General features: G+C 34.1%; 15 protein-coding genes and 3 long non-coding RNA genes across 78 annotated transcripts in view; 8 read left to right on the top strand and 10 right to left on the bottom strand.

Annotated features, from left to right (window-relative positions):
* LOC117687479 (uncharacterized) overlaps positions 1-33104 on the bottom strand; it is a 307604-nt gene extending 274500 nt beyond the window's left edge. The window contains exons 1-8 of one of the 13 annotated variants that reach the window (XM_066075658.1): positions 32861-33080; positions 32629-32708; positions 32018-32072; positions 27974-28028; positions 23728-25406; positions 22409-23356; positions 21919-22001; positions 18160-21069 (exon numbers count right to left, since the gene is read on the bottom strand). In XM_066075658.1, the coding sequence (XP_065931730.1) occupies positions 21934-22001; positions 22409-23356; positions 23728-25384 (2673 nt within the window). In that variant the 5' untranslated portion in view covers positions 25385-25406; positions 27974-28028; positions 32018-32072; positions 32629-32708; positions 32861-33080 and the 3' untranslated portion in view covers positions 18160-21069; positions 21919-21933. The other 12 variants (XM_066075672.1, XM_066075655.1, XM_066075663.1 and 9 more) reach the window with 12 other exon arrangements.
* On the bottom strand, positions 10630-14686 carry LOC136272825 (uncharacterized). Its single transcript, XR_010710847.1, has 3 exons — positions 14528-14686; positions 13564-13615; positions 10630-11538 (listed from the first exon to the last, which is right to left on the bottom strand). It is a non-coding gene; the product is annotated as an uncharacterized lncRNA (long non-coding RNA).
* A 19768-nt stretch (positions 33105-52872) lies between the features above and the next one.
* LOC136276264 (keratin-associated protein 10-2-like) lies at positions 52873-54018 on the top strand. Its single transcript, XM_066087816.1, has one exon. It carries the CDS (start codon positions 52873-52875, stop codon positions 54016-54018), a length of 1146 nt encoding a protein of 381 aa, XP_065943888.1.
* Positions 54019-54645: 627 nt separating this feature from the next.
* On the bottom strand, positions 54646-75248 carry LOC105329504 (uncharacterized). The gene is made up of 8 exons (XM_066075497.1): positions 75117-75248; positions 70348-70374; positions 63068-63211; positions 62817-62858; positions 62481-62546; positions 57960-58059; positions 57534-57673; positions 54646-55995 (listed from the first exon to the last, which is right to left on the bottom strand). Exons 1-8 carry the CDS (start codon positions 75151-75153, stop codon positions 55160-55162), a joined length of 1392 nt encoding a protein of 463 aa, XP_065931569.1. The 5' UTR covers positions 75154-75248; the 3' UTR covers positions 54646-55159.
* Positions 75249-80179: 4931 nt separating this feature from the next.
* Positions 80180-87232, bottom strand: LOC117687036 (BTB/POZ domain-containing protein 2). The gene is made up of 2 exons (XM_066080540.1): positions 86559-87232; positions 80180-82476 (listed from the first exon to the last, which is right to left on the bottom strand). Exons 1-2 carry the CDS (start codon positions 86801-86803, stop codon positions 81384-81386), a joined length of 1338 nt encoding a protein of 445 aa, XP_065936612.1. The 5' UTR covers positions 86804-87232; the 3' UTR covers positions 80180-81383.
* Positions 87233-90365: 3133 nt separating this feature from the next.
* On the top strand, positions 90366-147018 carry LOC105336913 (leucine-rich repeat-containing protein 71). Of its 43 annotated transcripts, none has more exons than XM_066075356.1 (21): positions 90366-90543; positions 121953-122059; positions 122591-122668; positions 122828-122980; positions 124591-124716; positions 125326-125401; positions 125904-125978; positions 126096-126164; positions 126603-126762; positions 128527-128610; positions 129012-129101; positions 129764-129877; positions 130618-130711; positions 132120-132137; positions 133694-133744; positions 138198-138233; positions 140942-140974; positions 143077-143162; positions 144368-144476; positions 145716-145831; positions 146262-147018. In XM_066075356.1, the coding sequence occupies exons 1-21, from the start codon at positions 90410-90412 to the stop codon at positions 146376-146378; spliced, it is 1926 nt and encodes a 641-aa protein (XP_065931428.1). In that variant the 5' UTR covers positions 90366-90409; the 3' UTR covers positions 146379-147018. The 43 variants fall into 43 exon arrangements, with proteins under 43 accessions (XP_065931428.1, XP_065931384.1, XP_034320757.2 ...); XM_066075312.1 differs by having other exon boundaries at positions 90372-90543; positions 122828-123034; positions 133697-133744; XM_034464866.2 differs by having other exon boundaries at positions 90372-90543; positions 122828-123034.
* Positions 103954-106354, bottom strand: LOC105336887 (uncharacterized). Its single transcript, XM_011441372.4, has 3 exons — positions 106029-106354; positions 104864-104932; positions 103954-104627 (listed from the first exon to the last, which is right to left on the bottom strand). Exons 1-3 carry the CDS (start codon positions 106213-106215, stop codon positions 104155-104157), a joined length of 729 nt encoding a protein of 242 aa, XP_011439674.3. The 5' UTR covers positions 106216-106354; the 3' UTR covers positions 103954-104154.
* On the bottom strand, positions 106956-108786 carry LOC117687772 (uncharacterized). Its single transcript, XM_034464893.2, has 3 exons — positions 108218-108786; positions 107770-107844; positions 106956-107647 (listed from the first exon to the last, which is right to left on the bottom strand). Exons 1-3 carry the CDS (start codon positions 108609-108611, stop codon positions 107169-107171), a joined length of 948 nt encoding a protein of 315 aa, XP_034320784.2. The 5' UTR covers positions 108612-108786; the 3' UTR covers positions 106956-107168.
* Positions 109906-116065, bottom strand: LOC105336896 (uncharacterized). Its single transcript, XM_066075274.1, has 3 exons — positions 115685-116065; positions 115467-115538; positions 109906-110473 (listed from the first exon to the last, which is right to left on the bottom strand). The coding sequence occupies exons 1-3, from the start codon at positions 116046-116048 to the stop codon at positions 109995-109997; spliced, it is 915 nt and encodes a 304-aa protein (XP_065931346.1). The 5' UTR covers positions 116049-116065; the 3' UTR covers positions 109906-109994.
* Positions 110590-113163, top strand: LOC136272760 (uncharacterized). Of its 2 annotated transcripts, none has more exons than XM_066075267.1 (4): positions 110590-111028; positions 111389-111491; positions 111599-111763; positions 112078-113163. In XM_066075267.1, the coding sequence occupies exons 1-4, from the start codon at positions 110605-110607 to the stop codon at positions 112997-112999; spliced, it is 1614 nt and encodes a 537-aa protein (XP_065931339.1). In that variant the 5' UTR covers positions 110590-110604; the 3' UTR covers positions 113000-113163. The 2 variants fall into 2 exon arrangements, with proteins under 2 accessions (XP_065931339.1, XP_065931334.1); XM_066075262.1 differs by having other exon boundaries at positions 111365-111491.
* LOC136272761 (uncharacterized) lies at positions 113221-115330 on the bottom strand. Its single transcript, XM_066075271.1, has 3 exons — positions 114837-115330; positions 114547-114665; positions 113221-114431 (listed from the first exon to the last, which is right to left on the bottom strand). The coding sequence occupies exons 1-3, from the start codon at positions 115294-115296 to the stop codon at positions 113373-113375; spliced, it is 1638 nt and encodes a 545-aa protein (XP_065931343.1). The 5' UTR covers positions 115297-115330; the 3' UTR covers positions 113221-113372.
* Positions 147019-147960: 942 nt separating the features above from the next.
* Positions 147961-192835, bottom strand: LOC105336879 (multidrug resistance-associated protein 1). Its single transcript, XM_066075281.1, has 30 exons — positions 192005-192835; positions 190367-190543; positions 188547-188681; positions 188275-188403; positions 186659-186775; positions 184550-184614; positions 182747-182890; positions 180905-181153; positions 178900-179086; positions 176603-176923; positions 175932-176069; positions 175489-175635; positions 174888-174972; positions 174500-174569; positions 173930-174056; positions 173394-173570; positions 172227-172394; positions 171932-172109; positions 169390-169492; positions 167066-167345; positions 165658-165889; positions 165064-165374; positions 160904-161103; positions 159907-160030; positions 159178-159279; positions 158818-158964; positions 150809-150967; positions 149892-150058; positions 149245-149439; positions 147961-148189 (listed from the first exon to the last, which is right to left on the bottom strand). The coding sequence occupies exons 1-30, from the start codon at positions 192053-192055 to the stop codon at positions 148075-148077; spliced, it is 4800 nt and encodes a 1599-aa protein (XP_065931353.1). The 5' UTR covers positions 192056-192835; the 3' UTR covers positions 147961-148074.
* A 6586-nt stretch (positions 192836-199421) lies between these two features.
* LOC105337044 (dipeptidyl peptidase 9) lies at positions 199422-220426 on the top strand. 4 transcript variants are annotated; one of them, XM_066075297.1, is made up of 18 exons: positions 199422-199549; positions 200405-200965; positions 201147-201321; positions 202331-202558; positions 203588-203649; positions 204632-204732; positions 205454-205631; positions 205713-205875; positions 206334-206407; positions 207350-207420; positions 208660-208741; positions 211091-211220; positions 213289-213466; positions 213920-214031; positions 214426-214578; positions 215641-215783; positions 216040-216151; positions 219195-220426. In XM_066075297.1, exons 2-18 carry the CDS (start codon positions 200474-200476, stop codon positions 219285-219287), a joined length of 2547 nt encoding a protein of 848 aa, XP_065931369.1. In that variant the 5' UTR covers positions 199422-199549; positions 200405-200473; the 3' UTR covers positions 219288-220426. The 4 variants fall into 4 exon arrangements, with proteins under 4 accessions (XP_065931369.1, XP_065931379.1, XP_065931372.1 ...); XM_066075300.1 differs by having other exon boundaries at positions 199448-199543; XM_066075302.1 differs by having other exon boundaries at positions 199541-199658.
* A 3840-nt stretch (positions 220427-224266) lies between these two features.
* LOC105336863 (uncharacterized) lies at positions 224267-245482 on the bottom strand. Of its 3 annotated transcripts, none has more exons than XM_066075282.1 (13): positions 245143-245459; positions 240249-240479; positions 236967-237281; positions 235949-236233; positions 234538-234822; positions 233016-233297; positions 232386-232682; positions 231832-232122; positions 228283-228432; positions 227858-227974; positions 227677-227769; positions 227256-227422; positions 224267-225232 (listed from the first exon to the last, which is right to left on the bottom strand). In XM_066075282.1, exons 1-13 carry the CDS (start codon positions 245198-245200, stop codon positions 225059-225061), a joined length of 2745 nt encoding a protein of 914 aa, XP_065931354.1. In that variant the 5' UTR covers positions 245201-245459; the 3' UTR covers positions 224267-225058. The 3 variants fall into 3 exon arrangements, with proteins under 3 accessions (XP_065931354.1, XP_065931361.1, XP_065931366.1); XM_066075294.1 differs by lacking the exon at positions 224267-225232 and adding an exon at positions 225973-226542 and having other exon boundaries at positions 227196-227422; positions 245143-245482; XM_066075289.1 differs by lacking the exon at positions 227677-227769 and having other exon boundaries at positions 245143-245469.
* Positions 243140-244086, top strand: LOC136274139 (uncharacterized). The gene is made up of 3 exons (XR_010712432.1): positions 243140-243248; positions 243354-243439; positions 243624-244086. It is a non-coding gene; the product is annotated as an uncharacterized lncRNA (long non-coding RNA).
* A 26637-nt stretch (positions 245483-272119) lies between the features above and the next one.
* On the top strand, positions 272120-276562 carry LOC136274138 (uncharacterized). Its single transcript, XR_010712431.1, has 3 exons — positions 272120-272321; positions 272737-272967; positions 276254-276562. It is a non-coding gene; the product is annotated as an uncharacterized lncRNA (long non-coding RNA).
* Positions 276563-278165: 1603 nt separating this feature from the next.
* On the top strand, positions 278166-282344 carry LOC136269714 (uncharacterized). Its single transcript, XM_066087812.1, has 4 exons — positions 278166-278169; positions 278588-278869; positions 279235-279537; positions 280895-282344. Exons 1-4 carry the CDS (start codon positions 278166-278168, stop codon positions 281269-281271), a joined length of 966 nt encoding a protein of 321 aa, XP_065943884.1. The 3' UTR covers positions 281272-282344.
* A 2934-nt stretch (positions 282345-285278) lies between these two features.
* Positions 285279-288358, top strand: part of LOC105335170 (uncharacterized) — a 17616-nt gene continuing 14536 nt past the window's right edge. The window contains exon 1 of the mRNA XM_066075254.1: positions 285279-285497. Coding sequence (XP_065931326.1) covers positions 285440-285497 — 58 coding nt within the window. The 5' untranslated portion in view covers positions 285279-285439. The remainder of the gene's footprint in view (positions 285498-288358) is intronic.

The following is a 288358-nucleotide window of genomic DNA, read 5'->3' as shown; positions in this document are numbered from 1 at the left end:
TTCGTATATAATCTTCTTGAAAATACACTTGAACAGCTGAAATGAAAATAAATACATGTACGCCATAGCGAAATTCACTACATTAGAATTATATTTCAGCCGGGGCGGGGCTTTGAACTCACGACCTCTAGAACCTATACCCTTCTGACAGTGAGCGGCCACGGTTCTAACCACTCGAGCACCTAGACACATTACCATATCTAAGTACATTTTGATCATTTTTAAAGTAATAATAAAATTAATATTCTTTATTGGAACTCTTTATTACTAGGGGATACAAAAAAGATTTTCAAGGAACGTGTCGTCTGACCATAACGGTTGACTATGCAAAAGTTGGAATAGGAGATGTGAGTTGATAGCTTTTAAAGCTGTTTTTGTATTGTTTAAATGCTTACAGGAGAGTTTCTGTTTGTCCCTGGGGTTGGGGGATAGGAGGCTGTTGTTGTTGGTTTGTTTTTTAAAACATGCATACTAGCCACCTTGTTTCAGTTAATCTATGAAACCATATGCTGGTCCACATAAAACCTATCTTGAAAGTTAACAAATATGGGAGTAGTATTGTCTATTAGCATGATTAGTGTATAAAACCTTTTCAATAGGTCATGCACTCTATTATGATCTTCAAGTTTTTCATGAAAATTATAGGTTTCATAACTCCTTTAGGCAGAGAAGTCATTATTACAATATTATATGTACTTTATTTTATAGAGGTTCGGCAATACGATAGAATTTTTAAAATTTTACTTTTAATTTTTTATAGATTTTTTTCCCTTGTACTAAATAATGATTGTAATAATGTATATATGCTTAATTCTTCACAGGTAAAATTACGTGATCTATTCAATGATGCTCTGGGTGTGAAAGAAATTCAAAGAACGTCCTTGACCTTGCTCCGCGACAAAGGTCCCACTTCTCTTGACAGTGATTTGACCTTGAGCCCTATGGAAATATACAGTTTTAAGGTCAAATGGTGAATATGTGAATTTTTCTACTGATACTTAAATCAAGTTCAGGATAATTCGTGCGGTAGGTACCAGAGTGGAACCAAATGGACGCATGGTTGATGTAGGGCATGATATAAGTGGCCTTGGTGTGTGACATTTATATGTAACGGAGAAAACGAAATGTTAAAGACAAACCAAATATAATTGTTTACTTTGAGGTAATCATTGTTTTAGGGATCGTTTGTCTGTAGACCTTGGAAGTCACCGTTTATTACAATTTTACATTTGTGTGATTTTGTTTTGTTACCACAGTGATTATCTTAGACTGCAATATAACAAGTTACCCGTGTATTGTCAAACAATTTAAACAATAATTGTATTGTTGGTTTGATTATTTTAATCCATGTTCATATCAAATATATTTTACAATTTTAAAGATTTATTCCCCTTTTTAGCTCACCTGAGCTGAAAGCTCAAGTGAGCTTTTCTGATCACTTTTTTGTCCTGCTTGCATCTATCCGTCTGTCTGTCTCTCTGTCTGTCTCTCCGTCTTTAAATTTTTTACATTTTCGACTTCTTCTCCAGAACCACTGGCCCAATTTCAACACAATTTGGCACAAAGCATCCTTAGGTGAAGGGGATTCATTTTTTTTAAGTGAAGGGTCACGCTATCTTTAAAAGGGAGAATACTATAGCATTGAATGACTTATTTTTGACGTCGTCGTGTCAATAACTGCCGTCAGGTGAGCAGACAAATTGAATAACGCGCGTTAGCGCGATATGATAATTTGTCTGCTCACCTGACGGCAGTTATTGACACGACGACGGCAAAAATAAATCATTTAATGCTTATATTTACATTCCCTTACTGATGAAATCAATTGTTTACTTAAATAAATCGATATAAAGTGCAGATCACGAAGGGAGTGAATAAGTAACAGCTAGAACAGCTGTTTTGTAAAACCGGTTTAAACAGGTTTTCACATAGACTGTTGAGATAAGATCGACGAGCATGAAAATATAATCCATGATAAATAACTCTTGAAATGTTGCTTTTAACAATAAAGTCAACTTTTTTGTTGAATAATTATAAAACATGGTGTTTTGACAACATTCATGAAATACATTTTTTAACTGATAACATAGAAATCGCTGTTTGAGAACTACTTATGTAAATTACTCGTAAATTCATACGCAGTGAATAGGTGTTGCATTTAGATGCATTTAAACATCACGGAATTTAATGGAAAAACACAGCAGAATGTAAATATTAAGAATTATAAACACTTGGTTGGAATTTTCAAGAAAATCTTCTCAAATACCAATTGACCACAAAAGCTGTATATTGCATGGAATCATTCTCAGGTAGGGTAGATATAGGTTTGTTCAATTTATGATCCCCAGGGGTACAAAGGGGCCACAATTGGGGTTGAATTTTTACAAAGGAATATATAGAGAAAAGCATTTAAAAATCTTTTTCTCAAGAACCAATTGATCAGAAAAACTGTAACTTGTTTGGAAGCATCCTCAGGTAGTGTAAATTGAAGTTTGTTCAAGCCATCATCCAAAGGGGTACAATGGGGCCGCAATTGGGGGTCAAATTTTTAGATAGGATTATATAGAGAAAATTATTTAAAAATCTTCTTCTCAAGAACGAATTTGCCAGAAAAACTTGTGTGGAAGAATCCTCGGGTGGGTGTAAATTCCTGTTTGTAGAAAACATGATCCCCGGGGGTATGGTGGGGACACAGTTGGGGGTCGAATTTTTGCATAGGAATATATAGAGAAAAAAATTTAAAAATCTCAGAACCAATCGGCCAGAAAATCTGTAACTTGTGTGGAAGCATCATCAGGTATTGTAGAAAGAAGTTTGTTCAAACCATGATCCCCGGTGGTACAGAGGGGAGAATAGGGGGCTAAATTTTGCATGGGAATAAATAGAGAAAATATTTCAATATTCGTTGTCCTGATATTTTCGATACTTCATTAAGTTGATTTTATTATATCTAGTGTTGCTCAGGTGAGCGATGTGGCCCATGGGCCTCTTGTTATTAATAAATATTTAAGTAATTGATGAATAAATAAAAGCATTCCTTAATATCAGGATATAATATATTAATTGTTATATAAACAAAATGACTTAGATAATACAGGGAACTGTGCAATATCTCTTAGTAAATTAGACAGAGAAGTGGACTGACAACATTCCTGTCAAAGGTGGAATAACACACCTGAAATAGGTCACTCAAGTTAACTGTAAGTTATATGATTATGAAAGATATAATGATAAATAAACTGTAAACATGTCAAATAAGCAAAAAATTTGCATTTTGAGGATAAAAAAATAATATCTAAAAAATTCAATTCAGTAAGTAACAACAAAAGCCCCTGCGGGATTCGAGCTCGGGATGTACGGTTCACAAGCCATATACTTTATCCACTCTGTCCACTGGAGTAAGTTGCCGTTGATGAAGTTCTATTTAATAAAACTAAATGTCGTTTTGATCAGAGGTCAGCCATTTTGTGATGATGTGTTATTCCACCTTAAGATAAAGCTATAACTAATATTATAGCACAGATAAGTTTTGATTAATTGTCTCATAGATTAGTTAATATAGTTTATTAGCCAGGGAAGTGAAATGGCAACATTTCTGTATAAAATATTACTTAGTACTATAGCAGAGATAAGTGTTGACCCATTGTCTCCTTGATTAAGTTGATTAAACGTTTAACTTGTTTAATTAATTTTGTATCCAAATATCCAAAAATGTTGACTTTACTACGAATGTGTTGACCATTACATCAACTTTTAACATGTTTTTTTTTCTTTCATATTCATATTTATTGTTATGACAGTTGTTAATGATTACTAAATATACCTTGTTATTAAAATTAAGATATATAATGAAACTTAACAGTTGTCTGTTGTCTGTAACTGAACACTTATCATGGTTTCTCATGTTCTTATTTATATTCGTGGTTTTTATTAAAGTTTTGATCAATATCAAATATAAACTATACTTCATTTAAGTTACAACATGCCCGCTTATGAATCATTATCACATCATATTAATAACATGTGCATACTCAAATGTTTTTCGTTAAATATATTTTTTTAGCTCACCTGAGCTGAAAGCTCAAGTGAGCTATTCTGATCACATTTTGTCCGTCGTCCGTCTGTCCGTCCGTCTGTCCGTCCGTCCGTCTGTCCGTCTGTAAACTTTTTTACATTTTGTACTTCTTCTCTAAAACCGCTTATCCAATTTCAACCAAATTTGGCACAAAGCATCCTTATGGGAGGACGAATATAAATTGCAGAAATAAAAGTCCGATCTGTATTCAAAGCGGAGAAAACCTTGAAACTGTAGAAAAAGGGGGGTGCATTTTTAAAAATAATTCTTCTCAAGAACTACCGAGGAAAATTCAACGTAGTTTAGCATAAATTATCCTTATGTGAAGGAAAAAATAAATTGCAAAAATTAAGGGGTAATTCTGTTTCAAATCTGAGTTATTACGAAAATAATAAAGGAAAGGCGTGTTTCAATCAGTTTAATAGCTTCAGGCTCGGCATCCGGTAAAATGGGTAGACAAGACCTGGCCTGGGCAAAACAAAAGATTCGCAGTTATTAATCTGCCAATCTCATTTAAATTTCAGGATATTTGATGGACTAGTATATTTGTATTCGCTGTAAATATTGCTGCAAAATAATGCGTATTTGGAATTGACGATTGCCGATCTGCCCCGGCTTTTATTTTGCCACGGCCCGGGTTTGCATACCCTTTTTACCAAGACTCGTATTCCATACTTCTAAAACGAGGTTCTTTGTTTAAAGCAGCCATGACATTATACGAAAAAGGGTCGATCTGACTATGATGAATTTGCTTGTTGTGCAACAGTTCGCGCATGAAGGGAAATTTTGAAACATGCAAAATATATTGGTGCCGATTTTGTGAAGTAAATTGAGGCTAAATATTTCAATGCGTTGACAGTTTTCACACATGACGTTGGTGTTAGCTTGTTCTGATTTTCGTTTCGTTTTCATTATTTATGCTTTGTAACCTGGAAACTATCGTCTGTATTTCGTGATTTTTACGTATCAAATCAAAAAGACTTCGGTAAATCAAACAGTAAACAGTTTACCTGCGCAAATTAAGCAAAAGCTGATGTAGGGGTACTGAAATACGATTCATTCTATCGGTAATTCGGCATTATCTTTTGCGTAATGGTAGATTAATGCAAAAGGTTTTGTTGAGATGCTCGGCATTTTCTCGAGTTTATTCAGTTTAAATAGAGTTTGATATCGCTGACGGAAATATGTAAGTTTATACATGTATATATATGATTCATTTCGAAAAAAAATAAATTGTGTTCTTTATTTGTTATACATGTAGTGCATGTTTCTTGTGTTTAATTGTTTACAATTTCTATTTACTAACCATATTTGAGTGTTAAGCTTCTAATTATAAGCAAGATACAGAGATTTACTCACAATTCTATGTTTGTACACAGATCTTAAAAACTAAAGATTAAAAAAAGTAAAAAAATTGTCAATTTTTTTAAAGAAAATTTTAAAAGTTTGTTCTTCCAGAAACCAACTTTAACAACTTATTGTATTGTAAACTTTTTAGCTCACCTGAGGGTGGGGCCACAATGGGGGGTCAAAGTTTAACAAATGAATATATAGAGTAAATCTTTAAAAATCTTCTTCTCAGAAACTAATCAGCCAGGAAAGCTGAAACTTGTGTGAAAGCATCATCAGGTAATGTAGATTCAAATTTGTGAAAATCATGACCCCCGGGGGTAGGGTGGGACCACAATAGGAGATCGAAGTTTTAAATAGGAATATATAGAGTAAATCTTTAAAAATCTTCTCAGAAACTAAGGAAACTGTATTTCGTGATTTTTACGTATCAAATCAAAAAGACTTCGGTAAATCAAACAGTTAACAGTTTACCTGCGCAAATTAAGCAAAAGCTGATGTAGGGGTACTGAAATACGATTCATTCTATCGGTAATTCGGCATTATCTTTTGCGTAATGGTAGATTAATGCAAAAGGTTTTGTTGAGATGCTCGGCATTTTCTCGAGTTTATTCAGTTTAAATAGAGTTTGATATCGCTGACGGAAATATGTAAGTTTATACATGTATATATATGATTCATTTCGAAAAAAATAAATTGTGTTCTTTATTTGTTATACATGTAGTGCATGTTTCTTGTGTTTAATTGTTTACAATTTCTATTTACTAACCATATTTGAGTGTTAAGCTTCTAATTATAAGCAAGATACAGAGATTTACTCACAATTCTATGTTTGTACACAGATCTTAAAAACTAAAGATTAAAAAAAGTAAAAAAATTGTCAATTTTTTTAAAGAAAATTTTAAAAGTTTGTTCTTCCAGAAACCAACTTTAACAACTTATTGTATTGTAAACTTTTTAGCTCACCTGAGGGTGGGGCCACAATGGGGGGTCAAAGTTTAACAAATGAATATATAGAGTAAATCTTTAAAAATCTTCTTCTCAGAAACTAATCAGCCAGGAAAGCTGAAACTTGTGTGAAAGCATCATCAGGTAATGTAGATTCAAATTTGTGAAAATCATGACCCCCGGGGGTAGGGTGGGACCACAATAGGAGATCGAAGTTTTAAATAGGAATATACAGAGTAAATCTTTAAAAATCTTCTCAGAAACTAAGGAAACTAAGGAAAGCTGTGTGGAAGCATCTTCAGGTAGTGTAGATTCAAATTTGTGAAAATCATATCCCTGGGGGTAGGTTTGGGCCACAATGGGAGGTCGATGATTTACATAGGAATAAACAGAGTAAATCTTTAAAAATCTTCCTCTCAGAAACTAATCAGCCAGGAAAGCTGAAACTTGTGTAAAGCATCCTCAGGTAGTGTAGATTCAAAGTTGTGAAAATCATGATCCCCAGGGGTAGGGTGGGGCCACAATGGGGGTCAAAGTTTAACAAAGGAATATATAGGGTAAATCTTTAAAAATCTTCTCAGAAACTAATCAGCCAGATGATTTATTATAATTGTTAAGACTTTGGCCCCAGGACAATTATTTGGCCTCACGAGAAGATTCAGAGTTTGATGTACGTTTATATCCCAGATATAAACTATTGTTAAGGATCTTTTTGAGAACTGCAATACTCAACATTTGACATGTCTATAAAATCATCCTGTTAGAAAAGGGACTAATGATTATAAACATAAGAATATCCAGGGGAAAATGGGTTTTATTTATATAGGATCTACATGTTTTATTGTACATTGTCCAGATAGTTTGTATTATGACTCCATTAAGCTGATTTTATCATACCTATTGTTCCTCAGGTGAGCGATGTGGCCCATGGGCCTCTTGTTAAATTTTGGATGGATTGTTAAAATAACGTATATGGGTATAGTCCACTAATGCATTTTCCATAGGCGGTAATGTTAACGTTATGGTTCATAGCTCCGGCCCTAATTTTCGTTCAGCAACGAGGGACCTCTTGAATGAAAGCACATCAAATTGTCTCTTTCCTGTAAAAATTTCGTGGTTTGAAGTCAGATTCGTTTTCCGGCAAAATGCGTCTGTATTGAAAAACTCTGAAAATGAAAGTAAAAGTAGGGAATTTCTCAGTTTTGGAAAGGGTGTATATCAAACAATTTCAATTCTTTTCTTCAAATGATAATTCAATTTTGACACTTGTTTTTAAAATTGCAAATCCTCTTTTCTGACATGTGTCAAGCATTCTGATTTAAAATGTCCCAATAAATGTATATACACTCTGCAAGTATAGGGACTATTTTGCTTAAAGGCACTACTTTGTTGTCCTACCGATTCTAAAAATAGTTAGAGGGATATACCCATATACTTATACAACATGCAAGTTGTGTTATATGTATGTAATGATTGTATTAATGTTTTTCATTAAATATTTTTTTTTCTTTTTGGATGGATTGTTAAAGTAACGTATATACTTATACAACAAGTTGTTATATGTATGTACTGATTGTATAAAGATATGTACACCTATACCACTGATATATGTTGAGAGAAAGAAAGAGATGTAATAGGTTTAATATAGTACATGTATTAAGGAAGAAAATAATGGTTTATTTATATGTAGCTAATTTATATTGAGGGGGAAAGGGAGCGAATGTGTACGTGATTTTAATTGATAAATACATCATGTAATATATCATTTCAAGAAAATAAAAACCTAAATATATCAGGGCTTTTATCCTTTTATTATACGTATCTTGACTTCACATACATCTATTACAATGCTTGAGTAATTGTCATATCTTCTCTATGTAGATAACACAAGGATATCCACTCAGTGTTACAATGCTTGAGTAAATGTGATATCTTATCTATGTAGATAACACAAGAATATTCCCACAATGTTACAATGCTTGAGTAATTATGATATCTTCTCTATGTAGATAACACAAGGATATTCCCATTGTGTTATATTGTTTGAACCATTTTGATATATTTGTTGGAGGCCAATGTAATAGACTAGCACTAGCTAGTGGGGTAACCCTTTAGCTCAGTCGGTAGAGCTTTGGTTTTTTAACTGAAGGGTCCCGAGTTCGAGCCTAGTTGTGGTCCTTCCTCCTCGTCTATTACATCGGCGCCAAACAAAATCACCCACGTGGAGATATTTATAGAATCTCGTGTGAGATATCTCAAAAGAAAAGGGTAAATAATATAAAAGTGTGCATATAAAGGTTCAGTACTGCCGCACTCCTACTAGCACTAGATAGTGGGTTTATGGTCCTTCCTCTTCTATTATACAGTACATCAACGCCATATTGAAGATCCCAGCGTCACTACATCTAACATTGTAGATAAGGGATAACATATCCAAGAAAGTAACACTATATCATCGTTTTTATCAGTTTTTACAAAAACACCCCTGTTTCCTAAAGTCCATGTTGTCACAGCACGATCTGCAGTCTGTGGTTTGCGCATGTGCTATGGTATACATGTAACAGCATAACACAGTAACACGTTCCACAATGATCGAGGAATTTTGAAATATGTGTGCCTGGATTTCAGTCTGTTTTTCTTCATCTTTTATTAGATATTGCTTACCAGTTAAGCGGGTGTCATATTATTTTTGCTGAATACGCGATTCTGAAAATCATTTGGCTCAACGTATTGTGTTCGTGTGGATAGAAAAACTGGATGCAGTGAAGCATGAATATTGCTATCAGCGTAATACAGATGGAGTGTTGTGATAAACACAATTCATACGGCGAGCGATTGAATATAACGGAATGTGTGTGATTTCGTGTAACGGTAGTTGCGTTAAGGTTTGTAATTGCGTGTGACGGAAGATGCGATAGTGTGTGATTGAATGTAACTGTTAACCCCTTTCCCCGCAGTAACGCACTTTAACGCATATACCGATGCCCCACAATCACGCATTTTGACGCATATACCTTTTTCCCGCAATCACGCGCTTTAACGCACTTTCCGATATTGACTGTAAACGCAGGACAGTTAAGGCAACATTTTGCTTTTAAACAGCAGTAAAAGGAGTCGTTTTGCTTTTGTCTATTCATTTCTGCATAATGAATAGTTCTAAACTATTTTGGATGTTATTGTAAAGATATGGATCTCCTTTACTTGACCATGTCTAAAGTTGTCGATCACGTGACTTTTTAGGGTCACGTGGGCGTCTTTTAGACAAAAATCGTCAATGCTAAAATGAGACAAAAAGTTCAAGGGCAAGGCAAAGAAATTTAAGAGTAAGTAATATGGCAACATATTCAAAATTATCCATACATCATAGAAATCAATGCTCATTCAGTTGTAAAGTTTACTAGTTATGAAAATTTCTTTAAAAACTGGCTACTTGTTCCTAAAATAGTGCATTTTTGTATATTTTCATTGCAATTACAAAGTAAACCTTCATCTCTCAACAAATGAGCATCAGTTTTTATAAAGAACTCGTAAAAGGGAAGAAAATCATACCAAGTTTAATAATATCTATAGCCGTCTTGCACTTGAACTTTTGCATTTAATTTCGCAATCTAGAAGTCCTCTCAAATCAATACACATTTCAAACGCACAAGTGATCCCAAAAGGGGAGGTAACTCTTTGAGCGATAACTCTTTTAGACCCTTCACGATAACTGCGGTACTGCTATCTTGCAGGGCAAAATGATATACTTTGCCGAAATTTCAGTAGGTAGATAATTAAATGACGTAAATGAAACAATCGACGTCATATTTCACCAAACTATGTCATTTTGCCCTGCAAAAGAGCAGTACCGCAGTTACCGTGAAGGGGTTATGGCGCGATGTCATTTTATCACATAATCCGAATTAATTTTAGGATATGTTTCAACAGTACATTATGTAAATGGTTATTTAAACCTAGTGCTTCTGTTTTATTTATTTCAAAAGAGAAAAGATGGTTACGATGAATCGTCCGCATTTCCTCTGTTGTATCATGGATGTAAACAAAAAACCGTTGTGTATCAGTTCTCTTGGTTAACCGCATTCGCGGAGTTATTGGTTTCTTAATATTTTGTTAGTAATGGGAGAAAAATATATAAGAGCTAATTGTACACAATTATTTGAGGGATTAGATGTCAACAGAGACAAATGAAGCCCCTGATATAAATAAACTAACTATAAATTGTTCTCATAATATATACTAAAAAATAAGATATGGAGTATTTTTTTCATTATTTATGTGCAGCCTTTGCCCAATGACTGCATATTCTATAGCACTGCTTGGGTCTGTTATTCTGGGGAGGGGGTTCAAAGGGGTAACTTTATTCTGTTTGCCAGGGGCCAGGTACCATGGTGTTTTACTATGTAAATTGTGAATTAAATTAGAATTTGCCACGGGGACTATACATGTAGATCTGCCCATGTATGAGGCCTTTTCCCATCCCCCATAAGCAATCAACAGTATTCACCTTTGTATTACACATGTTTCACTTGTAATTTAAACACTCATTAAAATTGACTTTTATTTTTATTCAACACATGCAGAATGATTAAGATTAAGGAGAGGGGGAGGGTTAGCATATCTATTCATTCACAAAATAAATTCTAAACGCTCATTTCTCATTACCGAGAAAGGAAAGAGAGTGTGTAAATCCTACAACAAGGCGATCAAAAGCCATTTTTGGTTCACATCAATATATTGAATTTAAATAAGTCTGAATTCTCCTATGTGAGAGACTCTCTCTCCCGCCCATTTACATACCATCCCCTTTCCACTTCTCAAACAAAATTATATATATATAAACAATTATATTTGGTTCATTTGTTTTATTAATTCAAGAAGATATTAAAAGGGACTTTCTGAAAAAAAAAATCTGTGACAACATTTAAACCTGACATATGCATGCAAACTCAAAATTGCAATTTCTTTTTATGATGTCAATGTGTTTATTGTATGACTTCTTAGTTCTGGTCCTCTTCTCTCTTCAAAAACACAGTCTTCCTGTTTCTAAAGTTCAGGTTTTTCTTTCCATCATTTCATCTTGTATATGACACCAGGATAAGGGTGCGGGTAAATGATCACCAATAAGAACATCATTTATGTAAATCTCAAGACAAAGCAGGTACCAGCTAAAATGAAAATTACATATATTTCAGTAAGTTTAACTTGTTATCAAAATGGCTGAAAGACTGAAATGGAGGATTTTCTACAATTTGATATTCAATGGAATTTATTTATCTTAATAAACATTTCATTATGTTTAGATGTGCATTTAATTTTGCACAAATTCAAATACAGCTTTTCAGGCGAACATTTTTTTTTAAATTGGATTACGGATTTTTTATTTAAAAAATTGGGTCGGTAGGTCGAAAAAAAAAAGAAAAAAAAACATGGCAAACTTCAAAGAAATAAAATAATTCTTATGTTTTGTTTGATTTTTTATTTACTATTCCATGTACACATGCTTAAGTGTGTCTTTGGGCCACTTTTAGGGCATTCCGAACCGCAGGTCTCACACCTCTATTGACACACGATTTACAAATTCAGGCCTCTCACACCTATTTTTGGTACTGGGGCCGGGGCCAATGGATTGGGAAAAATGCAACGTTTTGATAGAAATTGGGAATTTTTTTCCTTGGTTAATGTACAGTCCCCTGAACAAAAACCAGGGTTTATTGATAGGATTTTTTAAAAGTTATTTTTTTTTTAAATTATTTTTAAAACTGGGAACATGTGTGTATAATAAGGAGAAGGAAAAAAGTGTATTCACAGTGTGTGATTCAAGTTTGTTACTGACTGAAGATGTAACATTTCCCAAAAGGTTTTTTGTGTTTAGTAGCCTGCTATATGTCAAATGGCATAGAAAATAATAAAAAAAAAAATTTTTAGAATTTAAAAAAAAAGTAATCTTATTTTTATTAATGTAAAATTTAATCTATATTTGTATTTATACCTTTTACAGATAAATGTTTCCTGATTGTGTTAGCCTATTGACAATATTTATTAAATCAGTCTCTGTACTTCTGTGTATTTGGGGTATTAGTCCAACCCATTGACCCACTTACTACCGTTTTGTAGAGGATCTAGATCTGTTTAGACAAAAAAAATTATAATAATTTTAACATTTACTGCAGAATTATAAACTACTAACAGCTTATCAACTAAATGTAATATCAGAAAAAAAGTAAATTAATAAACATCGTTTTTAAAATTACACCATCTCTGTCTAAGGAAATTCTGGCTAAGTTACCGATCACAAGAAACAGTTTACAACGCGGTAGTGTTGCACATATTCACAGTGCCTTTATGACTGCTGAATATACAATATATATTTAGAATAAGTATAGTTTTCTTTTAAGTTACGTTATTAATTTTGGGCGATCTCAAATTGGGGAAAACACTCAATTTTGGGGGAAAATATGCCTTTTCACGTTGGTAATGGGGCCGAATATCGCCCCCAATTAAAGAGAATCGAGAGGCTTGAAATTAACTGAAAAAAACTGAAAGTGTAAAAGTTAAGGTAATTTTTTCGTGAATGAAACCAATTTATGTGGTTTTTATTGATATTTTTCACCAGCCATTTTATTTTATTTTTTGTATTTCTTTAAATTTATGTCGGTCAGTAAAAAAAAATTTGGAAAAGTGCATTTATTTTTTTTCTAAAAGTCAAAAAAATTCGGTCGGCGGATCCGTAATCCAACTAATAAAAAAACGTTCGCCTCAGTTTGATCGATTTGAAATTATTCGCATCCTCACCCCTGATATGTGCATGATATTAGTTTAATTGCACCCCTTTATTTTACCCGGCCTGACCTTAAAAATGCACACCTCTCTCTCTCTCTCTCTCTCTCTCTCTCTCTCTCTCTCTCTCTCTCTCTCACACACACAACTGATTTGATTGATTGATATTATATAATGCTGGTGCAGTCAGTGGGAATTAAAACATACCACGTATTGTTGATTTGTTGATGAGCAATATTCAAAATTGTAGATTTATAAATAACATAGGTTTATATCAATCATTTTAAAACATTAAATGAAACCATTCGTACTTGAAAATACTTTTTCTAATTGAATTGTCTCATAGAATAATCAGATTGGTCATTATTTCAATGATAAATTATTGAACTTATACATGTATGTTATTTACTTACATTTTCTTCCAGCCTTTTTTTTTCAAATCAGTGTGACACTTTTCAAATTACTCTGCAAATAACAAAATATAATTATGAGAAGTCATACAATTTAATTTACATGCATATAAGGACATGTCAACAGTAATTTGAACATTTTTGTGAAAGGTATACATAATATATTATGCATGGATGGGTAAAATGACCAACACTTCAAATTTTATTTGAAAGTTACATATGCACATTCTACACAAACAATACCATATATGACCATGAATGTAGATTCCTCATTTAGAGAAAATCAGATGGAGACATGCAGTCATTTGTTTATTATTATTTGGTTTTTTTTATTACCAATAGTACAGCATCATAAGTATGAACCCAGGTGATTTCAAGATTTCAAACAGTGTTATGGACGTAGTAATATACTGAGTTCTAAAAACAAACTAGTAATAATTAAGAATTAATGTGCATAAACATCTTAATATATCAACTGGATGAATGTGTAAACAATATAAATGAACTGTCATGGAAGAACTTTGAACACAGTAGAAATGTGTTATTGATCAGCTGCATGTTCATCAATTTCCAGAAAATGAAATCAGCATCTTTTAGCCTGCACTGTACTGATTTTCAGAAAATCAAATCAGCTGTTTTCACACAGTCTTTGTATTGTTTACTTACAAATTGAAATAAAAACAAACAGCTGTGTAAAGCTAAATATTGTCAGTACAGGTACTATGAACTGATTCGTGTCGATTGGTGAAAATGATCAACAATTTAACGGACAGTCGACTGGCAATAAAGCTACATGTACAATGTACATTGTATAGGCCTAAATGTAAACAATGCAGTCTCTCCTCATGTTTTGAACAAAACAACACATTAAGTCGATCAGAAATGCATCAACAGTATAAAATCACAATAAAATAGTTATTGAGCTATCTGGTATATTACAAATACACTGTATATCTAATCTACATACCTGATAAATCATCAAAAGATCGCCATCATCGGGAATACCAGCTACACGTGTTTACATCGTCTGACGAGCGCTTTTGGGACGCAGATTCACACCCATACGACAGATGCGTTATGGAAATTCTTCGTATATTCTTATTGCTGTAAACTTATAAAAACACACATGAGTGATTCGTAGTTATATTTTGCTTATGAAGTATTAAATCAGCCGTACTTTATGCTTAAACTGCTGTTTTCAGTATATATTCTATATATGGTAATACAGAGGCGGGGCGTATATTATGACGTCATAACTCATTATCCCTTCATTAGCATATCAAAACGATGTGTTGCCTTATCTGTCCTGCGAAGCTCCAATAACTCGTAAATTTTTGTTTTATTTATCAAAATATATTGATGGTATTATGATAAAAGATTAATGAAATAAAGTTATGTCATTAAATTTCAAAATCTTTTGTAAATTATATTTTTTTTATTCTTGAAATGTCATAGTTGCCGGATTAGTTCACAAACTTCGCGAGACAAAAGATGGCGGCGAGTAAAGTTGATCATCTTAACATTAGCGATGGTAAAGGAGTATTCATACAGCTCCGTTAAAATAGCTGGTTTCTCAAATGACGTCTGCTTTAGTCACTGTGGCCATTTCTTTAAAGGGGCATGGTCACGATTTTGGTCATTTTTTTTCCGAGTTCATTATTTACAATGCTTTAGAAAGTCATTTTAAATAGGCAACCAATATTTGAGTGTCATTTGTTGAGTTATACAATGTGAGCGAGTTACAGAGCTTGAAATTCTTCGCTATGTAAACAAAACGTTTGTTTACATTTTGAACATTGAAGTAAAAATTTCAGTTTTAAACTTAATGTGTTAAACATTAGGAACTGTTATTCTATGCTTAAAATAAATAAAAAGACAGACAAATAAGCTGGACTTTTTTTTTTACCGGTAAATTGACCCTAGGTAAACAAAAACAGGGCACGAGCATTGTTTACATGACAAAGAATTGAGGGCCCTGTATCTTGCTTATATCTCTACAAATGACTCTCAAATTTAATTAGATCATTAGAATTGCATTTCTAAAGCATGGTGAATAATAAAAACATGAAAATAAAATTGGACCAAAATAGTGACCATGCCTCTTTAATTATATTTGACAACCCCCTCAATTTACAAAGTTAGGCAAATGAGGAAAAAAAAAACCTTGAGTTGCTTCTCGATAAAGATTGTTCAAGAATATATAAATACAAACAGTATAAACAAATTTCCAATAAAATGTTGAGATCTTTGATTATAATATTGTGATATTGAATGTAACGGAACAATGTATATGTGTTGAAGCGTGTGATTTTGTGTGACATTATTCCTGTTAAATTGTGTGATTGCGTGTAACGGTAAATGTTAAAGCGCGTGATTGCGTGAAATGGTATATTTGTTAAAGCGCGTGATTGTGTGTAACGGTATATGTGTTGAAGTGCGTGATTGCGTGTAACGGAAGATGCGATATAGTGTATATTTGAATGTAACATTAAACATATATTGTTAAAGTGTGTGCTTGTGAGTAAGGTATATGTCTTAAAGCACGTGATTGCTTGTAACGGTATATGTGTTAAAGCGATATAGTGTGTCATTGAATGTTACACTGTGTGTGTGTTAAATCGTGTGATTGCATGAAACACTATATGTGTTAAAGTGTGTGTTTGCGTGTAACCGTATATGTGTTAAAGCGTGTGATTGCGTGTAACGGTATATGTGTTTAAGTATGTAATTGAATGTAACAGAATATGTGTTAAAGTGTTTAATTGAATGTAACGGTATATGTGTTAAAACGCTTGATTGCGTGTAACGGTACATGTGTTAAAGCGTGTGTTTGCGTGTAACAGAATATATGTTAAAGCGTGTGATTGCGTGTAACGGTATATGTGATAATGTGCGTGATTTTGTGTAACAGAATCTGCGTTTAAATGGAGCGTGATTGCTAAAAACGGTATATATATTCAAGTACCTGATAACTGGGAAAATATAATTGTTAAAGTGTTTGATTGCGTGTGACGGTATATGTGTTTAAGAGTGTGATTGCAACTAACGGTAGATGCATTAAAGTATGTGATTGCGTGTAACATAATTTGTTTTAAAATGTGTGATAGTGTGTGACTTTAACATTATATGTGCTAAAGTGTGCGATAATATATAAAGGTATATGCGTCAAAGTACACCATTGGCGTCTGACGGTGTGCAATTTAAGTGCATTATTATGTGTAACGTTATATTCGGTTAAATTGCATAGTGTGAGGTAACAGTTTAAACGTTAAAGTTCTTCATTCCCTGTAACATTATATGTTATATAAATATTGCCTGAAGGGTAACACAGTTGAAATTTAAACCCCATGAAAACCATTGTCAACTGACGTGCTTGCGCGTAGAAGTGTATGCGTAAAGTGTGTAAAGGTATGAAGTGCGCGTCTGGCGATATATGCGGTTAAATTGTATAATGCGGGTAACAGTTTAAACGTCAAAGTTACTCAATACGTGTAACATTATGTGTTGATATTATACTTTCATGCTAAATACTGAAATCTGATTGGTTTAGACAATGGTTTCCTCGGGGTGTCAATTTCAACTGTTACCCTCCCAAACAGGCACTATTTATATATTGATATTATACTTTCATGTTAAATACTTGAATCTGATTGGTCAAGACGCAGTTGATAATCCGTTCTATTACCCTCAGCGTTAGCGACGGACCTGACAAAGGGTAACACTATATGAATAGTGCCTGTTTGGGAGGGTAACAGTTGAAATTGACACCCCGAGGAAACCATTGTCAACCGACCCAGGCACTATTTATTGTAATATACTGAATGTCTTAATTTAAGAGAATTTTTTACTACTTTCATATAGAAATGACGAATTCTACGGCGAACCGTACGCGCATGATTTACGCGCATGTAACAATTCGTTGTGTTACCCGTTGCTAAGTGTCTTGCTAACGCTGAGGGTAATAGAACGGATTGTTATACTTTCATGTTAAATACTGAAATCTGATTGGTTAAGACGCAGTTAATAATATTTACTATTACCCTCAGCGTTAGCAACGCACTTGGCAACGGGTAACATTAAAAAATGTTACATGCGCGAAAATTATGCGCGTACGGTTCGCTGTAGAATTCACGTTATTCCTATATAAAAGCAGTAAAATTTTCTTAAAAATTTTAAAAAAGACATTCAGAAACAGGCACTACTGTGGAATCATCAATTTTCGTGGGGGCCAATTTTCGTGGATTCCTGAAATTTTATATGTTCATGGGGACGTAATTTCGTGTATTTTCTTATACCTACAAAACGAAATATGACTTTATAACCCTAATAAATTATTCGTGGAGGATGTTAATTCGTGGATGAGAGGTACCCACGAAATCCACGAAAATTGAGCCACCACGAAATCTAATGATTCTACAGTATTTATATAATAGTGTCTATTAAAATCTAACTATAGTGAATACAAAAGGAGATTGGTTTGTCAGTTATTTGCCTCGCCCTAATGAATAATTGTCTTGTTCTTGTACATAAATTTACTGTATCATATTCTTCTTTTGTACCAAATATTACAGTACTGTCTTAATAAGAAAAAAACGAAACTATGAAAAAATATCACATTTATTTAGTTTTATCTACAGCTTGCTACAATTCACCAAAAACCATGTGTATATAATTATTATGTAATCCATGGTTAACGTAAATAGACAGAAAAAAAAATTTGAAGAAAAAAAAGCAGTACACTTTAACTTAGTTACAACATTGTTCAAAAACTATTTACATAAACATGAGTTTTCTATTTACATGATCAATATAAAGAAATGTGCTAAATCCACCAATAATATTCTCATTAAGGGCATTTTTTAAAATCTTATAATTATATTTACTGATATTCAATTAACTTTCAGAGAAAAACACGTCAGGGGTCAATAACCAGTTTTAAGATGAAACTTTATCTAAAAAATATTACAAAAAGGGGAATAACTCTTTATTCGTTTGTAATTGAAGAACTCAAATTTGAGTTACTCCCCTTTGAATATGATGTTTAATCAATAAACAAAATTTATTCTTTGCAAATAGGAAAAATAAAAAATCCTCAGATATAAGCCCCAATTTTAAGTAACATCTTTTTCCCATCACTAAATTACTGGGTATTATAAAAGCATTCAAAAGAATTAAATACATACTGTCAGATGAGAATTTACTACACTCCTACTAAGATATAATTGATAAGCCATGTAAGGGAGTATAAACACTAATTACTGTAGAGTTTATGTACACATAAATAATCAAAATATAAATCCAAGCTACATGCACATCTCTGATATATGTACAATTGATCTACAAGACAACAACTACCTATCTTAAAAACTGTATGAAGAGTTATCCGTACAATGGGGGCACCCTATATATGCAATATTCTGCGTAAAATTGACCAAGTTCGACAGCTGGTATTTTTTTTATATAAATTTACAACAACAACAAATCCAAGTTATATGCACATCTCTTATATATGTACAATTGATTTGCAGTACAATAGGGGTACCCTTCTCGCAGCTGCCCGCCGGCGTGCCCCTTTCACCATTTCAATAGCTGGATTTCTCCTTAGAAAACTCGGTTCAAAAAATTGATATCAATGTAAAATGACAAATTACTATTTTAAACAGAAAACATACTGTGACATAAAATGATAAGACAGAATAATAAATAACTAGAACTGTCCTAATGGGACTAATACCCCCGCTAGGCTAATTTCAAATGGGACAAATAATTGAATTGAATAATAATTAAGGTTTGGAACACATACAAAAAAAAAATTCTAGAAATGTAAAAAAAAAAAAAAATAGTTAACAAAGAAAAATTAAAATCAAAATTGTCAGAATTTCACTGTAAATACATATCTATAACAGTAATACATTTACAAATGTATGTATTTGATGATATATTTTTTTAATTTATTTGATTTAAAGAAAAACCAACAAAATGACAATAACCCCTCCCTTTGCAGTGAATAGAAATACCGGTAGTCAAGCAATGCTCTTCTGTTGATAAAACTTTCAATATCTTTCTAATAAGAGTCTTGACAGATGCAATTAGTTGTTTCAAATTTTCCTCACTTTCTCCTAGGGCACAATTGAACTCCAAATCAGAAAATTGATCCCATAGGACTATGATTTTCTTTGATGAGCTTGTTAAATTTAATAAACTCCCAAAACATTACCATAATTACCATACTATGTAAAAATATGTAAAAAAGAAAATTTAATATTACAAACAATTTTAAAATTGCCAAAACACTTCAATCATATCAGTAATTTTGAATTTCATTTAAAATAATGCCCAATAGGGTCACTTCATCAAATTACTTGACAAATAAATTTAAACAACCTCTAAAAATAGTTTAACTTCTTTATTAATAATTATATTATTTATTTCCTTATAATGATAGACCTTTTGGTTTACATGAAACAGTTTTAAAATACATGTAGCCCCAAAACCATCACCCATTTTACAGATTATCAATTTCCCCTAAACACATGCTCCATCTGAACCATGGCTCAGATAATGGCTCCCTTGGGACAAATGAATTCAGCCACACTTGTCTTTGATGTTCTCATTAGCTCCTAAGAATTTATCATTGACAAACAAAAACTTTGCATTGTCAGTTGATAGAATACTTATAAAAAATAAATTTTTTTTTATTAATTAAGACATAAAGACAAAAAACTCCATCTGGATGTATTTATATAAATATATTTTAGAGTGTTTTCTATTAATTAATTAATAAAATCTGTAAGGATTACCTCCCTTACTTTTCAACATTAGTGTACAATATATAGAATAAGGAAAATGAAAACTGTCATAAAATCATTAAATCTTGTCTGATCTTAAAAAAAATTGCAGGTGCACATCTTCAGATGGTGTTTAACATATGTACAAATTTTCAAACTGTTCCATGCAGTAATAAAAAATTCTATAGGGGGGACAAAGTTGCGTCTACAGACAGACGGACAGACGGACAGACGGACGGACAGACAGACGGACAGACGGACAGGGTGAAACCAATATACCCCCCTAAACTTCGTTTGCGGGGGTATAATTACTGTATAGTTCATGTACACAGAACACAGGTTAAACTAATGGCGCGTTATTTAAAACAAGTCCAGGTATCGGTCACTCCACAAATAATCAAGTTATATTAAATCTAAATTCTTCTTATTGTAGTAATGTTTCACATCAAATATGGTAACAATTGGCCGTGTAGTTTTCAAGAAGAAGTTCAACATGTAAAATTGTAAAGGAAAGATGTATGACACACACCACACGATGACAGATAAAGACCAATTGTAATAGGTGACATGAGTGACTCTGGTCAGTGCGTACTTGAAGATAATGACGTCATATTGCAGTAAGTGGTCTACGTATCCAATGTCTGTTTTCTGTCTTCCTCTGTAAGGATTTCAAGGAAGGTGTTCTATTTTCTCCCCCCAAGGTCAGGTAAAATTGGCCCATCTACAGGAAACAGAATAAACTAATGAATGATGTAGTTAGTGATCAACACCAACATGATATTACTCAGATATCTGTGAGCCAATGCTCACTAGTAATACCCCCACTCTGATGTAAATATACAAAATAAGCAAAGTCGACTTAAACAGGAAGTTGACGTCCAATTGGTAGAAAAATAGATCCGAGCGTGTGGTATGCCTAGACAAAGAATGTATTAACATTTCAAGCATATGCGATCAATAGTTGCTGAAAAATTCTTTACGAAAATTCGTTTGAAAATTTAGGCAAAAAAAAAACAAAAGTTGTCATTTAACAGGTACAAACATATATTCCAACGTATAGCATGCCTAAACAAAGAGTGTATTGAAATTGTATGCACCGGCAACGATCAGTTGTTGAGAAAAATGCGACAGAATTTTTCTTACAGACAGACAGACGGATGTACAAAAGGGCGGACAGACAGACAGACACACAAGGGTAAAACAGTATATGGTAACCCCCCTCTCCTTCAGAGCGGGGGTATGATAACCATAAATGTTCAAATTGATAAAGATCTATTACAAATTTTAATCATTCATATTTTTTTACATCCAGTTTTTATAGACTTCATATAAATATTTATTTTATGTTGATGATAATTCATTCTAAGCAGAGTAAAATTTGTATAACATTCCACACTCAGCAACAGACAGCCATGTTTGGATGATCACAAAGTGTGAAATAAACAGGAGTCAGTATTACAGTCCATGTGAATTATACACAGCTCAATTTCAGCTGCAGATGTTGAACAAAGTGACAAACAACATGTGTGGTTTGGAGAGCAGACTAGATTTGTACAGAAACATTTACAACCTGTCAATATCCCAGCTATCTCCATTCTACGGCTGGTGTTGAGCTGGACATGGCGTCCCCATCAGGACGGGGTCTGTGTTCATCTACAACAAGGCATTAATTAGCTGTTAATTAATATCATACATGGTATGTAATGATAGAGCTACAGCTACAAATTAAATTGATTACATGGACACATGCTTTAATATTTATCTAATTATTAAAATCAATTTAATCAACTTGTAATAAAATAACAAATTACAAATACATGCCTCATCATATTAATTACAATGACCATTTATTCTAATTAACTAAATACAATGACATGTGACTGTACATCTAATTAATGAAATAGATACAGCTAACCCTGTAACAATGAGCTGTTTATATTGACAAACAATCACACAGATAAACATGTCTTACATGTATCTTATTGACTGATAATTAACACGGACTGTGTGTCTTAGTTATCTATATCTAATTAATGTGAATGATAATGAGTCAGACTTACCTGTCAGAGCGTCCTGTCTGGTGATATACCTGTATATAACCACCGTGTTGTTGAACCATGATACTGATCCGACCCAGAGACGGTGAGTGTTGACATCATAACTCAGGCTCCGTGGTGAGAATATCTCCGATGGTCTTATCAGTAGATGTGACAGGAACTGACCGTCCCTGTCTAACATCTGTACTGTTTTGGTTCTATCATCACACACCAAGATGTGTGACAGCGGGTCAGTACAGATTCCCCATAGCTTTCGTTTTGATCCTGATGGATGTCCTGTGTAGGAGAAACGATGTCTTCCTCCACGCTCTGTCACCACTACAGCACTGTACCAGTCAGACACCACGACATCCCCATTGTTGTTCTCTGTTATATAGTTAGGTTTTCTATACAGTCCCCGCCCTGTGCTGTCGCTCTGTATGGTTTGTGTGAGTTGTCCTCTCTGGTTGTACCGGGTTACCTTGCCTGTCTTTGTCCAATAGTTATACATCCCGACCAGTAGATTCCCAGTGGACGGGGACCAGTACACACACCATGGTCTCCATGTAGAGTCTGTTCTCTCTATAAATGTGGTGGTTGTTTTCATATCCTTTGACAGTTTGTTGATGTTATAATTCCTATCTATATAAATCAGTTCACTCTCACTGTTCACTGTGTGTAATCCTCTATATGCATATAAATCACTACATGAATCCTCCACACGATGTAGAGGGACACCTGTTGTGTCTGTCAACATGAGTTTGTTTCTATCACCACTGACCCAGACCCGGTCTGATGGCACACAGGAAATGTGACAACAACCATCAACATCTGTCACTGTGAGAGAGTGAAGTAACTCGGGGGGAGACATCAGTTTCAGCAGACACTGGTTTCCTTGCTGTGGTTTTTCTGTCCCTGTGGTTGGGATTTCACTCAGTGACTCCATCACATCAGCAGTGGCTGGATTCAGATCTACAAACATCAGACACAAACAGTAAGATGGAACAGATTGATTACAAACATCACATCTTGTATAATGATTGTTACAGCAATGTTTGTCTGTTGTAATGTATCAATTATCATAATCAATTAATAATAAACATATATACATCTTTCTTATTAATCAGTTCATTCATTCATTACTTAAAAAATATATACATATATCTGATGAATCAATTATTCAACAGACACGTAATGTATTTACATCTCAGTATGTGATGTTGTTTGTTTATAAATAAATATGTACTTACATTATATTGACAAATAATAAAGATCACATCCTATATATGTCTGACTTGTAACTACATATTATATAATTTACAATGATAATGACTCAGACTTACCTGTCAGAGCGTCCTGTCTGGTGATATACCTGTATATAACCACCGTGTTGTTGTCCTCTGATCCGACCCAGAGACGGTGAGTGTTGACATCATAACTCAGGCTCCATGGTGAGAATATCCCTGATGGTCTTATCAGTAGATGTGACAGGAACTGACCGTCCCTGTCTATCATCTGTACTGTGTCGGTTGTACCATCACACACCAGGATGTGTGACAGCGGGTCAGTACAGATGCCACGTGGCTCTAGTCCTGATCCTGATGGATGTCCTGTGTAGGAGAAACGATGTCTTCCTCCACGCTCTGTCACCACTACAGCAGACTTATGGTCAGACACCACGACATCCCCATTGTTGTTCTCCGTTATATAGCTAAGTTTACCATACAGTCCCCGTCCTTTGATGTTGTGCTGTATGGTTTGTGTGAGTTGTCCACTCTGGTTGTACCGGGTTACCTTGCCTGTCCATGTATCATCGTTATACATCATGACCAGTAGATCCCCAGTGGACGGGGACCAGTACACACACCGTGGTCTCCATGTAGAGACTGTTCTCTCTATAAATGTGGTGGTTGTTTTCATATCCTTTGACAGTTTGCTGATGTTATATTTCCTATCTATATAAATCAGTTCACTCTCACTGTTCACTGTGTGTGATCCTTTACCATCAAATAAACCACGACATGAATCCTCCACACGATGTAGAGGGACACCTGTTGTGTTTGTCAACATGAGATTGTCTCCATCATCACTGACCCAGACCCGGTCTGATGTCACACAGGAAATGTGATCACAACAACCAACACCTGTCAGTGTGAGAGAGTGATGGAACTCAGCACCAGACGTCAGTTTCAGCAGACACTGGTTTCCTACGCGTCGGTTTCCTCTCTCTGTGATTTGGATTGCACTCAGTGACTCCATCACATCCTCCTTGTTGAGTGACTCAGTCATGGAGAGCTGGCTGGTGTGGAGTGTAAGATGTATCTGGGGGAGGGCTGTCTTTATGAATGAGAGGAATTGTAGTGCACTGAATGTGAATGCTGGCTGTACATATCTGAGTTCATATTCCTGAAGGCTGACAATATGTCTGCTCATTTCTATCATCTGTTTTAAACATCTGTGTTTGAAATCAAAGTCACAAAACACATTACACATGAAATCTTTTCTCACTTTGTTAATGAGATGCTTCAGTGTCTGGGCCTTTGTTAACATCTCTGATTGATAGAGGGAGAATTCTGTGTGACAGGTTTTGAAATCAGTTTTGATTCGTGGCAGGAGAACAGGTCTGTAAAAGAGAGCCTCACTTCTGATGGTGTGAATGGTTCCTCTGTGTTGTTGTTGCTTTGTTTTATAGGCTATTTCAACATCTAGTAGTCTATGAGTTCTATGTTTTCTGCAGTGGAAACAGACGGGGAGTTCACAAGGTTCACAGTACTTTATATAAACATGGCTAGGATGTCTCACACAGATCTCTTGTGTTGGGATGTAGTTGATTTTATCACGATGTGACACAACATCATGGTCTATTGTTTGGAGATCTTTTACATGGTTCTCTTTACACTGGGGACACAGATCACACGGACACGATACACAATGGTACGCTGTGTCCCCCGGACACTTAGAACACTTATGTGTACTATATAGGGAGTTTGCTGTGGCCATGTCTATATTCTTGATTCACAACCTGTTAAATAAGAATAAAGTGTTTTAGAATTATGTCAACCACATTCTTTCAAAACTATTTCATGATATAATAAATTTATACAATATCATTATATAATATCATTTTGTGTGTAGGGAATATATCAATTTAAACAAGACCTTATTTTAAAATAATAATATATTTTCATTCATAGATAAATTATAGTCTATTATCATCAGATAATAAAAACACTCGACCAGTAGATAATTTTTTTGTTAAAAACTTCTTTTTGACATTTTCTGCTAAACACTGGTGACTTTCTCCCTCTTTCTTTTTGCTCTATCTGTATCATACATTCACTGCTAAGAATGCGCTCACTAACTCTCTCTCCCTCTCTCTCTCTCTCTCTCCAAAATATGTACTTTCTTTTTCTATCTCTCTCATTCAATTTCCTGAGAAACATGTACTCTCACTTTTTAAAAATGTACTCTCTCTCTCTCTCTCTCTCTCTCTCTCTAACATTCACTTTTTAACTTTCTCTTTCTCTCTCTCTACAAAATATGTACTTTCTTTCTCTATCTCTCTCATTCAATTTCCTGAGAAACATGTACTCTCACTTTTTAAAAATGTACCCCTCTCTCTCTCTCTCTCTCTCTCTCTCTAACATTCACTTTTAAACTCTCTCTCTCTCTTACAAAATATGTACTTTCTTTTTCTCTCTTTCTGTCTCTATTTCTCCAAGGTTCCTGAGAAACACGTACTCTTGCTCTCTTTGTCTCACTATCTCTGACATTCTTCATTAAACAATCTCTCTCTCTCTCTCTCTCTCTCTCTCTCTCTCTCTCTATAACAGTCACTGTTTAACATGTACTCTTGATCTTTCTCTCACTCTACTACTATCTCTCTCTCCAAAATATGTACTTTCTCTTTCTCTCTTTTTTCTCTAATTCCCTTTCCTGAACAACATGTATATTGCTCTCTTTGTCTCACCATCTCTGACATTCTTCATTAAGCTATCTCTCTTTCTCTCTCTCTCTCTCTCTCTCTCTCTCTCTCTCTTAGATATTTAGTATTTTCAGACATTCTCAAGGAAATACACATCTCTTTCTCCCAGTCCAACCCACATATATGCCAGCTTTCTGTGTCTATTTCTCTATCATACAGATGTATGTTCACCCTCTCTCTCTCTCTATCTCTCTCTCTATCTCTCTCTCTCTCTCTATCATTTGTTTAACATGTACTCTTGCTCTTTTTCTCCCACTCTCTGACTTTCTCTCCAAAATATGTACTTTCTCCCTCTCTCTTTCATTCACTTTTCTAGCGAACATGTACTCTTGCTCTCTCTATCTCTGTTATTCTTCATTATACATTATCTCTCTCTCTCTCTCTCTCTCTCTCTCTCTCTCTCTCAAATGTTTACTATTTTCAGACATTCTCTGTTAAGGAAATAGAAGTGCTCTTTATTCCAGTCTTTCCAACATGTATTCCCCGCCTTTGGGGTATTATTTCCCTCTCAATGAGACGTATGTACATACCCCTCTCTCTCTCTCTCTATCTCTCTCTCCATAATATGTACTTTCTGTTTGTTTCTCTTTCTATCTTTCTCTTTCAGTTTTCTGATCAACATGTACTTTTTCTCTTTGTCTCACTTTTTCTGACATTCTTCATTAATCTCTCTCACTCCCTCTCTCTCTATCTCTCTCTGTCTCTCTCTGACTTTTTCTGCTAAACATGTACTCTTTGTTCCTTTCTCCAACATAACAATGACTTAGTTTTAGGTCTGTTTTAGAGAAGTATATAGGCTTACCCAAAATTTGCATTTTGTCTGATCCTATTGTAACTTTTTTGTGAAATGTGACACTATCTAAACTGAGCTCTCATTCCGATGGATAGTGTATAAACTACATGCAAAATGCAGTTTTTTCTTTACCCCAGGTAGAGAACAGACTTTAACTGTTTGTCTAACTAATATGAACTCTCTTTCTCTCTCTCTCTCTCTCTCTCTCTCTCTCTCTCTCTCTCTCTCTCTCTCTCTCTCTCTCTCTCTCTCTCTCTCTCTCTCTCTCTCTCTCTCAGCTAAACTCTTGTACACTTGCTGCTTTTACTTTTGTAATATATGTAAAATGGGAACTTTCCAAATTATATATGAGGTTATTTATAATATTAACTACTGGCCTATGCTATATTATCGGCTATCCCCCTTACCCTGGCTGATTGTTTGAATCTCTCCCAAGAAGATAATTAAACAATATCCCGGCCCTTACATTACCACCAGGATATGTTTTTCTCGTTTACAGATCAATCATCAAATGAGGGCAATAGTTATATTGTCAGTACCTTGGTAAGAAATTGATGCAGTCCTCGACCTAGGCCTTCGGGCAACAGATCTTACCCCAGGACTAACACAATGACTACTGCCTTCATACCCATTTAAAAGATGAATACTATAATGTCTATGAATGACACACGACAACGAACTTGTGATAGCAATGGGTCTCCTGAATGACTCAGGTGACCTAAAATTACAAAATATAGCTACACAAACATAGTGATATTACATGAATACTATATAGGTACACAAACATAGTGATATTACATGAATACTATACCACATAACCTCTTTCTTTGCTCCATCAGTCCACTCTTTATTGATACACAAGGAACCTGTAAAGAGACCTCAAACTATTATACTGTTATTTTCTTAATATATGTTCAAGTTTCAAAACCTATTGTCTTTTTTAATAAGTTTACGAGATTGATGCAGAGCAAAATCAATACACATATCTAAAATGCTATGTTAAAGACAAGCTAATATTGTGAAGATGAGTTAATAAAGTGAAGTCTCCGATTTCCGGTCAATCCTTTTTTTTTTGCCTTATTGCCATAGCAACGGATGTCAATTTTCATAAGAAAGTATATATAGCATGGACATTGATATGGATGTAAAAATTGAACAGTTTCCCATTTCAGCATATTGAAAAATCACAAAAAACTGATTTCAAAATTTTGTTACAGTTTCAATGGTAACATTTTAAAAGTATTGGTTTCTCCATCAATTTTCTGATATAATTAAATAATTGAAAATAGGACAAAGGCTGTTTTATGTCTTTGATAGTTTACATTAGTGGGCAAAACCTTCTAATATGGCTTCAAAGTAGGTAGGTTTTGCTATTTTTCCATCTTAAGCCTTGATTACTATGGCAACGGTTTACTCTCTGTGAAAAAAATGAGCGGGAACTGCAAATAACTAGTACTGGAATTGTTCTATGTCCAAGAGCCTTGCTCTGTCTAAAATTGCTCTTTTGTACCCAATATCGAACATGACCTAGATATTATCATAATAAACATGTATGCTAAATTTAATTAATGCCCCCCTCCCTTGGAAACATCCACAAAAATCAAAGGCCTGAAGGGCCATAATTGCTTACGGGTTTGATATGACTATATTTACATGGATCGAGTATGATTCCCTCTATTTCTTACGGGAACTTTAGTTTATTTATAGCTCTATAGAAAGTAACTAGCTACATGTAATTCATAGATCTATAGAAACTGACAGGACCCATATCAACATGTCCCATTTGTTGATTGGTCGAACCTTAGTGACTGAAACAGACAGGATTGAAATCTAGACGCCTCTTTTATCAATTGGTTGAAACCACCATTGCTTTTAGGAAAATCATAGACTGCATAAAATAATAATGATGATGTCAGACTCTATCCAACGACTGAAGTACATTAACTGTAAATTCATTCAACTATAGAGGACACAAAAACACTTAAAACCAACATGCTCTCAAATATCAGTATACCTTGTATTCCTATGCACTATGAACTTGCGCGAGAGTTGGTGCACGGTGCGACGTAACAGGGCCACAGCCAGCGCAAAATCATTGCGCGTAAAAATAATATAACCAAATGATGAAATGTACTGTAGTGTATGTTATGTACTATAATTAATGAATGCTCATGAAATCTACACCAACAAGTATTATTCCATTTTATTTGTATTTCATAAATGTATATTTATTCATATTTTCTGGGGTTTTTCTACTTTTTTAAGAGGCTGACCTTCACAAGCTTTTATAAGAAATATAGATTCACAAGGCAGTTCTAACACCTTCTATTTTATTTTTTTCCCTTTGTACAGAGATAAACTCTTTGGAGGGGGGGGGGGGGGCAAGAAAAAGGCAGGACTATGCAATTACAGCAAACTTGTTTTGACATCAAATTTAATAAAAATTCAGTACTGCACTATAACTTTGCAGTCAGTCTCTCTTCACATGACATGTGTACAGTTATTTTCAGAGGCATACTATACGATGTCTCTATGTTATAGTAATGTGACATCGCTTCCGTATATGACTTGCAATCAAGCTTAACTGTATATTCTTTTCGTATTTGAATACATTTGGTCTCAAGTTTCCAGTATTTTTACAACAAATAAACAGTTTAATCATAGCACAACCAAGGTAACTCCATCGAGGGAACATTGTGCTATTTTTAGATCTTGGAAAATCCCCAACATACGTTAATGGCGGAGGTGTCGAAGAAGGCACATTATATTAAACAAGTAGTAATTGCCCCTCTATTTATGCATTTATTACCGATTTATAATCCCAGTTTCAACATATCTCAATCATAAGTTCAGTCCTTTAACCGTTAAACACTTTCCCCCTTGCTGAGATCGATGTCGATCGACTGCGGGTGCCAACGTTTTTATGAAGATTGAACGAAATAACGACAACTTTACATTTACTTATCACTGTTAGGATCTGAAATAATTGGGAAAAGATTTTTTGCTTATAATACATGTAAGTATGCATAGCGGAAAGCATGGCGGCACTGTGTGATGCATGGCAGGGGCCTTTACCTCTATGCAAAAACACTGCAGTTAATATTCATTCGCGTTAGATTTCGAGTTTATTTAAATAAAGTCAATTCATATTGGTTACAATAACATAAGTGATAATAACATAATTATGGAAAATATAATCTTGCTTACAGATATTTATTATGAACCACAAACAGTTAACTTTGAAACATTCGAATAGAACTATTTTTTGTCTCGCATGTTCAGCTAACTCAACTCTTTGCCGTAAAGATTATCCGGCAACTAGATGGCCGTAAGCCATAAAAATGAACAGAAACTACAAAAAAAGGGAATTTTTCTATGTTCAAGGGCCATAACTCTGTCCAAAATGGCTTGATCGTACCCAATATTGAACTTGACCTAGATATTTTCACGATAAACATGTATACCAAATTCCATTTCAAAAACTGCAAATATTCATGTACTCTCTCTCTCTCTCCAAAATGTTTTTTTCTTTTTCTCTCTTTCTTTCTTTAATTCCCTTTCCTGAGCAATATGTACTCTTGCTCTCTTTGTCTCTCTATCTCTGACCTTCTCTTTCTCTCTCTCTAACATTCACTGTTTAACATGTACTTTTTCTCTCTCTCTCTCTCTCTCTCTCTCTCTCTCTCTCTCTCTCTCTCTCTCTCTCTCTCTCTCTCTCTCTCCAAAATATGTACTTTCTTTTTCTCTCTTCCTTTCTCCAATTCTCTTTCCTGACCATCATGTACTCTGACTCTCTTTGTCTCACTATCTCTGACTTTCTCCATTAAACATGTACTCTTAGCAGTGGATCAAACATCTTTACATAATGCGTGAACAAACTTTATCAGTATAGACTGCGATACCAGCCTCACTGAAATATGATTTGTTTTTATTATATAGAGCTTCTATAAATATATACTAGCAAGAGCCATATTTTACTGTCATATCGACCCAATCAGTTTAAGCTAACTGTGCATGCATGCAAGACATTTTGAACTAAATAAAAAAGAATAAAGGGAAAAAATGAACAGTTAAAAAAAAATTGATGCAGATACTGCATATAGTCAAACCATTAAATTTGAAAGTGGGAAATTACACACCTACAAACAGAGACCCCCCCTCTCTCTCTCTCTCTCTCGCAATCAAATTCGTTGACGTCCGTTGATACCTAAATATCACTATCTTGACAATGATGCAAGGTATGTGTAATTCTTGCTGCGCTCGCCACAACGGTAGCACTGTAAAACATATCAAAATACATGTAAATGCAGTTTTTCTTTACCCCAGGTAGAGAACAGACTATAACTTTATCAACACACAATTCACACCTAATTATCAAATACATGTATATGTATAATGGGAACTTTCAAAACGACATATACTATACATTGATATCAATAACTGGCTTATGACACATAATTGGCTATCCCCCCTACCCTGGTTATTTGAAAGTCCCGAGGGGCAGATAATTAGACAATATCCCAGCCCTGACATTACCACAAGGATGTTTTTCCTTGTTTAACAAACCAGTCATCATTCAAAATGATGGGAATGAGGGCAATAGTTATAGTGTCAGTTCCTTGGTAAGACATTGATGTCCTCGACCTATGCTCTCGGGCAACAGTTCTTACCCATGGACTAACACAATGACTACTGCCCTCATACCCATTTAAAAGATGTATACTATAATGTCTATGAATGACACACGACAACGAACTTGTGATAGCAATAAATCTCCTGAATGACTCAGGTGACCTAGAAATACAGAGTTTAGCTACATAATACATGTAATAGTAACAATACATGACTACTATACCACATATAGTCTTTCTTTGGTCAATTAGTTTACTGCATCCCATTACACCAGGAACCTGTAAAGAGACCACAAAATATTACAAACTGGTATATTCTAAATAAATATTTCAGTGACAATATCATATTAATTTCCATTTTTTTCAAACTCAGATAAGTAATAACGGTCAATACTGATTCATGAATGTATTAATTTTACATAAACATTTATAAAAATTGATGTTGTCCTCAAGTTCAACCTAAATATAACATGTACATAGTGGTATAATGTTCTACGTAAATGCTTTAAATTAAAGGAAATATTTATTTATTCAGAAATTCAACCTTGGGCAATACAGCCCATCAGCTTACAATAATTCACATATTACTTTACGCTTTAATGGAAATTATTTTCTTTCTTTTTTTTCAAACTGACATAAGTAACAGTGAGTAATGAAAGCCGACATTGATTCATGTCAGATGTCTGATGATTGGTCACTTTGAAATCACTGAGATATACATGTATCGGTACATGTTGTTTGTTGACATAAAACAACTCCCCTAAGTTTTTAAGTTTTTAGGGGCCTCTAACAAAAATTTCATCTGACACCAGTACACTTTAATTTACTTTAATACCAGAACACTGGCCCAAATGTAACAGGAATTATGTAGCCTGATGACCATGTTTGTCTTTTTCTTCCTCTCATCCACTGTATCTATGTAAAACACAAATAAAAACTTACCGGTAGTCATTTACAAGTACAAAGTTGGTTTGGAGAAAAATCGAGACTTTCCGTTCCGTGTTCGCTGGCATAATTAATTCCACTGGTAGACCCCATTGTACGATATACACAGCATTTGAACACACCTGTACTTTAATTTCTTACACGGGGAACCATTATCGATCTAAATGGGTAAAAATATCCTTCATTTTGCTGCCTCTGATCTATCGTCTGTTCGATTTACGTCACAGTGATGCTTGTCGTTTCGGCATCCTATAGTTTCGACCCCAAGTCGTTTTGGTCCCACGTTTTGGCCACAGAAAATGAATCATTCAAAAGTTAAAAGCTATCGTAATGCTTACTTTTAAATGTATGTATCATTAACTTAGTTTTCTTTATTATTTAATCTCATCTATATTTTAGATATATACCGGTATATGCTCAAAGAAAACTTATCTATTATGTGTTTGCGGGGGAAGGGGGGATGAGGGGGGGGGGGGGGCTGTTGTTGAATACGACATCATGAATAATATGAAAATTTCAAACGTAGAGGACGAAGATGTGGTGGATCCTGGAATTTACGGTGTAGTTGAGGTGGGTCCAGTCCAGGAATTTCTGTACAGTGGGTGTGATGGTAGATCTACTTCTGTAACACAAAAATGTCATGTATAAAAAGACGGAACTCATGCCACAGATGACTTCTAAAGCAATCCCGTGTTTCTACATATTTCTAAGTAACATTCGTCAGAATATGTTTTGTCTAGTATTTTTAAAACCTCTTATATTTTTTCTTCCTACCCAGAAGCCGATGTACTCTGTGACTTGTTTACAATTTTTAAGAAGTTTCATCAATTTAGCACGCTGTCTTTCTGACTGACACCGGAAATCGTGTTTATTTCAGCAGCACAAACATCGCACTTGTTGAACTGAAGTCACTGAACAAAATGTCATGAATAGTCGGCATATGCACTTCAATCAAATCAAATTATAAACGTAAATTTGAATGAAATTATAAAGTTTTATTCAAAATGCTTAGAAATCTGACCGCCATTGCAATTATAAAGAGATATTAAAGAAACAATAAACATACGCAAAAAATTACCATGCATCATTAAAACTTTTTTCCAGGGGGGGGGGGGTGGTGGTCCAAAGGATAATTGTGTTTCCGGGGGGGGGGGGTTCCGAGACATATTTGCGATACTTTATCAAATTTTCCGAGAGGGGGGGGGGGGGGCGCATGCCATGATTTTGCGACGAATCTTTATTTTAAAAAGGAGTTTCTTTTCCCTAGACCGTTTTCCTATTTTACAAGTAATACACACAAATAGAGAGCATTGATAGAAAGATAAAGAGGGCACGGAGATATAATAAACGTGTGTAATCAATCAATCTGTTTGAATATATGGTACTGAGAAGGGGTTCGATGAAACATATCACCAATATATTTCTATTGCACTTTGATAAAGTATGAATTAATTAAATAAATTGGCCTGTTTTGTGTCAAAAACAAGTGGCATGCACGGAACTATGTATTTTTTTTAAGAAGGGGGGGGGGGGGGGGTTTGTTTGCATGCCGGGTTTGGGTGTAGGTTGGAGGCCGACTAAGGGGAAGGGGAGGAAACTTCAAGGTGCTGATTCCGTGCTTTGAGTGTTTTAAAATATGAGGATTTTTTAAAAAGTAAAATGAAAACAGCCTGCTCGATGACACTGAGAATGTAACGCCATATTTCTTGATCTGTACACATTTCATTAAAACAGGCTACCTGTATTATACGTAAAATAAAGCCCAGATACTATTGGTATTTGTAAGCGGAGTATGATGTACCTTAATCAGCTGTCGACCTAGATAGTGGTCACTCTTTGAGCTGTGGAGGTTCAGTATCGTGCCAGCGACGACGATGAAACGACATTCACTTTAGATATATTTATTTATATAACATGTATCATTGTATTATCATATCATTATTTATCTCATACGTATGGTGTATATTACCCGTGTGATAAACCTTTGCTATATCACACGGGTGATGCTATATCAAATACTTCCGGTCGGAACTTCTTTTGACACAGCCCCTCGCTTCAACGCTTCGGTGACCTATTTTCGAAGATTTGCTAGACTAAGTACTTTCAACATAACTATATCTACTACAAAAATTAATATAAAATTGATTTTGTCAAAGATTTAAATTACATATATGAAGGAAAACACATAACTGCGTAGAATAGGCGTCGGAACCGGGGGGCTATTGTGAGTGGGGGGGGGGGGGGGAGGTTACCCCCCCCCCCCTCCTTTTGCAAAGTTATTCATAACCGTAACCATAAGTCCCTTTTTTCTTGTTTGTCAAGATTTTTGATAACTTTAGCCCACTTCCAACTTTCAATTTGCTTTGTGAAGTTTATAAAACTACAAATTACGTTAACTATATCAAGGAGTTCATCCTGAAGACGCGATGAAAACAGAGCGCTCTGGTTGTGTTTATATACAAGCACTTACCGAAATAATGTTTCATGAGACTTTTATTCCACCACCAGTAAGCATCCTTATTCACTATTTTCAATTTTGAATCATAAGGCTAGCCTAGTGTTTGTTTTATTAAACATCATGCATCAACAACTGACCTGTTCCTCGTTCGAGTCAACTAACGAGTATGGAACGCCATGGCTGCCTTATAGCATTTGACTATAGGTACATTATGTCAAATTACCATTACATTATGTCAAAGTCCATTACGCGGTGTGAATATATCTTTACGCTAGGTCAAATCGTTATTACGTGATGTCAAAAGCACGTTAGGTGAAGTAAACATGTCTTTACATTATGTCAACTTGTTATGTTGTGATCTAAAATCACCCTTACCAGCTTACGTTATGCCAACATTGTACAACCAAAGGTCAATACATCATGACATTATTTCGACACTGGGGCGAATGTATCCTTACATTATGTCAACATTTTATTACATGATATCAATATATCCTTACATTATATCAACACCGCAGCACGTATCGCGATTCTATCCTTACATTATGTCAACATTTTATTACATGATATCAATGCATTTTTACATTTTATTAACACTTTATTACATGGTGTAAATATATCGTTTTATTATGTCAAACCTTTATAACTTGATGTCATAAGTTTATGACGTTATGTCTAAACTTAATAACGTGATGTGAATAAGTCTTTGCTGTAGGTCAGTTCTCTATGTCATGATGTACATGCTCCATTACTTTAAGGTGAAACATCATTTCGTTACGCGAACACGGATACATCGGCCTTTCTATATACAAGGAAACAGTAAGCTTACCCAAATGTATCCAGGGGTTATTGAAACTTTGTGGATCAGAACGGAACCAGTAAAGGGTCATCCAATGGGAAAATTGAAATTTAAAAATAATGATTTATTTTGTTTTTATTCATTTCAAAATAAGATTGATCTTTAATTTTATTGTTTAAATTCGTTGTTTAAAGAAAAATATACATAATTATATTACTTACTACTCTAATATTAACATATTACAGTATTTTCACGGCAGAACTTACTAACTAGTTTAAGCTAGCAAAAAATATTCTCTATTAGTTAGAGATTTAAAACAAACGAAACGCATTCCAAAGCATACCATCTTTAAAATTACAATGTCAGCAGTACTAGTACTTGACTTATTTGTAAGATTCTGGTTCCGTTACGTTCCGCAATATATTATTACCCCTGTGGATATTGGTATTCAACGGAACAGAACGGAATGAGCGTAAATTTCCTTCTCAACCTATTTTCACGCCTATTCTATACTTACAACGAAAATATATGTAACATGATCATACATTTAACCGTTTACAAAAACCATCACTCATGCTGTCGAATTATTTCATTTAATTAAAAATTAGTAAGTTACATGTATGGGGCAAACCCTGAAGACAGTACCGATTCTACCAAAAGTGTTTGCCTTTCTTTATAATAATTCTGAAATCGGCGAATACAGTTCCCCTCTCTTATTTGTGTGCGTTTTTATTATGACATATTTCTGATTTATACCATCTGTCTGAACAATTACTCAGTACCTAAAACAAACATTTCATAAAAACATCTATATCAAGATGGAGAAGGTCTTTAAATGGGTTAAAGATCTCTTGTAATTTATTTGTAAATTTTATTTCATATAAGTTATCAAGTGCCCTCTTGGATGAAAAGGAGAAAATTTATTCAGAGGAACGTAGCGTACCCCCTCTACAAACACTATTCCCATCCCCTCTGCAGCAATAAGAAAAAAAAATCATTTTCATAGCATAATAATTTTGTAGCAGAACGGCCATACCTACATGTGTAGTTAGGGTCAGTATCCTTAATTTAAGATAGCAATAGCAACGTTTACTTTTAACTACTAAATACTTTATTTTAACTACTAAATACTTTGAGACTAAATTTTAGAAAATTAAATATGCACTGGGTGTCTGCGCCACGACATACAGTACAGGCAACGCGGATCCCCTATTACCGTTATTCCTGCTGCTGCTTGTTGTTGTTACTTTACCTGTTCTGTACATTACAGGCAATGCGGGTCGCGTAAATCCACGTCAAATATGCAACTTCAGATTTAAGCATAACAGCTGCATTGTAAATAAATTGTGGTCCATATTATTATAAAATTAATAAATTATATTTATGAAATAGAATTTCATGAAATCGGAAACTACATTCGAATTACAACATAGCATGATTATTACGCTGTTAAATTTTGTGATGTGTAAATAATTAAGAACACATATCTTTGTATTTGACGTGCTTATTTCAGTTATTATTTCCATTAGTTGATAATCCTGTTTTTATAACAATCTTAAAATTAAATATTTTCATTAGATGAACTCGTATCAATGCAGAGCAATTTCATCTTCTCATTTTATAAGTTGACACGCATAGCGCCGTAAACTGTCAATACATGTGTATGTTTTAAATTGAGAAATGAACAAATGTCGGGAATCAACTAACAAATCTATTTTTCAATTCAATAATAAAATTATCATTCATATATAAAGTTGGTGCTGCGTTAAAGCACATGTAATCATAACGTGTTATGTCAGTATGCGTTTCCTGTGTATACATATAAAGTTTAAGTCACGATCATTTTCTGTGTATACAACTCAGGGTAGAAAACGACATGCCCTTGAGGGTTTTCACACCTATTCACGACAAAAGAAAAAGTCTACATCGCGTACGGCTTCGTCTAATCGCACAACACCTTACAGAAGAGAGAGAGAGAGAGAGAGAGAGAGAGAGAGAGAGAGAGAGAGAGAGAGAGAGAGAGAGAGAGAGAGAGAGAGAGAGAGGGGGGCGTTTAGGCGTAATTTAACGTACACTTATGTAAAATATACTGATATCCAATACTAAATATTCATAAAATTAGTATTCATAAAAAGAATATGGTACACTGTGATTGTATCCATCATGCAATTTCAGATTTGAGTCCACGTGCTGCACCTGTACAGGCTTTGGAACGATAAAGAACCCTGACTGCTAAATGACTGAGTGTGTAGTAACGAACGTAATTTGAATATTATTGAAGTAAAAAAAGTATAAATCAAAAATAAAATTTTAACCCCCCCCCCAAAAAAAAAACCAATGAAGGGGTTATTTTTAGATTTTATATCCATTTCATTTTAAATATTCAAGGGCCGATGAGCACGAGAAAACTTGGATTTTAAGTCTTATTCTTATAACTTAGGTCTATCTAAACTATAAATTCAATGTTTAAATACGTAAATGTTCATTCACTCGCGAGAAATTAAATTGTCAGCAACTAAGTCTTTTACAGCTTTCAGAAGACCTATATATAGGCCTATATATATTTTCATTCTTGTATGATTAAATCACTGCTTCTTACTAGTATCTACTGTTAGGGTTTTTCTGGGTCCACTTGGGTAAATCGGCGTACCGTTTCTAAATAGTAAATTTTGTATTTAAAACATGACAAATATACAAAGACCAAGGATTTCGTGTTTGTATAACGGAATGATGTTTCGACTTATTCGCAACTTTGTGTATGTCAACAAACTTGATTATTCAAGTCTTCTAATCGGAATTTCCATTTAATCAAGTGAATAAGCTCTAAGAAAAATTATCTAGAGCTAACAAATTATTTTAAGGTTTATTTCAGTGAAACTTTACATTAAAACAGTTAGATTTATCTCAGGAATGACGTACTAAATTGTATTGCGCAAGGTCACAATAGCCGCATAACACAACGTTGCATCATCGTTTTTAATCTTTGAAAAAAAAAACCAATTTGGGTCACACAAGGGACTGTCTCAAAAGCTTCATAATATAAATCAATTTGTATGAGATAAATAGAACATCTATAATTGTGTGATTTTATATTTGCTTTATCCAACTCGTTGAAATGGTTATATTTGCTCGGCAAGCCTCGCGAATATATACACCATTTCGACTCGTTGGATAAAGCAAATATAAAATCACACAATATAGATATCCTCTATATATGTGTTGTAATTCATTTATATAAGCATGCGCTGGAATCGCGCCATCATTTATAGATCTATATACTGGTCACCCCAGATCCCTGTCTTGGAGCATTGTAAGGGGGGTCTTTATCGTGCCAACGCCTACCATGACACGACCTACTCTTCAACCAACAAAGCTTACAGACCCGAAGCATCAAATGGTGGGGGGAGGGGGTACCCCCAATCCCTTCCCCATTTTTTAAGCGGAAACTTTTCTTAGATCTACATTAGTAGAAGTAAGCCCCTATGTAAAAAAAAAATAGGAGGTACCAGGGGCGGATACAGGATTTGTAGTTAGGGGGGGGGGGGGGCGTGGATAAAATTATTGAGGCAGGGGGTCTGGGTTTTCGTGTATTTTGAAGTAAAACCAGGCTCAAAATAGTGGTATTTTTATTTAGTTATGTACACTTTTAAAAGATGAAATAAGCAATAAAAATAAACAAATAAGATAAAGTTTTCATTTCTTTTAATCACCAGACTTCTGCCATCTACTATTTCCCCTTGGTGATCACTTCCTTTACACAAAAGCCTATAATAACATATATATAACAATTTGACACATATTGTTACTTATACCTAATACATGTTACATGTATTGGATTAAAAACAAAATATTTTAGGCATTTATGAACTCCCAAAATTAACCAGGTTATCAAAGTTACAACATTCTAATGACGTTACGGTATCCGACCCCCTATTAGCTGTTAGAAATATCTGATGTATCAAATCTTCAGTATTCTTATATCAAAATAGTCTATTTACCTAGAAAAAATTTCAAAAAATATACAGTAATTAATTAATGATTGCACATAGACCATCTGGTTTTAAATGCAATTATATATTTACCTTCGACCAGCTTTTAAATATTCAGAAATTTTTGCTTGCATCGCAATAGGGAAATGACAGCGCAGTCTACACTTGGAACAACTGCTGGAATTTCCAGTCGATTCTTGGTCGAAGCCCCAAGTTCAGGGCCCTGGGGAATTTAATACAGCCAACATAATGAAATGACCAACACTGCTTGTTTTAAACACAGTTTAATTGGTTTGAACCTGTCAACATGCATTAGGATCAGATGTTTATAGATGTTTATAGAGCAGCAGAAATACAGTCAGCATAGCAAAGCTGGTGTATCAGTGAGGTGTAACATTGAGTCAGGCATAAGTGAAACACAAAATGCTAACTTTTCTATGTAAAATTTATCAAATCATCAATCATGTATACAATCGTACATACTTTGAAAATAATAGGAGGTACAGTAATTCAATGAGAATACCAGTAATACCGTGATTACGATGTTACAGTGTTTTGCATGTCTAGAATTGTTTGTAGGTCTGTCCTCCTCCCTGACTCTCAAAAACGATCCTACGTGCCTTGGTCAAAGAAGACCGTGTCCGACACCTCTTGGTGTGTCACTGTATATACTACATGTAGTTGTAAGCTATTCATCTACATGTAGACTGCGATGTCATGACTCCGTGTAAAAAGGGAGATAACTCAAACTATTAACCTTTTTAGTGATATACACCTCTCTCTCTCTCTCTCTCTCTCTCTCTCTCTCTCTCTCTCTCTCTCTCTCTGCCAATATTCATATATGTCTAGAGAAGGGGTTCCATGAAACATATCACCGATATCTCTTTTATAAAGTGTGAAGAAATAAAACAAATCTGCATATTTGTTGTCTTGTGTCAAACACAATTTGTATTTTTTTTTCAGAAAAGAAGGAGTGTGTATTTTGTTTGCTGGGATAAGGTGGATTTGGGAGGGGGTGGGGTAGGTTCCAAGGTGCATTAATTAATTTAAATTACTGAGACATTTTTTGAAAAAGTAAAACGAGAATAGAGTGAACAAAAAGTGCCTCTGCTGGTCGTCCCTGACAGCGCGTCATGTATTGATTTGTACACAGCTCATAAAATACTAGCTTACTGCTATGGAGGGTAATCGTGTTCAAAAATCCAGACATGTAAACTTGTAAATCCGAATATGCAATCGTGTTGATGTGTGAGCCTGAGTATGAATATGTGTAATTCTGATCGTGTAACCTATAAAACTCGGGCATAAACACGTGTAAAATTTGGCTCAGTTCCTTCGCATGATGCACATTTTGCAACTTTATTGTTTACATTAGTTGATTAAACCTTCAACTTTGCACACTTTCAATCCGTAGTTTCTGCATTATTTTGTAACGTCAGGCTCGGCAATAGCACATCTGACATGATACAGATTGACATATGTAAAGTCTACATTAGTTTGTCGAATTTTGACATGAACTTATATTGCAACTGCCTTGCTGCGGGAAAAGGCATGCCGTAACCGCCGGAATGAACGAAAAATAAACATAATATTCAGCTAAACTGTTGCAATAAGCTTTTAATGAACGACACTTTTTCTATCGAAAACACCGGTATTATTTTTAGAAAAAAAATTGAGGTATGATTGAAACTGGACCAAACAGGAAGAGGTTCATGTAGAAAAAAAAATCGTTGCTGATGAGACGAATGCGCTAATTTCCGTAATATAATTCTCATGGTATTATAAAAGGAAATGCCTAACATCTTATTTCTCTAAAAAAAATTTGACATGTAATTTAAACTGGAATATAAGTAAATGCGAACTCTTTTCTAGAAATGAGACGGATCAAGAAATTTCCTAAAGGGGTAAATATATTTTGAGCGGCATGGGTTCGAAGACCGCCGTGAGGTCCCATGTAACTCCACTGCTTCTGAATTCTAAGAATTTTGAGAGAGAATTTTTAACCGGGTTTCCGATTATTGAAATAGTAAAAATTGCAGGCGGGCGAGTGGCTGTCAAAAAGGTACCCTTATTGTACCAATAACTCCTCGAACAGTTTTCAAGATAGGAAGTTGTTCTTTTGCAGATCATTTATGCATACATGTATATCAGAGTTATGCAAATTGCTGGGATTTTGATTTCTGATAATTTATGAAAAAATATCAGCTGTTGAACTTAGTCATTTTTGGGTAAAAACATTGCATATAGAGTACCCCATTTTTACTCATGTTATTTTTCTGAATTAGTTAGAATAAACGACCTGCAAAGATTTGGTAATTTTTCGCGGAAATATTTATGTTACTTTACATGTATTTATACTTTTTGTTGTTGTGTAAGTGAAAAATAAATAATAACACAATCTTCAATAATAATAAAGAACTAGCGCATATTTTTTGTGCGCTGTAAATCAAAGTTTTACTATGGGAGGCAATGTAGCTCCCACGTCGTCCATCTGTATTTTTAGACAGGGAGCTACAGACCTGCAGCTAGTTCACAAGTGGCTGTAAAGCTGTATTATTCAGCTCTCCATAAAATTTTTATCAACCAACTTCACAAAGTGAGTCTGTATTGAACCGACATTCAGGACGTCATACTCATGTCCCGTAATAATTGCTTGAAATAATAAAAAAAAAATGCCAATTTTTACCTGCATGATAGGCTTTTCCCCCTATATATTGCCGACAATGCAAAGAAACATTTCTTAAAATAATTTATACACATTTTCATTTCACGACAGTTAACCTTATCTTTGGAATTTTTATTCATTTTTTAAAAGAGGATGTCGCTTCTTATGTCTCATATTAATCACAATCTCAAAACCAATGTCTTTAAATAGTTTGTTTTTCTCGATAACTTTGCAACTCAGCTGGCCGACCCCGTGTAATTTTTCGCGGGGGGTGGGAGGTCTTGTCACAATTTTGTGGTAGCGATAAGGATGCATTTGGAGATATTTTCTTAATTCAGCCGAGGCCTATACTTTAACAATGTGTTGCATGTACTCTAATAACAATGGCGTCGGAAGCAAATTGAAGAAACTATTGACAAGAATTCCCATAATCATGAAAATTCTAATCCGTAGGGGGAAGGTATACCAATAACTCCAATCTTACCTGTCCAATTTTCCCCCCCAAATCATGAAATTCCTAATCCGTGGTGGTGGTGGTGGGGGGGGGGGGGGGGGGGGGGAGTGTGTGCTAGTATACCTACTATGACTCTAATTTTGAATATCACTATTAATATTTCATTCTCTTTAAGGTCTTTTAAGGAACAATTGTGTTTTTTCGAGGAAAAAGTAAGGGGTAGGGTGAATCCTCCCTGTTGCTATGCATGTTCCTAATGGTTAGGTCTAACTTGGCAAAAAGGGGGAGCGGGGGGGGGGGGGGGCAAAGTCCCCCCCCCCCAGCCCTCCCCCTTCTCGGTTCCGACGCCTATGAATAACAATGCGTATATATCTTTATACACGTGTATTCAAACAAAGTCATTAAATGTAATTTTTTTTCAGTTCTAAGAGGATATCCGAAGCCGATCGAATTCTTTACTCGCATCTTTTATACATTATCTTGATAAAGTGTACACCAATCTCATAATTTGATTTTCCAAAAATAATACTCTATGAAATGTTGTTATCCAGAGATAATATGAATATAGACCTACCTAATATATATTATACAAATATTGACTGGGATTGAGGGCAACATTGATTATATTAGCCGGCGAGGGACGAAATATTGCCCGACGCGAAGCGGAGGGCAATATTTTCGTCCCAAGGGGGCTAATATAATCAATGTTGCACGAAAACACAGTCAACATTTGTTTTGTTATACGAAGAAACAAAGCAAAATTAAGAAAGTAATTGAAAACAGATCGCCATAATTTTCTCGGCTCAACAAAGAATTCACGAATTCAATTTTGTGCAAAGTTCATCTCCAAAATATCCTCAGCATCAAACGGTCACTGGTGATTTTCCGCCGACCGAAAGAATTAATATACATATGTTCTACCTTATTTTACTTCACAGTAATTTGCAAATCCTTATATCCGTTATGATAGCGAACCGTCGCATTGCGCGTCCGTTGTTAACTTGCCTTGACTGTCTATTATGACGTCACCTTGTTTTGGAGTCGCGAAGAGTTATTTACGTCATCGTTTACGAATCAACTAATCAGAGGCAATTATTTGAAATAGAGGGAATGTTCTCTATATATTATTTCTACCCGGTCAATATCAAAAAAATATTCACCGGTCAATATTTTTCGGACGAGCCTAATATTACAATTATTGACTATTCGTCTATATAGGGTTATATAGTGAGAATATAACAATTTTTTTATTTATTCCGTCCCTATTCCGGCGATTACGGCATGCCTTTACCTGCAGCTAGCCTTTTTCTATCAGTGACGTCACTGTTTCCATATAAGGTCATGTCAAAATTCGACAAACTTGTAGACTTTACATATGTCAATCTGTATCATGTCAGATGTGCTATTGTCGAGCCTGAAGTTACAAAATAATGCAGAAACTACGGATTGAAAGTGTGCAAAGTTGAAGGTTTATTTAACCACTAATGTAAACAAAAAAGTTGCAAAATGTGCATTATGCGAAGGAACTGAGTCAAATCTTACACGTATGTATGCCCGAGTTTTATAGGTTACACGATCAGAATTACACATATTCATACTCAGGCTCACACATCAACACGATTGCATATTCGAATTTACAAGTTTACATGTCTGGATTTTTGAACACGATTACCCTCCATATACTGCATGTTACGTACGGTAGGATAAAGTGCATATACTGTGTATACTTGTAAGCGGACTATGATGGACTTTAATTAATCACGCCATCATTTATAGACCTAGATGCTGGTCACTTTTGGAGCTGTGGAGGTTCTTAACCGTGCCAGCGCCGACAATGAAACGTTCGCCTTCCGTGTAACAAAGCCCCTATAGTAGTATGCTTACCGTCACGTAACTTCGGGGAGGGGGGGTCAGGAAAGGTATGTCCTCTACCACATATATGTAAATAGATAGTTTATATAATTTCTATTCTTCAAAGGTCATATTCCACGTTACATTAAAGTTTTACAATTCAGAGAATTTAAAACTATCTAAGATAGTTTTAAATTCTCTGAATTTTAAAACTTTAATGTAACACATATTTACGACTTTACGCAGTCATGGACACTGCATGGACACTGGTCACTCCTGTCTCTGTGGGTGTGGGGTATCTTTATCGTGCCAGCGCCGACATTGACACGATCTACGTTTCCTATAGATCGCCACACGTGGAAACAAAGCTACCGAAATATGCTACAGTCACGTACACGTAACATCGAACGGGAGGGGCAGGAAAGGTCTTTCATCACCCCATTTTTTTTAAAGCAGACATTTTACTAAGATTTACATCAAAACGATACTACCTGCCTGTTTTAAGAATAAACCTACCCGATAGTTTGAGACATGTATATCCTTGAGTAACGCCCTTTGATAATTGATGAAGAGTATCCTCAGGGGCATCGGAAGCAAATTGAAAATGGAGTGGGAGGGGGGGGGCTAGATCTTGACAAGCAACATTAGGGGTGATTAGCGTATTCTAACAGAACCAGACGAGAAAACAACTTGAATCTGATCTGTAGTGTGAAGAATCTTTTTCCTGGCCAATGACTAAAACTCTAAGGTCCGCTGTTAGAAACAGGGATAACGGGCCGATATTATAATCTGACTCACCCTTCGTCATTCTAACTTCCTTATTTTGTACAAAGTTTGATTATATATTTGACAGCTAAATACACACCACTTATACCAGTATTTAGCATAAGATTATATAAATAGTGCCTGTTTGGGAGGGTAACAATTGAAATTGACGCCCCGAGGAAACCATTGTCAACCGACGCGAAGCGGATGTCTTAATTAATTAAATTAATGTCTTAATTTTAGAGATTTTTTACTGCTTTTATATAGAAATGACGTGAATTCTACGGCGAACCGTACGCGCATAATTTAAGCGTATGTTACAATTCGTTGTGTTACCCGTTGCTAAGTATGTTTCTAACGCTGAGGGTAATAGTATATAAATTGTGCCTGGTTATGAGGGTAACAGTTGAAATTGAAACCCCGAGAAAACCATTGTCAGCATAAGCAGTACTCACATGCTGTACGCGCATAATTTTCGCGCATGTAACTTTTTTTAATGTTACCAGTTGCTAAGTGCGTTACTAACGCTGAGGGTAGTAGAAAATATTATTAACTGTGTCTTAACCAATCAGATTTCAGTATTTAACATGAAAGTATAACAAAACTGATTATCAACTGCCTCTAAACCAATCAGATTTCAGTATTGAACATGAAAGTATAATATTAGCTTTTGTCCTTTTGTGCAATTTTTCTACAATTGATTTGCATATTTTTTATTTTCAAAAGTTATTGCCACACTCTCTCTCTCTCTCTCTCTCTCTCTCTCTCTCTCTCTCTCTCTCTCATACACATACAATAGATACAATAGGACTAATGTTAGTTGACCGTTGGAGACGGTGGTTGTTCAGGATCCACATCAGGATATTGTAAATAAATAAATAAGTAAAAAATACTGAAAACAATGACAAATTTTATCTACGATGCTTTGAATTTTTAACAAGACCACATTTAACTTAACCAGACGAGGAAACAACTTTAAGTTGAATTTGATCTCTAGTGTGAAGGACCTCTTTCCTGGCCAATGACTAAATCTCTAAGGGCCGCTGTTACAAACAGGGATAACGGGCCGCTAGATAATCTGACTCACCCTACATTATTCTAACTTCCTTATTTTGCACAAAGTGTGATTATATATTTGACAGCTAAATACAAACCACTTAAACCATGTATTTATCATTAGCTTAATTTTTTTTACTCAGGAACTTTTGTGAACTTTTTCTACAATACCATTGCATATTTTAATTTAGATCGCCAGTATTGCTCTCTCTCTCTCTCTCTCTCTCTCTCTCTCTCTCTCTCTCTCTCTCTCTCTCTTACATAGTCCCTGTATTTTATGTATCTCTCTAAACAATAAAATACCGGTATGACTCTCCCCACTCTGCACCAAATACTTCAATGATGACGATGTTCTCTCTCTCTACAATATGCATGTAATGTCCTATTACTTTGAAAGATCAAATCATTTCCTGTATTTCATTTGGCTGAAAAATATTCCATTGCTTACATTGCTCCTCTTACAATAAGATGTATTGTTGTACTAACGATCTATACACATATAATAGGACTAACGTTAGTTGTCTATGGAAGACGTTGGTTGTTCGGGATCCATAACAGAATAGTATACTCACATCTACCAAGTATTATTCCCTCTTTTTCTTACGGAAACTTATAGTTAACTCATAGCTCTTTAGAAACAGCCAGATTTAAATCTACACGTTTGGTCGAAATCTACAGCAGCTAAAACTGACAAGAAACTGACAGAACTGAAATTGACACGCCCTGTTTATCGATTGGTCAAAACCTACATCGACCTAAGAAAAAGCTCGGACTGCATAAAATATTCATGATGATGTTAGACTCAATTCTCACAGGAGACGAATTGGCTGTTTCTTTTAGCTAATATACTTATGTAGATTAACAGTAAATTAGTGAATTTAACTTACTTTTCATAATCAATTATTAATTGGTAAAAAAAAAATGTTCATAAAGTAAATAAATGCTTTCTTTGATGATTCATGCGGGTTATGAAGGTAGCGATCATTGCAGAAAAAATGTACATATCCCGCTAATGCGGGTTATGTATTTTTCCTACAAAGTCGCTACCTTCATGTTAATAATTGAAATTATTTTGTGTCAAACACAAGCGAACAATCATAATTAAATTCCAAGCTTAAATTACTGTCTTTCTTAATCTAAAGGTATCAGGACTGCTGTTACATGTAGAAATGGGGGGATAGGGGGGGGGGGGGGACTGATTCAAACATCTGACTAGTCATGGGTTACTTCATCACCTCATTTTAAAGCAGTTTAATATTTTAAAGATATTTTTAAGTTAGAAATAAGATTTACCGGAAGTGACATTGCATTATAAGTTAATCTCCACTTTAAACGAAATATTTACCTTGACTTTTACTAAGGCTATATTAAACATCTAACCGGTCATATGCCATTTCACATCTTCATTATAAAGCAGTTCTACAACAATTTTGAAATGGGATAGCTGCATTTGACATATTTTGTTGTCAAATGGTGATAGACATGGATAATAATAACACAGAATCGTGAAATGTATCGTGTGTGTGATCTTTTTGAACAGGCTGTACAAAACAAGGAAACAGATCTAATGTGAGATTGTACCTCCAGTGTGAAGGAGCTATATCCTGACCAACGACTAAGGCTCTTAGGTCTGCTGCTAAAAACAGAGAATCATCGTCCTTTATAGACTCCACTAACTACTCAGTACATCTCTCTCTCTCTCTCTCTCTCTTTCTCTCTCTCTATCTCAAAACTTTTTTCTTTGTATCTTGAGTGGTAATAAGATTTACCGGAAGTTAATCTCCAGTTTCAACGAAATATTTACCTTGACTTTTACTAAAGCTATATTAAATATCTTTCCGATCATGTCTTATTTCACATCTTTATTATAAAGCACTTCTAAAACAATTTTGAAATGGGATAGCTGCATTTGACATATTTTGTTGTCAAAAAGTAAATCACGTCAGAAAAGAGATCAGATTGTGATAGACATGGATAATATTAATTAACGCAGAATCGTGAAATGTAATGTGTGAGTGATCTTTGTCAACAGGCTGTACAAAACAAGGAAACAGATCTAATGTGAGATTTTACCTCCAGTGTTAAGGAGCTATATCCTGACCAATGACTAAAGCTCCCAGTGCCACTGTTAGAAATATGTGAAATCAAGCTGTCAAAACAAGGAAACAGATGTAATATGAGATTGTACCTTATGAGCTTAATCCCCAAACCACTAAAGCTCTTGAGGCCACTGTTAGAAACATGCAGAGATTTAACGTCTTCTATAGACTCAACTTACTACTCAGTACATCTCTCTCTCTCTCTCTCTCACACACACACTCTTTGTGTACTTAAAAATATATTCTCTCTCTCTCACTCTTTGTGTAATTTAAAATATATTCTCTCTCTCTCTCTCTCTCTCTCTTTGTGTACTTTAAACTATATTCTCTCTCTCTCTCTCTCTCACTCTCTCTCTCTGTACTTTAAAATATATTCTCTCTCTCTCTTTGTGTACTTTAAAATATATTTTCTCTCTCTCTCTCTCTCTCTCTTTGTGTACTTTAAAATATTCTCTCTCTCTCTCTCTCTCTCTCTCTCTCTCTCTCTCTCTCTCTCTCTCTCTCTCTCTCTTAAACTTTTTTGTCCTCGTATCTGAAGTTTGGATCAAACTATATGTAAACGCCCATGATATGTCTGCATTTAAATGAATTTTTATGTAACACTTATTTATTAATGGTTTGTTACAGGTCACAAACCACTAGAAGCAAATAGCTTTTTTAATAAATTACTTTTTAACAAACAACAGAAACATATTTCTTTAAATTAATCCATGACAAAAAACAAAACAATTAGGTTAACATTGACTAAAAATTCAATAAATATGTGTAGTATTGATTTCTTGAAATAGTATCAGTTTAACGTTAAACGTGGTAACTCGGAAAAGGACTGTCCCCTCTTTATTTATAGTCAAGATATTGTGGTAAATATTCTCTAATGACATATCGCCATGTAGTCAAAAAAAAGAAAAAAACCTTAAACAAGCTTAGATTGACCCACAATAATTTGTGTAGAAAACAACAAACTAAAATAATCCCGTCATATCAATAAACAGTTTGCTTTACTAATCAAAACTTTTAATGACCCCCCCCCCCCCAAATAGTATGTCTGTTTTAACTACACATTTTGAATTCAAACAAGTCTAACTAATGGTAATTATGACAGGAAGTAGTGTTGGTTCACACAAAACCGATTTAACTAAATACATATATAAGTATACTGTGGATTGTGAAACATGAAATGTTATATTGTAGGGTCACACACAACTTGTTAGACTAGATGTCACTTCCGCATTGATACTATGCGCAAATGCGAATTTATATTTCAGGTCTCTTTTAAAAAAAAAAGAAATAAATTTTACTTACCACATTAAACTTTTTTGAAAACACTTTTGCTGCTTGTAGAAAACAATTAGTTGTTAAAGATTGTGTAGCTCAGTAGATTCAAGGCTTCTCTGTGCACTCCCAAATATGTTAGACGGAAGTTTGTGTAAACACGTGACTGGAACAACGAGTGCAATTCGTATACGGAAATTGTTTGTATACAACCCAATTCGACGATTAAGCTAAACTACATTGGCATTCTAACTATATTGAAAAAACCTCAAAAGTTGTATTTGCGTTATTTTTAAAGGTGGTATGCTAATAGTCTGTGTCTGTGTGTGTGGAAGGGGGGGGGGTCTAATATTACATATAACGTGTAGTTCTTTAATCCATTACAGCTAGTTTGTGCTTATATTATTCACAAAATGTAAAGATAGTTAAATAAGGTTTTCTCTGTTTATCTTATCCCCAATTCTTGCAGTTATTGTTGTATTACGTAATATAAACGGTACACTGAGAGACGAGCAATTTCTCCTTTTTTCTAAACTTAAAAATGCATTTCAGCTTTATAAGTCAATTTTATCCACATATTTTGGATCCCTTGTTATGGTAGCATCATCTGTGATTTCACATTTATTTATGTGATTGTAGACTTTTAGAGAACCAATAGTGAAAAGTTGATATCATCATGTATTCTGATCTTGTACGTGATTGTTGATATCATCAGGTATTCTGATTTTGTACGTGATTGTTGATATCATCAGGTATTCTGATATTGTACGTGATTGTTGATATCATCAGGCATTCTGATCTTGTACGTGATTGTTGATATCATCAAGTATTCTGATCTTGTACCTGATTGTTGATATCATCAGATATTCTGATCTTGTACCTGATTGTTGATATCATCAGGCATTTTGATCTTGTACGTGATTGTTGATATCATCAGGTATTCTGATGATGTACCTGATTGTTGATATCATCAAGCATTCTGATCGTGTACGTGATTGTTGATATCATCAGGTATTCTGATGATGTACCTGATTGTTGATATCAACAAGTATTCTGATGATGTACCTGATTGTTGATATCATCAAGTATTCTGATCTTGTACGTGATTGTTGATATCATCAGGTATTCTGATCTTGTACGTGATTGTTGATATCATCAGGCATTCTGATCTTGTACGTGATTGTTGATATCATCAGACATTCTGATCTTGTACTTGATTGTTGATATCATCAGGTATTCTGATCTTGTACCTGGTTGTTAATAACATCAGGTATTCTGATCGTGTACGTGATTGTTGATATTATCAGATATTCTGATCTTGTACGTGATTGTTGATATCATCAGGTATTCTGATCTTGTACCTGATTGTTAATATCATCAGGTATTCTGATCTTGTACGTGATTGTTGATATCATCAAGCATTCTGATCTTGTACCTGATTGTTGATATCATCAGATATTTTGATCTTGTACCTGATTGTTGATATCATCAGATATTCTGATCTTGTACGTGATTGTTAATATCATCAGATATTCTGATCTTGTACGTGATTGTTGATATCATCAGACATTCTGATCTTGTACTTGATTGTTGATATCATCAGGTATTCTGATCTTGTACCTGATTGTTAATATCATCAGGTATTCTGATCTTGTACGTGATTGTTGATATCATCAAGCATTCTGATCTTGTACCTGATTGTTGATATCATCAGATATTTTGATCTTGTACCTGATTGTTAATATCATCAGATATTCTGATCTTGTACGTGATTGTTAATATCATCAGATATTCTGATCGTGTACGTAATTGTTGATATCATCAGATATTCTGATCTTGTACCTGATTGTTAATATCATAAGGTATTTTGATCTTGTACCTGATTGTTAATATCATCAGGTATTCTGATCTTGTACCTGATTGTCAATATCATCAGATATTCTGATCTTGTTCGTGATTGTTGATATCATCAAGTATTCTGATCTTGTACCTGATTGTTAATATCATCAGATATTCTGATCTTGTACGTGATTGTTGATATCATCAAGTATTCTGATCTTGTACCTGATTGTTGATATCATCAGATATTCTGATCTTGTACCTGATTGTTGATATCATCAGGTATTCTGATCGAGTACGTGATTGTTAATATCATCAGGTATTCTGATCTTGTACGTGATTGTTGATATCATCAGGTATTCTGATCGTGTTCGTGATTGTTGATATCGTCATGTTTTCTAATCTTGTACGTGATTTAAAAATTTCCGGTAAACGAGTAAACAAAATGGACTTGTCATGAAGTAATACGCAACCAATCCAAAAGGATTCTACAACTTAAAATTAGAAACTATTTCTGATAATTTGATATTGTCTGTCCATCTGTCTTTGTCTGTCTGTTTGTCTCTTTCTATTTTTTTCTCTCTCTTGTTTTAACAAGCAATATACGACAATATGGGACTATTCTTTAAAAAAATAATGCACTGTAAAAATGAAAAACATATGAAAATGAAATGAAAATATAAAAAAAAGTGAAAAAAAGTGTAATATAACGTTATTTTTAAAGAAACACATTGCATATGTAATAACTCTTAAATCAATTTATATTTTTAAGATGTTTTTTCACAAAAAATATTTGTTCAATACATCCATTAGATGTATTAGTCACTCTTAACACGTCCAATGTTTGAGGACATTTGATTACCGTGAACTGTGACTACGTCTGTTTGATGACCGTGAGCTGTGACTACGTCTGTTTGATTATCGTGAACTGTGATTGCGTCTGTTTGGTTACCGTGAACTGTGACTACGTCTGTTTGATTACCGTGAACTGTGACTACGTCTGTTTGATGACCGTGAGCTGTGACTACGTCTGTTTGATTACCGTTAACTGTGACTACGTCTGTTTGGTTACCGTGAACTGTGACTACGTCTGTTTGATGACCGTGAGCTGTGATTACGTCTGTTTGATTATCGTGAACTGTGATTGCGTCTGTTTGATTACCGTGAACTGTGACTACGTCTGTTTGATTATCGTGAGTTGTGACTACGTCTGTTTGATTACCGTGAACTGTGACTACGTCTGTTTGATTATCGTGAACTGTGACTACGTCTGTTTGATTATCGTGAGTTGTGACTACGTCTGTTTGATTACCGTGAACTGTGACTACATCTGTTTGGTTACCGTGAGCTGTGACTACGTCTGTTTGATTACCGTGAGCTGTGACTACGTCTGTTTGATTACCGTGAACTGTGACTACGTCTGTTTGATTACCGTGTACTGTGACTACGTCTGTTTGATTATCGTGAACTGTGACTACGTCTGTTTGATTATCGTGAACTGTGACTACGTGTGTTTGATTACCGTGAACTGTGACTACGTCTGTTTGATTACCGTGAACTGTGACTACGTCCGTTTGATTACCGTGAACTGTGCCCACGTCTGTTTGATTACCGTGAACTGTGACTACGTCTGTTTGATTACCGTGAACTGTGACTACGTCTGTTTGATTACCGTGAACTGTGACTACGTCTGTTTGATTACCGTGAACTGTGACTACGTCTGTTTGATAACCGTGAACTGTGACTACATCTGTTTGATTACCGTGAACTGTGACTACGTCTGTTTGATTACCGTGAACTGTGTTTACGTCTGTTTGATTACTGTGAACTGTGACTACGTCTGTTTGATTACCGTGAACTGTGACTACATCTGTTTGATTACCGTGAACTGTGACTACGTCTGTTTGATTACCGTGAACTGTGACTACGTCTGTTTGATTACCGTGAACTGTGACTACGTCTGTTTGATTACCGTGAACTGTGACTACGTCTGTTTTCCTTTACAAGGGACGATTACTGTACGTAGACATTGATGTTTTTTTCTGTTGATTGAGTTGTTCTGTAATAATGTACATACATTTATATGTTACGTTTAGTTTCGGCACTGTGGGGGTTATTTTTTACCATGTGTTATATAAATATATGCATGTGAACAAAACTACATGAGTTTCAGTGCATATCAAAGAGAGGAAAGATAACTCGTTATTCATAAGGTTTTCCTGTCCGATTCATATTTATGTCTAGTATTTAATATTTTTGTTTCTTATTCTAAAGCTCTTTTGTTTAAACATGCTATAAACACATGGTTATTAGCCCCTTCATTGCTAACGCAGGTTATGGAGTGTTCCTGCAATCTCACCACTTTCACATCCCGCATTAATTGCCAAAGAACGCACGTTAAATATATATTATTTTCGTCGTAGATATATTGTGAGAGCTACAACATCACTTTAAAGTTTATCAACAGATTAGGAAACCATTGAACATGTATGCACAAACAACCAACTAAATTTTTAAGCAACTTTTTTTATGTAGCGTTTTCTATGTTGCTAAAAAACTCTTTTAATTTGATTTATTTATTACATTAAACATATACTATATGTACATTGTCTAAACAGATTTAAACATTAATTTTGTGATCAAGTAAATATACATACAAAATTTAATATGGTTGATAAGATTACATACCATTATTTTTCACAATTTAACGATTTAATAAGAAATACTGGAGGACATGTACCTTCCTTTTATGTTTTGACCTTCGGGCTTTATTGGATTTGACCACGCCCCAACCGAAATTATCACCTCATAATTCTCAAAGAATGATTCCTTATTCTTTAAATAAAAACATAATACTAATATAAAGCAAGGATGATTGAATCTATAGGTAGAGGTATGTAGAGATACAGTGTATATTGTATGTTTATTGCTAAGACCAATGTCTGTAAGCTAAACGCTCCTCAAGAAACGAATCACTTATGTCGTGTTACAATGTTACAAATCAATTAAACCTCAGAGTTTAAATTGCAAAACTGTACCAAAAGAAACTTGGAACATTGTAAAAAGGCAATATACCTGCCCGTATCGTGAACAAGACACAGTTAAAAATAGAAGCCAACAACAGTTAAGATAATGTTCATTTAAACAAAAAGCACACAAATAATTTTAAGGATTTCAGTTAAAGAACTTAAGCGGACCCATCCCTTTTCTTTGGAACGGTATACTAACGTCAATTACATTGCTTTGGCCAACATTCAGATTCTGCGCACTGGATTTCTGCCTGACTTCCGGTTGTGAACCACTCGGCGATACAGGAACTTGAAGCATGTGAGACAGTGGCCGAGCTCCAAGGATATCTCTTAGACTCTGTAAAATAGCGTTTCTATTGGGATGACGGTTAATTCGCCTGTACTGGGACGGGGTTAGAGGAAGTAACTGTGTCTCTCTGTTTTTGTACTGAACGACTGTATTTGTTGGAGTCGGTGACTGGAAATCAACTGGTACCTGGACAACACGTGAAAGCTCTGTTCCCTGATTTTTGGTAGAGACGCTATTTCTAGACTCTATCAAACTACTTATTCCAGGAAGCAAGTGTGTCAGAGCAGTCAGTGGTATTTGGTCAACAAGGGATGATAGGACTGAATTTGATTGGTAATTCGGTTGATAGATTTGATTTTTGGTAATTGAAAGCGATTGTTCAGTGATGTTTTCCCTACTAAGTGGTGGTTGTTGGATTCTTCTGATATCTGGTTTTGACAAAACACGCGGAATCGGGGTGGTGGTTGGGGTTTTTATTTCCGGTTTTTGCATTTTCCGTAAAATCTTATTTTTGTCTTTTTTCTTGGCAACTTTTTTCTTGTTTGCTTTTTTATTTACCCTCACTGTATCAGAGTTCAGATAGTTATCTTCGTTTCCGGTCTGTGACGGCCGTGCTGTCGAGGTCTGAGTTTCTTCCCGAAGTTTGTCGAGGTAGTCTCCCGGCAGGAAATCTAGGTCAAGGGCACTTATTACTGCAATACAAACCTCTGACGTCATTTGTAATGTCGTCGAACAATTAAAACATCACAGATGTTTCGTGCATCAGAAATAAATGGTTGAAAAGACACATGCTTGGCTTATTGTATAGAGTCTACTTTGTTTTATGCATCAGTGGCAAATGGCTGGGGTAATACATGTTTGGTATAGGGAAAAACTACTTTTTAATTCTCTAAAGGACCTTATAATGTTATTTTGATAAATTCTTTAAATAAATCTATAAATCATTAAATATTATTCTTTTCTTTACTTGTGTAAAACAATGAATGATGAAGTTTGTTTTTTGTTGCATTTATATAGATATTGTTTTGGTTTATCATGAATTTGTTTTATAGGATATGTAGTATCATATTATGTCAAATTGTGAAATTATCAATTCAATTTATGAAAACGAAAAAACATTTGCTCTTTCATGTATGATTGAAATAAGACATCATTAGGTCTAAAATTCCCATACTGACTCCACTATGCATACAACGTTTCCCATAATACCAACAACTAAAAGTAGAAAGGTTACATCTAACTGAAGGAGGTTTCTATAAAATACATTTGACTGAAGGAGGTTGCTATAAAATACATTTGACTGAAGGAGGTTGCTATAAAATACATTTGACTGAAGGAGGTTGCTATAAAATACACCATTTCGTACAGAAGAACTTTAAAAAACCTGTAAACGCTTGTCAGACATGCAGGTTTATTGACCAACTGTTTAATGATATTGTATCTACAATTCAAAATTCCACATGCAAACAGCATCTACTACAGTCCCAATAATCTGTTGAATCATTCAAATTCCCGGCATTTATGACGTCACCATGTGCTGGTTAGAGACAAAATGAGGAGTATTATTTGGCCGGGAAGGTTCCTCTAAGAAACATTCTCTCAATAGGATGCAAACCTTAAAAATAAAAAGGGCAAAAGTTTATATTGATCACACAAACCACTTTTTACACTAAACACAAAGCACTTGTGTAATGTCGTCTAAAGTCGGTGAAAGTGGGTTAAACTATGGTTAGTTTCTTGATTACTACTACACTACCAGTGCGAAAATACCAAGTTAGCATAGACGTTATAGACTATTTTCAATATGGAGTTTCATATAATAGTGTTTTTGAAATTTCACTAATCTTGCAATTTTGAATATTCATTTCAATATTGAGGAGTAACATTTTAACTCATCTAGATCATAAACTTAAATGTTGCATAAAAAGTGGAAGGAAATGAAGTTGTTGACTCCTTTTTACACATTGAATTTTGTCCAGGAAAACTTGTGTTAACATTAAAATGATTCAATAAATATAAACAAAATTCCAAAGCTGATTTGGTCTCGTTATCTGCGGAACATAAGACCGTTAGATACTTTAACCATTGGGATATAATGACATGCAACCAATTAGAATTATTTAAACATTCTAACAAAACATTTAAACCACCATTTTTTGGACGTAGTGTTTAATAAAAATACATGTCGTGGTAAAGTGAGTTATCTAATTGCAAGATTGATTTCATTTACCTTCAGAAGCGAATGTATCGAACGGTGAGAGTGGAGCGGTCATCATGTGTAGAGGGCGGGGAATACGCCTGATCTCACAGATTGATGTGACGTCACTTCCACGTGTTCTAAACATTGGATCACAGGAGTCGCATGTTCGTCTGATATAAAACGAAAATATAAAATTCATGGAAAATTTTCAAAATTTGCCTTTAGTTAAGTTGATATTAAAACAACGGGATTATCTCTATATGTAGATAACATTCATTTATTCAGTATTTTGTTATTCATTTCTTATACTTTAAATTACAGAGAAATCTTGAATCCCGATGTTTTCCTAAACAAAAACCAACTACAAAATGAATCCTGACAAGCTTTCATTCCATATTTTGTAATATCTGTCAATAAGATCCTTAAGGAGAACGTTCTCCCCACGATTTCACTTACTCGCACTGTACTCCTGCGATGTTGGCGCACTCCCAGGTTAGACAGGGGTCGGGACTACATTGAGCTTGGGGACGGCCGTTGGGACAGAGAGCTGCGGGGGCTACAGGGATAAATAGGTCAACACATGTACTCAATCATCACAATACCCAAGTTACCGTGCAAACACGTGCAATGTACTTGTGCCAATACTTCAGATGTCCAAAATCCTTTTATTTTGAGATTTGCATAGGACGAAAATGAGTTTGGATTTTCAGGACCATTATTTTTTATTGTTTGTTATTGCGTGGACCCTGAGGTCCACGCAGAAAATATATAAGCGAGGTTAAACCGGACGCTATGGGGAAAATTCAGCCTGCGCATGAGCTAGCCTGGTTCTTGTGCGTAATGGGAAGCTCAGGGAACCAGGCTAGCACACGTTTATCTGAATCGGGATCGGTATTCCGTGCCATTTGCACACATAAGTTCAAAGGCGCTGTAATTGTAAAGTTGTCGGTAAACAGTACAGAAACAAAGTATTCCTTTTAAATAAATGATTGGTATGTGATATGAACTATTAGTATTATGAAATAAGTTAATGTTATGCCGAAACTACAACATGCATCAAATAACATAATTTGCAATGTTTTGTTGTTTTCCGAATTTACACAAGTAACTTTAACTTTACTTTTATAGTAGGCGAGGCTAGAGAACTTCCCGATTAAATCTTTTAAGCATTTAAGTATGATTAAATAATTATGTCACTGTATAAAAGTTTAAATCTCAAGAAAAATGCATCATATGAATATGAAATTTTTAAATTACACAAAGCTGTCACTGCATAGTTAACAAAGTAGTGCGAATCGTAATGTGTGCGCAAATAGTAGAATTCACCGAATGCCTGATACTATACATGCAAACTTCATTCATAGATAGATCATAATTATTTTGAAGAAAGAATCCTTTAAATTCTAAGAGAAAAAGTCAGGGCTATACATACATGTATACGTAATACAACGTACACATTTAGTGGTTAAAAGCAGAGGGCTAGAGTCGGTGGAATCTCTGATAATCTTAAGGCTTTCACGTTTTCGTTGGAAACACATGCAAATGGTCCACGTATTGTAGTCCTTTTTTAAAGGACAGCAACTTGTTTTACAATAAAATGCTTTTAAAAAAGCCTGGTGCTTGGTTGATTTGATAAAACATTTTTAAAAAGAGACGTAAGGATACTTGAACAATTAAATGAATGTATTTACCGTTAAGCGTGTGTAAATTTAATTTTAACTGATGTTACTGTATTAAATTTAACATTGACAAAAACGTATTCTTTACTTCTTAAAGTTCTATGGATGAAGCTGACAGGATGAAGCTTCAGTCACTACAGATTAATACACTATAGGTCGTTAATCTACTTACCAAGATATAACAAATCATCAAACTGAACTTTAGACCCATGCAGAAAGACAGAAACTATAGGGTATATTCATGAAGTACAATTGACCATGTATCTATTATTATTCCACAAGGCATAAATACAAAGGACCATGCTTCTTTTATTAGTTACAGTGTAAATAATTGGGTAAAACATTCTTCAAGGCATGACAACTGTGTACAGCTATTGGTAACCGGTATCGGATCAACAGTTTGGTCAAGTCTTACTGATTTCACTGTTTGTTGAAGCAAACCATGGACAATCATTGCTATAAAGGGTTTTAAATCATTGAACTAAGATGTAAGGGGTTATCTTTTAATCTAGTTAGCGCATTTGCGTTTTCTTTTATTGACAATTTGTAAGTGTATTGTCATGTACCATGATTTGATATGACATGGTAATTTATTGGTTCGGCAGAATGATGAATAAAATCCTGTGGATTCATTGTTTGTGGTATACGTGGGTACCTCTTATCCACGAATTAACATCCTCCACGAATCAATAAATAAAGGCATAAAGTCATATATCCTTTTGTGGGTTTACGAAAATACACAAACGTCCCCACGAAGCTGTAAAATTTAAGCAATCCACGAAAATTGGCTTCCATGAATTTTAATGATTCCACAGTACACAAATATGGTGATTATTCCGTCGAAGAAGTATCAATATGTGCTAGCTGTAATTATTTACTCAGCATTAAACAAAATCTCAGTTAATTTTGAATGCATACTGACATTAAATAATAACAAGAGGCCCATGGGCCACATCGCTCACCTGAGGAACAATAGGAATGATAAAATCAGCTTAATGGAGTCATAATACAAGCATCTGGACAATGTACAATAATACTTATTATGGCTTCGCGTCGGTTGACAATGGTTTCTTCGGGGTGTCAATTTCAACTGTAACCCTCCCAAACAGGCACTATTTATATAATGTAGATCCTGTATAAATAAAATCCATTTTTCCCTTGGATATTCTTATGTTTATAATCATTAGTCCCTTTTCTAACAGGATGGTTTTATAGTCATATCATATGTTGAGTATTGCAGTTCTCAAAAAGATCCTTAACAATAGTTTATATATGGAATATAAACCTACATCAAACTTTGAACCTTCTTGTGAGGCAAAAGAATTGTCCTGGGGCCAAAGTCTTAACAATTATAAAGAATCATCTTGCTGATTAGTTTCTGAGAAGAAAATTTTTAAAGATTTACTCTATATATTCCTTTGTTAAACTTTGACCCCCCATTGTGGCCCCACCCTACCCCTGGGGATCACGAATTTCACAACTTTGAATCTACACTACCTGAGGATACTTCCACACAAGTTTCAGCTTTCCTGGCTGATAAGATTCTGAGAAGAAGATTTTTGAAGATTTACTCTATATATTCCTTTGTAAAAATTCGACCCCCATTGTGGCCCCACCCTACCCCCGGGGGTCACGAATTTCACAACTTTGAATCTACACTACCTGAGGATGCTTCCACACAAGTTTCAGCTTTCCTGGCTGATTAGTTTCTGAGAAGAAGATTTTTAAAGATTTACTCTATATATTCCTTTGTTAAACTTTGACCCCCCATTGTGGCCCCACCCTACCCCTGGGGATCATGATTTTCACAACTTTGAATCTACACTACCTGAGGATACTTCCACACAAGTTTCAGCTTTCCTGGCTGATAAGATTCTGAGAAGAAGATTTTTGAAGATTTACTCTATATATTCCTTTGTAAAAATTCGACCCCCCATTGTGGCCCCACCCTACCCCCGGGGGTCACGAATTTCTAAACTTTGAATCTACACTACCTGAGGATGCTTCCACACAAGTTTTAGCTTTCCTGGCTGAATAGTTTCTGAGAAGAAGATTTTTAAAGATTTACTCTATATATTCCTATGTAAAACTTCGACCCCCCCCCCATTGTGGCCCCACCCTACCCTCGGGGGTCATGATTTTCACAGCTTTGAATCTAAACTACCTAAAGATGCTGCCACACAAGTTTCAGCTTTCCTGGCTGATTAATTTCTGAGAAGAAGATTTTTAAAGATGTACTCTATATATTCCTATCTGAAACTTAACCCCCCCCCCCACAATGTGGCCTCACCCTACCCCCAGGGATCATGATTTTCACAACTTTGAATCTACACTACCTGAGTATACTTCCACACAAGTTTCAGCTTTTTTGGCTCATTAGTTTCTGAGAAGAATATTTTTAAAGATTTACTCTATATATTCCTATGTAAAGCTTCGACCCTCCATTGTGTCCCACCCTACCTTCAGGGTTCATGATTTTCACAACTTTGAATCTACACTACCTGAGGATGCTTCCACACAAGTTTCAGCTTTCCTGGCTGATTAGTGTCTGAGAAGAAGATTTTTAAAAATAAACTCCGTATATTCCTATGTAAAGCTTCGACCCCCCCCCCCCATTATGGCCCCACCCTACCCTCGGGGGTCATGAATTTCACAACTTTGATTCTACACTACCTGAGGATGCTTCCACACAAGTTTCAGCTTTCCTGGCTTTCTGGTTCTTGAGAAGAAGATTTTTGAACATTTCTCGAAATTTTTCATTAATTTCTAATTATCTCCCCTTGAAAACAGGTGTGGCCCTTAATTTTCACAACTTTGAATCCCCTTTGCCTAAGGATGATTTGTGCCAAGTTGAAATTGGCCCAGTAGTTCTTGAGAAGATGTTGAAAATATGAAAAGTTTACGGACAGACGGACAGACAGACAGACGGACGACAGACAAAATGTGATCAGAATAGCTCACTTGAGCTTTCAGCTCAGGTGAGCTAAAAAGGTTTAAAGATTTCTCAAAGAAAATCCTCATTTTCTGTGTATGAAAGAATTTTGTAGAAGTTTAAGCAAACTACATCTCCTGCAAATTTGTTTTTAGAAAAAGACATCATTTAATAAACATATTCGAAATCTGTAATAGAAAGTTCTCATGAAATGATTGATTCTACTTTGAATTATCTTTAAAAGTTTAGGTAAAAGTATATGCTACGAGGATGTTAGTGTTGTTTAAAATGTGTTGGGTATTTATAATGGTTTGCTCTAGGGGACATCTATAGGTAACCTGTTTGGTGTTCTAGCATTGATCTAACCTCCAGTCACACTGGTGAAAAAAGAATAAGCGTCCGTGGTGGGAAAAGGATGAAGCGTGGTGAGACCTAATTTGAACAAAGTGCAGCATGTCAAGTGCGGCTGTATAGCTCTATCTACCGTTGTGACAAACTAAAGACCTCAAACACATGATATAAACAACAAGTTTTATTTTTCAAAGAAATAACGTGTTAAAAACAGATCATATAAACTAATATTGTTGTTTGGAAATTGTAAAATACATTGTAATATTCTTCCAAAATGAATTTGTTGTGCTGTAAGCAAAGTAAATTAATTTGGGCAAATTACATAAGTGCTATAACTAAGTGCAACTGTACCTCCATACAAAGGATCCTTCTCTGGAGATTTAGCGCTGGGAGCTGAAAAATCAAGACCAACTGACAAGCAGGTCCGCTCAAATAAGCAAGAAATAGCGAAAAGCGTGTATACAAAGCGTTGGACAGCTGTATAGCATGCAACACCACATAAATAAAGCTATTTTTGACAAAACAAGAAAATGCATCTATATACCATTCAGAAAACACACAAAAAATAAAACATTTAAGGAGCCGGCACTGTTAAAACTTACCACTGCCTCGTTTGAGAATAGAAAGAAGCTGATTGGCTGTGTCAACAAGCGTCTCTGCTACCTTGATTGCTTCTGCGTTGCTTAAGACTGGTTGGGCGTTTTGGTTTCCGACTCCATTTGTTATCCCCCCTGCTGTGTGCGTGTCTGTGATATAATTGGCGAAATAAACACAACATATGGAGAAACGCTGTACAAGAAATAAACACAACATATAGAGAAACGCTGTACAAGAAATAGCTTCCAACAATTTTGGTTACATTTTGATGAAACAAATATCATATTCTATAATCTTTTTGAGGAGGCCAATTAGGGTGTTTTTGCAGAACAACTACAATCGCAAAACTTTTTCTTTTTTATCCACATATAAATTAAACCAACTTTAGTTAATTTGCGAAGTTTTAAGAAAATCTTTTTCTTTAAGAAATTCTTTTAAGGGACCATATCAAAGTAGAGATATATATAGAAATATATAGTAAACTGTCATTTTTCGCACATCAAAGCAGATTAAAAAAAAATACTACAACGCGGGTATGATAAGGCAACTTTCAGCGATCAAATTCCTCTGATCGATATGACGTCATAATAAGTAGCATGATGTCATATTTTACTCAGAAACATGTCAATTTTAACTTTATCTCTGGTTTGAGTTATAAAAACTACAGGTATAAAATATCAATAGAAACTCATCTAACTGAATATATCTTCGATTTCTCTGTATTACGTGTAATAATGATTGATGACGTCAGAAGCATGTTTAATAGAGAAGATCAATGTCGGGAGACAAATCATCGGAATGCAGTGTAAACAATGCCGATGTAAGACTATTTAATACAGATTCCTTACATTTAGATTTAGATGAGTGTCAGTTAGGATATTACAGGATAATACAGGCATGGATATTTTGTTTTATCAGCGATTGTTATAATGTAAGCAGATAGACATTTATATGGCTTGACCAGCCCTTCATCAGTCAGTGTGTACAAAAAAGGCAAAAGTGTAATACTACCCCGGATATTATGAAAGATGAATTTGGTAAATATCAATAGTATATGACATAAAATACTTGAACAGTGCTGCTAGAATCCTTTGCTGCTTTGTTGTTGCAAATAAAAAATATTTTCAATAAAATTAAAGAAGTTGAGACGGTTTCCGATAAATAATGACAATATTTATTTTATGTGACTAACGAAAGGATTTTAACAGTTACACTAATAAACATGAACTAATTGCCGATCAATTTATCGTAGCAAACATACTAATGAACTTCGGGGCAGTATAACACTTTTTGATTTTTTGTTAAGGTTAAAAAGTTATCTATTTTTAACTGTCACGTGATACCATGGCACGACAGCTTCATAGATCGACTCGATTCCGAAGTGGAAAAATAATATCATTGTGAACACATTCACTTGGTATTAATATTCAGCACTGTTTTCATAAAACTAAACATTTTTTAAATTGATCATAATTTTGACGATCATTAAACTCAGAGTTGCTGTAACCTACCCGCAAATAGCTTTTTACTCAAATTGTTATATATGATTAGTAAAATCATGTCCTACTTTATATGTAAAAAATACTAAATTCTACCGTCTTGTTTTTAGTGGGGGCCATCTCAAATTATTAAAATGCAAAAAATTTTTCTATATATATTGGATCATTACGAATGAATATTGGTAAAATGGATTCATTAAAAATAATAAGGAAAACATCCTCGACGATAGCATCATTCTGTATATAAAATTTCAACGGCGTACAATTTTTACTTTTTCCTTTATGTTATTTCTTATATCGTACACCTAGCGCAATGCCAACGCTTCCCTACCCCACAACAGAATAACATCTCATAAGAAGTATAAATCAATTGTATTAGACTAGATTGCGCGAAAAAACATGCGCAATGAAAACTAAAGTCGGCCTCCTTTTTTAAGTAAAAAGTGAAATAAATCTGGAGTATGATTTCAACCTTCGAAGCATTCTTCATAAATATAAATTGTTTGAAAATAATAGTTTACTTTTGGGGGAAAGGAACAATTGCCAAGTTCACACATTTGCTTGATTTTTTTTTTCATGAAATATTTTTTCATATATTTAAATTCAAGAATGGCTTTCAAATTAGCAGTGATAACACATCACTGTGACCTAAACACATTTAAAATCTTTTATAAAGAATGCATTTTTTATCAAATCCCTTAATCAAATTTATAGAAAAAATGTGTTATTGCTAAATTTAATGTTTGATTCTTTGTTTTTTGATAAGCATAACTGCTACATTTAAATGTGTACTAAATTGAACAGTAAATTTTATTTGAACTGATGAAGAATCAATATTTGGTTCATTAAATAAGTAAACGATTTTTGCATTTAAAACAATTACCTTAACAATGTTGGTTAATACTTAGTACGATATAAGCATGTGTAAAAATGTTTATTTAAAAGAATGAATTATGCCTCTTGATTCCATTTAGATACATGTAAAATTGTTGTAGATGTTATATTATTTAGGACGAATAAGCACGTTTATATAACGAAACAGTTTTGCATGAATCTCTTTGAATCAAGAAGCATAACGCTTACCTTTAAATATACATGTGTGATAAAAATCATACACCCATTGAAACTGTCTGGGTTTTTTTAATCCTCTTCGAAAACAAAGTGAGAAAAATAAGGTAAACCCAAACGATAAAAACATATTTTTAAGGTTTTAAGTTGAAAAATTAAACACTTTATTTACTTGTCAAAACTAAATAAAAATTGTAGGAAGATCAGACTTATCACAGAATGCAATCTTTACAAAATGATTATTGGTTTGGGGGGTGGGGGTGGTGGTGGGGTCTGAAAATGAGAAAAACCAACGATATTACAAAACGTGCTTGAATAAAAAATTCTCAATTAAAATATGTCCCATATCAATTTAACACAATTAATGTTCTTTTCAAAATTGTCAAAAGGTTTGAGAAAAGTACCTAATGTAAACTAATTTACATATATTTCACAAAGAAAACTTTGAAGGGTCTTTTCTCAGATTAGTAAAATTGTGAAATCAGTACATTTCAATGGTTATATCTTAAGTGTATTGTGTATCGGACTTTGTTAAATCTACTATGTCTACTGTTCAAGGGCTTTAAAACTTATGAAATTACCATCATTCGACTATTGAAGGGCCTCTTTAACAAAAAAAAAAGTTTAAAGTAATATGAGCTGTATATCTTAGAATTTTATTTTGCTGCAAAAACCTGCTAGTATGCTAAGTCTGAATGTAACTTAAACTTTTATGATTAATAAGATTTGAAAACTATGTATATTTTTGTCAGAAAAAAAATTCTCTTCTAAGGAATATTAAGCAGTTCATTTTTTATATAGGACGACAATAATTCAATTTTGCTTCAATTAAAGCTTCATTACGGAGTTTCCCACAAAAAAGGCTATCAAAAATTAATAAACTATGGTATTTTTGTCATTTTAGTAGAAAATAACATTTTTGTGAGAAAAAAAATTGCAGCATGAAAATTGCAGCTCATATTGTTTTAAATAGCTACAATGCAAGAACAAATTGTTTTATAATCACTTTACAATAATTATGCAATGTAAATATTTACCCATTGACAAAGATAAAACAAGAATGAAAGTGACTTATTTTGACAATTCAATCACTGGTTACGGCTTTATACTTCATTGATTTTGACAAACGTGAGGCATGATTGTTTTTTAATGAGTACGTGATGAGAGAAATGTAATTAGTATGACTTCAATACAATCTGACAGCCCTGTCGCATTTGTTAATAGAAATCATCAAGCACTTATCATAAATTGCAAGGTGTCTAAACTTTACAAGGTGTGATTCGGTTCAAAGACGGACTTCAACCACTGAGAATTAATTTAATTGGAAAAGCAATTATCTACGGTTTTTCTTTAATTTAAAAAAAAGCAACTCTTTAAAAAAAGTTATTAATAACTAATTTATACAGAAAGAAATGTATTTCCCTCAGTTTGTATCATTATCATGTAAAAGATGCGTATCACATATATTACTTATATTAACTACAGTACCGATCAGACCCAACTTAACAGAAAGTAAACCCCAACTAAACCATGGGTTTACTTTCTGGGTTGACTCTGGTTTTACTAGAGTGGACCCAGAGTAAACCCCAAGTAAACCCAGAGTGGACACAGAGAGTAAACACCGATCAGAAGTGTACCCTGAAAGCAGACGCTACATGTGTATTCGGAATATACAAGGGGCAGGAATCACAGGCAGTAGGATGATAAGATAAAATACAGGTCTGCTTTACACTTCAGTGCGTATAGTTGACTCCAAAAGGAATTCTCGAGTAAACCCCGAGTAAACCCCAACTAAACCCCGAGTGGACCCAAATTTTCAAAAAGTTAACCCAAAGTAAACCCAGAAAAAAAACGGGGTTTAGTTGGGGTTTACTCTGGTGTTAGGTAGGGTCTGATCGGTACTGTATGTAAATATCAGAACATAAAATGAATAATTTTATATCTTAATTCTCCGTCGGTTTTCATTTCCTTGTGGTATTTTTACAGATCTTAGTTTGTCAAAACATTTTCGGTAAGCGATCAAAATGACAGATATCATAGTGTTCTGGTTATTGGTAAAATGCGGTCCTTCAACAAAAGAGGACACCGACGGCCAAAAAATTCTTAATTGACATTTAATTAGATATTCACACCTGATCGGCAATAACATTTGAAGATAAATTCGGTTTGGTCACACGTTATTTGATCATGGTGTTACAGAAAAATAATGTAAATAATCAGCATGTTTTTGCACCTGTCATAAATAACAAATGAAACAGATTAATTCCTATTTGCTCATATTTGTTCGTACAGTACTCTCAGTAGCGGTACAAATAATAGTCAATGTTTTAATAATTATAATCCAATATTACGTATATTGTATAGTTAACATCATGGAGACACTCATACCTCGTATTAATACAGTAGAATATGATTACATCTCTCTCTCTCTCTCTCTCTCTCTCTCTCTCTCTCTTTCATATTCTGTCTCCAATTTCCCTCTTCTTTTTCCCTCTCTGTTTCATTCTCTCTCCATCTCTCTCCATTGCTCTCACCCCTGTGTCCCTCTTAACTCTTTCTCTCTCTTCCCCTCTTTCTATTCTCTCGTTTTCTATCTCTATCTCCCAGTATCCTTTCCTTTTCTCTCTCTATACCTCCTTTCTCTCTCGTTATCCCCTCTTTCGATTTTTCTATCTCTCCCCTCCCCTCCCCCTCTCTCTATCTTTCTTTTTCCCTCTCTTCATCTCTCTCTCTCTCTCTCTCTCTCTCTCTCTCTCTCTCCATTTTTCTCTCCCAGTCTTGTTCTTTTTAACAATTCTGTAAAGATCAGGTGTCACAACACCACTGTCGATGTAATCATTATAGAGGCTGAGTGGATAACACCACTGTCAATGTAATCATTATAGAGGCTGAGTGGATAACACCACTGTCGATGTAATCATTATGGAGGCTGAGTGGATAACAAATTAGGTGTCACAACACCACTGTCGATGTAATCATTATAGAGGCTGAGTGGATAACAAATTTGGTGTCACAACACCACTGTCGATGTAATCATTATAGAGGCTGAGTGGATAACAAATTAGGTGTCACAACACCACTGTCGATGTAATCATTATAGAGGCTGAGTGGATAACAAATTAGGTGTCACAACACCACTGTCGATGTAATCATTATAGAGGCTGAGTGGATAACAAATTAGGTGTCACAACACCACTGTCGATGTAATCATTATGGAGGCTGAGTGGATAACAAATTAGGTGTCACAACACCACTGTCGATGTAATCATTATGGAGGCCGAGTGGATAACAAATTAGGTGTCACAACACCACTGTCGATGTAATCATTATAGAGGCCGAGTGGATAACAAATAAGGTGTCACAACACCACTGTCGATGTAATCATTATAGAGGCTGAGTGGATAACAAATTAGGTGTCACAACACCACTGTCGATGTAATCATTATAGAGGCTGAGTGGATAACAAATTAGGTGTCACAACACCACTGTCGATGTAATCATTATAGAGGCTGAGTGGATAACAAATTAGGTGTCACAACACCACTGTCGATGTAATCATTATAGAGGCTGAGTGGATAACAAATTAGGTGTCACAACACCACTGTCGATGTAATCATTATAGAGGCTGAGTGGATAACAAATTAGGTGTCACAACACCACTGTCGATGTAATCATTATAGAGGCTGAGTGGATAACAAATTAGGTGTCACAACACCACTGTCGATGTAATCATTATAGAGGCTGAGTGGATAACAAATTAGGTGTCACAACACCACTGTCGATGTAATCATTATAGAAACTGAGTGGATAACAAATTAGGTGTCACAACACCACTGTCAATGTAATCATTATAGAGGCTGAGTGGATAACACCACTGTCGATGTAATCATTATAGAGGCTGGGTGGATAACACCACTGTCGATGTAATCATTATAGAGGCTGACTGGATAACAAATTAGCCACCAGATCTTTTTATTATTTTTTTTTACTTTTTATTAAGTCACGAAAAAAACATAGGTTTAAATGTCTTCCTGTCCCTTCATACAGAAATCTTCTAATAAAGAAGATCAGGAAAGTCTTAAAAAAAAGAGGACAAACCAGCTCTTTTTACCGACAAGTTATGTTAAGGAAATAGAATGTTATCCACATTTCAGTGAAGAATAATTCAAGAAATTAACTCATTGTCTACCCAAGGTATACGAGTATAACCTGGGTTGGGACAATTTACCCTTTATAATCCGCGAAGCGGATTATTAAAAAGGGTAAATAGCTCCAAACCAGGTTATACGAGTATAACTTGAGTAGATATTGAGTTCATTCCTTATAATTTAATTTTTTGAGTCCGTTTAACTTTTAAAAATGATATTAAGCAGTTCAAAATTCAAACGTAACGTCAAGCGGATTAGTACGTTCTTGGCGTTAATGTATTGTGACGTGTTTTGTGACGTGCGAACCAGGTTATACAAATTTAACTAAATGTTTCTATCAAATGAAATGCCGTGTTACAACCAGAATTAAATTATTATTAATTATATCAGCTTAATGCAAATCGTTGTGTATCAAAAGAACTCATCGTCTGGTAATTTGTCATTATCAATAAACAATTTATTTCTTAACATATTACATGTATTTATAAAATAGTTGTTGTATATTCTGTAAGCATTTTTTTTCTCCTGGGGTGTGGGGTAAGTTGGGGGAGTGGGCTGTCTTTAACTTACTATTTAGTTGTCCATGGGAGCCCAACACTGAAAAAGAAGAAGAAAAACATTGATATTTATGAATTCAATACAACACCAAAAATGTATTCACTTTATCAATAACCATAATAACAGTATGATATTGGCTCTTTTATTATTATTTTTTTACATTATTCAAGGGGGGTTCATAAATAACACTTTCTTTAGCTATTAAACAGTTGATATTCTGTTTAATTAAATACGTTGTTCAATTTTTAAGCAATACATTTTATTTTTGATACCAAAATGGTGGCAATACTGTACATTAACCATTTCTCTTCAACACAATCAAGTTCCAAACTAACTTTTAATTATATGAAACATAGTTGGATGTATCTTTAGTAATTTAGAAGTATATAATGAGATCTTTCAATTTGATTGTGTCTTTGATTCCATTTTAGCTTTACAGTCTGCAAGCATTAGATTGGTAACATTTTAAATCAAGATTTTTCTATCATTAAGCTTATTATCTGTGCATTCCATTATAATCATTTAACATTTAATGCATTTTCGTCGGAGGAAGAGATAACAACACGGGGCAACAGTTTTATTCAAGAACCGTTTAATAATGAAAATAATATATAAACAAGGATACGTGTGTGATTTGATATTTGGTCTCTTCAATATGGACAGTAATGACTAATTAACTCCTATATGTATGATGACATTTACTGTTTGTGATTTGTCATTACACGAGTCAGTCTGGGCAAGGTAAAGAAATAATGTGTCCGTAATTAACTGTGTTATTTTTGTTTTCCTTTTCTTTAGGTTGGAGGAAGGTGGTGGGGGTGGGGTGGGGAGGTCTGTAAAAATATAATACTTATATGAATTTGCCTTGTTATGACAGACATTTTAACAAAATAAGCAAAGAAGCCAGTACCGGTGTCATCATTTTTATTAATGAATAATGAGGAAAAACATTTTGTGATTTTATTAACTATCTTTTATCTTCTACTTTAGTCGGAGGGGGGGGGGGGGTTATTATACGCATACGATAGGTACATGAGGATGCTTTGTTATGACAGATATTTTACTAAGCAAAAAAGCAAAAAACAAAAACAAAAAAAACCAAAAGGTCATAAACGGGGTTATCATATTTTCCAATGTAGATAATCTTCTCCTTAATTCAATAATATCCAATAGGCTTGATATTTAACAAGTACATGTATCATATTTTTTTGAAATTGGGTATTTTATAAAACCGCGCCATTGTTATTTTCTAAATTGAAAAATTCATACTTTTTTGTTGAATTTTTCTACAATAAATGATAAATTAACAGTATTAAAAGAACTTTAGAACTGTTAAGTGTATACAAAATATTCTAACTGTTAAATGTAAATTACTCTATTTATTTTTTATAAAAGTTTACGTCATAAATCATTGTGAACCTAAGTAAATAAAGTTTTCTGCTTTAACTTTTAATTTCTACCTTTCATTTTATACTGTCTGTGTGCTTTATTCATTCTTATAAATTCCGCTATATTCTAAATGTGTATATAGATATGACGCTGGTGTCAAATCAGAGAGTGTAAGGACAAAACAAAATCAAACTGTTTGTCCTCATTCTATATTAAGTTTGCCTACCTTTATCAACGCCATTTATATACAGCGTTCAAGAAACTGTTCTTTAACAGACAGATGACAATCATTTAAACTTATCATCTTTGAATTCATAAGCTTTTGTTTCAGAAGTACTAGTACAAGAGACTATCGTTAGCTATCAACTTTTACTGCGTTAAGTGGAAAACATGGTTATTAAGATTTCAGCTTTAAAATTGTGTTGTCTTTTTAAACATTTTAGTAAAAGCTCTTCACTTTAAGGAAATTGATATTGTCTTAAATGGCCGCGACCGCCCTTCCCTCATAACACAATGTATGTGGTTTAACTTAACTAAAGCCCATTAAGGTAAGGAGAAGACAACATGTGGTCTACCATTATGGCCCCTTTATATTCTCTGACCATCAACTGACCATAAATTGATGGCTTTGAAGGGTCTCTACCGCAATAACGTAAAAGGGTTTGGTCAAGAATCTCACTTGTTCAAGGTAGACTATGGAACTATTTATCTTACGTATTTTACCATACAAAAGCATCTTTGTTCTCTATATTAATTTAACAAAACAAGGACATGTTTCTTAAGGAGCAAAAATTTTAATTAGTTGCGATGTATGCGCTAATGATAAATAGAAGAGAGATGAATAATTAATAAACAAGATATAAAAGATTTCCTCCATATCATAGGTTTTGATTGGACTAGCTGTTGAACTTTAGTAGGGCTCTAGTTATAAGAAATGTTCTCTTATTATTTATAGATACAATTACAGGTTTCTTTTATATATTGAATACAAAGTTTTTTTGAACATTTTTTAAAAATGAGGCACTTAAATATACATTAATTATAAGCAATTATGGAAACAGTTTTTGAATTTGATAATCTAACACCTTAATAATTGTTTACGATTCTGAAACTAAATTAGCTGCAAAAAAAAGGATTCCGGGATGATTAAAAGTCTTTTAGATGTACCATGGGAAATATACTTGGAGGTTTTCCCTCACTTGTAAATGAAATCTTAATTTTAGTTGCTAATTTACATTATGAGTGACAAAGAATGTTATTTTTCCTAAAGTTCTGAGTAGTCGTTATCTCTTATACATGTAGACTATATCAATACCCTTAAAATGATTCAAATTATAGAGTTAAAACAAACTATGTTTCAATGTCCTTAACAGTAATGTATGGGTTAAAAAAACAAAACAAATCTTATATGGAAGCTCGATGGTCAATCATTCCTGTATTTCTCTTACGCACTTCTTAAACACCTGATCAAGGAAGTATAATTAGTTATAATTATGGCGTTTCTCGACTGATTGATTGACGATATTAATAGCTTGCCAATACATTAACACTCAATGCATAATGAATCGTATTTAGTCGGTAGTAGCACAGTGTTTCATACATAATGCACTTGTTCTTTAACTTCAAATGAATCACGTCGCCATTTCCTTAAATCAGCGCATAATTTTTTTTGATAGCTAAAAAGACAGTGTGCTACTTGTTAAAAAGAAGTAAAAGGGTCGGTTATTACATTGCTTGTATAGACAAGACCAAAAACCCAAAGATATAAACATGGACTAATGTGTCCAGGGGAGTTCACGACTTTGTCAATACATTGTCTTTGCCTTTTTAAAGTTTCGGGAAAATGTGATTCTTTCATATATTTTTATTGCTCCATAGTTATTTGATTTTAAAAACATATTTTGAAACATATTTTGTTCTATTTTCTTTAAAAAAATACTGTATTTCTATTTATGGGTGTTACAGAAAAAAGATAATTAATGAAAAAGGGCGTGTCAAATTTCAAACGTATTAATATAAATAAATAAATTATGATAACAAATAACAGATCGAAATGAAGTAAAAACAAGTTGTAAAAGTGTCTTTATTTATTAATTTTTTTTACCAATAACAATATTTCCATTGCTTCTTATTGCCAAGGTACATTAAATGTATACATAGCAGTTGACATCTACAAGTATACGTTAAAAATGTCTTACACAGCTTACATCAACTAGATAAGTAAAAAAAAGGCGAAACCAGCAGACCATAAATGAGTGGAAATGACACAATGTCACGGGTTCTAATGAATGAATAATCTAATGAAAATTGCGTTATTAATGTTCATAAAAATTAAAAATGTGGTTTGCTGTTCTTCATGAAATGTTTCCCAGTGTTGACGAGGTGTTATGGAATGTAAATGACAGATTCAAAGGCTGTAGTTTGTTTGTTTTTATGATCTGATAGGATGTTACATTGATTATTAGGTTTTTGTTTATGTTCGAACCACGTTGTATTTAAAAACAAAAACCTGCTTACAAAGAAACAATATGCAAATTGGTTTTGTGTTACAGAGATAATGGTTTGTTATGTCATAAACTAGAGATAGAAAATAAACTTTTATTTCACCTCTGTTATTGGGTAAAAAGGTTTCATTTCCCATTATATTTCCCAATTTATATGTTTATTTAAACGTATTATTTTTCATAATGTATTTCTTTTTAATCATCTTTATCAAACATTAGAGAAAAGATATTCAGGAAAGACAGCATCACGCCCCTCTTCTTTAAGAACACTGCTTATTTCATGATAATTCTGATTATTCACTTTATTTCTGAGTATTATTCCCCTTTTATTTTGGACCCTAATTACTTAATGTCTATTTTTAATTATTGTTCAATTAAAAAAATATTAATTTAACTTATTTCAAAATAACTGAGAATGTGAAGTAGCTGTAATTTCTCATTTTTGAATATTTGGTTTAAATTTTTACGACAGCAGTTGGCACCTTGATGAATTGAATAATTTAGATGGAAGACAGAAAGACCTTGCAATACTGTACATTGTATACAAATTACAAGGCGCCCCATACATATCTTATTCTTATGAGTATGTAGAGACAGTAATGAGAACATATGTGATAATATCCATGACATTGCACAAACCAGATTTATAGTGATTTTAGTAAATTCTCGTAGGTTTTAGTTGAAAAAAATATATATCATAAATCATTTTCATGAAAACAAAATTTTTTTTAAAGAATAACTTTCTATTAAAATTCAATTGCTAGTGACACTAGAGGTCACTCTCTAATATACGATATCGGTCAATTGGACAAAAACATTCTTATTTCCTATTGTTGCAATATTCAAGATCCGTGTTACGTAATTTTATCGGTACAAATCATGTCTTACCTGTGAGGGATACTATAGCTACCATAAACCACATCATTCACCTGAATAAGTCTGCTGTTCTCTACCTGAATTTACCTGTCTTTCTATATATATATATACACAGCGCCTACTCGCTCTTACCTTTCACTTTTGAACACGTGGTCTAGGTGTATTTATTTTGACAAGTATAGAGTAATCCTGACTTATTGCCCTTTGGTGGTATTGTTTTTCTGCTGTAGTGATATCAGCGTATGGATTACAAATACCAATTGTTATAAATACTCATGTTGTTAGGAAATGTCCTCTCTGACGACATCGATGGATAAAAATTGCATAATTACTGTTCTGAAATATAAGACTTTAGTGGGCGATGGAGAAAAAGGAAAGATGACAGAGGGCGAGGCTTATCCAGCCTTGCTCATGTGTTCGACCTAACCCCAAATAAAATACCGCTAATATTTCTAGACTGTTTTGTTTACCCTGTAACAAATTTACACCTTAAAAGAACTACCGGTATTCCTGGAAAGTTTACTGTAATCTGCAGTTCAAACCTTGACAAATCCGCGTACACGAAGCAATAAGATGACGTCACAGTTTTTTTGAACGTCGAATAACTGCACTAGGCTTTATTTGGGACATTGACCAAATATAGCTTTTTTTTTACTTGTATTTAATCAATGCAATGGGTGGTTGCAGGATAAAAGTGGTTAAGTGATCTATATAAGGAATAAGGAATCATTCTTTGAGTATTATATGGTGATAATTTTGGTCGGGGCGTGATCAAATCCAATAAAGCCCGAAGGGCTTTATGATAGATTTGATCACGCCCCGACCGAAATTATCACCTCATAATATTCAAAGAATGATTCTTTATTACTTATATTTATATAATTATAAACAATCGTACGATCAAATATTTAAATATAAACAATTATTCCTTTTAAAGGAATGATCGGCAATAATGATATTATTGATAGCTAGAAGCAATCAACATGATCAGTTTGATGTAAAATAATTTAAAAGAAACTGGATTTTTACAACATACAGAATATATTGAATCTGTACTCCATAATTTCGTCATTATAAACAGTCAACAAATTTAATTTTGAAATACATTTGCGGAAAGCCGTTGGTAAACTCCATTTCTAGTTTTATATTTTTAACGTAATTATTAAATATTAATGTATCTTCTTCTTCTTCTTCAGAATACTGAGTAGGGCTCTTCAAAGAGCATTAACACGTATAGAAAGAATGAGTTGTATTAAAATAATTTAATGCGAAAAACATTGATTGCCATCTTAACTTGCTATTTAGGTCGCATTATAAGGTAACCTTGCCCTCTTCCTAGCTACTACTGTGGTTTCATTAATATTCACGGGTATCAATTTTCGTGGATTTTTGAAAAACCACAGTTTCAAGGATACGTAATTTCGTTGCCAATGATCCTATCAATTCAAAATGTTAGTTGAAATTGAACTTCAATGAACAATTAATTTCGTGGATCAACTTAACAACGAAATCCACGAAAATTGGTATTCAACAAATATTGATGAAACCACAGTATTATGCAACATCAATAGATCGAGGTCATTTCATGGAGCATCTTCTTATGATTGAAGTAAGCTCATCGAGGTCAACTGCATTACTGAATGAATCTTTCGATCGAAATTCTTACGCGTGAGACAAAATGTGAATTCTTGAATTAACAGGTCGAACTGTATTTAATTATGTTTGCATCTCTTAAGGTAAATGAATTGAAATAAAACTGAGTAAAATGTTATATAAATACTAAACCAAACTTCAAGTTTTAATAAGAACTACTTATGCAAGCGGAATGTGTGCGCACGTGGAAGCATTTGCCGGATGTCTCATATGGACACAACAGTGATCGGCCGAAGCCGATCACAATAAGCAAACCCGCTGGCGCTCAATTTGGCTTTATGAGTTATATAGTACAAAATCGATAAGTAGTGTTATCACAGACAAAGACACTGTAAAATGTAAATATACTTATATAGTAAAAACATTAAAACATTCTTATTTCATGCACTCGCTTATAAAACAATCTTAAAATAAAGCATTTTTAAAAACATGACCTTAACTTACCAAGTAGACATGAGATACCGGTTATAAACACTTATGTTCAGCAGGGCTGACAAGAATCTCTATATAACATCTGCTGTCTCCGTTAATGACATGGTAAAAGATTTGCAAAGGTTAATGAATGACATTTATCCTGTAACTACCTCTTGTATTGACCAAGAAAGGGTAGCCCAATTATCCAAAGCTATATTCGGTCAATGCCCCGAAATAACCTCTTGCATTTACTAGACGTTAAAATTCATTGTAACATCATCTTTCTTGCTTCATTTACGCCATTTGTCGTGGTTTAAATTTAAGAAACGCAGCGAAATTTGTCGAAAATTGCTTGTTTGGGGCGTAAACTGTGATATGTTGCAGAATAAACAAAATACATGACAAATGTCTTGAGATGACAAGTCTCATCCTCTGTCAAGTTTTCTTACCCTCGCTCAAACAAAGCTTACACGTCAAGACGGCAACCATATCTTTGATATGTATTCGTCATTTAGGGTCATTTGACGAATGGCATAGTTTTATCCTGTGATGACAATAATATAGGATTTTGGTGCCAAAAGTTTTGGTAACATACGCATTCAATCACACGAGCCAAAATAGAAGGTTCAGAGTCAACATCCCTCACCTGAGCAACAATAGCTCTTACTGGTCAGAACAAAAATTAAAAGAAAAAAGGAAATCACTAGCTGTGTCCTTCAACTCGACATTTTGGTATATTGACGACGTATTATCAATTAAAAATTGGTATTTCCTTAGTTAAGTCGTCTCGATATATCCCAGTAACCATATACCTTTTATCACCTGCACATTGAGTTTTTGTCTCCTATTTGATTCGATACGCGAGGATATGCTCTTCCTAAATTCAATTTCTAAACCGATACAAGTTACAGACGGACAGGTTGATAAAACAAGAGTGACAACACTCTCGATTGAAGTCATCATTTTATAAGTTCTGTGGATGACACAAAGACCTTGACAACAAATGCATTGTTCCAATGTCGAATGTTAACTAACGTTTATCATACGTATTGTAAGGCCGTTATTAATCATCTTCTTGTTCACGAATTTTCGTTTTCCTGATTACGTAAAAGAGCACACGGCGGGTATGACCGATCGGCAGAGGATGCTCATTTCTCAATGGTAACTGATCCTACCTCTAACTTTTTTAGAGGTCCGCCTTTGCTATGATCCTGTTTTGTATTTTTCCTTTTTGGACTTTTTTGGATTTTAAATACTGTTCGTTATCACCATATTTCATCTATCCAAGACTTTATAATTCTATCAATATTTGATCAAGTTTTACAAATGTTTTCTAATAATTTTATTCCATATAAACTACATTGTAATGTGCAGTAAGTGTTAGTCCCCTGTTGGAATTTGAATCATACAAATTTTCCAAAACAGCTGTGCTATTCGACTTTATCATCAATTGGTTGACAATTCCTGTCTTTCTTTTTTGAACTTACACAGTGTCGTATGTTTTGTTTGCAGCAGTATCGCATGATTTGCACCCTTTTTATCATCTTTTTAAATACTCAATTCACAAACCACAATGCTCCATGGTGGGAACACGGATTTCCTTCTGTCCTCCAATATTTGTCTTTGATGTTCATCCGTGTCAAAAAGATTTTGTCTGCCGTGTTCCTCCTTAACCATTTAACTGCTTGATCAAACATTAATTCTTCGGATGCTGAAACGCTATCTGGTTGGAAAAGCTTGTAAATACAGAAATACAGTACATAAATACAGTAATTACGGAATGATTTTCGGTAAAAAGAAACTCGGAATTTCATCATCAACTTTTTAAAGGTGTATATATCAAAAATTTATGAGTCGCTTTAACGCTGAGCAATTTCCATGACTAAACAAACCAAGCTTGTTGAAATAAATGTCGCTAGAGTAGTATAAATACGCGATTCCAACTTGGGCACTGACGTTCATCAATGCGATTTATACTCTGTCCCGAGTTTTTGATTCCACCACTTGTTGCTTGATATTTCAAAAATAGTAAATACCTTTGTGCTCAAACTACGTCCGTCCACTAATATGAAAAATGTCCAGAGTATCTGTATTGAAACGCTCCCTCTATCGCTTCAGTTTTCGATACACATCAAACAAGTGAAAAGCTGTCAATGTGACAGTAAACCGGGTTTTCTTTAATGTGAACTGTATCCATAATCCATGTCAACCCGTATCCAGTGAAATGGAGTACCCTATATGAAACATTTTGCCAAAAAATGACTAAGTTCAAAAGCTAGTATTTTTTTCCATAAATTATCGGAAATCAAAATCCTAGCAATATGCACACCTCTTATATAAGTACAATTGATCTGCAACAGAACAACTTCCTATCTTGAAAACTGTCGGAGGAGTTATCCGTACAGTGAGAGTACCCTATATGCAATATTTTGCCAAAAAATGACTAAGTTCAAAAGCTGGTATTTTTTCGGTAAATCATTGGAAATCAAAATCCTAGAAATATGCACACCTCTGATATATGTACAATTGATCTGCAGAAGAACAACTTCCTATCTTGAAAACTGTAGGAGGAGTTATCCGTACAATGAGGGTACCCTATATGCAATATTTTGTCATAAAATGACTAAGTTCAAAAGCTGGTATTTTTTCATAAATTATCAGAAATCAAAATCCTAGCAATATGCACACCTCTGATATATGTACAATTGATCTGCAAAAGAACAACTTCCTACCTTGAAAACTGTAGGAGGAGTTATCCGTACAATGAGGGTACCCTTTTGGCAGCCGCCCACCCGCCCGCCATTTTCACCATTTTAATAACTAGATTTTTCCTTCGGAAAACCCGGTTTAAAATTGAAAGTCTATGGAGATTTTGCATTGCATCAGCCATTAATAAGCACGGATGATAATGTTAAAAAATTGCGCGATGTATTCCGAGTGTATTCCGAATTTATTAGTAAAAAGCTACAAAAGACAAATGAATTGTTGTTACAATACACATACATTTACAGACATAATAACTATGATATTAATGCGACTCCATACATTTCCGTATACAAATCTGTTATTGACTCAAACTGCTTTCCATAGCTTTAAGTTTCATCAACAACCACGTGTTTTGCAAATGAATAATATTATTTCGTTTATCAAACTATAGATGTGTTTTTAAGTGAGCTTATCTTAATGCCTAATATATTTGGGTTTTTTACGATACTATGCGCATTTAAACGTTATAGGCAGTTAGTTTGTGTATAGAAAAAGTAGTGACACAGATTATTCATCCGCTTCTTTGACCTCTTGACCCAGTCTGATGATACGCAGAAATAACAGTGAATTTGCACAGAAAGCGAGGAAAAAGTTCTAAAATACTTGATAACAAAGTTAAAGAACATAACTAAACAATGAAAATAAAAATTAATAATGTCTTTAGTTAGCCCTGCTATTCTGTTAGTAGGTTCGTCAACTGCAGATCCGCTGCTCTGTTAGGATTATCTTTCCTTACTATTAAAGGTGTAACCGAGGGGTAACCGAGGGGCTCCCACAAGGACTTTATTTACAATGTAACTGATTACCAGGATCTAAACCAAGGATATTCAAAACAAGGGGCTCCCCAAGAGAATATTATATTTGACTAACCTGGGATAAACCATGGATATAGGGTAAACAACAAATCTGAGAATTACAGTTTGTTACAGTACCGATTTTCATTGTTAGCAACGCTTTCCGCATTGATATACGTATGCTCAAATATCCTAGCCATGTCTCATATGAATTACGTTGTGTCCTTCCATAACTGTATTTTAACAGCATTTCAATCTTACCATTGTCAGTGCAGATGGGGGAAGGTCATATCAACAATAAAATCAACGCTCAATTTAATTACAGGCATGTAAACACAAATTTTGTGAAACGCTTTAACCCGTTATGAAAATTCCTTTGCACACAGTGTTGGAGTTATGAAAACAGTTAACAAAACAAATAATTCAATGCTTAAACTTCAATATTCAACTTCCTGTTTTGTCTGCGAATAAGTTAACGTCTCAAAATATCTTACGCGCAATTTCAAATACGTGTTCATGGAATCCCCCACCCCCATCCATCCACCACCAGTAGGCTTAACAGTAAATTTTGATTTTCGCTTGAAATGTTTTACTTTAACATCTATTAATGTTTCTGACGTCAAAATAAAACTTATTATTTAACCTTTGACTTTTATATCATGCAAAACCCACAAATTAGCTGCAAGTTATGCTGCAAGTCAACACTCCGGGATTGTTTTTGGAAAATTGACAACTTTTTTCCATTGAAGTCCATCCTTGCTGTGTAATTAATTGTCATGGGCGTTTGATTAATCTTTACGTTCTTAACAAGATCCCATTTTCGAATAGAAGTAGGTGCACATTCAAAACCTATCGATATGATGTATTCTATATTTCCAGAAAGTTTTATTAGGTAACGAGGATATAGTTTTACGTATTTATCGGCTTTGCACTCCGAAAGAGGAACGGCGAATCTTTGTGAACTTTGGTCATCTTCCTGCGACAGCTTGACGACGACATTTTCGATATCATCCTCATCTACGAAACTTTCGAAATTTAGATAAACTCCAACTAAAACGGCAGCGTAATTTACAGACAATGTAAGCCCTTCATTGTCATTTAAGCTGTATCTTTGGATGCTGGCAAATATTTTTCTTCCAGTTGTGCTACTTATCATAAGTTTTGTTGGTTGCTTCTTCCTTTCTCTCTTTTTGAACAGATATCCACCTGCATTTTTAATTTGCAGTTGCTGTCGCAATATGTCCACTTTTTCTTCATTATTCAAAATACCAGATTCACAAACCACATCGTTTAAATAACGATGCTCCATAATGGGAAAACGGATCTCTTTTAATATGTCCCCTAACACTTTTCTTTGGTTTTCTCCTGTGTCTAGAATATTTTGTCTGCTGCATTCCTCCTTTGACCACTTAACGACTTGATCAAATATTAATTCCTCTGGTGCTGAAATGCTGTCTCGTTGGAAAATCTTGTAAATACAGGATGGACACATGCTCAAAAAATCTTCAGTAAAAAGAAATTTCGGAATTTCGTCATCAACTTTTTTTAAGCATATATCAATAATTTCTGAGTCACTAAAACGCTGAGCAATATCCATCACTTTGCAAACCAAGCTTGTTGAAATAAATGTCACTAGAGAAGTTCGACAGAGCGACGCTAGAAGATCCGTTTTGAATTTATCGGCACAAAATAATAAATCCTCCAGGTTGTAAATGGTTACACTTGTCTTGTCTGTGTACAAAAATCTGAAGGGAGTGGAAAAATATTTACATGTATAAAATGATTATGATTATATTTACAATTAAATAATGTGTTACAGTGAGACCGTTGGGGTGGGCGCAGCCTTTGATTATATATGTGTATATATACGTATCACTATGATAAATTAATTAAAAAATAAAATAGTATGATTTTACAAATGGATGCAAAAAAGTAAATGAATTTAAATACAAGTTAATTTCAATATATTTTCTTTTTATTATCCATAATTTTTACGCTACAGTATTAAAAATTAATTTACACGTAGAAGGGAAAGTCTTCAAATCATTAGTTTTAAAAAATAGTCATTTACCTTTTACGAGGCTTAAAGCTGCTGATTTTTTGATACTCAATATTATATTATTTAAAAGCGAGCTCTAAGAACCAGTGTGCACGGGGAGAAGAACAAGCTAAACCTACAGTTCATCAAACAATTTTTTTTTGTCTACGTCCCATAATGCTCTCTAATGTTTTCACCCATGGTGCTATGCCAAAAATAGCCGACTTTTAACTCGTAATTTACGGTGACTTAAAGTTTGAAGACACGTGTTGAGTACCGCATATGTTTTGGCGAGACTCAAAAGATTTGTTACATGCCTCCATACCTTCGTATTGAGTCGAGAAACGTAAACAAAGACGAACAAAGTCATGGATGATGTCACAAAACACTCGCGCTATATTTCCCGCGATAAATTTAGAGGTGGATCAAACATCTGTAATGAGTGTACTGGCTATTTCAGTATAGACTGCGATACCTGCCTCATAGACGTATGATATGTCTTTAATCTTTTTTTAATATGGAATATATATATATATATATATATATATATATATATATATATATATATATATATATATATATATATATATATATATCTCTATATATATAGAGCCATACTTTTCTGTCATATCGATTCATTTTTAAGCTTATTGTGCATGCATGCACAGTAGGCAGGTAAGCATATGAGTAGGGAGGAAATAAACAAAAGGGCATTTGAACTAAATTAAATGAAAAAATAAACAGGTAAAAAAAATTATGTAGATATTGCATATAGTCAGACCATCAAATTCAAAAGTGGGAAATTGCACACCTACAAACGGGTACCGGTCTCTCTCTCTCTCTCTCTCTCTCTCTCTCTCTCTCTCTCTCTCTCTCTCTCTCTCTCTCCCTCTCTCTCTCTCTCTCGGGGTGGGGGTTGCGCTGTATGTATCATTACCATTAAAATTAGTACCTTTGGCATACTTATTGTAGAGCAATACTCTCTCAAAAATTCTTTGACGTTCGTTGATACCTAAATAAAACTACGTTATAAGTTTACAATGATGCAAGGTATGTGTAACGTTAATTCTTGCTGCGCTCGCCACAACGGTAGCACCGTAAAACATATTATGGCTTCACTAGTAATAAAAACAGCGTCTATGTAAAAGAAACAAGCACTTATAACGTTAGTTACATTCCCATAGAACATTCGAAAGGATGCAGATCGTGACGTCAAAGTTAATTATGGCGTCATATTGTATGAGGTACAGACAAGTGACTTTCTACACATCGCTGTGAAATCAATCAGGAAGCCTTACAATACCCGCGTTCTGAAATACAATGCCGGTCCAATTGATCGCAGACTATTGACCGGCGGTCCAATGGATCGCAGACTATTGACCGGCAGTTCAATAGAACAGTTTCAATTGTTAAGCAAAACTGCATACACAAACAAAATAGACGCAAATATTTAATCTGGAATAAAACAACAAAATTCCTATGATTAGGTAATAATTTGAGTTATTTTCCCTTATTTAAACGTTTTTGTGACGTCTGAGTTCACGTCATTTTATTTAAGGAATAAATTCAATATTCATTTTTTTATACGATATAAAATGATTTAGGGAAGTTTTCACTTTATAAACCGCGAATCGGTTTATAAAAAAGCGTAAACTGTTTCAAACCATTTTATATCGTATAAACTAATAAATATTGAATTCATTGCTTATAAATTTTTTTTAACTCTTCATTGTAGATAAAAACGGTCATTTGACCTTTAAAATGACGTAAAATTGTACAAAATTCAAACGTAACGTCAGGCGTATTGGTACGTTTTTGACGTTAGTCTTTCTATGACGTAGGCAACATTCTTTATACGATATAAAATATTTGGTTAGCCAATCAGAAAGCGCGTTACAACCAGAATTAAATTATTGAAGAATAAAAACTTCATATCTTAAACAGATGTCTACATTACTGCAGATAACTACATTTATTTTTATCATCCTTTAAGTTGAAGGAAAAGTTAGTGATCATGACCTGACCTTGATACGAAAACAAGGAAGTCAAATTTGATTAAAATTGATGTAATCATTTGGTTATATGATCTGTTTGACTGTGTCAAAATTTTATGAATTTCTTAATATAAAAAGGTTGTCTGATAACGAGAAGACTCCTTCCTTAAGTGCCATTATTAATTTGAATTAGATCCAATTTATTTAATTGAATTTTTTATGTATACATACATTTTATAGGTAAATGTTTTGTAATTGTGCTAGTTAAATGAGACATAAAATCAGTCTCTGTCTTTCTGTGTATTTTGGAGGTATTAGTCCAACCCTTTGACCCAATTACAACCGTTATGTAAAGGGTCTTATTGTTTTAAGATAACTGTAAACAAACGGTTTAATGATTATCTGAGCATTAATTTGGCAGAATTATTAACTAATTACAAGTTACCAACTAATTGTAATGTCAACACTAAAAGTAATAAACATCGGTTGCACAGTATGTGGTTTCCTCATCCGTATTTATAATCCCTAAAGATAAGACAATCTCGAGTTATTACATGTAATCACAACAGGGGTTAACTGAGACTGTAAAAACGTCTTCAGAATTAGTTCATCATCATTTGATTGCGTTTGGGGTTAATTTAAACATTTGTGAACTCATAATACAGGGGGACTTCCAACTTCTCTTTCGGAGGAAATTCCGGTTAAGTTACCGATCAAAAAGCGACTATTTCGCCAAAGTTGGTCCTTGAGTGCCAATAAAATTTACACTTGCCATGTGGGCAATGAAATCTTTAAGAAATAGTCGCCCACAGTAAACATTACTTGCATTTGCGAGTGGGCGAGTGGTTATTTGCAACCCTCTAATGATATTATGTATTATATTATCTATGATATTAATGTAGGATACAATGTCGTTGAATAATTAAGATTTAAACGTACATGTAATGTTCATTGCAGACTTTTTCCCCCCTGTTCACTTTGGCATTTTAGTTTTTTTTAGTTTTTTTTGTGTTGTCTGGCATATTTAATCTGTGTAACCCCCCCCCCCTTCCCGAGAATCAAGGGCCAGGAACATCCGAAATATGCGGATCCTTCTTAAAATCTATTAAATGTGAGCATTCAAATGAGGGCAAGTTACAACAGTTTCATATTTCTGAAGAAATGCCCTTATTCTTTAGTTTTTGCAAGATTCAAATTTCATTTTTTTCATTATGCTAAGTTATGTTATTTATAATTTCCATGTCTTATAGTAAAGTCGGTAAACTTGCAAGCTAATTTAAAGGGGCATGGTCACGATTTTGGTCGAAAATTATTGTTTCGATTTTAATGTTTACAATGCTTAAGTTAGGCATTAGTAATAGGCAACCAAAATTTGGGTGTCATTTGTTGAGTTATAAGCGAGTTAGAGTTTACAATTCTTCGCTATGTAAACAAAGCTTTTGTTTACATTTTGAATGTTGAAGTGAAAATTCCAGTTTCAGACCTCAAATGAATGTGTTAATTATTAGAAACTGTTTATCAATGCTTAAAATGAGTAAGAAGATATACAAATCAGCTCGAAATAGATTTTTTACCGGTATATTGGACCTAATATGTAAACAAAAACAGGGCACGAGCCTTGTTTACAATACGAAGAATTGTGAGCTCTGTATCTTGCTTAAAAATAATTGACGGGCACCCAAATTTCATTTGATCATTAGAAATACATTCCTAAAGAATTGTAAATAATAAAAACAGAAAAATAAAATTTGACCAAAATCGTGACCATGCCCCTTGAAAGTAAAATCTCACTTACTCTAAAAATTGGTGGAATATATCAGGCTCGATTTCTCTGATAGTCAGAGTTTTGGACTCCTCTCCATCTTTGACCATATCACACAGCACGCTGCTCCTACACATTAGTATAAACTTGTGAGCCCTGACAACAGCGCCCTCTGTCCCAACTTTGAACGTGATGTCACCGTCGTCAAGGTGATTTTCATACATTATCCGAATACATTTCGTCAATGAGTTCGATGCCTGCCAATTTTGGTCAGCCATGTTTTTCTTTTCGTATGAAATACACAAATAAATTTTTTAAATATCTGTTCCTATGGGTACATTGTGATTTCCAAGAAAAAAAGGATTAGTCATAAATCCTCACTTGCTAATAGATAAATCCGTTCAGATGATGGAGTTTACTCGCCATTAAAAACAATTCTATAGGTCTGTAAAATGTGTGTCTGGGCCGCTCTCCTGCAATTTTTTCTTGAACTGCATTCATTGATTTTATTCCTGACTACACAAATTAAAAGAAGTGCAGCAAGAAGTATAAACATTTTATCAGCATAAAAGACAATATAATCGATGAATAATCAACTGAAGAAGGCTAGTCATGGTACATGTACAGCAAACTTTAAACGGCCTAAAGCTTTAGGAATTTAAACAAAGATTATTTTAAATACTGCATGTGCCTCACGAGTCACACAGTCTGTTTTCAACATGATTAATGTATAGTTTTTATATAGTGACTTTCTGATTGATTGATTTTCAGTAATGCATGCTTTATGTATAGTTTTTATATAGTGACTTCCTGATTTATTGATTGACCGATTTTCAGTAATGCATGCTCAAGGAAGTTGAATGGTCAACAAATTAACTATCAGATTTACCATGTTTTTTTTTTGTTTTTTTTTTTAGAAATGATTTGTTTACCTATAAACTGTTTTAACTAAAGAAAAAAAATCGATAAATTTATTCCTTTAAATTTGAGAATTTCCCTGTACATTTTTCATATAGAGATCTCCTTCCAAAGAAGATAAATACCGTGTAAAAAACTGTCTCACCATCTAGCTCTCTTGATTTAATGTTTATTTTAGTAAAAAAAAAAATGATTTCAAAGTAAGATGGTATTTCAAGTCTGGTCATTTCTTTCGATTCCTTTTACTTTTTTAGTAGCAAAATTTGTTCAAGGATTTTGTATTCTCAAGTATTCTTATTAAGAACTAATTAAGAATTCTCAACAAATGTATTTCTACAGTTTAGGACATGAATATCGCTGAAAATAGCACTTTATAGATCATGCATTATGGTGCATGTACATGTATAACTGAAACTAACTCTTAATCATTTTATAATGAATTTAATTTTTGAATTTATGTACATGTGTTACATTCCTGAATGAACGATTAAAAAATCCTCAGATTAGTTTGAATGAATCACTCACAACTTAAAACTAGGCTTTAACTGTTCATGTCTTGCACTTGGAGAGAATGGTATTAAATTAAGGACTTTGAAACATTTAGGATTTTTCGGCTATTTCAATTTCGTTAGAATAAAGAAACACTACATTTTTAATTAATTTTGTCAGTGATAATATTGTTGAACAATATGCATATTTCTTATTAAATTTACAAGGTTTACCCAATAAATGTTTATTTCTTTAAAACTGTTGAGAAAATAAATAAAAAACCAAACAAAAACAAAAAAACAACAACAAATTTTTGCAACAAAGAAAGACTTTAAATACTCTGTTTATATCATATGAGATTTTCAACATTCAGTATAACAAAATAAATAGAGCCTGTTCGGGAGGATAACAGTTGAAATTCACACCCCTCGAAAACCATTGTCAACCTCCGCTTCGCGTCGGTTGACAATGGTTTTCGAGGGGTGTCAATTTCAACTGTTTCCCTACCAAACAGGCAATATTTATATATTGTTATACTTTCATGTTAAATACTGAAATCTGATTGGTTAAGACGCAGTTAATAATATTTTCTATTACCCTCAGCGTTAGTAACGCACTTAGCAACAGGTAACATTAAAAAATTTTACATGCGCGAAAATTATGCGCGTACGGTTCGCTGTAGAATTCACGCATATACACATAATCCCGCAGACACGCATGCACAAACTAAAAACCCGTTTCAAGGCATATCGCGCTATTGCGCGGCCTGTAATAATAAATACAATATGTCATGAATAATATTGATAGCCATATATTCTGATAAATTCATCGATCTGAGAGATCGGAAAAGGGGTCTTTTATTCGAGAGCGCTAGCAACTTCGTTTGTCCTTTTCGTTGGAATACGCATGCCCGACTTTACTGTACGTCATTCTGGACTACTACTGTAAAAAAAAACTGTACCATGTCAATTTCGTTTTATCATCTACATATGATCTGAAATTTTTTGTTTTGTTGTAAATGCTAAAATGTAATAGTAGCTTTTGTCCGATAATGCCAAGTAATTTCTAAAATCATAATAAATAGCTAGCTAGCTTTTCGTAACTATTTTCAAGCTCGTAAAACCATCTCGGATATGTTCCGAGCTTGCCGGAAATGCTCTAGAAGATACGATTGCTACAAAACACTACCATTTCTTATTTTTCAACTCAAAATTGGCATTACAACAAATACAGAATGATTAAAGAACAGTTAATGAGCTAGGCCATTGCCGATGTGAAACCCACTCTTATTCATCCATCTGAATTGAGACCCCAACACCACCCCCAACACAATTCCAGTGATCCACTGTGCCTTCCTATTAATGATAATCGATTCATCAAATTAAACCAATGTTTTAGAAATCTGCTTCTGTGTTTTATGAAGGCTTCAACGCTAGCTCACCAATTTTTTTAAAAATATAAGCTTGTGAAAACAATGGCATCTATTTGGTACTAGTAGTCAAAGTAAAAGGGGTTTTCAACTTCTATGTAAGCGGTTTATTTTACAAAAAAATTTAATTGTTTAGTGAAAGCCTCTCTCTCTCATTCTCTCTCTCTCTCTCTCTCTCTCTCTCTCTCTCTCTCTCTTCTCTCTCTCTCTCTCTCTCTCTCTAACAAAACATTATGTATTTAATACAACAAAGGACACTCAGAAATATTTCCAAACACAAACTCTCACCTGTATTTTCATGACTTTAAAACTCGTCCCTTGTTTTTTAAATTAGAAATTTAAACATTATTACACAAACAGCATATAAAACGTTCAACTTTACAGACACATACATATACCTGCTGGGTCCATTTAAAACCGATTGATTGACTTCAATGCATGTTTAAATCTATTCAGAAATTATTGTATCCGAAATCGAACCCTACCTTCCCGCCATTATTGATTTCGGTGCAGCTTTTATGTCTGTTGTCTTCTGTTCCAATATTATTATAAATTCATTAAGCTATGAAAGCTGTTAGAGAAAGTCTGCTTCGATGCGGCGCTTTTAATTAATTAACTCTCTATTAGGACGAGTAGATTCAAACACGGAGAAGATCTTGTATGGTTGTGTACAGCAGATGACATAAGCCGCCAAAGCAGGTACGAGTTATAGAGTGATTAATTATCTGAAACTGGTTGAAATACTTTCTCTTAAAATTATTGTTATTGATTATTTTAATTTTCTGTGTCTTTTTAACTTTTTTTTAATTATGAAAATGGATTTTACATAAATCATATCTTTATTCAATGTATTGATGCATTTTTAAAAACTAAAGTTTGTTTGTCCATCTTTAACGAAATTGTACCGACTCAGATGTCTTATTATCATTATCATTTCTTTAATAATGGTGTAGATGAGAATGTTTGGATCAATATACAGGGACATTCTTTTAATTCAGAAATTTGCTAATAAAAAAACCCCACCAGATATTACATGTAGTGATGGGTTATGTCTGCATCCAAGAAAAACAGCGGTGCCAACAAATCTAATCCCTCCTCTGAATCAAACTCCGGACTCAGCACCCCAAAGTCCGGAACCAAGACCCCCAGGCTGTCCGCCAAGTCACGGATTACATTTGCGCGGTAAGTTGCCGTTAAGCTTTCCCGCAATAATGTATGTAGACCATTTACTACATTATCAAAAGACACATCTATTTTTCTTTTATTTAGCATGCATTTATGCATCTCTCTCTCTCTCTCTCTCTCTCTCTCTCTCTCTCTCTCTCTCTCTCTCTCTCTCTCTCTCTCTCTCTCAGACATACACGTACATGTACAAGTACATACTAATACATTGATACATGAAATGAGTGTCGGCTCCGCTCTTATACAAACAACACCTGTGTTCCCCGACTTGACCTGGTTATTATTAATTCATTGTGTCTCCGCCCCGACAGTATCGCCCGTGCATTGTGTATCTACTCCTCTCGTTTGATCAATTGATTGTCACTGCGGTGTGCTAAACCAATAAACGATTGAGAGAGAATACAACAGGCGCCATATATCAAGGGGGGCTACTCAGTCATTTCCGGTTCCCAGGTTTCCAGATCCTTTAGTTCCCTTTTTTTTTGGTTGTATGAATTCCGATCATATTTTATTATTTAATTTTTTTAAATTTATTTAGTCTTTACACAAACCCTCTGCATTGATCACATCTATCATACAATAAAATGAATTTAAGTAGCATCGTATCTTTAAGTCTTCATGAAAAGAGTACTTATAGATGAAAAAAACAAAATTTGAAGACTTCAACGCTATCATTCTGGTTTAAATGCATGTTTAAAACCGTGCAACCCCACAAATACAGGCACGTAGCATCGTTTTTTAAAAGTGGGAGGGGGGGTCAGACTTATCCAAAAAATCTTGACAAGCAAAAACAAATAAAAAATTCAATTTTCCAAAATCTGTGGGTTGGGGGTGTGGGGCTGGCGTAGTACATGTATATCTAAGAAAAATAGTTGCTGCGAGAAACCCCCCCCCCCCCCGATGCTACGTGTACGTGCCTGCAATATGAGAAGGTTTGTTATGCATTAATTATTTTGATATGCCAACCTTCATCATTCAAACACTAAAAGATATTTTTTTTACTTAAACATTTTAATCAGATGGAATAAGTACATGATATATGTGAATTAACAAATTTGAAATTAAAAACAATGATCGTTGTTGAAAAATTTACTTGATTACATGTATATGTTGATAACCTTGAAATCAATGATATATGAATAAATTAAGAAATAGTAAAGATAAAGGAAGACTGAGGGAAGGACGGACGAATAAATGTAACTAGGTTATTTATCGATGAACCATTATGTTCTAAGTTTTAAGGTTCATACACTGTTTTGGTGGTTGAATCGATGGACTATTAGAGAAAATGGTACAAATACCAACCATGGTTTACCATTGTTTTAATGTGCTAATCAATGTATACTAGTAGCTAAGGTGGAAAAACACATCATCACAAAATGACTGACCTCTGATCGAAACGACATTTCGTTTAATTAAAAGACTTTATTGACGGCAAAATGTAACTTAATCCATAGCCGCAGGTGTACTATTCCACCTTAATAATTAATGAATTTATTCTAATAGTAAAATAAAACAGCTTGGAACTGTTTCGATCAGTTGTTAGGGGGGGGGGGAGGGGGTTGGGGGGTATGAATAAAACGCACCTGTTAATTCATGTACAAGTGCAGACCTACATGTATACCCCCCACCCTCCCTCTATATACCTACCTGTATATATGATGGCATTGTAAACATTACACTCTGGACAGGACGCTGGGAAAACTATTTAAGCCGCCATAAAGACCCAATAAAGGCCCAATAAAGTGTTCATTGTGTGGCCATTATCAAACCTCCACTAACAAAATCCCCGGTGACATTGTTACCACCGTGGACACTAACCGATGTAAAACGACGGGTAACCCCCCCCCCCCCCGGTCTCGAACAACAGACCGTAGCTGTCTGGTCGCCGCTGAGACAGCACGCGCATGATTACAGGATATAATTCACGCGCATGGATATGATATATAACACGCTTGCATAGATTTGGGATATAAATACAGGATGTGGTTCACGCGCGGGGATATATCGTGAAAAATTCACAAGCATGGATACAAGAAATAAATCACACACATGGGAATAGGATACAATTTACGCACACGTAAATAGGATACACATTACGCGTATGGAAATAGGATACGATTCACGCATATGTGAAAAAAGATCAATTCACTCGCATGGATATAGGATATTTTGTACTAATTGATTGAGTAAAAAAAACACAACGAATTGATCAAGAACGACTTATTAATTATTCATCATTAGTCGAAAAAATAAATGAATTTCCCGATGGAGGATATATCTTCGTTTACAGCTGATTTTATTTTGCTTGTCTCTGGATGTGATTTTTTGTGTTGATGCCATGCAAAAAAACTCGTAACAACGGATTTAATAGTGTGTTACGTACAGTATATATAAGAAACGTATACAATCACCTAATATATACCTACACAACCTGTTATACTATAGAAGGATGAAACTGTCCACATTGTCAAACAATCGTTAGCCCCGGTATAACGGATATATTGGTTTCACAGCTGATTTTGTTGCGGGACATTCCGAGATGTGATTTCTTGCAGAGGAAAATCTGGAGATTACGGACGTACACTATTTGTGTACCACGTATACTTACGTAGATATTTTTTCCCCCGACAGAGGATATATCCCATCTAATGGCGCCCCATTCTGTTGCCTGACAGTCCTGTAAGCTCATGGTATCTTGTGTTGATGCTAAGAAAAATACTCGGGACCACGAACCTATCTAATAGTATACCCTGTACATTATAGCAGACTGGTCAATTCTGTACATTCTGTGTGTCAAAAGTCTAATTGAACTCTCAGGATGAACCCCAACTCGAGGCGCGGATCCATTGTACACTCCGCGGGCGGGGATGTAAGGCGGGGATCTCTGAGCGTGGAATCCGTGGCGGGGGACTCCCGGAGATCAAGTATTTCCCGGTAAGTGACAGTCACTGTGACGTCATCAGATGGGCGGGGCGAGGTGTTTTATGCCTCTCTTAACAATACGCATAAGAAAAATTTATATTTTAGAAGCAAAATTATGGTCAGTTGTTTACATAATTTGATAATATACATTATTCTGTTCAATTTATATTCTTAACTGTACATGGTCCTAGAAAATGAAGCTAGAGTTCAGGACACATGAGACGTTCCTCAATTTAACATAATTTTCCTTGATATTTTATTCCTCATTTATGCTTTTGAATGCTTATAAATAAAGCCATACTATACATTTTGAATGGAACACTTTTTTCTAAATAAAAATACAATGTATTATGTAACATAAGAATATGATCATAAAATTGTGGAGATAGGAAAAAATAGCAAAAATGGAAGATAGGTTGCGACTGACCTTAAGATCAGGAAGGGGGATTGAAGGCGGGGGGGGGGGGGGTGTAATAGTAGAGCCAAACAGTAAGGATGATAAAAAAAAACCCTAATACCTTTCATGAACGTGTGTCCCTAGTCAACATGTAGCTAAAAGTTCTTTTAAAGCTATGATTATACTTTTGTAGAAAAGAAAATCTGAATTAGTCAAAAGATACTTTTTAATAAAAATATTCATGTTTTTGGCACTTCAATCTTAGATGGGGTGGGGCTAGGGAAGGGGAAGGGAGAATTTAATTTCATTAATTTGAAATTAAAATCTTAAATTTTAAAAGTAAAAATTTTACATATTTTACAGGGTGGGGGGGGGGGGTGCTTACACATATTAGATATCTGAATGAAGCAAATCATACTTTTCAGAGTAATTGAAAAACATCAATTGAGGCACCTAATTAATATTATTTAAAGTTTTTAAAAATAATAAAGTTAGAGAGGGAGAAGGTTTGACAGGTGGAAAAGCCCAAAACATATATACAGGTGATTGATCGTTCTAACAACTTGTGTACAGAACTAAAACAATTCACACCGATAAATAATGCAGACACTCTGGGGGTAGTTACATTTATTTCTGAAGTAGATAAAATGATATAGTTGGGTTTTCTTAAGGGTGCATTTAATCAAATATCGCCAGCATAAGCTTCCTGATGACCAAGATCTGCACTTAACTGACCTTTGATTGAGGACTGTCACATTCTTTGATCCTTGTTGGATCCTTAAGATAGAACAAATGTCAATGGTATCATTACATACAGGAATAGCTGGCATTTAAACACTTATGTAGACATGACAGTCTTTGTCATTTACAACCTCCCTCGTATTTTCACCCAAAGTATTTAAAATGTTGTGCACATATACATGCACTCTGAATAAAATAAGCTATATCAGAACGGATGATTATAATCTCATTAATATACATGTGTGTACATCACTGAAATTTTGGGTGGAGAAATTGTTGGGTAATTTTATCCACATTACCCCCCCCCCCCTTCCCCATAAAATAACTTTTAATTTGAATTTTAACGAGCCTTGAATGATCGGTGAGATGCATGGGACACATCCATTTTGTGACGTACACTAGTATATCTCTCTGTCTATCTGCCCCCCCCCCCCTCCCCTTTCCTCACTTACCTATAAATACTGATTATTTAAGTGTACAGTATGTAGACGTGCAGGATACAAGAGGGCTCTTACAAAACCTTTATTATTTAAACCCCTCCCCTATTTGTCCTCCCATAGTTTCCGATGTGCGCACATTTGCATTTTATTGCTAATTAGCACAAATGCACAAATTTGTCTCTCTCTCTCTCTCTCTCTCTCTCTCTCTCTCGTTTTTCTCTCTCTCTCTCTCTTGTTTCGTCTCTCTCTCTCTCTCTCTCTCTCTCTCGCTCTCTCTCTCTCTCTCTCTCTCTCCAAGAAATTGTGGATATTTTGCTATTTATTATATTCCTCATGCATCGATTAATAGTAGTAGTTACTGAATAAAAAATGTAAAGGCTAAAAGAAAAGATAGGGCAGGTGGGGGGAGGTGCATCCATTTAAGGAAAAAGTATTTAGACAGCAAGCTAACCGTGAAATTCAAAGACGTACAAGCACTGTCATTTAAACATAAACATTTTCTTTCCATTAATTTAAAATTTCCCGTTGCACACAGTTGGTCATCGTGTCTATTGGTTTTGTCCGGAGAAGACAAAACTTTTAAATCCGGATAAAAAACAGTATTTAGGTAAGCGGATCATAATTTGATACGACTTAACGCCTGTTAAATCAGCGAGGCATTGTGTTTTGCCGAAGAATCCTGATTTTCATAACAAAATAAAAATAACAATATAATACAAGACTTAATTAAGAACCACCTCTGAACTGTTGAAACTACCATTGACAGAAGAGCTTCAAGTATGTATTATCCCCTTTCCTCATTATAACATTCAACAGTAATAAATGTGAAAGTAGCCGCACAAATATTATTGTTGAATCGTCTAGAATGGAATTGAAACTTGTTATAAATGATTATCTTCCTTATTTCCTGAGATAGCTCAAGACAAGCTAGAATTCTTTTCAACGAACGTTATAATGAAACGGTGTGGTCATTTAAAAAAAAATACATTGTCAAATAAATCGAACACTTTAGACATTAAACAAGATTAATGGGGGAACAGTCTTCTTACTCTTGTTTACAATCTAACTGACAAACTATTTTCTGTCGCGGCTTAATTGATATTGATCGCTGAGTAAACCGGCTCGTGACTGATTAGACACATCTTTCTGTGTGTATTCAGACTCAGGATAATTTCATCTAAATCACCCATGAGATCAGAGCTTTGTTTTCTCTTCGATTGGACATCTTACTAAATCGTCGAGGATTTCCGCAAGAATGTGAAATTAAACTTAAGGATTTTATCTCTCGTTCAAGACGAAATCTGAAACATCGACGCTTAGGAATAAACGATAATATGAAATGTTTCTATAGTTCTTGTTAAAAATTCAAAATTTTGAACCTTTCATCTGAAGTGCTTTAAGGACTTTGTTTCGGTTTCACCTGATTATACCGGATTCTTAACCCTTTTAAACCGGATTCCTTTGACTTCAAAATGTCTACCCAGAAGCCAAGCTTCCTTAGGTATGTCATTCTATAATATTTTTACTTTTATGATTTTTTACCTCTCCAAGAAAAAAATGTCAAACGTATTGTTTGATCAAATATTGTAAAATTTGATAATTCTTAACCGGTGAGTGTACATTTTGATTATAATGTGCTTTTATCTGCATATACATGTAAATATCGACAGGTGCCCAATATCCATCTTAAACTTTATGTTAAACTGTGTTGCAACTTGCAAATATTTACCTTGTTCTTATTCAAGCTTCCTTGGAAAAACCGCCCCATCGTTTTATATATATATACATTGTATATGCATGTAACCTTAAATTTGTGAAATTCTTTTAAGAGGGAAAAAACCCAGAACAAAACGAATGCATCATCAATGAAAAAAGGCACAGTACAAAGTTTTATACGATACGCAAAAATGTCGAACTGTTACGTGAACTTTTTTTTTCATTAAAGAGTAGTAATTCTAATGCATTTTAGAAAAAAATATTTAAACTATTCTGTATGTACAAAAATAATGATTGATAAGATAAACAATATAAAAAACTAATTAAGATAATACTAAAGAAAAGGATTATAGAGAAAAGAACGAAAAATGTTGAATTAAGAGAGAGGAAAATATGGATTTTGATCTGCGGTGCATATTTCTCTGCTCAAAGATGTTGTCAAATTAATGACAGAGTCATTCATTGCATTTATTACTTTTTAAACGCCGCGCAGCAATAAAATCCCTAAAATTAACAACTCCCAATTACGACAATAAAAAAAAACACTTCTCCCAAGACGGAAGTTGGTCGTTCTATTACAGAAAACTTTGTAATAAACAGAAAAAAATAAAATGACATCATATCACACAACTTCAGTTTCTCTGGTTGATCAGCCCTTCGATTTTTTTTAGAAAAAAAATGAAATTGTTTTCTTCTGTTATTTCAACGTGAAAACGTTAAAAGGAATGCATATATCGTAGGAGTTTGACACATTTGAATACAGTGTAAACGTTAACAAACATAATGTTTGCGTGCGAGGCATTTTCGCGAGGTCGTGAGATCCTCGACTCCCCTGGTGCGTATTTCTCGCCATGAACCAGACAACTCCTTGGCGTGTGGATATTACTTACTCATCCCCTCCGCGCCCCGAAGGACGCATGGGGCCGTCGTATGGATATTGTTGATTCCTAATTAAACGCGAGAAACTAATAACAGCGTAAAATCGTGAAAAGCATATCTCGCGTTTGAATTTTAAAATCTCTCTTTTATTTTTCGGACAGATGTTAACTATACTCTGTCCCGAGTTTTTGCTTCCACAACTTTTTGCTTGATAGTTCAATAATAGTTAATACCTTTGTGCTCAAACTGCGTTTATCCACTAATATGAAAAATGTCTGTATCATCTCTTTTGAAACGCCCCCTCTACCGCTTCAGGTTTCAGTACACATCCCAAAAAAGAAAGTCTACGGGGATACTGCATTGCATCAGCCATTAACAAGCCCGGATGATAACGTTGAAAAATTGCGCGAGGTTTCCCGAGTACTTCCGAATGGAGAAAAGATATAAACATTTCCCATTATAAATCTCCGTAATTTGTTTTTGTTCCTGTGAACTTTTATGAGTGAAAAATTATAATTGTTCAATGAAGATATCTTGGATAATTTCCATTTCATCGATTTTAACTGTATATCTTTCACATGTATGTGTATTTTTATTTAAAATCATCAAAAAATGATGGAAGCAATCACTTGGGACGGACTTTAAAAGAAACTATGTTAAAACGTCGTCAAATAATTCATGGAAATCCATGACCCCCCCCCCCCTCCCCCGCTTTCGTAGTAAAATAAATTTCAACGATGAAATTCCCAAGGGACACTACCTCCCCCACCTATCCAGCCACTCCCGAAAAATTTAGATTATTGAGAATCAAACTGGATCTCAATACCTGAGTATCCGTCAATGACCAGACAACGCCTGGTTTGATGTTTTCCCACATTCTACATCTGTCAGTCAAGAAGTTTTTGTGACCCCCTCCCCCTCCTCGCGGAGTAATGAATACTAGTATTCCAATGATCCCCCACAGGGTCCCTGTATCTCCCCCTCGTTCCGTGACCCGCGAGTATCACGGATTTAAAACCCTCTGTTCTTTCGTCTGAACCCCGTCATGTCGGCAAACGGACCAAAAATCATCGAGATCACACGAGCGTTTTGATGCTCGTAAAAGATAACATTGTTTTAGTGATATTTAATTGACTCTGACTGAAAGCGTGCGCGCTGTGCGTCTCTTCAAGTGTGTCGATGAATGATAAATCTAGACCTCTTTGATCCTGAGATTTTTTTTTCTTTTTAATTTGACAAAACTGATGAATTAACATACACACACAGTGTATCTCTGGCATTTGTTTAATTGTTTTTACACACACCGATTTTTTCCCTTAGTTGATAAATAGCTGTCAAAAATCTCCAAAGTATTTTTTTCTGAACGGCTTCGTTTAGTTTTGAACATTTCCAGCGACTAATGTTTAATGCTTGCTGTGTATAAGCCGCATTAGGTTGAAATATTCCTTGGTTGACATTGCTGTATAATCCGCCGACTGTGGATTATCGCTTTAATTAGTTGCATTCAATTAACACGACTTGAATTAACGCCGATCGAGGAAACACAACAGTTGGTACTGCAGTGTGTGTTGTATACAAGCTAACCCTGAGGACTGGAATTAGGATGGAAACAAACTCTCTCCTGATTTGTGAAATTTCTAAAGCTTCACTCGGTTCCAACTTTGAGTAGTTTTCCGGAAAAACATAAAATCTGGATATCTTTTGATTTGATCTTAATTTCATATGGTGTGCAACAGTGCATTATTAATTAAATAAATGCTACAGAAATCAGAACCAGGACGGGAAGAATAGTGAAATAACTTCCAAATGTAACGCTGCAGTATTTCATTGTGTTCACATTATATCCCAGAGAAAAGCGCTGGATTGTATTCTTCGGGTGGAAGAACAGAGATACAGCTCCACATTACACTTTGTAGTAATTAACCAATCTACCCCAAGTCTGAGCCCGCACTGTACGGTTTGTGATGTCCAAAGCTAAAGGGTCATTTTTCAAGTAAGTGGGAGTGCGTGCGTACCAATGTTCTGATCATTAATCCGGAGGGGGGGGGGGGGGGGTTGGAGTGACATTATTCCGGGGGTGGTGGTAGGAGTGACATTACTCCGGAAGGGGGGGGGGATAGGAGTGACATTATCCGGGGGTGGGGTTGGTGGTCATTATTTCGGTAGGGGGGGGGGATTTTTATATGTTTAGTTGGAGAGTGATGGCTCGGAGGTCTTCATAATGACACACACTTCTATTTGCTATAATTCCAGCTTTGAATATCGAAAAACGGAAAGGGGAGGGGGGGGGGGGGTAATTGTTTGATTGTTTGTGCATGTACTTAGTATGCTCAACAACAAAATGGTGATTCGGTTTAAATGATTTAAATTTTATGTCTGTAAATATATCCCATTTCAATATACATGTACATGTACAGTATTTTTCCGTTGATGTAATTTACATATGAGTGTACCGGTCAGGTCTTTAAAAAAAGTATCTGTCCGATGACAGTCAATAGTGGTTATAGCTGAACACCGGTCGTAGATGGACCCTGTCACACAGGTACCGGTATATAAAACCATTTTAACAACAGCTTGGACTTTAGGTAGTTGTGACAAACGGCAATGTGACGTAGGTCTAACTGTCTATTTCGTTGTAGGCCACTCAGCCATGGCTCTTTGATATCAACAGGATTTGTCTGGCTTTTTCGCGAAGACTACGCAATCAGTGTATACTTTGCTTGAAACCAGCGTCATTTTAACTTGTTTTGACGCAAGAAATAGATTGTTACATTTTACTGAAAGTCCAAGGTCTTGTTAAAAAGGTTCTAAACCCTTCGATTTCGTTACACCTTAAAATCGTGGCCGACGCGTAGTATTCCTTTGGTGACCATCATATGTTATGCATTTATTTCTTATTGTATGTGCATATTCTGTTTGTAAATAATGCATTGGCCAATTTATCTGATGCTAGTATTCTCCAGTTTTGAAAAAAAAGTGCGTACAATTTGAAAATTTCATCGCGACCGAGTAAAAGGGCGAGGCAAGATGTTCGTCCTTTACAGCGAAGTACTTTGATCAGCTGTTGAACTTTTATAGAGGCTGTAGAGACAGCAGTGATGAAAGAGAAATATGGCGGGCAGTGCCACATTACGAGCGATGTTCAGCTTTAAGATACAGTGGTTGGATAAAAGGAAAGTTAAAACATGATACACATAGTTGCATGTCAAAACATCCGGCCTGAAGTTGTGAGGATGAGATGGGGAGGTGCGAATTCACTGTACATTGTATTTGATGGCGCTTCATATTAACTGTCTCAGCATGTTTGATTAAGGGGGACGGATGATCGTGGCCATTTGTAGACTGTTTTTTATCTCCTTTTGAAGAAGAATTCTGTGTAAAGATATAGAAAACATTTTTTTTTATTTAAAAGCTAAAGTTTACGAAAGTTTTCTATACTATATATGTAAATATTAGGTTTTAATTGAAAAAATAAAATCTAACATATTAAGTATTTGGTAGTTCGTACTCCTTAAGCTCTCGCAGCTTAAACTAAATTTACGTGCAATTTATGATATAAATATAATGTATATTATTGGGTCTACATAATATATAAATTATATAGAAAATGCCAATTCGAGTCGTGAAGCAAAAGAGAGAAAGGGTAAAAGGTTATAGAGTACTAAGTGTGTTCCGTTGACATTTTATGATAATTCTCAACATGTGCGGATTCAGAAAATTTCCAGATTGGAGGGGTTTTGAGGAATGATTATGTTTGCCGGGGTGGGAGGGGGGTGAGAGTGAGGAGATCTGACGCCTTTTTTATCTAGTCTAATTTCACTGTGAATTTTTCAGCGCATGCTCAGTCATAAGACTAACGACTGTGGAAAGATGGCGCTTCATCACCTAGATCACTATATGTAGTGTCTAGGTTTACATGGCTATTGAAACGTTAACGTCTTTATCAAATGCAAAACAAAAATAACTGTACGCCAATCTTTTGTATTCATATGTATACATGTAAAAAAGATTCAGTATAAGCTAGCTTTTTTATTCATATGCATACATGTAAAAAATGATTCAAACTGAGATTATCGTAATCGCGACCTAGAAGCACTGTTTACAAGATTCCATGTCTACTTTGCCTCGTTTTCAGTCCTTTTTTTTTTAATAAATTAAATAATCAGATTAAGGGATTAGATTAACAATGTTTTGACGCCTTTTTAACAACATGACAAGTGTTAAATAAATTCGGTCAAGAAAGAATTCGTTATATCACGGTGGACAACCAAAGGAATGCTTTAAAGCTATGACTTTATGGCGAGCGCGCGAGAGAGAGAGAGAGAGAGAGAGAGAGAGGGAGGGAGGGAGAGAGAGGGGAGAGAGAGAGAAAGAGAGAGAGAGGACAAGAGAGAGACAGACAGACAATCAGACAGACAGAGAAAGAGAACAAAATTAGATAGCCGATAAACGCAAATGGTTTTCATTAATTCTTTTTTTTTTATAACAAAACACATATACTATAAGAAGAGTGTCTAACTAGACAAACATAAGCCCCTTCCTATTTCTACGCTTCTCCAAAATTAACAACAACATGGCAAAACTTTAACGTTTACCCCCCCCCCCCCCCCAATAAAAAAAAAAAAAAGAAAAGACAAAAAGAAAACACAACTGTAAATCAACAACCAAACAAAATATCCACAAACATTAATATTGAGTATCTTGCTAGGGCAGGGTTGTAAAGTACTGTCATCAGGCACGTAACTCCGATTTTGAAAGTGGGAGCCAGACTATCTATAACTTCAGTTTCACTCTTCATTTTCTTTCTTTTTTTGCAATCCATTTTTTTTTCATCTCCCAAAAAAGTGTGTGGCGGGGGGGGGGGGGCAACTCCATGATAATTAATTTTTTTTATTACAAATTTAAGAAAATTAGTTGCTGCGAGAAAAAGTTGGAGGGGGGGGGGGGGCTGCAGTAAATACACAAGTGAAAAGCTGTCAATGTGACAGCAAACCGGGTTTTCTTTTATGTGAAATGTATCCATAATCCATGTCAACCCGTATCCAGTGAAATGGTGTACCCTATATGCAATATTTTGCCAAAAAGTGACTAAGTTCAAAAGCTGGTATTTTTTTCACGAATTATCAGAAATCAAAATCCTAGCAATATGCACACCTCTGATATATGTACAATTGATCTGCGAAACAACAACTTCCTATCTTGAAAACTGTATGAGGAGTTATCCGTACAATGAGGGTACCCTTTTGGCAGCATCCCGCCCGCCCGCCCGCTCGCCCGCCATTTTCACCATTTTAATAACCGGATTTTTCCTTCGGAAAACCCGGTTAAAAATTGAAAACATGACAGTGCCAAATAGATGAGATAGGATGTAGTTTTGGAGATTGTCTGTTGAGGCGGTGTTGTTAAATCAAGCGTCAATATATGTTCTTTTAATTAAAAATAAAAATCTAGCGCCGTTAATCCAGTTAATCCTTGTTAATCCCATTGACTTCCTGTGATAATCTTCAAACGCCATTACAAGACTATATAGCCAAGGTGTGTTCATTGAGTAGGATTTCTCTTGGCTTCATGCTCACTTTTGTGAGAAATAATAAATCTTTGGTTCCAAGTTGCACGTGACCGTTGACTTTGTGACCACTCTTCCACACCCCCACCCCCGGGGCCTGCACTGTGTAAGGAAGTAACATGACCACCTCACGACCGACGTTCTACAGGTAGGCGTATATACACGTACTAGTTGGTCATTTGTAATTCAATCAAAACGATTCTGTTTACAAGACAGTGGCGTCGGAAGCAAATTGACTTATCCAACATCTGGACAAGCAAAAAAAAAAAAGAAAAAAGAAAAAAAGAGGTCTTCAATGTTATGATTCCACTGGGGGGGGGGGTGTCCCCCTAGCCCCCCCCCCCCCTCCCGGTTCCAACGCCTATACAAGATAAATGGTTGTATTGTACACTTGTCGTTTATAGCAAGCGTATGAGTTAGAGTTACAGATCAGAACCGCGTCTAACGTCTTAATCTTATGTTTTTATTTATCCGTTTTTCTGTTTCTGTTCAAGCACCCTAAAGTCATCATTGTAGTTCAAATCTACACGAACATACAGTAAAAACGGATTGCTTATTTTTTTAGGGGTGTTTTTTTTAGTTTTATTTTTTGTTTGTTTTTGTGTTGGAAGTTGGTGTATGGTAAAAAAATGATAAGATTTTGGTACACTTGTATAGAGGGTGGGCTTAATTTAGAACTTTGATATCTTGTGTTCATGAGCGGCCTTTTTCATTTAGGATTTGAAATTCCATATTGCAATCTTTTTGTATATAGTATAATGCCAGAAAAAGATACACAATACAGAAAAAAAAATCACCATCATTTTAAATCAAAGTAAGATGTGCATTGTATATTAAATAAGACAACAATCTTATTTGTTGAAAACAATAACATATTACAAAACATAAGCCGTTCACATAGAACAGAAACGTCATCGTCCATGCACGCGTCAAAAGTCAAGTGACAGTTACTTGGAGCAGACGACACAAGACACATACTGGCCCTCGGTGTATGGGGGACAGGGCAGTGACCCACATTTAGCTCTGACGGGAAAAATCAGTCTGCCGTCTGCGTTAACGGCGCGCGTACCCTCGAAATATTCAGCGTCCAGTGCCACACAAATATAATCTGACCCCGAGTAGTCGGACCTCTCTGCACTAAGGAATCCTTTGTACTGGACGATCCAGTTGTGTGGACACGACAGCTTTGCCGGAATCATAATAGCGGAAGCGGAAGTGTACGCGTGGCAGACTGCGCATGGGACATCGTCATCGTAGGCGACCTGTTGGTAGTTTAACTGGTACTCAGCTCCAAATATATAGGCGGTGTTGGGGTCTGTTTTGGAGGGAAAATCCCCTGGAAGTGAGTCCGGATCATGCGGTAAACATAGAGTTGTGACGCCACTTCCTTTCTGACTGTACATGCCACCTCCGGTGATTCCTAAAAGGAAATTGCAGTTTAATGAATATTTAATTTCGTGGATTAACTATAGAAAGAAATCCACGAAAATTTGTATTCAACAAATATTGATGAAACCGCAGTATATTACGCCTGACGTATGAATTGAATCTAATGTAATATGAATGTGAACCATTCTTGAGATGTTTTAGCTGAGTAGAGTTCAATATAGAGATATAAGTGAGGTTTTGCTGTCCTCTATGACATGAGAGTTTTACCTGAGTATAGAGTGTCCGTCCCATTGACTGCCGGACAGTTCTTCTTCCCCCAGATAGTGAACACAGCGCCTTAAATGGAAAGCATACAATGGCTCAATTTGATGTCAATAACTTGTCATTGCAAAAGCGTTTTGTCCCTGACCGTAACCTGACCGTAACGTGGCCGTAACATGAACGTAACATGAACGTAACATGAACGTAACATGAACGTTACATGAACGTAACGTGGCTGTAACATGAACGTAACATGAACGTAACGTGGCCGTAACATGAACGAAACCTGACCGTAACGTGGCCGTAACATGAACGTAACGTGAACGTAACGTGGCCTTACCTGACTATGCAAATATCCGGATTTCATTACTTGAGTAAACCTGTTCACTATAATTAATTTGTGAAAAAGAAACACCAGAAAATATTAATGATCTTACGCTTCTAAATTATTCTGTATTGTTCATAAACTATCATTAGTCATATGGACATTTGACCTTAAATTGTAGAAAATTATCATATCATAAATCTCACAAATTGAACGATACTGTATTGTATTGATAATCCTACACTAGTGCTATTTATTCCTGCACTATAAACTTTTCTTTTATTCCCGTAAGGTCACTACATGTTTGTATGAATTTGAACTCCCCCCGGATATTGATGATCTCACACAATTTGTTCATGCATTCTAAAATGGTGTCACTGTGTAGAAAAATGAACCATCTCCGAATATTAACGATCTTCAGTGGCGGATCTAAGATTTGTTGACAGAGGGGGCCAATTGGCTGGGGGTCTGGATGGCGCCTTGAGGCCTCCATAGGGTTCAGTGGAAAGCATTGGAATGGGGGCAGGGGGCGAATCACGTTTTTTAGCTATTCTATTCTAGCTACATTTGACATAATATAAAATCGAAGGATAGCCGATTTCATGTAGATCTATTAATCATTACATATGATCACAAAAGGGGCGGGCCCCCGTCCTCTCTAGATCCGCCGGTGCTCTTACATAAGTTGTATATTTTTCCGTGCAGTAAAACCGTCGATCAATTCTCTACTCTTACCCCTGTAGTTTAAAATTATGATCACAAAGTGGAGGGGGAGGGGGGGGGGGCTCCCCGCCATCTCTTAATCCGCCAGTGGTCGTACATTACTAATATCTGCTCTACTCTTACCAGCACGTGACTGTGTGGGCGTGGTCCGCGCCTCAAGGACCTGGATCCGCCTCTGTAACTCCTCCAGTTGCAACTGCATCGCGTGAGGGTCGCTTAGCAACAGACGCCTGTTCCGCCCACCACCTGCCGTATGCCCCTCCCCTATACATCCCAAACATACCCCTAATACAAACAGAACTGGCGACATTGTCTCTGATAATATTAGGGACGAATTATGTTCGCTGTGATATAATTACTGATAAGGAATAGTTCCACACGTTTGACCTTAAAAGCTTAAACCAGAAATGTCGGTCTTGAGAAAAACTTTCAATTGCCGGTTCACAGTTGTGTCCACATGAGGCATCCGGCAACTTTTACTATTTGCGCACGCATTGCAACTTTTACTATTTGCGCACGCATTGCAACTTTTACTATTTGCGCACGCATTGCGCCTTGCACTTCTTTATTTACTATGCAGGACAGCGTCATGTAAATCCTTAATTAAATGTTCTTTACTAAAAACAGTATTTTAATGTGTTTGTAAACATCCTCACACTTACATGATGATGATAATCATGTGTTTCTTTACACGCGAAAGAACCGGAAGTACAATTCGAGAGCAATGTTTATTCAATCTTTGCTATTTCGGAAATAGACAAAACGGCGGGATATATCTTATTTATCATGTACCATTACTTTCAAAGGAATACTTGTCTATAATTCATTCATTGTATTTATATATTATTTGGCTAGATCGATGTAAGTAGAAAGTTGGTCAATACATCTTCCCACTTCAAGGGTTATATAGGAGGGAAGATTGGGTTGATATTGCGATAGGTATTTCCTTTATCTTGCAGCACGTTATGGATAAGCATTGTTTTAACGCTTTTAGATGAATAAACACACGTGAAATAATTTTTGTAAATCAATTCTTACTTTAATTAACCTTTTATCCAAAATGAAATGCAGTCAAATCGTTTTTGTCAGTCCGCTGTCGAGCTGACATTTCACAACCGTGTGCCCTTTATGACTTTAACCCATATTATGATTATGACGAGAAAATACAACAACAATATAAGTTTGATGTTTCTAATGGCAAAAAGAAAACGTTATAACATTTACAATGTACACACATTGACAACACACGTGATGTACTGGCCGTCACAATGTACACACAACACACGTGATGTACTGGCCGTTTCTATATGGGGGGCAGGGGAGAGAACCGCAAACGGCCGTCACCGGATATAAGATGTGGCCATTTTGGTTGTGCTGCCGCGCGCCTTCCGTAAGGTACTCAGAATCCTCATGGAGACAAACAAAGTCAAAAGCATACCAGCCGCTGTCATCATTATCTGTCACCAAAAACCCGTGGTACTGGAGGTTCCAGCCGCTGGGACACGTGTTTTTCGCCGGTATCATCATTACTGAACCGGAACTTTGTACGTGACACACTGCGCATGGCACGTCGTCATCCTCAGCAAACTTCCGGTAATTGAACTGATACTCGCTTCCGTACAGATGGGCAGCTGACTCTAAACGTGTGGGAAAGTCACTTGGGGCATCGTCCGGGTCATGGGGCAGGCAGAGGGTGTCGACCCCTCCTCCAACTTCATGATAAGGTTTACCCCCAGTTATTCCTTGAAAGAGAGTGGATTTATGATAAATAGTTGTTGTAGCTTTCAAAGTTAATAGATTACATATGAATGTCATTCATTATTATTTATTTTTGTTTTGTTAAGTAAATAATTTCAATGAATGCCTGTATATACGATGCTCGTCCCATTTACTGCTGGGCAGGCCTTTTTACCCCATACTGTGTAAATACTGCCGGCCTCTATAAAGTGATATAACAAAAGTTATATGGAAATTTTCACATAAATATATAATATAATGATTCAAATCACTGAAAAAATAAAGTAAATGAGCTTTATTTAACGAGTTGGACGTTTACAATCCTTTTGCCAAGCTCGTTTAATATATAAACAATCATATACAATAGAAAACCATGAAATTATATATATTATAATAAAAATTATTGATTCTCTCTCTTTCTCACTCCGGTTATCTTTCTCTCTTTTTCTCTCTCTCTCTGGTTGAAAGATTCATTTGATATATGAAAATAATAAGTTTTCCTCTTTGGTTTGTTGCAAAAAGAGAGTATACAGTGGCTGCTGAATTATATGAATTGTACGGTTTGATGTACTTGCCCTTTCGACTCTGCAAAGATTGAATCAGGGTGCGTTGTGTGAGAACTTCCGCTTTTAATTTGGTCACGTCCGCGTTCACATTGCTAAGTTCTGTGTTCACACTGTTTAGTTCCGTATTTTTACTATTCATTTCCGTGTTCAACGTGTTTATTTTCGTGTTCAATGTAGTTACTTCCGCATCCTGTGTGGCCATGTGAGATTTTAATGACGTCATTTCAATTTTTAGTGCCTCTATCTCCTTCAGTAATGTACTTGGGTCGTTTAACAACAACCGCTGGTCCTTGGGTCGAATCCCCGAGTTGTCCATGTCAGCAGCCTTTTCTTTGTTTCCATACACATCAAACCCACTAAATATAAGTAGAAACACTGCCGCTATAAGCATAACTAGCTCCATTTTGTCAAAGAATTCACCTAGGTGCCCAAGTCGTATATAGTTCCCACGATCCTAGATAACAGTGTGATAGTGTTGCGATGCATACAAGTTTGTTTTGATATATACTTTTTATGTGGTCTGAACTTAGATGGGTCTTCTTTTCTTTTGCAGTGATTACCGAATCTTAGTCCAGTATATTATTTATATATATTTTACATTTTCCAGTGTCTTTGCCTGTGATAACACCAAGTATCGATTTTGTACTATATAACCCATAATACAAATGACGCCAAATTGAGGCGCCAGCGGGGTTTGCTTATTCATATTTAAATATTTAATCGTGCGATGGCTTAAAATTATATAAATATAAGTAATAAGGAATCATTCTTTGAATATTATGAGGTGATAATTTCGGTCGGGGCGTGATCAAATCTATCATAAAGCCCTTCGGACTTTATTGGATTTGATCACGCCCCGACCAAAATTATCACCTCATAATACTTAAAGAATGATTCCTTATTCCTTATTTAGTAACATCCTTATAAGAAAAACACGGCACGGGCCTTGTTAGCTCTGTGTCTTGATGCAGCTCTATGACTGACACGTGTTAATATTCATCATAGGAAATGCAAGCATTGTAAACGCTAAAAAAAGATACAGAAAAATTAACCTATATAAATCGTGACCATGACCTGGCAATGTTAATAAAAGACTTCGATGATATGGCGTCACAGGCTTTTAAGGCATTTAATGTTAGTGAAGGGTATAAAAAACAGATTCACCTTCAGGTCCAGCAATTCATATCTCGCCCGCAGTGAATTATTGTAAGACTTGGAGTCGGGGGGGGGGGGGGGGGGGGGGGAGTTATGAGTTGTGCGTTTTCCTATATCTTAGTGACAGACGAGACATTCCTCAAATTTATATAATTTTCCTTGATATTTTATTCCTTATTTATTAACATTCATACATGTTAATTTCCTAAAATTCAGAGTACATTACCAGGTTCGTTTCGGAGCTAGAATATTTCGAATTTTCCTTAAAATATCACGCAAAATGCATTTGAATGCTTGTAAGTAAAGTCATACTATATATTTTCAATTGAACATTTTATATCCAAATAAAAAAGAATCATATGACATAAAAATATAATTATGAAATTACGAAGTGAAAATCTTCACATTGTGGAAAAAATAGAAAAATGGAAGATAAGTCGCGTCTGACCTTAATGAGCTACTTTTTAATCGTTGCTCTTGATTGGAAAATACCTTCATATTCATTGTAGATGATGATGCAGTTGTGTTGATTTGTTAATTATAAGAAAAATGACCCATGGACATATTTTATTATATCAACACAATCAAAAGCATTCAAAATGGTAACCAACTGTCACAATGACTGACATTGTCACTGCGAGCAGACGACACATGTCAGGTATTGTCCGCCGTGGTATGGCGGACAAGGGAGAGAACCACACACGGCCTTTACGGGGTAAAACAGGCGCCCGTTCATGTTGTGTTGCCGCGATCCTTCAGTAAGATACTCGGAGTCTTCGTGTAGACATAAATATTCCGAAGGCCTCCAGTTTGTTACCACTTGTTCTGACGTCAGGAACCCTGCGTACTGAATGACCCAGTCATCTGGACACGTGACCTTTGCCGGAAGCATCATGATAGCGGATGCCGTTTTGGCGCCGCACACTGCGCAGGGAACGTCGTCGTCTTGTGCGTAGTTCCTGTAGGTAAACTGATATTCACTTCCATATATGGTACCAACAGCACTCCCTACGTTGGGAAAATCAGTGGGAGCCATGTCAGGGTTGTGAGGCAGGCACAACGTATCAACCGCTCCACCCAGGTCGTCATATTTACCCCCAGCTGTGATACCTAAAATTACGTAACATACTCTGAAAGTCTAGGAATTTGTGGTGAATTTACATCTACAGCTACAGTATTCTTAATACTTTTGATTTCCATTAGTGCGCTCTTCACATTGGAGGCGCGATTAGTAGGGTCGTATGGGACAAAATTTTGTCGTGATGGACGCCAACTATCAAGATTTACAATGCGCCGATCTAAAGCATATTCTGAAAACTAAAGGCATTCCCTTTTCGAACAAAAGAAAACAAGATTTAGTTGACTTATGTGAAAGCGCTGATGCTCTTAATTTGCCTGGAATCGACCAGAACGATAGCGAGAAAGAGGCTTCAATCGAGAGACGGACGGTTCGGGGGAAAACTTATCGACATCCATGTTACGACACTGGAATCGTCTGGAGTCGTAATCTAGCTACCATCCCAACCATTGATACGTTTGATGTGACATCTTTTCTCCAGAACTACTGCGGATGGTCTGAAGAACGCCTGCGGAGGAGAAAATCGGACAATGGCTACAAGCTACATTGTTCCGGCCACATTCATGATGTCACAATGGCAATGTTAGGTACTTGTAAACTTCGTAAAGCATACCATTTTATAGTTTTATTGACATTGAAATATGAAATAATACCCATATATTCATAAATTTTGTTGTCAAAATCGATATAAGCAATATATGAATGTTACAACAGAAACATAATCTTGTTGACCAACAGTTTTCTACCCAGTAAACAGGGACTGGAAATTAATGTCATACCTTTATTGATTTATCAAACATGATTAGAGACAGTCATGCAACAAATTTTAAAAGCAATATATTTATTCAATTGTCAACAACAATGTCAACAAAAAGGAATTTAGAATATTTGAACAGAAAATAATTTATCACTTTTCAATTCAGATGAAGATGTGTTCTATGTTAAAGGCAAATGTGTGCCTGAAACAAGGCAGTCCAGTGATCCTTATATCCCATGGATTCTGGTTGAGAAATCAGGACACATATTTTCAGCTGAATGTACATGTGTTGCGTAAGTTTATTTTCTAGATTTTCACTTCCCTGTATATCTTATTGAAGCAAAGCTGGTCATACTATTTTATTATCATTTTTCATAACCACATTATTAATATTTAACAGAGGGGATGGATCATGTAAGCATGTTGTTGCCCTACTGTTTGGCATAATAGATCACATCACTTCAATGGAAGATCGAAGTTCAATTGGAGTTACTGATACTGCAGCATATTGGGATAAACCACGGAAAGTATGCAGGCCAGTGCCTGTTCATGACTTAGATATCAGGTGTGTTACCCTATTTTTATATGTTCTTTTTTTTTGGATTGCCCAGTAATTGAATTAACTTATTTTATAAACATTGTCAATTCAACTGTTCTTTTCTGGTGCTGCTCGCATGTACATGTATTGTGCTTATATATTCTGTTTTAATTTTATGCCAGTCCTTTTATTCATTCGAAAACCAAGCAATTCTTGCAGAATGAATTAAGAAACTGAATTGTTTAATATCCTTTAACTAATAATTAATTTTTTGCAATTACAATGTGCGTTATTTAGAAATTTACTTATAATGCGTTATAATAATTCCATATAAATTACAGGACTGTCGTGAATGTACCAGATAAACCACGACCATCTGAAGATTCTGGTTATTTGCCACTTAAGTCTTCAGATTTTGATATGGAGTCATTGGAAAAGAATATTGTTCAAGTCCTAAAGAAGAGCAAAACATTGGCAGTGGCTTTGTATACAATGTCAGACTCTGATGATGACAATGACATGTCCATGTGTATTGAGGACACGCCCAAAAATATTATTGATTTAGTGGCAATGCTTGGTCAAGAAAATGTGAAAGTAGACGATTGTTATGTTAAGAAAGTTAATGAATTTACCAAAGGACAGTCCATTAACCTTATGTGGCAGTACCAAAGAAAGGGAAGATTGACTGCTTCAAATTTTTTCAAAGCTTATCACTATAGAGGGGATAAAGCAGACAATTATATTGTGCGCAGTATTATGGGTCAATATAATTTTACTTCGAAGTCAGTTGAATATGGAAAAATTAATGAATCTGTTGCACGTGAGAAATATGTAGATTACATGACATGTTTTCATCCTTCATTTAAGTGTTCAGAGACTGGAATCTTTGTTTTTAAAGATTTCCCCTTTCTTGCTGCATCCCCTGATGGTATTTCTGAATGCAAATGCTGTGGCAAAGGTCTTGTTGAAATCAAGTGTCCATATAGTTCACAAAATGAAACTTGTCAGGTTGCTATGTCAAAAAATTCATCATGTGCAATTGTCAATGGTAATTATGCATTGAAAAAGAGTATTTCCTCCTCCTATTATGTCCAAATGCTTGGCCAAATGGCAGTCTGCAAGTTATCTTACTGTGATTTTGTATTGTACACACAAAAAGATATTTATGTAGAAAGAGTTAATTTCTCACAAGCAGATTGGGAACTGTTATTTGAAAAACTCAAAAGTTTTTATGTGCAATATGTTTTACCAAAATTGGTCTAAGTACATGTATATACATCAGAAAACTTGAATAAGGTTAATGATTATGGTGTTTGCTTTATTGTGCTAATTCAAAAGTTGATGAATGTCAAAAACCATTGTATGGATTACACTGTACCATAATTTCACAATTTATTGTTCATCATAAGCAATATATAAAGTTCTTGAAATTAATGTATTTATCTCAATCATTTTTCATCATAACAAGTAAATAAAAAAAGGCATATGATTATTTGAAATATTGTGCAATCATGAATTAATGCACTAGCTTAAAACATTTTTAGAGCACTTAGTCCAATTGATACAATTATTTATGTTGCTGGAAAAGAAAACCGCCCATCAAATTAACGGTACACATGAACAACAGTAATTTTCCTTATTTAAATTTTTTTGACAAAGGTGGCATGAAGTTACAAAAAGCTGCTGCAACTCGTAGCATGGCTGATGACAAGTTTTTCATATTTAATGGGAGAATTCCTGCTAACATTTTGTAGGATTTGAGTCTTCTGATAGCCCGTTCGACATGGATGCGTAGAGAAGCAATCTTCCGAGTTTCAAGAATCTGTTTAGATGAGAGTACTCTCCCCTTCCCATTTCTTCTCTCATGCGTAAAAGGTGGCATATTTAAATATGCTCCTTTCAGGGTAAGAAGATCTTTTATTTGGAATCCTCTGTCTGCCATCACCTCATCCCCTGGGGAAATAAGGTCAAGAAATTTGCTGTCCACAGTAATTTTTCGGTCACTGACATTACCACTCCAGAATTTGGAAACAAATGTAAAAGCTCCATTGGGTTGGATAGCCACCAGAGCCTTAAGAGTGTTATGTGACTTGTAATTACTCCAAGTACTTGCCTGAGCTGAACAGTTTTTGGGTTTTTGAATGAACACTTCGGTGCAGTCAATTATTGATGTAGTATTAGGGTATTTTAGCTTAAAGGATAAAGGCATGTGTTTCAGAATTTTTTCTTTGGATGGCCACTTGATAACAGGATTTAAAATTTGTGCTAAGAAATTAATCCATGTGCCGAACAAGGTTGAGACATATCCAACGGACACATTGAATAAAACAGATAGAGTTGCATTGTCTAAACCGAGTCTTAATTTAAGCATAACCAATACGAACTCTTCCTTCATGGTTAGTTTTCTCTGTTTGCCAGGTTTTTGTTGATTCTTCTCTTGCCACTTCTTGGATCCTGACCTCCCAGCCCCTTTCCAAAATGAAACTTTGTTATAATATGGTGCCAAAAACTGAAGGAAGAATGTGAGAAAGCTGAGGGATGGCAGTCCAAGAAAGTGTTTGATGTTGTTATCATCTTGTATAATTTTTCCTATAAGATCATTCCTGAAGTCATTTTTCTGCATTTTCAGGGCTTGCAATGTCTGATTTTCCTCTCTCAGTTCCCTGTTTTCTTTTTCTAGCTCCGAACACCTAGCCTATTTGTTAAAAAAGTAAAAACAAATTGTTAATTGAACCTCATGTTCATAATTATCATTTTCAAAAAAAAAAAAACCCATGTACATGTATAATATTTTGTCAGTGTCAACTCACCTCTAAGGATGTTATTCTTTCCAAAAGGTCATGTTCCCCACAATACTTCTTCTCTGGGTCACAGCAGATATAATGATGGTCATGCTGTATATTTTGACACTGAATATCACATCCAACCTCTAAAATAATTTGAAACATGCCGATAAAGAACTAGTATACTTGTATAAAATAGTAACAATATTGTATAATGTATATATACATGTATAATATATGCATATTCTACTGGTTAATTTTTATTATTTAATATATATACAAAATATAACCTATATACATGCAATTGTTAAACGAACCTGTTTTAATTCCGTTGTTATTGTTGACATCTGTTTGTGGAATGTCTAATTCTCCCACTACATACGGATAACATATCTGTGTTTTGTCGGTGGCTGGCTCACATTTGACGAGGTGAACAGTTTTGATGGATGGCTGATCATGCTGTTTGACGTTTGTTGAAGACGACCTGCTTGAATTAGAATTCTTCGTTTTCCGTGGAGTTGATTTTTTATATTGATTATATGTAAACAAAGTTGGGTAAGGGTTTTGCGGTGTTGGAAAGGAGTCAACAAAGTGTTTGGAACAGACAACATAGTGTCTGTTGTCGCAAGAACTGTCTATTTTTAATCCCTCTCGCCTTATCAAACTTAGCCACTTTTTCAATTCGCTCTCTACCTTGGGTAACTGGTGGAAGAGTAAATTAGAGCTGCTTCGACTATCGGCAGTACAACCGACAGCAATACAATGTCGCGCAGGCATAACGTACACTTCAGTAGCGTCATTCGCAACAAGGAATGTTTGTCCCGAAAATCTCGCGAGATCTGTACGTTTTTTCACTCCGGTGATTGAAGAGCGCCATAAGGGACTTAACTCTCTGTTAGTGGAAATCGGAAGTATTCATTAAGTTATAACCAGTGATACCAAATTACCTGTGTATATTGTAGTTGTTCCATTCACGGGTGGACAGGCCTTTTTGCCCCAAACTGTGTAAATACTGCCAGCTAATTTCAATCAAAAGTAACGTAAAATGTGTTCCCTATAGATATGCAATGATTGATATGACTGTTCAGAGAACAAAAATATGCATTTTGAAACCTTGAATTCATTTCTAGTTTTTGCATTACGCGATATATGACAATATACCTACCTGGTTGATTTCTTGAGTTGAGCTGACTTTCTAGAGAAAGGATTAGGGTACGTTGTGTACTCACTTCTGTTTTCAGTGAGTTCAGGGAGGCCACTTCCGTTTCCATTGTTGTCACGTGAGATTTCAGTGACGTCATTTCTCTATGTAGCGCCTCTATCTCCTTCAGCAAAGTGCTCGGGTCGTTTAACAGTAACCGCCGGTCCTTGGGTTCACTTCCCGAGTCCTGGGGTGAAGTCTCTGTTTCCTTGTTGTCACCCACGCATCCTCCACAAGTAACAACTAGCAATATCACTGTGATAAGCACGCGATTCTCCATTTTATGACAGAAATCTCCAAAGTGCACGGTTTTTATGCCCTCACTCATACTGATAAAAGAATACGACAGAACCATTCTGTATACTATCAGATAGTTCAACGAGTGTCTTTTTCACTTACATAGAGTTACAATATTCATTTACAATTTCTCTCTTTTACAGTCTTGTTTACATTCCTCAGCTAAACTTTATTAAAAAAAAGATGGGGGGGGGGGGGGAATAAGGCGTGTAAAATGCCTATATTAGAATGGATAAGATACTGAAAAATAAATATATCAACAAACCTGATATTTCTTTTAAAAATCATTCAAAACAATGTACTGTAATTTTTAGACATCGATTTAAAACCCTTAAGAGGGCTCGAAGGTAGCGCCCATTTTTAGACTCTATCTATCTTCTTAAAAAGAAGAACTCCACATCAAAATATAGGAAAGTACCCAAATATAAAAGGTTTAATAAATTATTTGGATATATTTTTTATTGAATTATAGTTTATAGCTTTTTAAACCATACCTTTAAATTTGAGGAAGATCTGATGGTTAATTTGTTGACGATTCATCCTCCTTAACTATGTTTAACACTTGGAATATGTTGATAATTAAAACTGGTGCATGCGTATCAACACCTCTCAAAAGTGTTATTTTCTAAACTACATGTACAGTACAATACTTTTTGGGTTGAGGATTCGATGCCAACAAAACTTGAGGCAATACTAGTATTTTTTTTTCTTATCGTTGGTTAAAATATTCAAACTAAATATAGTTAGAAATTCTACTTTTGTAAACTTGTATCATGAAATTATCAATTAGATTTAAATTGAAAAAATTAAATTTGAAATTATATACTATAAAGTATCTTGCTACTAAACCAAAAGTCATATGCGCGACCCTATTCTTCTTTCTAAATAATTAATCTATACATGTACGTATATATCGGATAATTATACAATTTTTTTCTCAATATTAGAGTATTTAAGAAAAAACTCATGAAAAGTAATAGTTAGATAATATTAAGTAAAATTTACGCGATTAGGAAGGGGCGATAGGAACTTAAATTCTACTTAATATGGTCTAACTTATTTAGAACGTGTCTCTCTTTTTCATTGGCTGATCAAATCAAAAGTTCTCCGCCAATCAAATAGTTCTCTCTTTTGTTTACGGTTAATTCTCCATACTGTCAACCGAAAATGTCACGTTGCTTCTAGAGAGTTGTTAACGATTAAAAACAACACTTAATAGAATACTTAGCGAAAGCCAATTGGATATAAAAGTGGGTTCTGTTCTAAAATACTTCTATATAATATATAAAATAAATGTTACATATGATACACTAAATTGCATTTAAACGTAATTTGTTTATTAATGAATAAACCTCGACAATGGAATGTTCAAATACTATAGTAACGTGGAATTAAGTTTTGTCTATCTCAACCTTCGCTCTCGGTCACATCCGTATTGTTCCATGTGAGATAATTAAAGAATACGCCAGAGATTTTCAATTTGACATTGTTGAAATGTGAAGTTGGTCTTTAAAATTGGGGGAAAAACCAACAACAATAAAACGATAAAAGTGAGAATAATCAAAAGGGTTTGTGGTTTGTCATTTTATATTATTCGATACATATCGTGTTTAATGTTGCATTTAATTGGCTAGCTTGCTAAAGGTTCCAGTTCAAGGGAGGGAAAAGGGATGGTAAAATTTGTACGAGCTTTTAAAAATGTGTTATATATAAAAGTTGCCGTGTAGTCCGAGTAATCGGATTCTACGCAGGTCGTCGCAGAATATTAATACCCATCAGTTAATTGTTGTTTTCATATTGGTTAATATTTTTTATTTCGACCGGAAATGGCGGACTCTATCGGTACTTCTTTTTTACCTGATTTTAAAAGAGCGCTGAACTCTCTACGGTAAGAATAACATCGGGGAGACGGTTCTGGGTAAAGATTTTATGTTTTGAACGAGGTTTCTAACCTTACAAGTATTTTGATTATGTTTGTGGGCGCGGATCCATTCTGTTTGCGGGAGGGGGGGGGGTTAAGTTTTTTTGGTTTGTTTGTTTTGTTTTTAATATAGCAGAATTTCCGGACAAGGAGAGGGGGGTGGGGATGGGGTGTAGACCTCCTCACCATAACCTTATACCCTAACCACCTTTTGATACCAACATACATCATACATGTAATCGCTAGTACAATCATGTAATTACAAGAAACCAGAGAGGTAGATGTGCTACAAACGAGGCAGATCCCAGGCAGGTGGCATCGAAATGTGGGGGGGGGGTGCATGGTCCCAAATTTTTTCCCCGCAGCAATTTTCAAAATTTTTATATATAGAACATTTTAATTTGTATGGGTTTGTCTCAATACATTTGGGGAGCTTATATCAAATTTTTTATTTGTTTTATTGTTCTTGTCAAGATTTTGGAGATAACACCCAACCCCACCCTCTTTAAAAAACCAATGCTACGTGTCTGCATGCATGGATCATTCACCTTAAATTATGATTTTGTGCTTCAAACATGAACTGAATAAATAATTACTGATTTTTAATAAGGTCTTTGTCTTTTAACGTTCATTAAAGGAAATGTAGGTATACATTATATATTATATAAATAGTGCCTGTTTGGGAGGGTAACAGTTGAAATTGACACCCCGAGAAAAACATTGTCAACCGACGCGATACATATCATAAGAGATGATAAAATTCAGGAAGGTTAATCAATTTGTAGTCCCTGCATGTGCTTTCAACTGTTATTTTATTTTATTTATCAGTATTTTTTTTTCCTTTTGACGTCGAGGGGGAGGGGCGGGTGATTCCATTCGAATTTTTAAAAGCTTTCAAGGAAAACAACTTTTTATTTTATTATTTAATTTAATCATTTTAATACTATTATTCATTTTCTACTCATTACTTTATTTAAAAAAACAAACAAAAACAAAACATCATAGGGGGTAGGGGTCCACCCCCCTCCCCCTGCAAAATTCAATTTTTTTAAAATGTATATCGTAAAACTTCCAAATAAATGCCCCAGAACCCCCCCCCCCCCCCCCCCCACACACACACACACATATACACATCCTGCCAAACTAAAAAAAAACCACCGAAAACATGGAAAACCCCATCCTTGATTTTTTTTTTCTGGATCCGCGCACGTTTCCTTTAAATCATTACATTTAATCAATGCGGGGTAACTCGTATCACGACGTTGTCAAGGGGAGCGGAAGTTTATAAGGAAGGGAAGTAGCACGCATGTCTCAATGACTGCAGTGTCGCGGAATAATAACTATTAGGTAAATTAAGCATAAAATCTAATGATAACATATCTTTTAACATCCAAATAAATTATTAAAGCAAACTATTGTAATGAGAAAATCTTATAAGGCGTAATAAATCGAAAGTAAACAAGAATTTCTTTGAGATATTTTCACGCGGAAGTTTATCCGCCAAAATTTTACGTTGTCATGCGGTCGTGTCAACATTGAACAGAGGTAGAGGTAATCGCACGTTGTGATCAGACTATTTAGCTAACTAAAGGCCACCACAGAACTTAATTAATGAAGTTATTGAACTCGAATTCTTTATTTTCATTTTTGATTAATATTGGTATTGTCAAACAGCCCATGCTTACTGTACGTTTAGTATTCCATAAATCTTCATCATGTAAAGATATTTTCATTGAACCCAATAATTGTTAAAGGCTAAAGTACATTACCTTTCCGTCTCGTGCAAGCTAGCCCTTAAGCTCTGTATGTAGACTGTAGTGATATATGTGTTATGATTCCAGGCTTAGATTGGTTGTATATTAGTCTATACAACAATCTGTGATAAAAAAATTTACCAATTCAACAAACTTATACACTGTACTGGTACTGTACCAGTTATCGGCTAAGACCAGTTATCGGCTAAACTGAGAGTTCGGGTTTATAGCACGCAACAATCCAATATTTTTTATTTCAGTCGTCTTTTTCGAATAAAGAAAAGTAAGTTTGCTTGAAAACTTTCTTGAATATGTTTTATACATGAGCTTAAACGATCATTGTTTACCGCTGATTTTACATCTTTGCACTTTCAGCAGTGGGGGAAGTGGCGTAATAAGTTAAAAATAGAATATTACCTTTTTGTGATACGTTATTATATCCCTTCTTTGATTTGACATATAAAATAAATACATTTAACATGTATAAACAAAAGGAATTCACGAATTTCCGAAAGATTCGTAGCGCAATTGAACGCCTGATTGCACAATTATGTATTGAATAGTATACGATTTGGTGTATTACCGTATGATAATAAACGAATTATTTTATGAGTTTTGTTTATAATGTATCATGACCCCGAATACTTTAGTTTGACCTCACAAGGTGCATAATTTAAACTACATTTAGCAGAGTATAAAATCAACATGAACACGGATTTTTACTATGTTATTATCACGAAGCCGATAACTGGTACAGTAAATCGTAAAAACTCGGCAAATTCGGGGCGTGCTTAAAAGCACAAAACGGCAAGATGTTTTGGGTTCTAAATAATGATATAAACTAACAGATTGATAAATAAGGAGTGCACTTTTTAAACTATGTCAAGTTTTATCCAAAAATATCAAGAAATAAGGAATTGCGAAAAGAAAACGTTAAATTTTAGCCGATAACTGGTACAGGGCCAGTATCGCATCTTTGTTTCTGACATCAAACTGGCAGTTTCCTGTAACAATTTGAAATTTCATTAGGAGTTCAAATTATGTTGTACAAAAATGAACGTCATTAAAAATCAAGTTTTAAAATTTTGATATATGTACATGTAAAGTATACGATGCCATATTTCTATTAGTACATCAAATTGTCATACAAATTGAACCATTTTAACAAGGCCTTGGACTTTCAGTAGGAGAAATTATCGAACCATTTTAATAGTACGAGTAATTATCTATTTCTTGCGCCAAAACTGGTTTAAAATAATGATGCTGGTTTCAAGCGAAACATACACCAATTGCGTAGTCTAAGCTTAAAGGCCAAACAAATCTTGTAGGGCTATGACAATGAAGCTGCTCGGTCTGAGAAAAATTTAGATGAAAGACCTGAGAGTTAAAGTTTTATATGTATATGGTATAAAAAGTTGCAATATATCACGCACAAAAAATTGCGCTATTTTTGACTGATTTATTATAATCTTTATAGGAATGGGACGATCCACCGATGCACCGGTGCATCACGGTATTTATTTTGACGATATTTGGATCCATACATTTACCATTAATACAACGATACCTATGCGAACTTTTTTTTATTCTCCAAAAATATCCGAGCTTCATATGGCGGCTTTTTTTTAGTCTGCGCGCCTAATATGAAAGTACAAAGATGGCGGAAAACTTCGTAAAGCTGTCAAAACTGTTAGGAAGCTAAATCTGGAGTGTGGACAACTTTTGGATTACTTTTTTATGAAAAAGTAGTGTATATGAGACTAAGTCATTTGTAAATTGTGCAACGCTCAGTTTAAATATATCAAAATAAATTTGAACATGCGGTAATACATCGTTAGATTGAATAAATTTTTAACCCTTATTCATGTTTTCATTTAGTTGCAATGTATCGTGATATGTATCGTATCGCATCTCATGTATCGTGATATGTACCGAATCGGCTAAGTACATTATCGTCCCAGCCCTAAATCTTTATCTGTAATTAAGATTAACCAGTTCAAAACTAGAGCAGTATTTTTTTTTGTGACAATGTACTATAGGTGTTTTCTGTATCAAGATATTCGTAACATGATAGTGATGATGTGATCATGAACCATTGTACTTGATTAAAAAAGTTACAAGGGGATTCATGACTGCAAAATGCATTGAATAAAATTGATGAAATATTGAGTGCTCAAATATTTCAAAGAGGATAAAACAAATATTAAACCTATCGTTCAATATCAAAGTTCTCAATTTATTAATTTATTTTTCATTATAGTGTTGCCAACAAAATCAAGATGGGAAAGAAAGTTGAGAAATCTCTGAAGGGCGAGAAGAACCAGTCGGCCGTTAGTCAGGATGAGGAAGACCCCAACAAAACACCAGGTAACCGTGGTAACACTCAAACAATGTAAGAGACGTCTTATCATCACAGTTGTATATTAATGACATATGAGTTCAAGGAGTAAGATTTTATGTTTAAAAAGTTGTACCTTTAAAAAATTAATTTCATGTATTAGGGAATAAGACCTTAAAACTCCCATATTTCCGCCTTAACATAAAGAAGAAAGGGGTCAAACTGAATAATCAGTTATAAGATTTATTGATTTCCCATCGCTGAACCAGCTTTGGACATAGATCCATGAGCATCATTGAAGTGGATATAGATCCATTGAAGACTTTCTTACAACTTCTGACATTCCCAGATCATCTTTCTCTCCCTTTTTTTCTTACACGTTATTGTTGATTTCAACTTCTAACTTTGTCTGATCATTCTGATTCACTCATCTTTCTCTTTTTCTTTTGCTATATCTTTGTGTTCAAGTTTTGCTTATATTACAGAATTTGTGACTTTGTCTAATCATCTGTGTCTCTTTCTCTCTCTATACTTTCTTTCTGTCTATCCCTCCTTACTAGTGCCTGTTGAGAGTGTTCACACACTGTCCTCTAGTTCACCGTCCCTCAGTCCAACCCTTGACCCTGACAAGCCTCTAGGTGAGAAAGATCCAATGGTCTTCTGTATGTTTATTATTTATTATTCACTGTACAGTATTAACATATATTTGGTGAAAGATGATTATTGTACTGCTTTTTTTTTATCATAAAAATAACTAGTCACAAGAATCAGGGTAAAACCAGGAATTCTATTTTTAGAACCCTACAGTTGTACGGGAAACTTCCAAGCTGACTTCACAGAGTTGTGTCGCCGTACCGGCATGGCCACTATTCCCGCCGTGGTTCACCGAGCCCGACCTCCCACGCAGGCAGCACCTGAGAGCAGCAAACCAGAAAAGGGGAAAGATAAAGGCAAGAGTGCGATCACTGAACCGGAACCAGAGCCAGAACTGGACACCGAGGGTGGTGGGTGCTTGCGTCTAATACATTAACAGCTGCCCCGCCCCTCCCCCTGAAATGCCCCCTCCCTTTCCTCTTTATCATTCCTCCCCTTTTAAATCCCATCACCTCCTATCTCAAAGAAGTTTCCAACCTCCAGAGTCAATCAATCTCCAATTCCCTTTTATATCCCCTCCCCTTTCCCATTTATATCCAGCCTTTTACATTTTATTCCTTCCCCTCCCCTTTTATCTCCCCTTCCCTTCCATTCTCAAAGAGTTTCCAAACTCCTGAGTCAATCACCAAATCACAAAGCTGTAACTGTGTTTTGTAACCTCTTGCCATATTTTGTAATGAATACATTAAGCGAGTGTGAAATGTTCCCTAAATTTCCCACCCCCTAACCCCACCCCCCAATCTTCCCCTTTTAACCTCAAATAATTTGGCAGTTATGTAAACTTATCTGCCACCTCCATATTACCCATGTTTTAAAATAAAAATCAAAAACCTCAAAATCTTGCCAGAGATGGTGACTTGTTTAGGATAAAATAAAAATCTAGTGAATAAAAATCTTTAATCCCTCCCCCACCTCGATATCCATTGTGTCTGACAGTCACCCACCAATGTTAATCATATGTCAGCCAGAACAGTTTTTAATTCAAAGTTTATAATAAATATCAGGATGGTAAATTATTACCAAAATTGATTTGATGATAAATAAATTATTTGAATTTGGATGAATTAAGATTAACCATTAGTAGTTCTTTGAAAAAACACTGTACCAAAATAGGTTACACATAATTGTTGTTTTCTTGATGGAAAAATTACCATATATTGGTAATTCATGTATACATGATTCACAACAATATGATGTATTAATCACAACATTTCTCAGGATAAGCTTGAATGGGACATGTCAAAAGTTACGATTAGTTTTGTCAATAACCCGATATGATATCCCAGAACCGGAGGTAACATTTTGTTTTTTCCGTTTCATCTTTACTCCTCTATTCCTTGCCGTCCTGTATCTTTTTGACTTTAATTTTAATCTAAGAATTAAAACCCTGTGTGTTCTCTCCTAATTTGGTAATGTGGGATAAATGTATAAAGATGCTGATCTGTGACTTTAAAAGTATTCTCTTTAATACTGTATTGTTATGTATGTATGCTTCATGTACGAATCTTTTTTACAACTTGTTTATAACTGTCAGATACCCATTATTTTAAACTAATCTCTTTGAATTTTGCTAATGAAAATGTTTTAACAAAAAAACTGTCATAATATTAATAATAATGTTCTACTATTTGAAATTTTGTTTTCTGTAAATTATTGTGCAAATAGCTTATTTTATATCGTTAAAAGATTGGAAATTTTTTTTTTTTTTCATACATATTTAAATTTAACTCTCTTATACATTAAGTAAGTATTAAAAATAGGATTTAAAAATATGTAGGAATATAAAACAAGCAGAGGATACAAGTTGATTCATACTTGAATTGAAACAGAGAACTTTTGTAAAGTCTTTAAAACAGCTGAGAGCTCATAAATGCACATGATTTACTGAAAGGTTTTGGTTATTCAGAAAATGCGGAACCACCTCCCAAAACGTACGTTGTCAAGGATAAATTTGAGTTCTTTAAGCCTTGTGTCCAGGTAGAAATGGAGAACTACGATAAAGGGGAAACTGTGACAGAGATCTACATCAGGGGTAAGAGAGAGAGAGAGAGAGAGAGAGAGAGAGAGAGAGAGAGAGAGAGAGAGAGATGAAGTAGGAGAGAGGAATAGAATTCAAGAGAAGGTCAGTGAAACACTGTAGAGAAGGAGTGTGTGGGTAAGAGCGCCACAGAGTGAAAGAAAGACAGAAAAAATAGAGGGAGGAAAAATAGAGAATGAAAAAAGATAAATACAAATGTATCTGGATTCTTCAGCTTTTTTGATATAAATTAGTTTTATGATCTGCTATTTAAAGTATTGACCTAATGCCAGAATAAGAAACGGTAGTTATTTGAAAAAAAGGCCTTTTCAATTGTACCATTAAATAGCTGTTTTTAATAATGACATCTACGTAAAATGAAGCTTTGATATAACTACAGTTTTTTCATTAATTTTCGTGGGTATCAATTTTCGTGGATTTTCTAAAAACCACAGTTTCGAGGATACGTAATTTCATGGCCAATGATCCTATCAATACAAAATGTTAGTTGAAATTGAACTTCAATGAATATCTAATTTCGTGGATCAACTTAACAACGAAATCCACGAAAATTGGTATTCAACGAATATTGATGAAACCACAGTATTTGATTCTTTATTTTAGGTTGGAAAATTGATGATGTGATGATGAACACTCTGAAACAGTGCTGGTCAGTGATGGAGAAACTTCACACAATAAAGTAGGTCATTCATTATATTATCTGTAATCAAAGTATTGAAGGTACTGGTAGAGAAACATGATACAATGAAATAGGTTGTCATCAAAGTACCGAAAGTACTGGTGAAGAAACTCCACACAATAAAGTAGGTCATTGATTATAATATCTGTAATCAAAGTATTTAAAGTACTTGCAGAAAAACTCAGCACAATAAAGTAGATCATTGATTATAATATCTGTAATCAAAGAACTGAAAGTACTGGTAGAGAAACTCCGCACAATGAAGTAGGTTTATGAAACTCATAACATTCTGAAGCAATGTTAGGTAATTGAATGTGAAAAAGACAAATTTGTATTTCTTAACTTATATACTGTATATGTACATAACAGATTTTCTTTTACTAGACAATGAATATTGATAATTGTATACATAATCCATAGTAAACATAATAAAATTGTAAACTTTCACATCCATACACACACAATCTACTACATCATTTATAACTGTATTTATTTCTTTCAGTTTGTGGAACACAGGATTAAATGGTGAAACTGTCAGTATAATGGCCAGCACACTGCCTAGTATTGTCAATCTCAGGTACACCCTCTCTCTCTCTCTCTCTCTCTCTCTCTCTCTCTCTCTCTCTCTCTCTCTTTTGAAGTAAATATTTGATAGTATCACACATTTCTTACTATGTACCATCTGCATTTACAGGACATTAATTCTAGATGGAAATGTTGTGAAAGAAGAAAACTGGCATGAACTGATCACAGACGAAAGTCCGTAAGTTGACAAAATCATCAGTGTCTGTTCTTCGTTTGATTCGTTTTGCATTGATGTGATACCAATGAAAGACATGACCTATCTTCCATTTTTGTCTATTTTTCCTATCTCCACAATGTGAAGATTTCCACTAAGTAATCCCAAAATTATTTTTTTATGCTATATGATACCGGTTTTATTTAGATATAAGGAGTTCAATTAAAAATGTATAATATATGACTATTTATAAGGATTCAAATCCATTTTGTATGCTATTTTAAGGGAAATTCTAAATATTCTAGCTCTGCAAAGAGCCTGGTAATGTACCCTGAATTTTTGGGAATTGACAGAATAAAATGTTAATGAATGAGGAATGATATATCAAGCAAAATTATATAAAATTGAGGAACGTCTCGTGTGTCCTTAATTTATTAATTCTATTCCCCCTTTTCATTGCAGGGTACAGAACCTGTCCCTGAGACACTGTGGAATCACAGACCTAGGGGCCAAATCTATCGGGGAGGCGCTGGGCACTGTCAAACGGGCCAACACTAAACTGGTCTCCCTCAACCTGGCAGGGAACCAGATTTCTGACCAAGGAGCCGTGGATATTGCTAACGTAAGTCATGGTAGCCATTAAGTTCTTTAAATTAAAATTATCATAAAAGGATAAGGTGGGAGGGGGGAGAGGTTACCTAGCTATCATATATCTTGAAAAATTGAGAAAAAAATTGGCCTTGCATACATCAAAATCAAAATCTTTTTTTTTTTCAAATGTGAATAGTTGTGTGCTAATGTAGAATCAAGTTTCTGTTTTTGTTCATTTATTAGAAATACAACATTTGTTTCCTTCATTTGCAACTTCTTTGAGATTTTTCTCGCATTGCTCAAAGAAATAACCCAACCTTGAATGTTTGAATGTGTTGCTTCATTCTCTGTCTTGTCTGACTTATATACAGGGAAAGTACTCACCCCTGTTTAGTCTTTGCCCCATTTGCCCTTGTTGTCAGCAGGCGAATTTAAGACTGGGTGAATTCAGATGTCTAAAATTATCTCTCTCTGAACACATCCATGTATGAGTGAATTCAAAATATGTGAAAGTATAGAAGGGCAAATTTACAGGGGGCGAAAATAACCCTGTATATAGTATATCTTGTTTACAGGGAAGATCTCTCTCTCTCTCTCTCTCTCTCTCTCTCTCTCTCTCTCTCTGTGTTTCATTTATTTTAAAAGAAAAAGAGCTTCAAAACATGAAGTGTCATTGGAAACAATATCTGCGATTATTGCTGTTAGGTTTTGATAATTATCATCGCCTAAAATATTAATTGAGAGTGACTTGTCTGACTGCACTACTATATACAGGGAAAATACTTGCCCCTGTTTAATTTTTGTCCCTTTTGCCCTTGTTGTCAGCAGGCGAATTTAAGACTGGGTGAATTCAGATGCCTAAAATTATCTCCCTCTAAACACATCCGTGTCTGAGTGAATTCAAAATGGTGTGAAAGTATAGAAGGGCAAATTTACATGGGGCGAAAATAACCCTGTATACAGTATATCTTGTTTACAGGGAAGATCTCTCTCTCTCTCTCTCTCTCTCTCTCTCTCTCTCTCTCTCTCTCTCTCTCTCTCTCTCTCTCTCAGAGATAGACAATAACTTTTCAATCCACTTGCCATGGGCAAGTAAACTGAAATTCTGACTTGCCTGAATGAAAAAATTGATAGCCCAAAAATTACAATATATCAAGACAACAACTCCACATTCATTAATTTTGAGTAACTCTAAAATATGATAACCAAATAGTGAAATAAGTTCTATTTCATAAGTCAGTTGCTCGACAAAATATCCATTGGACCAGAGTTTTTGGCATATTAAACCTCATTCAATTTTAATAACATGTCTTGTTTAATGCTTCTCCTCGAATGAATGATTTACGGACAAGACTGCATGCACAGCCATTTGTAGTGCAGTCACTGCTACCGACGACGTGTTTTATGATCAAGATAAGTTGCACGAGAAATATATTCGATCTAATAAATTCTGTGCGTAAGCAAGTGAGATGAAACTACATCATGATATGTTTAGAAATAGTTTTCATTAAGTATTTCTATTAAATTTTTCACTTGCCCAAAATGACATCTTATTTGCCCCAGGCAATCAGGCAACCATTAATATCTCTCTCTCTCTCTCTCTCTCTCTCTCTCTGTATTGAGGTTATGACTTTTATATTCACTATATCTTGTTAACAGGGCCTCAGGATGAATTATACGCTGATCTCTCTCTCTCTCTCTCTCTCTCTCTCTCTCTCTCTCTCTCTCTCTCTCTCTCTCTCTCTCTCTCTGTATTGTGGTTATGACTTGTATATTCACTATATCTTGTTAACAGGGCCTCAGGATGAACCGTACGCTGATGTCTCTCTCTCTAGCCAGTAACCAGATTGGGAATAAAGGCGCAGTTAAACTAGGGGAGGTAATCCATGATGAACCTAAACATTTCCTGCAGTTTCATTTGATGCTTGAAACATTTTTTTATATTCTCATATATTTGATGATGCTGATTGCAGATTTAATTTTCAGATTTTTAAAAGTTGAATGATGATAAATTGTTGATTAATTGTACATTCCATATTAAATGCAAGAAATAAATGTCCGTGTAAAAAAAGAAGCAACTCTCTCATAAATTTTAAAATCAGTCTCCCTTTTATTTTTCAGACAGTTTTGAACTGTATTAATTTATAACACAAAGTTATATTCTTGCAGTATGATGAACAGTTGAATCATGATATTAAGTACTAGTGAAAAGTAAAAAATTTACAGTTTTTTTCAGGGTTTTTTATATAGAATAAATAAAAGGCTGATTTTTGTTGTCAGGTTTTGTCCAGGTTTCCATTGTCACACGAGGAGGTGGTAGAGAGGAGGAAACAGAAATCTTCAATGGGTTCTCCTGACAGAAACAAGTCTGTAAGTCAAATCTTGAACAAGTCTTTAAGTTAAACTTTGATAAGTTTGTAAGTCAAAATTTGAACAATTTTGTAAGTCAAATCTTGAACACGTTTTTTAAGTCAAATCATAAACTACTTTGTATGTAAGATTTTGAACAACTCTGTAAATCAATGTTTTAACACGTTTTTAAGTCAAAATTTGTACCTGTCAGGTTTGTAAGTTAAATCTTGAACCGGTCTGTAAGTCAAAATTTGAACAAGTTTGTCAGTCACATCTTGTCCGTATGTAAGTCAAGTTATGAACTTGTTTTCAAGTTGGCTTATGAACAAGTTTGTTAATCGAATCATGAATACATCAGATGAGAACATGTTTATTGGTCAAATCATGAATATGTCTGTTGGTCGGATCATAACTAAATTATTTTGTAAGTTATATCATGAACAATTCTGTAATTTTTCTGTAAATCAATCTTGAGCAAGTCTGTTCATACAATCTTGAAAAAGTCTAAGTAAAATTTTGAACAAGACTGTTAGTCAAATCATTAACAAGTCTGTAGGTAAAATTTTCAACAAGTCTGCAGGTAAAATTTTCAACAAGTTTTAAGTCTGATAGCCTAATCATGTCCAATAAAGAACAGTGTGTAAGGCCACTCATGACTCAGTGTTCAATGTGTGTTGTAGCCCCCACCGAGTCGTCGTGCGGACTCCAAGGACAGACCCGGCAGTGTCAGAAGTAGTTCCCAACACGATAAAAACGACAAGTCCAAGCAGAAACAGTCGGCCAAAACCAAAAAGGTGAGAGCAGAAGAGAATTCAAGGCAGTAAAAAACCTTTTGCCAGATTTAGAATCTTCCCTCGTCAGGTTTCGTAGTCAAGTTGAAACTTGATATAATGTTACAAAATCTTGTTTTTTACTGTTTTATTTACTTTTTATCATTAAAACAAACTTAAGGCAGTCGGTAAGATAATATCGCTATATAGTTTGTAGTTGACCTAATATGGTTTATACATGGTCAGTAAATTCCCTAAGGTGGCTCGAGCTCCGCTTTTGCCCCATATGGAATTTACTGGCCATGTTTAAACCATATTATAATCATTTAAGGCTAATGTTGCTCAAGTGAGCAATCTGGCCCCTTGGGCTCTTATTAAAGTGTTGTTTCCTAGAACAAAGCCAGATTATGATTTATTTCTTAAAAGAATGCTGGGTAAGACGGTAGAGATCATTTAAGGCTAATATTGCTCAGGTGAGCTATATTTCTATTGGGCCTCAGGTGAGCTATATTTCTATTGGGCCTCAGGTGGGCTATATTTCTATTGGGCCTCAGGTGAGCTATATTTCTATTGGGCCTCAGGTGGGCTATATTGCTATTGGGCCTCAGGTGGGCTATATTGCTATTGGGCCTCAGGTGGGCTATATTTCTATTGGGCCTCAGGTGGGCTATATTGCTATTGGGCCTCAGGTGAGCTATATTGCTATTAGGCCTCTTATTAAAGTGTCATTTCTAGAATAAAGCCAGTTTATGATTTATTTTAAGGATGCTGGTAAAGGGGGGAAGGAGCCGGCCAAAGAGGAGGAGAAACACGACAAGTCCAAAGGCAAAAAGGATGACAAGGGGGCGGCCAAGAAAGGTACTGTCTCCTCCTCTTCATTCAGTAAGATAGGTACGGACACGGTACAGTAAGCACGGAATCAAGCGTCCCTCCCCTCCCCTCCTACCAACCGTGTCTGTTATATGTGTCTGTTTGTGTCCACTAATGAGCCCCCCCCCCCCCCCCCAAAACTGAGTCTGTAATATGTGTCCTCTTTGAGCCCCCCTCGCCCCAACCCCCCAAATTGTGTTAGTGAAATGGTTGTGACCTCTTATGAGCTCCTTAACCAAACCATGTCAGTATGTTTTTGATCTCTCAGTGTTTGTTCTTCTTAATAAATAACAGTGGTGTAAGATTTGTTGAGGCACAGTGTCTTATGCAGTGGTTTTGACCCCCCTCCCTCACCCCCAACCGTACAATCTAATTTTTTGGCTCATTTTGACTTGTATCTAACATTTGTAAAATCTAACACTTCAGCTATAAAAAAACCCCAGAAACAAACTGTGAGAAAGTTTTGTTGTAAGGTTGCTTTAATTTATTAATCTACTACTAAAACTTAAAACCAGTTAGAACAAAATTTTTTTTAATGCAAATTGTAATGCAAAATTAAGATTAAATCTGTTTTGGAATAATTTATTTATGCTTAATAAACCCATTCGATGATAGATAATTTTCCAATATGGTTTTTGGAATATTGTAGTTTTATTAGAGGGGATGTAGAAATAGATAATATGTTTGATCACTCTACATTACTAGTATACACATATGTAGTCTGTATCCTCAGGCTAAATTTTGAATATTTTGAAAGATTTATAGATTTTTTTTAAAATGCAGTTTTAAAAATTAAAAACTTAAGATTGCATTTCCCAGATTTTTACTTTTAGATAAATAAATAGGACACTTTTTAGTTTTTAGCTGGCTGAAGAATTTTATTGCTCACTAAAAAATCGGACAAAGAAAAAAGGCAGATGTTTATATGAAGCTTAGCCTAGATAGTTGTGGCAATTTTTAGACAATTTGAAACTCCTTTAGAAGGAGAGTTTTGAATAAAGATAAAGGAAAGAATCAAAATTTAAGCTAATGCATTTTAAGCTAATTTCTTTAGAAAACTATAGTTTATGGCCAAGAGAAGGTCATTTATAAATTATAAGTAATTCTTTTATGTCTCTTATGGACCATACTGTCTTTAAAAGTTAAAGTTTTTGTGTTGTCAGCCTCATTTAAGGAAAACATTTTGTGGGGAATTTATGGACCTATTTGTCCTAAATGTAGTAAGCCTCCTTAATAAGGGGAAACAACTCACTGTACCCCCCTTATATACTTTATATTTAGATTTTAAAAAATTACACCGGAAGGGGGGGGGGACATTTTTTGCCATTTTATTTCAGAACTTTATCAATTATAATGGATGAATCAATGCCAATAATTTTGAACATTATACCAACAGATTCCAAGAGTGGAAAAGGTTATATATGGCTATTCTGTATTGTATTACCATGTATCCATATACTTATCTCTGTAACCGCAATTATTATTTTTTTCTTTTTATTTTTGGGGCTCTAAGGTTTCTGTTTGAGTTTCTATGATTATATACACCTAGTTTAGTACTTTAAGAAAAAAAAATAGATAATTATTAATCTTTTTTATGCTAGAATATTTTTTCTTTTTAACATTTTTTTTTCTCTGCAATTTTGTTGCAGGAGCTTAACTATTCATTAACATAATGCGCTTTATTCCAGTATCAGAAACACAGAAAGTGAGGCTTTGTTTGTCTGATAATTCAGAGCTTGAAGCTTTTGATTTTACAAATATTTAAGGAGATTGAAGTAACTTTCATTCCATTTAGTGTAGAAGAGAGAAAATACTTGTAATTTGCATGTATTTTTACAAGTAAATATAACTTTTAAGAAGTCCACTATTGAACTTACCCACAATTTGTTTATTAAGTTATAACCTAGGAATTATTAATTTGTTTGAAAACAGCAATTTGTCAGAAAGTATAAAAAGTGATCTCTTGTCCGTTTCAGCTTTTGAAATAGTAAATTCTATTTGCTTTTGTTAAGAATGCCAAAATAATTTATGCGGTTTTAAGCTGACCATGCCACTAAGTGAATTTCCCCCATGGGTACTTAACCATATTTACAGTATGCTGGTCTCTCCAGTTAATGCGTATTGCCTTTTAGTCGGAGAAGTGCGTTATAGGACTTCTTTCTGATTTTGTCGATCTTGTTTTAATCAGAGGGAGGAACAGGCAGTAGAAAAGGTACCAGTATGATTGGACCCCCCAAGTAGATTCTCCCTACAGATTGTCGCCCTTTTTTTGCTGCTCATTTGAACCATTTAGAACATTTCCTTTATAAAGTAGGATATATACATGTTTCATTCTGTTGTCAGGCATTTGGTTTTTCTGTGTCTTTTGCTACAGTTCTGGCTACAATTTTAATGTGTTCATATATATATCAGATATTATTTTTTCCCCTGAATCATAAAGATTATCTCCTTCCTGTCTCATCCTTTAGGAAGGCATTGATCACTCTCTATGTGTTTGGGATGCAGTGTTTTGCTACAGTTTACATTTTATCAGATCTGTTTTACCTGCTCATTAGGAACATCTCCATGCTCAATACATTAGACAACGTGTCAAGCTTTCTTATATCTGTAAGATGTTGTGTTTTGGCTACATTATACATTTCATCTGACCTGAATTACTTGTTCATTTGGAACATCATCATTAGACAATGTGTCACGCTTTGATTTATCTCTTGAGATGTTGTGATTGGCTACACTATCAGATCTAGCACTCCATTCTTCATTGGTTCTACATTTTCTGATTTTAGTTTTTTTGAACCATCTTCAGGATTTTTTCATTACTATATCATTAAATTCTGATTGTGAATTGTTATGCAGTGTGATGGGGAGCAGAAGGGGGTGGCTTTAGGGTGGGTAAGGTAATTAGAATAATTCAAAAAAAGCCAAGAAAACATGAAATGTGTTAGTATCATGATGTGTGTATGATTTTAGCAGTAGAGGAGGAATCAAGGAAAACTCAGCATCGCGGGTCGATATCTAAAGGTATTCGATGTACAATATCAGCACCTATACCTACAATTCTCTCTACCTGAGTCTGATCTACCCAGAAACCATCCCTCTTGATTGAAATATATTGGCATTTTTACACGGTGTTTCTACCTTCTTTTTTGCCCTCCATGATTTGCATTAGCTTTTCCTCAATTTCTTTTATGTATGAATGCAAAACGTATTGGTAAAAACTTGTAGAAATATGGTTTAATGCCTGTCGCTTCCTCAATGCATATGATAGACTCTCTCTCTCTCTCTCTCTCTCTCTTTCTCTCCTCTATTTTTTTCTCTCTCTCTCTCTCTCTCTCTCTCTCTCTCTCTCTCTCTCTCTGGTTGTGTTTTAGAGATATTCATCATATAAACTAATGGTATTATTTATATTATTTCTATAAGTTATGATAATTTGATCTTTTTAAATACCAAAGTAGACATACATCCCAAAGCCCGTATACATTTCATATTTCACATGTATCTTTAATTAGAAAAGTGCAAATTTTTCCTTAAAAAGTTTTTGGTATATATAATGCAACCTTGTCCAAATGTGCTTAACAGCTAAAGAAAAATTGCTATTTAGAATAAGAGTATCACACATGCAGTTACAATATATTTTATGAATTATAGATCATCATAGTATATTGGGAAGTCGCAATACTCTGTTATGACTCTATGGTATGAAATGGTCTGTATATTGTGATGTCACAATACTCTGTTATGACCCTATATGAAATGGTTTCTGGGAGTCACCTGGTAGCCTATATATTTGTATACACCACTTAATTTACACTTGTCGTCCACTTTCACTAAACTAGGTAATCTATTTATAGAAGATCAGTATGTGTAACAGCAGGGAAGGAGCTAAACAATATCTTATCAAAGTGGTAAAAATTCATTGGCAAGAGAGTATGAGCTTCAATAATTTCAGTTATCAGTGTAAAGTCAATAAAAAAGTGTTTATCTTTAGATTTTGTTTTAAATAGAAAAGAGCAAAAAGGGGGTTGGTTTAGAGATGGGTGGAATTTCTAGGATTTGATAAGTGGTTTTTTTTTTGCTGTTGTTGAATTTTTGTGATGTTTTGATCAATACTTGTAATGTAGATAAATATTTTTTGGTATGAACTTGTTAATATAAGATAAATAATTTTGCTGAAATCTTAGCAATAGTAAATAAAATGATAAATGTGTGTTCTTGATATTATAATTCTTTTCTTCTGATATTTTCTTTTTTTAATATTTTGTTTTTTCGTTACATGTATCAAACGTATTTAGGTTAATATAAACTAACGTGTGGCAACTTGAACCATGAAATATTTTAAAGTTGGTACTTCAACAAGAAAGGATGGGAGCTTACAAAATGATAGTTTCTCAATATTACTTATTAATTAAAAAATTAATTAAATAAATATATAAATAAGTTATTCATCAATTAAAAAATGACAGTTTTACAAGATTTCTCACTCAGCTTTAGTCCTGCTTTCATTTTCCGTTTCTTCAATCAAACAACTTTTCCTTCTTTAATTCTGTTATCAAAGTCTCACAGCATAGAATACCCTGCTGCCTGTTGAATGTTTTTTTATAGTGTATAAATGGAATGATAATTATCTACCTCCATTATTTCATTATTGACTTCAAAGTCCCTTAGAAAGGTTCGATGATCTATTATTTAAATATTTAAACCTAAAGAATAAATCTGTCTTGAAATACAGGGAGATAATTAACTAAACGGAATTTTTAAGCTAGTATTGTATATAAATTTTTTCTATTTACTTAGTAGTTCACAATCTATAAATAGTTTACTTATAATTATTCAAATAAAAACTTGCAGGTTGTCGACTGTCTCATCTCTGATAAAAGTACACTAGTCTTTGATAAAGATACATAACCGAAGAGTAACGAGGATTTTACCCACTTTGCATAACCAGTAGAAATTAATCGTTATGCATGATCTTTAGCACTTGCATGCGCTTAGTTAGTGATATATATATGTATCCTATTATTAGTTGATCATAATATTGTATTATTCAGTAACAAGAAAAAAAAATAAGAATGTGTTTAAGGAGACAGGATAGTCAACAAACTAACCATCACATCTACCTTAAGGAGACTGGATGGTCAACAAACTAACCATCACATATACCTTAAGGAGACTGGATGGTCAACAAACTAACCATCATATCTACCTTAAGGAGACTGGATGGTCAACTAACCATCAGATCTACCTTAAGGAGGTTGGATGGTCAACAAACTTACCATCAGATCTACCTTAAGGAGACTGGATGGTCAACAAACTAACCATCAGATCTACCTTAAGGAGGCTTGATGGTCAACAGACTAACCATCAGATCTACCTCCTGTTTCTAAAAATGATTTATGAACTATGTACTATTATTTAGTCAAGACCAATTTCGTTTTTGATCTTTAACTTTTGAATCTTTTGTTATAGCTTTGAATAGAGCTCTTTTCTTTTTGGAGATTTTATTTGGTCTAAAAATGGCCACGACCATCTGGCCCCTTTAAAGGGACTTAGACACGATTTGAGCTCAATTTTTTCATATATTTTTTTTCACTTTTAATGTCTAGAGTGGTCAATATGGATGTTTTAAATGCTTTATCAAAATTTGAAAGTCAAATATCGAGTTACAAGCGAGATACAAAGGTTAAAAGTCTTTGTTTTGTAAAAAAAAAAAGCTCGAGTCTTTATATTGTTTACATATGTCTTGTATTGGTAAAAGTTTCAATCTAATATTGCATTTTGTTGTTGGTAAAATTATTTTTGAACACATTGAATGAGTTTATCTTGTTTCCACAAGTTATTTTGTCAAAGAAATGGTAATTTCTTTACTTTACATAATTTGTAAACAAATATAAGACTCGAGCTTTGTTTACATAACAAAGACTTCTTCCCTATGTATCTCACTTGTAACATGACTTCCCAAATTCAAATAATGGGTAATCATTCAAAATACACAAGTAAACTATTTTATGCGTAAAAACCAAAAATAAATTTTTCATCTGAAATCGTGTCTAGAACCCTTTGATAGGGCTGGATTTTTATGGCTACATGTAACTATATTTAGTTATCCTCCTTGAGAAGAGATTTGCATAACAAATATGTAATCAGTTGCAAAATATTAAAGCTATAATGCATGGAGTTTTCCTTTACTGTCTGTAAACCAATTTTTATTCGCGGCTTCTTTATTTCACGATTAAGCCTTATCCAGACCTGTAATTTTATAAAAACTATAGACAAAGGTTTGGTTCGGGGTGAGAAATATTTTCGACCACAGGGCTTTCGCTTACCTTGCGAAAATTTCTCGCAAGCGAATAAAAGTTGGTTTACAGTATTTATTAATTGTTTATTATTTAAAATGTCGGTGTGGATCTGATGTGTAATTTGTAGACAATCCAGTCTGAGACCTTAATGGGAGTTACACACGATTTGACCTAAACTTTTCAGATTTTATTTTCCCATTTTCAATGTTTATAATGATAAATATAGAAGTTTACAATGCTATGTCAAAATTGTATGGACAAATATAAAATTATAAGGAAGATACAGAGTTCATAAATCTTTGTTTTGTAAACAAAGCTCGAATATTGTCATTTTTACATATGTGTTGTATTGGTGTAAGTTTCAATCCAATGCATCCTTCTTGTGCTGAAAATAGTATTTAAAATGATAATCAATTAGTTTGAATTGTTTTTTAGTTACGTGTCATTTTGTCTAAGAAATGATAATTCTCTATAATAATTTTTTTTAAACACCTATAAGACCCAAGCTTTGTTTACATAACAATCAATTCTTACCTCTGTATCTCGCTTGTCACTTGACGTAAACAATCAATATTTTCGTCAATCATTTAAAATGACCAGTAAACCATTTTATACATAAAAAAATAAATATTTTTTTTTTATCTCAAATCGTGTCTGAGTTATAGGGATAACTCAACATCTGAAAATGAGAGGCGATATTGATGGACTGTGTATCATAATACATAGCAAGCAGTAACCTTTTGTAGTTTGTGTCTAAAGTTAATGAAAAAAATGGGGGGGGGGGGGACATGAAAGACATATTTTTGACTTAAATCATTTAAGAGTGAATGGTATTTGGGCCATATTACACTGTACACGGGTTGTAAGATATTACTAAGTCATTATAGGAATAACGTTATTGAAATAGACATGGCCTGGTCTGGTAATGTCGCAGGATTTCAAATTTCATCTTCCATTTTTATGTAATCGTATATCTATGAAATCATATTGCCATTGACTGATTCATTTTCATTACCATTCTATGTTTGAAGTTTAACTTCCATACATATGTGTTTTGTCAATTTAATAAACATGCTTCTGTGTGTGAATTATTCTAGCTAATCTCACTTTGTGTAGATCTCTATCACATGTTTGGCTAATTAGATTTTTTTTTGCATATTTATTACCTTTTTACACAGACAAAGGTGGGAACACTACGGGCCGAAGTTCTGGAGGTAAGTTATCGGGGTGGATCACAGATTTTATATGGGAGTAATAATAGAAACCGGTGGTGGATCAAACATTTTAAAAGGGAATTCTTTGAAAAGCCGGTTGCGGATCAAACCTTTATCATGGTAACTATATTAGAGATTGGTGGCGGATCAACTATTTGATATGGGGATATGAAAACAAACTGGGGGTAGATGAAAGATTATATATACTAGAATGATTAGGGAAAACCAAAGATGAATCAAAACGATATCATGAAGTACACCAACGGCAAATAGATAAATTTCAATCCATGCAGACACTTTGAAATCTTGTTCGTGTACAAAGTAATCATTCATATTTCTTTAAACTCAATCTTACATTATTTATTAGAGGACTGTGTTGTACATTGATATACTGTTATTATTTATTATTACATTGATTACTTGACTGCATGGATCGAAGTGCATGAAAATCGGTGTTAATTTAATAATGATAAACCAACAGTACTAGAACTTTAGATAGAGAAAATGCTCTGAGAGAGTTGTTAAACAAATAATGGTGTGAACGATTAGTTCAACGATTAATCAATCCAAAGTTAGATAGGATTAGGCTACCCATCATTTTGTTTCCCCAAAAATAGTGTATTTAGGGCTTATGTAGAAGAATATTGATATTATTATAGATACAGGTGCACTGTTCATCTTTCAAGGGAAACAACCTTTGGTTATATGCAGTAGTAAAAATTAGCCCGTTCATCCATGATTTTGTTAAATTTGATCCAACAGTTAATGCTCATATACCATTCTTAAAGGAATGAAATGGTGTCTCTTTAGAAATCTTTTCTGTCTAAATTTACCCAACATTGATTAATGAACTCTTGAGCATTGAATACTGTAAATTCCTTATTTTACGCTAGTACTTAGTTTTGCGATTCCGCTTTTTGTATCAAATTGCGAGAATATAAATTCGCGAGCATCACTTTTTTGCTACGTTAAATATAATTCAAATCTGCCTGAAAAATAAAAATGAGATTTAGAATCTTAAAGTTTTACGCAAATATTACTTTTTCGCGTTAAATAAGGTATCAACAGTACACAAATTTAACAGTGTACCTTAAACGAGTATTACCTCCAGAAAACCCAAGAATTATTCCCTATACATACTAATTGACATTGCCGTTAAATAACCCCAAGTACTTGTCTTCTTATCCAGTATGTTATGCACAGCGAAACTCGTTTACATCGAAATTAAAGGGGGACCATAGGGAAAAAAGAACTTTGGTAATGCCATAAGTTTGCTATATTTGTATTCGGTATATTCGAGTTTTGCTGTACATCGTACCATGCAGATCTCACCAATCATTGTATCATATCTTTTACTCAGATTTCCTTTCATATCAATTCTGATCCTAAACATCTTTGTAGTTTACTGTAGTAGCTCTCAAGAATAGACATTTTTTTTAAAAGACTACGAATTAGTGTCGTCCATGTACAGTTTTTGCACGCATAGAGTGAAAATCATGTTTTGAGGAATAGCACTTGTCAAGTAAGAAAACATTTTGAAAGTTAAATACAATTGCAAGATTTGATGTATATTTTTATGCTACAGCCCCACGCTCTTTTTCGAAGCGTGTCATCACGTCCACTGTATCGGGTACAACTGCACAACGTCATCAATATCCGTAGTAAAAGCATGGATAGTCAAACGCTTTTAAGGAATTAAAAAAAAACAACTTTACAAAACTTTACCAAAAAACCCAAAGAAAAGCTTACAAAGAAACGCTTATAGAAAAGGGGGAAATACAAAAACCAAAGAAAAACTTGCAGAACAGGGAGCAATACAAAAAAAAAAGTTTACAGAAAAGGGAGCAATACAAAAAACAAAGAAAAACTTCCAGAAAAGGGGGAAATACTAAAACCAAAGAAAAACTTACAAAAAAACTAAGAAAAGCTTACAAAAATAAGGCCAATTTACTTTCGTTGATTGCAGAAAAAATAATGTATGTTTATCACGCTTTCCGTACTTTTATAAACTATTTAGTTTGTGTTTCTTTGGGATGATGGGTCAAACGAGACACATATTTCGTTAAAATGAATTTTTCAGAATATTTTTGTAACATATCATTGATAACTGTTTATAACATTGTACTGTGTATTCATATTATTTGGTCCAGCTGTTAATATAGATTAACATTTTCATCGATGACCTTTCTATGTTCAATCCTTTAACTGCTGAAAATTATGTAGATACAATGTAATAAGGATTCATTCCTTGAATTTTATGAGGTCATCAAAAAAGGTCAAGCGTGAGCCAATCTACCATAAAGCCCTTCAGGGTTTTTTTTGGATTTGATCACCCCCGACCATTTGATCACTTTATAATGCCAAGTTTTCCATCTACATTTCTACATCGAAATACTCCTAATTCCTTGAAAAAAACCCGTTTTAAATTAAAATGTACCTTACAAAATTTGATATCACCTCACAATACTAAAAAAAGGATTCCTTATTCTGAAATCAATGCTGTAAATCAATAGGTTATCACTTGTCCCAGCAGCTCTCGTGATGGGTTTAGCTGTTGCAAGCTGTAAACCATAGTTTTAGAAAGTACATGTAGCAACCACCAAGACTACAAGACTAGAAATCGGAAGACTTTTGCTTACTCCACTCAGCAGCCATGATGATTGTAAACTGCTGCAAACCTTAATTTTATTTTGTATTTTCCCTCTCAGCAGCCACTATGCGTTTGGTCACATCTTTTGCCGGTAAAAATTGTAACAAGGTTATCTCCCTTTGACCCCCAGAACACGTCATGAATTAGAAATAAACTGACACAAGAAAACACGTTTATTTTAAGAGACCTGGATGGTCGTGGCCATTTTTAGACTATACTTATCTACATAAGAAAGAGAGCTCTGAATACAGATAAAGAAAACTATTCAAATTTCGAACCTCAAATATTTGGATTTTCTCTTCACTAAATGATAATTCATACCTAAACAAATCATGTGAAAGTTTAAGGGAGTTTTACTAATTAATAATTGCTAACAAATTAAAAATTCTTTCTTTTTTGCTAATAAAATTTTATCAGTTGTGGGGGGGGGGGGGCAAAAAGATGGAAGGCAATTCCAAACAAACAATAGTTTTATTTTGGACATATTAACATGTTGTTTTTCGGAAATTAGGGAGCAAAAAAAAATTTGTATCTCTAATATCATTGGTTCAACAGTTCTGATTCGTGACGTGCAGCAGTGTTCATTTATTTTTATCCAATCCCGTTATTTTTCCCCTCTAACAAACCAAAACTTTGGTTAAGACCAATCCATTTTCGTTGTCAAGCACGGCAGATATTTAGTTCCACTCTTTACTTGAACAGTTTGAAAAGGCCCTTACTTGTTAATTTAGTCTTTTATCTTTATGGATTTTAAAGAAGCAAGATAGCAAGCCATAATGTGAAAGATATATCCCCTTTAACAGAGTTAAGGTAGAAAATAAGTAATAATGGCAATAATGAAATCCATGGTAAAAAAGTATCGACATCATTGGATCAAGATGAAATACATTACAATTACGTGAGCCCAAAAGCTACAGTTATTAACTGAGCATCTAATATGGATATGAAATACTTGCTATACTCCTAACTAGGACTTTTGTTTATAACTGACTTTTGCTGGCTGCCTACTGTTTAATCCTACCTTAATACTGTATGCTTACTAACTTGTCGCTGTTTTACTTCGTCTCGAGACTATTTGAAACACTACTGAAGCATGCCTTGGGATGTTGTGGCGTTTCTTGTACTGTGGAATCATTTACACGGTGGCCATTTTACGTGGAATAAAAAGACTTTATTAAATAATAATGGACAAACACATTGATTTGTTGCCAAATGATATGTTTTGAAAAGATGTTAGATTGTTGAGTTTTACAAACATGTTTACCTGCTTTCCCACCCTGTAAAGTCTATTGATTCCACGGTATAAATGTGTAATGCTTAATTTAAGATACTTACTATAGTCAAAACAGCCAATAGTTTTATTAATACATTTTATGTTGTTTTGTAATTGCTAGAATTAATGAAATACAGTAAATAAAACTCAAATTTAAAAGCCATAAACATACTTGCTAAGAAGAAAACAGAAGATTCATGAAATTTCATTCTTATCATTGTCAATCAAAGTATTTTAGATTAGATGATATTTTTTTAAAATATAGCTAAACAAATTGATAAAATAAGTGTCAGGTTTGAAACTTTAGAAAAAAAGAAAAAAAAAACCAATGCATGTTTTGTTTCAGTTTTAATTGATCCTATGTAGTTTTGCATGGTTATTGTAGCATTTAAAAATAGTTTGTTATCTAATATCTGTAATAAATTGAACAAGGCAAAAAATTTAAACTTGTTTATTCATTTCATTTAGTTTATAGAGAAAAAAAATATATACATATAAATGATGATGTTGAATAACATTTTTTTTAAAAACGTTCTTCCAATTACTGCCATTCAGTTATCTTTCTTCATCTAGATTTATTGTGGTTAATTTTCGTGGATTGTAAATGTTTTATAAAGACAAGTTTTTGTGCTTTAATTAAAAAAAAATAAATGAACACAAAAATATTGCATTAGAAAAAAAATCATAAATGTAATTCATAACTTGTTACGTGTGTTGTCATTTGGTGAAATCCACGAACATTTAACCACCATGAATTCCACTGATTTCGCGGTGTGTTGATTTTATCACCGTGATCTCCACTGATTTCGCGGTGTGTTGATTTAACCACCGTGATTTCCACTGATTTCGCGGTGTGTTGATTTAACCACCGTGAATTCCACTGATTTCGCTGTGTGTTGAACCTCGTTGGTTTATTGCAGCATCGTTAGTGGCGGATACCAAGAATGCGGCCAAAGGGAAAACTAAAGGAAAGGACAAAGGGAAACCTTCACAGGCCGAACCAGAGGTCAGGGGTCATCTAACAATTCATGGTTATAATGTCTTGTATGATTTAGACTTACAGTTAAATACCCTTACAGAGAACAATTTTGTAATGTCATGTATGATATGATAATAGAAGAATACGCTTAGAGAGAGCTAAACGCCAATTACAGTTTTTGATTCTTTTTAAACGTAAATTGTTTTATGGAAAACGTTCACAATTTAATGTAACATAAAGCATGCGTTCATAATTAAACGTGTATGTTATTTTCACTCTTTACATGATTTTACATATTTTCATATAGTTTCATATAAAGCGTTTATTTCAATATTTGTAAAAACATAAAATCGTATATTAGACAAATGCAATTTCACATAGTTTTCAGAAAAAATTAAAGTTATTTTATCTTCTTTATGTTCATTAGACATATTGAAAAAAAACCCGCTTTTTATGACACTGAATGAAAATATGTAAAAACATGTAAATAGTGAAAATACATGTATGAGTGTGACACATGCGTAATTAGAGTCTTGATTGTCAACACAATATCATTCACCTTGACTTGAAATGTTGACAAATAACATTTTATTCTTTAGTTTGTTTTGAAGGCAAAGACACCTGAATTTTTATTAATCAGTAGTTCAGTGAGCCAAATATTAAAAAAAAATCTACCTCCTCTATTCTGTATTATATATAGAGAGAGAGAGAGAGAGAGAGAGAGAGAGAGAGAGAAGGTAGAATTTGTTCTATATTTGGCTTTAATATTGAGTGACTAATTGATAAAAATTCAGGTGCCTGTGATGAAGGAAAGACAAACAAAATGTATTCTGTTTTAAATTTTTTTTTCTTTGTTCTATAGTTTTTCATTTAAATAAGATTAATATACATGAAAATAAAAACAGTAAAGGCCACCAAACCCTCTTTATAATTTACTTTTATGTACAATGAATTAAAAGTCTGTGTCCATATCAGTTTGCTATTTACCCGTATAAAACAAGAAGGATTAAATGTGCGGGTGTAAAATTGCTTTTGATTTATAAAGTTAGAATGTAATTGTTTTAGCAAGTATCCATTAGTTTATATACAAGCGGGGGTTTTAATGAAAGGATATGGCAATGATTCCCAACAAGAAAAAAAACGTAACAGGCAAACAACATTTTAAATACTTTATATTTTAGAATACAGCGATCCTCTTGCCCAATATACACTGTACATTAACTTTATTCCAGGACATGGGTGACTCCTCCTTCATCAACCCTCTCACAGACGAGGCAGACTTCATTGAGGGTCAGCTATGGGTGCCCGGCAACAGACTCCTAATCAACCTGAACTTGTCTCGTAAGTCAATGAACTAGTCAGTTAAACTCTTGATCAATTTGAACTTGTCTCGTAAGTCAATGAACTAGTCAGTTAAACTCTTGATCAATTTGAACTTGTTTTTGTAAGTCAGTAAGTCAATCATGATTCCCTATCAATTAGATATTGTCTGGCACATATACTTATTAAGTAATAACCAAGTCTATATGTCAAAATGTCTCCAGGATCATGAAGTCCTAGACTAACAGACTGGGTGGTCAACATATTAACTATCAGATCTACCTTATATCTCTGAAAGCGGTGTATTCAGCCATTCTCTATCATTTAGTAACAAAATCTATATGTTTTACCTTTTAAATTTGGGTATTTTACTATATTTTTATTTGTTATACTTTCATGTTAAATACTGAAATCTGATTGGTTAAGACGCAGTTAATAATATTTACTATTACCCTCAGCGTTAGCAACGCACTTGGCAACGGGTAACATTAAAAAATGTTACATGCGCGAAAATTATGCGCGTACGGTTCGCTGTATAATTCACGTTATTCCTATATAAAAGCAGTAAAATTTTCTTAAAAATTTTAAAAAAAGACATTCAGTATAACAAAATAAATAGTGCCTGTTTGGGAGGATAACAGTTGAAATTGACACCCCGAGAAAACCATTGTCAACCTCCGCTTCGCGTCGGTTGACAATGGTTTTCTCGGGGTGTCAATTTCAACTGTTACCCTCCCAAACAGGCACTATTTATATAATGTCGCTCTTCTTGAGAAGATCAAAACAGTAAAGAAAATGGCCAGGGCCATCGAGCTCTGTGCCTTAAAAATCACTTCGGTATATCCATTGTATTCGAGATATCAGTGCTCAGGATATCGAAGTTGAACTGTACATGTACAAGTCTATGAAATTATAAATATGAACTTGCCTAACTGGTTTATGTACCCTGGTCAATTAAAACTTGGCTCCTTATGTTCACATTGGAGGCATTTAATATTTATTAGTTTGATAAGATATCGGCGCTTTTGATTGGTCGAAACAATTTTTTGATACCTGCATCAATAAAATTTTGGCCGGATCTACTTTTCTCATCTGTTCTTATTTAACACTATTTATAGAACGGGAATTTCCAAAATAAACACGCATTGATAAAGTTTCCCGGTCATTTTTTTTCTTTGATACGTCGATCAATAAAAAATTATTATCTTCATTTCTTAAAGCAATTTGTCTAGTCATGTTGACATTTGTTTGTACTTACAGGTAATCAGATCGGAGAGCAGGGCATGGCGGCCATTTTGAAAGCGATGCAATACCAGACGACTCTGTCTCTAGGAAGTAAATCAGGCGGGACCGGATTGATGCGGATCTGTGTGTTTGTAAGTTCTTAATATTGTGTTCTTGTGGAATCTTGTATTTTAAAATCAATGTAATTGTTTGAAGATAATTTTTAGTTTGTTATTATCATGGATACGGAAAGTGTTGTTTGTGATATTCACATCAAAAGATATAGCCTAAGTTTATTTATATTGAAGTTTCTTTTATAATGTTTCCATTTTGTTATAATTATGTTGAATTTTTATAGATGTTTTTAATCGTTTGATGTAATCTAAGAAAGTGTTGATTTATTTCATTAATAAACACGCGTATAGTGTACGTGCATATATTGAAAAAATATATCTTTTGTAAAAAATTGTAGTTTCAATGAAAAAACCCAAGATTACACCAGAGTGATTTTGACAAAAATGTGAATAATCGTGAATTATGAAAATAAAATGTACTACTTCCGTTATTCATCGTGTTTTGTAGAAAAACAAGATTTCCTCGGAGAGCGACATTGTCCGGAAGATCAATGATATAATGCTTCCAAAGGATCCGTTCTACAAGCCGCCGCCACAGACACCGGAAGTAGATTCTACGTCATAAAAGAATCCGAAAAAAACTCAACTGTGCTGACTGTAAATTATGAATTCAAAAATAGTTGTAATATTTTATGAGTATGAATGTGGAGAGTTATAAATATGTATTTTGAGGGTCTTTTAAATATATTTTTATTTTGTAAATTGATTTTCTGTTCCCTTCCTTAATAAGCTGACTCAAAATTATGAAAGAAAAGATATTTGTTATAGGTCAATATTTTGGGCGTGAATGTTGTGTGTTGAGTCAATATTTTTACTTCATGAATCGTATGAATGATTGTAATTTGTTTATACGGGAGAGCATTGTTGTGAGTGGAGTACCGATTTATTTGTCGAGATGCGTTCCCCAGCATCGACTGTCCATTCAGAAATTTAAAGCGTGTGATACCGATATACGTCTTCTGTACACGTGTTCTTAATTGTACATACAGATTTATTTCATGGAGATTCAAAAAGTACTGATTTATTTTTTGCCGGGAGAAGTCTCCCAGAATCAACCGTCCATTCAAAACTCAGCCTGTGATACTGATGTTATGTACACGTGTTCTTTATTGTATGTTATAAATATACAAACATATTTATTAAATACATTGTTTTATTGTACTTTTTTATTGATTTGCTCTCAGTAAAACAAATTCAAAACTGAATGCTATTCGTTATTTCTATTCATACAAAGTAGAGAGTTTTAATCTTAAACGTTGTGTATCGGAATACCTTGCAATGGAGTTTGTGTGATGAGTAATTTTATAGTTCATAAAGCTTATGATCCAAAATTAAATACACATACAAAATAGACGAAAATATTTAATCTGTAATAAAACAACAAATTCCTTTGATTAGGTAATGATATTTGATACTGTGGTTTAATCGATGTTTGTGGACATCAGTTTTCGTTGATTCAATGATAATCACATTTTCAAGAATGATCGTATCGATAAAATGTTTGTAAAGTTACACCTCAATAAACACTTGATTTTATGGATTAACTCAGCAGCTCATAATGAATATGAATCTATAGTACTCTACCGCAGCAAAATGACAGGAACTAAGGGTGGTTCTACAATAGATGTCCTAGCACTGCTGTGACCAGTTTGACAAGTCTTTGTCGGAGAAAATACTGTAAACGTATTATATTTGGGGCTGCACGACATTTAGCAGAAATTAGTTTTTTTAACAAGTTGGCGTGTAATTTATACAGCGTATTCCTGAATGTGATATTCTTATATATCTATGCATGACATTTGGCTATGTACTTGATATAGCGGACGCCACATTCCGCCAAAGGCGCTAAACATAATACACAGCCAAATGTAGTACGTGTACAGTACGTAATCAGGTCAATCTGCACACACAGTCAAATATATGTGTGCATCCCGCTTTTATTTTGTGCAAGTCAGATTGTAAATTTACGTTAAATGACAGTCTTTGTTTTTAATGCAATTTAATCATAGACGAGTCCATAACAAGTGCCCCCCACCCACCCCCCCTCAAAAAAGTGATGCTGCATTTTGACCCAAATAATATAACATAATAAAGAGCATGGTAAGTTCATGTATCATCGTAAGCAACGTATGTAGTGAAAACACAGGTTAATAGAAAAATCCGTTTATTGTAAAATAAAGATATAAATCTACAATAATACTGTGTATGTATATAAGTATGTAAGACTAAGCTAACAATGAGAAAGCCGGGTACACGGCGTGTTAGCTGACCAGGTTAGCGTCCTTTGCCATGGAGTAAAAGACGCCAGATTTATCGTCTAAAAGTTTCTGTGGAGAATCAAATTCTACGATCAGACCTTTGTCCATTACCATTATCCTGAAAACGAAAGAGAAAGTAATGATAGGAAGTGTTGTAGAAGGACCCTAAATAATTGTAATAAATACCCTCCATAACAGGTTACCTGTTGTTGTAAGTAACCTGTCTCAGTGAATTACATGTCTGACATGAGATACTGTAGTTACTACACAAATGACGTAATCAGCTACCTATCGTAACGAGTTGCTTTTCTTTCCAGTAACAAGTCTTTGAAGTTATCTCTAGTTTTCAGTAACCTGCTGTTACCAATAAACTGTTATTTTCCATGAACGAGTTAAGTTATTGACAACACGTTCCACTCACTTAATTCTGTCATGATGGGTTACATACATGTAACTGTCGTAATTAGTTACCTGCAGCAATCAGTTACCTGTCGGTTATCAATTACTCAGCACTGTATTAAAACTGTACGCTTTGGACAGCAATGTACTCTCCATGAACTTGGTAGTTTAGAGTTACTTTTGTGATTACCTTTTTTTTTTTGCTTTAGTTACCTGTCGTCATGAGTTACCTCTCGCAATTAGTTTCCTGTCGTAAACTATGACTGCAATAAGTCTGTGAGCGTACACTGCCTGAACTCTGCCTTGTAGAGTTACCTTGCGGTATATCTTTTTGACTAAGGTATCTGTTATAAAAAGTTACATGTTGTAATGAGTTACTCCTTTTAATTACTTACATGTCCTAATCAAGGATCGTATTAACTCTGTAAGCTAAATACAGCACCATACACCCCCTGTACACTGTAGTTTAGAGGTACCTTTGGCATCACCTTTTTTTTGCTTTATCTACCTGTTGTAATGAGTTACCCCCTCGGTATTAGTTACCTATTGTAATAAGTTACCCCTTATAATAATTATCTGTCGTAATCCATGCCTGTATTTAGCCTGTGAGCTAAAGACAGCACCATACTCTCCCTGAATTCTGTCGTGTAGAGTTACTTTTGGCATTCCTTATTTTGCTTTAGTTACCAGTTGTAATGAGATAACCCTTGTAATTATTTACCAGTTGTGATCAGTTACCTGTCTCGTCATGAGTTACCCCTTATAATAAGTTACCTGTCGTAATCCATGACTGTATTGAGCCTGTGAGCTATAGACAGCACGGTACACTCCCGGAATTCCGTCTTGATGGTTTTCTGAATCAGTTCGTCTGTCTCCACGTCTACAGCCGCCGTCGCCTCGTCAAGGATCAGTATATTTGTCTTGTGGAGCAAGGTGCGCGCCAGACACACCAACTGTCTCTGTCCCACGCTGAAATGGAGTGGAATAAGTAAAGATTGTAGTTACCTCGGTGTAAGTATATGATATTATTATAATCTCCGTTTTGAATTAAGGTTGTGTCTTATGTCTTATGGAATCTGTTGATAGTTTAATTGTTACCCTCCCTCCCCCTTCCTGTTTGTCTTATTGCCTTAAACGATTTTGCCACGTCTGGGAGTTTAATCAGACAAAAATGTGTTAAAAAGAAATAGTTCAAAGACTTTTGAAATCCGCCCAATTATAAATACAACCGTTAGCAAATAAAGCGCGATTGGCAAAAATAAAAGGGAAACAAACAATTTCCTGTATACAGTATATATATTTTAACATATTACTGAATTCAGGGAAATATTCGCCCCCGTTTGATTTTTTTTTGCAAGTGTAGAAGGACGAAAATTACAAGGATCGAAAATAACCCTGTATAGAATATATTGATATCACACCTGAAATTCTGGCCTCCCTCGCCACACTCGTACTGGAGATTGCCCACACAACTGTTGACAAAGTCCTTAAGGTGGGCCCTCTCTATGGCCGTCCACAGATCGTGATCCGAGAATCTTTGGAGCGGATCCAGGTTTGACCGGAGCGTTCCCGAAAATATCACAGGATCCTTTGTATAAACATATATCATATATAAAGCTATGTAGAAGTATAGAAGAAGTACTCAGATGGATAATTATCTTAACTAAAGTAGAATGCTTACCTAATATGGACATAGATGAGATAGAATTGTGAACCTAGTTTTAGTAGGTAAGTTATCTTATTTTTTAAAAACAAAATACTAGTAGTTATCTAGTCTGATTTGCCTCAGGTAAATTTTATATCAAAACTATATACTAGTATGTTAATATACTAACTTAGGATACTAAGGCAGAATACTGATCTTAATTTGAATTCTATTTTAAATATCTCACTTGAGTTTTAATTGTTTTTTAACGTCTCCCTAAATAAGGTTATTTAATATTTTGAGGCAAGTATCTTACTCGATGTTTTACATGACGTAGAATAGTAATCTTACATTAAGTTAAAAAGGTATTTATTTTTTAGGAAGAATAGTTTCACTTGAGGTCGATTCTTACTTAAATAAAACAATTATTTTGTCTACATACTTGAGATAAATTAGTTATCTCAGATCTTGATAAGGTATATTTGCTTACTTTCTTGAAATAGAATAGTAATTTGTCTACTTTCTTGAGGTAGAATAGTTATATGACATCTTGATAAGGTATATTTGCTTACTTACTTGAAATAGAATAGTAATTTGTCTACTTACTTGACTTAAAATAGTTAACTAAGATCTTTAAAAGGATGATTGTCTACTTTCTTGAGGTAGAGTAGAATAGTTAGGGTGTCTACTTACTTGAGGTAGTATGGTTATTTTAGACCTGAGGTCGTGGAGTCCCATTGATGAGATCGATACATCATCGATCTCGATTTTCCCGCCCGCGGGCTCAACGATGCGGAACATGGCCAGCGTCACGGATGATTTCCCGGCACCAGTCCTTCCAACAATGCCTATCTAGAAAGAGAGAATCAAACACGTGGAATACTGTAAACGTATTATATTTAGCGTGTACGATATTTGGCGGAATATGATTGTTCAACAGGTTAGCGTGGATTTGATTTAGCGCATTTCTGAGTGTACCTATTAACCTACTTATATATTTTTTTTAGATTTGGCGATGTACTTGATTTAGCGGACGGCATTTTCAGCCAAATACGCTAAAAAGAATACACAGCAAAATGTAATACCTTTTCAGTATTCTTTTATATGCATGGGTGTATTTACATGCATATTTTGCGGTATTTTAGGTGACAAGATAGTGTAAAGAGCATTTTCATAAGAGAAAAAATAATTAAAACTAGAGCAGAGCTCGTGGCAAAGCCCCGAGTAGGTCTTCCGTTGTTGCTGCGAGTTGAAAATATATGTTACGATTATAATGACTATACTTTCAGTTCTGCTTTTGTTATAAAAATGTGTTGTAATTGAAAGTCTGTATATAAAACGTGTTTTGAAAAAAGAAAGGAAGAAAATATTTTAGGAAAACTATTTGTCGAGCAGAGTTTATGTAATCGTTTCAAACATTGTTTAAAAAATGAGATCATGTTTAATGGCGAGTTAAATTTTCAAAGGGTAGCAAGCATTGTTATAAACATTAAACAGTATGTACTCATGATTCATGTCAGGAATTGTATTTCTTTTTTAAACTGAACTCGCCTACAAAACACGTAAACTTTTCTCAAAGATAACTTCTATATTAAAATATTTCTAAATTTTAGAAGACTATGTGCAAGTTTAGAATTGCGTGCTGACAAAATTTACAGACCCTAAAACGTACTACTACACCAAAAAAGCGTGCGGCCAACGTGCGAGAAACGTTTCGTGTAAACCTTTTAGAGTTTCATGTAAACCGTTTAGCGTTTCGGGCAAAGCGTGTAAATCGTTTCGAGCAAAGCGTGCGAGAACCGTTTGAAACGTTCATCAGATTTCATTCGGAACTCTCTGACAAGTTAATTGTTTCAAAATGGCGCGCGTGTTTTACATTTCTTTAACAAAATTAAACGAATTTTTAACAAACAAAAGAAAGGTATATGTATTAAAAGACGACTAGTTACAGAGTACATGTATATTTAACGTTTTCATGCGATGTTTCAGTACTGAAACAATATTAAAATTCGCTATACATAAAAAATATTAAATACAGTTTGCGAAACATGATTTCTATTGGAACAAACCTAAATCAACTTTAACTTGCACGATCATGTTTTGATAAGCATGTATTTTTATTATCTATTTACATCGATAACTCTTACTGAGACCATTCGGCTGTGTACAAGCAGCACACATAACCTCGGACATCGGGCGAGACCTGCACCTGGCTGAACCTGTCAATCAAACTCTGTGTATTTGTTTTCATTGGATGGTCAGGCGTCTCTCTTTTGTCAAAAGCCAATGGAAAATTAATGAATTCAAGGTAATCGGAATCAGAATTTGATAAAGCACACAATTTAAATGATAGAAAATTTATTAATTATTTGAACAAAATTAAATGTAAACATTGAAAGGAAATAAAAAAATTAATTATTATGGGAATCTATACGCATGGTACTCAATTAAAATAGATTATATTATGATTTTATTATTTTATGTAATAAAATCACCCTTCCAACTGTTACTCAAATACATAACAATTGATGACCTGGGGCTATAAATGTTCTGAGCTGTGTGCGCTGAAGCGGCACAAGATTCTCGATCGCATGCGGCAATTGAATTAACACAGACTGGCCGAATAAACAAAGGGGTGGGAAAGTGAAACAAAATGTTACACATAAGAAGAAACCACCAAAAATGTTTTTCGACAGATCTTGATATCTTTTCTCCAATTAAAAAAAAATCCAGCGCGAGCACCTGTCAGCGGGGCGGGAGGAGTGGGGGGGGGGGGCAGCAATGAGTTCGCTTCCACAATGAAACTACAGAAGTGATTAATATGTGACCGATAGAATCTAATCTAAAGTTGTTTAAACTCATGTGAATATTTTCTAAAATAATCATCGAATGCCTCAATTCAGGGCATTCCTTTATCGTGCTAGCACCTACCGCAAACATGTAACATGGAACTTTGATTATAATTTGATTTGATTTTTAAACTACCTTGTACGCTATCGTATAAATCAATGCTTCATCAACTGTAAAAGTAAAATAACTTTATCTTAAACCAATATAATAGTTGAAAACATAATAAAATAAAGTTGTGTCCGTGCAAAATATGAAACATAAACGCGTCATAAGGTACATGTAGAAGAACACGAACCGACCGCGGATCACTTAACCACTCGCGCCGGATCTCCTCAACCATGTGCGAGGGATGATCATTATTTAAAGGTTTAATATTTGAGGGGGGTGGGGTGGGGGTGTTGATTTAAAACATTAATTGTACAGTTTTTAAAGTAGTTTACATAAACCAACCAACCATTAGTTTATGTCTAACGATTTTTCCGATATGGAGTAATATCGTTCATTAATATTCATTTACACTCAAATATTTAATTAAATATATACAAGTAGGACAAACCTTTATAACATAAAACTAAAACAGTTCTTGTATATACGGCTATATTAACTCAAACACGTTCATATGCATGCAAGTGTAAGTCGCGGTGTGCGAATCTTGTGTATTAAATAACCGCTTACCGCTAGGTAATGCAGCCGTGGCTGATCTCCTCGGCCGTGGGCGAAGGATAGATTACGTAAAGGTACAACGCACAGAAACGCACAGCTCAGAACCAAGGAAGATTTGAAAAGTTTGCAGTATAATGACCTTACTCTATCGAATAGAAGTTCTTTATTTTAAACTAAAAACCCACAATTGATCTATGTCTATTATTGCTTTAGAGAATGACATTGCTTTTATTAATTAAATGAACTACATGTATTTCTTACTTGACATCCAATCGTTTAATCCACAAAAGATTTTGTGTAATCAAAACTAAAACAATTCTTGAGTTCGCGGCTAAATAAATTCATATATGAGAGACGCAACTCTCGTGTATTAGATAACCACTGACCGCTAGGTAGTCCAGCCGCGACCACGGTGACCGACTTTCTCGGCCGCGGGCGAGGGAGAGCTTACGTAATGGTACACACACAGCTCTGATTCAAGGTAGATTCTGAATGCATGATGTTTATATTAAAAAGGTAATGCATATATTTTTTCATTCCATATTTTGTGTTTTACTAGAAAAGAAAAAGAATGTTTTGTTTTCCAATTCCCGTTTTTAAGGATTGTGCACTATAAGAACTTAACAACGACTTAAACTCCTAAAAAAAAGCATGTATTCTAAAAAAAAAAATTCTTATGAATTAATGCCTCCTGTATAAACCAGCATACTTTCTGCGGTAACTTCATGCCAGTTGTACGCACAAAGTCTTTCGTTAACTTGTCAAATAAAAACAGGTACATGCTAACATGTAAAGCTTTTTACACTCATACTACACAAACCACTTACAAAATAACATTGAAACGACCTTCATGAGATCCCAACAAACAACTTTTCCAGCGACAGCCATATCAAAATCCTAACCGTTTTTGAGTTATTAAGCAAAATGTTTTAGGGGCCATTGGCCCTTAATTTAAGGGGCCAGCCCCTTTTTATTGGTGTCAAATGAAAGCCCTTGTTATTTTGCACAACTTTTATTCTACATGTCTTTACAAAATTTTTTTCGTTCAAAAGATATAAAGGAAAACATGTCTAAATTTTTGCACTTTTTTGAATCCTGTTTTTTGACCCCCTACCTTTTCCTAAATAAAAAACGTAATCTAAAAACATAAACAGATGTGCACAACTACAATGTCTCTGTTATTCAAATTCGTTGGATTCCCATTCCCTGCTATCATAGTCTCGGAGCCTTTGTCTGGAAACAAAAGGCCCTAAAAAAATTTAAAAGGGGAATAACTCTTTAACAGAAAGAGAATTCTACATTTTATGAATTGCTTAAGATAGTGTTTTGTAAAGTACATTAGCCCTGAAAATTTGAGCAAAAACCGTTTAGAAATGAGCAAGATATGAAGCCTCAAAGTTCGCGTCTAGGAAGAAAAAAAAAAAAAAGAAAAATAATCTTTCCCGCACAATAATAGAAAGGTCTTCCGTTGGAAACGGAAGACCTTAACTATTTAAAAAATATTCAAATGAGAGCATATTTAGTTTAATATGTTTTTGCTTTTTTGTTTTAACTCTTTTAAAAGTACATATATGTACTGATAAAAAAATTCTTTAGTATGTCTTTTCTTCTTTTTTAATTTTCATTATCTAAAATTAGGTCGGTAATCTTGCTTTTAAAATTAATCAACTATTTAAGTATTAATGTTAATAAAACTTACCTACTCTCTCTCTGATAGTTGACATCGCTCTTTCTTACCTTCCCGCCTTTAAAGTATTTAAATCAACTTATCCTACCCGTTCTTCCCGTAATATGTCGCATTGATCTATCGTACCCTTATCATCGATATCAAAAGTGTCTTCGACCTATCTAACGTTTCAACCAAAGGATATTTTTTCGACCTATTTAGCCTGTTCTTTCTATGATATGTACCTTTTCATTTTGAGTTTTCACATCGTTCTATCCTACCTTTTTCTTTGACCTTTCTGAACTTTTCTTCTCCTAAGAGCTTACATTCATCTGTATTATACATTTTTTCTTTGAGATTTCACTTCGATATATCCAACCTTTTACCCCTGATATTTCACCTCGACCTATCTCCCCTTTTCTCTCCCCCCCCCCCCCCATATTGACCTATCTTAAGCTTATCTCTCCCTAAGATTCCAAATTTGCCTATCATATCTTCCCCCTGAGATCTCACATTGACCTATCTCATATCTCACACCGACCTATCTCACTTTTTCTCCCCATGAGATCTCACACTGATCTATCTCACCTTTTCTCCCCATGAGATCTGACACCGACCTATCTCACCTTTTCTCCCCCTGAGATCTGACACCGACCTATCTCACCTTTTCTCTCCCTGAGATCTGACACCGACCTATCTCACCTTTTCTCTCCCTGAGATCTCACACTGACCTATCTCACCTTTCCTCCCCCTGAGATCTCACACTGACCTATCTCATCTTTTCTCCCCCTGATCTCACACCGACATATCTCACCTTTTCTCCCCCTGAGATCTCACACTGACCTATCTCATCTTTTCTCCCCCTGATCTCACACCGACCTATCTCACCTTTTCTCCCCCTGAGATCTCACACTGACCTATCTCATCTTTTCTCCCCCTGATCTCACACCGACATATCTCACCTTTTCTCCCCTGAGATCTCACACTGACCTATCTCATCTTTTCTCCCCCTGATCTCACACCGACCTATCTCACCTTTTCTCCCCATGAGATCTCACACTGATCTATCTCACCTTTTCTCCCCCTGAGATCTGACACCGACCTATCTCACCTTTCCTCCCCCTGAGATCTCACACTGACCTATCTCACCTTTCCTCCCCCTGAGATCTCACACTGACCTATCTCATCTTTTCTCCCCCTGAGATCTGACACCGACCTATCTCACCTTTTCTCCCCATGAGATCTCACACTGACCTATCTCACCTTTCCTCCCCCTGAGATCTCACACTGACCTATCTCACCTTTCCTCCCCCTGAGATCTGACACCGACCTATCTCACCTTTCCTCCCCCTGAGATCTCACACTGACCTATCTCACCTTTCCTCCCCCTGAGATCTCACACTGACCTATCTCACCTTTCCTCCCCCTGAGATCTGACACCGACCTATCTCACCTTTTCTCCCCCTGAGATCTCACACCGACCTATCTCCCCTTTTATCCCCCTGAGATGTCACACTGAGCTATCTCACCTTTTCTCCCCCTGAGATCTGACACCAACCTATCTCACCTTTTCTCCCCCTGAGATGTCACACTGATCAATCTCACCTTTTCTCCCAGGAGATCTCACACCGACATATCTCACCTTTTCTCCCCCTGAGATCTCACACTGACCTATCTCATCTTTTCTCCCCCTGATCTCACACCGACCTATCTCACCTTTTCTCCCCCTGAGATCTCACACTGACCTATCTCATCTTTTCTCCCCCTGATCTCACACCGACATATCTCACCTTTTCTCCCCTGAGATCTCACACTGACCTATCTCATCTTTTCTCCCCCTGATCTCACACCGACCTATCTCACCTTTTCTCCCCATGAGATCTCACACTGACCTATCTCACCTTTCCTCCCCCTGAGATCTCACACTGACCTATCTCACCTTTCCTCCCCCTGAGATCTGACACCGACCTATCTCACCTTTCCTCCCCCTGAGATCTGACACCGACCTATCTCACCTTTTCTCTCCCTGAGATCTCACACTGACCTATCTCACCTTTCCTCCCCCTGAGATCTCACACTGACCTATCTCACCTTTCCTCCCCCTGAGATCTGACACCGACCTATCTCACCTTTCCTCCCCCTGAGATCTGACACCGACCTATCTTACCTTTCCTCCCCCTGAGATCTCACACTGACCTATCTCACCTTTCCTCCCCCTGAGATCTCACACTGACCTATCTCACCTTTCCTCCCCCTGAGATCTGACACCGACCTATCTCACCTTTTCTCCCCCTGAGATCTCACACCGACCTATCTCCCCTTTTATCCCCCTGAGATGTCACACTGAGCTATCTCACCTTTTCTCCCCCTGAGATCTGACACCAACCTATCTCACCTTTTCTCCCCCTGAGATGTCACACTGATCAATCTCACCTTTTCTCCCAGGAGATCTCACACCGACCTATCTCACCTTTTCTCCCCCTGAGATGTCACACTGATCTATCTCACCTTTTCTCCCCCTGAGATCTCACACCGACATATCTCACCTTTTCTCCCCCTGAGATCTCACACCGACATATCTCACCTTTTCTCCCCCTGAGATCTCACACTGACCTATCTCATCTTTTCTCCCCCTGAGAACTCACATTGACCTATCTCATCTTTTCTCCCCATGAGATCTCACACCCACCTATATCACCTTTTCTCCCATGAGATCTCACACCCACCTATCTCACCTTTTCTCCCCCTGAGATGTCACACTGACCTATCTCACCTTTTCTCCCCCTGAGATCTCACACCGACCTATCTCACCTTTTCTCCCCCTGAGATCTCACACTGACCTATCTCACCTTTTCTCCCCCTGAGAACTCACATTGACCTATCTCATCTTTTCTCCTCATGAGATCTCACACCCACCTATCTCACCTTTTCTCCCCCTGAGATCTCACACTGACCTATCTCATCTTTTCTCCCCCTGAGATCTCACACTGATCTATCTCACCTTTTCTCCTCCTGAGATCTCACACTGATCTATCTCATCTTTTCTCCCCATGAGATCTCACACTGATCTATCTCACCTTTTCTCCCCATGAGATCTCACACCGACCTATCTCACCTTTTCTCCTCCTGAGATCTCACACTGACCTATCTCATCTTTTCTCCCCCTGATCTCACACCGACATATCTCACCTTTTCTCCCCCTGAGATCTCACACTGACCTATCTCATCTTTTCTCCCCCTGATCTCACACCGACCTATCTCACCTTTTCTCCCCCTGAGATCTCACACTGACCTATCTCATCTTTTCTCCCCCTGATCTCACACCGACATATCTCACCTTTTCTCCCCTGAGATCTCACAGTGACGTATCTCATCTTTTCTCCCCCTGATCTCACATCGACCTATCTCACCTTTTCTCCCCCTGAGATTTCACACCGACCCATCTCACCTTTTCTCCCCCTGAGATCTCACACCGACCTATCTCACCTTTTCTCCCCTGAGATCTCACACCGACCCATCTCACCTTTTCTCCCCCTGAGATCTCACAGTCCAGTCCTCTCAGCACCAGGTCCAGCCCCTGGCGGTACCGCGTGGTGTATGACTTGAACACCAGCCGGCCCACTTCCGGCCACGACAGAGGCGGACGACTCCCGGGCTCAATCCACTCAGCCTGATAAATAAAAAAAAATAGTCAATATTGTCAAAATATCCGTTTTGTTTATATAATTTTCAAAAAAAAAATTTTTGAGTTAGTTGATATGAAGAATAAAATGGACAGTGAATTATAAGAATTTATAAGAATTATAAGAAACAACTCAACCTATTTAAATTGAAGCAAGAATTCTAAATAAAAAAGTTCCATAATGGAAGACTGTCACTTTACCTCTGGTGCAAGCCTAGTGTATTCCTCCGCTCTCTCCGCCGACACGATGTTCATTTCCATCTCACTGACTGACTGTACCACTAGATTAAGGGCAATCACAACCTGTACACACAGACGGACAATTCGATATATTAAATCAATACAAGAACTACAAATATGGTAGACAATGCGAGTGATTCAATACACAAACTACATAACAGTCTTCACGAAAACTTTTAAAACTTAGTGGACAACATGATCAGTGATCATTTAATGAAAAGGTCGTTTTCTCTAATTTTAAACATTTACGTTCAAGAAACATTAAAAGACGCTTTTAGGAAAATATGCATAAAGTAAAAGTAAAAAGACAAATAATTTAATTTTGGTTGTAACGCGGCATTTGATTGGATAGAAAAATTTAGTTAAATTTGTATAACCTGGTTTGCGCGTCACAAGACACGTCACAATACACCAACGTCGAAAACGTTACGTTTGAATTTTGAACAGATTAATATCATTTTTAAAAGTAAAACGAACTCAATTTGTATTGCAAATTACAGAAAATTAGATTATAAGAAATGAACTCAATATCTATCCAAGTTATAAAATTATGACTTATTATCAGTAATTTGAAAGCTTATAATCATAATTACCACTTGTTCTTTTCATAATTTCATTATTTTACTTTTCTCAGTTTTATGATTTTGATTGTTTTTCACAATTTTAGTACTTTGATTGTATTACTATCACCTGTAACGAATACGTCAAAGAAAGACCTATCCCGGCGCCGGAAAGGGTGTCTGAAAACACGGAGAAGAGGGCGGCCGCCAGGACCAAGAAATTGGCCAGTAGCTCTAGTCGTATACCGATCCACCTACAAGATAAAGAGATACCGTACATGTTTGTTACATAAAATGTAGTTTTATCCATATCTTTATCATCTAGCAATGTCTGAAGATACTAATAGTATTATTTTAAATTAGAAGTTGGTTTTGCTAAACTTTTTCAACAATGATGCTGTGTTTGCGACGTTGAAAGACGGTGAGCAAATGTCTATTCTGTCTGTCTGTCTGTCTATACTCTGTCCCAAGATATTTTGGATTCACGTTTGGCTTAATTGTTTGATATTTATAAATACCTCAGGATCCAAACGATGTTCATTCAAAAGTATGAAAAATTTCCAAGATTTCTCAGTCAAAACGCCCCTGTTAGCTTATCAGGTTTCAATACAATGCTAAAAATTGTGATGTCTACGGAGATTTTGCATTGCAGCAAGCCCGGATGATAACGTTGAAATATTGCGCGATGTATTCCGAGTGTATTCCGAATGGAGAAAAGATGTAAACATTCCTCATTATAAATCTCCGTAAGGAATCTGTTTTCGTTCCTGTGAATTTTTCCGAGTGAAAGATGATAATGTGTCAATGAAATTATCTTGGAAAATATCCCTTTCAACTATTTCAATTGCACTTCTTTCACAGGTAAGTGTATTTCTATTAAAAATCGTCTAAACGTGAATCCAAAATATCTTGGGACAGAGTATAGCTGTCTTTTTCTTTCTTTCTCTCAACGCTATATTCTACATTCCTAGTATGTTTCTCTCTCTCTCTCTCTCTCTTTCTGTCTCTCTCTCTCTGTCTGTATGTAACCTGTCTGTCTCTGTCTGTCTCTGTCTCTGTCTCTCTCTCTCTCTCTCTCTCTCTCTCTCTCTCTCTCTGTTTGAAGTGTTATACTGATTACTACTCACCACGACGCTGTGTTGGCGGCGTGGTAGAACGTCGAGTTGATGTCCACTCGGGCCTGGGACTCGGTGATGAACCTGTCCACGGCTCTATAGGCGCGGATACAGCTGGCGCCGGTTATAGACTCATTGAAGTGGTTGTACACCGGGGACCGGGTCACGCCCTCGATACGCTTTAGTTGTCTGGCGGTGGGGAGGTAATACCTCTAAATAGAGACAGTTAAGGTAATTATCCATACGTCACAAAACAACGTCTGACGTAATTCACGCGTTATTACGTCTTGTCCGTGCCCGATCTAATTGAGAGCTAGCGTTAAAAGGTGTAATTTAACGAGGCCGGGTCTAATTTGCTCTGAAATCAAGCTGACCTAGAAATTGATTCAAAACAAAGCTATTCAAAATACTGACAACTGCAATCAATTAGGCCTAATATGTTTTACGGTGCGACCGTTGGGGCGAGCGCGCAGCATTTGATCAAATAATGAATTATGATAAATCAATAAAAATAAAAGTATCAATGTAACGTAAATGAATTTGAATGCAAAATGAAATATAAACGTGCCTATTTTTTCTTGTAAATTTTCATAATTCATAATTTTTAATATTGTTTATTTATTTAAATAGAATTTATCTCAGTTTTTACAATGTTGTTGAATAATAACGATTTTAACATACTGTTTATTGCAGTTTATTTCCTCTTTTCTTGCAGCAGACATTTTTCTTAAACTTACATATATAAAATTGACTTATCATAGAGTCCCCCCCCCCCCCCCCCGTTTAAAAAATATATAATTTACGGATAAAAAAAATTGTGTATCAAATAAGAAAATCGGTTTTGGACCCCCCCCCCCCCCGGGAGGATGTAATAAATGTGAAAATAATGATACCATTGAGCAGTTATAGAGCTAAATGCATACCATGCACTCACCATTCCTCACCCGGATTAGAATTTCCCTGATTTTGAGAATTTATTTTTCATTTTACTTGTAAATATTTTTTAAATGATGCTGCCGCGCCCCCTTTTAAAAAACGTTCTTGGAAATTAATTACTGTAAATATATAGTGAATAAAATAAATGTGAGCATTCATCCAAATGAAAGCAAGTTACAACTGTTTCCTATTTAATTTAAAAAAAAAAAAAGATGTCACCATTCTTTAGCTTTGCAAGATTTTGAGAAGATTTTGGTATTTATATTCCAGCAGATTTACAATAACTACTTAGAGTAGTTTCCCCTTATTGTGACGTCAAAGTTGACGTCAGTCAAGTGTCGCCTGTCTCTTTGAAAAAAACCCTGAAAAAAAACTAAGTGAAATATACTGTTTTGTTTACTTAAAAAGCATGATATTCATGAAATTACACAATTTATCTGTTTCTCAAAAGTTTAACTTTGATTCTCGCGAGAAGGAATCAAGTCTAGTGAGATCGTCCGACATTGATAAATTGCATTGTGGGTCGAAATTTACTGACTCCGAAAAATTCTGTGGGATCAATGTGCAAGAAATCGATTGTGACGTCACTCGAAGGAACGACAACTCTGTTAGTCTTATGTAATGGAATTATTTTATTTACAATGCATGATATACATAGTCTTTTATCTTGTTCTCGTGAGAGTGTGAAATGGGAAACCATATTTACAGGGGATTACTGGGACGATTAAAACAAGGCATTACTGGTCCGATTTACTGACGCCAAAAAAATCCGTTGAATGAATGTGCAACTAGTCCGAATTTTCTATTCACACACGCCTTGCCGGTAGAGCTCGCTTCGCGCCGGCGCTGCGCGCCGGCGAGCTGCGCTCGCTATTAATCAGCGAAATGAAAACTTGACTGGGTTGTGTCGATTGCGTACTCGTTTTGAAAATATAGACCTCTTACTGTTTTCCTGCATAAACATCAATGCATTATAAGGTTGAATTTAATCCAAATATTTGAACATTAATCCCCGAAAGTCCATAAACACCCAAAACGAAATCATGACCGAGATCTATTCCAGTGCATAAGGGAGATAAATACACAAGGGGAAATAATTTGACCGATGTCATCTTTATCCTTTTCGCTTAGCAACGAGCATATATATATATTCCACACAAAAAATGTTTTTAGAATTAAAACCATACGCTGAAGAAAAGTTATTTCATTTTAAGAACAGTCTTTAAACCAGTTTAAAAAAAGGTTGAACAGAGGTTTGTCTTAAAAGCATATCAGGTAGTTAGCATTATCCACGCGTGTGACTGCAATTTCTTAATACCGATCTCGATCCATTATACTTAAAGATTCCAAAAGAAACCATCTTTTGCGATTTAAATAATACAGATTAATCAACAGTTTGTTTAAATCATGTTTCCTATTTAACAACAAACTAAAAATATTTTTTTAGAGTGATGAAATAATAAACCTATGCACAATTTTATTTTTACGGATCTTTTTTCAAAATATATATTTTAATGTTTTTTACCAAAAATACGCCCATTGTGATCCTGAAAAGGCCGGTCCTTTGGGTAATTTTATTTCCAATTGATTAAGGACGTTAAGGGGTAAATAATATCAATATTTCAGAGAATTCTGTACGTAAATAAAATTACAAGAGCTTAAATTCGCTTTGAAAATTTAAATCATTTTATCTCATTTGTTAGCAGATTTATCTATATTTTAATAAATAAGCAAGTGAACAAAAAATTATTTGTTTTGAAATGATAATTCCTTCATTTTACATAGGATACAAGTCAAAAAATGATTTTGTGAAAGTAAAATTTCAGGCTTAGGCTTAGATTCATTATGTATGAAAAAAGCGCCGTTTTCCGCAATCGGTTCTATTTTTAGCCACGGCCATAGCTTTAATGATACCGATGGACCAGCCAACTGAGTAAAATTTGATAAGAACATATGCTCATATACATGTTTGAAAAATATGAAAAAAATCTGTACGCATTTTATTTATCAAGTGGGGTATGGACCTTTACCTTAAACCTTCAGTTGTCTGGGCCATGGGAATTTAAAAGTTACAAATACCTCTACATATAGAGTAAAACCTACGGTATTCAGGTCATAGGAAGGTAATACCTTTAAATAGAGACAATTTAAACCTTCAGTTATACGGCCGTGAGAAGGTAATACCTCCGAATAGACACAATCTAAACCCTCAGTTGTCCGGCTGTAAGAAGGTAATACCTTTAAATAGAGACTGTTAAACCTTCAGTTGTAAGATCGATGGAAGGTAATACACAATTTAAACCTTTATTGTCTGGCCGTGGGGAAGCAGCAACGAGAATTCAACAGTTCTTACCGTTGTAATTATGGTTAACATATCTTACCAACATAACGATGTATGGGGAAACCATGGGCAATACTGTATACGGAGAAATGTTCGCCCCCGTTTTATTTTCGCTCTTTCCGCCCTCGTTCTCAGCGGACAAATTTAAAACTGGGCGAATTCCAATGTTTCAAATTATCTCTCTTACAACACAACTGTGTCTGGGCGAATTTAAGACGTGGCAAAACAGACGGTGTAGAAGAGCGAAAATTACACGGGGCGAAAATAACCCTGTAAACAGTAACCAGTTCCCACCGATATATGGATGTACAGTAAACAAATATAACATCAACACACAATACAACTACATAGATGGAATTAAACGCAACGTCTTGGACCTTTCCGGTAGGCTCGGAAAACACCTCGAATGTATTAACATTACCGGATGTTAGAATTTTGTACAAAATGGAGTCGCTTCCCATTAAAATAAGTATCGGCTAGACAGGCTTGTGTGTCGCCTCTGTGATATATGTAAGTGTTCATCATTGACTTTAATGAAGTCTATCTCACATCTCAACAGATCGTAAACTTTGATGTATTTAAAGTAATACACGGTTAAAGCGAACATGCTTATAATAAATTAACGCTTACATCGTAGTGAATTTCTTTCCCCCAGGACTGTATTACATGTTGAAAACTTGACGGATATAACGAGTTCCGCTTATAGCGAAGTAACATGTCCATCCCTAGGACTTTGTTATAAGCGTGTTTTAATGTATATCATTTTTTATAAAAAAAAAAAAAAAGGAGGTGGAGGGTATCATGTAATACATTTAAGGTGTTTGTTTTTTCTGAGCCTGCCGGAAAGGCCCGAGAATTTACAAGAGGAATCAACCTTTCAAACTAAGGATCTCACCAACATAATGAAGTAGAGGACTCCTACGGGGACAATGGCGATCATGAACGCCGGTGTATTAACGGATATGACGACCAAAATCACGAGCAGTGTAGACAGCATGATGGCCCACAACCGGAAGGTGCGCGGCACGCGGTCGTCAAGGATGTCGATGTCGCTGGAGAAACGGTTCATGATCCGACCGACGGGGGTCGTATCAAAGAACGCCATGGGGGAACGAAAAATACAAAACAGCATGGAGGAATGGAGAGATCCGGAGGCGTTGATGAGCCGGGTCAGTCCCAGGTAAGCAAACATGAAGAGGAAAATCCCTGGAAATAGAACCAGGGAGCGGATCAAGAAATAGAACCAGGGAGCGGATCAAGAAATAGAACCAGGGAGCGGATAAAGAAAACCATCCAAAATCGTCTAAAGAATACTTTACAATAACAAAAACGCTTATTTGTTGAAAAAAATATATAGCATACATATTAGATAGAAAATTTACCAAACTAGCATATAGATAGATTTCATATATGAAAAAGTTTTTTAAATGTTTGCTTTTATTTATGTATTTAAACTCTATCTAATATAAGTCTGCCGTAAGTGGTCCACCTTGAAGGACTCCCAGTATTGTGTAGATGATGAGATAGTAGTACTTCCGGTCCGCGTATTCCTGTGTATTGACGAGTGTCTGGTTCTTTATGACGTCATCTTCCGTCCAAAAAGTGAGCCAGAAATTACTGAAGGCGTTCAACCCTTGGAATAAGAGGACGAACAGCATAGACAGGAATGATCCGACCACGCCCATCGCCTTGATATAAGTAATTATCACCGATAGCTTCACCTGTACGTGATATGAATAAATTTAGATAAATTATAACAGGGTACGCCCATTGCTTTGATATATGTAGTTATCACCGATAGCTTCACCTGTACGTGATATGAATAAATTTAAATAAATCAAACAGGGTAAGCCCTTTGCTTTGATATATGTAATTATCACCGATAGCTTCACCTGTACGTGGTATGAATAAATTTAAATAAATTATAACAGGGTACGCCCATTGCTTTGATATATGTAATTATCACCGATAGCTTCACCTGTACGTGATATGAATAAATATAAATAAATTATAACAGGGTAAGCCCTTTGCTTTGATATATGTAATTATCACCTATAGCTTCACCTGTACGTGATATGAATAAATTTAAATAAATTATAACAGGGTACGTCCTTTGCTTTTATATATGTAATTATCACCGATAGCTTCACCTGTACGTGATATGAATAAATTTAAATAAATTATAACAGTGTACGTCCTTTGCTTTGATATATGTAATTATCACCGATAGCTTCACCTGTACGTGATATGAATAAATTTAAATAAATTATAACAGGGTAAGCCCTTTGCTTTGATATATGTAATTATCACCGATAGCTTCACCTGTACGTGATATGAATAAATTTAAATAAATTATAACAGGGTACGTCCTTTGCTTTTATATATGTAATTATCACCGATAGCTTCACCTGTACGTGATATGAATAAATTTAAATAAATTATAACAGTGTACGCCCTTTGCTTTGATATATGTAATTATCACCGATAGCTTCACCTGTACGTGATATGAATATATTGAAATAAATTATATCAGACACGCCCATCGCCACGATATGCATGATTATCACCGATAGCTTAACCTGTAATAGATATGAATAAATTTAAATACAAATGTGGGCGATTAAAATAAATATGGGTGTGGCGTACATCCCATGTTACATTCGTGGATATCATTTGTTTGATTTTCCGAAAAAAATCTCAGAATCGATTTTAAATGTTATGCAAAACCATGACTAGTGGCTTTGTTAATATGATTACAGTGTATATTCTATTGAAATGAACTCCAATGAACATATCGAGTACATTGTATCTACTCAGCAATGAAATCAACAAACATTGCATTTAATGAAAACTGTAGAAACTACAGTAGATTTCATAACAGGAAATCAATGAGTTACCGTTCCTTCCTGTGACGTTTCTTCCTGTATGAGTCGCCCCGTGTCTTCCTCTTCCGCCGCCCCCGCGTCATACGGCAGGATCCGCCCCTCAGACAGAGAGCGATGAAGCTTCTGAAGAGAGTTGACTTTGTCGTGCGTAGACAAGCGTCTGGCTGAGTTTGATCGATGGAGGAGTCCAGATGACTCGTTTTCGGAACTGCTTTCTGACACCGGATGTAGGTATGACATTCTTCGACCGGATGGGATTGAAAAACGAGATTTCCGACGGGTTGACATTTTTCTGTAAAAGAGACATAAGATATTCACTACAACAAAAATGTGCACCAATATAGTATAACAATTTATGCAGGATATATATATATTTATAAGATATAATGATTTATTTTTGCGATCAAGTTATAAATCTGCCAAGAATAATACAGAGGAGAAATTTAAGAAATAGCTTGCGGAAAGAATTTTTCAATACGTTTTTAGCGAACCTTGCAAAATTTTCCCGCACGCTAGAAAAAGTTGTTTTTGGGTAATGACCGTCTTCCTTGGAAAACGGTATAAAGAGTTGAAATTATTTACAGTCTCCGGACTGTGCACTTCCTCTCCTTTGTGATTGGTAGAAAATACATGATGTGAAAATATACATTTATTTCATTGGTTGATATACTGTTCGGCACAAGGGAGATAATTTTCTGATGATTGATTTTACGTACGACTTAACAATTTCTGCAGATTTCAAATCATAAGGTAGTACGAAACAGATCAGCTGAATTTTTCAGACTTTTTTATATATTTTTCTTTGCAATGAAATCTTTTAATGCTTAAAATTTTGAAAAAAATCGAACCTCAAAATGTTTTCCCACATCGCCCCACACCTATCATGGAATCTCCTTTCAGTGGAGTGTAAAATGAAATAGTCATTGTTATAATTTTCTATGCCATTAAGTATTTTTTTCGAGATATTACAAATATTTGTGCTGCTAATTCAACAGGAGACCTTCTTGTTACTTAAAAATACTGAAATAAATTATAACTTGTAACTTAAGATAATTTCTCATGCGATATAATGTAAAACTAGCGCTTGTGAATACTCTTTTAAGACGAAAATTTGCAGCACTTAATGGTATCTAAAAAGAAAATGTTTCATTCAAATGTGAATAAAATTTAACAGTATGACTGTCATGACCCTGTAATTAAAATATATCAACATAAAGAAAATTTAACCACTGGTTTTAGATTAATTAAGGTTTAAGGATATTTGACGGAGGTATAAATTGATAAAAATCCTAGATTACGTCATCATTTTTGACCTTTGACCAGTTGATATGATCTTGAAATTTGTTTTACATAAAGCCTAAACACTGGTGGTGGTTGTGTCCAAATTTCAGGTCTTTACTTTGAAAAGAACACAAGTTACGCATTTTTAAATGATATAAGGCTAAATTGCACAAAAATCATTTGAACACCATCCGTTTCAAAATTATCGGAATACGTTGTATCCTAAAATTTGGCCTTGAGTAATTGATGGGTATGACTTATATTTTTTTCTTAAGATAATGGACTGAAACAAATTTTTACATAATTTTAAGTCATGATTATTTTGTGTATTTGAGAAAATATTTCAAATAAGTAATTTCAGGGGTGTTTTGTACTGCCTTAAAAAGTGAGAAAACGAAAGAACAATAAAAATGGCTCTTAGTGAAATTCAGGCCTTCATTTTTCTGTTAACTAGATAAAAGCAATATTCTGTAACATCTCTTGAAATAATTTGTCCTTTTTTTGTTTTGATTATACAAATACCAATGAAATTTGATACCGTATGGCTAATATCAGTAAACAAGTTTGTATATTAGATACGGTGAAACTAATATCAGTAAAAATTAATGATACTAAATGCAGTTGTATTAAATTTGATTTTACTACAGTGATACAACCCTTCCTAAGATCTCTTTTTACCTACTACAGTCGATTTCAAATAAATAACACGCTGTAAATAATTTTCAATTTTAAGCACGCACGCTTAAAAGGCACATGTTTTTAATAAAAAAGTTCGGCACGCTATTGCATGGAGAAGAAGGCGACATTTATATAAAAAAAATAATTAAACTGTCTTTGATATCTTATTGCTGTTAAGAGTTTGCTCAAAAGACGGTAAGCTTTTTATAAAAAAAAAACCTGTTACACATACGTTGTTATTGCCCCTACTCAGAGGCGATTTTAACAGAGCGAGTGCTCGCCAAGATTTCTGTTGCGTGTATACGGAATTTTGGCGAGAACTTGCGAGCACTCTCTCTGTCAAACACGCCTCGGGTGATACAGGTGTGTTGTTATACCTGGCGCTTTGTCGGCGGGTTAATACGTCACTGTCGTCTGCTGACAGGCCGTAGTCCGACACACACTCCAGCTGTTCCCACATGTCGTCCTTTATCCGGGCAACTGAAACGTAGACAAACAAGTTAGACAGATACCTTCATCGGAGAGAATGTGGTCATTTGAAAAAAAAATATAGACAACGAAATTAGACACAGTACCCTCATCAGAGGGAATGTGGCTATAGCTAGGAGAAAACGTAGACAATCAAGTTTGAGTATCTTTATCAGAGAGAACGTTCTCATTATAGAAAACGTTGACAATGAAATTAGACAGAGTATTTAAATAGGACAGAATGTGGTCATTGGAGAAAACTAAGACAAACAAGTTAGACAGATTATAAAAGAGAAATTGGAAAAAAAAAACCTAATCATAGTCAGAAAACATCATACTGTGCAATCATTAAATTTCGTGGAGGCCAATTTTCGTGGATTGCTTAAATTTTACAAGTTCGTGGGGACGTAATTTCGTGTATTCTCTAAAACTTACAAAGGAAATATGCCTTTATTCCCTTAATTTATTAATTCGTGGAGGATGTTAATTCTTGGATGAAAGGTACCCACGAATTCCACGAAAATTGAGCCACCACGAAATCTAATGATTCCACAGAATCATAATCAGAAAACATCATCGTTATTATCAAACAAGTAAACAGCGAAACATCTTCAGAGAGAATGAGGTCACTGGATAAAAAACAATCACACTCAGAGAACATCATCTTTATTATGAAACATGTCCGACGTACCATTATTAGATAAGGTATAAGGAATCATTCTTTGAGTATTATGAGGTGATAATTTCGGTCGGGGCGTGATCAAATCCAATATAGCCCGAAGGGCTTTATGATAGATAATTTCGGTCGGGGCGTGATCAAATCCAATATTAGATTTGATCACGCCCCGACCGAAATTATCACCTCATAATATTCAAAGAATGATTCCTTATTTCTTATATTTATATAATTTTAATAGATAGATTTGATCACGCCCCGACCGAAATTATCACCTCATAATATTCAAAGAATGATTCCGTATTTCTTATATTTATATAATTTTAAGCCATCGTACGATTAAATATTTAGATATAATTAAGCGAACCCCGCTGGTGCCTCAATTTGGCGTCATTTGTATTATGAGTTATATAGTACAAAATCGATACGTAGTGTTATCACAGGAAAAGACACTGTAAAAAATGTAAATATAGGTAAATATCGATCATCATCACAGAATAATGTCAGTAGAAAAAAATCATTATCAAAGAGAATGTCAACGTCAGAGGAAAAAAAATCAAACCCAGGAAAGATTATTAGTTTTATCATACAAGTCAGATGGAGTACTCCAGATGAAAGTGCCACCCTCAAGAGACTTTTTGAAGGTGACTCAACAGCCTAAACAACAATTCTTAAATCAATAAAATAAAATATCAGAGAAAAGAACGTCATCTTACATTTATTAAACATAAGATTACCCCTATTTGGAAATTGGTATTTGATTATAATCAACTCTCCTTTGCAGTTACTCTGGCGAACGAGACTAGAGTTCAATATTGCTTGGATCCATACAATTTCTCTGAGATATATCAATTACTGAGACATATATATATAGTTTGATGGAATTTAAATTTTTCACAACCTGAATCATACGGGGGTTCTCTCAGAATTCTTGTCGGAAAAGTCGGAGAACTCATATAACAAAAAATTTAAATGCATATAAGAAACTACATGCCATACAAAATAACATATCTTTGATTTTTATAATCGTTCGGGCATACCTTCACTTTTTTCTATGTCAACTATGTTCTCCCCTTTTAACAACAAAAAAAAGTCCGTAAACAACTAAACAAATACATGATCTTACTTTCACTGTAAACAAAAACATGATCTTACTTTCACTGTAAACAAATACATTATATTACTTTCACTGTAAACAAATACATTATTTTACTTTCACTGTAAACAAAAACATTATCTTACTTTCACTGTAAACAAATACATTATATTACTTTCACTGTAAACAAATACATTATTTTACTTTCACTGTAAACAAATACATTATCTTACTTTCACTATAAACAAATACATTATCTTACTTTCACTGTAAACAAATACATTATCTTACTTTCACTGTAAACAACTACATTATCTTACTTTCACTGTAAACATTATCTAACTTTCACTGTAAACAAACACATTATCTTACTTTCATTGTAAACAAATACATGATCTTACTTTCATTGTAAACAAATACATGATCTTACTTTCATTGTAAACAAATACATGATCTTACTTTCACTGTAAACAAAAACATGATCTTACTTTCACTGTAAACAAATACATTATCTTACTTTCATTGTAAACAACTACATGATCTTACTTTCACTGTAAACAAATACATCATCTTACTTTCACTGTAAACATGATCTTACTTTCACTGTAAACAAATACATGGTCTTACTTTTGCTGTAAACAAATACATGATATTACTTTCACTGTAAACATGGTCTTACTTTCACTGTCCTCTTCATCCTCCTGTAGTAGGTAGGCCTCCAAAAATTGTGAGAACGCCCCTTTTTCTTGCATCAGTTCCTCGTAGCTTCCAACTTCTGAGATGGTCCCGTTGTCCATTACGACAATCAGATCCACTTTCGGCAGCCAATGGACGCCGTGCGTCACGAGGATGCGTGTCTGTAATAAGAAGTTATTTTTTTTCCTCATCTAATAATTTAAACAATAAACTATCCGATGAATTAAATATACCGGATCTAATTATCAGATGAACTGTGCAATCATCAAAGTTATCACCTTATGACGAAGTAATCCTTCTGGACCAATCACTTCCTTAAAGAGAGTTTTGCCTACGTGACTGTCAACAGCCGATAAAGGGTCGTCCAAAAGGTACACATCAGAGTTGCTGTAAACCGCCCGAGCCAGACTGATCCTTTGCTTTTGGCCGCCGCTGACGTTTATTCCCTGAATATTAAAAATACTAGTAGTTAGGTAATGTATGGTGTTTGCTAAGAGTATCCTAAATATAAAGACGAATTGATTATTGATTTTCATTAAATTATATTCTGATTGCAACGCGATTTCTGATTGGCTTATTTTAACATGCTTTATATCGTATAAAGAATGCTGCCTTCCCACAGTAAAACTAAAGTAAAAAAAAGTGTCAATCCGCCTTTTGTTACGTTTAAATTTTGAACAAATTGATGCCATTTTAAAGGTAAAGTTTTTATCTACAACTTATTACAAATAATTAGATTTGAAGCAATGAATTCAGTATGTATTAGTTTTACAAGATATAAAATGGTTTGGGACAGTTTACCTTTCTTAACTACCAGCTTCTCTGTCTATAAAGCGTTTACTGCCCAAATCCATTTTAAACTGTGTAAACAAATAAATATTGAATTCATTTCTTGATTGCAAACAGAACCCCAACTTAAAAAAAAGGTCTGGTTCAGGTATTTATGTTTGCCAATAAAATTGACCACGCAATTGACAGAAAGGGATAATGTAAACCAACTTTTATTCGCGTGCGATAATTTTTCGCGAGGTTCGCGAGATTCCCGTTGTCGCGAATATCTCTCACCGTGAGCCAGACAACAAATGTTTTTGGTATCTATATTAAAAAATAATCTTCCTGATGAACGCAAAAACTATTCCCTTTTAACCAGTTTATTTCTGGTAAATCGCGATATTAAGCAGTCATGATAAAAGTTGGTGTACAGTGTCTTACATCTAACAAAGTATCGGGATACTGTGCGTGTTTGAAATCTATAGATCCTTTGTAAGCCCGAATTTGCAAAACCATATTCATTGCCTATGAAATTCAGTGTTTGCTGTAAAATGTTGCTACGATTTGAAACTTCTTTGCAAAATCTTATATTTTTATAAAAAAGATGCAGTAGGCTTACTATTTGGTTTTATAATGCTTTTTCTCATACGTATATCACCGAATATTTACACTACCCGCTCTCCTATCTCCGTGTTATCTCCAGCACTGAGTATCGCTAGATCCGGTAGAAGTGCGCATGCCTGAATGACCCGCCTGTATTTCTTCTCTACGTACTTGCTGCCGAACAGGATGTTGTCTTTGACGGTCAGGTTCTGTATCCACGCCTCCTGCGGGACGTACGCCACCGAGCCCTGAATATAGTGATTGATTTATTGATTTATTGACTGATAAATTAATCTTTAATTAATTGATTGTTCACTTGATTGTTTACTTGCTTTGTTGACATTTTGGTGAACTCACTCACTCATTGATTTATTTATTAATTAATGATTTAAGCTCGGGAAAAACTAAGCTTCCATAATGACGTCATTTTGAATTCTCAAATATTGCACAAAACATAATTTAGTCATTTATTCATCGTGTGTATTTATATACAAATATATATTGATGGAAGACAGGTAACTAATTATATAACTTGAATAACAATAATGATGCAAAAAGTAAGCGAAACTTAATAATCATAGAGACCGGAAGTAAGAGGTGCGCATACCTGGACGTTGACGTGACCTTGAACTTTGTCCATTTCCCCCAGCATGGCGGCTATGAGTGAGGACTTTCCGGCACCCACCTGTCCTACCACGGCAACCAGCTTACCCTCCCCCACCCTCAGGTTTATCCTGGTCAATCACAGAAGAAGTGACGTCATTTAGATATATAAGAAAATGAATTGTAAGCTTGTATGAATGGTTTTTGAGATTTCAAAATTAAATTTATTTTCCTCCTTCTTCTACCTAAGTTTTTTTTCCTAGGTAAATTATAATCACTAGTAACAAGTCCTATTACAACTTGTAACAATTGCAACATCTTCAAATATCAATCGGAAAGTACACATCTATCAATTTATTCTATCACTTACCTTCATTAATCGGCTCTTAATACACATAAATGAACTTGTTTTACATATAAAAATTAACTTTTTTAACATTTTATAACTTTTGTCTGAAATTAAGACTTGTGTTGGTGTTTTTGACAAAGCCTATGCAACATGACACATTTTTGACAAGTCGATGTAATCATTTCCCAAGAAAGAGCAACATTGTCTCGCCACATCTTACCTTACCTGTTTAAAGTATTTCTAGGATTTCTTCGATTCCAGGTAAAGTGGCCTTTCTCAATGGATATAGCATACCCTGAAATCAAAGTCAAGAACTCATATAAACTAACTCACTTATCTTAATTCATCTAACATCGACTGACTTGAATATAATGGAATTACATTGCATATCCCTTTTTTGAAATTTAAAAAAAAATTAAGTAATTTAAAATTTGCCTGCCTACAGCCAGGACTCTGCTTTCAGCAGAGCCCGGCTAAAAACTAACTCACTTATCTTAATTTATCTAACATCGACTGACTTAAGTATAATGGAATTACATTACATATCCCCTTTTTGAAATTCGAAAAAAGGGAAGTATTATATAATTATATAACGTTAATATGTTTAACATACCTGTGTTAATTGACGTAGAAACGTTATCCGGCTTTAAATCTTCCTTGCATAAAAACTCTTCAATTCTTTTGATGGACACCAACATCTTCATAATACAAATGAAGCAGATGTAAGATAACATTTCATTATTTTGATGCAGTGTATATTGTTTATTATGCATATATAATCGTTTATCAAAATGCCCTGAAATCAGAATGTATTGTAAAGAGAGTCCGTTACCTCGTTAAAACAAACAAACGAAGACTTAAGGTGGTATAAAGTCTTAAGGTGGTATAAAGTCTTAAGGTGGTATAAAGTCTTTAGGTGATACCATCGACAATAATGAGGATAAAAATAATCGATTATTATAGAAATTATTTCATCAATTTTGATTTTATATATCTTAAACATTTGGCAAAAAGTATGTTTTGAAATATTTGGGAAAAAAGATGTATAAAAGGTCCAGCGGGATTTATGACGTGTAGGTTTGTAGCTAACACGCTAGCACTGTGCTTGTTTATGAATGAAAAGCACGTTCAAACTATGAGTACAATTTTTGATTTTGATGTACTTTAATTAACATTGATATTTTTAGATGCAATCTTTGGAAAAATTGAACTACCTGGATAAGCCCCGTGATGACAAAGGGAACCATGGTGACGGTGAACCGTAAGGTGTTGACCAGAGACAGAGAAACAAACACCTTGTTAGCGCTCAGGTAAGATGATGACGTCATCAAGGTGAAAATGAGTAAAATAAAATAATTCATCTGGAAAGGAAAGATTCTGATAACTTTAAAAATTGACATAAGATGAAACAATATATAGGATTTTTAAATCTGAATGCACCATAAATGGACAGTGAACAAGGAGGTACAACAGTTTCCAAATGTTGTACCGTACCATTAACGGTAGAAAACAGAACAAAAGTTGTTCAGTTGTGGAATCTATATCATGAATGGACTGCGTACAGAGAAGTACAAAATGAGGAAACGTTCCATTAACGTTCAACAATTGAGTATTAAGAAGTAAAACCAAGACTAGTAATCCAAATGTAGAACTTTACCATGAACGGACTGTGGACAGAGAAGAGCATGGAGAACGCCGTCACCACGCAGACCTTCTTCAGGAACACCATCTCACGTGAGCGGATGTTTAACAACTTCCGGGTAAAAGAGGGCTCCCAGGCATACATCTTTAAAACCTTTAGAATCAGGAAATGGAGATCTACATTATAGCTTTATAGAAGTATTCGATTTCTTGTATTTTACAAACATTTTCTTTGGATTGTCAATCTATCCAAGGCCATCCATCTGGGATTAGAAGACGACGAAACATCTTGATCAAAAAGACAGATCATCAATAGAAAAGCCATGTTTCCCGTCATTAAAGAACAATTTTACTTTTTTTTTTAAATTATTCTTATTGCACCAAGGTTGATACCATTTCAAACTTTATAAATGAACACAATTTAATTGTCACAGTCATACACACAGTGTAAGATTTGTTTTTATTATCATGATTACATGCATGTCGTTTCTAATCAAATACCCAAAAACAGTTTGAAGTGGTTGATTATTATTAGTATAAAACAGTTTAAAAAAGTAAGAGATTAACAACAATGAATTGTAAGCTTACATAAAATATAATATCAGCTTAAGGGTTTGACCTAATTTAAAAATACACTAATATAAATGACCTTACATGAAACAATATGACATGCCGTGCTGCACCTACTTTGATTCCATTGAGAACCTCATTCAGCAGTTTAATTCTGCTCGACTTGAGCGCCAGTATAACGCTCTGGTAATTCTGCTGAAGCTTCCCGAAGATGATGTTAAGCACCGTGATGACAACGATCACCGCGATACTTCCGAGCGTAGCCACGCCCATCTGATTCCAAATAAGGTAAATACCGGCGGACATGACAAGGAAGAAGGAAAGGATCTCGTACTGGAACATGAAGGCGTCCTGGATCCGCTGACAGTCCACGGACATTAGGTTTACGATGTCACCTATAGTGTATTGACCCTTAGCCGCGTTACTCATGGTTAGAGACTGAAAATAAACTCATCGTTAGAGACTGAAATTAATTAAAATAAGGTACAATCGCTGCTGACATTCTACTGACATCAGGGTTCGATGTCCCCTATAGTGTACTGTCCCTTAGCCGCGTTACTCATGGTTAGAGACTGAAAATAAACTCATCGTTAATGACTGAAAATAGATAAATAAGGTACAATAACTGCTGATATTCTACTGACATCAAGTTTACAATGTCTCCTATAGTGTACTGTCCCTTAGCCGCGTTACTTATCGTCAGAGACTGAAATTAGTTAAAATAACTTAAATTTACATTTTTATTTTCACTCCCAGATATTTCATATCCTAGGATTACCTTCCTCCTTATCCTTGGTAAATAATGCCTACAAATGAAACTTTAATTTTAATCATACCAAAATAATTTATCCCTTCCTCCCTACACTTTAGTAAGTCATGCTTACAAAAGCTATATTCTTATTATTAGTCAAAGAGTAAGTATACCTATTACATATAGTTACTTTCTTCCTTCAATCATCAATTCTAATTCAATGTCATTCTTATGTTTTAAACCACACATTAAATGTATATGCTGTCATTCTTTCATTTGTATACAGTAAAACACGCTTATAACGAAGTCCCTGGGACGGGCAATTTTACTTCGTTCTAAGCGTAATTCGTTATATCCATCAAGTTTACAACATGAAATAAAGTCACGGGGAATGAAAACCATCTCGCTCAAAGCGTCAATTCATTATAAGCGTGTTCGCTATAACCATTTTTTACTGTATGTACAAGTGCTAACTTGATTTTCATAAATACCATTCATCTTATTTCCTTCCTTGAGTTGAAAATGACTACGAGTGTCACTTTGATCCCATTTATTTAATGTCATACAAATCTTCCTCCTTACCCTTTGGTAAATCATTCCTACGAAAGCTTCTTTAATTCTATCTATCAACTACATGTATCATACAAATGTTCCACCCTATCTTTTGTTAAATCATTCCTACGAGCGCCACTTTTATCCACCCTTTTGGTAAATCATTCCTATGAGTACCACTTTTATCCTACCTTTGGTAAATCATACCTACAAATGCCAATTTGATCCTACCTTTTAGTAAATCTTTCCTACGAGCGCCTCTTTGATCCTACCTTTTGGTAAATCATTCCTACGAGTGCCACTTTGATCCTACTTTTTTGTTAATCATTCCTACAAGTGCCACTACGATCCTATCTTTTGGTAAATCATTTCTACGGGTGTTTCTTTGATCCTTCCTTTTGGTAAATCATTCTTATGAGTGCCCCTTTGATCATGACTATAGGTAAATCATTTTTACGAACGCCTCTTTGATCCTACCTTTTGGTAAATCATTCCTACGAGTGCCACTTTGATCCTACTTTTTTGTTAATCATTCCTACAAGTGCCACTAGGATCCTATCTTCTGGTAAATCATTCCTACGAGTGTTTCTTGGATTCTTCCTTTTGATAAATCATTCATACAAGTGCTATTTGATCCTACTTTTTGTTAAATCATTCCTACGAGTGCTACTTTAAATTTATCTATTAATCATCATACAAATTTTCCTACTTGCCTTTTAGTAAATCATTCCTACGAGTATTTCTTTGATCCTACCTATTAGTAAATCATTCCTACGAGCGCCTCTTTGATCCTACCGTTTGGTAAATCATTCCTACGAAATTTATCTATTAATCATCATACAAATTTTCCTACTTGCCTTTTAGTAAATCATTCCTACGAGTATTTCTTTGATCCTACCTTTTGGTAAATCATTCCTACGAGCACCTCTTTGATCCTATTTTTTAGTAAATCATTTCTACGAGTGCCTCTTTTATCCTACCTATTGGTAAATCATTCCTACGAGCGTCACTTTGATTAAACCTTTTGGTAAATCATTCCTACGAGCGTCACTTTGATCTTACATTTTGGTAAATATTTTAATCATTCCTACGAGTGCCTCTTTTATCCTACCTTTTGGTAAATCATTCCTACGAGGGCCACTTTGATTTTCAGTCCTAAAGACATCATCCTGAATGCGCTCTGACAGAAGAACACGGACTCGATCTCCCCACAGAAAAAGAAAGCGATGGCCAGACTCCAGCCGTTCCACTGAGGTCTGGGGTCAGTGTGCTTCTTCTCCAGGAAATCAATCATGAAGCTTTAGGAAAAAGAAGTAAAAAGGAAAGGTGTTATCTTTTTAAATGGAAAGCCTGAAAGTGTGTGGCCAAATTATGTAAAAGTGCCTGTTAGGGAGGGTAACAGTTGAAATTGACACCCCGATTGAGAAACCCATTGTCAAGCGACGCGAAGTGGAGGTTGACAATGGTGTGCAAGTTGTGTCAGTTTCAACTGTTATCTTCCCAAACAGGCACAATTTATTTCATAAATTTAAGAAACAAAATATTACTGCTTTTATGTAGAATTGATGTGAATTCTACGGCAAACCGTACGCACACAATCCAATCTACGCGCATGTAACAATTCGTTGTGTTACCCGTTGCCAAGTTTGTTGCTAACGCTGAGGGTAATAGAACGGATAATTAACTGTGTCTAAACCAATCAGATTTCAGTATTTAAAATGAAAGCATAATAAATAAAATTGTAACATAAAATATAGGCATCATTTATCAAAAAGCACATATGATTGCCATGCAGCGTATAAATAAAGATGCAAGTACTAGTAATCAATATAAAAACAGTCAAATCAATATCATCAGGTTATAAATCATAAATTAAAATGCATTTGAAAATTTCATTCAAAAATCTAAAAATTATTTCATATAAACAATACTTTATGTATTTCCAATGGTCAGCTAAAATTTAGTTGTAAACGAGATACAGAGTTCATACTGTAAACCAATTTTTATTCGGGGCGACTTTAGTTAACGATTAACTGCCAATAAACTGGTTCGCGACAAAGCCTTATCCAGACCTTTATTGTTGTGAAAAGTATAGACAAAGGATTGGTTTGCGGCGAGAAATATTCGCGACGACAAGCTCTCGCTAACCTCGCGAAAAATTCTTGCACGCGAATAGAAGTTGGTTTACAGTATTCAAAAACAAATGTTACCTTTTACGATAGGAAAAGTACCTTCTTAAGAATCAAAGTGTGCTCACATATGATAATATTTTGAGAAGAAAATATATGCTGACTAAAAATAATAAACGTTCCCTCCTAAGTGGAGTGAGCTTCCTTTAGATAAGTCTAAGAAATGTTCCCTCTTAAGTGGTATTTGCTACCTTAAGATTAAAAAATGTTCCCTCTTAAGTGGACTATGCTAACTTAAGATAAGCATTGTTCCCACCTGAACGGAGTGTGCTACCTTAAAGAGACTTGGACACGATTTGAGATCAAAAATATTATTTTTATTTTTTATGTATAAAATGGTTAACTGGTGCATTTCAAATGATTGACCAATATATTGAATGTTACAATCAAGTTACAAGCGAGATACAGAGTTAAGAATTTGTTGTTATGTAAACAAAGCTCGAGTCTTATAGTTGTTTACAAAAAATGTAAAGAAGAGAATAACCATTTCTTAAACAAAATGACATGTAAAAAACAATTTAAACTAATTCAATATCTTCATAAATACTATTATCAACAAAAGAAAGATACATTTGATTGAAAGTTTGTTTACAAAACAAAGAAATATGAACTCTGTATCTTGCTTATTACTTGATATTTGACTTTCAAATTTTGACATAGCAGTATAAACTTCTGTATTCATCAGTATTAACAATGAAAATGGAAAAATAAAATTTGAAAATCAAGTCAAATCGAGTCCAAGTCTCCTTAAGATAAGTCTAAGAAATGTTCCCTCTTAAGTGGAATTTGAATAAGAAACGTTAAGATCTTCTAAAGTCTACATATTTTAAAAAAATCTAATGTTCCTTTATTAAGTGTCAAATTACATGTTGACCCACTTTACAAATGAAAGGCATTCACTTCAGAAATGAAAAAAAAAACCCTCACCTTAAAAGAATTGGTTGAAGAAGAGACAAGGCGTCACACACGATTTTACAAAACGATGCCATAAGCCACTCCTTCCAATAGGTCCTCATCACAACTCTTAGTAACGACGGCCGTGATTTGTCAGATTTTCTTATATGTTTGTCATCATCATCGTTATCTGATTTGTGATTGGTTAGCAGTGGAGTCGACTCAGAGTGGAAAGATCCATTTTGATACACGTGGACATGTGCTATATTTCTTTGCTGTTTTCTTATGAAAGAGAATTTAAATAATGGTATCGTTTATAAATCACTCTTATATTCAAAACAAGTTGCTGTCCTTTAAAAAAGGACTACAATACGTGGACCATTTGCATGTGTTTCCAACGAAAACGTGAAAGCCTTAAGATTATCAGAGATTCCACCGACTCTAGCCCTCTGCTTTTAACCAGTGGCACTAAATATGTACGTTGTATTACGTATACATGTACATGTATGTATAGCCCTGACTTTTTATCTCAGAATTTAAAGGATTCATACTTCTAAAATAATTATGATCTATCTATGAATAAAGTTTGCATGTATAGTATCGGGCATTCGGTGAATTCTATTATTTGCGCACACATTACGATTCGCACTACTTATATAATCGGGAAGTTCTCTAGCCTCGCATACTATAAAAGTAAAGGTTAAGTTACATGTGTATTCGGAAAACAACAAAACATTGCAAATTATGCTATTTGATGCATGTTATAGTTTCGGCATAACATTAACTTATTTCATAATACTGATAGTTCATATCACATGCCAATCATTTCTTTAAAAGGAATACTTTGTTTCTGTATTGTTTACCGACACCTTTCAATTACGGCGCCTTTGAACTTATGTGTACATATAGCAAGGAATCCCGATCCCGATTCGGATAACGGTGTGCTGGCCTGGTTCCCTGAGTTACCCATTACGCACAGGAACCAGGCTAGCTCATGCGCAGGCTGAATTTTCCCCATATCACCCGGTTTAACCTCGCTTATATATTTTCTGCGTGGACCTCACGGTCCACGCGGACCTCAGGGTCCACGCAAATATAAGAAACAACTTACGCAAAGTCGTGCATATGTCTTGTGTACTTGTTTTACTATATTTGTAGCATGTGTTCGCTTTGAATGTTTATAAATTGGTTTCAAGTAAGGCGCAGTGTAATGATTGTTTTATTTTATGATAAAGCGACGAAATGTATGTTATCAATCAAATGAAAATTTAGTTTAAAGCCATTAAAATAAATTGGGAAACGCAACATGTCATTAAAGGACATGGATAATGATAAAGTATTGAAGCATTTTGGAAATTCTTGATCTCTTTTTAGTCCAATTAAATAAAATCAAATGTAATATTGACCTTTTAGGTCACGTGCAGGCGCGAGTTGAATGTAACATTTTTTCTAGATTGGTAGAAATCAGTCAAATAGAGAGTTAGAAATAAATCAATTATATCAGATGTTTAAGGATATGTTCATTTTGAATGATTCGGGAAGGGTGCTGGGCCCGTTTTTACTGTTTGTTTCAATCTCGTTAAATACTAAATTTCAAAATGTGTATTTCAAAGCAATCTGTTTGAAACTTTAAAAAATATGAGTTTAGTTTACCGCTTTTTATTTAAAATCATAAATGCAAAATCTTTAACCCGCCAAAACCATTATTTGCTTATAATGCAAACATTGAAATTTATTTCTGTGTGGTATCTCTCTTTGTTTTAAAGGATTCGATTCTTATGATATGTTATGTGGTGGCTGTCTTTTTTATTTTGATTCTCTCTCTCTCTCTCTCTCTCTCTCTCTCTCTCTCTCTCTCTCTCTCTCTCCACTGACCTGCGCTGTTGGACCGTATGTCTGTGAACTGCCTCCCTCCACACGTCATCAAGCTCAGGTATACAGGTGTCAGATCTCAGGTAGTTCACCTGTTCCCAGATGTCCTTGATGACCAGAGTCCTTTTGTAGGCCGTCCTCACCAAGCTATAAGATGAGATGGTCAGTCAGTCTAGTTCTATAGTTGAAGAATGTGGTTCTCCGAGAAAATGTTGAAAAAAAGTCGGAACGGTCACCAAAGCCCTGGCGTAACGTTACTAAAGAAGATGGGGGAATAAGATGGCGCAAAGGCCCATTCGGTTTAGTAGTGAAATACAATTTTGAATTTATGTTTCCCCAATTAAATCTATTCAAATATATTATAATAAAACTTTGCAAAAGCAAAATTTCTAATTATATTCAGTATTTAATATATTTAACAAAAAATAAGAAAAAAAATAGTCGGAAATTATGGTGGTATCGAACCCGTAACGTAAAAACTCTAGATATATAAGGTTAGCTTATGCCAGGTGCTCTAACCACTGAGCCATTTCAGACACAACAAAGTGGGCTTTTTAAATATTATGTGTGACTAAGGTCACGAACTACCGTACTTGTATTATTTTTTCAAAACGTTCAATTGTTGGGATACAAAATGATATTTTTAATGTATAGTGGGTCATCTCTCCACGTTTTTGTTGATTGAAATCGGTTTGTTTTCCAATCGACCTTAATTAGACTATGAGAAAAATATGGAGCAAAGACCCACTCTATAAAAGAAAATGCCCTGAAGTTCTAAAAAATGACAGTATTTGCAGGTTTTGATACGTACACGCCTGTTTGAGTCAACATATTCCAAGTATTGAACATACCTATAGGTTAAAAATCAATAATTCGTTAAATATATATTGTTTTCAATGATTTAAAAAAAAACCATCAGATTAATTGATACTTTAATTTTTCAGTAGCCTGTCCGACCGCGTATGGGCATTTTACACGCCTTATCCACCCATCTTCTTAAAAGTTTTTAAGGTTTATCAAATGTTCGACTTAATGCTGCATACAAGGACATTTGAGTTACCTGCATTATTTTCGCTCCATTTTCCCTATATATCAGCAGGCGATGTTTTAAAGAGGCGAATGCCGACAACGAGCGAAATTACACTTACGAACCTTTTTAAAATGTGATAGGAGCAAACTCATCTTAAATCTTGACAAGCAAGGATGGGGGGGGGGGGGGGGGGGGTAACACGTGGACCTTAAAGCTTGTATTTTAAGATTGACGGTTAAAAATTCATTTTCAACGAAATTGCCAATCAAAATAACAGCCAATCAAACTGAACTTCAATTGTAGTTTTTTATATGTATAGAGAGAGGGACGATTTTTTTTTCTTTCTTCCTTTTTTTTTCTTTATTTCAGGCCTACAGTATTGATTTTGGTTTTTACTCATTGGCATGGAGAATTATTACTTTAGTCACACTAATTTAAATGGAACTATTTTTAGATGCACATGATGCAACTTCCTGGATGGTGTTGAGTCTGGTTGTCAACATGTGAAACCCATGTGCATCTGTGGGTAGGTTTGTTTATTAAGGTAAAGCTATATAGTAATATATAGTGAAATTAGTTCCTTAAATGAAGCGATTCACATAACATAATCTTTTACAAAAATCATAGTGTATCTTTTCAATTTGGTGTAATATTTTTTAATCGTAAAAATCTTATCAGTTCATATAGTACTATTTCTAAAAAACCTTGGAACGCTTTATTGAAGACAAAATATATTTAATCCGAATAATTCCTGTAACGCTTTAATGAACACGTACCCGTTGAGCCACCAGAACACCCATCTACTGACGACTGAGGCCTCCTCCTCGGGCGACTTCTCTGCCTGGTACGGGTAAAATAGGAAAGTTATATTACCAGTATCATACACAAATTAACTAGAAACCATCAGTGATTGTCTCTGACTGGTACAGTCAAAATATCAAAGTTACATCTCCTATATTTATCTCAAACAACATCTATACTACTATCTTAAAATAATAGACTCGAATTTTTTGGCTTTAATACCGAGAAATCGGAAGAGTACTGTCTTTTGTTTTATATATTTCAAACATTATTGGTACTTGAAGACTACAAATTTGTCTTTTTTTTCTCAATCAAGCTTTGCTTATTAATAATCAACGAAAATTCCTTTAAAAATCCGGAAATCATCTGGTTATTTTGAATTTACAATCTTCCGCCTGCGCATTACATTCACGCTAAATCACGGGAGGCCTTTTAGCTTATGTTGCCACAATATCACATTTGCATGGATAAATCAGAAACGATATCATAAATACATGTAAATTTTCATTGAAAATTGTCATTCTCTCTCTGTTCATCAAAGGAACTCTAACTCATTGCATTTAATATGAAAAATCCCGAGAGTTCCGAATGTCAACATGGTGTGTAAATTCGATGCGAGTAAAAAAGTTGGTGAAAAAGTGTTGAATTCTTCATTAATATGAATTATATTATTAGATGAAAGGTATTTACAGCCTAAAACAGGTTTTTAATAAAAAAAAAATCAACTGTTATTTTCAATGCAGCTTCATTGAATTAATTGTTCAAAAATTGTTTCAATATTGCTACATTACGGTTATATTGCAATATCAACCCGTGCACGCACGGGTCAAAGTCTAGTTGAAATAAAATAAAAACCTTCTTTATTTAAATAAGCCACAAATGATTGGTCTGTGTGTAACAATTGGTTGGGACACGAAAGTTATATTCACCATTATCATAAACCAATAGGCTACCAACCATAAGTAATTGTTTCTGTCTGTGACAGTTAACATATCAAATTTAGTAATGTTTGCTATATTTATCTTGACAACATTGAAATCAAGAAAACTTGTTTTTTATAACCTAGCAACGATCACTTGTGATTGGTCTGTTTGTAACAGAGGAAACATGAAAGTTATAGTTATTATCAAAAACAACAAGCTGCAACCAATACTGTTTGTAACAGTTAAAGAACGAAAGTTGGTTTGAACATAACGAAATTTAATCTTACATGATTGTTTACATTGAAACGAAGAAAATCTTCCACTAAACCAACAATTGACTAAAGAGGCTAAATGGTAAAATAATTACCATAACGTTGGTTTGTCTGCCAGTACAAATCAGTAGAACCTTAACATTTTCATTATGATGATATTTTGCCAGAATATGTTACAGTTAAACCGCAAAAAAGTCAGAAATTGTACAGTTTCTTTTATAAAAACATCAATTACATTGTTACATTAATTTTTTTTTTGATAGTTTTGAATTCTTTGAATTACAAAACTTTAATGTAACAACATCATTAAAACATCCAAAACAATCATCAAATACACGATGGTGCTGATATCAAAGATGATGAAAAAGAGAAATGAAAAGGATTCGAAAACACGGGTCAAACTTGTTACAAAGATGAGTATGCTGATGAAATAGACTCTGGTGCTGGTGCTGAAACATTGATGATTGAGAACATGCTACCACATTTGATTATGTTGATGATGATGATGATGATGATGATGAAATGAAAGATAATGGTGAAAATGATGATTGCTGGTATAAAAAAAAGCTATAAGATATTGATGTCAGAAATGATGTTTGTAATATAAAAGATACGGATAAATAATCCAGTATTGATGCGTAAACAATGACACTGCTGAAAATGATGCAGATGATGATATGTGTGCATGTAAGATTAACGCTGATTTAAATGATTTAAATGATGATGATGATGATGATGATGATGATGATGATGATGATGATGATGATGATGATGATGATGATGATGATGACGACGAAGGTGATGATGACGAGGGTGATGATGATGACGACGACGAGGGTAGTGATGACGAGGGTGATGATTATAAAGATGGTCGATGAACTTTACTTACCTTTCCTATAAAGGTATAAGATGGACGGGAAGGTTTGTCGGCAAATGAGTAAAGTATCAACTGTATCAGAACGACTGCGTAGTAAGCGTAGTACAGGATACTCGTCACACAACCCGCCTGTAAAACAAAAACAAAACTCAAACCGGTAACTGACACAACCCGCCTGTAAAACAAAATGACTGCATAGTAAGCGTAGTACAGGATACTCGTCACACAACCCGCCTGTAAAACAAAATGACTGCATAGTAAGCGTAGTACAGGATACTCGTCACACAACCCGCCTGTAAAACAAAATGACTGCATAGTAAGCGTAGTACAGGATACTCGTCACACAACCCGCCTGTAAAACAAAATGACTGCATAGTAAGCGTAGTACAGGATACTCGTCACACAACCCGCCTGTAAAACAAAATGACTGCATAGTAAGCGTAGTACAGGATACTCGTCACACAACCCGCCTGTAAAACAAAATGACTGCATAGTAAGCGTAGTACAGGATACTCGTCACACAACCCGCCTGTAAAACAAAATGACTGCATAGTAAGCGTAGTACAGGATACTCGTCACACAACCCGCCTGTAAAACAAAATGACTGCATAGTAAGCGTAGTACAGGATACTCGTCACACAACCCGCCTGTAAAACAAAATCAAAACTCAAACCGGTAACTGACACAATCCGCCTGTAAAACAAAATCAAAACTCAAACCGGTAACTGACACAACCCGCCTGTAAAACAAAATCAAAACTCAAACCGGTAACTGACACAACCCGCCTGTAAAACAAAAACAAAACTCAAACCGGTAACTGACACAACCCGCCTAAAAAACATATAAAAAATCTAAACTCAAACCGGTAACTGACAACCCGCCTGTAAAACAAAAAATCAGAACTCAAACTGGTAACTGACACAATACAAAAAATTAAAAGATTAAACCGGTAACTGCATGATTTAACTATCAAACAGAAGAACAGATTTTATATTGGTGGATATATGCAGAATTTGTAACCTATAAACAAAAATGTTTTAGCATCACGGCTAAAAAGTAGCCACTTTGCTAAAACATGAGAAGTTCCGAGTTTTAACGCGAAAGATGTCCAAAATTGCCGGTGAATAATTTAGATGAATTTCACTATGGGCAGATAGTATAAAACAATTTTTACACAGTTGAAATTGTATTGATGAAATAGAATGTATATTCGTCGTAAGTTAGGGGAAAAAACAGACTGAAATTACAAATAACATACAAATTGGACTGATTGTATCATTTATTTAGATTTGGAAAAAAAAATATTGGTCCTCCCAACATTTTGCGCTCAAGTTTTATTGTAATATAATTAAGCCATACTATAACTCCTTGTCTTAGCAACTACCAGATATAACCTTAAATTACAAACACCACAAAAACCACACATTAGACTGTATAGCCCTTTTAAAGGTCTGGGAAAATTCACCGTTTCTTCCACAATCTTTGAATTACATGTAGTCGTTCATTTTATATTTCAAAATTTATTTTTTTGGTATTATCTCATTACAATCGCAACTTCTCGGGCCTTTCCGGCAGTCAGTGTTTTTCCGAGCTCTCTCGGAAAGGCCCGATAAGTTGCGATTAATTACCCTGTATGATATAGATGACTGGAGAGAGACACTACTGCAGGCTAAAAGTAGAATCCAAAACGTGACTAGAATTCCGGACGAGATGACGTGTCTGATTCTCTGGACTTGTGTAATTACAGCTAGATATACCTAGAAACAAAAAAAAATATTTATGATAATTCAAATGAATCATTATATAAAAATCACCAGAATTGGCCAACATAGCATTTTATTTCCAAATGTATCCATATATGGTAATAAACGTGACGAGAATCAATTTCACATGTACTTACAAAAATGAACACAAGTGCGCCTGCGCCAATGTAAAACTCTTCCGGAACCGGAAGCTCTGGACGACAGTGATATCCCTGAGTGGAGTTTAGAGCAAGTATGACACTCGTCAGAACAGCGAGAACTACACAGAAGAACTGTAAAAAAAAAAGGGGGGGGGAGATAATTTAGCATCTGTAATAATTTAGTGTAGATTATTTAAGGTGGCATGGGACACCTCCATCTTGTGACGTATTGTTTACCTAAATAAACAATAAAATGAAGTGTAATTATATATAAGTTGTTTCTTTCCCAATATTGTCACCTAACAGAGTAATGCAGTGGATTAGAGGGTTTACTACGAATATATAAGTCAGGAGTTCGAATCACACAGGGGATTTAACATGTTTTACCTCTCCAAATATTTTCTACAGCTATGTTTTGTTAAATATTGTAAAATTTAAACTTTCTTAACCAGTGAAGGTAGTCTAATTATAATGCACTTTAATCCACATTTGTTTCAATAAATGTCTAATAAACCTTAACCCTAACACCCAGACACTAACAGTATTTGATTTCACGGCGCTTGATTATTGCTCTTTACTGTGGTTTCATCAATATTCGTTGAATAACAATTTTCGTTGATTTCGTTGTTAAGTTTATCCTTGAAATTAAATATTCATTGGACTGCAATTTCTACTAATATTTTGTATTGATGTGATCATTGGCCACAAATTTACATATCCTTGAAACTGTGATTTTCACTTTATCCACGAAAATTGATACCCTTGAATATAAATGAAACCACAGTGTTTACATCCAACAAGTTTGATTCCCTCTATTTCTTACGGAGTTTGATTATACATTCATAGCTCTGTATAAACTGACAGGACTGAAATCTACACGTCCCGTTAATCTACACGTCCCGTTAATCTACACGTCCCGTTAATCAATGCCTTCAGCGATCTGAGAAAAATCACGGACTGCACGAAATAATCATGATGATGTCAGACTCAAATTCCCATGTAGAAGAAGATTTGACTCTTTCTCTTTTTTCTTACTTTAATGCTTTCTTTGATGATTCATGCGGGTTATGATGGTAACGATGATTGCAGAAGAAAATTACATAATGTAAAAACCTTCATACCCCGCATAAATCACAAAAGAACGCATTTTATTGTTTAAATACATCAAGCTGGCCTTTTCGATCTGGTAAACTGTGTGGTGGCTTAATTACCGCCAAAATATGCTTGCGTTAAAAATATAGTCCGTTTTGACAAATACCAATAAAAGCAAGGAAACATGAATAAATAACCTTTATGTAAAACAGTCTGGATCGAGAAACAAGAATAAGTGTTATGGAAGGATGTTTGATGAAATGTAAGAACATGTAATATTCATTATGAAAATTTCAATCCTCAGCAACCATCATAAGTCATAAGTTCGTTTCCTCGCCAAGTTAGAATATACGTTTACTAGCTGGCCGAGGACAAACTCTTTGAAATCTTCTCGTTTTCATAAAAGAAGAATTATATCATTCTCAATCAACCAAAGAGAAAGAAAAACTTTTTATATATAATAGTTTCAGGATGAAAAATTTTGCTTTGAAAAAATACAGTTGTCAGTAGATGAATACCCAAACATTATAACTGTATCAATAACATCATCTTCACAAAAGTGTAAAGAAAGGAATCGGAAAGAGCATGAATTATTCATGAGGACGAGATAAATTTTGCGAGTTGGACTAGGGTCGGTAAGCATGTGCGATACTAACCTAGCTAAGGTCAAAATTTCAAACGATAACATATGCAAGTATTTGAACAGTTTCAGACTCACGACTCACACTTTTTATAACACTTCTGGCTCCAAGAGGTAGAGGATACCCAACGTAATTCTTGCATAGACTGGCGATCTGTCCGGGCATACATAGCAGCAGGAACCCACACGGTACCCAAATCAGAACCGTATTCTGGAAACAATCCGGAAAGTTCGGAGCTGATCCAGAAAATATATCACCATTCTATAAAAGACACACACACGATTGCTGTTATATTTCATATGTTTAGGATTTTTTAAAATAATGCACAAAAAGTGTCACCAATGTCCAATGAACTAGTATTCATGTATATGCCTTATATATTAAATTTACTAAGTGAACTTGCACGATTCTAGAAGGGGTCGGGGTCAGAGGTGGGGAGGGGTATAGAACGGGGGAGGGGGTGGGCCCTCCTTGAAAAATTGAAAATTTCTAATTAGAATTACCGAAATTACCGAAAATAGGCATCGAACCCCCCCCCCCCCCCAACAAAAAAAATTATTATTTTCTCGATCATCTTTTGTACATGATTAAAAGCAAACGTGATATCATTTTGTTTGTTGTCCATTTAGGAATAATTCAAAATATCCTATAAATCGTTGTGCCTTTTGTGCTCAAATTCAGACTCATCTTGTCTTATAAACAGAGGATATACTAGTCCTCTAGTTAAGATGTTGGTGAATCTTATCAAAGTGTAACGCTTCATTCCAGATCGGCTCAATAATCCACATCTTATTTTAAGATCCCCTCAATAATCTACGTTTTATTAAAGATCCGCTCAATAATCTACCTTTTATTTAAGATCCGCTCAATAATCTACCTTTTATTTTAAGATCCTCTCCATAATCTACGTTTTATTTTAAGATCCGCTCAATATTCTACGTTTTATTTCAGATCCGCTCAATAATCTACCTCTTATTTAAGATCCGCTTAATAATCTTCGTCTTATTAAACATCCGCTCAATAATCTACGTTTTATTTTAAGATCCGCTCAATAATCTACGTTTTATTTTAAGATCCGCTCAATATTCTACATTTTATTAAAGATCCGCTCAATAATCTACCTCTTATTTAAGATCTGCTTAATAATCTACGTTTTATTTAAGATCCGCTCAATAATCTACGTTTTATTCAAGATCCGCTCAATAATCTAAGTATAATAAAGATCCCTTTCAACATACCGGGTATTACATGTACATTACTTATATCATAAATTGCTGTTTACATGCGCGGATCTAGAGGGGGGGGGGGTCTGGATCCGCGCATGTGTTTATACATGCCTCTGATTCACACGCTCCTATACTAACGGTAATTACAGATCCGCCTTATTATCCATAACATCTTATTTCTAATGATTAACTCTTTTCCATCTAAAGTTCACTTTTTATTACAAGTCCGCCCTTAATTTAACTTATACGCAAATCTAAAACATTTTTCAAGTGGCGGGGGGGGGGGGGGGTATCCGGGAGATAATTTTGTTTTCCAAAGGGATGGGGTCATCCAAGGCATATTCTTAGTAGTTTTTACTAAGTGAATTTAATAAGTTTCAGTTTACCAGAGAGGTCCGGACCCTCCAACACCCCCACCCCCCTTTTCACTCCTCGCCATCTCTAGATCCGCGCATGTAACTATTTGTATAGATCCGCTCCTCTTAATAAAGCTTACCCAGAGTCCACTGTGGCGACAGGAAGTGTCCAGTGTGTTGTTACTGTTCATCTCGTCACGCTTCGATTTCAACCACTGGAGCGTGAAAGGTTAAAGGTTACTCAAGGGTTACCTGTTGTGCATCAAATTCCATCGCCTGAGATTTTGTTTTTTAACAAAGTGTGCATTTAAAAACCCGCTGTCATATAAACAACATTAAGCCAAGTTTGCATATTCCATCGAAGGGTTTGTCAAATCACAAGGATATGTTAAATATATATCTGTTTACATGCATATATACGGTAATGACAAAAACACAGGAAGACACAGCTAGCGTTGCTCAATACACGTGTGGTTTGTTTATAAAAGTCAAAACACTCAATATCGTTTCCCTTGTCAAGGTTAATTCCATTCAATGATTTCACTGCGTATTTTTGAACTAGGTCACTATATATACAAAGCAGAATGCAGTGGCATTCTCGATAAAAATTAAACGTCTCCGATCCACACTGAAACTGTCCCTTTTTCAGCAGTGCTTGACCAGCGTCAAAAGTCGTCTCCAATGAGTGACCTAGATTTATTCTCCAAGGAATTCATTCACAAACTTTTGATCAAAATCACCGCACACACACAAACACATGTCAACATGTTTACTGTCCACAAAACGCGCACCTGCCCTTCAATACATCAGAATATATGTATGGGTTTTTGGCCTACACCTATATTAAGCACGACGCACGCTTCACATACCCGTGTAGGCAGGACTTTATACATATATAGGGCTTGTCATGCCTAGGTATAGTACTACTGAGGGTATGACATAAGGACAAGCTAAAACCGACCCCAAACCAGCCCCTGATTCATAGATCAATGAATGTATATATTCTGTAGCACGGTCAGCAAAATGATTATGTAAATTCGATCAGGATCCTTCAACATCGTGTAATATAGTGTTTGCGCATCCTAATGTGTTGAGAGAGAGAGAGAGAGAGAGAGAGAGAGAGAGAGAGAGAGAGAGAGAGAACTTACATCTAACTTAATAGATCCGCATCTAAAATTTAGAAAATTGGATCTTCATGCGGTACCAAAATAGCTTACATATATAGTTTCAATTTATTAGATTTATCCTATTCATACAGCTTAATTAATAACTGAAATAAAAAAAAGAATGACATTATGCATTTCATCACCAAATATATACTGTTACTCCAGTAGCTACTTGTCCTCTTTCTCGGAGGGTGGATTCAAGGTTAGTGCCTTTTCCAGGTGAGTTCACATATCTTATTTTAATCAACGCTTAAAAGTATGCATTCTCACGGTTTCGCATGTATACCAATGTACAAATATATTGTATACGTGTATATATAAAGATCTATTGTCAAGCAACGTGACGACTGTATAAAATATTACATCTCAATTTGCGTAGTATACACTGGCGTCGGAAGCAAATTGAAAGTGGGGGGGGGCTAGACTAATCGTCAGAAATATTGAGAAAAAAAGTAATTCACAAAATCATGGAAATCCTAATCCGTGGGGGGGGGGGGGGGGGGGGGGAGAAACCTATGCTTGAAAAATAACACTTACTTAGCCAAATTATTTTTTTCCAAAATCATGAAATTCCTAATCCGTGGGGGGGGGGGGGGGGGGGTGGGGGGGGGGTGGGGGGGGGGCTAGTTACTTCTGAATCCAACTTCTCAATCCTTCAAGGTGAATTTAGGAACAAAAATCTTTCCTGCCAGAAAAAGTGGGGGGGCTGAACCCTCTATCATCCTATGTTTCTAATGGTTAGGTATACATTTGCAAAAAAAGTGGGGGGGCTAAGCCCCCCTAGCCCCCCCCCCCCCCCGGTTCCGACGCCTATACTATACATGTATATTGTCTCTCGCTTTTACTTAAAAAAAAGGAAGTTGTAGTTGTGCACGTGTGTTTGTGTGGGGTTTTTTTTTTTTTTTTTTTTTTTTTTACAACTTTCGAGTTGTAAAATGCTACCATAACAAATTACGTGTTCGTGAAATTAATGAAGTTAACTTTAGCAGACATTTTTAAAAAAATCTACATAATTAAATCAAATTTCACCCCCCCCCCCCCCAAAAAAAAAATATCCGGGCAGGCACGTACCGTGGTTCTACAAAGCGGATGGCTTTGGCAAAAATTTAATCATAAACTTTTTTTTGTCAAGAAAAACGATATTGAGTGTTTTGATTTATATAAACAAATTACACGTGTATTGAGCAACGCTGTTCTTGTGTTTGTCTGGACCCCCCCCTCCCCCTCCCCTCTCCGATCCGCGAACGGAATTTTAACACCCCCCCCCCCCCCACACACACACATACACTTCAATTCTTCACTAAACTATCTTAGAAATAGTGGAAACATAAAAGTGGAGTTTTAATCAATGTTACTTGATATCATTTTGGAAATGGACAATATGTGTCATCATGAAAAGTTCAATCTGGGCTATTTCGAATAGTGACAACACATATCAAACATGTGCTCTTTGGACAGGTAATATCAAAATACGGGTATCCGCAGACAACTAACAAATTAAGGTCGTTTGATTTCTGTAAAATTTAATAACAATCGAGTAGAAATTAGAAAATTCTTACAAGAAAAGTAAATAAATTTCACGAGAATCTCTTGTTGATCATTGAAATGCAGTGACACAATATCTGTATCATCCTTTTTCATCCTCCAAAATATTTCCAGATTTTTTTTTGAAGGGGGCTGGGGGTGGGATGGGGTGTGGTCGATGGGATATTTTTCTCTCCTGGGAAGGGAGAGGGTGGGGGTCCGATGACAATTTTCGGTAACTTAAATACTGTGGAATCATCACTGTTCGTAGGGGACAAATGTACGTGACATTCGTGGGTAACCCTTGCGGTAGACGGACCTTTCGGCCCAACGACACCTCGGCCCAGGGCGGTTGACACCTTGGCCCAGACGGGTCGGACCAAAACTATTGACACCTCGGCCCATGTACAAGACACCTCGGCCCACAGAAACTTTCAGTTAAAAATATGTACAAGACACCTCGGCCCAACGAAACTTTCGTTAGCATTTTAAATTATAAACAGGGGCAGTGTGTGTGTGTGTAATGTAAACCTATAGGGTTTGAGACTATTATTTTAATCTAATAATAATAAACATATTGATCATTTTTTATAATATATTTACGATATAATACATTGACCTTTTACAATGTACTTACGATTAAGTACATTGACCTAGAATCTGATCAGGATGTGAAAGTGTAAGACTTTTCCGAGACTTTTTCGAGGTATTACTACTTCGGAAAAGTCTCGGAAAAGTCTTACACTTTCACATCCCGACTGTTAATCGGATTAAGGACAGTGTAAACAAAACCAGGATGTACATCTATTTAGAGGAGCCGATAAAGGAACAATATTACTAAAACCGATTTGGTTTGACTTTTCCGATCGCGTCGCGTTCAACTTTTTCAGCTACGTCAAATACCGCACCTTAACCACAGTTTTTTTATTGGTGGATTCAGCTTACCGCTGATTGGCTGCTGGTTAACTAAGACTAAATTATGCACGAACAGAACAACAACATATCAGAGAATGAAAAATTCACATGGGTAAAGTGTACACTTGTGATAAAACAATACATACTGTACATAACATATATAGCTGTAGCTCTGTGTATAAATTTTGGGTTAGAAAATATAAAGCTACAGTGCATACAATACTTACATGTACAAAAAAACTTTACGGCAATTTGCCGCGTATAAAAATAACACTATTTTTTAAAAATATTTACATCATACCATACCACATTTTGTGCAAATAATCCATTTAAATAAGTCTTCATTTAGTTTACTACTGTTAATCATTGTAGCTTTACCCGCCCCAAACTTTCTCCTATTAAACAACCTTTAACCGTACTCGGAAAGCGGATCAAGAACTGTATTTTTTATGTATGTAAACAAACCAGTGTTCATGTATGGAGCGGGTGATCGGGGGTTCAGAGACAGGTAAAATAAAGAAATCTGCAGTAAATGGTTTGTGGATATTTTAGTATATATATTTACACCGAAAGTGATAGGGCAACAGAAGAGAAACGAATCGGACACTTGCCTAACGAAGACGCACATGTACAAACCTCCTTGCACTCTCCACTTCCGTCTCGTTCTTTCACACCATCGTTCAATATACTTTTATTGACTGTCGATTGCCGATCGAAAGGTGTAGAAATCGAGGAATTCATACCTATCACTTTGACTGGCAAGTTAGTAGGTAATACATGTGCATTATACATTTACGGTATTTACATGAAATGAACGGTATTTACATGAAATGAACGCTTAGCACATGCAACTTTTAAATATTATATTTTTTATAACGCCGTACTCTGGACCGTAGCTTGAGGCTATGGTTTAACGCCCGTTTACACAGAGAGAGAGAGAGAGAGAGAGTTTAGCACAGAATTTAAACATACGGGATAGTCGATTTTGAATGAATAATATTGGGGGGAAATAAACTGTTCTGAAAAATCCTTCAGCTCTGGCATTGACAAGCGTATACTGATAACTCGGCCTAAAAATAGGAGTTAACCAATCATATAGTTTTCACACCGGCGGCGTGTATAATTTATGCATGACGTAGCTGACAGAAATGATCGTGACGCTATAGGAAAAGTCAAACCAAATCGGTTTTGATAATAATTGAACATTACTAAAAGAAAGTGGGCGCTTTAGATGTACATTCGGCAGGAATCTGGGCGCACAAGGAGAGTGAAAATTTCATCAATTGATTTTGAATATTTTTCGAATTATAACCGTTATTTGGTTTCTGGTGGATGTGGAATGAGTGGAAAAAATATTTGAAATGCAAAGGGTTTTATCATAATATGGGTCTAAATATAGCAACACGATGCAATTCGTGCAAAATCCTACTTATTTACAACTGTTTTTAAATGATTTTGTTGTTTCTGGGTCTTCTCTCCACAAATTTGAAACGTGTAAAGATAACATATTTCAACATTAAAAATGTCGCTTTTTAAAAAAAGCTGGAGAGATGACCCAGAGATGACTAATTATGTACTTTTTCAAATTATTTTTTAAAGGATAAAAAACAGTCTATTGATATGACAGTGTTGTTTCCAACAGTACTTTATAGAGCATATTGACAAGTCTCGCATGGCTCAGTGGTTTCGTCCTGGATTAGTGAGATGTTCAAGCTGTTGCAATTGTTTAATACCGAAAATGTTAAAGATATGTGTAACCTCGGCAAATACATTTATTATAGTATGAAATTAAGAAACGATATATGTAATTAAGGTTAGATGTTGTTCTTTTTTATTTTTTTCGCCTTTACTTATGTCAATTTTTCATATTTATTTATGTACAATGTAATAGGGTCTCCTGTAAAATGCCCACTTCTATACTTTAATATGTTTAATTTGTAAGAAATAAAGAATGAATGAATGATCTATTATAGAACTTTATAGTACATATAATTATGGAATTTGTTTACTTGAATATTAATTTGTTTATTTTGTACGTAAACGAGTGTTATGTATATATGTTATCATATAAAAGATACTCGACGGCACTCTTGCGATCCCCACTGAGAATAGCTGATAACAAGAAGCACCATCACTTGACGATTTGCAGAGTGATATAACCTAAGTACTATAAGCAGGGTGTAAAATAAGTAATTATACCTGTTCGGACGAACTGGTCGGAAAAAAAAGAAGAAAAAAAGAAAAGAAGAAGAAGATGTAGCTGATACATACTACGCATCTTCTGAGTCTAAATTCATACCCAATACTATAAACAGAGGTGCGTGTTGTGTCAGATAGTAAGAGTGGGGATATGTTAAAATACACTGTTAGAAAAGACGTTTGATTTGTCTTATTGGCTCACAGTTACTTTGTCTAGTCTTTTATGTCGTACATGAATTTACAACATGACATAAATATAGAAGTTCATTAAGAAATATTTTTATCTTTATGAAATGTATCATATTATATTGGAAAACTCCATTGTTAAATGTTCATCAGGCTATATATATGTATCTTATATCAACAATGATTCTTAAAATATCAATATGTGCAGCTGTTTTATTGGATTGTCATGCGTCTCAATTTTTTTTAAAGCAATAAAAATTAAATCGATAGGCGCATGCTCCTCGGACATCGAGTCACACCTTAATGTGGCTGAACCTGTCAATCAAACTATGTGTATCCGTTTTATTGGTCACGCGTCTCGTTTTTTTTTAAAATATATGACACAAGTTTTTGCATCTTACGAGGTCTTTACCATTAAAATGGAAAAATTGTAAAAAAAAAACCAACAACAACAAAAACTTACAACTGTTATCGATAAGTAATATTTTAGTCACAAATTATATATATCATATAATTTATATTCAATAAAATAAAAATAAAACATGAAAATCATTGACATTTTATTCTAATTCTGCTTGAGCCGAGATGTCTGTTGCTTGAGCCGAGATGTATTTTGCTTGAGCCGGGGTGTCTCAAAATTTGGGCTGACCCGTCTTGGCCGAGGAGTCCTGGGACCGAGGTGTCCTGGGGCCGAGGTGTCGTTGGGCCGATGTGTCTGACATTCACCCTTGCCCACGAAATTACATCCCGGCAAACGCATACGATATAGATCGAGCTCGATACGAACGAAATGTCCCAACGGACCATGAAAAATTTGGCTATACCCACGAAAATTGACCCCCACAAATAAAAACGATTCCACTGTACGCGCGAATTGAATATTGATCTTTAATCAGAAAGGACAGCTTCAGACACGTCACAGTACAGTCCACCAGTATATAATGGTAATGGCATTAAGTAAATTATGTTAACGAGTATAACATTCTAAATATACACTCCAAGGATTCTTCATTGAGGGATGTCGGGCAAAATCCTCGGTTAAGTGCTCCACAGTTCAACAGTTCACAGTTCCTTAAATACCATGTAGTTTGGGCTATTTTTAAGAAACACTTTTATGTGAGTCACTTTGACCAATTCATGATAAGTGGCCTCCTGTAAGGATCTGCACACATGGTTTAGATAGATATCGCGGGACAGGAAACGGACGACAGGAAATAAACTTTGAAAAAATGGAAAATAAATACTCCAGATATTAAATACCCTCAGCAAAATGGGTTATTTTTTTAAAAAGAATATCCATAGCAAGGTTCCGAGGTATGTGTGTTTTATGTATAAAATATTAGAATCATATAGAAAAAATTAGATGGTTTTTCGTTCTTGTAATTAGTGGTTTTTTTTTTTGCTTGCCTTTTTTTTAACCATCTGACTATAAACTTTATTAATCGTTTTTTATTTTTTTTTTATTCAACTTAACTTTACATTATGTACACTTGCCTTTTATCATCATTTTTCAAGTTTAGATACATGTAGGCATATCGACCTTCTGTGATTTACTCAATCCGGGGAATCTTTTTCCGTGACGTGCGCTTTTCGGCTTTTATTAACTACTGCAAATTGTCGGTAAGAAAACCGACAAAAATTCAGCGAAGAAGAAAAGTTTGTATGAGGTCAGAAAAAGTAGGCATGGAGGTTTGTGTAAGTCTCTCAGTCTTTGTCCATAATCCACGCGTGTAAATTTCTGGTGCTGTGTAATCTATTGATCTAAATGCCCGGATCGGCAAAGGAAAATGCATTCGACTGTTAGGTAGTCTTTCTCTTTCGTTGAATGTCAACACAGGGATTTGACACACAATTTAAATGATATAGATTACATTTTTTTTAAAACATAGATAGACATCTGATCTTTCATCATGTTTTAGGTACTGAGGTCAGTGACGTGGGTGTAAATGTGTTTACATCCGAATTAAAAATAGTTTGGAAAACCACCTCATCGTTGGTAATTTACATACTGTAAATTCCAAATTAAACGAGAGGAAATATCTCGAAAAGCACATTTTTAAATCTCGCTTTTATTTATCAGACAGATAAAAACTAAATGAAATTATGAGAAAAATTCAGCTGCCATGATTTTATGTAATTGCAATTTGATGCAAAAAAAAGTTTGAATTGCGGAATGAAGTACTCGCGGTAAATAAGGAATATACATAGCTTGCTGCTGTTGTTGTTACATGTCCATGGTACTTCATTGTGTACAGCCAACCAAATTTCCATATTGTGCTACACCAAAAAAAAAAAGGTTTTAGGAATATTTTGCTCTATTTCTCACCAGGTCTTTATTATCACATTTAATATTTTCATTGAGTTGAAATTGCAACATGGGCTGCACTATTGTACTCTTTTTCAAGTTATTTATTAAATTTATTTTAATAAGTTAAAATGACATAATAATTGTTTGACGTTTATTCAGTCTGAATTCAATTCTTTGATCTGCAACGTTAACAAACTAATGTAATGAATTGTTATGTAATGAATCATAATGTGAATAACTAGGTTTAGAAGAAGAAGTCATGGACAAGCTGTTACAACACCAAAGAAGGCAATAATCCCACTGCTGAAGCCATGGCAACAGAGATACCTCCTGACCTCTCCGAGGTGGTGACCTCGAGTTCATCTGGTCAGATTTCCAGTTTCTGTCCGCAGTCCTGGCGCATGATTCACCAGAACGTGGTCGAGAGTCGTAAACTAATCACGATGCTGGCCAGTCGTGTCCCCGGCTCCTTCCACTTCCGCACGCAAACCACGCCCAGCGGAAACAAAACCAGGCTCTATTTCCTGGGAATGACCTCCAAAGGTCGGGAAAACACGCTACTGTTTGCAGATCTCCCCCCGGTGGTCCCTGAAAACCCGAGCATCTTGTCTCAGTGGCCGCTGTTGGACTCATTTCCGGCCAGTATTCCATTGTCCCAACTATCGCGAGAGGAGCAGTTATTGAGAGAGAGGAAGAGAATGGGGACTTATGGTATCACGTCGTACGAACTCGTTGAGTCGGAGGGAAAATTTGTGTTTCCCGCCTCCAACTCTCTCTTCTCTTGTAGCGATCCCGATATTACGGTAAAAATATAATTAAATCTTATTCTACAGTCTTGTTTTGATTGAGTACCAAAAAAAATGGAACTATATTAAAAAGGTTGTTGATCGTTTTAGTGTACATTAAATTTTTTTATTTCATATGATAGACAGCTTATAAATAGTGAGTTTGCTATTACATTTTGAGATTTTACTGGTTATGTAGATGACAGAACCAGTTTTCCCGGTGAATATCTCCAGCAGTAGGGTAGAGGGAGCCCGCCTTGACCCCAAACTCTGCCCCCACAACTCTCAACTCTTGGCCTTCATCAACCAGGGCGATATCTGGGTCGCCAACATAGAGGATAATCAGGAGTGTCGGCTCACCTACACCAATACAGGTAACAGACAGCTACAGGTAACAAATACAGGTAACAGACTGACTAAGGTAACAAATACAGGTAACAGACAACTACAGGTAACAAATACAGGTAACAGACAGCTACAGGTAACAAATACAGGTAACAGACTGACTCAGGTAACAGACTGACTCAGGTAACAGACTGACTCAGGTAACAAATACAGGTAACAGACAGCTACAGGTAACAAATACAGGTAACAGACTGACTCAGGTAACAGACTTACTCAGGTAACAAATACAGGTAACAGACTGACTAAGGTAACAAATACAGGTAACATACTGACTAAGGTAACAAATACAGGTAACAGACTGACTCAGGTAACAAATATAGGTAACAGACTGACTAAGGTAACCAATACAGGTAACAGACTGACTCAGGTAACAAATACAGGTAACAGACAGCTACAGGTAACAAATACAGGTAACAGACTGACTCAGGTAACAGACTGACTCAGGTAACAAATACAGGTAACAGACTGACTCAGGTAACAAATACAAGTAACAGACTGACTAAGGTAACAAATACAGGTAACATACTGACTAAGGTAACCAATACAGGTAACAGACTGACTCAGGTAACAGACAGTTACAAGTAACAGGTTGATACAGGTAACATCTACAGGGACAGCCACAAGTAACAGGAGATCGAGCTCTCATATGGGATTTACTGACCATGTATAAACCATATTACCGGTAGGTCAATTACAAACAATGTAACGATTATACCTTACTGACTGCCTTTCTTGATGATAAAAAGTAAATAAAACAATGAAGATCAAGCTTTTATAATGATCTTGCAAGTTTCAATTTGGGTACGAGACCTGACGTCATAATGCTCTAAAATGACGTCATAATGCTCAAGGGGGGTAATATTTTCTACTTACTATGAATGGAATATACATGGTCTTCGCGTGATTGCTGTTAACCAATGATTTTCTTACAGGAGGTAAGATATAATTATATACTGTATGATTATTTGTCAACAACAGGAAGTGGTAGCTTGGAGGATGAACCGCTGTCTGCAGGATCGCCATCCTTTGTGGTGCAGGAGGAGTTTGACCGCTACACTGGCTACTGGTGGTGTCCTGTGACCACCGGGGGAGCCACCCACTGTATCCTGTACGAGGAGGTGGACGAAGGAATGGTGGAGATCCTCAATATCTTCTCTCCGTCAGTGGAGGGGAAAAATGTGGATCAGTACCGGTATCCACGAGCCGGTGAGTGGTAGTGGTAGTGTGGAGAGGGGAGGTGTCAGAGGTTGTTAGATGTTATAACAGGAAGTAAAGACACTTAAAGGGGAGGTGTCAGAGGTTGTTAGATGTTATAACAGGAAGTAAAGACACTTAAAGGGGAGGTGTCAAAGGTTGTTAGATGGGTAGAGAGGGGAGGTGTCAGAGGTTGTTAGATGTTATAACAGGAAGTAAATACACTTAAAGGGGAGGTGTCAAAGGTTGTTAGATGGGTAGAGAAGGGAGGTGTCAGAGGTTGTTCGATGTTATAACAGGAAGTCAAGACATGGAAAGGGGAGATGTCAAAGTTCTTACATGTTGTGAAGGTACTAAAAATGGAAGTTGTAATGAAGTTGGAGTTGGGAATGTCAAAAGTATTTTGCAGGTACAGGTAGTTAAATTTTAAAAGGAAAAATGAGCAAAGTTTTTAGCTGTAATAAAGAACTGTAGTATTCAAAGGGGTAGTGTCTATGACACAATAATTTAACAGAAATTCAAGAACAAAAAGTGGCCATATAAAAAAGATTAGTTAGTTTTTTGAAGAGAAAAATGTGTCCGAAGCTGTCGCCCACAACAAAATTAATTTATTTTATGTGATATCAGATGATAAAGTTATTATGTGAGTTTCATCGTGGGCAACAGCTGCGAACATATTTTTCTATTCAAAAAACCACTAAGAAACTAGTGTCTTCTGCTCATTTTTATAAAAATTACGGGAAAATATCCCTCAGTAAAGGGCTACAGATAAAAGACTTTAGAGCCCTTTGGTCCCCTAATTTGAGGGGCCAGCCCCTTTTTCTTGATATCAAATAAAAGGTCATTTAAATCTCAACACATATTTTTTTTTATATAGGTAACTATTTATAGATTCTTAATTTATGGGTATTCTTGTGTAAATAAACGTTACATTTCAATTTCCTGTGATATTTTTAAAAATCACTCGAAAACAGGGCCAAATATGACATAAACTGTACCTAGTTCTTTACCGTTCGATTTTACATCTAATTTCATTTCTAGGTACTCCCAATGCCAGAAGTGTTTTGAAGCTAGTCAAGTTTTCTGTGGACAGTGAAGGCAAGGTATGCTATATAAACATCTAAAATATCATGTATCGTGAAGGCAAGGTATGCTACATGTATAAACATCTAAAATATCATGTATCGTGAAGGCAAGGTATGCTACATGTATAAACATCTAAAATATCATGCTGGGTTGATACACTGTTCTGTGTATCAATATGTATCATGATGATATTTGTGTCACTATATAATACGTATCGCAGCAATATTTTCATTTTATTAAAAAAGTTTGTATTCTATGTAATTTATAAAAATTTAATACGACTTAAAGAAACAACTTTACCCTCTCGTTGACATTCTGAATGCATTGTTAGTTACAGGATTAAGGTTTCTGAAAATGAGTTCTTATTGAATAAATCTTACTTGTTAATAAAGTATAATTTTCTGTATCAATATTTAGACATTTGTATCGATATGCGCACATTAGATCAATATTATTAATATTATAATGTATTGTCCCAGCCATACTTAAATATGAATTTACTAAGATTTTCATTTCATTTCTAAGTGGAGATGTAACAAGCTATGGAATGCAACTGTTTCTTTATTACATCCTTACAAGAAAACAATTATCAGTGGTGAAATGTCTCTTTTGTCCAAATTCTTTTTTAAAAATGCATCCTTTTCTGCCATATTTATTCTTAACTTCCCTACTCCATGTACACTACATCATTTGATAAATGCACTTGATATACAATACAAAATGTTTAGTATACACCGGTGTAAACTGGTGTACAACCCAGTCAAGCTAAATGAAGCATGCCCAATGTTTTGCAGTGTACAGCTACACCCAACAACACATGCCCCTGACTCGGTGTAGAAAAGTGTACACCCAGTGTACACCTAAACGCTACACCTTTGCACTTGATTTACAAAAGTGTACACGGTGTACACCTTTTGGTAAAATCAAGCGCACCCCATGTTTTGACTTTCACTTTCAGTTTTGCTGTGTATACAGCAACGTTTTGACTTTCACTTTCAGTTTTGTGGTGTACAGCACTTTCAGCTGTTGGAACCCCTGCTGACATTCTTTCCGTGGATGGAGTACATGGTTAGAGCAGGATGGACTCCAAACGGAAAACAGTACGTCTGTATCTATCTGATCTCTCTCTCTCTCTCTCTCTCTCTCTCTCTCTCTTTAGCAGGATAGACTCCAAACGGAAAATAGTACGTCTATATTTATCTCTCTCTCTCTCTTTCTCTGTATGTTCTCTCTATCTGTCTCTGTCTCTTCTCTCTGTCTCTCTGTCTCTTTCGTTCATTTGTACATTCTTACCATGATATGTAAGTCTATACTCACAATAGATAATAGATATCAACCACACTAAGTCTTAAAGATATTCCTCAACTTACAGCAAAATCAGTTTTTATTGCCATTATAATGTTCACTACCCTCCTCAAACTAAACAAAGTTGTTTTTCAATAATAAAAAGTGAAAGAGAAGAACACAGAAAATCAATAAATACACAAGAGATAAAGTTAAAACAAATCAATTTATTTTACTGTATAGTACATTAATACTAGTTTATATAGTATTATTTTTGATTGACCAACCCTTGGAGGTTTAAAAACCACAGTCCCATTTTAAAAGCGGAGAAAAATCACTTCTCTGATATCATATTTTAAGTTTTTTCATTCATCAATTATTATTAAAAAAAATTAATAAACTTATCAGATGCCGTGAATTATGTTACATTTTGATTGTCCCTTGCACAGATCCCAATAAGCTTGTTTTAGATGCAACTTTTGTTTGTCTCTATATTATTATAGTTTGCTATTGTGTAAGACTTGAGTTTTATTTCAGTGTGTATGCGGAACTGCTGGACAGACAGCAGAAGAGGATGAGCCTCGTTCTGATACCGGTCGATTTCTTTGTTCCTGTCCGCCAGTTTTCTGATGACGATATGGAGGAGGATGTGTTCGGGAGAAACATTCCCCTGCTTACTGTACTGTATGAAGAAAGCTCCGAGATCTGGGTCAATGTAAGTATCAGGCAAATCAGAATAGGTGGGCCATGTCTTCCTGATATTGCTATAAATAATGCCATGTTTGACTTTTTTTAGACTCACGATATTTTACACTTTTTACCTCATCCCAACCCCTCGGAGATCAAATTCCTGTGGGCGTCAGAGAAATCGGGCTTCCGTCACTTATACTCTGTCGTGTCAAAGCTAGAAAACTGTGATAGAAAAATGTGTGCCATGGATCTTCTAGAGGAAAATCAAGGTAAAATCTAGAGGGGTTACTAATAACTGCCAAGGTAGAGTCTAAAGGGTTAATAACAGGTTTAGAGGGGCTACTAACAGATGTCAAGGTAGAGTCTAAAGGAGTTACAAACAGATGTCAATGAGTTACTATCATTTTAAGGTATCATAAGGGTTACACATTAAAATGTTACATTATAATAAACTACAATTTCTCTCTCTCTCTCTCTCTCTCTCTCTCACTCCCCCCTCTCTCTCTCTCTTTCTCTCTCTCTCTCTCTCTCTCTCTCTCTCTCTCTCTCTCTTGTGTCAAACCGATTTATATTAGTTGTAACTTAAGATAAAATTGAATATGCTACTGGCAGATAATCATAGCCTTTTTCATGCATGTATATCCTCATTGCCTTTTTAATTTTTTTTTTGATTCATAAATTTTAATAATAAAGATCAATGAACTATAATAATAATTTTTTTTTTCAGATGGACAATTCAAAGCTAATGTGATAAAAGAAGTAATGTTGACATCAGGAGACTGGGAAGTGAACCCAAAACAGGTACTGACACAAACAACTAATTAATTAATTAATTAACAACTAATTAATTAATTAATATATTGTGATAAATCACTACAAACAGCTCTCACAGATTTTGAAATTTTGAGAGTTGTGAACTTTTCTGAAATCATTTTTATTAGGGGGCTCAATGTAATTTCATTGCTAACAAGTTTGGGATAATTTCAATAAACATTAAACGAATGCTTGTTTATACATTTGTGGGGATGTAAATTCATGGGCAAGGGTTACGCATGAAAGCCACGAATATTAGTCCCCCACAAACATTGGTGATTCCACTGTATTATGTACTGTGACTGTGGAATCATTACTTTTCGTGGGGCCCAATTTTCGTGGATTCCTTAAATTTTACAACTTCGTGGGGACGTAATTTCGTGTATTCTCTCAAACATACAGAGGAAATATGACTTTATTATCCTAATTTATTAATTCGTGGAGGATGTTAATTCGTTGATGAGAGGTACCCACGAATTCCACGAAAATTGAGCCACCACAAATTCTAATGATTCCACAGTATATGAATTTTGTGCCTACAATTTCATATTCATATTTTGAAAATGTAATAAGGTTTATTGCCTAGTTGATGAAAAGATGGGTAAATGTGGGGACTAACAGGGGTAATGACCATGGGTAAAATGGGGTAAAGATGTGATGGAAAGATGGGTAAATGTGGGGACTAAGAGGGTTAAAGAAGATGAATAAAACTCGGAGAAGACGTAAGGGAAAGATAAACTTTTGTGGGCTAGCCATATGTTTTTGTATAAGTCAGTAGATTAGACAAAAAATGTTTTAGGCAAAAGAGTGTATATACAATGAATTTTGAAGGTAAAAACTGATTTCAAATTTGATTTTAACATGAAGACAAAAGTAAAAAGATGCATTAAAGCGTGCAATGTTGAGAAAGACGTGTTTTGTTGATTGTAGATATGGGTCGATGAGAAGAGAGACATTGTCTACTTTGTTGCCCTGAAGGACAGCGTCCTAGAAACTCACCTGTAAGTCCTGTAGATTCCTATTTAAACGCAAGGAGGTAATTTCCGCATAAAATTGCGAGAAGCGCATCTCACAGGTTTTCAAAATTGATTTTGGACACTCAGATGAAACTAAATGAAAATGTGATAAATGTTTGGTGTTCGCTATTTTATTCTTGCGATTTGATGCAACACGGGCGAATTGTGGAATTAAGTACTCACTTAAAATAAGGAATTGGTCAACTGTCTCATTATGTTGTAAATCATTCGACCAAACAAGTGTCCTTAGTTCATTCTTTAGCATTATTATGTATTTCATATATTTTTTAAAAGTTCCCTGCCACCCCTCAAATTTTGCTTTCAGAATATATTTCAAATTGTTTATCATTATACTAGAAAGCTATACATTTTGAAATATAACCAGCCTGTGCTTTATTGAAGAATGTTTCCAAAAGGTGACTTTTAATGAAATATTAAAGCATGAAAACAGTCACAAATAATGCTAAGTTCTAACTTTTAAAAGCCAATTCATGTACAGCTTTGAATGATCAATTTTCAGTAGAGTTATTGCCCATGGACTGGATATTTTTCAAATGTCAACAATGAAGCTGAGTTTTCTTGGCTTTTTGTTACAGTTGTGAAGTTCAGTATATAATTCATTGGTTGACACTCAAGTTATTTTCTAACTTAATCAGAATTTGATTTGATTTTATAAATTATCACTTTTCCCGACATTTTAGGCATTCTTGAAGACACAAGTTGGTAGTTTTTATGTTGTAACAGTAAGTTAATTTTACAAAGTCAGGTAAAAGTCAAATCCGAGTTGTTGCCCTTTGACCTTTGGAATTTTTTCTGATATTCAATTTCTCTACATCTTTGTACGTGCATAATTTGTAAATAACAAAAAAACATTCTATGCCTGGTTTCAGTTGTAGCTTGGTCTATGCTCTTTATTGATAATTGACACAAATAGAACGCAATTGTTCTAAGGATGATTGGTTTAAACACCCATTGGAATCATTTCTCAAATCAGCAGAAAATTTACTTGTTTTTATATGAAAGATAGCATGATGCATCAGAAGTATAAAAGTCAGATATGGTTACCTTGACGTTTCAACCACTGAGCTATGATGTTATGCAACCAAATCGAATGATACAAACAATTTAACCAAACATTTAAATCTCCATTTTGTGATGGAAAGTCTTACAAAGTATATTTGTTGATGTAGTGAGGTACAATAAGTGATGGTGTTCTGTTTTCAGATATGCTGTGACCTACTCAAAGCCGAGCGAGCCCGTGAGACTGACCACCCCAGGGTACTCACACGCAGTGTCACTGAGTTCAGTAAGTACAGCAAAGAACTAGGTACCTTTAACCCATGTTCTGCCCTTAGTAAATACTCTAAACAACCAGTGATGACCCAAGTTTGTTATCTAAATCTCCAAGTTTGTCTCTAAAGGAGCACATGGCTCAGTGGTCATGGACGTTAGGCCAGTAACTGAAAAGTTGCTGGTTCAAACCCTGATGTGGTCACTTGATGTTGTGTTCTTAGACAAGGCACTTTATCTCATTGTCTCAGCTGAAATTGGGTACTGGCTTACGCTGGGGGTTAACCTGCGATGGAATGGTGTCCCATCCAGGGGAGTTAATGACATTCATCCGCTTAGCACCACGGAAACTGGGGTTAAGCAACAGCCTTCTTCGCCTTCATGGCACAGAGAAGGATTTTACGAACAAACATTAATAATTAGTTATGACCCAAGTTTGTTATTATGAAACTGTCTATCAGTCAGTGAATACATCAAAAAACTAGTTACCATAAACCCAGATTCTGCCCTGAGTTCAGCAAGCACAACAAAGAACCAGGCACCACTAACCTAGACAATATCCTTACTATCCAGGCCTCAGGATCATGAAGCAATTTTTGACAAAAGTCCAAATTTCAATCATTCAGTAAATCATAAAATATTTTAAAACTATGCTTCAAATTTATGACTGTTAACATATCATAAAGAAACATTTCAAAAGCATTTCATTCTTTCAATGTTTTTCAAAACACAAAACAGTAGGACAGTGTACAATTTTTTACTAAGGTCTGAGATTGCTTTATGATCCTAGTGCCAGTTACAGTAAACTCAGACTCCACCCAGAGTTCCATCAGCATAAAACAGAACTATGGATAGGCACCAAGAATTCAAAATTCCTGGAGAAAGCTATAAAATTAGTACTTAGTAGACATGGTGACTTTATGACAGGAAGAAAATGCTCTCAGTTAATAGGAAAATAAGTGATACCAGGAAATTTTAGTTTTTTATGCTTTGTGTGTTGTCAGCATCTGTTGGAAAGTTTTCCAGATTTGTCTATTTTTAATGAAACGTGTACATACATGTATTCATGTGTATAAATGCCTCAAACTTCTATTATTGGCGTTAAGCTTGTTAAATTTAGAAAATCATTGCATGCGAAACTATAATGTACTTCAGGGAAATCCGTACTTAGCGAAGCTCATAGGGCGAGTCTCAAAGTCTCAGAAACAAGAGCGGCAGAAATTGCAATAATTTCCTTGATCAAATAAAAAAAACACCCCCCCCCCCCATTTTTAAAAATCACATTGAGGAATAGAGATTTGGAATAGATACATGATAGATGTTTTACTAGTATAATTGAAGCTGTAAAGAGAGATGTTATATCATAAATTTGAACACTTTAGACATGGAATTGTTGAGATAAAATTTCTTTTTTGTATTTTACGGTACCAGCATTCTCTTTTGTCCTCAAAACTTAAGTTTTTTATGACCTTACAAGGAGGACAATATCAGAGAGCATTCATTGAGATGAAATTAACACAAATGATACCCAAAATAACATCACTGATTTTAGACCATTGTTGAAAAAAGACTATTTAAAAAAATTAAGTTAAAGGTATATTCATGTGTATAAATGCCTCAAACTTCTATTATTGGCGTTAAGCTTGTTAAATTTAGAAAATCATTAAAAATCACATTGAGGAATAGAGATTTGGAATAGATACATGTTAGATATTTTACTAGTATAATTGAAGCTGTAAAGAGAGATGTTATATCATAAATTTGAACACTTTAGACATGGAATTGTTGAGATAAAATTTCTTTTTTGTATTTTACGGTACCAGCATTCTCTTTTGTCCTCAAAACTTAAGTTTTTTATGACCTTACAAGAAGGACAATATCAGAGAGCATTCACTGAGATGAAATTAACACAAATAATATCCGAAATAACATCACTGATTTTGGACCATTGTTGAAAAAAGACTATTTAAAAAAATTAAGTTAAAGGTATATTCATGTTTTTAGAAAAAAAACTTTGGTTTGTGTGTCTGAGGATTGCTTTGTCATCATCAGACCCCCCCCACTGTTCTATAAGTGGCTGGGTGTTAGTTATAGCTGTATAACGTCAGCCAGATTATGTTACTATGTACTGTCTCCTTTCTTTTATCATTGTATAGTTCCTCTGTTTTACTTTTAACGTTCTTACCTATGTCTCCTGATTTTGTGTTCTCTACTCTAGGAATGTTTAGTTTGTCTTTTGGGGGGGGGGGGGGGGGGGCATTAGGACTTTTTATCCGATTTAAATTTTGTCCTTTTTGACCTAATTCTTTTTTGTTTGTGACCTGAATATATTTTTGTCGTACATTGTTTTATGTTTCTTCTCTAGGACTGTTCGTCTTTTGTCAGCGTCTACAGCTCGGCCAGAGAAACCACTTCCTGTGTTGTTTACAAGATTCTCCATGACAACGACAGACCAATGAGCACCAAGTCCTGGGGAATTATAATGCCGCCCATTGGTTAGTTTACATAATGGAGTTATGGGTTTCTTGGTGATAATTCAATATGTTGTATCAAAATAACTCCCCCCCCCCAAAAAAAAATGAGGTGGTTTGGAGGATTTTTTTTTTATTTCCTGACATTTTATTTTGGCTGTTTGTAAGGAATCCTGCATTTTTTAAGATAACTCTGAGAAGACAATTTTCATCAAATTCTTTAAATTAAAAATCCCCCAAAACTGCTTATACATTTGTTTTAGGTCATCAATGTCGTAATCATTGAAATATAATTTTTTATGCATATATACTTCCATATATAGAAAAGAAATAATGAAATTCATCAATATTTCTCCCCAGTGGCATAGAGCAAATAAAAGTTTATTTGAAAAAGAGTCACAGAGTGAATAAGATAATCATATCAAAGAACCAAATCTTAATTTAAATGAAGACAGTTTACATCACCCCCCCCCCCCTTTCCAAAAATGACAAAAATGCCTTATAAAAAAGCCCACTACTGTTCCTAAAAACTAAAAGACATATAAAAACACAAGAGCTTGTATTTTGTCTCTAAATAAATATGCACCTCTTTAAAAAGCAACAAAATGGTACCCCCCTTTTTAGGTCATGGATGCTGTTATTTAGGCATGCTTTCATCTCATTGACAAGTTAATTAATGTCATTCAGAAGAAATAGAATAGTACTTCTCTATCTTTTTTAACAACTTAAAAGCAACAAGTTGTAATTTTGATTACCATCTATGCCTGCATTTGATAATTTTCGAAATCTTAAAAAAAAATTGAGTTCAACAAGATGAATTGATTAATTTCATAATGGGTTATTTGTTACACGTCAGGGATATTTTAAAAATATTCAGTTTTAAAAAATCTTCCCTTTTCTAGAACCTTTTTTTGAGTAAAGGCATTCAACATTTTTACAATTTTTATGCTTACCGGTATAAGATTTTATGAAATTTGTTTCAAAATAATTAAATTAAGTATCCCTGAAAAGGAAGTTAATTAAAAAAATATATATGTAAGGATGAACATCTTGAGCATTATGTAATTATAATAGACTTTTTCAGGAAGAAATTTTCAAATCCACACTAAATTGCTTTTAAACCCATTTTCTATTAACAATATTATGATAAGTGGTCTCTTGAGTTACATATCATACTAGTAAATATTATACATTAACAATATTATGATAAGTGATCTCTTGAGTTACATATCATACTAGTAAATATTATACATTAACAGTATAATAATAAGTGATCTCTATAGTTATAACATGAAGCTACCTCTGGATCGGTTTTCACACGAGACAATGTTGCAGCTATCTCAACTGTTAATGATGAAAAACTAATTTGCCTATTGAAAAAAGAAAGCATTGAATTATCGAATGAAAATCCTCAAAACAAATTGTCTACATTATGATTTTCCATGTATTTTGCTAACACAATGTTTGAAACCAAATATCAAAGATTTTCACTTGTATGTAGTGTATGTCAGATATAAATTGACAGAAAAACTAATATATTGACCATTTTATAAGAGAGAAAAACTGATTTTAGTGATTTTTTCACAAAAAAGCTTATAAAAATGTTATTTCATAGGCAAATCATATTTTAAAAACAAATTCTGAATTGCGCAACATGTGATATTTTCCTACGCCAATATTACGCCAAAAATATAGTCCTTGTTCGATTCTAAACATTGATTACATTTTTCTATGCCAAGTTGTATGATAGTAAAAAATAAAGAAAAATATACTATTTTAATTTCCTTTCATCTTGATTTAATGAACAATTAATCAAATTTACGTTTGACAAGTCGAAAACCAGAAAAGACTCCTTCCTTAAGAACCAATCTTTGTTTTACAGCATGCCCAAGCCTACAAATTGATTGGACAAAAGAATTTATCTTAAGTTTGTTTTTAAAGCGTGCTAATCTCTTTGACAGAACTAAAGAACTAATCTATGTTTGTGATTTTATGATTGAACTTAAAAACCAGTCTTTGTTTTACAGCATACCAGTCTATTTGATAGAACTTAAGAACTGATCTTTGTTTATGACCAGTCTTTGTTTTACAGCGTGCCCAGACTACAATGCCCCTGAACTGTTCCAGTACCAGAGTCAGTCAGGGTTCACTCACCACGGCTTGTTCTTTCACCCTCACGGGGAGGAGGCAGGCAAGAAATACCCCACCGTGGTGATGGTGTACGGGGGACCCCAGGTACAACAAGTCACCAACTGCTTTAAGGGAATCAGGTCAGTAGGTCAACAGCTGCTTCAATGATATTGGGTCAGTAGGTCACCAACTGTTTCAATGAAATCAGGTCCATGCAATTAATAATGGATCAAATTAGTGTTTTAAGGCTAAGTGAAGAGGTCACCAACTGTGTGAAGGAAACAAGGTCAGCAGAGGTCAGATTAACTAAGTGTTTCTGGGTGAATGTAGCAGATTGCTTAGAAATAAGGTCTTTAGGGGTCAAATTCAGAGTTTCAAGGTGAATAAACAGGATTACAACTGCTTCAAAGAAATCAGGTCAGCATAGGTCAAATTTAGTAGGTCATGTAGTGTTTCAGTGTTAACAAGTCAACAAGAATTACATATGTATGGTAGTTAATCATTCAGCAGGCCTGGGATGAACATTTTCAGATTTTGTTGTATGGTGATAATGGATGATATTATAAAGAAATGTCTAACATTTTCCCTTTCAGGTTTTTGCGTCATCATGCCCTGGCATCCAATGGGTATGCTGTCGTAGTGATTGACGGCCGGGGATCATGTGGGCGGGGCCTAAAGTTTGAATCCCACATCAAAAACAGACTGGTAAGTTCATTAATGACACTATTAAAGAGATTTAGAATTGATGGCATGTAGATGTAGTTTAAGACAAAAAATTACCACTGACTTAATAAAGTTAACATGAAACTATTATTGTACACATAAAGAGCGTGTTTGATAAATTTGATCTGAATTATAAGAAATAAAGTTGAGTTGGCATAAGGAGCTTATATGATGTAGGGTACTGTGGAGATTGAGGACCAGGATCTCTCCTCGGCCAGTCCCTGTAAAATATATAGAAGTATATTAAGTGGAGATTGTTTAATTACTAAAGGGTACTGTGCAGATTGAGGACCAGATTGAGGGGCTGCAGTACCCGTCCTCGGCAGGTCACTTTAAAATAAATAGAAGTATACTAAGTAGAGCTTGTTTACTATAGGGTACTGTGGAGATTGAGGACCAGGTTGAGGGGCTGCAGTACCTGTCCTCGGCCGGTTATTGTGTGGACATGACCAGAGTAGGCATCCATGGCTGGTCCTACGGAGGCTACCTCTCCTTACTGGGCATCGCTCAACGACCCGACGTGTTCAAGGTAATGTTAAAATCATTGTGTTCATTTTAAGATGAACAACATTTAGATGTGATATGTGCATGGTTAGATGAACAACATTTAGATAGGATATGTTCATAGTAAGATGAACAACATTTAGATATGATATGTTCATAGTAAGATGAACAACATTTAGATATGATAGGTTCATAGTAAGATGAACAACATTTAGACCAGATGTGTTCATAGTAAGATGAACAACATTTAGACCAGATGTGTTTAAGGTAAGATGAACAACATTTAGATATGCTGTATTCATAGTAAGATGAACAACATTTAGACCAGATGTGTTCATAGTAAGATGAACAACATTTAGACCAGATGTGTTTAAGGTAAGATGAACAACATTTAGATATGCTGTATTCATAGTAAGATGAACAACATTTAGACCAGATGTGTTGAAGGTATGATGAACAAAATTCAGATGTGATGCGTTCATGGGAAGATAAATAACATTCAGACATGGTCAGTCTGTGTTGTCACAGTGCTTCGATAAGATCAAGGGAAAACACAACACCATGATGCATTATAAATTCTTTGAAAAAACCATAGCAAGATATATTTTGATTTATTTGAACTTTTCCCAATGAAGGATTATACAATGTCCCTAATTTTTCTAGGTAAGGCAATCTCTGTGAGCTCTCTTGTATTCAGTACATACAAAGTTATATTTAAAAGAGAGAATTTTAGCCAATGCAATTCGCTCAGTCTTAAATTTGCTCTTAGACAAGAAGGGCAAAAATTAAACGGGGATGAATATTTCCTTGTTTACAGTATATATTTATTTTTGCAAAATTATTAATATGTTTTTCTCTAATTCAGTTATAAGTAGCTTACAGTGATGTCTAAAAGTTCTCCAGGATGTATAGTTAACTTGGTTGGTTACTTGATCAAATCCTGTGAAGCCTGAAGGTCTATAAGGCCCAGTTATACTTGTTTACATGCAAATTCTCTAGCTATTGAATTTTCTCCTTCATAAAATTGATATGAATAACAGTTTTGGTTTACATTCTCCCAACTGACAACACTTTCTGAATCTTACAGGTAGGGATAGCTGGTGCCCCTGTCGTTAACTGGTTGCTGTACGACACTGGATATACGGAGCGCTACCTTAACCTGCCGTCTGAAAACGAGGCTGGCTACAGGAATGGGTCTGTGCTGAGTCACGTCGACCAATTCCCCGACGAGTAAGTAAAAGATGTTTAACACAATGTATTATAGGGAAAATACATCTCGATGAAAATTCAATTTCGTTAATTGCCTTAACAATAAAATCATTAAAAATTGATAATTAACACATATTAATGATACTACCTTGTTCTTCAATCAAATTAAAGTGGCTGTAAAAATCTAATGAATATCTTTAAAATGTCCTCTGTTTGGTGATAGAACAGAGCTGTATAATGGCGTAGCCTCTTTAACAGAGCTGTGTTTGTTTTACAGAGAGAACAGAATCCTGATAATTCACGGACTGATTGACGAAAACGTCCACTTCCACCATACCAGTGCTCTGATAACAGCTCTAGTGAAAGCCTGTAAACCATACAGATTACAGGTAAATAATGTAAACCTTATTACAAGTAAATAGTGTAAATCATACAGATAACAGGTAAATAATGTAAACCTTATCAAAGGTAAATAGTGTAAATCATTCAGATTACAGGTAAATAATGTGAACCTTATCAAAGGTAAATAGTGTAAATCATTCAGATTACAGGTAAATAATGTAAACCTTATTGCAAGTATATAGTGTAAATTATACAGATAACAGGTAAATAATGTAAACCTTATTACAAGTAAATAGTGTAAATCATACAGATTACAGGTATATAATGTAAACCTTATTACATGTAAAAAGTGTAAATCATACAGATAACAGGTAAATAATGTGAACCTTATCAAAGGTAAATAGTGCAAACCATCATGTAAATAGTGCAAACCATACAGATTACAGGTAAATAATGTAATCCTTATCAAAGGTAAATAGTGCAAACCATACAGGTAAATAGTTTAAACCATACAGATTACAGGTAAATAATGTGAACCTTATCAAAGGAAAATAGTTTAAACCATACAGATTACAGGTAAATAGTGTGAACCTTATTACATGTAAAAAGTGTAAATCATACAGATAACAGGTAAATAATGTGAACCTTGTCAAAGGTAAATAGTGCAAGCCATACAGGTAAATAGTTTAAACCATACAGATTGCAGGTAAATAATGTAATCCTTATCAAAGGTAAATAGTTCAAATCCATACAGGTAAATAGTTTAAACCATACAGATTACAGGTAAATAATGTGAACCTTATTACATGTAAAAAGTGTAAATCATACAGATAACAGGTAAATAATGTGAACCTTGTCAAAGGTAAATAGTGCAAACCATACAGGTAAATAGTTTAAACCATACATATTGCAGGTAAATAATGTGAACCTTGTCATAGGTAAATAGTGCAAACCATACAGGTAAATAGTTTAAACCATACAGATTACTGGTAAAACACTGTAAACCTATTACAGGTAAATAGTGTAAACTACACAGGTAAACATAAATAGTGTAAACAACACAGGTAAATAGTGTAAACCCAATTACAGGTAAATGGCGAAAACCTTATTGCAGTTAAATAGTGTAAACCACACAGGTAAATAGTCTAAACTATACAGGTAAATTATGTAAATCATACAGATTACAGGTAAGATAGTGTTATCCATACAGATTACAGGTAAAATAGTGTAAACCCTACTTATTTCAGGTAAATTGTGTAAGCCATACAGATTATTGTTTAATTAGTGTAAAGCGTACAGATTACAGTTCAAATAATGTAAAATATACAAATCATTGGTAAAACACTGTAGACAATACACATACATAGCGGAGGCCATACAGACTACAGGTAAAAAGGTGTATGCCAACAGATTACTGATAGAGTAGGGTACGCTTGTTACAGATTACAGGTATCTAGTGTAGATCAAACAAATAATAGGTAAAATAGTCTTACATACCAAATAAAATTATAACATTGTAAGTAATTCAAGTAATAGGTAAAATATTTTTGACTATACAAATTACAGGTGATATTTTTAACGTGTAAAATTTTCACCTTGCATACTTATAAGGTAGTTTTATTTTACCCTCCTACATGCACCTATGCTAACCTGGCATTGGGTAATCGTAATCGAGTAATCGTAATCGATTGTAATGTTTTCGAGTAATCGACAGTAACCTGTAATCGAAGAGATTTTCGATTACTTGTAACTGTAATTTAATTGATTACAGCCAAAAAGTTCAGTGTAATTATAATTACTTTTTCGATTACTTTTGATTACTCTTTGCATAAACATATTGTGATGCACATGTTGTAGGAAAAAAACTCTTCAAGTGTTGTTTATAATACATCTTATAAAATATTTATAAGATAAAATTGTTTATATTCATTTTTTTATGATTTTCCATTTTCACTTAAAATATACCTATTGGTTCAAATTGAGTATATAATCAAATAATCAGTTCACTCTGTGTTTTACACTTCCTTGCAGAATTTTTTTGATTATTTAACCTAGTGTGGTTTAAAAAAATAACTAAGCTACTGACCATTATTTAAAGAGAGAGAGAGAGAGAGAGAGAGAGAGAGAGAGAGAGAGAGAGAGAGAGGGGTGTTATATTTAGTGTCTTTTTGGCCAGAGAAAGAAACAAAAGGGTGTGTAAGTGTCAGTAAGTGTGTTTGTTCTTGCCAGGTAAGGAATGCACAAAGCAGTTAATGAGATGTGAGCACCCTAATCATGTTTAGATAACAATTGAAATAGCCCCAACAAGGATCTATTAAATCAGAAGTTCCCTCAAAGTTCTTTGTATATATTGCCGATGATATTTTTAAAATTATAAAATTTTAATTTAATTCCTGTTGTCGAAATTTATCAATCACAACAGAATGATTATGATGTTAATGGTGCAAGGTCAAGATTTCATACAAAGTCGTTAACTTCCAAGAAAAAAACTTTGTTTTCATAATCTAAATGACAGAGCTCTCCTTATAATTGCTTATGATTTGAATAAGCATTAGATATTATAAAATGTTATCTTATTAAGATTGAAATATGAAGTCTCAAATTTTCAATCATTCATATAATGAAAATACATCTTTAATAAAATCAAATTAACTTGAAGAGTTTATATGATATGTTCTGAAGAGGTACCATTTAAGTAATCGATTATTAATCGATTACATGTTGTAAAGTAATCGATTACAATCAATTACTGGACAAAAATGAGTGTAATCGATTAATAATCGATTACACAAAATTCCCCTATGTAATCGATTATTAATCGATTACATTTTTAAGTAATCGTGCCCATGCCTGATGCTAACCTGATCAATGGTAAACAGTCATATCTGTAACTTTTGAGATCTACCTAAATAACTTTGAATATCCAATTGATAGAGTTTATCATAGTCATTGTAAACCTAACGGATTGCTTGTAATATTGAAGTTTGTTTCGGTATAACATTTGTTGATATATTCTGATGGTTATGATAATCAAGTATGTCTGTGAATGAAGGTGTACCCCTCTTCACTGTTATATGTCTGTCGTTGTAGATTTACCCCAATGAGCGGCACGGGATCCGGAACCACGAGGCCAGTGAACATTACAAGACTATGATCCTCAGCTTTCTCCAGAACCATTTATGACCACCCCCTGAAAACGGAGGTTCTTTTATTCCTACCATAAGCATTTGTTATGGAGGTTGCCTGTATCTCTGCATAACCACTTATGACCTGTGCTGTGAAAAGGACCCAACCCATTGTAATGGAGGTTCTTTTATATCTACAGAACCATTCATCATTATGATCAGCCCCCTAAAGCTGAGGTTCTCCACTTTTCTTTTTATACATTTTATCTTCGTTTATCATGAGCCATCCATAGTAAGGGTATTTTTGCTGTGAACCAAAGTCACACGTTAGAGGTTTTTCCTCTTACCTACTTCAAGAAAAGACTTTAACGAATATGAAATAATTTTCCATAACATGATCGTGAGCAAGATTTCAATTCTTTGGAAGAATAATTCTCGGATAAGATACCCGGTATGAAGTAATAGGATCTGAAAATTGTGCGTGTGTTATGACAAAAGATTTGGGTTATATAAACCACATAGCAATCTGTGATTTTTTATCAGCTAGTTTTACCGAAAAAAAGAAAAACTGTCATCAATAATTTTGTATTTACCATGATTTATTGAAAATGAAACTTATGCTGAAAATTTTTTAGCAATTTATCGTTGATGTATAATCAATTCATTGTAATTTACAGAAACCGTAGTATCAATTTGTTAAAAAATTGCGAGGTTTCGTATTTGTGTGTTAGCTGGCGTGATTTTCTGAAAGCTTGAGTTACCGGAAGTGAACTGTGAGCAAGTCGGGATATCGAACCCGACATCAGTATACCAGTGCGACTGTTTTCGATGATGATTTGATCTTCCAACTCCTTAACATATTCAGGGAGATCTGTGGGTTTTCAACACCTGCTAATTGTTAATATGATAAATATTCAAGAAATATTTTTATTTGCTTTATACAGGCGTTTTGCTTCTATTTTCTATGATATTATAAACTTTATCAATTATAGAACCCATAACATTTCTTTAACATACAGTATCTTTATTTGATAAACTTATTGCTGTCTAAAAAAGATGTTACACGTTCAATTTACATGTCTCTCTCCGCTTTATGACGAACTAGTTTGTACCATTTAATTACCATACAGTATCTTATATGATAAAATTATTGCTGTATAAAAATGTCACACATTCAAATTAAATGTCTCTATCTCTCTTTTCATTTTATTACGAATTTGTAGAGCCGATGATAACGTTTAAATGAAGTTTATTTATTAAACATTATTGGCTTGCTTAACTTCGTTTAATATAAAGACAATTTTATGTTAGAATACATTGTGTTCTCTCTCCACTGCTTTGTTGTTTTACTGTTTATATCGTTCTCAAGCACATTGATTTTACTTCCTGAGTGTGTGAGATTTTAACTACGAACGGTGGAAAATCAAGAGTGTGTTTAGAAAACCAAGGAAATCTTGTTGACATTCCACTTTCCTGTGAATCAGACACTCCCATCATCTCTCCACTAGTTGACCACTTGTCTATGTATAGTACCGACCGGAAACTTAGCTGTTGTCACTAAAAGTACTCGTCTGTTCATCTTTGGCTGTATGGCGTTATGAACACTTTGCATAAACGTTGTATTTAGCTGGCTTGAATGAGAACTGAATGTAGAAATTTTAACGTACTTAAGAGGGCTCTATGACCTTGGCTATGTGTAGGTTATATTTACCTCATTTAGACAAAGATCTCTGTATAAAAGTATAGGAAAATGCTCAAACTTTACAGCTGAAGTAATTGGATTTTTTCTTTACTAAATAATAGTTTATGACCAAAAATATTATGTTTAAAGTTTTATAAGATCTGATGGTTAGTTTGCTTGAATCGCTTTATTACTTAAGGGTTTTTTTCTGTTCAAATCAAAAACAATCCAAAATCAACATCCTGTTGATTTTTAATCACTTGCCTGTGTTTAGATGAAAAATGACAATAACAAACTGTTCACCATCTCAAAAAATCCATTAAACATAATATAATATAAATTCAGAGCAGAGCAACACGTTCCTTTAAAATGATAGATGTGGAATCAAGTGCCTAGGAGGCGTGAGCATCCTCTGCTGACCGGTCACACCCGCCGTGTGCTCTTTATCGTATATTTGGGGAAAATGTAAAAGTCCGTTGTCCTTTCAAATATTAAGGGATTTACCATGAAAAATGCAAAGTGTGAAAAGCTTTCAAACGTAAGACAATATTGAAAAGTAACAATATCACAATGATCTAAGTCAAACATACCAGTTTCTTGTGTAAATGTATGAACAAGAAAAAAATTAATGATTATTTGTATCATAATTATGTAGATAACATAAATCTTTTAAATTTCAATAAAACTATATCCCCGACATGTTTCATATGGACGACTTGAGTCATCTTATTTAAAAATTTCCAATTGGTTGGATTATCAGAGCTTTAACCCTTAGATCAAAATAGAAATAGATTTCCAAATATATCTGAGAACTTCAGTGCATCTTCGTGACAGTTTTTCTTTTTGAAAATTTCTACTAAAAATAAAAGAACATTTTTAAATGTGATTCGTCTTTATCATTTTACTTCCCTCTTTATTATTTTGCTTCCCTCTTTTTAACATGTTCTGAGAGATTTGCTAGCATAGTTTTTTTTTAAAATCAGATGATGATCATGCGTGATTCTAATAAACTTAATTACTAGTACTAAAAAATCTATATCATACAACAGTAAAAATAATTTTGCGAAATGTAATATCTAAAAAAAACCCAACTTTGTAGCTCTCTTTTTTTGGGAGATTCAAAAAGTTTTAATATGGTTACCACTATCAAACCCTCTTAATTTAAGGCCACTATCCACTCCACTCATACAACAAGTTATCTCCTTGGAAGAATATGTGATAAATACAAGATTTAATAACAGGATCAGCTGTGAGTTACCTTAAACAAAAAAAATATGAAATTGAAAATTATTTATAATCACTGAAAACCGGATTACGGATTAGCCTTGCGTTAATCTAAACAAAAATGTGAAAAGGAAATTTAGTTTAAGTAAGAACAGGTTTTAACCGTAAAACTAATATGGTGTGAGTCCTTTTCTGATTTCTGTTTGATTTTATCTTACATAGCCGATTGAATCGGGGTTGAGGTTTTTTTTTTGCTGGTCTAGGTTTTTGATAAGCATAGCCAACACCCCCACCCACCCACACACACACTTTCAATTTGCTTCCGACGCCACTGTTTCATACAAAGAAAACAACTTTGAATTGAATTCGATAGCGATATAAATTAAATTATTCCTACTGGGTAGAAATTTGTATAAACTAAGTAAATAAATAACTACAATCTACGGGAGATAAATAAAACGGCATTTGAATACAGTCATTACTTTTAGCTTTAAGAGGGCTCCATATCCCGGCCATTAGTAGACTGTATGTATCTCTTTTTTTTTTTAAACTCAATGATATATGAAGGTATTGAAATTTTAAAGCCTAAATATGCGGTTTAATTTTCTTTACCAAAAAAAACCAAACAAACAACCCCAACCGCCCCCCCCCCCCCCAAAAAAAAAGAAAAAAAGAAAAGAAAAAAAAGATTTGTTGACAGCCATCCTCCCTAATAAGGAAGTCAAATTCATGCAAACCCAAATCATCGTGACTCAAGGTTTTCATCTGAACAAGGAAGCCCTATATTACAGATCACTTAACATGATATAATCGTGCGAACCTCGATATCTACTCACCACGTACGGGCCTTGAAAGATTTCAAATTTTAAGTGAATTTCCGGAGAATGTGTAAACTGTGTAAAGAGCCCCATAAACACATACTCTCTTTCTTTCTTTTTTTTCTCTCTGTCTTTCTTTCTTTAATTCTCTTGCTTGCTCTCTGTTTCACCTCCTGGCACCTTTTTCTTTGAGAATGAAAACAGGTTTAGGGGTGGGAGTCGTGCAGGGTTGATATTTGTCATGTTATTTATCATGCCATGTAAAATCAGGTTATTTCCTCTCTCTCTCTCTCTCTCTCTCTCTCTCTCTCTCTCTCTCTCTCTCTCTCTCTCTCTCTCTCTCTCTCTCTCTCTCTCTTAAAAGTTCAAATTAAAAAAATATATATATAAAAGTTTAAGGCAGATATTATGGGTATTTTGTTGACCAAAAACATATTAAACAAAGTGGTTTTTTTTTAGAACGATAAAGTTTTGGAAATTGTTTAAGGTCAGACGTCACCCAATTTTTTGATGAATTCTCATACATATTCGCACATGACATAGATGCAGGTACGTAGCATCGTTTTTAAAAGTGGGGGGGGGGGGGGGGCAGACTCATTCAAAAAATCTTGACAAGCAAAAAAAAAAAAAAAAAGCCAAAATAAAGACTTTCGAAAAATCTTCAAAATCCTAATCCGTGGGGGGGGGGGGACTCCATGATAATTCAATTTTTTATATGTAAATTTAAAACAATTAGTTGCTGCGAGAAAAAGTGGGGGGGGGGCAGCTAGCTGTTACATGATAGTGTTGAGATGATAAAGAAGAGAAGCTTTGATTTCCTGTAAGTCAAGCACTGTGTATATATTGTACAAACTGATGACGAGGAAGGATTAAAGCCTTCAACACACTTATCGACCGGAGCTAAGTGGAGCTCTCAGCACACTGTTGACGACATATGTTATAAAGGAGAAATTTAAGTCAGAATGGAAAATCTATTTCTAATTTGTTTTGTTAAAACCAAACTATATATTACTTAGGAATGAATGTTGGCTAATTTTTTTTTTCCAATTTTCAAATAAACGTTGTTTTAATGTTAATTGACGAGTGTGAATAGTCTGATTAAATTTATCCCCCCCCAAAGGTACAATGAAAAATAAATATGGATCATTTGATTTGCTTATTAATTTATTATCGCCAGCATTTAACTAAAAAAAAACCCCACCCGAGTATCTTTATACGCCAGCATGTTATATCAAAATAACCTCGTGTCCCCCATAGTGACTACCTGTTAATATTCGAATCAAATACCCGACGTATTAATTAACAAACATAAAATAAAAATAAAATTTATTTCATGACTCGGTGAATACATTACTAAATCTAAATACTCTTCATTTCAAAGTATAAGAATTAAAAATAAATCGAACGTTTACAAAAATATAATATATGCATAAATTGGAAAAAATGGAAAACAAAAATAATTCTAAATCTCTCTCTCTCTCTCTCCCTCTCTCTCTCTTTCTCTCTCTCTCTCAATTGTAATGTTTTCAGAGATTTCAGAGGAATACCTCTTTCTGAGTCTGACTATGAGCAATCTTTATTAAGGTGGTATGGGACAATTTTATGTTGTGACGTATTGTTTATCGAATTAAACAATAAAATGAAGTGCAATTATATAAGTAGTTTCTTTTCCATTATTGTCACCTAACAGCGTAGCACAGTGGGATAGAGGTTTTACTACGAATCTGTAAGTCATGAGTTCGAATTCCTCTCGGGGTTTTACAATTTGTTCCTCTTCAAATATTTTTAAAAGCTATTTTTGGTTAAAAATTGTGAAATTATAAAAGTCTCAACCGATGAAAGTATTTCAATCATAATTTACTACAATCTACATTAATATCGATATACCACCTTAACCGTTGTCGTATTAAGTTTTCGAAAACAAATTCCTCAATATAAATCGTTTATGAACTGATGTTCTAGTAAAAACTACGAATTTCTTCACACTCTTGAATACATTTTCAAACAATCAACACAAATTAAAAATAGAAGAAATACAATAGCAAAAGTAAACAAAATGAAATAAAAAATAGTTTTAACTGGAAAAAGATTTTTGCACAATCAGTTTTATTTTTGCTCTTCGTCGCCCGTTTCCTGCATAGGTGGCGCTTTCTTCGTGAAATCCACGAACGTGTACTCTGTACGGTCGTCGTCCCCGTGGATCAGGGGATTCTGGTCAGTGGTCTGACTTCCGGTGTAGTTTGAGAAATCAACGTCGATGTAAATCAAACCATCTTGATTCTTTAAAAAATGGAAAGAAATGATTTTTTTGGGTTATATTTTTATCTCTCCTTCATGAATATTGTTTTATTGAGAGTGTATCTGATAAATCTACGGTGGTGTATATCAAACCATCTTGATTCTTTAAAAAGAGAGAAATTATTGTTTTGTTATATTTTTAAGTCTGTTGATGAGTGTTTGCTTAAGAGTATATTTGTTAAATCTACGGTGGTGTATATCAAACCATCTTGATTCTTTATAAAATGGAGAGAAATTATTTTTTTGGTTATAATTTGACGTCTCCTAAATCTACGGTGGTGGTAATCAAAATATCTTGATTTTTCAAAATTGGAGAGAAATGATTGTCTGATTATATTTTTATGTCTCCTTCATGAATAATGTTTTAATGAGAGTTTATTTGATGAATCTACGGTGGTGTAAATCAAAACATCTTGATTGTTACAAAGAGAGAGAACATTGATTGGTTTTCTCTTTTCAAAAGTCTCCTTCATAAATAATGAGCATGTTTTTTAAAGAATATATTATAGGGAACAATGAATAGCAGAGCATATGTGTTATTTAAGTTACTATATTTATTTAAACTGTACCGTAGAACAACTATGATATATATACTATGCAATCGCTGACAAGAAAGGCACTATACATAATATTTAATCCGTGGTATTTTAATAAAACTGTACAAAATATTTACGTAAATAACTACAATTGTTTGAATACATCTAGTTTTACAGGTTTAAGTACAAGTTTGAGCTATCAGACTCATCTTCTTTTATGTAACACATCACTACCAGACTGAGTGTTTGAGTACATCTAGTACTAAATTGAAGCTACAGGTTTAAGTACAAGTTTCAGCTATCAGAATCATCTTCTATCACTTAACACATCATTGACTGTAAGTATAAACTTTTAATTTTCTTTGTTAAGTGGACATTTCCTGACCCGCTCTCAAGATTTACCGACATAAATGTCTCGACAGAGCTCGGAAAAAAACCATCTCGAATGTATTACTTAGCGTCCATGACAACCACCATTTAATAAAACTTGATATAAATTGAACATATTTTACGATCTGACTGTTGAGATGTAAGTTAGACTTTAGAGTCAATAGTATAATCTAAAATAAACTACAGAATAGACGTACGAGACTGTCTAGCCGATACTTATTTTAATTGAAAGCGATTCCATTTTGTCTAAAACACCCGGTAATGTTGATACACTCGAGGTTTTTTTCTGAGCCTGTCGGAAAGGTCCAAGAAGTTGCGATTGCTCCTTTATTCCGTTGCTATCTAGTCTTTTGCTATCTCCTACTCCTAAGGTAGCAAGGGACAGTTTCGAATAAAGTACCCGTCAATATTTTTGTAAAATTGAGAGTTGCTGTACTTGAAGGCTTATGAGTGTTGCTAAAATTCATGAAATGATTTTTAATGAATATCATTAGTTAGAGGGGTGTCTCTTGTTGAAATTGATATGCAATATGTAGGCCCCTTATGTTAGGTACATGAGAATCAGAAGTAAAATGCGAAACCTGCGGCTTTGACTGTTGTGCTGACTTTACACAGTGAAATTGCAAGTTACAGACGGGAGGTAAAATAACACGAAAAGTAGGTGGATGGGACACTGTAAACTATACACCGGTAAGTTTCTGACATGTGATAGTGCAGCATGCACGCGGTACGGAAGGTCAACCCTCTGCAGGGAATTAGCTGGGGGAGGTCTAAAAAGCTGAAAAATCATGAAAAATTAGCAAAATATGAAAGGGTCAAAATCTCATAAAAACCAGTATGTAGAGAATTTTACAGGTTTTGATTAGCAATTTTCTTCAGAAATTGGTGATTGGCCTTATAAAGAGTGAATTAAAGGTATTTGTGCTGAATGGGAACTGAGGAAACTCTAGTTACAGAGTTCCGAAGAAATGCATCCCTTGGCTACAATGAATTGGATCAAAAAAACTGTCCCCTGCCACCTAAAGATATCCACAAAATAATTAGATAACTTGTTCACATGATAATTCGATCGCACTTACGACTTTCCTAGACTCGACGTTCCCGTATTCGCCGTTTGCCCCAGTATCCTTTTGTTCCTGTCCTTTACTTCCCCTTTTGACCTTTGACCTTTTGCCTTTCTGACCTCTGATTGGTTTGATTGCAGGTTTAGTTTCTTCCGAGTTTGCATACAGATTCTCGTGTTCTTCTGGAAATGCAAGGAACCACATTATTTGATTAAACCTATACTAGCATTAGGTTTCATATTTCTATATTAAGTATCTAGTATTCTGACTGTGCCTATTATTAATATGACTTTTTTTCACCTTATACCTAGTTATATATTAGTTGCTGTTGCTAGTAATTTTGAGAGAGAGAGAGAGAGAGAGAGAGAGAGAGAATGAACATTAAAATGATATACAGTTCTTGCAAAAGAGGATGACAAAATTTGCTGTTTTTTACCATTTGTATTAGCGTCGTGTTGTTTTCCTTTTTTCTTTAGTAAACTCTTGTCTACAGATGCGTACATGTCACAACAAGGCGCCGGGCTGTTGTCTGTGTTAGAGATTGTTTTGTCATGTTATGAGTCATGATGCTTTGTTAGAGAGTTAGGTAAAAGAGCAGAAGAGAGCGAGAATATTACCTTTTTTATCTCCTATGACGTCATTCAGCACTACGTCAGCATTGTTTTTAGTTCTCTTCTGGTCACTTTTGTCAACAGAAGCGTACAGTACTACATCAGGTTGTCTTCTGTCGTCCACTTTAAAATGTAAAACAAAAAACATTTTATACATCTGTTTAACAAGTGTATTTTGACGATGATACTGATGATAATGATAGTAATGATGATGATGATGATGATGATGATGATGAATATGTTTAATCATCATTATTCCCGTATTATTTTGTTATCATTTCGTTATTTTCATAATAATTATTTATTTAATTATTTTGCCTAAATTTGAGCATTTTTATAAACATGAAGCAGGCAATTGTATGTATCCTTCTTTTTTATTTTTTTTCACGAATTTAATTACAACATTGCAGTTAATCGTGCATGACTCATACGTTTGACGCTTTCTCGCTTTTTCTCGATCTTCTTTCTCTTCAAGAAGTACAGAGCTAGGATAACAGCCACCAGAACAATGATCACAAAGCCAGCCAGCAAGGCGCCAATGGTCCCACCCTGGTTCGCCAAATTTGACTGGCTGGGTATTGCTGAAATAAGACATACTGTAAATCAACTTTTATTTGCGTGCGAGAAATTTTCGCGAAGTTTGCGAGAGCCTAGTCGTCGCGAATATTTATCGCCGCGAACCAGTCTTTATGGTATGGTTGTTTTAACAAAATACGGGGCTGCATATGGCTTGGATGCGAACATTAGTCGTCGCGAACTAGTTTATTAGAAGTAAATCGGGAAATAAAGTCGCTGCGAATAAATGTTGGTTTACAGTATTCAAGTCACGACACACTTTGACTTGAATAACAAACACTAAAACCGTATCTATACGGTTTCCTAGAGACAAACAATTTTCCGGGCATTCTAACAAATCTATTTATGATTTTGTTTTGATTAAAACTCCCTTTAAACGAAAGTCTCTGTAGGGCCAATGCATTCATTTAACATCTTTTATTTGTTGATGTTGATTTTTTCAATGAATTATCAATGAATTATACAACTATGAATTATCAAACTAAATTCAATATAATATAGGAAACATGTTGTAGTGAATGCACATATTCTTCACAGAGAATCAATCTAAATGTGTTCAGGGCTGCTTGAAAGTGACTGCTTAGAATAACTGATTGTGTTTCAGCGACCAGCCTCCTTATAAGAAAGAATTTAAAGGAAGTGAACATGAAAACATTATCAAGAGCTCAAATTTGTCTGTTTGATGTGTATAATGATATCTGAAAACCGTTTAGACAGAGCTTTCCTCAGTAAAAAGATATACCACTTAGAATAACTAATTCTTGCAATCCATGAGCGCTGCCATATTGTTAAAATCATTACCTCCCTGCTGGGTTATCTCTAAGCATCTAAGAGAGGGCAGCACTGATGCTGCCGTCAGTGAGACACATTGCATTTTTACACACGTGTAGTAACAGGAATAAAATGCCATCAAAATGTGAATGGAAACTTGAAAGGAATGTAAAGAGTTGTCATTTTAAACAGTGTTTATGGAGGAAGATTTTGGATCTCAGAATGATGCATTCCCACCAGCAGTTAATGTGACATGTAACTAGAATGGAATGTCCGTGGATCAGTGTTATTGTGACCTATTTTTTCTTGCACTCGGGAATTTCTTGTTTATTAGTTTAAACATTATGTGTGCTACATAAATGAGCACACAAGGTGCATTACACAGCATCCTGACTTTTAAAAAGTGTCTTAGTCCTGTTATTCTTCTGACAGCATAAACAGAACCGGCGTACATATATCATCAAGATCTTATGTGTAAAAAAAAACAAATCAGAAAAATTTCCAGGGCATTTAAATAAAAAGTAACGGTAAGAAACCCCACATGGAAAATGGAATTACAATTTTATATTAATTTAAATTGAAATCTAAACACAGCATTTTATTTATGTAAACACTGACTGCCACATGCATCTCCGTACAAACATCTGGAATGTGATGGTCTTATATTTCACAAATTAATTTATCTATATTCATTTTTTGTACAAATCATAAATAGTTATCTGAGGTTCATTTATAGAAATGTACTAAATCCTTGTCTTCTCATGACAGTACACAAAATTTTTCTTCACATCAAGGCATAATTTTTCTCCTCAACTTTTATCAACTCTGTACATAAACACTGGCCTAGTTCCAACATTGACCCAGTCACCAGCAGCAATGTGGCTTATCTACGTCAGAGAACAGATGCATGCTGGGGAATAATGGATTACCTCCATAAGCCTTTCACTGAGAGTGTTAAATTGATAAAATCTCTTGATAGAAATAAACAAATAGGTAACAGACCTCATTTTTAAGTTTCAAAAGGCTTTTATAATTCATTAAGCAACAATTATTTTTTTCATGTTCACTTCCTTTAATGTGAAACATAATTTAAAGCATTATAATGAGAAAATTATATCAGGCGATTTTTGGGAGTTGATTTTTATCAACTCTCTTATGCAGTTACTCTGACAAACCGAAAGTGAAACAGTGTTTAGACCAAAGCACAAATCGTGGCTGCTGACAAGAATTAGTTCTTGAGAATAATTGATAAATTCGAAAGAATGTATGCTAAAGCATTGTTTTTTAAGGAAACATATTTATAAATACCTTAAAAATAGTCAGATTTTAAATGGTACGAACAATTTAGATATTTTTTGTAGTTGTATGTATTCTTACGCCAGAGTTCAATAAAGTCTCGTTCAACTCGACGTTCGGCTATCTCCGTAAATCTCCGACAAGCAGAGAGTCTCTTTTGCTTGTCGGGGATTAACGGCGACAGCCGAGCGTTGGTTGAACGAGACGAAAGCTCAATATTGCTTGGATTCATAAATTTTTCAGAAATATTTCTATCACTGACACATAGTGTGGTTGAATTTATTGCGTGGACCCTGAAGTCCACGCAGAAAATATATAAGTGAGGTTAAACCGGATGCTATGGGGAAAATTCAGCCTGCGCATGAGTTAGTCTGTTTCATTTGCGTAATGGGTAGCTGAGGGAACCAGGTTAGCACACGTTTATCTGAATCGGGATTCCGTGCCATATGCACACATAAGTTCAAAGGCGCTGTAATTGTAAAGTTGTCAGTAAACAGTACAGAAACAAAGTATTCCTTTAAAAAAATGATTGGCATGTGACATGAATTATCAGTATTATGAAATAAGTTAATGTTATGCCGAAACTACAACATGCATCATTTAGCATAATTTGCAATGTTTTGTTGTTTTCCGAATACACATGTAGCTTAACTTTACTTTTATAGTAGGCGGGGCTAGAGAACTTCCCGATTAAATTTTTTAAGCATTTAAGTATGATTGAATAATTATGTCACTGAATAAAAGTTTAAATCCCAACAAAAATGCATCAAAATATGAAATTTTTAATTTACACAAAGCTGTCACTGCATAGTTAACAAAGTAGTGCGAACCGTCATGTGTGCGCAAATAGTAGAATTCACCGAATGCCTGATACTATACATGCAAATTTCATTCATAGATATATCATAATTATTTGAGAAGTATGAACCCTTTAAATTCTGAGTTAAAAAGTCAGGGCTATACATACATGTATACGTAATACAACGTACAAATTTAGTGGTTAAAAGCAGAGGGCTAGAGTTGGTGGAATCTCTGATAATCTTAAGGCTCTCACGTTTTCGCAAATACAAATTAGAAACTACATGTACTTGTCATGCAAAATAACATATCATTGATTTTAAAATAAATAAACATCGATAAAATCAACTCCCGTCAGTTCTTCGGTACTTTGATTAAATTTTGAAATTATACCAAATTTAACATCAAGGTCATGTCATTTATTACCCTTGACAATATTTACATAAACAACATTTTCGCAGACAATATATAACAACTGAGCAAAAGAGAAAATCAATTATCGAAACTTATTTTGTAAGGTTTTATTAGTTGTGGCTTACCTTTCACTGTAACTCTTGTATCAGCAGAAAGTAAAGAACAGTTTATCCTGTTACAGCTCTGTATTCGAAACAAATATTCTTGACCCGGGGACAAAAACTCCGGGTCGAAATAGACAAGTCTTCCTTCTCCTGGATCTGATACGTTTCCAATTACTTTCCAATTGGGACCTTCCATTGCAGACAGTATGAAAAATTGCTCAGGTCCGCCATTGAAGCCGGACACCCAGGTCAAATTGACGGAGCCGATGGCGTAGGAATATCCAGTGAAGTTAGAGGGGGTTTGTGGTACGTCTTTATATCAAGAAATCAACAAAAAAAGATTTTTAAAAAATGGAGTAAAATAATGAACGTCATAATTTAAGTTCATTTAAAGAAAATAAAGTAGGTATATATTTAAATTTCATTTGATGTCATTATATATAAAACTATACTATATACATGAAAAGTAAAAAAGACCCCCCCCCCCACCCCCCAAAATAACATCCCCCCCCCCCCCAAAAAAAAGAAGGAAAAAAAGCATGCACGATCATATTTAATTTATAATTGAAAGTAACCTTCAGCGTTGATTGTGATTCTAGTGACTGTTTGTCCTTTGCATGACAGTGTGTAGTTTCCAAAATAAGTATGATCCTTCACGGGGATGAAGCTTTCGATCACATGTTTGTAGGACACATCTCCTGTAGAAATAGTTGACGTCACAGACACTTGCACAGGACCGTCCCACTTGAAGTCAGATAATTGTGGAGGAGGGTTAGCAATGATTGGAACAGCAACATTTATTGTGGTATCCATTCCACTTTTTGACCCATATGTGGATTTGAAACTACCGGCTCTATCAAATCTGGTGTTACCTGCAAAATGGAATTAATACAGATACTTTCATATACATGTACTTTCCATATTATCAATTTTGTTATAAGCATTATTAGTTTTTAATGATTTTTATACAAAAATGAAATTATGCGACATGAATTAAAAATGTTATATCTGTAATATAATATATTTTGACTCTTGTCTTAAATGGCTTTTTTTTCTTCAAAATAAACGAACATGACTAGTCCTATCTTTAAGTAAATAGAATTTTAAACAAGCTTTAATATCCAATTTTCATTTAACAACCAACTATCTTTCTATTTGTATACTAGCTAGTTTAGACGTTGATAACAAATGGAAATGATTCTTACATAGAACGTTGATGTTTATCACTTTATCTGTGTTGTTGAATCCTGTAGAAGTCCCTCTACATTTATACGTGTCTGTGTGGGTACATTGAGCCGTGTCTATGGTGTAGTTCAGCCAGGTCCCCTGTTTCTGTTCCAGTACATTGTCTGCCTGACCCCTACTGAGACGTATTGTGGGGGCGGGGTTTCCATCCACTTGGCACGATATTCTCAATGGCGCGTATTCATTCAACTCGATATTACTTTTTGTTTGGTCATTAATATACAAGAGAGTATCATCTAAATCTAAAAAGAAAACGATTAAATACTTAATGTCAGCCAAGTTGTTTGTATATAGTTTTATCATACTTTTGTTAAATCTTTCCTTTTCGAAAATCAATAGGTAGCAGAGTGTTCTCCATAGCTGAAGTGTGTATACTTCTGTTAGCACTATTAACACCATCATAAAATACGCTATTAACTCCTCGCATCGTTATTACTCATATTAATGTTTTATGTTGATTTTTTGTTATAAATAGTAAAGGGTTCCACGTCAATGACGATTAAGAGAAACAGATATGGATTCTTTACAATTTAATTTTCTCTTATCAATAAAACGTTTGAAGCAAAATATTTATAAATAATATATAATACCCGGAGTATAGCATGTGCCTAAAACCTTTCGGAATGCTATCACTCAAAGGTTCACGAGTTTTTGTTTCCTGAAATTTTTTATCCGACTGTTTCTCACACTGAAGAGCTCCATATCATTGACGCTAGCAATTAAAAGCAGAAAGAACGAACTCTTTACAATTTAAAATTATTTAGATCTATAAAATCTTTAAAACTTAAAAAGATGTTTGAATATTACCGTGTTAAAACAAGAAAGAAGAATATATTTGCCATAACAAAAAATTACCACGTTTGATGATTTTCTTAATACAGTAACATTTAAATACATGTAAATACAATATACTGTATGATAAAACGCTCATCAGTGAGTGGGCAGCTATTTTTCTAAACCTGACATAAATTAGTTCCTGTTTAGGGATTGATTAAAGAGTTATACTCTACATATTCATCTTATTTGTAAACATCATTGTATTTTCGTTACAAACTTTATATATTCTTAATGATCTCCAAATCTATTTCGCATGTCTTTATCTTTATCATAAAGGAGCTTTAATATATATACTTTTTTTTGTAAAAGTCAATATTCAGTTTGATGCATATGTACAATCATCTTTAATCAAACCAGTTACATATAAACTTTTGATATTTTCTTTTTACTTTTATCCAGATGCACATGGTTTTCATGTTCTTTGTTTCCCAACCAACTATTTAAATCTTAATTGAAAATATTGCAATCTTTGTTTAATAAATCGATATTATTATGTTTTAGGATCACCCCCTATCTCCCAAAAACTGTATACAAACCCACGAGGTACCCAGTATATATTGTAATGGACACAAACAATGGAAAGGGGCATTCGAGAATGATAACTACAAAATTGTTAATACGTTTGTAGACCAAAAGAATACTTACATTGGACATCAAGCCGAATGATTTGTTTCAATGTATTACTTCCCCGATCTGCTATGCATCGGAATAACTGCATACCCCTCTGCACTGCTTGTTTGGATAGTGTCCCCCTCTCAAAACGAGCATCACTGAATACTTCGAAGTATTTTACTTTCCACGTTATACTACAGGTTGGATTGCAATCCGCTGTACAAACAAAGGGACCAATAGTCTCCCATTCCCTTACCGTTAGTTTGTCATTGCTGTTCAATATAGGTTCTGGAGTGAATTTTATTGTTTCCGGTCCGTCTATAAAGATAAATTTGAAAGGAAAAACAATAATTTTAACCTATGATTTTAATGTTAATATTTTTTTCTTTTTATATGAATATTAATTTACAAATGTATTATTTATTGATCTATCCATACTTTCTTTCTGATGCCACAAGAACCGTATTTGCTATAAGCATCGGAAATACATTTTTGCATAACGATCGGTGTATCACTTTTTGAGCAACGGGTATAAACGTTTATAAACTAGATTTCAATTCCAAGCAGGTTTCACACAATATCATATCTTGTATTATAAGTGTCTTGGACATTCATTTCATTGTGACGTAGTAACCAATGCTATTAAAAAAATGCAATGGGGATGACAGAATATGTCGGAACTGGAAATCGAAGCTATTTGACGACGAATTCGGCCAGACCGTGATCTGCCTTAAATTAACAAAATGTGCATATGAACACGTAAATAAAAAAAATAATGTGTTTAATATTAATTTATGATCAGACTAGGTTTAACTAAATTGCTGCTTGCTAAATGGCATGCTGCTGTTCCTTTCATTGGAAATTTGACTGTAGCGGTTTTTGTTATTAATTGACCTGTTGATTGTTTATTGTTCCAACTCATTGCAAATGAGTCTCATCATTAACTTAATTTTAATAAAAATTGAATGTTTAATTAAAAAACTTCTTTATCTGGTTCTTAATATGAATTACAGCAGTTTAAAAACGCCAAATCCGTTGAAATATGTATTAAAGTATCACAAAGAGTTTAAGTTAGACCATTCTTTAGCTATTCCTTAATATAAATTATGATAAAAGACAAAGTTAACTGTTATATGTCGCAAACGTTAATCTTCGTATAATTGAAAAAAAAAATGAAGATGAATTTTGAGCGCATATTATAATCAAGTTTCGGTATATAATTTAGAAATTGTTCTAGGTATGTGTTTCATTGTTTGAAAAAATAATTATTCATTTTTTCTTATAAGATTGTTCAGTAAAACAAAACAAAAAAACCAACAAAAAAACCAACAACAACAAAAACAGAAAAAAACCTGACGAAGCTACTTTTTGTTCTCGGGGAGAAGTTAAGTTGATTCAATTACGTTACATCAGTCAGAGGCTGTGTAACATCGTCCATACTTACACAGAGGGTTAATCTGTACTGGATCACTCCTGTCAGACTCCATGTCTTCTTCTCTCGCTGTACACATATACTTGTTGTACTTGAGATCTTTAGTTACTTTTAATCTTAGAGTATCTCTGATTTCTCCACCCATCTTTGTTTCGTTGACCAACCAGGTGTAGGACAAGGTGAGGAGCTCGGAGTAGTAGTCAGGGACTGAGGTGGATTGACTAGAACACGTCAGTGTAATGTAGCTATTGACCTCAACGTTAAAGTCTCCTGTTATCTTCGGCTTGGAGGGTTTGTCTTAAATAAAAATGAAACATGAGCTAAAACATTTGTAACGCATGCCATTTTGGGTTTGGAAAATATTGTATGTACATGATGAACCTCTTGGAAAGTGTCTGGTTTTATTTTACACAATTTTTCTACATAAGACCTCTTAAACCGATTTTTATGTTTCTAGAGCAACTCATTACAAGTGTTTTAACTAAAACGATGTATTATAACACAATTCAGAATGTGTAAATTGACAAAGACATTATACATTTTTAGCATACAGGAGTTAAGCAAAATAAATGGGATAATTCATAAAAATATTCATATAATAGCATAAATAAATCCCAATAAACAGTACTTATTTTGTGTTTTTATGTTATATTATATATTTTGATTTTTTCGCCACATGCTTTCCTATTATTCCTTACAAACTGGACTTTAAAAAAATATTAATAGAATAAAAATGATTGATTTGACTGAAATTGTAAAATGGTGATAAACATGTCAAAAAGTGTCATACTCTTTCCAATTTGAATATATAAAGCATATATATTAATGTAAATAAAAAGCTTCAAGAATTAAATTCTAAATAATGTTGAAATAGATACATTATCTTGAACGTTAAACTTTAAGCAAAAATTGAAAATATTGGTAAGAATACAAAATTAATTACTATTATACTACGAAAATACATTTTCTCCTTAAGCAGAAATATACTGCATCTGTAGACTAATTAATGCATAACAAAGAGACAACTTACTGGAAACAATCAGTACAACACCTCCACCTGTCCATGCAGCTTCAGCAAACACTCCACCATTGTAATATCCAGCGTCATCCAGAGTTATGTCCCTTATCTCAAACATAATGTTAGTGGAAGTCAACGGTCTGGTGAGGTATGTATACTTTGTCGACTGATTACTTTCTCCATAACTTACTCCATTGCTTCTTATACTGAAAATGGTTGTGTTTTCGCTATATGTATGGTAGACATTATATTGTCCAGCGACAGGAAAGAACGACGCTGTCCATGATAGATTCACTGTGTCTCCTACCTTGGTTTTAATTTTGAACACTACAATATATAAGTTTATGAAAAAAATACTATATATTTAATTTTTCACAATGTGACTCATTTATAAAAGGCACACTGTAACATTATGAGATTAACCTTGACTCAATTGTCATTATCTGCATAACATTTCATTTACATTATAAGAATTAATATTATACGTTAATCTAAATTCTAATATGTCTGGATTTGTAAAAAAAAAAATTCAAAGTATACAAATCATTTATATATTCTATGTTTGACTATCTGTTTTGAAAGTCACGTAATTTATCTTTATACATAAAATAACATAAACAATCATGGTTAACCTATTATATTAACAATATTAATTTTACATCCTTTCTGTTGAAATTGTAGGTTTTAGTGATTTAAAGAAATCATTCCAATTCGTATTTTTTACATACTGGTACTTTGTCTGGAGTAAAATTGACAAACCTTAAAGTTAAAAACACATGATCGATCTTGATAGTTGCATTTGTAATTTTTTTAAATGCCTTTTTGATCCTGATATATCAAATGAAAAGAAATGAACATAATATAGCTAAAAAACAAGACATTTTTAGAAGTATTAAGTCTGTTGTAGTTATAAGTTTCCATATATTCAGGTTGCCCACTACATATTGAAATATTTCTTCAAATCAGCATCAATCTAATTATGACATTTAACACGATACATTATAATTGTACAAGTCAATTAGGCAAGAATGCAATTTAAACTAAAAATAATGATTACAAATTTGAAAAGGTAAACAACAGACCCCGGCAGGGGATGTTCACTCCCTCTAGACACCTGATCCCATCTCTATATTGTTGGAGTTTAAAGGTCATATGAAACGTTATTCTGACCATATTGATTTATATACGGGAATGAGTTCATAAGTGCCTATTTAATATGACTGACAATGTTTTTTGAATATTTTATGCAAAATATCAGCGCCACAGTCGATCAAAATTTCTCAATCGGGAAAAGGATCATCGACCTACACGGCTTACCTCCCGTATGTATGACGTCAGTAAGACCCAATTGTCTTATTAAGCTCTGTAGTGAAAACAAATATCCATATCAATTTGCAGTAGATTAAAAGGAAAAAGGTATTATTTTATATTAAAACTTACATAATCATACAATAATCAACAACGGCAGTATATTTTCTCTCATCAAATTAAATCGTGTGCGGGTTTTTTTTTTCATTTGACAGCGTGTGCTTATTCAGTTTGGAGACTCGAGAATGAGTGATTTTCGATATGGACCTGCATGCAAATATATACATGTATATGCATCTATGTACGTATGCATCGTATGTTTGTTTCAATTAGTTTTAACGAAATGTCACATTCAAGGATAAACCCATCGTTTTTACCCATTTGCACGTCCATGCAACTCATTATGATTTTGTTCTAAACAGCTAACGAGGCAACATGCTGTCTCATTCGCTTCACTGTTATTTTTTTGGTTTCGTTTCAAGTTGACAAATATGTAACCATTCAATTTAAACTCTATCCCGAGTTTTTGCTTCCACCACTTTTTGCATGATATTTCAATAATAGTAAATACCTTTGTGCTCAAACTACGTTCATCCACTAATATGAAAATATCCAGATTATCTATTTTTAAACGCCCCCTCTACCGCTTCAGGTTTCAATACACATCCCAAAATTGAATGTCTACGGAGATTTTGCATTTCATCAACCATTAATAAGCCCGGATGATAACGTTGAAAAATTGTGCGATGTATTCCGAGTGTATTCCAAATGGAGAAAAGATGTAAACAATTCCCATAATAAATCTCCGTAAGAAAATTGTTTTCGTTCCTGTGAACTTTTACGAGTGAAAAGGGATACTGCAGTAATTGTGCAATAAAGATATCCTTCCTTTCATCATTTTCATTTGTATTTCTTTCACAGGTATGTGTATTTTTATTAAGAATCATCAACAATTGATGGAAGTAATAACTTGGGACAGACTATAATTACTTTTAGTCGAAGAGCCTCAAATGTGTTGACTTTGATACGTGTATTATAATACATGTAGTATGTGCGGTGTTTTGATTTTACAACATGTATAATTTTGTGCGGTGTTTACTCGCGATACATGTGGTTTCTATATATATCTCCCTCTCTTCAAAATCTGTTGATTCTCTACACATTTGATTCACATTTATATCAAGCAACCGATTTATTCTTCCGGTTTCTAATTCTTATGCCATATTTCCGCGATCTGATTTTATAAAACGTTAAGACACGTGTACACAATGTATTGTTTAAAGATATTGCTATACATATCCGTATAAAATTTATAGGCCAGATTAAATAGAATTTATCAACAGATCTAATTCTCAAATAAGATTTAAGAATATCATAGCGGTATTTTACAGCCGCTTTTAAATAAAAACAATACACGATGCCTCTGGCTCAAACAATTTCATTTGCCTGCTTTATACTTTCTATGTGCCGAAATAAATCACATGTATATGAATTAAAATGCTTTAATTCTCTATAAGTAAAGCTCAATTATTATATGTATCGAAGAAACTACTGTAAAATTACACTAGTTCTAATGCATTGTTTAAATCGGAGGGTCTGTGTGACGTCCTAAATCCACAAAATCAAGAACTATAAGCGAAGAACATTTTTTTACAGGTGCTGAGTTTCACGGTAATTTCTCGGTAATGCAAAGGCAGAAAAATCTTACTACACGTATTTTAACATTCGCTTATACAAAGCTTTGTATTTATGAAAGAAAATGATAGTGTTAAAATAGTTTCATATGACCTTTAAACAGTTTGAATCAATATGCACAAATAAGAAATATTTTCAAAGAACAATGCATTTGAAAATATTTGTGTGACAAAATAGAGTACCGATATAATTCACTTTCTTGCTTGCTGTCAACCAAATATACTGACATTAAATGTCATCGAATTATACCTCAAGACTTTATTTATAAATGCAGAAGAAGAAATAGTATACCATTATACGTTTCTTTGTTGTTAGTAGCTGATCCAGGTGTTCTCACGTTGATAGTGATGTTGTCATACATCAATGCATCCTTCACAGTGTATTGTGTATCATTCACACGGGTCCAGGCATCCCTTTTCGTGTCTCTGAACAGTTCAACGTCATAGGAGGAATAGTTAGAGGAAATCCATTTAAAAATCACATTTCCCGACATAAATTTAGCTGATAATTGTAAGTTTTGACCTACAAACACGAAAACACTGCAATGATTTGTAAATAAACTTCACTTTTTAACGAATAACGACCACTATACAGATTTCTGTGAGGACGCTACAGGTGTAAATCTCTTTTACTGGTACAGAAATTTGTAAAACCGTTTTGACTGATTTTTTTTTCACATTTCTAGTTTTAATTTCTTTATTCTGTCTTGTCAAAACTATTTACCATTTATTGTACACAGGGAAAAGTGGCTCGCATGATTTTCATGCGATTTCCTTTTCGCATGAAAATCGTGCCATAATCATGTGAAAATCAGACGAAAAGTTTCTTGTGCGAATACCATGCGAACATATTCGCATGAATAATGTACAATTTTCGTGCAATTTATTTTTCATGTTTTTCATGCGACTAGATATTTTTGTCAAATTCCTATAAAATTTAATTGAAAACATTTTTTCATTCAAATGTTGACATACTAGCGTTTTTTTTGTTAAAAAATTGACATTAAGGCAATAAAACAATTTCTGCATGTTTTGGACTTAATACATGCCTACATAAAAATTTTTAAAGTAAAGCCTACATTTTATCAGAATATACATGTTTTTAATACTTTTAAAGTCTTTGTTCGTGTAAAATTGTAAAACTTTGCCTTTCAAAAGCCATTCATACCCACTGAGAGTTATATTTCTCTTCTTTAATAGAAGGTCGGTAAACATTAAGATTTTATTACATGCATAATACATGCTAATTGCATTGGTTATTAGGATACATACTTTAAGTCCAATGTTTTTAAGATAAAATTTAAAAGTTTGCATGTACCAAACCTGTTGAACGCAGTAAGTGAATTACATATAGGTTAATTTCCAGCTAAATTTACACTTTTTTAAAATTTATTTCTATGCTAGACAATGAAAATTTACTTAAAATTCTTAACATTGTAATACAAATTTTCCATGATTCAAAGTGATATTGCACAGATGGCAGTATATATCAGAAGGATTCAGGCCTTTCTGGTCTTGAGTTTCAGTGTGTTATTGGACTGATGTTGGAGTAATCACTCCGGTTTCTGTATCATTATCTTTATCTTCCTTCTACTTTAGCATGTCTCTTTATTCCTCTAGAGTTTTAACTATCTTTGTCAACCTTGTGTATATGCAAGACAAAATATAATTCATAATGCAACTTTTGTAAAAAAAAAAAAAACCCAAAGGTATTGTGTACATAAATAGCAGTGTAAAGCACAAGATTTATACACATCTGTTCAGAATTAAAAATGAAATATCCTATTGTATCTCTGTATTAAAATAACTTACAGTATGTCTATTGATCAAAAGCAAATGAGATCAAGAGGGAAGACCAACCTCTTTTATCAAATATTTGTTAATCCGTGTTTAATTTTATATACATGTAATTACAAACTTTATAAATATTCAAAACACAAGGCACATTTCACCTAATAAATACTTACATAGTATCATCATATGGACATTTTATTGTGCATGATTTCCCAAGTGATATATGTTATTGTTAGGGCCATACACAACACTGGAGCAACAATCATCAATTCTTCTGCCTGTGCAATATTGTTACAATTTTTCTTAAACAACCCTACAGTTAGGGAAAAAAAACCAAATATTTTATGAACACTTTTAAACTGCATATGCATACTCCTATAAATGGATTCACCGTGTCCGAGATATTCATTAATAATATGCACAAAAATTATACATGAAGGCCAACATGATATTAGTAATAAAATCCAGGTGCGAATCTCGGATCCAGACCCCCCTCCTTAAAAAATTTCAACTTTCTTTAAATCTAAATTATAATTTTTTTAAAGTATGGCTCAACCCCCCCTAAACCTTGGTACTCAATCAACCATCGGACCCCCCTCCCCCACCCCCGAATTTTTTTTCTGGATTCGCGCATGATTTCAGATTGCAATCGCATGTTTTAAGTTTTTGCAGATTTATTTCTTAATCTTTAAGTTTACACTGTGCCCATTCATTCTTGAATTAGAAATACACGATCATAGATTTTGTTAAAATGCGGGGTAAAGATAAAAAAAAAATATCCGAAGATCTACGCTAAATTAATAATCGTACACATCTTGATGATTTTGATGTTAAATGTCTGCAGGCTTGCATCACTGATCAGCCAGTGGAGGTTAAATATGTACATACGTTTGCAGCTAGAGAAAATTCAGTCTGCCTGCATATGAGTTATCGTGGGAGATAGTTCGAACGTGACTTCGGAAACGAGTAAAAATGTTTGCAAGGGCTTACAAAAAGATGCAGATCAACCTATAGCGCTTTAAATTAATTAATTATTATTATTTAAAACATATCTAAATTACTAAATCTGATCTGATTTATTGCTTTTTGTAAAATCAAACAGCATCCAGGCTGTTCTCTGTACCGAAAATATACGCGATATGTGACGTCAGCAGGAACGAAAACTCGAGTACAAAGTGAATGACAGAGGTAAGAAACATAAAATGTTTAGGTATTATCGGAAGATCAATGCTTTCTGTTTTGATAAAAAAAAATCATTCAAAGTTTTGTAAAATATATAAGAATTCCTTAAAATTAACTGCATAATGATGATGAAGTGTATACGTAGTGTGATGATGACAAAAGCCACATTGTATCCTTAATATTATAGCCTTATGCAATAAAATATCTGATATCTTTTTCATTGAAACATGACAAAAACATCCCTATACGTATATGGATTTGATACTATTTGGATGGAGGTGTGAACATCATGACATGCCTGATGGCTGTATAAAAGGTGAGGATAATTCAATTTAAGTACTAATCTAAAATATACTGAGATTTTTCGAACTGATCAAAGTATGAAAACTGTTTATTACATATGCTTGTTTTGTTTTTTAAGATAAAAATCCAAATAAGAGAAAAAAAAAGATCCTTCCATATTCCTCCAGAGTGTCTTTCCCCAATTAATAGCAGGTTCATAATTAAGTAAGCACAATAACTTAGTTTTGTCAAGAATTTGTGTAGGAGATGATAATTATTAAACAAGAAAGCCATTATTAAATATAAAGATTACAATAGCTGTATTACTTATATTACTTAATTATATTCAGATATTTATAACATCAAACAGGAATGAAATCATTTAGTAATACATCAATTATACTTGCAGAGAACCGTAAGTTTGCACATGCAGATTTGCAAAGACACTTTGGATAAGATTTCAACAGTGTGACAACCAACAGCGTTCAGGAAACCTCAAATTCATGGATACAATGGCTAATCATTCTTCTATGATTAAGAACTGTATGATAATTTGGATCAAGGTTTAACATTGAAGCTTATTTCAGTGATTTAGACAACCGGTTGGAGCTATAATTCAAGTGTTGATCACTATTATCTGTCTTAATTCTGTCCCTGGACAGTCTCTGTCCCTCTATGAACTTTCTTCCTTTTCAGAACAACTGAGCCAATTTTAACCAAACTTGATACAAAACATTATTGGGTGAAGAGGAATACCAGTTTGTTAATTTAAAAAGGAAAAGTCGCACCTTATTTTAGTGAAATTAAAATAATAAAAAATGTGTTGTTATTTTTTTTTAATCTTGAAAACTCATTGATCTGAACAGGTGAATAATGCTCTTCAAAGTTGTCCAAATGTTTTGTATTTGGCAGACTAAGGTAGATTTGATACGTTATGACTATTGATTTTTTTTTAATCTTGAAAACTCATTTATCTGAACAGGTGAATAATGCTCTTCAAAGTTGTCCAAATGTTTTGTATTTGGCAGACTAAGGTAGATTTGATACGTTATGACTATTGATGCTCAGGTGAGCGATTCGGCTTATGTATTAAATAAACTCAAAAACTGAAAGCATAAGAAAAACAATAAGGACATGGACCAGAGTGACAAAGTGAGAATGGTAGTATTTGGATATGACATACAGAGATTTACTGTATCTGATCAAATATGTTTAACGAGCATTGATCATGTTACCAACTGCATGTCATGTATCAATGAATTTTGTTTATATCTGCCAATATTATTAATGCACATCCAAAATAGATACTGGTATGCCATTCAATAATAGGACAATTTTACGTACACTACATTATGTATATTTTCTTGTTGACTGATGAAGCAACAAGCCTTTTCGAGAAGTGAAAGAAGAAACATTTTTCATTTTGTTTTCATCTAAATAAAAAAGATTATCATAAGAAGATTATTGTCATTGTTTTTTGTTAATATTAATTCTGTATGAAGCATATCGATTAGGACTTTAGTTTTCTTTTCAATATATAACAACTTTTATTCTCAAATTTAGATAAAAAATAAAGCTGCAAACTATTTTGTATGAAAAAAACATGATATTTGCATGCTATTTGCATAAAACAATACTGAAACATAAGATAGACAATTTCACATGAATATCGTGCGAAATTTCAATTGTATGATATTCGCATGAAAATTATGTCAAAATTGCATGAAGTTTTTGCATGAAATTCATGCGTGTTACTTTTCGTCTCTTTCTCATGCGAAGAATTCGCATGAACTTCATGGGAATTTCATATGAGTTTTATGGAAGCCACGTTTGCCTGTGTATGTTGATACCATATCGTAATGATGCACACTTTTATTTATCTTACTTGACGTATCTATATGTAAAGGATATAAATGTATTTCACTTACCTTGTACGGGACAGATAAGTCCAAAGCTACTGATATACAATGCTAACAAAAACACCATGCTCGAGCTAATACGTGTATCACACTCCAAAACACAAACAAATGTAACAAAACTTTGCAAAGGACCTCAGTAAACGTGGGTAGATAAGTTGTGCACTAAAACTAATATAACTTCCTCCTATCCAGTAACTGACCGTCTGTTTATGAGAGGGCTTCAATGAAAACATTCTGTTTTGTGTCACACTTGTAGAGTTAAGAACATGCTTCCTGTGAGTGACGACAATAGAACACTACACATCCCCACTGTGTAATCGATGTAAGCAACATGTTTCTATCAATGTCTCTCCATATATGCTATTCTCTGTCCCTCTTTTTTCTGTTTATTTTCAGATTAATTCTAGTGTGGCAATTAAACAAAACATTTTGCATAGAACGGAATACTATATTTAATGATGAATGTTTGCCCTGTTAAACCTCTAACCCTAGTTAATTGAGCTATTATTAAATGCTGGTGTGATGCATTAAACACAGAGATATAATGGAGTTGAGCAACACTACCTTTATTCACATCGTTTGACTATGCAGATCCTAAAATACATGAAGAAATCAAAATAAATAACAATAAAAAAAATAACAATAATACAATATTATCATATAGCATAATAAAAATGCGGTTTTTTCACATACTTAGAGATAAAGATACACTTTCAAATAATTTTACATTTTTAAAAAGAATAATTATTTCACTTGTTCAAAGGCATCGAAATCTATGCAGAATACTTCTATTAATAGTTTATATTAAAAACATATATAAATCTAAATACATGTTTTGGTAAAATAATTTATCAGATGTGAACCATAATCTTACCAGTCATGTAATTGGTCTTATTCTCATTACTGTGAAATCATTAAATTTCGTGGGGGCCAATTTTCGTGGACTTCTTAAATTTAACAGGTTCGTGAGGACGTAATTTCGTGTATTCTCTTAAACCTACAAATATGACTTTATTACCGTAATTTATTAATTCGTGGAGGATGTAAATTCGTGGATGCGAGGTACCCTCGAATTCCACGAAAACTGAGCCACCACGAAATTCAATGATTCCACAGTACTTATTTAAACATAATCTCATTAGTCATCTTATTTGTCCTACCTGTTAAAAGTTGCTTAACATCACGTACACGTTTTTAAATTGTACATCGCACACAATATGGAATATACTGTTACAAAAGTCCGGGACATAGCCCCATCCAATTGAAACATGCACGATTTATCTTTCTTGTACAATAGAATATTAAACCATACATGCATATGGGACCGACTTGTTTTGGTTGTTAACATTTATCTGGTGTCAATGCCGTTTTCATATATTATTATTTAGTATCTAACTGCATACTCTTCACAAAAATACCTTTTTTTAAATATTAAATTTTATTTATGACAATGTATTCATTACATTTTTAAGTGTCAAATGAAATGTTGACCAAAAGTATTAGTACAGTTTTATTAAAGCAAGAAAAATAACTTTGGCCCAAATTGATATACAGTATTTATTTCTCTTCTACAATGGAATATTGCAATAAGATATTGATATCACTAATTTTTAGAAATAAACGTGCTTTTCGGTCAGAACCCTTCCCAGGATTAACGCATTATAAAACCAAAATTTATTATAATAATATTGCATCATTTTAAAAATTGTTATTATTGTCATTGTTTAAAAAATGCAAATTTAGTCTAGCATCTACAGCAGTTTTGAAGTACTCGAACGTTAATTTTCCTAAGCCTATACTCTGTTATAAAAGGTAGTTGAATTCGAAACCTTGATGACTATTTTTACCAATATTAAATCTTAGAGAGAAGGAAATCTATGATCGTATAATATCTCTACATCTTGATTTATTGTATATTTTGTCATACATTATTTTAATAAGTTGAAAACCAGACAAGACGCCATTCTTTAATGAAGTTTCTACATATCAATAGGGGTTTGGAGTGCCGTTTGCGTATATGTAAGACAATACTGATTTGAATTTATCAAATCTATCTATCTATCTATCTATCTATCTATCTATCTATCTATCTATCTATCTATCTATCTATCTATCTGTCTATCTATCTATCTATCTATCTATCTATCTATCTATCTATCTATCTATCTATCTATCTATCTATCAATACTTGTTTTCTAATTAATTAAAAAAATGGACTAAACATATGTCTTTAATACTGGTAAATATCCGTTATTTATAATACATATTCCGCTTAGTTAATTTCTGTATTAGGTTTTTACCTTCATAAAACCTTCACTCACCTTGTTCAGGCCCCAGGATCATGTAGCAAACTTAGACTTAAGTCAAAAATTGATTTTTGTTTACTGTCTAAGTATCTCTCGATTGAAAACAATGACAAAATTGAAATGCTATAAATAGTGTCTTGATATAATGTTGTTAACGAGGCCGGGTCTAATTTGTTCTGCCCTAGATTTTTAAATGATTTTTTTTTTTACATGAATTTGTACTGATATAAATATTATTTTAAGATAAAAAAAATAAAAATTTTTAACATAGGACCCTATGGAATTTTGCTTGAAATGTATCGATTTTGCACATTTTTTACATCTTTTTTAAACTTCTGCCCTAGGGATTTCTTTTTCTGTTCTACATATTAAAGTTATTGCTAAAAGGCATCAAATTGTCAAATAAAAAAAACCTCTTTTACCTCCTGGTTTGTTCCAGGGTTCTTATCAAAGTTATTTTTTGTGTGCCAAATTTCCCAGTTTGTCGGATAATGGCTATTTTTTATTTGACAAAGACGGAAATGGTGATCTTTATCAGGTCGAGACCACTATATTTTGTGACGTCGGCATAAATTTGCATACTAAATTAGCCATCCGTTTACTTTTATCGACAAGCCAATCAGGTGAATGAGTTGCAAGGCACTGTGGGCTACTACAAGTTTCAGTGTATACAAAGCGTATTGAAAATATATACCATTTTGAATTGTCCTTTGGAAACTCATTTTGAATGATTTTTCAGAATTTATGAAATTAATCTGGACAATTATGTCTGAACTTCAATTTCTATGCTCACATTTAAAAAATATTGCATATGAGGACTTATATCAACCTATTTAAATACCCCATTGTCAATGTTCAAAAGAGTGGTACGTCCTATAGAATTAGAAGCAGTGAGTGTCGTTTTTTCACGTGATATCCCATATTTAAGACAACATTATTAGAATGCGCATTGATATTTTCTTCAGGGACATTCATCAGAATGCTTAACGGACAAAATACTATATGCTGCACAGCTTGCGCTTCTGCGTTTGTATATTTGTGCATTTTGACTACTGTGGCTATTCACGTATGTTAAAAATGTACAGTTACCTGTATTTATTTCTAGTGCACAATGATAAAGTCACCAATACACAACTGTGCAGTTTTTTCTTATCAAAACCTGTTTGTACTTGTATGCGTATGTTTGTCAGTCGTTTGATACTGATCATTTTGGAAGCAACAATTGATCAACTAAAACAACAGTATTTTTCAATGTGAGCATGGAACAAAGTTAATGTTACGTAATCTTTCCTTTTTTACCTTCTAAAGTAAAAATCAAGATGTACAAACATTCCGGCAAGCAATTAAATATTGTGAATAAAACAGACAAAAACCACGTGCGTCTGTTGAATCGTAAACACGTTGTAGACCGTCATGCATTGCAACTCATTCACTGGATTGGAGAATCTGTTTGACGAAAATATTGTCACGTATTAAATAATGCTATCCATATAAGGTAGTGTACCCGACCTGTTTATAGTATTATTAAAAAATTTAAAAATATATAAGTAATAAATAAATATATAACATCTCATATTAAGGGTCATTAATATAAAATACATGGTTACTGTCTTGAAATATATGAATTAAACTATATCAAGGTGGGTTAAGAGAACGTGACAGAGGGCTAGGCTTGCTGAACCCTCTTCATGTTTTCGACCCGAGCCCAAATATAGCTTATACTTCGAGACATTTATGTTTAAACCACAATAAAATATCAATTTTACGCATCAAACGAGCTATTTTCAACAAATTTCGCTGAATATCTGCAGTTGAAACTATCACGCCATGGCGTCAACAAAGCAAAAAGATGACGTCACAATACAAATGAAACGCCGCACGAAAGCGTGCGTACTCGTTCTGTACTTTGCCTCGTTAAAAACAAATTCCCATTGTCATTTTATAATAAAGTTATATAATTATAATTATTTTATGAGCGATCGAAATTTTTAGTTAGGTCTATAATTGTTTCATAAACCTGAGGCCTGCATTGTTTAAGTCTCGCCCAACCCTAACCTCTGCAGTGGTACCGTAAAAAATGATTGGATATTGCGAATATTGCAATTTCATTTCATTCTGTGGGTATCTGTTGTAGTTATGTTGTAAAACAAAACAACAAGAGGAAGACAATATAATAAGCAGAACAAATTTGAATTCGTTGCATTCATTTTTTCAAAGAGATTTAGTAACATCTTTTATACTTTCACGGTTGATCTGTACTGTATTACTCCTTTCACACTCCAGATCTCCAGATCGTCTGTTGATGTACACGAATATCTGTTGTTATTGTGACTTCTTGTAACCACTAGACTCAGGGTCTCTCTGGTTTCTCAATCCATCTCTGTTTTGTTGACAGACCTGATGTAAGGCAAAGCTTGGCGTTGTAGCCAGGGGTCGATGTTGTATGATTTGAACACGTCAGTTCTATGTATCTACTCACGTTGAGATTCACTGTCTCAGGGTATCACTGGTGTTATTTTATATCTTATTTTATACATCTCAGGGTTTCTATTCATCTTAGTGTTGTTGACATATCATGTGTAGGACGAGGTGACGAGTTTGGAGTAGTAGTCAGGAGTCGAGTTTGAGCGACTGTGACACGTCAGTGTTATAAATATTTCTATATCAACGTTAAGAATTCCTATGCTATCTTACACTGAACTGAACTTAATAACTCATTTCAGATTTGATGTCTACTTCCGTCGCTGTACACGATAACCTGTTGTACTTAAGATCTCTAGTTACATATAAAATCAGTGTACCACTGGTAATGAACATTTTGGTGTCGTTGACAAACCAGGTGTAGGACAAGTTGACGAGCTTGGAGTAGTAGTCAGGGGCTGAGGTTGATTGACGTCAGTTATACGTATCTATTCACGCTGAAATGTATTGTAACAATCAGCTTCGAGGGTTTGTCTACAAAAAGAAAAGTCTACCCCTCTCTAACCATGAAAACAAAGAGAAAAGACACCTCCAAACAAAATGAAAAATAAACATTTGCTTAAATTACTTACATGTAAAACGAATACTTTAAAAAAAAATTCTGTAAGTATTTTTTTTTAACTTTATTTGTCTATAATTAAAGGAGTTTAAAATTGTAAATTTAGCAAGATATAAATTGTAGGAAATGTAATCTATAAGTATCGTTGTATACGTGCAAGTATTTTGGCTAAACGCAACCCTAATATAGCTTGTTACCGCTCAAAGAAACTTTGTAGGTTGATGTTAGACTGGCTTATAATAAAGCTTTCAAGAAATGCTTTTATTTATTTTTTAGGCTCCAAAAAATTGATATTTTCATTTTAAATTATAAATATGATTTTATAACCACAGTAAGCCATGTTCTGTAAGCCATTATTCAACATTTAGAAATCAACATTTCAGAGATCTTATCATTTCTTTACACGATTTTATCTGTCATTTCAAATTTCTGTAATGGAAAAAAGGAGATAAGTAGAATAAAAACAATAATAATGACCATTAACAAACCTTTGGTACACATATTTCTTTACTACTACTCCATGTCTTGGGCAAGCTAATGATAACAGGTAGCAAAGCAAAATTTCATTCTAATAAGTTTTATTTACCAGACTTTTATTATATTACTAAATAAAAATAACTTCCATTAAAATGAATAAGACAATTGGAACAAATTAACAGTATAATTGTATTTTTTTGTATTTAGATATGTTCAACATATTTTTATCTTTTTTTCAAAGAAATAGAGCTGCAATGAATTAAAAATGGAAATATTCCAATGAACATGTTTGATATAATGAAGATTTGACAAATGATTGTGTTGCCCTATTAACAACAATAGATTATATTTGCAGTATACATGTAATACTCTTCTCTACTGGATAAAATGTGCAACGAAAAACGGATAGTTATGCATATATACAGCATACTGCTTATATATTTTTCGTATTTGGTTCAAATACATGTACTATCTATAATTTATATAATTTTCATAATGTAAACTCGATAAACTATTTTACTGAATGAGAAATCACGTCATACTTGAATCATATTTCAAGGGTTGCTTTTTTGTAAAATTGAAATATTGAAATATTTTATATGTTTACCTTATATAAACAGCGTCACTTTGATGGTCCAATTTCTGTCAATGATTAAATAATATTATAATCATAATATAAACCCTATAAACTATATGACTGATATGAAACGTTTTTAACACTCGCCAATAAAACACGGCATACATGAATCATATTACAAGGGTTGCCTTTGTTTTTGGATAAAATTGAAAAGGAGTTATATGTCATATTCTGGGCAGAATTGCAATTTTTAGTATTTAAGTGATCCTTAGATGAATATTAAATACTTAAACCTTATTACGCAAATTTAGACCTTTGCAATTTAAATTCTTAAAGATGATCTAGCTATTATGACAATTGTAAGAGAAGTTTTATTACTTTGTTGCTTCTTAGGGGAAACATTTCAAGTTCGACCCACTATTAACCCCCCCCCCCTTTGAAAAGAATTAAATACCGTATTGTTCATCTTTGCGATTGCTTCTTATTTCAAAAGATCATTAAACTATTAAGAGAATTGAAAGAAGAGTTTTAGAAACCATATACATTTTTAAAAAATAAACGTCATTTTATCCACTATTGGACTTCAAATGAGCATATAATTCCTGAATTCTTCTTAAATCTTTATGATTAACCATTCATATTTAAAAATATGATTCAGCTATTGTACAAATTATAAACATTGTATTATCGAATTTTAGAAGCCATGTTTTTTTTAAAATAGCAATAAAAATATAAATATAAAAAAGGGTTAAAATTACATTTTTAAGACCTTATGACACATCAGTTGGCTACTTCCAGTCATAACCCAAAATATGCATAACATGTTAAGGTCAATGGTACTATGATTTTGTCAAAAACTTTTGTTGGCATCTAATTGACCCCTGAAGTAAAAATTAAATTTCTGAAATTATAACTTTTATCTACAGGACATGCTCAATCTTATTCCAAGTGATGGTTTGGATACTGTGTTATTGGAACCAAGTATATGTAAAAAAAAAAGGCAAAACAAAAAACCAAAAAACAATAAGAAAAACATAAAGAAACTCTCATTTTATGACCATATATTGGCCACTGTGATATGGTGAACTATTTTGTTTCATTTGTACACTATATCCCATACTTTTGCATTTCAATGACAATTATTTATATTTTTGATTCTTTTTCTTCTGTTGCCTCTAACCAAATTGAGGTCATACTTATAAACAATTAAAATCTTATTTGCACACTCAACTTATTAGCAAGCATGCAATCAGCAAAAAATGAATAAAACTAAACACATTTATTTACATATATAAAAACAATTTAAGTTTTCTATCATTTATTTACATATATAAAAACAATTTAAGTTTTTTATCCTGAACTGTGTTCTTAATAATTTTGATACAACCTTAAGGCGATAATTTATACATTACGCTTATCATTTTAGTAATTAATGAATTTTAGGTCAAATTTCACAAATATCAACCCAATTTTTGTCGAGAAATATATATTGACATGGACTTCTTCAAACTGTTCTTTTTATGACGTCATCATTACCAGAGGCACAACAAACGAAGCCTGGACCCGTGTGTCTGATACACAATACACTGTAAAGGGATGTATTGCTGTATGATTCCATCACTATCAACGTGAGAACACCTTGATTGACTGTTAACAACATACTGAAGTATAATGGTACTCTTTTTTCTGTCTTTATCATATATAGTTTTGTAGTATGATGTAGTATAATAAATTTAATGTCAGTATACTTGGTTGAGAGTTAGCAAAGCAATGTAATATATAGGTACTTTATTTATCAAACAAATATTTTCAAGCACCCTTTTCTTTAAAAAAAATATTTTTTATTTGTGCATATTGATTCAAACTGTTTAAACTCTAACAATATAGAGATGGGATCAGGTGTTTAGCGGGAGTTAACATCCCCTGGCGGGGTCTATTGTTTAACTGTTCAAATCGTTTGATCATTATTTCAAGTTTAAATTTCATTTTGTTTTGCCTTATTGACTTGTATAATTATAATGTATCGTGTTATATCTCATAATTAGATTATTGCTGATTTGGGGAAATATTTCAATATGTAGTGAGCTACCTGAATAAATGGAAACATATAAATACAACGACTTAATACTTCAAAATGTCTTGTTATTTAGCTTTATTAGGTTCATTACTTTTCATTTGATATATCAGGATCAAAAAGGCATTTGTAAAAAATGCAAATGCAACCATTAAGATCGGTCATGTGTTTTTAAATCTTTGCCAATTTTACTTCAGACAAAGTACTAGTATATAAAAAATACGAATTGGAATGAATTTTTTTAAATCAGAAAAACCTACAATTTTACCAAAAAGTATGTAAAATTTATTTTGTTAATATAATTGGCTAACCACACGTTTTTATGTTATTTTATGTATAAAGATAAATCACCTGACTTTCAAAACAGATAGTCAAACATAGAATATATAACTGCTAATAAAGGGATCTGGACACGATTTTAGATGAAAAATTTAATTTTTGATTTCTATGTATACAATTGTTTACTTTTGTATTTTGAATGATTCACCAAAATATGAATGTTAGATGTCATGTTACAAGCGAGATACATACGAAAGAAGTCGTTGTTATGTAAACAAAGCTTGAGTCTTATATTTGTTTACAAATATTGTAAAGTAAAGAAATTGCCATTTCTTTATCAAAATAACTTGTGTAAACAAGACAGACTGATTCAGTGGGTTCATAAATAATTTCATCACAACAAACAGCAACAGTAGATTGAAACTTATACCAAAACAAAAAAATATGTAAACATAAATAGGACTCGAGCTTTGTTTACAAAACAAAGAATTCTACCCTCTGTAACTCGTTTTTTACATGATATTTGACTCTCAAATTTTATCAGAGCATTGAAAACATTCATATAAACAATTCTAGTCGTAAAAATTGAAAAAAAAATAATTTTGAAAATTTTGAGCTCAAATCGTGTCTAAGTCCCTTTGATATACTTCGGATTTTTTTTTTACAAATCCAGACACATTAAAATTTAGATTAACGTATAATATTAATTCTAATAAGGTAAATGAAATGTTATCATGTATGCCTTTTAATATTAATGAGACACATTGTGAAAATTTTAAAAATATAGTATTTTTTCATAAACCTATGACCAAGGTAGGAGACACAGTGAATCTATCGTGGGCAGCGCCGTTCTTTCCTGTCGCTGGACAATATTTTGTTTACCACACATATAGAGAAAACAGAACCATTTTCAGTATAAGAAGCAATGGAGTCAGATATGGAGGATTAATCAATCGACAAAGTACACATACCTTACCACACCGTTTTATTTCACTAACATCATGTTTGAGATAAGGGACATAACTCTGGATGACGCTGGATATTATAATGGCGGAACGACGACTGAAGCTGCTGGGTGGGGTGGAGGTGTTGTACTGATTGTACACAGTGAGTTGTGTCTTTGTTATGCATTAATGCAATTCTCTGAAGAAGGAATTAGCTTTGGTGAAAAGGAGTAAAGGTAGGTATGCGGTAGAAGATCTAGAGTTAGTTATACGTTAAAGCCAGTCAAGTCAATAATGAAAACATAGATGCACAGATGTCATTAATACGAGTTCATAGAGAAAGGAGGTTTACGTGGAAAAAAAGTTAGTGGTTTAAATGAAGTCAATTCTTACGTATAAATATAAGTATCCTTACCAATAACACAGATCTTCAAAATAAACAGTGTGTCTGTGACAAAGAAAAAAGATGACAGATATATATTTGATTTCGAAGCATGTGCTTGATGTGACAAAAAATGTGAATTTTAAGGAATTGGAAACAGTAAAATTAGTTCATATTAAGTTAAAAAGGCTCTTGATTTTTTTAGCAAAATTTTAATATATGCTTATGCATGTTAACTGAATAAACACAATCTGTATTTTATCCAAAAAAAAAATTAATATATTTTTAAACTGCTGATCTTACGAAAACAAATTATATCAAATTTGGATGAGTATTTTAGCCGAATAGTAGTTAGTTAATTTGTTATCAATAACATAGCAGTAAGCGTGGTTGATAGTTGTGAATATTTTTACACTGTATTGTTCTCCTTTGGGAGAAGAACTCTATATCAAGATATAAAAAGATACACTAATTAAAAAGCAAAACTTTAATGAAAAAAAATGTTCTGACACAAATGAACGTTCTTTCTAAGTGAGTAATTTATTGCTGACTCAATTTCCTGAAATAGCATAATCATACCCAGTAGTTCCACAGACAGTAGGCCTCACACGAAATACATGTGAAAAATATCATACAAACTTCACCTAACACGGTATTCACACGAAACTTCACGAGAAGCTTTTTTTCAAATTGCATGCAGGTTGGTTTATTAATATTTGCGTTTGTATTTTTAGGAATATGCTACACAAGAATTGAAATAATACAGTAAATAAAAAAAGGATTAACATTTGTGAACACAACGCACTAATGTTACTGTAATTTTATTCTATTTCTTTATAATTCATAGATATGTGCATTCTTTTTATCCATGACAATCCAATGCAATTTTTTTTCTTATTCTTCTTCTTAGATTTTTTTCAAGGAAAATAGTCATAGAATAGTTTTTTTGTATAGTTTTTACAAGTTCTTATTACAGTGTATACTGAACATGGTTAGTTTGAAACTAATGTTTAAATCATTTCAATTTTCAAAGAAATGTATTTTACAAACTAACTTGTTAAGCTATAATTCAAATCAATGTTTTGGCAGACATGTCGCTCTATTGTACCAAGGCCCATCCATTATTTTCATTTTTATTAAAAATCAACAAATGTCTACAAACAAAGATGATTTACCGTTTTTTTAACGATAATGCTTTTATCCTCATAATAAAAATGTGTCAGGACTATGGACACTTTTTAAAAGACGTCCTTTTTGTTCTTTACATGTGTTCGAAAAGCTATCAAAATTTTGTGTAGATTTTAAGCAATTCATAATTTAAGAATGGGCACCAGTAAGTAGTTACAGCATATTATCCTTTTAGCAAGACATTTCTATTGATCAACCAAAACTTTAGCGTCATTTGTAGAATTATAAGCAAGAAACATAGCTTGGTTTGAGTCAAGTATATGTGTTCAAATGAGTCAAAATGATACATTCGGCAAATGCTTCCACGTGCGCACACATTCCGCTTGCATAAGTAGTTCTTATACAAACTTGAAGCTTTGGTTCAGTATTCATATAACGTTTTACTCAGTTTTATTTCAATTCATTTACCTTAAGAGATGCAAACATACATAAAATACAGTTCGACTTGCTAATTCAAAAATGCACATTTTGTCCAACGCGTAAGAATTTCGATCGAAAAATTCATTCAGTAATGCAGTTGACCTCAATGAACTGGCCCCGAGGTTAAAAAACTTTCTTGAGTATGATCTCGTACTCCAAACCGTACTCCGTGCTCCAAACCGTACTTGTACTCAAGGTATCGAGGTTATAAAACTTTTTTTATACTCATACTCATACTCCAGATGAGTACAAAACGGCGATTTTCTGAGTAAGCTATGGAGCTTTCTCAAAGTCGTACTCAAGACATTTAATCTAAATAAAATACAGTGCAAACATTTAATATTATTCATATTGTAACGTTGCTGTAATATAACTATGCTATAATTTAATCATATTTACATGTATATAAATTAAAAAGGAAAGGTTTTACCTTTTAATTAATGACATATCTAGATATAATGGAGGTGAAGTTAAGAGTAAGGGCGAACCGCAACCAAGATTATCAAAATAACGTTTAGATAGTTTGCCTATTAATTAATGTACGAGGGTCAATCAAAAAATACGAAGACTTTTGTCATATCTATGTTACTTAACGTCATATCATTACTAAATTTGGAAGACATAATTCAACAATAGTTTCAAACAATTTGCAAGAAAAAAAGTTAATAAATTTCTTTATTTCTAAGAATTGTTTAGAATTTAATCCTGCAAAAATGAGGTCACGGCGCACGGTCAAAATGTGTGTTATGTCAACAATAAACCATATTATGTTGAAAGTAATATCTCCATAAATTGGGCATAAAACCAAATAATATTGAAACTTCAAATTTAGTATAGTTCATGGTATTCTATGTACCAAATAATGACGGAATAAATTGTTTTGTCGAACAGATATTAGTAACTTAAGTCAGATAGTCCTCTTTAGAATTGACTAAAAACATCGACGTCGCCGGACGTCACGGCGCAACGAGAAGTACAAATAAAATGGATTTAACTCAGGAAAAAGCCGATACAAGCTGTGAAAATGCTCAATGGTGCAAAAAAAAAGTCAACAGTTATTTGCAAGTTTGTGTTTTACTGTAATAAATTTTGTGGGGGTGGTGGTCATTGTATTTTGAATATAAAACAGTCTGAAAGAGAGTAGAATATCTGTAAATATTTTGTCAAAAAAGAATTAACGTCAACCGACGTTCAGGGTTATCCTTACTGTGAACTAAGAGATACACGGTTAGAAAATGAAAACTTTGAAGAACTAACTTATGATTCTCGTACAAATGTGTGCAAGTAAGATGTTTAGTGGTTCAGTGCCATTTTATATTGTAAGGAGAAAGGCACAAGAGACTAAGCATGATATAAAGATGGGGTATATCTATAAACTGTGCGTGTTTAATCTTGACGTCATGTTTTGAACGTTACCGTGCGCCGTGGTGACAAAACATGTTGTTTTTAAAAAGGGGTAACAAAAATACCGTCTCATCAAATGGACTAAAACTTGGCATATCAATAACATAAGTGTTGGTGCACAGATTAATCTGTTAAGTATGACTTTCATGAAAAATATATGATAAACAGCCACATTGTCTTCGTATTTTTTGATTGACCCTCGTACATATACATGTAAATCTACGTACAAAATACTATCGTTGAATAGCTCGACTTTTTAAGAATTCTGTTTTTAGTCAAATACGACCCATACACCCCATCATTTAAAACAAAGAAATCAATGAACATGTATCGTTATTTATCAATTTCAATCAGATGTACGTGCTGCTTAATCAATTTCAATCAGATGTACGTGCTGGTTAATCAATTTCAATCAGATGTACGTGCTGGGTTCCTTTTTTGATTATAGTGAAAATGTAAGTTAGTTCTAAACATTACAAAGAATAAGGGAAGCATAAGAGGCTAACACTTTCTATTACTTAGTGATTTACTTATTAATCAGTGATCATTTATGTTGCATGCCACAAAACTTGGAAAGGGAAACATTTTATAGAATAAGCGGTAATCTGTGGCGAAGTAAAGGAGGTCGCACCCCCCCCCCCCCCATTCCCCCACAGCCTTAAAAAAATTGTCCAAATAAAGTTAAATCATACTCCTTCTGGCAAAGAAAATGTAATACTTGCGAGTTTTATTTTTTTTTTTTAACTTGGGGGAATTCTCTACATTAGACTGATTTCAATGGTGCAATATCAAGAATATACGAAAGCCGAGAAGGATCATTCGAGATTCGAGATTCGAAATACGAGATTCGAGATTCGAAATTCGAGATTCAATATCTAAATTAACCAGTCAAATCATGGATCTGAAACCTGTATCCTAGCAACATCAAACTGTTCTAAATAAAGATCATTCGTACATGCTCTTTCCTACAAATAAATGTCTTAATAGCTCTTATATAGTGGTTATAAAATGGTTAAATTAACATTGATGAATTAACCCCACACAGTATAAACCATTAAATTAGAAATAACACTGTTGGCTTTGCGAATCTAAGTGGTTTTGATTGCCCTGTATGTATTTCCCCCCGAACAATTTTAACCCGAAGTGTATTCGCCCCAACTGTGTAAAAATCGGCTCGCGAAGAAAGATCTGTTTAATCTAAATGTTTTAGCTATGAAACGAAACTCAATGAAATAATCGACATGTCAAAATATAGGTTATGATAAAGTTTTAAACCATAGAAGATATGATTTACAACCTCAAAGACAAAAATCCAGATAAGAATAGTGTATTGTAGGGTATGGCAATGCCATTTTCGATATGAGAGAGAGAAAGAGAGAGAGAGAGAGAGAAAGAGAGACAGACAGACAGACAGACAGACAGACAGACAGACAGACAGACAGACACAGAGAGAGTTTTGTAGTGTCAAATTCAGTTTGATTTAGAATTTGAAATTGATTTGATTTGTTACAAGCATATATAGACAATAATTAAGCCTCTAAAACGAGAAAAGAGAGGAGGTAGCTAGGGTAGGGCAGACCAACTAGCAAGCTTTAATTTTAACGTTGTTAAACGCATGTTAGCGCACCTGTGATTTACATCGACTCTCTCTCTCTCTCTCTCTCTCTCTCTCTCTCTCTCTCTCTCTCTCTCATCACCTAGCATTTCCTTTTCCGTGAGGGGGTTTGGGGTATTTGTGATGCCTTACATTAGCTAGCGAAAATGATAAAAAACATGAAATTTTCTTTAAATTGTGTGCGGATGTTGTACGCCAAATATCTGTTTTCAGTATATACATTTCAAGAGGGGGGGGGGGGGGCTATGTAGTCCTAATTAATTTGTCAATTATTCTGTCCCCACGTTGTTTTCTCTTCGTTTTCCATTTTTTTTGTTATTTGGCTCGGCAAATTAATATAAAACTTTCTGTGTAACTCCATAACGATGCACTGTAGATAAATTATGAGTAGTCTTACTTTTGATAAACAGGTACATATCCGTACTTGATTTTTAATTTGACTCTTATAATCGGATATAATATTCCAATAATTATAGGGTAGGAAAGAGTAGACGGGACTTTTTTGCGCATATCCTACTGTACCATTCATTCAACACAGGTATTAGCACTCATCGAGTTCGACTTGCTTTCTTTTTCTTTCATCCACTGGATTTAAAGCTATTAATTTTTGAAAATATTTTGAATTTATGGCCTGATTATATATAAATTAGAGCTGCGCTGGTGTATATATTTACCCAAATGGACCAAAATATAACCAAATGAATCTAAATATTTGGACAAAATTAGTTTTAAACGTACGACTCTTTTTCAATTCTAATTGGGTATGTCCTTTAGAAAAATCTTGAACCACACACATTTTAGCAAATAAAACGGCAATTGTTTCATTTTTTAAGGGGAGGGAGGTGGTGCCGGTAAAGGACATGTATTGCTTGTGGCAGTTGTGCTATACTCTCATTTGTTATAATAGGTAATACTACATATTGATATAAAATGAAAGTTTCCAATTACACTGTACATAGCTTCTATCACGCATTTTGACCCGTGCGATTGTTTAAAACAATTTTCAAAGCATTTAATGTAATTCAACCGATCATTTTTGAAATTTAATTTTCTGGATCCCCGCCTGATACGTCCGCCTTCTTGTATATTAGAATTACATGTACGTTGACCATATGTACACATTAACTTAATCGGCTATGTTATGGGACGATAACATTTTTTATCAATGTTTGTGCAGGATATGTAACAAATAACAGCCTATTTGTGGGTTTTTGCACTGATTATTTGAGATAATTTGCCGCCATCTTTTATGCATTCCACACACCACTCACAGTTTCTTTATTTGGTGTTCTGTGTGTATGGCGACAATTGGTAAATTTGCACCACTCACCCCTTGTAGCTTCATCCTGATTACATTTTATCTGGCTAAGTGTAATGTAGTAGTATATTAAATACACACATCTTTGTTTGCAGTGCTTATTTACATCTTTAAAGATTTACTTACAAAAAAAGTAAACATTTGTGTGACTTATATGTAATTATTGTCAATTTTGGTGCGGTGGGGGTAGGGGGTAGGAAACTACAGAGAAACTTAACTTGGCTGTGAAACATATGCTTTTATTCTTTCTTGTTGATATATCAATGAATGAATTATAACAAAATATATGTACAACAATTAATTTTGAAATTTTCATGCACAATCAAATAAAAGGTTTGACTGTTCTCTGCACAAGAAATCGGCAATGTGAACAAATTGGCACCCTATCATCGCTACCTTTAATTGTAGAGAGTAGGCATCCTTCTATATTGAAAACAATTCCAAAAGTAAGACTCATAATAAGTTGTTTACTGAGGAAAAGGAAAAAAAATTGTATTTATTAATAATTCCGTATGATGTGATAATATCTCAATGATTTGTTTATAATCATAGTACTAGTGTATCACTGTATGCATACATAAAAACGATAAGTAATGCTTATATTTATTAGTGAAACAGGACAGATTTTTTATATTTAGATTATTTAGATACATGTACTAATCTTCATGCGGGGATCTAGAAAGGAGGGGGTCAGGGGATCTGGACCCCCTCCTCGGGAAAATTGGAGCTTATTAAATTTACATAGTAAAATTTTTTAAAATTGGCCTAGGACCCCCTACAGAAAAAATTAGCTTCGCTTATGAAGTTCTCTACCATAACCGCATTTTTACACAAAAGGGGTGAATAAACCCGGGTTTTAAACTATTACTGGTGGTGAAATACCTTAGGGTTCAAACGCATCAGGTGGAAATGCACCAGGGCAAACAAAATCACTTAGATCCGCGAAGCACACTGCATTATTACTAGTCTACTTAGATATTCTGTGTAAAAGAAAATACAAATAATTATTTAGTAAGGTAGGGAGAAGTGAACAAAGCATTTATTTGTATATAAGAGCATGTGCGTATGATTTTTATTTAGAACAGTTTGATGTCGCTAGGATACATATTTTCAGATCCTTGATTTGATTGGTTAATTTAGATATTGAATCTCGAATTTCGAATCTCGAATCTCGTATTTCGAATCTCGTATTTCGAATCTCGAATCTCGAATGATCCTTCTCGGCTTTCGTAAGAATACGCGTGTGTTCAATGGTGTAACTAAAAACCCACCGAAAAAACATTTTGGTTATGCTGTCCTTGTGTTCAAATATGACCAGTCACCCATATACCCACCTTTAAGTAATTGGTTATACTAACTAGTGTTTTAACGACTTTTCCATTGTTATTATAATATAAGCTGGTATGTATATTTATCTTTTATTAAAACGTCATTAATTTACATTGTCCCATTGAACTTGATTTTTAAACTGATTAATTTACAGTCATTCGAAAGAAAAAAAATAAAAGGATATGTTTCTTGGATTTCTACAAGACGGAGGGATTTGATGACTATAGGTCTTTAATCTACAAACCTTTAAAAATTGTAAATAATTTTATTACTTTAAGTATACCTGTAATCACGAGAAGAAATATCTCAAACGTCTATTTGAATATCAAAGAAATTTTACCATGGAACATCACCTACCTTGCGATCTTTATTATTTATTTTAAATTAAAACATCGAGAGCATAGACATGTATAAGTATACGTAAGGTGAAATGCATTGTTTGGCTTAACATTTGATTATAAACGCTCAAATATAAGGATGGTGGGTCCCGGTGACCCCATAGTCTTGAGTATTATATTAGTATCTTTCTACAAATGAATATTTAAAAACAAAATTTGGTGTTATGACATAAAAATTTATTCTTAAATACACAGTTGTGGAAAAACATTAAGTATGATCGATGTATATATTCTGCTTGAGAATTCGGGTAATTTACATTTAATGAAAAGCTTCTATATAGCTTAGCTGTGGGAATATTCATCTCTTAAATTGTTTTATTTCATTAGCAAGTAATTATTTAGATAAATCATATAGTTATTCCTTTTTTATCTACAGTAACCAAATATTTTCGTCAAATGCATCAAAGTTAACGCATGTATTTCGAATTTTAAAGATGAATAGGAAAAGGCTTGCTCAAAAATATCAAATGACGTTACTCAAGATGAATCAAAGTACTGAGAGTACTGAAAGACGGGGTCTTGAAAGTTTGAATTATTTTGTAATTGTCCTGTATTTCCTCGAATATGCTTCCAAAATTTATGAGTTTGAATTAGTTGTTACAATCTATGTTCATTTGGCTTTTTGCAATTGTCTGATACTTTTTCTAAATTTTACTCAATCCCGGCCTTTATAATTGTAGAAAATTGACACAACGGTATATTATGTAAGATAAGACCCCAAGGAAAATTTTTAAAAATTACTACTAACCGTGAAATCAAACAAGTATATCAAAGTAGATAATTTTAATCATTAGATTTATTCAATTTTGTGATCCAAGGGAAAATCAACAAGTCGGGCGGTATCCGTAATAAAAGTTTTATGAAAACCCCAAAAACTCTTAAACTGCTGAATTAACAAACAAAGTGAACATTTGTATACCGATAACAAACACAGGCACCTGACGTTAAAAATATATTTTTTTTTACAATAAGATTCAAAGAACTTTGACAATAAAAAAGATTTGTCACGGTCGCTATTTTGATTTTTAAGACCGACTTATCTGACACGATTGTCTTCATTTGCGATTCATGCAAAATTAATAGGTAAAAATAAATCCGTTCGCTACTTACTTTTTTGTGTAAACTCGTGCATCATCTAAACGAATTACGATCCAACCGTTCCTTTCATGAAAAATCACACTCCTAAAATCAGAGACATAAACTAGAGCAGAGCTCGTGGCCAAGCCACGAGTAGGTCTGCCGTTGTTTCTGCGGATTGAAAGTATATATGTGATATGGTGTCAAACGATTATAATGACTAAACTTTCAGTTCTGCTTTTGTTATAAAAACTTGTTGTGATTGAAAGCCTATATAAAACATGTTTTGAAAAAGAAACCAAGAAAATGTTTTAGGAAATCAATTGTCGAAAACAGTTTGTGTAATTGTTTCAAACATTCTTTAAAAAATGTTTAATGGCGAGTTAAATTTGCAAAGGGTAGCAAGCATTGTTATATACAGTATGTACTCATGATTCATGTCAGGAATTGTATTTTTTTTTAAACCGAACCCGCCTACAAAACACGTAACCTTTTCTCTAAGATAACTTCTTTATTTAAATCTTTTTAAATTTGTGAAGACTATGTGCAAGTTTAGAATTGTTACGTGCTAACAAAATTTAGTAATTAGTCAATATTGATGGTATCTCTGAACTTTTCTATAGGGAAATGTGTGTCGTCTGATATTATTTAATGATATGAGTAGACTTGGACATTCAAAATAATATATAATCAGCTAAAAAAAAAAGATCAGCGGGAGAATTTATGCAAAAACGAGCATCTAAATTTTACACCAGATGTTGCTGTTTCATAGAGACACCGCTATGTAACGTGAATTAAATAACCTTATTTACAGAAATGAACATTACTTCTCTCGACGATGTATAGTATGCAAAATCCTTATTTTTATGTCAGTTGGTGGACTAATTAAATAGAAAAAAACTTCAATTGCGCTTGCGTAAATTGGAATTCTGGAAAGGAATTAGACAGTCCGTGTTAGAGAAATTCGTAGAAGTTATGAAACTGGTGTTTCTAGATCAAACTGCGCATTGGTGTATTAAAAGACTATCATGGGTATCGTCTGTAGCCACGGTCCGGAATCTGTATGTGCAGTCATACATTGCAAGTACATCGATACACCTTTACCTCTCACCTACAGCCATACAAATGAGGGTGCAACCTTCATATACACATGCATAGTATTTTAGTTCTGGAAACTATTTTATCTTGTATTTTAATACATTGGGTATTCATTGTTCACCTAAAATTAGTTTTCCACTGACTGTAGCTAACATTGTCAGTAAATTAAGTTGCAATACAACCTCATAATACACAACTACAATTAAGAGGGTTTTTTTTTTTTATCAATTTTCATACAATTTGCAATAAATCCCCAATAACGGACTTAAGTGTAACTTTGAGAAGCGCATATATTTTTGGGGAGGCAGATATGTCGTTATATTATAGTCTGTAAGTCAAGTGAACTATCATGGTCTTTCAAAGAAATAAGGAATCTGTCGACACTTGCAGTACTTTGATGATTTCTATGGCGATCGACTGCATTGCATAATGTAGTCGTATTTCCAAAGAGCACAAAATTTTCTTTGACTTCCAACTTTCAATTATAATATATTATGAATTATTCTGTTCATAACTATAGAAGTTTAGCGTGTTCAACAGGTTAATTTATTAGCCACATTCTCAGGTTACGATTTCACATCTTTAACGTGAAGATGATTGACTTCGAATAATAGTCTTATTGTTTAGAAAAGCACCTTTCCAACTGTTACTCAATCAATCACATATGTTCTGAGTTGTGTGCGCTAAAGCGTCACAAGATATTCGGTCGCACGTGGCGATTGGAGTAACACAGACTGACCTAATAAACAAACGGGTGGGAAAGTGAAACACGTTGAGAAAATGTTACACATAAGAAGAAGTCACCTAAAATTATTTTCGACAGATCTGGATATCTTTTTGCCAATTTAAAACAAGTATTCCTTTTAAAGGAATGATCGGCAATAAAGATATATAGATAGCTAGAAGCAATCAACATGATCAGTTTGATGTAAAATAATTTAAAAAGTACTGTATTTTTACAAAATATAGAATATTTTGAATCTGTACACCATAATTTCATCATTATAAATCGTCAACAAATTTAATTTTGAAATAAATTTGGGGAAAGCCGTTCGTTAACTCCTTGTCTAGTTTTATATTTTTAACGTAATTATTAAATGATAATGTATCTTCTTCTTCTTCTTGGGAATACTGATTAGGGCTCTTCACGTAACACGTATACAAAAAAAGAGTTGTATTAAAATAATTTAATGCGACTGAAAAATCATTACTTGCTATTGAGGTCGCATTATAACGTAACCTTGTTTATAAATCAAGCCGTGTTTCTAGCTACTATTATGCAACATCAGTAGATCGAGGTCAGTTCATGGAGCGAGGTCAGTTCATCGAAGTCACCTGCATTACTGAATGAATCTTTCGATCGAAATTCTTAAGCGTGAGACAAAATGTGCATTCTTGAATTAACAGGTCGAACTGTATTTTATGTATGTTTGCATCTCTTAAAGCTGCTTGGTCCGATTTATTTGTTATTTCAGTATCAATTTTTTTTCCATACAAACCATTTATCGTAGAACGTTATGGACTTTCTCATATTTACACCAGCAGAATCAATCTCCTTTCAAAGTTAGAAATATTCAAAGTAAATAAAAATAATTTCTCTTTGGGCAAACGAAAAAACAATGTTTAGAAAAAGAAACCATTTGGTTTCGTCCCCAGAATGATTGGGGTCATTCAACACGCATGCTCTGCATCGATTGTTAAGAAAACAAACTTCAGAAATATTAGCGAACAAAACGTACACATGTTTATTTGTAATTTGTCTGATCATTTGACCTTTATTCAAAGCTATGACAAAGTCGTAATACAACCATACGCGCCTCGTCGTCAGGGGTGAAATTTAACATGAGGCGAAATAACGCGGTACCCTTTTATGTCGTTTGTTTTGTTAGCAATAATGTGTACGTATTTTTCTTCATTGAAATTTAGCTTAATTGAATGGGAAAACTACTGCAATGTCTATTATTATACATATACTAAGCATAACCATCGTTTAAAAGCGTGCATAAAATTTGATAAAAAATCGGACCAAGCAGCTTTAAGGTAAATGAATTGAAATACAACTGAGTAAAATGTTATATAAATACTAAAGCAAACTTCAAGTTTTTATAAGAACTACTTATGCAAGCGGAATGTATGCGCACGTGGAAGCATTTACCGGATGCCTTATATGGACACAATAGTGATCGGCCGAAGCCGATCACAAAAAATAAAAAATCCAGCCCGAGCACTTGTCAGCGGGGCGGGAGGAGGGGGACGCAGCAATGAGTTCGCTTCCACAATGAAACGAACAACCATGTAAAAGAAAAACTACAGAGTGATTGATATGTGACCGATATAATCTTATCTTAAGTTGTTTGAAACTCATGTGAATATTCTTTAAAATAATTAAATGCCTCAATTCAGGACAATTCAGGACATTCTTTTATCGTGCCAGCACTTACCGCAAACATGTAACATAGAACTTAAACCTTTATCATCTTAAACCCATATAATAGTTGAAAACATAATAAAATGTAGTTCTGTCCGTGCAAAATATGAAACATGAACGCGTGATAAGGTACATGTAGAAGAACACGAGCTGACCGCGGATCACTTGCCCACTCGCGCTGGATCTCCTCGGCCATATGCGAGGGATGATCATCATTTAATATTTGGGGGGGGGGGTTAAAAAAAATTTAGATATAAAAACCAACCTGTAATTAAGGTCTGACAATGTTTCCGATTTGGAGTAATATCGTTCATTAATATTCATTTACACTCAAATGTTTAATTAAATAAATACAAGATGAACAAACTTGTATAACATAAAATTACAACAGTACTTGTATTTATGGCTATATAAACACAAACACGTTCATATTCATTTAAGTGTGCGTTGCGGTGTGCGAATCTTGTGAATTAGATAACCGCTTACCGCTCGGTAGTGCAGCCGTGGCTGATCTCCTCAGCCGTGGACAAAGGATAGAGTACGTAAAGGTACAACGCTCAGACACACACAACACAGAAACCAGGAAGATTTGAAAAGTTTGCAGTATAATGACCATATTCAATCAAATAGAAATTCATTTATTAAAACTTAAAACCCACAATTCATCTATGTCTGATATTGCTTCAAGATATTAGATTTTTTTTTTCTCCCAAGAATTAAGGCAAGTATACTAGTATGTTGCAATTAAATTCGAATACCAATATAATTTCCTTAGTGTATACTATATAAGAGTGTGAAAATAAACGGATCTTCTCAGTATTTTTGTGATTTTCCCAAGTATATATTTCTATTTTTGAATTAAACTCTTCCCTGTTTTTCCTAATACAGGAACTGCTCACTAAATATCTTAAGAGATATCCACTTGGGGGCAGTGACTTTCCAGTTTTGTATTGGCGTCGTTTCTGACCTTTTCCTGGCATGTAAAATATCAAAATCGTTAAAAAGCCAGGAAAACTTAAGATATATATATATATATATATATATATATATATATATATATATATATATATATATATATATATATATATATATATATATATATATATAACTAAATTCTATGTTGAAATACTCTCTTCATATCCGTGTAAATTCTTACTTCTTTCTTTTATATTCATATCGTTCCTTACAACATAATTATACTTTATCATCGCATGCATGAATCACTATCTGAGTCCAATGAGAGAGAGAGAGAGAGATAGAGAGTCATTTGACATTAACACAATTTGTTGATAATTTTACCAATTACACTGGATTTATCGCCTATGTTGCTCAAAAATTCATAAGTTATAGATGCAGACACATCTCCATGCTTGCAGATGAAGAAGGTAATATGTACATGTAAATAATGTGTTACATTTTGTTGATGAATAATTAATCTGAATACATGTACAGTTTGCCCACATGCCAGGACAATTTACATGAATTACCGTTCTCTGTCTTTCTCCAGAGACGTAAAATTTCATCGATCGGCTTTTGGAGCATACTCCAAAAAGTACTCAGCGGAGAACGTACTCCAAAACTTTTATAACCTCGGTTTTTAGAGCCGTACTCAGTGGAGCACATACTCGGAGTACGGAGTACGAGTTGGAGTAAGTATGGAAAAAGTTTTAGAACCTCGGGGCCTGATCTCAATCATAAGATTAGTACAGATTAGCTTTGTATAGATTAGCTTTGTACAGATGATCTTTGTACAGATTAGCTTTGTACAGATTAGCTTTGAACATATTAGATTTGTACAGATTAGATTTGTACAGATTAGTACAGATTAGCTTTGTATAGTTTAGCTATGTATAGATCAGCTTTGTATAGAATGGCTTTGTACAGATTAGATTTGTACAGATATGTGGATAAGTTTTAAATACGACATGACGTGAGTTTCTTGTCAACAAATGTCCAAGCTTGTACTTAAGTATTAAAACTCAAATTTGATTTTAAGTCTTATTTTTGTGCGTATATATCATGGCATCGAACATACATTAATATTGTGTTGAATGATCTGCATACCGGGATTTTTTCTGATCATTATTTATTGTTCCCCAATTCAAACACCGTTACCAATTTACAAAAAGTATTGCTTTTTGTTTTTGTTTTTTGTTTTGCGTTGTTAACAGATGTGATCCTTGTTCTTAGTCAGAAGGTAAGGATTAAGTTATTCATATCTTGAGTTGAAACTTTATTTATTTTAAAATCACGGTTATAATTTTTAGTTGATATTTTACATTCTAACAATTATGTATTCTTAGCAAAATCCAGTAATATGAAAATAAACGTTATATAGAAATCTAATTTTTATGTTTTATATTGTGTACGTGACGAGATTCATATACATAGTTAAGAAAAACAGATGAATTACGTGTGGTGATAACGAAAAGTGTTCAAGGTGCAAAAGGAAATAACAAACCAGGTGCAGAGCAAATAAGGACCTTTAAAAAATGAAGTAGGATCAGGTGCCAAAGAAGAATAAGCATCCTCCGCCGACCGGTCACACCTGCCATGCGTCCAGTATCATGTCGTATCGGAAAAAAATGTCATTGTCGGGGAAACTGTCGTCAAAAAAAATCATGGTCGGGGAAAACGGGTAAAAAATCTGTAAACATTATGGTATTCAATCATTAATCCAAAGCAGAGCAAACATGGACCTTTAAAAAACCTCAAATACAATACATTGCGCACAAGTTTGAGTAGATACACGTGAATTATTATCATGAAACAGACATGGTTACAAGTGTATGTGGATGGTTAGATTCAGAAAATTGTTGAATTTCACATGCTTTGAAATTAAAAAAAAAAAGGTATTAATGTTTGTTATTCGTAGTACATATGCCCTCCATAACATATGGAGGTCTATTCTTTAATAATATGCGTCAATAAGTTTTGGTTTAATTAAAAAAAATGATTTGCAAGAATTTTGGACTGGAATATTAAATGTAACCATTAATTTTTTTACTTAGTCGTAAAAAGGAAAATTTTGATTGAAATGTCGGTTCGATGCACTAGATCAAAACGAATTTATATGATATCCTTATGACCTAAAAGATAAATATTATTATTTATTACATAATCAAAGGGATTTTGTTTTTTTTTTTTATTACAAATTCAATATTTTTGTCTATTTTGTATATGTATGTAGTTCTGCTTAGCTATTGAAACTGTTCTATTGAACTGCCGGTCAAAAGACTGCGATTTATTGGACCGCCGGTCAACAGACTACGATTCATTGGACTTGCAACGTATTTCAGAACGCGGGTATGTTAAGGCATCCCGGTTGATTGCTATGGTGGCATGGATCTGCCAACACTTGTCATACAATTATTATAATGAGTGATAATAATACATTTTGATTTTATAATGATTTTATCCTGTGGATGACTCTAACCGAAAAACTAGATTATTTTTACAATTTAGTGAAATTAATATTGCAATATTCTAGTTTAGAAAATAATATTAATATTGTATGTTAATTCTGGCCCGAGTCATTTTTCTTGTTCTGATAAAAATATAGTTACTCTTCTTGGCACATTAAAAAAACCCGAATCTAATTTTAATGTATATAATATCATAAAAAATAGTGAGTATTTTTTAAAACTAAAGTTTGAATAATTTTGTTCAAGATATGTATTTTTGCGTAGAGTATGTCTTTAGATACTAAATGATATATAAAGGTGGCATTAACATCAGCTAAATGTTAACAACAAATCACGTCGGTTCTATATAATGTATGATTTAATATTCTATTGTACAAGAAAGAAAAATCGTGCATGTTTAATTTGGTTAGAGCGATTCCTCTGACGTCGGTAACAGTGTATTCCTTACTTTGTGCAATGTGTAATTTTATTATGTATACGTGAGGTCTAGCATTTTTTAAACAGGTAACACTTATTAATAAGAGTAGGACACATGACATGACTAATGAGTTAATTGTTTGTCAAAACACATCATTGACTTAATATGCAATCACATGTTATGTTTGTAATATAAATCATTAATAGAAGTATTTTTCACAGATGCAGATACCTGTGCATTAGCAAACTTATTATAATATTTAAAAAGTAAAGTAATTTGGAAATGCATCTTAATCTTTTAGTATCATGATTAAAAAATCGCATTTTCCAAAATTATGTTGTAATAGTTCCTTGTAATTGTTATCTATTTTGTTTTCTTCGTGTGTTTAGGAACTGCATAATCATAGGATGTGAACAAAGCTTTAATTCATTACGTCTTGGTGTTCTATATATCACACCAGCATTAAATAATTGCAATGTTTACTAGGGTAAGAGGTTTAAAAGGGCAAACATTTAATATTAGATATATGACAGATTAAAAGTGCTCAGTTCTATGCACAATTTCTTTTATTTGCTACATTAAAATTAATCTGAAAATAAATAAACAAGAAAAAAAAATGGAAAAGAAAAAAATATATTTGGATAGACATTGATGGAAAAAGTGTTGCTTGCATCCATTACACCCTACGAATGTGCAGTGTTGAGCATGTCTCCTTGTGATTCACAGGAAACATGTTCTCAATTCTTCAAGTGTGACCCAAAACGGTTGTATTTCTATCGAAACGTTCTCATAGACAGGCGTTCAGTTATGTGAGAAAAGGAAGTTTTATTTATTTCATTGTATATTTATCTATAAAGCTTTACCAATATTCTTTGCGATAGACGTTTTACACTTTGCTCGGTTTTTGAGTTTAGTATGCCTTTTAGTTTGAGCATGCCTTTTTTATTAGCTTTGTATATCATTAACTGTGGACTTATTTCTCTTGTACAAGGTAAGTGAAATATATGGATATTCTTTATATATTGACACATCAAGGAAAGTTTATGCAAATTACTTGTGTCTTTCTTTTTATTACGACCATGATGACAAGGTATTCATATAAATCAAACAGTAAATAGTTTTCAACACAGTTGTGAACACTAGAAATGTGGGATAAAAAATATCTAAAACGATTTGTAAAATCTCTCTGCCAAGAAGGAATAATTTACACATGTGATGTTTTTGCAATCAATATTAACTATGTCTGTGTTCGGAATCTGTTTAAATAATTGCGAAGACCTCCCAATTTGTAGGAACTTGTGTCCTAACCATTTGTATGTGTATGGTATAAATACACAATAGAATATGGTCATACCAAATAAAAAATAAGGTTATATACAAGAGTTGCAGTATTTTTCTATTTTAAGGTCAATTAATTCAAATATCAACCATGTTTATGTCGGGAAAAGTGATTTTTAAATGGAGGCCGTCAAACTATTCCTTCTACGACGTCCTCATTACCACAGACACAACAAATAGAGGCTGGTTCCGTCTGACTGATACACAATACACTGTTAGGAATGTGTTACGGTATGACAAAATCACTATCAACGTAAGAACACCTCGATCAGCTACTAACAACATACTGACGTACAATGGTATACTATTTCTTTCTTTCGAAGTTATTATTTTAAGTTTTGAGGTATATAATTCGATTACATTTATTGTCAGTATATTTGGTTGAGAGTAAGACTGATATACAACGGTATTTTCTAACATAAATATTTAATGATTTCATGTAAATTTTATGAAAGTGGATCATTTGTTTACAAAGTATTTTAAAAAATAAATAAACAATTACAAGATAAGTTTTTTTGCTTTCAAATGTCCTTGAAGAGGTTGTTTACATTTTAATTTTCATATTTTAACAGAACGTTGAGTACCAACTCATTAAATGTCATAATTATGAAAACCTATATCTTTTTTATGAACAACAAAATAGTTTAAAAAGTATTTCTTAAAAAAAATTTCATTTGTCTGAATATGTCTATTACACACGATTTTCAAACTGAAAACAATTAATGCTATGCAATTTGTATCTATAAGCACTAATAAGCTTTAAAAAATTGTAAAGTGCACCTCGAGAACACCTGGATCAGCTATTAACAACATAAAGACGTACAATGGTATACTATTTCTTTCTTTTAAATTTATTATATAAAGTCTTGAAGTATAATTCGATGGCATTTAATGTCAGTATATTTGGTTGACAATAAGCAAGACAGTGAATTATATCGGTACTCTTTTTTATCACACAACTATTTTCAAGAATACAAAACATGTTTATAAATCATTGACTTCTAAGTACCTTGTTTTTTTTTTTAGAAATATTTCTTCTTTGTGCATATTATCTTCAAATGTTATAGAATTAAAAATGACAATAAGGAACCGCTAACCATTTCAGAAACGCATAAAGCAAAATTTAAATTTAAAGCAGAACAACATGGAACTCTAAAAAGTAATGAAGTTGGATCAGGTCCCTCGGAGGAGTAAACGTTCCCTGTCATCCGGTCGCAAAAGCCGTGTGCTCATTGTCAAGGACATACATAACAGAGTGTTAATATTTATCGAGCTTTCAAATTAAAATAAATGTTCTTGACAAACTAGGGCAGAGAAAATACATTTTAAGATATTAAAAAATAAAACTTATCTTGATGTAGGTTGCTAAATAAAATAAAGACTTGTACTTTCTAATACACAAATCTACAGTGTGTATTGATAAATCGAATATCAAATGATTCGGTTTGATAACATCCTCACTCAGTGGTTAAAATATCCGGCGTTAACCACTGAATCCACAAGTAACAGTGGATCTAGTGTCATAATCCACCGGGGTCTATTGTTCACATTTCAAGTTTTTAATTACATGTATAATTTTTACTTTAAATTGCATATTTTTTTTCGCCAACTTGACTTGTTCAATATTTGTTCATCATGCTTTCTCTTAAAATTGATTCAATGCTAATTTGAGGAAATATTTAAATGTGTAGTGAGCCACCTTAATTTATGTAAACTTATAAATAAACAGACTTAATACGTCTAGATTTGTACATAATTTAATTCTGGTTGTAAGGCGCTTTCTGATTGGCTAAATATATATTTTATATCGTATAAAGAATGTTGCCTACGTCATAGTAAGACTAACGTCAAAAACGTATCAATACGCCTGACTTTAGGTTTGAATTTTGTACAATTTTACGTCATTTTAAAGGTCAAATGACCGTTTCTATCTACAATGAAAAGTAAAAAAATTAAATTATAAGTAATGAATTCAATATTGATTAGTTTTATACGATATAAAATGGTTTGAAACAGTTAACGCTTTTTTATAAATCGCGAAGCGGTTTATAAAGCCTAAACTGTCCCAAATCATTTTATATCATATAAAACTAATAAATATTGAATTCATTCCTTAATTCAAAACCGTCTTTTTTATCTAGAGTAGGTCAATTACTTTTTATTTGCGATATCAGAATATGAAGGAATTTAAACATCGGATAATGTAAACATTCAATTCAGTATGATGGTCATGTAATTTTAAAGTTATGATAATTTCACTCAAGGCAACGCAGCAGTAGATAAAAAATAAGAATTGAAAAGAGACTTTTTAATCATCTAAAGCTTCGATTTCATTATAAAGTGTGTGAATTATTAGGATAATTTAGTAGGCTGATCACAACTTTGTATGTTGTTGTATGTATTTATATATATCACGTGACCTTCTTACTTAATTCATAAAGCTGATCAATATATTTTGTATTTTTTTCAATAAAAGAATAATGTATGGTATTTTAAATGTCCTATAATATTACCGAAGTCAGAAGAATAGCTCCATCCAAATAAAAGATACATGATTTATCTTTCTTTAACAATAAAATATTAAATCATACATACATATGAGACCGATTTGATCAGATTAACATCTACCTGGTGTTTTAGCCGAATTCATATATCATTTTGTATCTTAATATATACTCTACTAAAAAATTACCAATTTTGAACGAAATTATTAAAATAAATGTTTTAAACATATTTATTATTATTTATGATAGTGTATTCTTAAGATCCGTTTTTAAATGTCAAATTAAATTGTGTTTGTTTTTATTTTTGAATATTGTATTAATGATATTCAGTTTATCAAATGTTAGTCATTAACAGTAGATTAGGCTTGACATAAAACCAGGATTCTAAATGTAATAACTGAACAAAGTCGCATTTTATACGTTAATTCAACAAACACGTTGTTAGTGTACTGATTAATGTGAAAATAATTTTAATGCATATATTTCCCGACACAAAACATTTATTGCTAACTAATTAATGATATAGGGCGTGTATCAAAATATTTTGTTAATAAAAAGCTTCAAGAGGTAAAAAAAAAAAATGACAATATGTCAAATCAAAAAAAAAATATTGATTGGTTGCAACGCAAATTTGGATTGGATGGAAAAATAAGTTAAATTTGTATAACCTGGTTTGCACGTCACAAGACACGTCAAAACGCAACAACGTTAAAAACGTGTTTATCCGCTTGACGTTATGTTTGTGCTCTATTAATGGCAAACCAGATACCCAGGATCCGTGTAATATTGTGTTAATTATACTTTTAGGTGTTTAGATACAGTTTCAATTGTAATATGATTTATGTTATATACTAATTTTGAATATGTATTAATTTGTAGATATTTTGTATTGCTTAAAAAAGAGCGAATAAAATTCGAATAAAGAAGTTATAGGGATTTCAGAATAATTTTATCCTGAAAATGAAAAAAAAAGTTACGCAATAATGTTTCAGCAATTGCTTCAATTTCATTAATAGGACAATTTGTTAATTTTTATTATAGTTCGAATATTATAGGTATTTTATAAACGTTCTTATTGTAGTCATGAAAATCAAAACCAAGATAGGAGACAGAGTGAATGTATCATGGACGACGGCGTTCATTCCACGCTCTGGACGATACATTGTTTACCACACATATAGAGAAAATAGAACTATATTCAGTATAGGAAGCAGTGGAGTGAGTTATGGAGGAAATGCAATGTCGACAAAGTACACATACCTCACCAGACCGCTTAATTCCACTAACATCATGTTTGAGATAAGGGACATAACTCTGGATGATGCTGGATATTACAACGGTGGAACTAATGATGAAGCTGCGTGGTCAGGAGGGGGTGTTGTACTAATTGTACACAGTGAGTTGTCTCTTTGTTATGCATTAATGCAACTGCTTAAAACAATAGCTTTGGTGTTCAGGGGTAAAGTAAGCTATTTGTAGAAAATCTGGTGTGTAAGCAACATTTAACAGCCAGTCAAGTCAATAATGCAAAAATAAATGTACAAATGTGACAATTCCAAGCCTTATTGTAAGGAGAAAGATTTACGTGTTAGAAGAAATAATGGTCAAAACCAAGTCAAATATAATACAATACATATGATAATTTCATTCATTACCACGTATCTTAAAAAAAACAGTAAGTTTAATGTGGCAAAGAAAAAAAAATAGACATATGTTTTATTCAGACGTGTGTGCGTTATGTGACATCAATTATAAATTTGACAAAATTAAAAACAGTAAAATAAGGTCACATTAAGTTAAAGAATCTATTGATTCTTTTAAATTTAATAATAATAATAATATGCATATTCATGTAAACTAGACAAAAATATATTTTAGAAATAGAATTAAAACGATATTATTAATGTTAATATTAGAGGCATAAAGTGATATTCCACAAAAACAAAGAAAATAATAAAAATCATATTACCTGTATAATTATAAGCTTATTTGTAGTGTTTAACATTGTATTGAGGAGGGGTGGATGTTTGTGATTATTTTTAAACTTAATTGGTCTTCTTTAGAAGAAGAACTCTTTATAAAGATACAGAGAATACTCTAATTTACTTTTTCTTTTTTTAATTTTTGATAAAATGAGCGTATGAAGCCTTACAAATCATGTCTAAACTTAATTTAATGGGCAATTTGATGACCGCCCAGCATTCTTGAATAACAATTATGAATTTAAAAGTCGTTATGTTACCCAAATGCTGCATTTAGATATGTGTGCAGGTTCATTTATAATTACTTGAGTCTATAGTCTTTTAAATACGCTAAAATATTAAAATAAAGTGAAAAAAATAGGATGGAGATATATAAGAAAAATAAAATCATATAACCAATGATATAGTAATTTATTACATTTTTCCTATAAAGATGTTAATTCTTTTGAATAGAGAATATCAGATAAAGAGAATTATTTTGTTATTCTTATTCTAAGATTAGAATATCATTATTCTTTCTTGGTATTATTTTTACATAAAAAGATCTAATTAATATCTTTTATATTCTTCGTCCTAATTCATGGCAAGTTTTCAAATCAGAGCATTAAGAGAAAATCATCCATGTTGAGGTCAATAGCTAGAGATTGTTATGCTTAACGTATATTTCTGAATTTTCATACCAATTTTAGACAAACCTTCGAAGCCTAGAATCACGGGAGACCTTAACGTTGAGGTCAATGATACCATAACACTGACGTGTTCCAGTCAATCCACCTCAGCCCCTGACTACTACAAGCTCGTCACCTTGTCTTACACCTGGTTTGTCAACGAAACTAAAATAGATAGAGAAATCAGAGAGAATTTGATATTTTATGTAACTAGAAATCTTAAGTACAACCAATACTCGTGTACAGCAATAGAAGACATGGAGTCAGATAGGAGTGATGCAGTTCATATCAACCCTTTGTGTAAGTATGTCTTAGATTTTTAAAGTAGTTGTTTTAGTCAACTATGGGTTTTTTCATACTTCCGTGCTTTATATTAAAGACCAGTTAAAGAAGTCATTTAAATAAACATTCCACATTCATGACAATACTACCATTCATAATTAGATACAATGTACATGTATATCAGTTGCTCGATCGATAATTTAAACTTCAGTGAATTTTTCAATTTGAAGTCATATTAACTGCAGCATTGTATCTAACAAGCGGTCTCTCAGTTAAACCTGGTATTCTTATGATCAATATCAAAAACCCACACCCTCACTGTTTTAACAATCTGGTTAATTTTTTCTCGTAATAACGAGATAATTAACTCGTTATAATGAGATCTTTTCTCGTAATTACGAGATGAAAATATTTTTTAAGTAGCCCTATTCGTCTTTCATACTTTACTGTTCACATAATCAATAATAGTTATCTTGTTTTCAGATCTAGACAATTCTACTATATATATCAATGACGTATCGAGTTCTAATGTTGAAGTCAGTGAAACTGCGACATTGAGAATTTCGTGTCACGTGGATGGAAATCCAACCCCAGCAATACGTCTTAGTAGGGATCAGGGAGACACTGAACTCGATGAGAGACATGGGGCGTGGCTGAACTACACCATTAACACGGCTCAGTGTACCGACACAGACACGTACAGATGTACAGGAACATCAAAAGGATTCAACAACAGGGAAAAAGTGTTTACCATCAATGTTCCTTGTAAGAATCTTACGACACCGCTTTTTAAAAAGATAAACTAGTTTCTTATTTATGTTTATGTACAATATGCTTGAAAGAAACTAAATGAAATGCTAAGCGTGTTTTAAAATAGCAAACATCAATATATATATATATATATATATATATATATATATATATATATATATATATATATATATATATATATATATATATATATATATATATATATATATATATATATATATAATAAAGGAATTGTTAATATCGTCACAAAATTAACATGATATGTTTTAAACTATAAGCAATTATAAGCATTACATACTTAAAGAAAGGGTCTCTTAACACGGGAAGTTCAAATGATAGGTATAATTTTCAATTTACAGGTAACATCAGCTTTGATAGCGGAGGTAATTTCAAATCTACATATGGGTCAAAGAGTGGACTCGACACTACAGTAAATGTAGCTGTTCCAATCATTGCTAACCCCCATCCACAGGCATCTGAATTCACATGGGTCGGCCCTCTACATGAACCAGTGTCTGCTAGGACAACTATTTGCATAGGAGATGTGGCATACAGACACACAATAAGAAGCTCTTTACCTGTCAAAGATCGGAATTTTTTTGGAAGCTACACACTTTCGTACAAAGGGGAAATAATCACTAAAATAACAATAAACCCGGAAGGTAGCATCAAATTACATATTTTGATATAATCTATAGAAAACACATTTAGGTATGGTAGTTGGTTATCGTCATCGTCAACATAGTTCATGATTTGTATAACATTACGACGCCAGTTAAAGGATCTAGGCTCCCTAAATTTTGGTCCCTTCAAAATAAGTGATCTTAGGTCTTCGTATTTTTTCCATTTTTTTTACGCTACGCATGTTAAACTGTTACTCTTACTCGTGAGTTACGTCTTTCTAAATTCAGTGCATTATCATAAAATTAGCAAATAAAGCACGTTACAATATAACAGTTCATTCAACATAATGATACATGCAATTTTAGTTTTAATTTTATTTCATTGCCTGACCAAAAATGCATTACATCAAAAGCAGCTGTTATTGCAATAGTTTGTAAAATAACAAAAAAGGGAGAAACAATTAAATAAAAATGTAATTAAAAAACCACAAAACAAATAAATACAATCAGTTTCATTAAAATACTGCTGTGTTGTGAATCCTGTGTCTCAGCAGTCTAAATTTTTACCTGTGTCCATATATTAGCGAGCATCTGTTACTAGTAGTTTCAATACAGGTATCCTTCACTATCGGACTGTCTCAGGTAAATCTACAATGAAATTCAATGGCAGTGTTTTAAGTACGATATATGCATCAAACCTTCTGTATGATATAATATCAGACTGGTCTCGGCCCTACCGAGCCTCGAACCTGTCGGATATTTATTTGTTTTTTGCATACATAACTTTTTTTCGCCATATATCCATACATATCTATTCTTGTGTGAGATGAGTTGGTTGATAACTCAAGAGTTTTTCCAGACTAATTTTTCATCTTTTATTAACCATAAATCATCGTTCATGTTTTGCCCCCAGTTGGCGCCCTGTTCGCATCTTGCTAGCGCTTATTGTTTACCGTTTACAACTGCTCACCCGATTCCGTATATATATGCAGGGACCGTATGCTAATCATATATTTAAAATACTTAAAAAATGTCTGCCAGAACGTATATTACACTAAATTGATTCATTGGTATTTTTTCGATATAAGCTGGGCTATTTCTAAACATTGGTTTCTGTTCTCCAGTTTCAAACAGAGTACTTTTTAATTATTTTATTGTTGAACTAATTGTCTTAACGTGAATGAAGTCATTTGACTTTTATTTTCGATACAAGGTTATATATTTCGAAAATCGTGGTTTTTTTTAAAAATATATCTGAAAACAACAGGTACATCTAAAATTTAAAGTAAACAATTTCATTTTAAATAATAAAAATCATCAAAAGACATGAATGGTATCATTATTTTTTTTTAAGCGAAGATCACAATAATCATTAAAATGTGTTTTGCATTTTTAGATGATGAGACATCGAGACCATATATCGTTGCAATCTATCTGCTTTCATTTCTCCTGGGTTTGACCTGGCTAATCGTGGCATTGGTTGTAATATATAAAAGACGATATCACTCTGTTCATCAGAACAGTAAACATGGCGATGAAAGCATCCAACCTGAAGAAGCTTTGAATATGACACAACAATACGATGATGTACACGATATGGTTGCAGACCAACTTGGTGCGCATAATATGAGCCGAGATTACGATGATGTACAGTGTACGGTTGCAGAAGGAAACTACAAGAACGCAAATGGAGACAACACAGTATTAGAGGAAAGTTACACAGAACTAGGTCGACGTGACCCAGAAACTCCGTATGAGGAGTTAAAAGCATAAATAGTTGTACTGATAAAGGTTAAGGAAATCTAAAGAACGTTACATGTAAAAGACGCTCACCTGAAAAAAAAACCCTTTTTTCAATTTGTTTAATAGAGTAATATACAAACTGTCTTGATAATTGATATGATCAGTCCTGTATATAATGCTTTTTTCTCAAAAATATCAAATGCCAAACCCCTTTTTCAACTGGATTATTCCTTAGTCATATTTGATAACTGTTTTCTAGATAATTGCATGCATTAGTTTTACTTATTTCTTTATTATTACGTGTACTACACTCTTCCCTTTTTGTTTTTATTTTTAAGCTTTGTTGGGGAAAAAAAGTTTTATCTATACAATGATGTAATCTACTAATGTTTTTTTAGATAAAGCTTTTTTACCACAAAGTAAGACAAACACTATGCAATCTTTATAATAATGAAATCAAAATAAGAGACTATGACATCAATTCTCAACAATTAGCCAGTAGTGTGTTAGTTTAATTAAGTTTGTATAGATAAGCTTACAAAGTTAAATCACTGCATGATATATGATTTTCTCGTCCACCGGCTTCAAAGCTAGTCCTGTCAACATAAAATTCAAACATTATTTCGAGCCTCTAAAATTATGTGTATGAAAAAGTGCATATAACATATTTCCGTATTGATAGATTTACCAACCATGTATTCCGATCATATAATAAAGTTTCCTAAATTAAAACACCGCAAGCAAGTCATTGTGTTTTACAGATGTAGACGCTACAAGGCTTAGTCAGTAAATGAAGATTTAGTTATTTACATCTTGATATCAGTTGTTTTTTGTACAATCAGTTTTATCATTGCATGGTTAGATTGTTTTTAGAACAAGTTTTACAATAAAACGTGAATGTATTACGAGACATATATAGTAATGCAGAAGTAAACGTCATATGAATATCACAATTTTATGTTTTATTTTGCTTACATGACAAACTGTTCGTAGATAATAAAAAACAATTACTATAGAGGAAAATTTCTTAAAGCATGCGCAGTGATATGATTCAGTCCTGAATGTTTATGATTTTTTATATATAGAAGAGGTATGCATCTTTTTTTATTAAAAGAGAACAGTTGAAATTTTCTTGAATTACCATTAATTTACTTTTTGTCCTTCTTGCTGATTAATTATATTTCTTTGGTGTATCTACCATTGCATCCAAACTCTTCATTTACAAACAAACTCTACAAGACCTTAATATTGAACATTTGAAAGATAATCCCTCAACGTGTTTATGTTATGCTTCACCCTACAACTATAGTCCTGCCGGACACGTCATTACTTGTGATGTTTAAGTTATACAACAATACCCTATGTCAAATTTAAAATCTAGGGTTTTTGATATCATCGTCAGTTGTTTCTTCAATAAAAATGGAACTCGTAAAAATGCTTACCATGACATTGAAAATTAAAGTAAAATATTTTGTGAAAAACCACTCTGATTGCTCACACAAATACTCTGAAGTTGACATTTAAAAGGTGCTTGAGTTTTTGATAGACAGCATCTATGTAGGTCTTCCAACAGTCTGTTGGAGTTCTCATTGGTATCACTCGTGCCCCATTGTTAGCAGACATCATTTGTATTCTTATGGAGCTAAATGAATTCAAAAGCTTGTACGTGAAAACAATACATCAATTGGTGTGACCTTCGACTCAACATTCAAGTATACCAACGACGTTTTATTTCTTTAAAATTGTTATTTCCATACCAACGTAGACTCGATTTATCTTTACGGTTTTTGTTTTTCCGATTACGACAAAAAGCACACGGGGGGGGGGGGGGGGGGTGACCGGTCACCAGAGGGTACTCATTCGTCCTACAAATCGGATCCTGCCTCTATCTTTTTTAAAGGTCCGTGTTTTTCTACTTTGAGTTTGTATTTCGTTTATGGATTTTTTTAGATGGGTGACAGTTTGTTGTTGTCGTTCTTCATCCCTGTTAACTTGAAATAAAAAAAATACCACGGAGTCTGCGTCATCTGTTTCGTATTTTGATAGTTTACTGAAATAGACACTGATGGTAATCTAACAACAAAACTTAATGATGAACTTAAAGACTTCAATTCTGCTATAGTCAACTTTCCCTACCTATGTTCCAATAAATTTGCATATGGTGTTTTGTCTCTCAGTTTATTCGATACACAAGGACACTCTCTTTGTATGAACGGATTTTCCTAAGGCAAGGCAAGGTACTTACTAAAAAGTTGATAAAACAGGACTATCAACCGTCTCGTTTAAAGTAATCTTTTCGTAAGTTCTATGGTAAAAACCTCGTCAGCAAATACACTATTTTGCTGGGTCGCAGGCTGACCGACGTTATTCATACATAGCCATTGTTAGACTATAAATAATCACCTAATAGTCTACATACATTTTCGTTTTTCCTCCGACTACGACAAAAAGGACACGATGGGTGTGACCGGTCAGCAGAGGATGCTCCTCTATGGCACCCGATCCTGTCTCTATCTTTTAAGAGGTTTATGTTGCTCTGCTTTGAAATTGTATTTTGTTTTACGGATAAGTGTTTGACCGTTTTTTTTATTTTTATTTTTCATATATAGCAGTGGCATATATCATGATTTAATTACAAGTATATCTTTATTAGATACACATCAGTTCATTTTGATTTTTTTTTCCGAATGCATATATATTGAATTCTATGATTATTCAATTGATCTTTGAATAATTTAGTCTGCATTTATTCATTACACCTTAACTTATAGACAATTCCAGAGTTGCCAAAATTGTGATAATCAATTGATGACCAAATTAATGTTCTGTCCTACGCTTGTTTTGTGTTTTTGTTCGTTTATTGTTCGTATGTTGTTCAGTGGATTTCCCCCCACAAGTGGTTTTAAGCCTAATTTTTGACAAAAATGTAGACATCACTAAGTTTTACATACATCTTTAAACATTACATCTCCTCTTTGTAAAAGTTATTTTAAAATCTCTTATATTAATACTAATTCTATAATTTCTATCTATTATCAAATTATTATTTCATTCTATTATTTTTTTGCACTTTCCCTGATTGAACGGAACGTTAGAGAGAGATGTTGTTTTAATAAAATATTTCGGTGTAAATTGTTTTGACTGAACTCTCCATTTTGGCCTTTTAATTAAAAATATTTTAATGACAGAGAAAGAGTTGTATAATTAGTTGAATACTACAAATTCTTCTTGCAATTAAGTCGTTCAATTTTAATAGTCTTTTACTTGTTCATAGGGCCTCTTTCTATACGATGTAGTAATGCGAACATCAATACCAAGAATAACATAATGTAGTATTATTTGCATCATATGATTATGACAATAATGCAGGTGTAAATGAATATGAATTGATATTAAAAAAAAATACCATTTCAGTGTAGTTTACTTGCATTAATGGCATCTCTTTGGAAAGTTAAGCTGCTGCAATATTTTGAAGAACCTCAACAGGGATATTGATTTTTACTTACATATCAATGGATAAACTATGAATGAACAATGGTTTTTTATAGGCTGTGCAGTTCAACTGCTTTGTCGCATTATAAAATCACGTTAAAAACACTTATAATATATGTAACAAGCATCGTAGCGACAGCAAACTATTAACGTTCACTACACTACACTGTCAACAGATCATTCAAAGCTTTCAAAATAAACAAATTTAAATTTCAAGGACGTAGATCATGCATATGTATAGGTTCAACTCATCAGTTTAGGTTTTGTCATATAACCAATTTATATAATGGCTGTCAAGGCCTTTTTATCACAAAAGCTTATGTTAAGATTTGCTGCTATTTAAAAGCATTATCAATAAACAAACCATTAATCAAGTTAATCAATAAACAAACCATTAATCAAGTGGAGGAATAGAACCTCTCTATTTTTCTCTCTCTCTCTCTATCTCTGTATGTCTCTTTATCTCTCTCCTCTCTTTGTTTTTCTCGTTTCGTAAATTGTATCCGTTTTGGTGAGTGATAAACCACGTAATGCAGAATGCGTTAAATGATCGTGTGCACCGAACTTCCCTAGGAAGGAAGTTTTCAGCTCCAGAAGTTTCACAAAACAATCACTAATAGCATAAAAAAGAGTGTTATCTTTTTAATGTTTCAACAGATAACGAAAAAGGATTTGGCGGTTTTGTATAACGTTTCAAGAGAAAAAGATGCCGCTATTCCAAGTTCTGTTAATTATGAAATGTGGACTACTTTGTCTTGCTCAAAGTGAGTAGTTTTTACATGTATTACTATAGACCCTGAGTCGCACTACTACACCAGCTGTATGTTTTCTTGCATGCTTCTCAAACCTGATATAGTTTGTACGATACGATACGTTTCTTGCACGGTACGGTACGCTTCTATTACGATACGATGCGTGTCTTGTTCAATACGATGCGTTTTATATACGCTTTCCATACGGTTTGTATGGTTCCTGTACGATACGAATTTAATTTCTAACAATCGCTGATCTTTACTTTCTTAAAACATCTAGAAGACATGAGTTTCAAAGTATTTCATAAGTATATAATTATCAAATGATTTAATTAATAAATTAAATCAATTTAATGAATGTATCGTTATTGACAATCTAAACTATGAAATGTTCTACACAGTATCATTATGAATAAATACCCGACCGGCAACGTACCTGTTTCTATTTTACGATCGATCTCTATTTTGGCACCTGAGCCGGGAAGTTGTGTTAATGTGATACTGATTGTTTACTTACTTTTTTTCTAGAATGATATAAATTGATGTTCCCTGTTGAAAGTACTTTATTTGAGAGAGAAAGAGAGAGAGAGAGAGAGAGAGAGAGAGAGAGAGAGGTGTTCTGAAGGGGTCACTTCGACAATCGCATTTCCGCCCTTAGGGCCGTAATGCGAGAGTGCAAAGTTGTAAAGCGAAAGTGGAAAGTTGCAAAGGGAAGCAGCGAAAAGGCGAATATGCGACGACGACGAAGCGCAAAGTTGCAAAAAGAGTGCAAAGGTGGGAAGGTGAAATCCACATTTAACCTCGCAACTTTGCAAATATGCGAAGGTCGAAGTTGCCCCATCGTAATAATACATTACACATTACGTTATACATGCATTTGTCAGGAAAATTATGAAAATTTTAATTTTACTTAATACCCGTAGAATTTGTGTATGTGTTATTAAGTTTTCGTTTTAATTTATTAGATACATATACAGTGTATACCTTTAAATGCTCTGTTCGTTTGATTAGTCCCTAAAAAGCAGTCTGAATCATCAATAGAGATTATGCAACATACAGTCTAAATCATCAATAGAGATTATGCAACATAGATGTTGCATAATCTCTATTGATGATTCAGACTGCTTTTTGGGGACTAATCAAACAAACTGAGCATAATTATTTAAGTCAGCGATTAATACCTTTAGAACCAAATATTCATTTTAGGCGGGCTTCGGTTGGGATACGAAAGGTATATATAAACGTATTGAAGATTAATGTATGTGTAATTACACTTTTTTAGGCCAGAAAACTGGGAAATTATTGTAAAAAACAGGGACAGGAAAATTAGGGTTAAACTCGTAAGCATTTTGTGTAACATTGTTCATAAGCAGGGCCGCGCAGATGCGGTTTGAAACTGAGAAAATGTGATTCTCGCTCCGAATTTCATTCCCCGATATTGTTTTCTGCAAGTACGATGTTTCTAAGAAAATGAGAAACGCTGAGTTAGCAGGTGGCATTATTTAGGTGGATCAATAGTTAATTGCCCCTTTTATGTGTTATTCATTTCTAGAGGAATATCGTTAGAATAAATTTGAGGGACACAGAATACATAGGCAGGGTTGGCGTTCACTATCCTTGTACCCTAGGCTAGGATAGCCCATTAAGAAACAATCGCAGTTATTAAAAGGCAGAGATTCTGCGTTTTAAGTTTTAAAGGCCAGTCTAAGAATGCTTTACAAAAATTCAGTATATATTTGAACACTAGAAATGAATTTTTGGGTAATTTCACATATACATAAGTTGATTAAAATCAATAATATTACTTATCAAAATTTAGTTTAACTAAACCCTAATTTTTGCGTCATTCCAATTTTTGAGAATACATGAAATATTATCTCAAAACTTCGAAGTATATTTTATATTTTCGCACTTATATACATATAGGCCTGGCAAAGATTAATGCAATGTTGCCATTTATAATTTTATATTTAAAAAAAAATGTATAAAGAGTTCTACTTTATATTTTGTTAACATATGAGTAGTAATACCCTGGTAGTTGAAAGGGCCATGTCCCCCTTGTTATTAAACATTTCGGAGTCGGAGCTATTCTGTAAAACACATGCATTTTTGGCAATCGGTTTTTGGAACGCAGTTCGTAGTTTGCCATTCGCAAATCAAAAGTGAACAGCGTTCGAGAACGCAGTTCAAAATTCAAAATTTATAATTCATATTTGGGGCCTGAAATTTTCAGGGTCATCTACTGGTGGTATACCATTATCACCCTGAACATATGGTGAAGTGGTCATCTCTACTTTTTAAGATTCGGGCTTATTTGCAATTGAAAACCGAACTGCAACACAAATACGAGTTCCAAATTTTGAATTGCGAACTGTGTTCTATAACGGATATCACTTTTGAATTGCGAATAGCGTACTGCGAACTGCGGTGTTTGTTTTTCTTTGTATTTTATAGAGGGAAATATTATTACAAACGTGAATAATTCTGACTCAACATTGACACAATATCAGATCAAGATATACATGAATACCGATAAGCCGCTTATTTAATTGCATTTGAACAAATGGCCGTGTTTTGTAATTTGAAATAAAAAAATAAGTGAAGGAGGAATGCGGGTAATATGCAACGCTTTGTGCCATGTAACCTGCCTCAGTGAAAGCACTTAATATCACACAGGATTAGCGCGTACAGTTTATGACACACCGATCGAAATTATCACCTATATGTTGACTGTTTGCCTGGTGTAATGATGTATAGAATAGCATCATCCCAATGAACTGCATGTTGATTATATTTAGCAGGATGTTGATTAGTAATACTACATATCTTTATTATATAAATTGCAATCGATGGTGATTTCAGTCAGCCATTGA

This window comes from Magallana gigas, chromosome 1, assembly GCF_963853765.1.
Source record: "Magallana gigas chromosome 1, xbMagGiga1.1, whole genome shotgun sequence".
Taxonomy (NCBI): Eukaryota; Metazoa; Mollusca; class Bivalvia; order Ostreida; family Ostreidae; genus Magallana; species Magallana gigas.
The sequence above is the reverse complement of the archived record's forward strand: the minus strand, read 5'-3'. Positions and strand labels throughout refer to the sequence as shown.

What these genes read in the sequence shown, in the direction of transcription:
- LOC105336863 (XM_066075282.1), bottom strand. Translation starts at nt 245,200, where the DNA reads ATGGTGTTTTTGTTAGCATTGTATATCAGTAGCTTTGGACTTATCTGT. An exon ending in AGTACAGATTAACCCTCTGT is followed by an intron (nt 234,823 to 235,948) that starts GTAAGTATGGAC and finishes TTATCTTTATAG; the next exon opens with ACGGACCGGAAACAATAAAA. An exon ending in GATAAACATCAACGTTCTAT is followed by an intron (nt 232,683 to 233,015) that starts GTAAGAATCATT and finishes TCCATTTTGCAG; the next exon opens with GTAACACCAGATTTGATAGA.
- LOC105336896 (XM_066075274.1), bottom strand. Translation starts at nt 116,048, where the DNA reads ATGAGTGAGGGCATAAAAACCGTGCACTTTGGAGATTTCTGTCATAAA. An exon ending in CAACTCAAGAAATCAACCAG is followed by an intron (nt 115,539 to 115,684) that starts GTAGGTATATTG and finishes GATTGAAATTAG; the next exon opens with CTGGCAGTATTTACACAGTT. An exon ending in AACAACTACAATATACACAG is followed by an intron (nt 110,474 to 115,466) that starts GTAATTTGGTAT and finishes ACGTAATTTTAG; the next exon opens with GTATCACAGCTGGGGGTAAA.
- LOC136272760 (XM_066075262.1), top strand. Translation starts at nt 110,605, where the DNA reads ATGGGACAAAATTTTGTCGTGATGGACGCCAACTATCAAGATTTACAA. An exon ending in TGTCACAATGGCAATGTTAG is followed by an intron (nt 111,029 to 111,364) that starts GTACTTGTAAAC and finishes TTTTCAATTCAG; the next exon opens with ATGAAGATGTGTTCTATGTT. An exon ending in GCTGAATGTACATGTGTTGC is followed by an intron (nt 111,492 to 111,598) that starts GTAAGTTTATTT and finishes AATATTTAACAG; the next exon opens with AGGGGATGGATCATGTAAGC.
- LOC105336879 (XM_066075281.1), bottom strand. Translation starts at nt 192,055, where the DNA reads ATGAACAGTAACAACACACTGGACACTTCCTGTCGCCACAGTGGACTC. An exon ending in ACCCGCCGACAAAGCGCCAG is followed by an intron (nt 167,346 to 169,389) that starts GTATAACAACAC and finishes TCTCTTTTACAG; the next exon opens with AAAAATGTCAACCCGTCGGA. An exon ending in AAACGTCACAGGAAGGAACG is followed by an intron (nt 165,890 to 167,065) that starts GTAACTCATTGA and finishes TATCACGTACAG; the next exon opens with GTGAAGCTATCGGTGATAAT.
- LOC105337044 (XM_066075297.1), top strand. Translation starts at nt 200,474, where the DNA reads ATGGCAACAGAGATACCTCCTGACCTCTCCGAGGTGGTGACCTCGAGT. An exon ending in TCTTCTAGAGGAAAATCAAG is followed by an intron (nt 205,876 to 206,333) that starts GTAAAATCTAGA and finishes TTTTTTTTTCAG; the next exon opens with ATGGACAATTCAAAGCTAAT. An exon ending in GTCGACCAATTCCCCGACGA is followed by an intron (nt 215,784 to 216,039) that starts GTAAGTAAAAGA and finishes TTTGTTTTACAG; the next exon opens with AGAGAACAGAATCCTGATAA.
- LOC136272761 (XM_066075271.1), bottom strand. Translation starts at nt 115,296, where the DNA reads ATGCCTGCGCGACATTGTATTGCTGTCGGTTGTACTGCCGATAGTCGA. An exon ending in TAACAACGGAATTAAAACAG is followed by an intron (nt 114,666 to 114,836) that starts GTTCGTTTAACA and finishes AAATTATTTTAG; the next exon opens with AGGTTGGATGTGATATTCAG. An exon ending in AAAGAATAACATCCTTAGAG is followed by an intron (nt 114,432 to 114,546) that starts GTGAGTTGACAC and finishes TTTAACAAATAG; the next exon opens with GCTAGGTGTTCGGAGCTAGA.
- LOC105329504 (XM_066075497.1), bottom strand. Translation starts at nt 75,153, where the DNA reads ATGATGTGGTTTATGGTAGCTATAGTATCCCTCACAG. An exon ending in TATTCTCAAACGAGGCAGTG is followed by an intron (nt 62,859 to 63,067) that starts GTAAGTTTTAAC and finishes TTGATTTTTCAG; the next exon opens with CTCCCAGCGCTAAATCTCCA. An exon ending in TTTCACCAGTGTGACTGGAG is followed by an intron (nt 58,060 to 62,480) that starts GTTAGATCAATG and finishes TTATCCCTGTAG; the next exon opens with CCCCCGCAGCTCTCTGTCCC.
- LOC117687036 (XM_066080540.1), bottom strand. Translation starts at nt 86,803, where the DNA reads ATGGCTGACCAAAATTGGCAGGCATCGAACTCATTGACGAAATGTATT. An exon ending in ATATTCCACCAATTTTTAGA is followed by an intron (nt 82,477 to 86,558) that starts GTAAGTGAGATT and finishes CACTCCCTTCAG; the next exon opens with ATTTTTGTACACAGACAAGA.
- LOC136269714 (XM_066087812.1), top strand. An exon ending in GTTTACCATCAATGTTCCTT is followed by an intron (nt 278,870 to 279,234) that starts GTAAGAATCTTA and finishes TTCAATTTACAG; the next exon opens with GTAACATCAGCTTTGATAGC. An exon ending in AATAACAATAAACCCGGAAG is followed by an intron (nt 279,538 to 280,894) that starts GTAGCATCAAAT and finishes TTGCATTTTTAG; the next exon opens with ATGATGAGACATCGAGACCA.
- LOC136276264 (XM_066087816.1), top strand. Translation starts at nt 52,873, where the DNA reads ATGACCGTGAGCTGTGACTACGTCTGTTTGATTATCGTGAACTGTGAT.
- LOC105336887 (XM_011441372.4), bottom strand. Translation starts at nt 106,215, where the DNA reads ATGTCGCCAGTTCTGTTTGTATTAGGGGTATGTTTGGGATGTATAGGG. An exon ending in GCCCACACAGTCACGTGCTG is followed by an intron (nt 104,933 to 106,028) that starts GTAAGAGTAGAG and finishes TTTCCATTTAAG; the next exon opens with GCGCTGTGTTCACTATCTGG. An exon ending in GACGGACACTCTATACTCAG is followed by an intron (nt 104,628 to 104,863) that starts GTAAAACTCTCA and finishes ATTTCCTTTTAG; the next exon opens with GAATCACCGGAGGTGGCATG.
- LOC117687772 (XM_034464893.2), bottom strand. Translation starts at nt 108,611, where the DNA reads ATGGAGCTAGTTATGCTTATAGCGGCAGTGTTTCTACTTATATTTAGT. An exon ending in ATCTTTGCAGAGTCGAAAGG is followed by an intron (nt 107,845 to 108,217) that starts GCAAGTACATCA and finishes ATCACTTTATAG; the next exon opens with AGGCCGGCAGTATTTACACA. An exon ending in GACGAGCATCGTATATACAG is followed by an intron (nt 107,648 to 107,769) that starts GCATTCATTGAA and finishes CTCTCTTTCAAG; the next exon opens with GAATAACTGGGGGTAAACCT.
- LOC105336913 (XM_034464866.2), top strand. Translation starts at nt 90,410, where the DNA reads ATGTCTGCATCCAAGAAAAACAGCGGTGCCAACAAATCTAATCCCTCC. An exon ending in TGACCCTGACAAGCCTCTAG is followed by an intron (nt 122,669 to 122,827) that starts GTGAGAAAGATC and finishes TTCTATTTTTAG; the next exon opens with AACCCTACAGTTGTACGGGA. An exon ending in GACAGAGATCTACATCAGGG is followed by an intron (nt 124,717 to 125,325) that starts GTAAGAGAGAGA and finishes TCTTTATTTTAG; the next exon opens with GTTGGAAAATTGATGATGTG.